Source organism: Macaca mulatta, chromosome 5, assembly GCF_049350105.2.
Source record: "Macaca mulatta isolate MMU2019108-1 chromosome 5, T2T-MMU8v2.0, whole genome shotgun sequence".
Lineage (NCBI taxonomy): Eukaryota > Metazoa > Chordata > Mammalia > Primates > Cercopithecidae > Macaca > Macaca mulatta.
In genome coordinates, this window is record NC_133410.1 from 38036151 (window position 1) to 38247299 (window position 211149).

General features: G+C 40.9%; 3 protein-coding genes across 22 annotated transcripts; 1 reads left to right on the forward strand and 2 right to left on the reverse strand.

Annotated features, from left to right (window-relative positions):
- Positions 1 to 2132: 2132 nt before the first annotated feature.
- TLR6 (toll like receptor 6) lies at positions 2133 to 49135 on the reverse strand. Of its 14 annotated transcripts, none has more exons than XM_078001432.1 (5): positions 47447 to 47582; positions 40506 to 40837; positions 34077 to 34337; positions 33175 to 33312; positions 18220 to 21137 (listed from the first exon to the last, which is right to left on the reverse strand). In XM_078001432.1, the coding sequence occupies exon 5, from the start codon at positions 21071 to 21073 to the stop codon at positions 18683 to 18685; it is 2391 nt and encodes a 796-aa protein (XP_077857558.1). In that variant the 5' UTR covers positions 21074 to 21137; positions 33175 to 33312; positions 34077 to 34337; positions 40506 to 40837; positions 47447 to 47582; the 3' UTR covers positions 18220 to 18682.
- FAM114A1 (family with sequence similarity 114 member A1) lies at positions 47715 to 125849 on the forward strand. Of its 3 annotated transcripts, XM_015138202.3 has the most exons (14): positions 47715 to 47743; positions 57936 to 58291; positions 70707 to 70794; positions 84415 to 84528; positions 84648 to 84754; positions 87438 to 87572; positions 93860 to 94012; positions 101978 to 102101; positions 108531 to 108622; positions 110905 to 111066; positions 112135 to 112274; positions 115792 to 115864; positions 121079 to 121132; positions 123559 to 125849. In XM_015138202.3, the coding sequence occupies exons 2-14, from the start codon at positions 57944 to 57946 to the stop codon at positions 123658 to 123660; spliced, it is 1692 nt and encodes a 563-aa protein (XP_014993688.3). In that variant the 5' UTR covers positions 47715 to 47743; positions 57936 to 57943; the 3' UTR covers positions 123661 to 125849. The 3 variants fall into 3 exon arrangements, with proteins under 3 accessions (XP_014993688.3, XP_028704225.2, XP_028704226.2); XM_028848392.2 differs by lacking the exon at positions 57936 to 58291; XM_028848393.2 differs by lacking the exons at positions 47715 to 47743; positions 57936 to 58291; positions 70707 to 70794 and adding an exon at positions 83373 to 83726.
- A 21094-nt stretch (positions 125850 to 146943) lies between these two features.
- TMEM156 (transmembrane protein 156) lies at positions 146944 to 209260 on the reverse strand. Of its 5 annotated transcripts, none has more exons than XR_013417141.1 (8): positions 209064 to 209250; positions 178947 to 179216; positions 173974 to 174234; positions 169069 to 169188; positions 166598 to 166681; positions 159875 to 160045; positions 151234 to 151336; positions 146944 to 147846 (listed from the first exon to the last, which is right to left on the reverse strand). XR_013417141.1 is itself a non-coding variant. In XM_078001595.1 (7 exons), exons 1-6 carry the CDS (start codon positions 209149 to 209151, stop codon positions 151272 to 151274), a joined length of 807 nt encoding a protein of 268 aa, XP_077857721.1. In that variant the 5' UTR covers positions 209152 to 209250; the 3' UTR covers positions 146944 to 147846; positions 151234 to 151271.
- Positions 209261 to 211149: the final 1889 nt, after the last annotated feature.

The following is a 211149-nucleotide window of genomic DNA, read 5'->3' on the forward strand; positions in this document are numbered from 1 at the left end:
TACACCCATCACTCAACAAACACACACTTCTAATCATGTACACCCATCACTCAATAAACACACACTTCTAATCATGTACATCCATGCATTGACACAGCCTCATCTCCCAGGGAGAACTTCCATTCTCAGAGAATACAGCTTCTTTTTAAATTTTAAAAAATATTTTATTTAGTCTAATATATCCAAACATGCAATGATTATAAAGCATTATTAATGAGATATTTTACTTTTTTCATTCTAAGTTTTCAAAATCCAGTGTGTGTTCTATACTTACAGAACATCTCAATTGGGCTATACCATTTTGGGCACTCAATCACGTTTGGCCAGAGGCTACTACCATCTTGGACAATGCGGGTCTAGAATAGCGTTATCACAGCCATGCAAATAAGTACAAGCCTAATTCCAGTTAACAGCAGCCCACGGAGTTAATTCAAAATAAAGACTTCATACTTTATACTCTAACCAACCCCGAACATCTCTTCATAGCAGTTTCTCTGCCCATCCCTATCCCATACCTGGGCACTTCTTTTTGGATTCAGGGAAGTAAAAATATGTTGTCAATTAGATGTGATCTGTAATTAGTTGTTGTTTGTTTTTTTTAACAAAGCTTTATTGAGTTATAATTTACAAACCATAAAAAAATTTCACCCATTTAAAATGTGTAATTCAATGACTTTAGGCATATTCACAGAGTGGTGCAACCATCCCCAAATCAATTTAGAACATTTTCATTACACTGAAAGGAAACACTATACTCCTTAGTCATCACCTCCACTTCTCCACGCATCCCAGCCCTAGGCAACCACCAATCTACTCTATAGATCATACTGATCTCTATAGATTTGTCTATTCTGGATATTTCACACAAATGCAATCACATAAAAAGTGGCCTTTTGTTACTGGCTTCTTTCACTTCGTGTAATGTTTCCATGGTTCGTCCATTCAATATTTCACTTTTTTATTGCCAAATGATTTTCAAGTGTATGTGTGTACATTTTATTTATCCATTTATCAGTTGATGGATATTATGGCTCTTATGAATAATGCTGCCATTGACATTCACGTACAAGCTTTTGTGTAGACATATTTTCTCTTGCGTATATACCTAGGAGTGGAATTGCTGCTGCATCACACGGTAACTCTGCATTTGGCCTTTTGAGGAACTGCCAGACTGTTTGAAAGCAGCTATACCATTTGTTCTATGAAACAGCCATATAGGCAAAGCAACCCCCAAATGCCCTAGGAGCTGAGAAACCAAAGAACTGAGCAGAAAATCCAGTTTGTCAGTAAAGGGTGATTTACCTGGGGAACTTACCCACAGGAGCATGGCCAAAACAGGAGCAATACAGGTAGATCTCTGCAGCATTCCTGTCCAGACCCAGGACTTACCGACACCTTATGTAGGGAAAGGAAGTACATGCTCTATAGAGACAGCGAAAGGCCACCTTCCAGAACAGGCAAGACTGTTATGTGCATGATAGCCTATAATATGTGTGATAACATCAATGTTGCTTTGATCTAAAGTCAGGATCTATAGTGAGTTCATGTTCTTACACTAAGGACAGTAAATAAAGTAGGAATCAGGAGGCATTCAGGAGACTGGAGCTAATCAGAAGTCAGCATGGCAGATTAGCATCCAAGATGGAGCCACATTTGCCTCCACACTCCACCCCTCTGATCCAGCTCTTACAACCTCAAGTGCCCACCTCTTCCATGATGGGTCCTGAGCCTCTGGGGGAAAGGGGTTACTGCAGTCATTTTGGTGATGTGGGTGACACATTGCATCGGTTTATTTTCTACTTGTAAGCAGAGGCTGCAGCAACAATACAAACAACAGGCAATGATACCTGTGCCAAGTATGAGACACAGAATTAATCATGCCTTTGACATCGTATTTTCCAGAATCCAAACCAAGAGGCATTTTGCAGGGCAGGGCAGCAGCAGGAACAGAAGACTATGGGAGGAAATATGAGTGTCAAGTAGGTACTTGGCAGGGCAGTTCTTCCCCATCAGGCAAAATGGCTATGGTAGCTTCATCTCTTTTAGTTATGACACAGACAGCCCGAGGACTATGGGCTGAGGGTGCACACCAAACATGTTGCCTGAGGGCAAGGGTAAGGTCACAGGGGCAGCAAAGAAATATACCAAGCGGCCACCAAGAGTGTCCTTTAAAAAGGGCCATGTTCAGTGTATGGCTATGTGGAGCGTCTTGGTCCAGACTCCAGCAGGATCAATGAAGACCTCTTTAGTTGCCAAGGAATTCCCCATTCTCTAGTAAAAAAACAAAACAAAACAAAACAAAACAAAAAAACAAAAACAAACAAAAAAAACCTTATCCAACCTGGGGAAGATTGCCAGTCAAACTTCCATTCAAGTGTTCCCTCCTCTGCCTCAAGGTCTTGGGGAGTCCCAAATAATATTTGCTGTTGGCCTTTTACCAGCTCCAGTAGAAATTTGTCTGGCTGGACTTTGTTTGCCACTATGGTTAATGGACCATCCTCTATGGTAGTCCTGAGTTGTTGGTGTGGTACCAGCCCTATATTTGTCTCAACTGAATTAAAGTTTTTAATGGCTTTGAGGTAGAAGGCAGGACTCGACTCCAGGGCGGGGCTCAGACACTGGACCAGACTGAGGACTTGCTAAAACAGGGATGGGGTGAAAGCAGCTTTCAATCAGACACACCCACCAGTGTGCCATGTCAATTTACCATTGCCATGGCAACAGCCAGACATTACCACCCTTTTCCATGGCAATGACCCAATGATTACTAACCCTTCCCTAGAAATTTCTGCAAAAACTGCCCTTTAATCTGCATGCAATTAAAAGTGGGTATAAATATGACTGCAAAACTGCCCTAAGTTGCTACTTTGCCTATGGGGTAGCCCTGTTCTGCGGGAGCAGTCAGGGAACTGTAACACCACCAGAGATATAACACTGCCTGTTCAATAAAACTGTTTTCTTCTACCTCCGGCTTGAATTCTTTCCTGGAAAAAGGAAGAAGCCAATTCTGCTGAACTTAAAAAGGGAAGCCTGAAAGGCCCAGTTAGATTTACCAGGAAACAAATGTGGTATGATCTGATCTCAGCTGCAGTAGGCAAAGAAAAAATAGATGAGCAACCCAATGCCAGAATAGTGGGCCTTTGAAAGACCTGATTCTTGATCAACAGCTTAGACCCCTTCCTACTGTCTATAGTGAGAACACTAAGGATAGTAAATAAAGTAGGAATCAGGAGACATTCATGGGACTGAGGCTAATCAGAAGTCAACATGGTGGATTAGCACCCAAGATGGAGCCACTTTTGTCTTGATATCATTTTATATTCCCATCAGCAATAGTTAAGAGCTCTAATTTCTCTACATCCTTGCTAACTCGGGAGGCTAAGGCAGGAGAACCACTTGAACCCAGGAGGTGAAGGTTGCAGCGAGCCAAGATTGCACCACTGCACTCCAGCCAGGGCAACAGAACAAGACTCTGTCTAAAAAAAAAAAAAAAAATCTTCTGATTCACAGGCATGGGATGTCTTTTATTGATTTTGGTCTTTAATTTTTTTCAATGGTCTTTTATAGTTTCAGAGTATATGTTTTGTATTTCTTTTTTTCAACTTATTTCTAAGTATTTTTTGATGCACTGTTCTTCAAATTTTTGATTTGTTCATTGCTGCTGTATAGAAGTATCATTGATTTTTATATAGTGATGTGTATCTTGCAATCTTTCTGAACTTGTTTATTGGTTCTAATGGTCTTTTAGTGGTGTTATAGACTTAAATGTGTGTACTGCCCCAAAATTTATATGTTGAAATCGTAACCCTCAATGTGATAATATCAGGAGGTGGGACATTTGGGAGGTAATCAAGTCTTGACAGTGGAGCCCTCATGAATGGGATTAGTGCCCTTATAAAAAAAGACCCAAAGAGCTTGCTAGTCCTTTTTCTGCCATGTGAGGGTACAACAAAAGACAGCAGTCTACAACCCAGAAAAGGCCCTCACCAGAAGCCAACCATGCTGACACTCTGACCTCAGACTTCCAGGCTCCAGAACAATGAAAAATAAATTTATGTTGTTTATAAGCCACTCAGTTTCTAGCACTTTTTACAGCAGCCCAAATTGACTAAGACAAGTGGATTTCTAAGTATTTTCTATAAAGAAAATAACATCATCTGTTAGGAGCAAGCCTCCCAAAATATGACCATAAACTGGCCCCAAAACTGGCCATAAACAAAATCTCTGCAGCACTGTGACATGTTCATAATGGCCCTAACGCTCAAGCTGGAAGGTTGGGGGTTTATGGGAATGAGGACAAGGAACACCTGGCCTGCCCTGGGCAGGGCGGAAAACCACTTAAAGGCATTCTTTAGCCACAAACAATAGCATGAGCGCTTGATGCCTTAAAGGCGTGTTCCTGCTGCAGTTAACTAGCCCAACCTATTCCTTTAATTCCGCCCATCCCTTCGTTTCCCATGAGGGACACTTTTAGTTAATTTAATATCTATAGAAACAATGCTAATGACTGGTTTGCTGTTAATAAATATGTGGGTAAATTTCTTTTCGGGGCTCTCAGCTCTGAAGGCTGTGAGACCCCTGATTTCCCACTTCACACCTCTATATTTCTGCGTGTGTGTCTTTAATTCCTCTAGCGCCGCTGGGTTAGGGTCTCCTCGACCGAGCTGGTCTCAGCATCATCTGCAAATAGAGGCAGTTTTACTTCTTCCTTTCCAATATGGATTCTTAACTCCTAATTGCCCTGGTTAGTACCTCCAGTAAAATGTTGACTAGAAGTGGTGAGAGCAGGGCCAGGCACAGTGGGTCACATCTGTAATCCCAGAACTGTGGGAGGCTGTGGCAGAAGGATCACTTGAGGCCAGGAGTTCAAGATCAGCATATGCAACATAGGGAGACTCTGTCTCTCCAAAAAAAAAAAAAAAAAATTAGCCAGGCATACCGATGTGTGCCTAAACTCCCAGTTACCGGGGAGGCTGAGGTTGGGGGATTGCTTGAGCCTGGAGGTCGAGGCTGCAGTGTGTTATAATCACACTACTGCTCTCTAGCCTGGGTAACAGAATGAGATCTAGTCTCAAAAAAGTAGTGGGAGCAGACATCCTTATCTTGTTCCTGATGTTAGGGTAAAAGCTTTAAGTATATCTTTTACCATTAAGTATAATGTTAACTGTGAGTTTTTCCATAGATGCTTTTTATCAGTTGAGAAAATCCTCTTTTATTCCTAGCTTGTTAGGTGTTTTTATCACGAAGGAGTAGATAGTATGGTTTATTAATCAATAAGGAAAGAAACAAATGCTATAGGCACAGTGTCATAATTTGTGAAGTGCTTCTCGCAGTGAGGTTAGCACTCACATCAATGTGCAGAATAGTGATCTTCCTTTCCCTCTTTTCCTCCCTACTGCCCCTACAGAGTCCTATAGTTTCTCTTACCCACCCGATCCTAGAACTTCAAAATTGCACCCTGTAAACGTGTTGGGAATGAGAAATGTCATCACTTGGACATTTATCTTTTAATAAATTCTCCCTTAATGACCTAAAGTTTTCCAGCCAAATGTTTAAAATTGCCACTGATATATCAGTACCTGAGTAAATCTTAGCTCATGATCAGTCATCCTCAGCTCTGTCTGAGGGGAGATTTGCCCTTTCCATTTCACAAAATGTTATAAGCACCTTTGTGCACAATCTTGGTCTGAATCTTTTACTATTGCTTTAGGATAAATTTCTGGGAAAGAATAACTAGGTTGAAGAACATGAGCATTGTTATGCTACATACCACCAAATGCTCTCCATAAAGTTTGTTCCACTTTACCTGCCCTCCAAGAGTGTGCTGGGGTAGACATTCTATGCATCCTCCACAAAAATAACACTTTAGAGATCTGTTAATTTGATAGATGTAGAGTGACATCTCATTATTGTTTTATTTTTATTTTCTTCTTTTATTGGCAATATGTATCTTTTTAGTGAATTACCTGTTCATGTCATTTACCTATTTTTCTTTCAGGGTTCTGTTTTTTACTGTTTAATTGTGTAATAGTCCATTCTTGCACTGCTGAAAAAATCACCTGAGACTAGGTAATTTATAAAGGAATGAGGTTTAATTGGCTCACAGTTCTGCAGGCTGTACAGGAAACACAGTGGCTTCTGATTCTGGAGAGGTCTCAGGAAACTTACAATCATGGTGAAAAGTGAACGAGAGACCAGGAACATGGCCAGAGCAGGAATGAGAGAGAGAGAGAGATAGGAAGTGCTACATGCTTTTAAACAACCAGATCTCATAATATGATAACTCACTTACTCACTATCATGAGAACAGCACCAAGAAGGTAATACTAACAGATTCTTGAGAACTCTACCCCCATCCAATCACCTCCCACTTGGACCCACCTCCAACCTGGGGGATTACAATTGGACATGAGATTTAGTGGGGACAGAGATCCAAAGTATATAATTCCACCCCCAGCATCTCCAAATTTCATGTTCTTATCATATTGCAAAATACAATCATCCCTTCTCAACAGTCCCCCAAAGTCTTATCTCATTCCAGCATTAACTCAAAAGAAGTCCAAAGTCTCATCTGAGACAAGGCAAGTCCCTTCCACCTATGAGCCTATAAAACCATAAGCAAGTTAGCTACTCCCAAACGGTGAGGGTACAGGCACTGGGTAAGTACAACTGTTCCAAAAGAGAGAAACCAGCCAAAGGAAGGGGCTACAGGCCCCATGCTATTCTGAAACCCAACAGGGCAGTCATTACATCTTAAAGCTCCAAAATGATCTCCCTTGACTCCATGCCTCACATCCAGGGTACACTGGTGCAAGAGGTGGGCTCCCAAAGCATTGGGCATCTCCTCCCCCGTGGCTTTGCAGAGTTCAGTCTCCACAGTTTCTCTCACAAGCTGGTGTTGACTGCCTGAAGCTTTGCCAGGCACAAGGTGCAAGTTGCCAGTGGATCTACCATTCTGGGGTCTGGAGAACAGTGGCCTTCTTCTCACAGCTCGTCTAGGCAGTGCCCCAGTGGGGACTCTGTGTTGGGGCTCCAACCCCACATTTCCCCTCCACACTGCTCTAGTAGAGGTTCTCCATGAAGGCTCCAGCCCTACAGCAGGCTTCTGCCTGGACATCCAGGCTTTTACATACTTCTTCTGAAATCTAGGTGGAGGTTTCCAAGCCTCAACTCTTGCACTCTGCACACCTGCAGGCTTAACACCACGTGGAAGCTGCCAAGGCTTATAGCTTACACTCTCTGAAGCAGTGGCCTGACCTGTACCTGGGCCACTTTGAGCCATTGTTGGAGCTAGAGTGGCTGGGATGTGAGGAGCAGTGTCCCTGGGTCTGGCCCAGGAAACCATTCTTCCTTCCTAAGCCTCCTTAGGCTTGTGATGGAAGTGGCTGCCTCTAAGGTCTCTGAAATGCCTTCGAAGCCACCTCCCCATTGTCTTGGCTGTCAGCATTTGCCTTTCTTTTAGTTATGAAAATTTCTGCAACCTACTTAATTCCTCTCCTGAAGGTGGGCTTTTCTTTTCTACCATATGGCCAGGATACAAATTTTCCAAACCTTTACACTCTGCTTTCCTTTTAAATATGAGTTCAAGTTTCAGGTCATTTCTTTGCTCACACATATGAGCATAGGTTGCTAGAAGTTGCCAGACCACATGTTGAACACTTTAAAACTTAGAAATTTATTCTGCCAGATACCCTAAATGATCTCTCTCAAGTTCCAAGTTCCACAGATTCCTAGGGTAGGGACACAATGTTTCCAAGTCCTTTGCTAACACTTAACAAAAGTGATCTTTGTTCCAGTTCCTAATAAGTTCCTCATTTCTGTATGAGACCTCCTCAGCCTGGACTTCATTATCCCTATCACTATCAGCATTTTGGTCAAAACAATTTAACAAGTCTCCAGGAATTTCCAAATTTTCCCTCATCTTCCTGTCTATTTCTGAGCCCTCCACACTCTTTTAACCTCTGCCTGTTACCCAATTCCAAGGCTGCTTCCACATTTTCAGGCATTTTTATAGCAATGCCCCACTCCTCAGTACCAATTTTCTGTTTTAGTCCGTTCTTGCACTGCTATAAAGAAATACCTGAGACTAACTAATTTATAAAGAAAAGGGATTTAATTGGCTCACAGTTCCACAGGCTGTACAGAAAGCATAGTGGCTTCTGTTTCTGGGGAGGCCTCACAGAGCTTTCAATCATGGTGGAAGGCAAAGGGGGAGCATGGCGTCTTCCATAACAGGAACAGGAGCAAGAGCGAGTGTGGGGAGGTGCTACATACTTTTAAACAACCAGATCTTACAATAACTCACTCACTATCACAAGAATAGCACTAAGGCAATGATGTCAACCCATTCATGAGAACTCCTCCCCCATGATCTAATCACTTGCCACTAGGCCCCACATTTAATTTTTACATAAGCAAGTAAGTTCCCCTTTTCTTTGCTATCACTGTCATTCAGATGTGTGCTGGTAAAGCAGGTTCAAAAGAAAAGTCTGATCTGTAGCATTTGCTGATATCTGCAGTATCAATATTCCCACTATTGCTGAGGGCTAGCTACCAACTAATTTTTTGGCAAAATTCCTGAATATTTTATTTTTATTTATATATTTATTTATATTTGATTTTATTTTTTGAAACGGAGTTTCACTCTTGTTGCCCAGGCTGGAGTGCAATGTCATGATCGCGGTTCACCACAACCTCTGCCTCCCAGGTTCAAGTGATTTTCCTGCCTCAACCTCCCTAGTAGTTGGGATTACAGGCATGTGCCCCCACGCCTGGCTAATTTTGTATTTTTAGTAGAGATAGGGTTTCACCATGTTGGTCAGGCTAGTCTCAAACTCTTGACCTCAAGTGATCCACCCGCCTTAGCCTCCCAAAGTGCTGGGATTACAAGCGTAAGCCACCGTGCCTGGCCCTGAATACTTTAGAATCAGATTTAACAAATCTGTACAAGCAAGCTCCAGTACACCATGGCTACCCAGCTTTTAGATTTAGAAAGTTTTTCTCCATAACAAGATAGATATATATGTATGTGTTCTTCTCAAATGTATTTTTTTAGTATTTTAATTTTCAATTATCCAAGTAATAAATGTTTACTGAAGAAAAATCAGGAAATATAAATAAATGTTAAAATATTTAAATAAATAGTAATCTCACCAAATAGAATCACACCAATATCATTTTTTAGAGCAACCATGCAGTCATTTTTCTCTATATATTAACATTCTTTAGATTCTTGGCTCCTACTGCAAATTGTGGTTCAGAAAGTTTATAACAATTTATCTACTTACACATGCCCAAGTGCATGCACACACACATAGCATCATACTATGTATACTGTTTGTAATATGCTTGTCTTAATCTATAATCTATCATAAATATTTTTTCATGCCAGTAATTATCCACCTACAATTTCATGATTATTGGCTGGATAATATAACATTTTATTTATAATGCAATTTTTAATATTTTCATTTATAATGTATTTTACCAATCTTCTGTTGTTGGATATTTAAATTACTTCCAATTTTCACAATTAGAAATAATTCTGCAATAAGCAGCAATATTGCCTTGGGATGTGTATGAACAATTATTTTCTTTTCTTGTTTTTGAGACAGAGTTTTGCTCTTGCTGCCCAGGCTGGAGTGCAATGGCACGATCTCGGCTCACCACAACCTCCACCTCCAGGGTTCAAGCGATTCTCCTGCCTCAGCCTCCTGAATAGCTGGGATTACAGGCATGCACCACCACGCCCGGCTTATTTTGTATTTTTAGTAGAGACAGGGTTTCTCCATGTGGGTCGGGCTGGTCTCGAACTCCCAACCTCAGGTGATCCACCCACCTTGGCCTCCCAAAGTGCTGGGATTACAGGCATAAGCCACTGCACCTGGTTGAACAATTTTTTAAAATATATATTTTATAAAGTGGACTTTTTGAACCAATAGACATAAACCAATACCATTATTCTTTGCCTTTTTTTCTATTACTACACACGAAAAGTCTTTTTTATTAATTACTTAACCCAAATTTAGGATACTTTTTTTAGATTGCTCATCTGCCATATAATTCATAGCCTACCAACAATTTTGGTTTCTCTTCTCATCTGTTGGTCATACTGATTACACAATAAGGTGTTGACTGGAACTTTTCCTATGACTTGTGTCCAAAACTGAAGACAAAGAAGTATTATGTACCACATTCTATAAAAGCTGCTAACAACTGGAGCATGTCCCCCAGGGCATTCTAAGAAACAGTTGAACCAGATAGCACTGTCCACAGCATCGCCTCACCCTACCTCCCTCATTCACCTGAGAATGCTGGGGAGGGTGGCAGGAGAGTCAGCAGCACCAGGAGATGAGGGTTTATGATGTAAGCCGGCAAGCTCTTCTCCCTGTGCAAGAGATGACATCTCTTTCTCAAGCCAAGTGAAGGGGGAATAACAGTAAAATTACTCACAGACACCGAACAGGCAAATCAGGCATTTCTTTATTCAAGAGGATGCTTGTTTTGATGCAGCAATGTGCAGGATCACCCTCTGAGGTTGATCCCCCCTGCCCCTCTGAGCAGTCTTAGAGAACATGACACGTGCTCCCTGGGGGTTCAGGAGTGTAAGTTAGTAGAGGGACTGGTGTCTACTCTGTTGGAGATTTCCATTGGACCAACCCTTGCCAACTGGCAATTAGAGACTGTGGTATCAGGTACCTGGGAAAGGGGGTGTATCTCCATCTCAGCATCCCTTGGGCCACACACACACAAAAAGGCACAGGAAGGCTTCATCAGCTCCTGTGGCTCCATGCAAGGGAGAATGGAGGCCATAGGATAAGACCAGAGCTATAGGAAAGAGAGCCATCTGGTCATCCTGAGCCCTTGAATGACTTTGTGGAATAGACACAGCTTACCTATTCTAGACCTCTTAGCTATACTTTTTCTATTATATGAGAAAGAAATAAACCTCAATCTTATTTAAGCCTCTGTATTTGAGGTCTCCCTGTCCTGCAGCTTAGCCTATACCTTAATCAACACAATTACAGAAAAGGATATCCTCCTTCTTACCACTCATCCCTGGTCTCCACATCAGAAAAGCTAGATCTGGGAGAGGGAGGGGCAAGAAGAGTGTATCTCAGATAAACCATGCCTACCTCCAAAATATATGCCAAGGTTGAGCTACAGACCTAGCCTGTGATATGCAGAAAGAAGGTGAGCTTTAGATGGAGATGGAGATTTAGAATTTTAAACTAGATTGCAGTATCAATATCTCAAAAGGACTGGAGAAGTATTAAATCTGCTCAAGATATCACTAAGGAGTGACAAGGGGAGAATTTCAGAATCCAGTTGATGGAATGACTGAGAAAAATAAAAACGACTCCATATTTGGACTAGATGATGTTGAGATTCCTCATAAACTAACTGTAATTGAAACTCTCAGAAAGTCCCTGTGGTTTTAGAAATCCCCTCAGGTCTTTTACTCCCTGTAGTTTAGTCTCATTCCTTTCTAATCAAATCAGTCTCCAGAAACCTAGGCAGAAATACTTCCTCCTTTCCCCATATTTGTGGTCTCACTCTCTTTAAAACTCACACACTCTCACCATTTCTATCCCAGGTCTCTATCCACTGTCTCTTTCCTATGCTCTTACATCCATCCACCCTATTCTCTTTGCCTATTACTCCTTTCTTTGTACCTCTGACTTTCCAAGCAGCTTCTTTCAGAGTCTTCACTCTTTCCAGGATAGCATTTCTTTTCTGCTGCCACACTCAGAACTGAGTCTCCAGGGCATCAGAGATGGTCATGCCAACCCCAGAGGACTGGGTTGAATAGTGTCCTCCATCCACCTGCCGAGCATTTATGTCCATTTATTTCAGATTTATTCTGAAATCTCAGAATGTGACCTCATTGAAAAAAGAGTCTTTGTAGATCTAATTAAGTTAAGGACCAAGATGTGATGGCATCAGATTAAGATGGCCCCTAAATCCAACTAGAGTGTCCTTGTAAGAGACAGGAAAAAAAAAGACAGAGGCTTGGAGGAGAACACCATGTGAAGACACAGGCACAAATTATTGATTATTTAACCCAAATTTAGGATGCCTTTTTTTTTTTTTTTTAGATTGCATATCTGCCATGTAATTCAATAGCCTACCAATATTTTTTGTTTCTCTTCTCATCTGTTGGTTCTACTGATTACGTAACAGGGTGTTGACTGGAACTTTTCTTATGACTTGGGTCCAAAACTAAAGACAAAGAAGTACTATGTGCCACATTCTATAGAAAGCTGCTAACAATTGGGGCATGTCCCCCAGGGCGTTCTAAGAAGCAGCTGATGCATCTGCAAACCAAGGGACGCCAAGGTTTGCCAGCAACTACCAGAAGCTAGGAGAGAGGAAAGGGATGATTTCTCCCTGACAGCCTCTGGAAGGAACCAACCCTGCCAACCTTGATTTCTGACTTCTGCCTTCCTGAAATGGGAGAAATACATTTCTGTTGTTTTAAGCCCCCCTGTTCATGGTAATTTTTTTGGTAGCCACAGGAAACTAACACATCCAACAACACTGCCAATTTGATGTTTTCTTTGCTTATGGTGTTCTTTCACTTCCAACTTTGCACCCACTGTGCCCTCCCCTTTGAAGGGTCTTCCCAGCCACATGCCCAGGACCCTTTCCAGCCACATGCCCAGGACCCCCCTGATGAAAGACCTTTCATCAAGGCTCATCCTAGCAGCCCTCCCTGGTCACTAACCTAGGTTTCTCTTCCCTTTTGCTATGGTCTGGATGTTTGTGTTCCCCCAAAATTCATATGGTGAAATCCTAGCCCCTAAAGGGATAATGTAGTCAGCCCTTCATATCCATGGGTTCCACATCCATAGATTCAAACAACCATGGATTGAAAATATTCAATAAATGAATAAATAAATAATAACAATACAATAATACAAAATAATAAAAATAAAATACCATATAGTATAACAACTACATAACATTTACATATATTGTATTAGGTATTGTAAGAAATCTAGAAATGATCTAAGCATATGGGAGGATGTACATAGGTTATATGTAAATAGTACACTTTTTTTTTCAGAGTCAGTGTCTTGCTCTGTTGCCCAGGCTACAGTGCAATGGCATGATCATAGCTCACTGCAGCCTGGAATTCCTGGGCTCAAGCAATCCTCCCACCTCAGCCTCTTGAGTAGTTGGGACTACAGGCATGTGCCACCATGCCCATCTAATTTTTGTATTTTTTCTTTTGAGGAGGTGGAGTCTCACTATGATGCCCAGGCTGGAAGTATGCCATTTTATATATGGACTTGAGCATTCACAGACTTTGGGATCTACAGGGCTCCTGGAACCAATCCCCTGTGGATATGGAGGAACAGCTGTATTAAGAGTTGGGGATGTTGGGAGACAATTAGGTCATGAATGTGGAGCCTTCATGAATGGGATGAGTGCCCTCCCCCATGTGAGGATACAGTGAAAAGACAAGCCATCTCTGAACCAGGAAGTGGGGCCCTCGCCAGGCACCAAATCTGTCAGCAGCTTGACCTTGGACTTTACAGCCTCCAGAACTATAAGCCATATATTTCCATTGTTTATAAGCTACTCAATTTGTGGTACAGTCATGCACTGCATAACAATATTTCACTCAGCAGCCATGGCCCTATAAGATAATAATGAAGATAAAAAATTCCTATGGCCTAGTAACATTGTAGTGCAATGTATTACTCACATGTTTGTGGTGATGCTGCTGTAAACAAACATACTACACTGACAGTCATATAAAAGCATAGCACATACAATTACATACAGCTCATAATACTTGATAATGATAATAAGCAACTATGTTACTGGTTTCTGTATCTAGTAGACTATAATTTTAATCATTATTTTAGAGTGTACTCCTACATGTTTTTTAAAAGCTAACTATAAAAAAGCCTCAAGCAGGTCCTTCAGGAGGTTTTCCAGAAGAAGGCATTGTTGTTATCGGAGATGATGGCTCCATGCATGTTATTGCCCCTGAAGACCTTCCAAAGGAACAAGAGGTAGAGGTAGAAGACAATGATATTGATATTGACCCTATGTAGACCTGGGCTAATGTGTGTCTGTGTGTGTGTGGGTCTCAGTTTTTAATAGAAAAGTTTAAAAAGTGAAAAATAAAAATAAAAAAATTTAAAATAGAAAAAACATAAAATAAAGATATAAAGAAGGAAAATATTTTTATATAGCTGTAGAATGTGTTTGTGTTTTGAGCTAAGTGTTATTACTAAAGAGCCAAAAAAAATTTTAAAGCAAAGAGTTGATAAAGTAAAAACATTACAATAAGCTAAGGTTAACTTCTTACTAAAGAAAGAAAAAAAATTTAATAAATTTTGTGTGGCCTATATGTACAGTGTTTATAAAGTCCACAGTGGGATATGGTAATGTCCTAGGCCTTCACATTCACTCACCACTCCCTCACTGACTCACCCAAAGCAACTTCCAGTCCTGCAAGCTCTATTCATGGTAAGTGCCTGTATTCGTTCATTTTCACGCTGCTGATAAAGACATATCTGAGACTGGGCAATTTACAAAAGAAAGAGATTTATTGGACTTACAGTTCCGTGGAGCTGAGGAAGCCTCACAATCATGGCAGAAGGCAAGGAGGAGAAAGTCACATCTTACATGGCAGCAGGGAAGAGAGAGAACTTGTGCAGGAAAACTCCCCCTTAAAGAACCATCAGATCTCATGAGACCTATTGGCTATCACAAGAACAGCACAGGAAAAGATCGGCCCCCATGATTCAATCACCTCCCACTGGGTCCCTCCCACAACACGTGGAGATTCAAGATGAGATTTGGGTGGGGACACAGCCAACCCACATCAGTGCCCTCTACAGGTGTACCAATTTTTATCTTTTTTACCATATTTTTACCATGCCCTTCCTATGTTTAGGTATGTTTGGATACACAAATACTTAGCATCGTGTTACAATCATCTAGAAGCAACAGGCTAAACAATAAGCCTAGGTGGGTAGTAAGCTATGCCATCTATGTCTGTGTGAGTGCACTCTATGATGTTCAACCAAAGGCAAAACTACCTAACAACACACATCTCAGAACACAGGTAGTAGAGCAGCCCAAACGGCCTGACACCTTTTCTCATCCAAGCCCATCTTTGCCACGCCCCATTCCTTTTAACAGGTCATCTTACTACGGGATCTACTGTTTATTCTTATCCCAGTGTTAAGAACTGAAAACGTACTGAGGCAAACTTAACAAATTGTGGCATTGGATGGGGGAATGAGAAGGAACAGCGCAAACATGGATAGAGGAGATACTTTATATGTATGGATTTTTGTTTTGTTTTGCCTCCTTTTTGCTTTTTGTTTTGTTTTGTATTTTGTTTTAGGTATTTCTGGATCAATTTTTCAACCTCCCAAAAACGATGGCAGGGAAGATGCATGACCCTCAAAACAAAAGCGCGCGTCCTACCGGGCAATGGGTCCCGTGGGACAAGCTGCAGGGCCGCTGTGGGGCGGGCAGGTGAGGAACAGGGAAGGGCTCACCCAGCCTCGGAAAGGCAGTCGTTCCCTTCTCTCAGTGTCCTGCTAAACCTGGAGCCGCGTCACCCCAGCGTCTTCCAGTGGCGGATGGGGAGGACACCGCGAAGGTGTCCATGGCCAACGTCAGGCACTCGGGCAGCCCAGGCACTGCGGCGGGGACGAGCGGCCAGGGGGCAGCTCAGGGTGGAACTGTAGCCCCGCCACCCCTGCCCCCACTTGCCTGGGATTTTTGGATAAAATCCAGGACTTCATGGACATTTCCTGCATGGGACCGTTTCAGAGTCATTTGCTCATCCCACGAGTTTTTACTGCGCATCTACAGTGGGGTGCGCAGGGTCCCCTCGGCACTGGGGAGGGGCAGGGAACAGGTGGAGAAGGCTCCCGTTCTCCTGGAGCTTATACTTTAGAGGAGAGAAAGAGAAAACGAGTAAACAATGAAGCAAACAAGATAATTTTAGACAGTTATGTGTGCTGCGAAGAAAAGAAACGGGAGGAATGTGACAGAGAAAGACTGTGAGGACCCTACTTTCCACTAGGATGAAGGGACGCCCCTCCGCTGAGGGGATGTAGGTTTAAAAAAAAGAATTAATGCTAAAATTCTGTATTTTCAATGTCAACAATATTTTGCGGGAAACATTGATACCATTTAAAAATACTTGATTATTTAGAATCTGTGGCAATTTTTGTTGTTGTTGTCATTGTGGTTGTTTATTGTTTTTATTGTTTTTAGGCAACAGTTCAACAAATCTGTTCAACAGGAGTTGTGGAAGAATGTGCCATTTGGGATAGAGCCTACGGAGGAAAACAAATGTTGTTCTCCTGAAGAGAAAGGAAGGGCTAATGCAGACAGAAGATGACGCTAATAAAATGTCATTAAGGCTTATTTTGTTACAGCTATTATGAAAACAGCTTTTTCTTTTAATTTTTTTGAGATGGAGTCTTGCTCTGTTGCCCAGCTCACTACAGCCTCTGTCTCCCAGGTTCAAGTGATTCTTCTGCCTCAGCCTCCCGAGTAGCTGAGACTACAGGTGTGCACCACCACACCCAGCTAATTTTTGTATTTTTAATACAGACGGGGTTTCACCACGTTGGCCAGGCTGGTCTTGAACTCCTGACCTCAAGTGATCCGCCTGCCTCATCCTCCCACAGTACTGGGATTACAGATGTGAGCTACCGTGCCTGGCTGAAACCAGTTTATTGAATGAGCTAAGTCCAGAAAGCAAGGGCTTCGTTTGTCTCTAACCATTGCCTTACAACAAAGTTCTGTTGGATCTCCTTCAATCATCACTCCTGAATCTTGGGCAGATACCATAAAGTTTAGTGACAAATCTCATTTTAGTCCTTGCACCTCTATATAAGGGATTAAAATGTCCAGGCCAGTCCAATTTAACAGCAATCTCACACCTCATTCAAAATTCTGCTTGGCCTTCCTTGCAGTGAAATGAAGAACGAATACAGTCAGTTTACTCTTCCTCCATTGTCTCTGTCTTCTCTATATTCTAGATGTCCCCACGCCATTGCAAGGGAAGAGGGCATTACACAAAGAGGAGCAGATCTTCCTGTAGTTAACTATTGAATAAGACAGACAGGCCAACATGCTCCTGCCAGTTACTATGGCAGAGTCCAAATGCTGGCTTTTTCACAGGGCACATCTGTGAGTTATTGGAGGGCCTTGAGTGTACCCCACATTGCACAGTTCCATGATGCAGGGGCACATTATCTGGCTGACCTCTTGCAGCAACCTCCACCTCAAACCCCTCTTCTGCCTAACCCCATGTCCTCTTACTGCTATAGTCTCTTTGCACAACAGGCTACCCTATTGACTGATATCCCATCATGACAACGCAAGTCCAGCTACTCTTCCATAGTCAAAGCCATGTGAAGAAATTCATATCCTTTTACCATGCCAATAATGGAAGGGCAGGTTGCTATCACTGCTTCTCTTCCCTCATCCTGCCATTTTGGGTTGCTCAAGCCAACTTTCACCTTCTGAATTCCCCAGGTGGGAAGAACTCATCTATTCATTCAACAAATATTTATCAAGCACTTGTATTTGCTAAGCACTGTTTACCAGTCTCTGTGTTCCCAGTGCCCACCCTCATCCCAAACTCCAGCAAACACTCATCAAGCTCTTCCAAGAGTTCTCAAGCCACACCACATTTGCTGCACTGAACCCGTGTGCTCCTGTTACTCTGCAAGCTTTCAGTCTTGGAGTGGGATGCCAGGCTACTTTCTACTGTGCTTAGAGTCCCTCACATTTGTCTGCAAGAAATTCAAAGCAACCTCCCTATGGTCTAGAACCTCCGCTTAATGACTCTTTAATCATGCTTTTGACTCTAGTCTCTAGAGATGGATAATACAGACAGGGAGTCATTGGTCTCTTTCTGCTCTTTTGATAAGTCCAGGCTGGCTGTGTCTAGTATCATGTGGGTGCAGTTACTGTCTTGTTAGCTTTGAGGCTTTAGCCAGAATTCTAAGACAACCAGAAAAGTCCCATTCAATACCCAGTTACAAATAAATTTGGCCCTGAGTTTTCTTGGAAAGCAGGTAAATCCACGTCTTTTACCTTAACAGTTTATGACTAAGTCCATATTTCCCTTTACATACATACACTATTACGTCATGAGTCCTCATTGGTTAATTACATATTTGTATAGCAGGATAAAAAAATAAATAAGTTATTACACATATGTGAAACAAAAGACTTTTTTATATGCCGTAGCTGATCTAATTTTTTCCCCAAGCCCCAAACTTGAAGAGAATGATGACGCTGACCCAGAAACCAATAGGATTCACAGGGCACTCTGAGGACCAGTGCATGTGACGCTGAGGTTGACTGTTTCCTTGCTGCCATGAAGCCATATAAACTCTTGGTCACACAGAATCCATTTGGGAAAGCAGAGTGGAGAGGGGCTGAAAAACTGAGAATTCACTCAAAAGAGACTGTTTCAATTTGAGACATAATGACTAAACCAGAAGAGACTGGGCTGTCTCTAACTGGAAAGTTGAGTACCACCTCACCGCCTAGCCCAATTCCCCAGATGAAACGTTGTTTTTGTTAAGTCTTTCCCAAAGGCATGAGGATAATGGAGGTTACTTAGAACTGTACTGTTCACCATCATCCAAGTAAATATGGTTTCTTAAGTTGAGTTTTTTTAAGATTTCACATCATTGTTTTCAGTGACTAGTGTTAATTTCACATTAAAAGTGGCTCTAATGTTAGCCCAAAAGAGCCCACGTTTGCTTTTCTCCTTGGGCCATTGCAAATAAGTCCTCTGAGTCATCAGAGCCCTCAGCTTGTGGTACTTGTTGGGAATGCTATTCTGTGGAATGGGTTCCAGTAAGATGAGGATTAGGTTATTAGATCCTTCATGAAAGAGATTGTGATGGGCAAAGTAGAGTTCATAATGGCACCACTCACTCTGGACAAAGTTGGGAGACAAAACAAAGATGGACTTGTAACTCTTCTCAATGCAGTTGATTATATTTTCCACAATGCTCTTACCAGGAACAAAGTTTCTCTCATGAAGGCAAATCTGCATACCTTCTTTCTCTAGGTAAGGTACCAATTCATTTTTCACCCAGGCAGAATCATGTTCACTATATGAAATAAATGCATGAAACTGGAGATTTCTTTGGAGTTCTTCTAAGGGTACATTCCTGGCCCTGCGCCGGGTCTGGGTCCACTGGCACACCATCCTGAGATACCAGGGCAGATCCAAGTAGATGCAGAGGAAGGTCACAGTCACAGCCAACACCAGCATGGTGGCACCGATGGTGACGATCAGCAGAGTTATGTTGCAGGATAATTCAGACATGTGAAAGTCCTTTAGTGGGGTTCCTCTATAACTTTCTGGGTAGTCACACTTATAAGAATCAGGCCAGCCCTCTACCACTTCACTTGATACTTGCTCTATATTTTTGGCAAATTCTCTTAGCTCACAGGTACACTGGAATGGATTGTTCCCTGCTTTTATTGACCTCATCTTCTGGCAGCTCTGGAAGAAATCAGCTGATGGGTGGGAAACTGAATTGTGATCAATGATCAATACAGAAAGGCTGCTAAAGCTGCCACATCCAGGAAGGTCAGTTAAAGAATTGAAAGCAACATTGAGTTCTTGCAAAGCTTCCAGTTTTACGACTTGTTTAGGAATGCTCTTTATTTTATTGTTGTGAAGATCAAGTACCTTGATCCTGGGAGGTAAACATCTGAAAACAGAGTCAGTAAGTATATTTGAAGACAAATTTAACACCACTATACTCTCAACCCAAGTGCAGTTTTCCTTATGTCTACCAGATTCCAAAGAATTCCAGCTAACATCCAGTATTTCCAAAGATGGCATATCCTTAGTCATGAGACCTACTTTGAAAAGGTCTTTTAATCCATTCTTTTGTAAGATAAGTGTCTCCAATTTAACTAACGTGGAACATTTTTCAAAAATACTATCTGTGAAAACATTCTGGGTAAAGTTCAAAAACTTGAATGTGCTTGGTGCATGAGGACACAACATGTGTATAAAAGGTGTATCTGAAATGGTTAACATCATAATGTTCATCTCAGAAAACACGGTGTACAATGCTGTCTGCGAAAAGATAAAAACTTGGTTTGTGATATGTTCTATTTTCAATGCTTTCAATGTCGTTTTAGAATAAGTAAAATCTTCTTCATGAATGCTTTCAATTATTGTTAAATTGTAAATATTGAGATATTCCACAGGTTTGGGCCAAATAAATTGAAAGACTCTCACCAGGCATTTCCAAGTTGTTTCTATGTGATTGAGAGTAAAATTCAGTAAGGTTGGACCTCTGGTGAGTTCTAATAAAAATTTAATGAAAACTTGACAGTTGTCATCATTCAATTTAATATTAGTCAGTTGTAAGCACCCTAAAGTATTAACTGATATGTTCACTTGGATAGAGAATAAACTAGTTGGGTGAAAAACAAGGTGAAGTGTTTTTGCATTCAGAATTTGTAGACTTTCTGTCTCATTTTCTTTTATATAATAATTTCTTAAATCCAGAAGGATGTAACTTAGATGCAAGTGAGCAATTGGCAGTAAATCTAATTTTTGTAACTTCATAGCACTCAACCCCAAGAAATTCAGTTGTGACAAGTTGCCAAATTGCTTACAGATGGGCAGGGCCTTGAAGTCATTGAATGAGAGATCTAAATGCCTGAAACTCATAATAGGATGGCAGGATATCTTTTGCAACTGATTATGAGATAAATCCAAATATTCCAAGTCCTGGTTGAACTTGAAAACACTTAAATCAAGTAGCTGGATTTTGTTATGGGAAAGTCTCAAAACTTTCAACTCTGACAGAAAGCTTATGTCAGAGACCTGAAGCTCAGCTATGTAGTTGTGAGACATATCTAAGACTTTGGTTTTCGGCGGTAGGTCTTTTGGAACATGAGTAAGACCTCTTTTTGACTTGTCTACTGCAAATTCACTTCCGTCGGAGAACTGGATTCTGGTTCCAACTATTATGATCATAAGGCAAACAAAATGGAAGCTTTTAACAACAGGTTCTTTGTCTTTGGTCATGATGTTGCAGTGGCTATCCTAAAGGGTTGTTGTTCTTCAGAGCATCTTGATATGAGTCCAAATTCTAGAAATATAATACACACTAAGATTAATAAAGATCGGATGGTTACTCTCAAACCTCCACTTACTAACCATAAAATCTAAACGATTTCTTCATTCACTAGTAGAGTTGTTTCTGTTCCCATAATTTAATATGATACTTTTTATAACCAGTTATATAGCTTGCTCACGCCAGAAGGGGCAATATAGGTCTTGTTATCAAAGAATTGTGGTTGTGTGTTTTGACCTGTCTGGTTGCTGCCTAAGGGATTCACACTCAGGGGCTTGCCTTTGTTTTGTACACCTTAGAACTTTCTCAGGTCTGGAGCAGCCTTCTGGGTGGTGTTTGCTGTAAACATTTAAAAAGGCAAATATACTAGCTGCAGCCACCTGAGCAAGGGCTAACAGAGGGGGCAAGCAGCAGACACATCAAAAAGCCTGGGAAATATGCAAAGATATACAGAAAAACATACGTGGGAGAAAAAAGGCTTTGGAAATCTCTGTATGTACCAAGTAGTCTAGAAGTCCACTCATGTGCCCAAGGCTGGACACATGTTCAGAGGAGACCTGAGAAAATCCTAAACTTCACCTCTGGCTCATCTTCAGCTTCCATGCATGCAGGAAGTGAAGGCTAAGGTAGAGCTGTGAATAAGCTGGCTAAGCATTGAGAAAGTAATCCAACACAGCCAATCTGCAAAGATCAGGGGAGTTTTTGTTTTTGCTCCTGGTATTTTGTTTTGTTTTTGTTTTTGCTCCAGATGTTTAAAGAAATCTCAAGTCACTGGCTGACCACTAAGCTAACTGGACAGAAAATGTAATAGCCACACATGATAAAGAATAGTCTTTATAAAAAATATTTAGTGAAGTCATTAAACAAGCAACTATAAGCCACAAAAAAGCAGCAACACACTCTGGGGAAGGGAGGCCAGCCACAGTGGCTCAAGTTCTGTAATCCCAGAACTTGGGGAGGGCAAAGCAGGGGGATCACTTGAGTCCAGGAGTTCAAAGCCAGCCTGCACAACATGGTGAAACTCCATCTCTACAAAAAATACAAGAATTAGCTGGGCATGGTGGCATGTGCCTATAGTCCCAGCTACTTGGGAGGCTGAGGTGGGAGGACTGTTTGGGCCTGGGGAAGTCGAGGCTCCAATAAGCCTGCACTCCAGCCTGGATGACAGAATGAGACTCTGGTCAAAAAAAAAAAAAAAAGCTCTGGGAAAGGGGGACAGAATTTGATTTTTAGAGTTACCTCATTACAGTGTTTTAAATGTCTGATTTTAAAAAATAAAAATCAAAACAAAATAATCACTAGCCCCCAGATTTGCCAGTGGACTTGCTCCGGGTTTTGCCCTGAAATAACACAAACCTTGCAAAAAGCAAATGGAAAGAGATTGTTGTCTTTTTGATTGTGTAACTTGGCCTTAAAGGAATCTCTAATTTATTTGTTTAAAAAAATTAGCCATGCAAAGAAACAAGAAAGTATTGTTTATTCACAGGAAAAGAAATTAAAAGAACAAAGTCAGATAACTGACACCATCTAACATTGAGGCTGGCTACAAAGCTACAGCAATCAAGGCAGTGTGGTTTTGGTGAAAGAATAGACAAATAGATCAACTGGCCAGAATACAGAGCTTAGAAATAGACCCACACAAAAATAATCAACTGCTATTTGACAAAGGAGCAAAGGCAACTCAGTGGAGAATGGATAGTCTTTTCAACAAATGGTGCTGGAACAATTAGACCTCCACATGCAAAAAAAAAAAGAAGAAGAAGAAGAAGAAGAAGAAAGAAGTTAGACACAGACCTTACAGTTTTCACAAAAATTAGCTCAAAATTAAGCATAGACCTAAATGTATAATGCAAAACTATAAAACTTCCAGAAGATAACACAGGAGAAAATAATCTAGGTGACTTTGGATTTGGTGATGATTTTTTAGATACCACATCAAAAACATAATCCAAGAAAGAAAACACTGTTAAGTTGGACCTCATTAAAATTAAAATTTTTGCTTTGCAAAAGACACTACAAGAGAGTGAAAAAGACAAACCATAGATTGAGAGAATATATTTGCAAAACTCATATATGATAGGGACTTGTATCCAAAATATGCAAAGAACTCTTAAGCTCCACAATAAGAAAACAAGCAACCTAGTTTTTAAATGGGCACAAAAATCTAAACAGACACCTCACCAAAGAAGATCTATAAAGAGCAAATACACATATAAATAGTTATTCGACATCATATTTCATCATGGTTTTGCAGATGAATACAGCAATGAAATTACACTACACTTATGAGAATGGGTAAAATCCAAAAACAACATCAAATGTTGGTGAGGATGTGGAGCAACAAGAACTCTCTTTCACTGTTGGTGGGAATGCAAAATGGTGCAGCCACTATGGAGGGCAGTTTCTTATAAAACTAAGCATAGTCTTATAAGATCCAGCAAATCACATTCCTGGGTATTTAACCAAAAGAACCTAAAATTTATGTCCATATAAAAGACTCCATGTGGATGTTTATAGAAGCTTTATTCGTAACTGCCAAACATTGGAAGCAACAAGATATCCCTCAACAGGTAAAAAGATTAACAAAGTGGTACATTCACACAATAAAATACTATTCAACAATTAAAAAATGAGCTGGAGAAGCATTAAAATGGTTGAATAGAGGCACCTAGCACTCACCCCCTCTGCAAAGAAGGACCAAAACAGTGAGCAGATAATCACACATTGAATGAGCATCTAAGAGAGAACACTGGAATTCAGCATAGAAGTGACAGTGCACCTCTGAGGCATGGGAGAAGAGGGAAGTGAAGCAGCCAGCCCAGCTGGGACTAGCTCAGAACCAGGAGGAACTTCCCATTCCAGGGAAAGGATAACTGAGAGATCTTCAGAGGTCCACATTTCCACTATGGACTCCTGTAATTCTGGCCATGAGCTAGCTCCTTGGCCCTCACATGCCCTGAGGCTGTCTGGAACCTATGCAGTGGCATTGTTTCACAATGGGACTTCACATTGGGTCCCACATACCCCATACCCTGAGACCCAAACAGCTTCAGCATAAGGCTCTTTTAAGAGCCCAGCCCTCACCATACACATCTTGTTCTGGGGCCCAACAACCCTGAATCTCCATACCCCTGAAGCCCCACTGATATTCTCCTACATCCACCTAGAGGGCTACAGCATTGATGCCAGCTAAGATCAGCAGTGCAGCTAGGTCCTCAGCACTCTAGCCCATGCAATGCCCTACATCCCAGGAAACAGGAAGCACAGTGCACCTAATGGCTCTCCCTGGGACAAAGGGAGTCAACGTGTGCATTCCCCAGAGCCTAAGAGCTACCTGCCCAGGGCCACCACCACTTACAGCAACCCCACCTTCTCTAGCAGCAGGACTACCACACATCTACACATGCCTCCAAGCGGCCTGAGGACAGGTCCACCATGCCCTCCGCTACTAGTGCCTGCCTGCCACTGCCATGGCCAACATTCATCCACGCATGCCACATGGGGTCCTGGGGACTGGCTTGCCCAGCTTGCTGCTGCCACTGCTGCTGCCTGTGCATACCACTTGGGGGCCAGAGGGTTGGCCCACTTTTGCTACCTCCATAGTTGATGCTACGCAAATTGTACAGGGGCCCAAGAACCTACCCTCCCACTTGGTCCATTACTGCCACTGCACACATCCAACTAAATCTCCTGTAGGCTCAAGGACCCATCACCACCAGTGCCCACATACATCACGTGGGGGCCTGACAACCGGCAAGCCTAGGCGACTGCTGCCACCACTGGTGCCTGAGAAGAGGCCTGCCTGGTTTCCCCATTCCCAGCAAAGTTTTGCCATAGCATCTGCTAACAACTGCAACCTAAGCCACTGAGGAACCCCAAATGCCAGCGATACTGATGACAGCTGAAGAAATCATACAGAAACTACACTGCTGTGCCCACTCAGAATCAAAGCCAAAGCACCCTATACTCAACTAACACTATAAAAACACCTAGAGGCAAAAGTCTTTCCCTGTGAAAGTCAATCCATAAAATTGGAAGCAGCAGCTATTACATCAGATGCATAGATATCAACATAAGGACACAAGAGATACAAAAGTGCAAGGAAACATGAAACCTCCAAAGGACACAATAATTGTCTAATAACAGATCCCAACAAAAAGAAAATCTATAAAATGCCTGAAAAATAATTCAAAATAATGATACTAAAGAAACTCAGTGAGTTACAAGAGAGCATAAATAAATAATACAAAGAAATCAGAAAAACAATTTATTATCTGAGTCAGAAATTCAACAAAGAAATATATATTAAAAGTAGAACCAAATAGAAATTTTGGAACTACAGAAGTCAATAAATGAAATAAAAAAATATAATCAAGAGCTTGTACAAACAATAGACTAGGCCAGTTGCAGTGGCTCACCTCTGTAACCCCAGCACTTTGGGAGGCCAAGGTGGGTGGATCACCTGAGTTCAGGAGTTCAAGACGAGCCTGGCCAAAATGGTGAAACTCTATCTCTACTAAAAAAAAAAAAAAAAAAGAAAAAATACAAAAATTAGCTGGGCGTGGTGGCGGGCACCTATAATCCCAGCTACTTGGGGGGCTGAGGCACAAGAATCACTTGAACCTGGGAGGCAGAGGTTGCAGTGAGCCGAGATCGTGCCATTATGCTCCAGCCTAGGTGACAAGAGCAAAACTCCATCTCAAAAAAAAAAAAAAATATATATATATATATTTAAAAAACAAGAAACAATAGACTAGATTGAGCAAAAGAAAGAATTTCTGAACTGAAAGGTCTTTTGAAATAACCCAGTGAGGCAAAAAAAAAAAAAAAAAAAAAAAAAGGAATAAAAAAGAATAAGGAAAGCCTATGGGACACCATTAAGCAAACAAAATTCACATTTTGGGAGTTCCAGAAGGAGAAGAGATGAGCAAAGGGATAGAAAGCCTAATTAATGAAATAATAGCTAAAAACTTCCCAGGTCTTGAAAGAAGTATAGACATCCAGATACAAGAAGCTCAAAAATTCCCAAATAGATTTAATTCAAAAATGTTCTCTCTGAGGAAGATCACAGTCAAACTCTCAAAAGTTGAAGACAAAAAGAGAATCCTTTTAATCCTTTTGCAAGGAATAAAAAAGTCAAGTCATATATAAGAGTCTCCCCATCAGACTAAGATTTTTCAGCAGAAACTATAGGCCAGGAAAGAATGGGATAATATATTCAAAGTGCTGAAAGAAGAAACTGTCAGCCAAGAAGACTATACCCATCAAAGCTATCCTTCCATAATGAAGGAGAAATATTCTTTCCCAGACAAGTGACAACTAAGGGAATTCATCACCACTAGGCAAGCCCTACAAGAAAAGCTTAAGAGAGTAGAACATCTGGAAGTGAAAAGATTATATCTACCACTATGAAAACATATGAAAGTATAAAACTCACTGGTAGAGCAAATACATAAATGAAAGAGAGAAAAGAGTTGAAGTTACTACTACAGAAAACCACCAAAGTTCAATGATAAACAACGAGAGGAAGAAAGGACCAAAAGATATACAAAACAACCGGAAAACAATGAGTCAACTGACAGAAATAAGTCCTTGCCTATCAGTGATAACCTTGAATGTAAAAAGATTAACTTCCTCACTTAAAAGATATAAACTAGCTGAATAGATTTTTTTTACTTATCCAACTATATGCTGCTTACAAGACACTCACTTCACTTTCAAAGACACACATAGACTGAAATTGAAGGAAAGGAAAAAGATATTCCCTGCCAATGGAAACCAAAAGCAAGCAAGAATAGCTATACTTATCAGATAAAACAGACTTTAAGTATAAAACTATTAAAAAAAGACAAAAAAGCCATTATATAATGTTAAAGGGATCAATTCAGCAAAAGGATGTAACAATTCTAAGTATATACATGTCCCACACAGGAACACCCAGATGTATAAAGCAAATATTATTAGATCAAAAGAGAGAGATAGACTCCAATACAGTAATAGTTGGGAACTTCAACATCCCACTCTCAGCACTGAACACATCATTTAGACAGAATATCAGCAAAGAAACATTGGATTTAAACTGCACTTTAGACCAAATGGACCTAACTGATATTTATAGAACATTTCATCTGATAGCTGCAGAGTACACATTCTTCTCATCAGTGCATGGAACATTGTCCAGAATAGACCGTATCTTAGGACACAAAACAAGTTTCAACAAAGTTTTAAAAATCAAATCATATCAAGTATTTTCTCAGGTCACAATGGAATAAAACTACAAATCAATAACAAGATGAACTTTGGAAACTGTATAAATACATGGCAATTAAGCAACATGCTCCTGAACAACCATTCGGTGAATGAAAAAATTAAATAGGAGGTAAAAAAATTTCTTGAAAAAAATTAAAATGCAAACACAGCACACCAAAGCCTGGGAGATACAGCAAAAACAGTGCTAAGATGGAAATTCATAGCAATAAATGCCTCCATCAAAAAAAGTAGAAGGATTTGAAATAAACAACCTAACAATGAACCTCAAGGAAGCAAGAACAAATAGAAAAGCAAGAACAAACACTTCCTAATATTAGTAGAAGGAAATAAATACTAAAGCTCAGAGAACTAAACAAAAGGGATATTTAAAAATAGAAAAGATCAATAAAACAAAAAATTGGTTTTTTAAAAAGATAAACAAAATCGATAAACCTTTAGCTAACCTTAATAAACCAATGTCCAATAAACCTTAGACTAACCAAGACAAGAAAAGAAAGAAGACCAAAATAAATAAAATCAGAAATGAAAAAGGAGACATTACAACTGATACCACAGAAATACAAAAGATTGTTAGAGACTATTATGAACACCTATATGTTAACGAATTGGAAACCCTACAGGAAATGTGTAAATTTCTGGGTACATACAACCTACCAAGTTTGAGCCTGGAAGAAATAGAAAAATATGAACAGACCAATAATAAGTAATAAGTTTGAATCAGTAATAAAACATTTCCCAACAAAGAAAATCTCAGGACTGGATGACTTTACTGCTGAATTATGCAAAACTTTTAACAAATAATTAATACAAAATTTTCTCAAACTATTCAAAAAAATTGAAGATGAAGGTATTCCTCCTAACTCATTCTACAAAGCCAGCATTTTCCTGATACCAAAACCAGACAAGGGCTGTGTGTCATGACTCACATCTGTAATCCCAGAACTCTGGGAGGCTGAGGCAGGCAGATCACCTGAGGTCATGAGTTCAAGACCAGCCTGGCCAACATGGTGAAACCTTATATCTACTAAAAATACAAAAAATTACCCAGGTGTGTTGGCAGACACCTGGCATCCTAGCTACTCAGGAGGCTGAGGCATGAGAATCACTTGAACCCGGGAGGCAGATGTTGCAGTGAGCTGAGATTGTGCCACTGCACTCCACACTGGGTGACAGAGTGAGACTCAGTCTCAAAAAAAAAAAAGAAAAGAAATCAAGAAAGTAATCCTATTTGCATAGTTACAAGACAATTACAATACCTAGGAATAAACTTAATCAAGAAGGCAAAAGGTCCCTACAAAAAGACTACAAAATACTGATGACAGAAATTGAGAACACAAAAAATGGAAAGACATCCCATGTTCATGGATTGGAAGAATTAATATTGTTAAAATGACCACACTACTCAAAGCAATCTACAGATCCAATGCAATCCCTATCAAAATACCAATGATATTATTTACAGAAATATAAAAAATAATCTCAAAATTCATATGGAATGAGAAAACACCCCAAATAGCCAAATCAATACTGAGGAAAAAGGACAAAACTGAAGGGATCATACTACTTGACTTCAAAAGATACTACAAAGCAAAAGTAGCATGGTATTAGTACAAAAACAGATACATAGACCAACAGAACAGAATATAGAACCCAGAAATTAATCCACATATTTACAGTCAATCAATTTTCAACAAAAGTGCCAACAACACACATTGGGGAAAGGCCACTCTTCATATTCAGTCATATGTATAAGAATGAAACTAGACCCCTATCTCTCACCAAAGAATGAAACTAGACCCCTATCTCTCACCAAAGAATGAAACTAGACCCCTATCTCTCACCATATGCAAAAATCAATTCAAAACGGATTAAAGACTTAAATGTAAGACTTGAAAGTATAAAACTACTAAGAGAAAACAGAACAAATGCTTCAGGACATTGGTCTAGGTAAAGATTTTATGGCTAAGATTTCAAAAGTACAGGCAATGAAAACATAAATAGACAAATGGGACTATATTGAACTAAAATCTTCTACACAGCACAGGAAACAATCAACAGGGTAAAGAGATAACAGGGTTAAATGGGCAAAAATATTTGCAAACTATTCATCCAATAAAGACCAATAACTACAATATACAAAGAACTTAAACAACTCAACAGCAATAATAATAATAATCCTATGAAAAAGAAGGCAAAGGATTTGAATCGACATTTCTCAAAAGAAGATACACAAATGGCCAACTGGTATATGAAAAAAATGCTTACCATGAATCATCAGGAAAGTGCAAATCAAAACCACAATGAGATATCATCTCATTCTAATTTAAATGGCTATCATCAAAAAGATGATAAATAGCAAATGCTGGTGAAAGTGCAGAGAAAAGGGAACTCTTATACACTGTTGGCGGGAATGTAAATTAGTACAGCCATTATGGAGAACAGTATGGAGGTGTCTCAAAAACCTAAGAATAGAACTAACATACAATCCAGCAACCCCACTTCTGGATGTTTATCTAAAAGAACAGAAATCAGTGTATCAAAGGGATACCTGCACCTCCATGCTGATTGCAGCACTATCCACAATAGTCAAAATATGGAATCAACCTAAGTGTCCATCAACAGATGAATGGATAAAGAAAATGTGATATATATACACAATGGAATACCATTCAGTCACTAAAAATAATTAAATCCTGTCATTTGCAGCAATATGGATGGACCTGGAGGTCATTATGTTAGCAAAATAAGCCAGGCACAGAAAGACAAATATTATGTGTTCTCATTCATCTGTGGGAGCTAAAATACTCATCTCAGCAAGGTAGAGAGTAGAACAATAGTTACCAGAGACTAAGAGGTGAATTGGGGAATGAAGAGAGGTTGGTTAAAGGATAAAAACATACATTTAGATAAAAAGAACAAGTTCTAGTGTTCAGTAACACAGTAGGGTGACTATAGCTAACAATAATTTATTGTATATTTCAAAACAGCTAGAAGAGAAGATCTGAAATGTTTCCCCACCCACATACAAAATTATAAATGTTTGAGATGGTGGGTATCCTAAATACCCTGATTTGACACACTGTATGCATGTGTCAAAATATTATAGCTACCCCATAAATATGTATAATTATTTTGTGGGGAAGGAAAGAAGAAAGAAAGAGAAAAAGAGAAGGAAGGAAGGAAGGAAGGAAGGAAGGAAGGAAGGAAGGAAGGAAGGAAGGAAGGAAGGAAGGGAGGGAGGGAGGGAGGGAGGGAGGGAGGGAGGGGAGGAAGGAAAGAAGGAATGAAGGAAGGAAGGAAGGGAGGAAGAAAGGAGAGGGAAGGAAGAAAGAAAGAGGAGGGAAGGAAGGAAAGAAAGGAGGGAGAGAGGGAGAGAGAAAGAGAGAAAGAAAGTTAAAGAGAGAGAAAGAAAGTAAAAGAGAGAAAGAAACAGAGAGAGAAAGAGGAAGGAAGGAAGGAAGGAAGGAAGGAAGGAAGGAAGGAAGGAAGGAAGGAAGGAAGGAAGGAAGGAAGGAAGGGAGGGAGGGAGGGAGGGAGGGAGGGAGGAAGGGAGGGAGGGATGGATGATCCCTAAATCCATTTTGTTAGGTGAAAGAAGTAGAAGATGGCTTGGGCCCAGGAGGCAGAGGTGGTTGCAGTGAGCAGAGATTAAAAGGAGAGAGAGAGAGAAAAAAAAAATGGAGACTTTTTCAATAAATGAAGAGAAGTCCTTTTTGTCCACCTGCATTCATGAAAGATAAAATTTCTCAAGCTCTCAGCTCTCTGGGCAACTATATATGTGGTGGTGACCCGTCACAGTTTTTGATCAATCACATCAAAGGACTTAGGTTGCCCATCATGGTTTGACAGTGTGGATGGCAGCAGCAGTTATATAAGCCATTTATTTGTGAGCACGGTTCATCTGTTCATGAGTGTTTATGCTAACTGCCCTTAGAATATCTGAGTGTTCATGCTTGCAAAAATATGTATGTCACTATTATCTATTTTATTGCGTAAAGTGACTTATAAAATATTGTAATGTTTTCATATGTTTCTCAAATAAATCTCCTTTCAAAAATGTAAATGAATGTCTTTTAAAGAATGTTTAAAAATGTTTTTCAGAATTATATTTTCAGGATTTTGATATTCCAGGATTTCAGCATTCAGGATTATGGCACTTGGGATTGTGTCTTTCAGGATTCTGACCCAAACCCAACTTTCTGATTCCTAACCCAATTTGGCCAAGGTGACATGAAAAGGAAAGGAATGGGAGGAAAGTGGTTGGCAGGACATTGAGGGCTGGCTAGGAGGTGGATCTGCCTGCAACGTGATGGTCAAAGCCCTGTGGAGGACAAGAGGGATCAATCCTTTTGGGAGAGCAGATGAGGACTGGAATGAGGCTACATTTATATCTTAAGGGGAACTACCTACTTCCTCTACCTTCATGAACTGGACCTGACCAAAACTAGCTATAAGTGGCCTGGCAGAAATAATATCACCATTCATGGAGCCAGTGAGAAAATGCAACTAACCCAGGCCAAACTGGGCATTTGTGCTTTGCTGGGGGCTGGTAGCAGGCACACAAGCCCACAGATCCCATGTTTGTGACTGGGAAAAAGCGGTGGGACTAGAATTATTCTAAAGGGAAAGCGAGGAGCCAGTCTCAGAAACTCATATATATGCTTAGAAGTCTATTCCCCTTAGGCTCTGATCTGCACAGAAAAGCATCTGTGAGCCCCCATGGAGGGCAAAAGCCAGCATGCCTCTGTGTGCCAGCACACAAGGCCAGACAAGTCTCCACGGCCACCCAGCTCCCACAGGGGCATCCTGGCTGCCTGTCCTCATGAACTAATCACCTTCCAGAGGCCCACACACCTAATACCATCATGTTGGTAATTAGGCTTCAGCATTTGAATTTCGGAGAGACACAAACATTTAGGCCATAGCAAGGGCACATATACTGTGCTCTTTTTAATCCCAGGAGTGTTTTAGTTACAGAATCTCATTGTTGACACAATTCCCATTACAATGGGTATTTTTCCAACCTAGATTAGACTGCAAGCCACAAATTTAGAGAGACAGGATTCAGCACATGATAATCTGAAAACACCAAGTTCCAACAGCTAACACACTGACAAAATGAAAAAGTTTGTCAGGCTAAAGCTGCTGTAGGGAAGAGATAACCACTTTCTCAGGGCCCGGAAAGCCTCATTGCATTACAACAGATTACAGATGTTGATGTTCGTGACAATGATGCTGAGCGAACAAGAAAAGGTTACCTGGCTGAGGCACGGAGGCAGGTGCGTGAGCCCACACACCCCATGTTCATGATTGAAACAAAGGATTGGAACTGCCAGACTGGCTCAGAACCTTTTCAGGCCCTGTTCTACGTAGGAAAGCGTCTGTGAGCTTCTGGGGGACAAAAGCAGTCACCAATATTTTTAAAGTAGGGCTTTGTGTTGCAGAAATAATTAAGAGCAGATTACCAAAATGAGCACCGCTCACTGCTCAGTTTTATTTACAAAGGACCCACTTTTCACCATCAGGGGATATACTGGAACTAGTAAAGCACTCAAGAGATGAGTCCTTTATTTACAAAGGATCCACTTTTCATCATCAGGGGATATATTGGAAATAGTAAATCAGGCAAGAGATGAGTAGAGTTTCAACCAACCATTCTTTGGAAGAGTGAAAACTGAGTTGGGGAACTTTTGTTACAGAATGGCATATGGTTAAAAGCTCTTCACTGATCCATATAATTTCTCCCAACCGCCCATCAGAACACCCACAGAGACACACATACGTTTGAAAATCCACTTTGCCACTGAAAACAAGGAAGCACAGAAATGTAATGGCAGGATCCAGGAGCATCTTCATTGTGAGCAAAAGTATTTAGCATATTTCTCTGGGTCACTGTTAGATCAAGTAGCAAAAAATAAACCTATATGGACATTTGAATAAGATCATTAATAAAGGATTTAATAGACACATAAATTGTACCCTACAAAAAGAGAACATCATATGTCTAAGTCTCTAGAGTTCACGGAGCATTTACTAAAATCAATGATTTTTTAGGTCAAATACATATATCTTAAGTATCCCAAAACATAAATTATAAAAGTCATATTTCTGACTATAAAAGAAACTTTTAAAATCACATTTTAAAATGTTCTAAGAGGCCTGGCGTGGTGGCTCAGACCTGTAATCCCAGCACTTTGGGAGGCTGAGGTGGGTGGATCTCCTGAGGTGAGGAGTTCGAGACCAGCCTTGCCAACAAGGTGAAACCCTGTCTCTACTAAACAAATAAAAAAAAATTAGCCAGGTGCGGTGGTGCACACCTGTAGTCCCAGCTACTTGGGAGGCTGAAACAGGAGAACTGCTTGAACCCGGGAGGTGGAGGTTGCAGTGAACCAAGATTGTGCCACTGCACTCCAGCCTGGGTGACAAAATCACATTTTCAAATACAAACATTACAAATTATGATAGTCAAAAAGGTGGTCTGTATATGTTCCAGCTTCCTCTTCTTGCCTTTTAATTCCTGAAATGACCTAATATTTTTTAAAATATTAAGTTATATCTATATCTATCTATTAAAGTTTTATCTATATCAAGGGATCAATAGATAGATCCATAACACACTAAAAGGCAAGGGGACCCTTAGGGGACTGAAACCAAGAAGTCTCTGAAATCTGGAAAGGGACTCACCTATGATAGAATACTGGCCTCCCGAAGATGTCTACTTCTAATCCTCAGATTGGTGAACACGGTATGTCGCATGGCAAAGGAAAATTAATGTTGCCGATGAAATTATAGTTGCTAATCAGCTGATCTTAAAATAGGAAGATTATCTTGAATTATTTGGGTGGCCCCAGTGTAATCACAAGCATCCTTAAAAGTGGAAGAGGAAGGCAGAGAGGATGCCAGGGTGACGCGATATGAGAAGAACTTGGCCCAACCTTGCTGGCCCTGAAGATAAAGGAAGGGGACCATGAGTCAAGAAATGTCAGCAGCCTCTAGAAGTTTGAAAAGGCAAGTACCTGGATTCTCTCCTAGAGCCTCCAGAAAGAATGCAGCCTTGCCAGTCCCTTGATTTTAGCCCAAAAAGACCTGTGTCAGACTCCTATCCTACAAAACTGTAAGATAATAAATGAATATTGTTTTAAGCCACAAAGTTTGTGGTAATTTCTTACAGCAACAGTGGAAAATTACTAGAGATGGGGGCCGGGCATGGTGGCTCACCTCTATAATCCCAGCACTTTGGAAGGCCAAGGTGGATGGATCACCTCAGGTCAGGAGTTCAAGACCAGCCCAGCCAACATGGTGAAACCCTGTCTCCACCAAAAATACAAAAATTAGCCAGGCGTGGCGGTGGATGCCTGTAGTCCCAGCTACTCAGGAGGCTGAGGCAGGAAAATCACATGAACCCGGGAGGTGGAGGTTGCAGTGAGCTGAGATTGTGCCGCTGTACTCCAGGCTGGGCCACAGAGTGAGACGTCTCAGGAGAGAGAGAGAGAGAGAGAGAGAGAGAGAGAGAAAATTAGTAGAGACTGGTTTGATCCAGCATCCCAACAAGCAGGCTATGAAAATAGATCAACAAGCACTTTCACAAGAAGCCCTAAATACAGTTGCACAATCAAGAAGCATGACACTGCAGAAAGCAAACACCATAATAGAAAGGAGCCAAACTCAAGATATGAAAGAAGTTATTATCCAACAAAACGGAAATAAAAGAGCAGAATAGGCATTTGTAATAGATATCCTCAGAAAGAGCCAAGATTCTTTTAAAAATAGAGTAAGAATAATGGAAACTAAAGACAATTATTGAAACAAAAAACTCATTGGATGAGTTAAGTTGCAAATAGCACCTCTAATGAGAAAATTAATGATAGAGAAGACCAAGGAGAATTTTCCCAAAACTCAGCACAGGAGGCTAAAGAGATAGAAAATATACTAAAATGCTAAAAGACATGGAAGACAGATCCATATCTGAATTCACAGAGGATGGAGAGTTTAAAAAGAAATTGACTCCAAAATAATAAAATACAAGAAGGATTATTTAGCAAAGAAAAGTAGTAAAATTGAGTGCTAAGTACCAAAAAGCATTGATGACAAAAATCTTAATAAAAATCTCAAGCTAAAAACTGCCAATGATAAGAAAGGAATTGGCTGAAGGTGGGGTAGGGAGGGAGAGAGTGCACTAAAACCATGTAAGGTACTTGTCTGATTGAAAGGAAGCTATAGATGCCAATTAACTCCTGATGTTGTTAGAAAAACATTTGTAAGTATATATATTATAAAATTAAGAGTAATTATGAGAAAATACACATGAAAGGGATAAATTTCAGTCATTTGTGGGGAAGGGATAGAGCTCAGAATGAAGAAACTCCAGTCAATCTAGCTGTGTCCTGAAGAAATAACACAATGAGTAATCAGGATGTTTCTGGGATTGTAGAAATGGTCTATCATTAACAAGTCTGCAACAATAATTCACATGAGTAGGTCAAACAAGAAAAATAGGTGAGCATCTCTTAAAGGTGAAAAATTCACTTGATAAAATTCAGTTCTCATCTTTGATTAAAAATACAACTTTAAATATTTAAAAGACACTTTGAAAACTTGATAAAAAATACCTCAAAAATACAACTTTAGATATTTAAAAGATACTTTGAAAACTTGATAAAGAATACCTCAAATATCTAACTTTAATCAAAATCCCACCCCGAGGCATTCCTGTTAAAGTCAACATCAAGAGTGCACACATTGTTCTTTCTGGAAGTTTTAACCACTGTAATAAAGGAAAAAAAATGACAGGAAGAAATACTGAAATTAAGAAAGAAAATCATTATTATTTTTAGATTATAAGACTGTCAATGTGGAAAACCAAAGAGAAGTCATTGAAAAAATGTTAGCACCAATAAAAGAATACAGTGCCCGGCACAAAATAAATTATTATCATTACTATTTTCTTAAATACTTTCTTTTTAAAAGATAAGGTTTTGTTCCACTGCCCAGGCTGGAGTGTAGTGGCACAATCATAGCTTAAGATCCTGGGCTTATGCCAGCCTCTCACAGAGCTGGAGTTACAGGTACAAGCCACTCCTTCTGGCAAAAATAAATTATATTTTGAAAAAAATCCCTCAATTATCCAAAAATAGCAGGTTGTCAAATAGATTTTAGTATCTCTGTATAATTAAATAGTACTATGTACCCTTTACAAATAATAAAAATCAAATTGCATAAAAATATTTCCCTATATGTGACAAAATGCAGTTTATTTAAAAAGTACCAAAGTAAATATGTACCTATGCAAGTAGAAAAATTAATAAGATACATATCAAGATATGAACAGTGATTATCCTTGCACAGTAAGATTATAATGGAATTTTATTTTCCTCTTAGTTTTTATCTATATTTTTCAAACTTTTAACATTCAAAATTAAGTTTACTGTACTATTTACTGAATAATTTGCCAAAAATCAATTGCAAATAATATGAATAACGTCCAATCTCACAAAAAATAAAACTGCATGTTAAATCAAAAAAGCACATAACATCTAGATGAAACTCATGATCTTGAATTAGATCTCAGTTAAGACAGACTTGCTACAAAACATATTCAGTAACAAGAGAAGGGGCAGGTTCTATGATGGACCAGCTATTAGACGCTATTAAGAAATACATTTTAATTTTTTATAATGTTATTTGGCTATTTTAGGAAAATGTAATTTTTTTAGAGATAGACAATAAAGCATTTAGAAATAGGTTACCAGAAGCTTGTTATTTTTACTATAAGATATTTAAGCATAAAAAGATAAAGGGGGTCAAAGGAGGATTCTTGTTTCTTAAAAGATTTTTTAAAAGGCAAGATTTTTTTTTCACCTATCAAATAGGGAAAATTTAAAAATATAATATCTGGGTTGGTAGGTGGGAACTAAAATAAGAACCCTCATTTACCACTTAGGCAGGAATGAAAAATTAGTACAACCTTTCTAAAGGGCAATTTGGTAATTTATATACATTTCTTAAAAATATACCTCCCTTTATTTTAGCAATTCCACTACAAGGAATTTTCTAAAGAAATAGTCAAAAATAACACACAAAAGGTATGACTATAAGGATACTCATGACATAATGAAATACTGAAAAAATCAAAATGTCTAATATAGAAAATGGTTAAATCAGTTATATATAATTAAATAATATGCAGCCTCACATACTGTACTTTGAAAAAATGATAATGTTAAATGAATACAGTAATAGAAAATTATGGCCAGGCGTGGTGGCTCACGCTTATAATCCCAGCACTTTGGGAGATTGAGGTGGGTGGATCACGAGGTCAGGAGATCGAGACCATCCTGGCTAACATGGTGAAATCCTGTCTCTACTAAAAAATACAAAAAAAAATTAGCCGGGCGTGGTGACGGGTGCCTGTAGTCCCAGCTACTCGGGAGGCTGAGGCAGGAGAATGGCGTGAACCCGGGAGGCAGAGCTTGCAGTGAGCCGAGATTGCGCCACTGCATTCCAGCCTGGGTGACAGAGTGAGACCCTGTCTCAAAAAAAAAAAAAAAAAAAAAAAAAAAATGTGTGTAGTAGGACTCTAATTTTGGAAAATATGATTAAAACCTGACATATACATAAAAGCTAGAGGACAAAAAATGTGATGAAATATACCAAATACTAATAATAATGGTTCTCTGAATCTCTGAATTATAGATGAATTTAATTTTCTTTCTTATACTTCCAGATATCCCTAAAATGTCTCATTTTGAGCACCCTTTATAATCCAAAAAAGTTATCATAAGACAATTTAAGAGTTGTCTTTATAGTTGTGTAAAAATATTTTATATTTAAAGAAACATGCTTGTTTTATTTGCAATACTAAAATATAAAGATGGAGAACTTTCAGATAATAGTAGATAACTGACATTCATAGATGAGGACCCACCCTACAGGTCCCTAGCAACCAGACCCATGGTGTCTGGGTTCATGAGACTGAAAATCAGCCACCAGATGGGAAAGCTGGTCAGTTGTCCTTATAGTATCCTGCCACAAAAACGCAATACTCCTCCAGAGGCATTCATACCCTGAGGCAGTTCCTAGGGTATACACTAAACGAACAAGATAGTAACTTTTATATTTATTGGGGAAAAAGGAGGGAAAAATGGGAAGATGAGAGTGGAAGATTAGAGAGTTCAGTTTTTTAAAGAAAGTAAAAATAAATAAACAGGTAAAAGCTCTTGATTTTTAAAATGCATCAAATAAGAAGGGTGAGGAAATAGATGAAATAAGCTATATTTCAGAAAAAAAGGGTAGACAAGACCTATGAAAATTAAAACTACAAGGAAGAATAGACCAGAAAAAAAAAAAAAAAAAACCATTAAGTGAGATAAGTGGAGGAAAGATCACATAATCAAGTCAACAAATAGGCAAGAAAAACATTGCTTCATTTGTCAAACTGAAGGTGGAGGGACCTGGAGGAAGGCAATTGCTAGACTGTGCCAGATTCAAGGTTGTGAAGGGCTTGGTCCCGGCCACTTCCTCCATTTAATAAATGTTTATTCAGAGTCTATTTTTCTGCCAGTGCCATGCTACACACTAGGCACCAGGGATATAAATATGAATCAGACTGACATAATTCCTGCTTTCAAAAAGCTTATGAATCAGGGACAGACACAGACTAGCAAACTATTATAGTACCAAACGACAAGGGAGATCAAACACATGTCTGCTGTAAAAACGTATAATACATAGGTGCCATATCAGTGGTATATATAAATTACTGTTAAATGTTACTGAAAACAATAAACTAGAGAAAGATGAAAAGAGAAAATTCACCAGGTCAAAGCAGAAGAAATAAATAACATTAGTTTTTTTCCTCATCACCGCAAGTGCTAGTTGTTTTCCATCTTTTCAAGACAGCTGTAAAGACACTGCTTTTTATCCTGCTTGTGAAATTCAAAGGACATTTGCAACATTTACAAAAAAAAACACTTCAAATCATTTTGCAAAAATTTTAAGGAAACGACCTATTTCCTGTATAATGAATGGTTAGCAAACTTGCTTACTTGAAGCACCTGTGCCATAATGTGAAAAAGTCACAGAAGTCTTTTTACTTACCAAGATCTCTTTTTCAGAAGAAGAGAAAATAACTTGTAAATGAACGGAAATACGATTGTAAATGCTTGACAGACACAAGTTCCTAGTTTAAAATTGAGTAAAGCGATACCTTAGAAACAGATTGGTGCCATCTGTTGGCGCATACTGGAATTACTCCTACGTATATACTTCCCTTTGAAAGGTCAGGAGGTATGTGAGTTAGCAGGCTTTTCTGGGCTACAGACTAAACCAGTAATCAAATTTTCTAATTCGTGTGAGGAAGCAACTTACAAACATTTCAATGTGAAGAAAAATATTTTTCTAAGGTAATACTTCTCTGTAAGAGTTTATAGCCTGGATATTACATTTGTCACCCAAGTGGAAAGTTATTTTAAACAGCCTGTTTTCTATTATCATCATATTTAACATTTCAAGAATAATTGCAGTTTCCCTTACCAAGTGATTTTGAGCATTATTTTAGCTGGATGAGATACTATAAAATAAAATAAGTATAGTTCCACGATTTGGGGTTTTTAAAAATCAACTTCTAAGGAAAGTTTACTGGTTGATACACATTTATGATGACATATTTAGCCACATCTAGAAGGACTCATACCCACATTCTGATCAACATTTGGTGTTATTAAATGGTTTAGATTTTAATTTAGGAATAATAAGTAACACTGAAATCCTACAGGACTCATTTACAAATCAATTTTCTAAAGACCATTTAGAAGAATTTCAGAATGACATCAACAAAGGCTGATTACCAGAAGTCTCTGGTTAAGCAGAGACTTCCGGTGGACTGTAAACCCTTTTCCCCAGACTTCTCACTTAACTGAGTTCTGAAAAGAACAGAAAGCATGAGTAAAACAATCATTCCATAATTTATCTCAATGTCTGGCACGATCTCATCTTTATTTAAAAAAAAAAAAAAGACAACAAGGTAAGACCTTACAATTCGGCTAATGACAAAGTTGGACACCTCGGTAAGAATCATTTCTGCTTTCAGGAGGAAGAGAAAGGCTGACTTCTTACCATTCATCCTTACTCATCAAACATAACAGGAAGTCTCTGGGGAGGCTCAGTAAGAAGTGGATGGATCTCTGCTCCACTGACAAAAGGAGACAGCCAGAAAGCAGCAGGTATCTGTGACCCTGGGAAACCAGATTTGTGAAACAAGCCAACAGAAAGGGCTGGCTGTGGCTTTGAGGGAATTTCAAGTAACCATGGACTAACGTCTTAAGAAAACACACAACCATCACTGCAGATCTGGGCACATTGACATGTCATTAGGAGATTGCATCACATCACCAACGTTCAGGAACAAGGAGACCATTCTTGTCGAGGCTGTCATAACTCAGAAACGTCTGCAAGGGGATGACAAAAACACAAAAATCAAGTAATAGCGAAGACAGCAATGACAGTTAAGCAAACAAAGAAACAGACAGTACTGGGCCGAACTCCCCACTTGGCCACTTACTGTGAGGCTTGGGACAAGTTCCTCAACCTCCATTTATTCATCCACAAAATGGGAGTACTTTTAGGAAAGATACTGAATTTAAAGTGGCTGGAATAGTGCCTGACATAGAAGAGAAGTCATAATAGTAAGGAGTTTGGTGTAAATCATATGGTTTTTTGTACGCTGAGGGGTAAAGATTTCAGGATATACTATGAAGTGAAGAAAATCAAGGTGCAGGCTGGGCACAGTGGCTCATGCCTGTAATCTCAGCACTTTGGGAGGCTGAGGTGGGTAGACTGCCAGAGGCCAGGAATTCAAGACTGGCTTGGCCAACATGGTGAAACCCCGTCTCTACTAAAAACACAAAAATTAGCTGGGTATAGTGGCAGGTACCTGTACTCCCAGCTACTCGGGAAAATGAGGCAGAAGAATCACTGGAACCCGGAAGGCGCAGGTTGCAGTGAGCCGAGATTGCCCCACTGCACTCCAGCCTGGGCAGAAGAGTGAGACTCTGGTTCAAAAGAAAAAAAAAGAAAGAAAGAAAATCAAGGTGCAGAACCGTAAGAAGAGTATGACATCAATTGTATAAAATCTAGCCTATTATACATTTACACAGGTTATCTTCTTGCCAGGCATTGCTGTGACTACTTTCCAAGTATGAACGTATTAAGGTGCTGTGAGATAAGTACTGTTACATCATCTCCACTTAGCACCCGGGCAGGAGCAGCTGAGTAATGTTTCCGGCTTGCGCTGCTGGTCAGTGGTGGGACTGGGGTTCGAACCCAAGCAGTTTGGCCCCAGTGCCTATGCACTTCAGCATTACACCATGCACGCTGCTTTAAAAGACACCCTGTGTCCTCATGAAACACACAGAGAAGAGAGACACAGAGAAGCGGAGCATTTGCAAACAGAGGCAGAGACTGCTGTATTGCAGTCACAAGGCAAGGGATGCCTGGAGCCGCCAGAGGCTGGAGAGAGCATCACCCTATGAACACCTTGATTTTGAACTTCTGGCCTCCAGAACGCTGAGGGAATAAATTTTTGTTGTTTTAAGCCACACAGTCTGTGGTGATTTGTCATGGTAGCCACAGGAAACTTAATACAAGGGTCTACATACGTATGTTGATAGAGGCATATGAATCTTTTTTTCTCAAAGGATACATAAGAAATGTTCACCTTTGAGCAGAAGAACTAAGAGAAATAGATTATTGGCCTTTTTTTTTTTTTTTTTTTTTTGAGACAGGGTTTCCCAGGGTGGAGTGCAGTGGCATGATCATAGCTCATTGCAGCCTTGACTTTCTCTGCTCAGGTAATCCTCCCACCTCAGTCTCCCAAGGATCTGAGACCACAGGCATCCACCAAAATGCACAGCTAATTTTTATATTTTTTTGCAGAGACAGGGTTTTGCCATGTTGCTCAGGCTGGTCTGGAATTCCTGGGCTCAAACAATCCACCCACCTCAGCCTCCTAAAGTGCTGGAATTACAGGCTTGAGCCACCCCACCTGGCCTCTTCACCATTTTATGCTCTTTGTCCTGTTTGGATTCTTCACTATATATATGTATATATATCTCAATTTTTTAAAAAATAGTGCCACACTGGGATAAGTATTATAAATATAATCTGAGGCCACCAAATATACTGTCCCAATACAGGCACAGGCAAAACATTATTTTGATGATTTTTACTTTTTAAAAAATGTTCTTTGCCTTTCTCCAGATAATAAATAAATAAATATTAGTGTCTACCAACAGCTTTAAAGTAAGTTCTGTGACAGTTATCAATATCATAAGATACACATACGACAGAGATAAGATTGATAATTTTGGCTGGGCGCAGTGGCCCACACCTGTAATCTCAGCACTTCGGCAGACCGAGGCAGGCAGATCACCTGAGGTCAGGAGTTCAAAACCAGCCTGGTCAACATGGTGAAACCCTGTCTCTACTAAAAATACAAAAATTAGCTGGATGTGGTGGCTGGCTCCTGTAGTTCCAGCTACTCAGGAGCCTGAGGCACGAGAATCACTTGAACCCAGGACGGGGAGGTTGCAGCGAGCTGAGATCGCACCACTGCACTCCAGCCTGGGCAACAGAATGAGACTCCATCCCCACACACACACACACAAATTTGATAATTTATATATTAAGTATTGGCAGTAAACCTAAACTTCTCTGCTGAATTAAAAAAAAAAAAAAAAAAGACAAGCCACAGTCTGGGAGAAGGTATCTGCAACACGTGTAATCACAAAAGGGTTAATATACAAAATATATAAAGATTTCCTACAAATCAATTTTAAAATGACTAACGACCCCAATGGGGGGAAATGAGCAAAGGAGATCAGCAGATGGATAACAGAAAAGGAAACAGAAGTAGCTCAAACACATGGGAAGGTATGCATCCTCATTAGAACATGGGAAAATACAAATTAAGACAACCAGGAGACACTATTGCACACCCCTAAGGTGGACAAAATTTAAAACATCTCGTAATACCAAACGGTGGCCAGAACGTGAAGAAATAGAAGCACACATACATGTCCAGAGATTCTGATGTAAGTGGTCTGGGAGGAGCCGGGCATACGTTTTATTTCGAAAGCTCTTTAGGTGAGTAGATTTCATTCTAACCCCATGAAGATCAGGGGACTGAGACCTACACACTGGCCTGAGCACAACGCCCTCTAGTGGTCTATATTTTCTCGGGCACACCCTTTACATCCCAGGGCCTGGGAGGTGGTGCAGGCCCTCACTGCTACTTCCAGATCACTTTCCTTCCTCCAAACCCACCCCTTCTCGTTGCAGTCATCTACTGAGCCCCATCGCTTCATCAAGTATTCTAGCACTACTCACTATTTCATTCCGATACCACCCTTTTCATAATTTTAGTGATTTCCATAGCTACATAGAGACTCTTCCATTCACCCGGCCTCTGAGTTCTTGGAAATTCTCTCTTCTAATAATCTTGTCCTGCACCCTACCTCAGTCATGCATTCCCTTATGATATCCTAGATATCATCATTATCAGTGGCTGCACCCCCTCCATAATCTCAGCTGCCTGAATCCCACTTTCCATCTGTCACCTCCAACTCTTCCTCTGATGCCAGTGATTCCCCAGCCCCACTGCACTGGATTGAAAGATCATGCTCCATCCTCTTCCTTATTCTTCTGTAGCTACCTACTCCTCTTTCCTCAACCCAGTTTAAATCCAACTCTCCATTAGACTACACTGAGCTTGAGTGGCTGAATACACACCCATACTGACTGGCTTACTTGAAATTTATGACTAGGTTCCAGCCTCAAGAGAGAGCAGTGATCCTCCTACCCTCCTTACTACCCTTCCCTAGCCCCTTCACTCTCCTACTCTCCTCTCTCACACCTCCTCTTGTCTCTTACACTTCCAAAATCTCCTTCTTGTGTCTACGTCCTCTTTATCTCTTTGTTATGGAATACCCAAGGCTCAGTTTTGGACCACTTCTCTTCTAAATCCATGCATTCTCATCCGGGTCCATGGCTTCAAAACCATCTGCTTACTGATGTCTCCTCAATTACCAGCTCCAACCCAGACTTCCCTGAACTCCAGACTCTCACATTCAACAGCCTACTAAATAGTTGCTAAAACATTCTTGTTGAAAACCAACATTCTCATGCAATGATGCTTCATTTTCACAATGAAAATAGATGCTACCAGAGGAGCATTTCCACATCTTCCCCTGAAATTCTACAAGTCTCCCCTGCACGAGTTCTACATGAACTCTCCCTGTCCTTTGGAATGAACTCTGTGCCAAGAGCCATCCCCTTCCCACTGAGCACTGGGTCCCCCTCCTGCTCATCTACTCAAGGAAGTCACTCTTGCAATGATCTTCTCTCTACTGCATCAACATTTTTCTGCTCTGATGTATTATTCCAATCATCTTTTTTTTCTTTTCTTTTAGATAAGGTTTCACTCCCATCACCCAGGCTGGAATGCAGTGGCACGATCTTTGGCTCACTGCAACCGTCACCTCCCAGGTTCAAGGAATTCTCATGCCTCAGCCTTCTGAGTAGCCTGGATTACAGGTGTATGCCACCACTCCCAGAGAGGGAATGGATGGGGTTTCAAACATATCTAGCATTTTTTTCTTTGCAAAGAAAATTCTAAAATACTGCAAAAAATCTGTTAAATCTAGATATTATCGTATTCCCTACATTTTTTACACAAATAAGTATTTGTCATATTATTATTTTCTTTTCTATATGTTTTAACTATTCCAGAAAAATTTTAAATGAACTTAAAATGTTTTACAATACAAATAAAATAACTGAAATAAAATCTGGTAGTCCTGGAAGCAGCTACATGAGTAAAAGGGCGAAATCTGCAGTTGGTTAAACAAAAAACAAACTTGTTGCCAGGATAGTTTGGTTTATTTTCTTCATCGAATAGGTGTGGTTTGGGTCAAAGGAGAAGATGAACTCAGCCCTCTAAAAAGAGAAGATCTGATGGGGCTGTTACAGCTCAGCAGGGCAGGGAAGGCAAGTTAGCAAAGGTGCTTGCTGTCTCTGGGCGGGAGCAGAAGTGCCAGTCACAGACGTTTGTGTATATGCTACACCAAAACACACCTGTTGCAAGTGGAACGTAATTTGATAATACTCACAAAGCCAGAACTGGAAGGGATGGTGTAGAGCAATGCTATTGACTGTAGAGGTGGAAAAACTGAGTTACAGAAGCCAAGTGTTAACGTTCAAAGTCTTGCTCAATTCAAAAAGGCTATTGATCTCAATTTAAAGCAGTTTCCACCCACTCTCACATTAAGACAACTTTCTAGTTTTTCTGTGAATTTAAAAATAACAGGCTGGGCATGGTGGCTCACGGCTGTAATCCCAACACTTTGGGAGGCCGAGGTGGGCAGATCACTTGAGGTCAGGAGCTCGAGACCAGCCTTGCCAACATGGCAAAACCCAGTCTCTACTGAAAACACGAAAATTAGCCAGGCATGGTGGCAGGTGCCTGTAATCTCAGCTACTCGGGAGGCAGAAGCATCGCTTGAACCCGGGAGATGGAGTTGGTGCCTCTGAAGTGCAGCCTAGGCCACAAATCAAGACTCTGTCACCCTAAAAAACATAATAAAATAAATATTCAGTAGCTTAAAAAATTATTAATATGAAAATATTTAATGAAAAATTAAAGAAAAAATATAATTGGGCGCGGTGGCTCATGCCTGTAATCCCAGCACTTTGGGAGGCTGAGGTGGGTGGATCACCTGAGGTTAGGAGTTCGAGACCAGCCTGGCCAACATGGTGAAACCCCGTTTCTACTAAAAAATACAAAAATTAGCCAGGTGTGGTGGCACGCACCTGTAATCCCAGCAACTTGGGAGGCTGAGGCAGAAGAATTGCTTGAACCCGGGAGGCAGAGGCTGCAGTGAGCTGAGATCATGTCACTGCATTCCCGCCTGGATGACAGAGCAAGATTCCGTCTCAAAAAAAATAAAGTAATAAATTAATTAATGTATATGGAAGAAACTGGAATATAAGTAACAACCTAATTGTCTGTCAAAAAGAGAATGATTGAATGAAATATAGTTACAAACATATAACAATATGTAAGACAAGTCTTAGAAGAGTGGTTTTGGTTGATATGTATTGACCAAGAAAGATGATTATAATATGTAATAGGGGAAAATTTACAAAATATGTCAACATCTCACCATTTTTATAAAAAAGCAAACAAAAAGCTGTTTATGCACACTTGTATTTATATACGCTTAGAAAAGCTATGGTAGGATCCACACACTATAAGAAATGGTAGTGATATTGAAGAAGAGAGGGTGAGGCTATATTTTCTTTAACTTTGAATTTATAATTTTTTAAAAATAAGAGGGTATGGAGTGGGAGAAAGAAGAGAAAATCTGCCTTAAACACATCGCTCACAAAGAATCACTGTTTTTAAATTGTCTTTCCCCTGACTTTTATATAAAACACAAAATTGTTTACAAAACTAGTTAATACTGTAAACACTGCACTTCCTCTGCATCTGAGTTCATATTAAGCCATATTTGAGGAAGGCCTTACTATGTGGCCTTCCTTCCATGTCAACGAATTCTCATTTTTAAGGGCTACAACATATTCGATGTCTGAAGCTACTGTAGCTTACTTCACCAGTCTTACTGGGGGACATTTAGATTGTCTCCAGCTTCCCCCCGCAGAAGCAACTACAATAAACATCCTTGTACATACATGTTTGCCCATTTGACTGCCTACTTAGGACAAATTAGCAAATGTGGAATTCCTAGGCCAAAGCTAATACATCGGAATTTTGACCCACAGCTCCAAACTGGCCTTCTGGAAAGTGGGTTTTCGCTGTTTGTTTGGGGTTTGTTTGTTTTAAATCTATCACACTCCCATGGACAGGGCAAGGGAGTGCTGCTTAACGCAGAATCAGGAGCTCAAACTTTAGCTGAACTTGCGCGACCTCTTCCCAGTGACACGGCGGGGGTTTTCCAAGCGCTTTTAAGGAAAGGGATCTGGCGAACCCCAAGACTCACCCGCCCTCGGTTGGACAGGGGGCGCGCTCCGGTTCTCTGCGCTGGCACAGGGGTGGGACAAACCAAGTTTCCAGGAGGCTCGCCCAGCGCGGGCCCTGCCCCTCGCAGCGTGGGGGTGGCCGGGCGTCCCCGCGGCGCTCCCCGTGGGGCGGGGCGCAGGCGGGGCGGGGCCCCCTCTCCAGCCGCCCGCCCCCTGCCCGCTCCCCGCCCGCCCTCCGGCCGCGTCCCCGCCGGCCCTGCAGACGTGGCGGGGCGGGACCCACCGGGCACTCCCGCGCGTACTCGGCCGCCTGAGCGGTAAGAGCCCCGGGCAACCTGTCCCCATCCCCTTCCCCGGGGGGCGGGCGAGCGCGGGGGCGGCCGCCCCGGGGTGGTGGGAACACCATACTGTGGCGCCTCGTCTGGGACCCACGAATCCTGCCCTCTGCGTTAGTGAGAAGCCGCGGTCAGGGAGGACCTGGCTCTGGGGTGAGGGTCCGGGGTGGCGCGGCCGAGGGCCCTGCGTGGGTGCGGGCGTGTGAGTGTGTGTGTGTGAGTGTGTGTCGCTCCGGGTCCACGCTCATGCACACACCCACACGCCCACACTCAGGGTCTGCCCCCTCGGCCGGCGTGAACCTCCACGGAGCCTGCCTGGATCTCCCAAACTATCCAGTCCTGGCACCAAGCAAGTCTGGAAAAGTGCCTCAGTGGCTCAGGGCCAAGTCAGAGGCGGGCTGCAGGGCCCCCCAGCCCGGGCACGGAGGGAGCAGGTCCCTGTAAGACAGAGGCCTTTTCCCAGGGTGCGCCTGCCCTCGGCCTTGGCACAGGGAGCTCAGGCCTTGACCTCCCCGCTCCCTCGCCTTACCCGTCCTCCAGCAGCCGACCCACGCCCTGCCTGCTCTTCCAGTCCAGCCAACACTCTAAACAGGCACCGCCTCCATTCGCAGCCCCCGGGATGAGTCCCATTCCCTACCCCAGCTCCCCAGGCCCCCTCCAACCAGTCAGCTAGCCCTCGCCCCTGCCATCCGGTGAGTATTTCCAGGCACCTCAGACCAGGCGCCTCAACGTCACTGCCCTTTCCTAAGTAGGAAGACATCTATCCACGGGCTGAGAGCATTAGCTATGCCCTGCTGACCCCATCCGTTCCCGTCCTAAACATCTTGAAGGACACAAGCAGGTGGCTTTTTAAATCAGTGTCCTCTGAACTCCCTGTGACCTCAGCCAACCTGTGACAACTGAGAATGAGACAGCCTCTATCCTCGGAGCCTCTTTTGCCCTCTCTGCAGCCCAGTGGCTGCTTCTCTACCTCACTCCTATGCCTGTGTCCCCTCCCTCCGTTCTTCCATCAAGCCTGAGCTTGGGAAATAATCTGATAAACTTCTTACATTGTAACCTTTAAGTGAAGGAATGAGACTTTAGGGATGGATTTGAGGCACAAGTGAGCCAATGCAGAAGGAATTTGAGGGTGGGAGGGGGCCTTCTTGAATCTGAGCGATTCAGACCATAAAAGTAAACTTGTCTTTCTTTATTTGACCAGGCTTATCTCAAACTTGGTTTCTCTTTTATTAATATCGAACACAATATATTTCAATCCAGTAAATATCTGAGGGACAGAAACGAACCTAGATGCTGTTGGTCATAGTCTTGGAGGACAGAATGGCAGAAGTAAATACTCCATAAATACATGCAATAGAAATCTGTGCAAAGTGCCAAAAACGTAGAAGAGGGAGCAGTTATTTCACTGGAAGGAGTGGGGCAGATTAAGGAAAAATTCACAATGAAAGAGAACATTAGACATTGGGTATCTAGAGGAATAGGAGTTTGCCAGGCAGCTGGAGGAAGGGCAGCACCAGGGCAGAGGAACCAACGTAAGCAAAGGCAGGGAGGTGTGAAGAGTTACGGGGAATGGAGAAAAGACTGGTGAGGCAGGAGTGGAGGGCACTGAGAGTTGCAAGAGGTGGAGAGAGATTGGAGCTGGATTATGATGGGAAGTGCAAAGATATTTACACCTAATGGTTTTTAAACAGGGGAGGAAGTAGGTCCAAAAATGCCTGGCAGTCACACAGAGAATAGGCTGAAGCCTGGGTACATAGACTTGTCAAGCCTTATACAAACTCACACAAACTGTTACAACCTGATTAAGAGCCTCTCATACAGAGATTTTATTCCTGGTCCTTCGCTGACCAACACTTTTTTTTTTTTTTAACTGGGGGAGATGACCTCACACAGGATATCATGCTAACCAAATTTTTATGCTGCCAACTGAGGCCATTTTTTAAAAAAATCCATCTACTGTCACTACTATTTCATAAAATGAAAGGCATTTCAATACCAAGAAAAAGCACAAAGGCTAAACTTGCAAGATGAAGGCAGTCTTTTACATTTAATAAATTTAGATTTATGAAAAACTTGCGATCTTGTCCTCATTTTTCTCTATCATCACAGACTTGCCCCAGTCCTGCAGGTGGGGTTTGGAAAAAAAGCATCCAAATCAGTTTGTCCATCCTAGCTTTACAGAGGAGCAGGTGTAAGCGCAGTGAGGATGAGCAAGTTCTGTGCCCACAAAGGGATGCTGGGACCACAGGCCACATCTCTTAACGCCTGCAGGGCACAACTCTTCCCATCTCTGAATACCATTGCTCTCACCTCTCATTATTCTCCACGCAGCCTCGTGTCCTGGCCTCTCAGACACCTGTCCTGAATCGCTAGAGTCCATCCCTAATGCTTGGACATTTGCACATGCTCTCATCCCACCAGGCTTGAATTACCACTTCAAAGACACTTTCAAGGTTCTCCTTTGCACAGGGTCAGTCTAGTTCAGGCACATCTGTCCTTGATTTGCTGTGCTGTTTTGCATCACTTTTTAACTGTTTTGTGTTAACTCCTCAAACAGATGATTCATTTCTGAAGGATAGTGACCATACTTTTTTTATACTTATTTTTGGAGCTGGGATGTTGCTGCTTCAATACCTCGTATAGTACTGGGAGCATTTTCGGTGATGAATGAATTTACTCATGAAAAACTAACTTATTCCCAGCCCACAAAGGCTTCTTTATATGTGACCCTTCCTCTCCTTAGAGTTTCCTGAAGCAGCCTCCTTGTTGCTGTGGGTTGAGTCTCCTTAGCCTCCAGGCCACGAGACATGGCTACAGTGATCAATCTTCCTAACCATAAATCAGGAAAGGTTTCTAAGTCTGGCTTTTGAAACACCCAGATGGAGATGGAAAGTGTCCCAGGAAACACAGTGCCTGTCACGACTGTAATCCTGGTGGATTCCAGCAGCCCCTGCTCAGAAACAGTTGTGTATTTCAAACACGCAGTTTCTAGTGGTTTCATACAAAAGGGTACAGTCTGAAAAATGATTACATTTCCCCCATCATGATAGCATCCACAGTCAATAAAGGTCTACCAGAACAACCAAACAAAAAATGAGAAATTGAAATAGGGCTGATCTTGCATGACCCTTTCTTTTTTTTTTTTTTTTTTTTTTTTTTTTTTTTTTTTTAACAATTAGAAATTGAATTAGGGCTTTTTTTTTTTTTTTTTTTTTTTTGAGTCGGGGTCTTACTGTGTCACCCAGGCTGGAGTGCAGTGGCACGATCTTGGCTCACTGCAGCTTCTGCCCCCCAGGTTCAAGCAATTCTTATGCCTCAGCCTGCAGAGTAGCTGGGATTACAGGCACATGCCACCATGCCCAGCTAATTTTTTTTGTATTTTTGGTAGAGACAGGATTTCACTCTGCCGGCCAGGCTGGTCTGGAACTCTGGCCTCAAGTGATCCGCTTACCTTGGCCTCCCAAAGTGCTGGGATGTGAGCCACTGTGCCTGACCGATGACCATTTTTAAATTTAACAGATATAAAGATCTAGAATTTCTAAAATTTATAAATTATCCATAAATATTTTAAACAATAATCCATAAATATTTTAAATAATAATCCATAAATATTTTTTAACAATGCCTGTTTAACATCTTACAGCTGAGTTTCTGGGGTATTTCTGAAGGGATGGTTTGTGTTGGTTGAATGTAGAGCAGCCACAGAGAAGAGTTTTATTGCAGCACTTTTTCTACATTTGGGATAAACTGACCTAAGGCAATTTGGCCATCAGACATAGGTAAGGGCTATAGATTTCCTCCTCTGCAACTTCCCTACCAAGAGCTAAATTCCCAGGAATCCAAGTTCACTGATGGAATTCTGCCATAAACCCACACATGTATTAGCAAACAGGCTTAGTTAACCAGTCTGTTCTTATAAGCTCAAGGAAGTCCTAGCTCACTGTCCTTTTAGGCCTGTGTTCTAGAGGCAGGACTCAGCTAAGCTTCTAGTCACCTTCAGGTTTGGAGTCCTGCATTCAGCTAGAGGCCCTAGAAGAACCCTACTCCAAAGGGTAAGTCAGCTGCTGGATTCAGTGCAATCTCATATCTTAGCTGTAGAAGCAGAGAAGGCACCTATACGCTATTTCTTGCCGATCCACATATCTGAGGCATCTTTCATGTCACCGGTGAAAAATTATTTCTCATATCCTTTATGCTAATTAGCATACCCTGAGGTGCCCATCAGAGAAGACGGTAGTTGAACCCTCTAAAAAGAGGTGGACACCTCATTACAGATTTTTAAGGGCTTACTAAAGACCCCTGGATAGTATATTCCTGAATAAGGCACTTCAGATGTCATCCATCCACCCTTAGGGCATAAATTAAAACTAAGTTAACATGCACGTGTCACATAGTATATGCTAAACTATTGTAGGACACTTCATGAACAAGATAACAACACTTGAGGACAAGGCTTGTACATTCAGGTATTCATAATGGTTTTTATTTACCCATAAGTGTTTATCCCAGCCAGATTTATTCTGATGTTCCTGCTTATAGAAAAGTGAAATAGTTTGGGACTTCTTAATAATCCAGATTAATAATAAGAATTTTCAAATCACCTTACAAAGAAATAAAAAGATCAGACAATGTCTACCATCTACTGATTTGAAAAATGAGAATAAAAGTGATGGCAAGGTATCATTTATCCATGAACCCACTCTCCTCATTCTTGTGTCACTAGGACTCATGTGAGGATAATAAAGACAGGGAAATCTTTAGGCCATGGCAATCAAGCGAAGTCCTAGGCCATGGGTAAGCAAACATTTTCGGAAACAGGCCAAATAGTACATATTTTAGGCTTTTTGACTTTGCAGGCCATATGGCCTGCGCTGCAACGACTCAACTCCGCTATTGTAGTGCCAGAGAAACCACCACGGTCCCATATGTAAACAAAGGGTGTATATCTGGTCCAATAAAACTGTTTACAAAAACAGGCAGAGGACAAAATTTGGCCAGCAGACTGTGGTTTGCCAACACCTTGTCCTAGGCTAGCCCTGATTCAGAGAGAAGTTTTCACAAAGATTTTATAAACTTCCAAATGACAACAGCCTTTTTAGCAGCCCCCATCAATTCTACTCACCTCCCATAAACCACCCACAATACTACCCCTTCTCTATGCAGTGGGTTTCTATCATTGTTTGCTATTTCAGTTAGGCTTGAACCTGGCTCCTTGACAGCCCACGGGCAACCTTGAATATCCTAAACTTTGTATACCAGCTCGAGGGAAGTTTGCATTCTTTGCCATTCTTACATGTAGACTTGTTTACAGGAATGTTATCACTGAATTCAAGGTCTGGCAGATATTTTTGCTTATACAAATACATTGTAACTCAATTAACTGGGAGGTGAAGGGAAAAAAGAAAGACAATACGGAAATGTCAAGTCATTTGGAACCATCTGCTGTAAGAAAGCTCCTGAGTGTCTTTACACAAATATTAATATAACTCAACAGGCATATTTGTTGAGCTTCCTACTATGCACAGGAAGCTATGCCAAGTACTATGTAGAATATGAATACAAAACAAGGAAGGTCTTTGTCTTTATAGAATTTACAAATCATAGGAAAAACTGAAGCAACTCTAATCAAAGAGGACTTTAATTGTCTAAAGTAAGATAAACACAAAATACCCTCAGAAGGGTTCAGGAGGAAAATGTTCAACCTGGAGGAACAAAGAATGGAGAAGGCGGTTTTTAACTGAGCCTTCAGTGTGCAAAAGAACAACATATGGAACCAACAGCCCCCTGAGTGTCTCTTGTGGATGTGCCAGGCATTGCACAGGTATTTACACTGTCTCATTTAAGGTTTTCTAGGAAAATGTGGGAGGTAAACCTGGTGGGATCAGAGCACAGAGGTCCCTGGATACCAGCTGAAGCATGTGGCCTCATTTCAGGAGGGAGAGGAAGGGGGAGCTCCTGAGGATGTGTGAGCAGGAGAGCCATGTAATTAGAGCCGTGAGGTGAAGGATGGAAAGTAAGGGGAAGAGCTACAGTGAACAAGGGAACCCAATACTCAAATAGTCATCATCAACCATAATGAGGACCTTGCCGTGAGAATAGGAGTAAAAGAATGCAGATGGATTCTCAATAAAGAGCCTCTAGGATTTGGCCACTGACTGAATGTAAGAACAGAGGCGGATGGCATTGCTGATAGGGCTCTGATGTGGTTCAGTCTCAAAGTCAGACATGGGCTCAAATTTCAAATGTATGATTTACTAAAAGTGTGACTTCTGAGCTTCAGTGTCCTTGTCTGTAAAAGGGAGCTGATAACATTCAACTCACAGGAGATAATACATTTTAAAAGCATGGATACAGTAAGCACTCAATAAATGATAGCTGTTGATAATATATATTCTTGAGAGGGTGAAAGTGTGGTTAATGACAGCTCTGAGTTATTGGGAAAATCTGTGTGTGAGATGGTATCTCATTATGGTTTTTATTTGCATTTCTCTAATGATTAGTGGTGTTACACATTTTTTCATGTGTTTGTTGGCCACCTATGTGTTTTCTTTTGAGAAGTACCTGTTTATGTCATTTGCCCATTTTTTCATGGTTTTTATTTTGTTTTTTTTTGTTTGTTTGTTTGTTTGTTTGTTTTTGCTTGTTGATTTAAGTTCCTTACGGATTCTGGATATTAGACCTTTGTCACATGCATAGCTGCAAATATTTTCTGCCATTATGTAGGTTGTCCATTTACTCTGTTGATAGTTTCTTTTGCTGTGTAGAAGCTCTTTTGTTTAATTAGCTCCCACTTGTCAATTTTTGGTCTTGTTGCAATTGCTTTTGGAGTCTTTGTCATGAACTCTTTGCCAGGGCCGATATCCAGGCTATAGTATTTCCTAGGTTCCTAGGTTTTCTTCCAGAGTTTTTGTAGGTTTTGGTTTTACATTTAAGTCTTTAGTCCATCTTGAGTTGATTTTTGTATATGGTGTAAGGAAGGGGTCCAGTTTCAATCTTCTGCATACGGCTGGCCAGTTATCCCAGCACCATTTATTGAATAGGGAGTCCTTTCCCCATTGTTTGTTATTGTTGGCTTTGCCAAAGATCAGATGGTTGAGGTGTGTGGCTTTATTTCAGAGTTCTCTATTCTGTTCTATTGGCTTATGTGTTTTGTTTTTGTGCCAGTACCATGGTATTTTGGTTACTATAACCTTGTAGCGTAGTTTGAAGTTGGGTGGTGTGATGCCTCCAGCTTTGTCCTTTTTGCTTAGGAATGCGTTAGCTATTTGGGCTATTTTTTGGTTCCACATGAATTTTAGAATATTTTTTTCTAATTCTGTGAAAAGCATCATTGGTAGTTTGATAAGAATAGCATTGAATCTGTACATTGCTTTGGGTTTTAACAATAATGATTCTTCCTATCCATGAGCATGGAAAGTTTTTTCATTTGTGTCATCTCTGATTTCTTTGAGCAGCGTTTTGTAATTATCATTGTGGAGCTCTTTCATCTCCCTGATTAGCTGTATTCCTATGTATTTTATTCTATTTGTGGCTATTGTGAATGGAATTGCATTCTTGATTTGGCCCTCAGCTTGGACGTTATTGGTGTATAGAAATGCTACTGATTTTTGTACATTGATTTTGTATCTTGAAAGTTTGCTGAAGCTGTTTATCAGATCTAGGAGCTTTTGGGCAGAGACTATGGGATTTTCTAGGTGTAGAATCATATCACCTGCAAAGATAGTTTGTTTTCCTCTCTTCCTATTTTATTTCTTTCTCTTGCCTGATTGCTCTGTCTAGGACTTCCACCGTTGTGTTGAATAGAAGTGGTGAGAGTGGGTATCCTCATCTTGTTCTGGTTCCTAAGGGGAATGCTTCCAGCTTTTGTCCCTTCAGTATGATGGTAGCTGTGGGTTTGTCATAAAAGTCTCTTATTACTTTATTACTTTGAAATATGTCCCTTCAATGCTTAGTTTGTTGAGACAGAACATTTTTATTACCACTGACAGTTCCATTGAATAGTGCTGCTCGACATGGTATCAATAATTTGTAAGCTTCAAAATGTAGCTTTAATGGCTACATTCCTTATATGGTTTCTACCTCACTTCTTACCCTTCAAGTTTATCCTTGACTATCCATTGTCTAGGCCTTCATCAACTGGTCCCCAGTAAGGCATACTGTGTGTATACAGGTCTCTTTCTCACTGTGAATTTCTGACAAAGACGTTGCAAAACTAAATGGCAAGTCGTTTTTTGATAAGTGCTCAGGTATTTTCTAGACTTTTTTTTTTTTTTTTTTTTTTTTTTGGAGACAGAGTCTCACTCTGTCACCCAGGCTGGAGTGCAGTGACATGATCTCAGCTCACTACAGCCTCCCCCCACTAGGTTCAAGCCATTATTGTGCCTCAGCCTCCTAAGTAGCTGGGACTACAGGTGCGTGCCACCACGGCCAGCTTATGTTTGTATTTTTAGTAGAGACAGAGTTTCACCATGTTGGCCTTGGCTGGTCTTGAACTCCTGGCCTCATGTGATCCACCCACCTCAGCCTACCAAAGTGCTGGGATTACAGGTGTGAGCCATTACGCCCTGCTTTCTTATGCTTATTCTCATTATTGCTACAAATATAATTAATAAAGCCAGATTCAATAATTTTAAAGATACAGGTAATACTCTTAGTTCCCATCGGCATAGTCCTTCATGCCAAGTAAGAGCTCCAGGAAAGTTTAAAGATAGCACTGTAGGTTTGTGTTAGCTTCCTATTGCTGCTGTGACAAATTACAACTAACTTTGTGGCATTTGCCAACACAGACTTATTCTCTTGGAGTTCTGGAGGTCAGAAGTCTGAAATCAGTGTCTATGGGCTAAAGTCAAGTTGCTGGCAGCCTGGTTCCTTCTAGAGTCTCTGAGGGGAGGATGGTTTCCTTTTCCTTTCTAGTTTCTGGTGGCCACCCATATTCCTTGGCTTTGGGGCCCCTTCCTTCATCTTCGAAGTGTGTCACTCCAGCTTCTGCTTCTGTCAACACATCACCTTTTCCTCTTTGTAGTCAAGTCTCCCTCTGCCTCCGTATAATAAGGACACTTGCAATTACATTTAAGGCCAACTCAGATAATCTAAAATAATCCCCTCGTCTCCAGATCCTTAACTTACTCACATCTGCAGGATCCCTTTTGTTATGTAAGGTAACACACGTTCCAGGAATTGGGATATGGTTATCTTGGGGGCCATTCATTATTCCAATAGTCCCCAACCTTTTTGGCACCAGGAACTAGTTTTGTGGAAGACAGTTTTCCCACAGATCAGTGGAAAGGGTGTGGGGGGAGATGGTTTCGGGATGATTCAAGCACTTTACATTTATCATGTACTTTATTTCTGTTATTATTACATTGTAATATATAATGAAATAATTATACAACTCACCAAAAGGTGGAATCAGTGGGAGCCCTGAGCTTGTTTCCCTGCAACTAGATGCTCACATCTGGGGGTGATGGGAGACAGATCATCAGGCATTAGATTCTCATAAGAGTGCACAGCCTAGATCCCTCAAACGTGCAGTTCACAATAGGGTTCATGCTCCTATGAGAATCTAATACCACCACTGATCTGACAGGAGGCGGAGTTCAGGTGATAATGCGAGCGATGGGGAGCAGCTGTAAATACAGAGGAAGCTGTGCTCACTCACCCGCTACTCACCCTCTGCTTGGTTCCTAACAGGCCATGGACTGATACGGGGAATAATGCAGGGTTGGGGACCCCTGCATTATTTGGTCTCCCACAAGGTTACATAGAGTATTGGTTAAAAAAAAGTTTGCCCCAGTCAGGCGCAGTGGCTCATGCCTGTAATCCTAGCACTTTGGGAAGATGAGGCAGGTGGATCACCTGAGGTCAGGAGTTTGAGACCAGCCTGACCAACATGGAAAACCCCGTTTCTACTAAAAACACAAAATAAGCCAGGTGTGGGGGCACATGCCTGTAATCCCAGCTATTTGGGAGGCTGAGGCAGGAGAATCGCTTGAACCCGGGAGGCGGAGGTTGCAGTGAGCCAAGATCGTGCCATTGCACTCCAGCCTGGGCAGCAAGAGTGAAACTCCATCTCAAAAAAAAAAAAGTTTGCCCCTACCAGATTTTTTATCCAGGGCTTTGAATTGAAGCTTAACAATCCGATGAAAGCATGAGGTGTTTGTAATTGTGTTGACAGATATTAAAATGTCTGATGATGCTGGCGACACCTTAGCCACTGGAGACAAAGCGGAAGTTACTGAGATGCCTAATAGTGATTCTTTACCTGAAGATGCAGAAGTGCATTGTGATTCAGCTGCAATTTCACATGAGCCAACACCAGCTGACCCCAGAGGGGAGGGGCATGAAAAGGCAGCTGTGCAGGGTGCAGGGGCTGCCACCATTGGGCCCCCTGTGCAGCCTCAAGATGCCAACACCATGGAGCCCCCTCTCAATGGAGAAGTGACTGAGGATACACTTGCTGAGTGTATTGATTCCGTCAGCCTTGAGGCAGAACCCAGATCCGAAATACCCCTGCAAGAACAGAATTATCCGGTAAGAATGGGTCATTCAGTTCACTTCGGCCTAAGTTCTTGCTTATATCTACCATGTGCAGAGCTAGCAGCAAGCTCTGCAGGTGGGAATTGGGAGTTCAAAATGTACTGTGACATCCCCTCTGTCATCAGAAATGTGCTGTGTAGTGAGATTAAACATATACGAAAATAATTTGTCATAATATTTGCATTTTGATAAATATATTATTAACAGTAACAGCCACCAATTATCAGACGCAAGCTGTGTGCCAGGCACTCTGCTAGGCACTTTATCTGTTATGTAATTCACTCCACCAGCAGTTCAAACCTGGGTATTACTAACTCCAGCTTATACATGTGGCAACCGGGCTTAGAGATGGTAGCTTGTCCTGGGCTACTTGGTTGTAAATAGAAGATATTGTAATATCAGACATCATGTCTCCAGATAATTAACAAGCCTGATTCCACCCTAAGCAAGTCAATGTTTCTTTAAGATCACTTAAAATCTGATGTGTACTTACAAATCCATGGTGGAGATCTTCAGCCTTCAGATCACTGTTTTATCATCACACAACACCTTCCAGGGGAACAGAGGCAGAATGCACTCATCACCCCTCCCCTTTCAGTGCCTGCACCTGTCTCTCAGGGTATGAGATAAGCCAGATCTCTCTGTTGGCACCTGGGCCACCAAGAAGACTATCCCAGCAAGGTTTTCCTGGAGTCTTCACCTCCAGCCATGTGGGGCCAGGCAGGGGTGGGAGACGCCCCGCATGAAAGGAGGAGACGGGCCGCTCTCCTCATCCTGTCTGGGATGAACTGCCTTCTAGAAAGTGGGTGCAGGAGGGCAGAATTGGGGTCTTCCCTCAGCCAGGCCCAGCCCTGTTCATCCTGAAGTGTGCCACGACAGATCACCCCCTTGAGGTGACTCTTGCGCATGACGTGAGGGACAGGAACTAAACAGGGAACCAGGGGCCCTGGGCTTTCACCTTCCCATCTATCATTAACTCCATGAGTTTGGGCCAGACACCCTAATGTCTCTGCGCTTCAGGTTCTTCCTCTACGAAGTGAAGAATTCTCACATGAAGACCCTGATGCATCCTTCTGACTGATGTTTTATGACTCGTGTATTCAAGATTGGGCTTCCCTCACACCCACTTTCCTCAAGGGGTTTGACCCTCAGAACTGTCTGCGATGGGCTTTCTCAGGGGCAAGGTATTTATTTCCCTTCACTGGAAATGTTTAAACAAAAGCCAAACAGTCATTTTGTAGAGATGTTATGGAAGCAATTTGAGGACCAGCTGGGAGTTTGGATCAGATAGGGTAAACATACACAAAATTTTGTTTATGAGTTTCAGGAGGTCACTGACCCTTTGAAGCCATCTATAGATGCCCTAAATAATTAAGAGCCCCTAGATCAGAAGTTCTCAACTTTAGCTGAATGTTACCAACCACTGGGGGAGATTTAAAATATATTGAAGCCTGGGCAACATGGTGAACCCTGTCTCTATGAAAAATACGAAAAAGTAGCTGTCATGGTGGCATGTACCTGTAGTCCTTGCTACTCAGGAAGAGGCAGGAAGATCACCGGAACCCAAGTGGTCAAGGCTGCAGTGAGCTGAGATCACACCATTGCACTCCAGCCTGGGCAACAAGAGGGAGACTCCATCTCAAAAAATAAATAAATAAAATAAAGTAGAGTATAATGGAATAGAATAGAATAGAAAATATTGATGCTAGGGTCCCAACCCCAAGGATTCTGATTCAGGAATGGGGCTTGGACATCAGCAATTTTTTAAAGTACCCCAAGTGGGTCTAATGTTTGGCCAGGATTGAGAATAATTACTTTAGGATAAAGAATTTTCAAGGTCCTTTTTATGATTCTTTGAGTAGGTGATCTTCAGTATCATTCCAGCTCTAAAATGCTGTAGTGCTACAATAACACTTCAAAAGTATTTGGAGACAGGCCCTTTCATTCTTTTGGCTACTAGGACACTTTTTCATCCATTAATCTTAGAACAACAAATAGCAATAACAGCCACAAAACGCACAGGAAGTAAAAGTGGGATATTAATAAGCTGCAGGCTTGGCAGTTTGCATGGTATTGGTGAAGAAATGGACCACTAGATTATGTCAAGAATCAGCCCAAATAGGAAATAGCCGAGTGAGGACCTGACTCCAGAGCCTGCTTTGCCTCCACACTGTCTTTCTCGTGTAGGGGGCTATGGTTCCCAATTTTTGTCCTAAGTGTTACTGTTAACAAATACCTTGGTACAGTAAGAAAAATATAACTTAGCCACAGCATTCTTACCTAAAATGACTTATACTATACAAGCTCTACTAATTCAAAATCCACATGCTGTTGATAGATTATACGTTCCAATTTCAGACATAATAATTATAACAGGATTGTTCATGAAGATAGCACAGTAAGGCCGGGCGCAGTGGCTCACTACTGTAATCCTAGCACTTTGGGAAGACAAGGCAGGTGGATCACTTGAGGTCAGGAGTTCGAGACCAGCCTGGCCAACATGGTGAAACCCCGTCTCTACTAAAAACACAAAAATTAGCCAGGTGTGGTGGCACATGCCTACCAGGAAAGGGGATTCTACTATCTCTCTTAGTAGTTTATCCTTTTATTAGAAGTCAATTTTATACCTAGTCTTTGATTATTGTTCATTTTTTTCTATTTTATTTGCCTCTTGCTGCATACTCATAAGGACTCATTTTGCATTGATGAAGACAATTCTTTCCCTGTTGCTCCAGAGCAGAGTGAATTATACAAAACAAATTCTTGAATCTAAAGTTCATTACAAGGTGGTTGTTTGGATTGAACACAGGCCGCCCCTGAGGAATGGCAGGTTCTGCAGGAAAATAACCAAGTGCAAAAGCCTATTTGACCCCACGTTCATCTACACCTGATAAATTCTCATCACCCCTTTAAAAAAGTTTCTGGCCGGGCACGGTGGCTCACACCTGTAATTCCAGCACTTTGGGAGGCCGAGGTGGCCAGATCACCTGAGGTCAGGAGTTCGAGACCAGCCTGACTAACACGGAGAAACCCCATCTCTGCTAAAAATACAAAATCAGCTGGGCGTGGTAGCATGCCTGTAATCCCAGCTACTCGGGAGGCTGAGGCAGGAGAATCACTTGAACCCGGGAGGCAGAGGTTGTGGTGAGTCGAGATTGCGCCATTGCGCTCCAGCCTGGGCAACAAGAGCGAAACTTCGTCTCAAAAAAAAAAAGTTTCTGTGAGAGAATGCTTGCTTTACTAAAAAAAGAAAACTGGCAGAATAGACTTTGAGGACGTACTTCTAGGACACATTAGATTTTGTGATACTGTGCATAAATGTGTGTGCGTGTGTGTGTGTGTGCACGCACGCATATATATTTGTAAGTACCTGAGTCTGGGTCCCCTTAAAATCCACATGGTTAGGCTCACATTTGCCTCAGGCAGCATGGCCACCATAACTTGGCAGGTAGGGTATTGCGACTAGCAGGTGGCCAGAGTCAAGGATGAGGCCATCTTTCTGGCTGGCACCTCTGCTTTGAAGGACCACACCATTTATGCACTCAGATAAACTATCTCTATCTTTAGGGCTTCTTCTCTTTCTTGGCCTTTTTGACATACAGACTCAGAAGCCACTGAATTTAGCCTTCTCCTGTAGGAACCCACTCTACAACCTCCATGAGAAATTGTCCTCAGCATTGGAGGTTGGACCAGATTCTCTAAGGCCTCTACCAGCATCATGATGCAATGCATTATGCCCAGAAACCTGGGTGGTGTAACTATCTTCAGGATGCCGACAGTCTAGTTGAGAAGGCAGGGTTGTATGAAAGCAATGATTACGTGTCCTCTAGTAGTAGATAGGACAGGCACAAGGGAGCCTTTAGATGGAGCATTTAAATTCATCCTAAAGAGTCAGAGGAGTCTTCAGCCTCAATTCAAAGATGTTTGTCTTGAGTACTGGTTGGGAGTGACATTTGTTCCCAGAGCTCTTGTGGGACCTTATTATATACTAGCCAGTCAACCCTTAAAAGACCCAATCTAGATCAAATTCCTCTAAATTCTTAACGCCAAGAAAGGTTACCCAGAAGTTTTAAAATGTCATCCCTACTGCTCAACACCAACGCATAAGGCCAATTATGCAGAAGGTGATGAATCCCAATGTTAACGCTGTGAGTACTCTCACGGGAAAACATGGGCGTGTGGACCACCATGGATAGTTCTCTCCCTAAAAAAGGAAAAGCAGAATGTTTAAATGCCATAAAGTTGCGGTCAAGAGAGACAAGGAGTAGGGGACACAGGCTGAGACATGACAGCATTTAGCCTCCTAAACCAGATGAGTAGAGTTTTCTCCAGTTCTGTTTGAGTATTTCTCCTTTTAGGCCTGCTGTAAAAGGACAGTGTTCCCTACTGCCTACGTTCCCTATTCTGTGTTCCCTAAACAGTGACACCCAGTTTTGGCTTGGACAGCCAGGTGGATGAAGGTGCCATTCCGCCATAGAGAGCAGTGCTTCCCAGATCTGGTGGTGTATTGGAATCATGTGGGGAGCCTGTTAAAAATTCAGATTCCTGGTTTCCACCCTGAGAGATTCTTAGGCACAAGATCATAGTGGAAGCTGAGACTCTATTTTTAATGAATTCCCCTAGGTGACACTCTTGCAGTCAGTCTATGGACTAGAGTTTGGGAATCACTAACACTAGGACGCAGAAAGAGCTAGTTGGGGTATGGGGAAGAATGAATCGAGAAGATAGTGAGTTCAGTTGGTCTTTGGTTTTTGGTAGAGACGGGGTCTCCCTGTGTTGCCGAGGCCAGTCTGAAACTCCTAGGCTCAAAATCTTCTCTCACCTCAGCCTCCCAAAGTGCTGGGATTATAGGCATGAACCACCGCACCAGCCTGAGTTCAGTATTAAATTATGCCATAGGACATCCAAGTGAAGATTTTTTGTGGACAGTTGGTTAAAATGATCTGGAGAGACAGGTGATTCAGAGGCTATCAGCACCTATGTGGTTATTTCAGTAATGGAAGTGGGTAAGATGGACGAGGTGTTAATATATAAATAACAACAGAGGCCAAGCCCTCAGCCCTGGAAGGTTTCTGTCTCTAAGCCAATTTGGTTCGGCACAGCTCTTAGGGTTTTGTTTTGTTTTTTTAAATAGCTTATGGTAGCTAGCAAAGAAGTTGTAGTACAGTCTCAGCACTACCATATTCTATAAGTGAAATCAAGTCTCAGATCACATTGCACCACACTGACATTTTTAAATGAAATGGTGATTAACAAGCGAGTTGAAAATGGTGTATGAGAACTCTTTCTCATGTAGGCTTGAGAATATCCCATTGTTTAGGTGCTTTGATCACCATCTTGAATGAAAGGTTTACTCAAGGCAACTGCCTGGATTTCAGAGCTAAGGTTTCTTCCCTGATCGCTGGCATCAAGTCACCAGAATTCCCCAGAGTTGAAAGATGGATGGAAGACTATTTACACCGGGCAAAATCCTTTGTAACACCCTATTCATATAAAACTAGAAGGAACAGAAAATATACTTATTTACAAATCTTGCATACTTTTTAAAATTTTTATTTACATTTATTTATTTATTTGAGATAGGATCTCCCTCTATCGCCCAGGCTGGAGTGCAGGGGCGTGATCTCGTCTCACTGCAACCTCTGCCTCCCAGATTCAAGCGATTCTCCTGCCTCAGCCTCCAGAGTAGCTGGGACTACTGGCATCTGCCACCATGCCAAGCTAATTTTTGTATTTTAAGTAGAGATGGGGTTTCACTGTGTTAACCAGGCTGGTCTTGAACTCCTGACCTCAGATGATCTACCCACCACGGCCTCCCAAGGTGCTGGGATTACAGACATGAGCCACAAAGCCTGGCCCCGCACTTTTTTAAAAAAAAAATAGAGTCTCTCTCTCTCTCTGTTGCCCAGGCTGGCGTGAAGTAGCAAGATCATAGCTCACTGCAGTCTTGAACTCTTGCATTCAAGTGATCCTCTTCCCTCAACCTACCAAGTAGATAGGACTACATATGCACACCATCACGCCTGGTAAATTTTTAAATTTTTCTGTAGATACCAGGTCTTGCCATGTTGCCCAGGCTGGTCTTGAACTCCTGGCCTCAAGTGATCCTCCTGCTTTAGCCTCCCAAAGTGCTGAGATTATAGGAGTGAGCCACCGAAGCCAGTTCCTTGAATACTTTTATTTTTACCATCTAGAACCCCTTTCAGATACTGAGAATGCTAGAAATAGTCCACCATGTTTACCAATTAAAACCCATTTTTGCAATTCAGTGTGGTAATTGGCAAAGCATCAGATGTTACTAGAGATACAGATAATAGAATCTCTATAAATAGCTGCCTCAAAGTATGGCTTTCCTGATTAGAATGCTGGCTAACCACCCTGGACTCTGCATATTTTATTGGCATGCTGACAGCACTTGGATTGTAGGTTAATCTAAGAAGCACCCATAATGTCACAATATGCATGTAGAAGCATTCTAATGTAAATAACTGAAATCATAATACTAAAAGATGGTGAAAAAGAAAAAAAGTGAGAGTCAGAAGATAGGCCCTCAGAATAGAACACGCTAAGGCAGATGGAAAAGTGGATGAGGTTTGGATGCTACCGAGAGGTCAAGTGAATAATAAAAAGACTAAAATGAGTCCACGGCTTTGACAACAGGAAGCCACTTGACCTTGATGAGAATGATTTCCTGAAGTAGCGACACAGGAGTCTTGCTGTGGAGGGAGGAGAGACAAGGGAGGTGAGATAAGCACCTTTTTTTTTTTTGAGACAGAGTCTCACTCTGCCTCCCAGGCTGGAGTGCAATGGCACAATCTCGGCACGCTACAACCTCCACCTCCCGGGTTCAAGTGATTCTCCTGCCTCATCCTCCCGAGTAGCTGGGATTACAGCATGCACCACCACACCCGGCTAATTTTTGTATTTTTAGTAGAGACGGGGTTTCACCTTGTTGGCCAGGCTGGTCTTGAACTCCCAACCTCAGGTGATCCACCCGCCTTGGCCTACCAAAGTGCTGGGATTACAGGCATGAGCCACAGTGCCTGGCCACTATAAGCACCTTTTTTTAAGAGACAAAGAAGAAAGATGTGAAGCAGACACCAGATAAGTTTGAAAGAAACATTTTGTTCATGTTGTGATTTTCATTTGTTGGCTTCAAGATAGAGGAATCGTGTGCATGATTAAATGTAACCTATATAGAAAGCATGTATAGAAATGTAGCCTGGGCCAGGCACAGTGGCTCACACCTGTCATCCCAGCACTTTGGGGGGCCAAGATAGGCAGATCACCTGAGGTCAGGAGTTCCAGACCAGCCTGGCCAACAAGGTGAAACCCCGTCTCCACTAAAAATACAAAAATTAGCCGTCCATGGTGGTGGGCACCTGTAATCCCAGCTACTCAGGAGGCTGAGGCAGCAGAATCGCTTGAACCCAGGAGGCGGAGGCTGCAGTGAAACAAGATCACGCCACTGCACTCCAGCCTGGGAGACAAAGCAAGACTCCATCTCAAAAAAAAAAAAGAAATGTAGCCTGTACAGAGAAGCCGCTTGTATAGAAAAAGGCTGAAAAACCAGAAAAGCCAGGAGAGAGTAAAACCAACCTACCCAGGCCAGGAGACATTTAGGTGGAGGTGCTATGGTACCTAAGAGGAAGGTGCATTTCCATAATAATGAAAGGGAGGAGGTAATTGTGAATCGCAGGGTAGTGTACTTAGATTTGTGTTTAGATGGGGTTTTGGTGTAGGCCAGTGTATATTTTGTGCATAAGAAGAACTACTCAAACGTTTAATTGGGTTTAAACAATTAGTGTTCCATCTATGAAGATGACAAACTCAAAAACCCAATCCTTAGGCTTCACGTGAATCTCACAAATCTCACTGTTTAGAAGTCTAGCAAAATCGAACAGTCACTTTTAAGATACTTTTGGTTAATGTTTGGTTTGGTCCTTTTTACCAACTTAAACGCATTTAAATATTTTAAACTGCATTTATAATATATTCTACTTCCTTTGTGAGTACCTGAGTTATCTACTTATACAAAACCTTGCTAAGTACTTAATAATTGTTATAAAGCTACTAAAATACATTTCTAGAGTTACTTAAAGACCTCTTAATAATGTGCAGAAACTTGGCATGATTTCAGCTTAAAATCAGAAGTCTAATAATTCAATTATTCATTCTTGATTGATTTTCAAAAACTGTCACTTTAATAGGTCAGATTCCTTCAATATTAGTAGTACAGAAAAGACCAAATATGCACAAAAATATGAATAGCATATCTTCAATGCTTTCAACTTTTCTATATTTAATTTTTAAATCTTCCCAAAGTTGAATGATGCATACTTACCAAGGAAGAAAATTGGCTGGAAATAACTGAGGCCATTTTCAATCAGATATTTTGACACAGTCTCAGGCTGCAGAGCAATTTTCATCCTCCCAGCTGTCATACTGACCCCCTTTTTAGAGTAGTTATGTCATGAGTTACAAAAATTAAAAAGCGTAGATCACCCTATGAGTTATAAACCCATACGTTTCATTGCCCACATCCCTGGATGCAAGTTATACACAGCACCTGATTCTCGATCTGCTCAAGGAAATAGAACAACCACGCTGCTCCTTCATCTCTAAGATAGGTACATATGTTTTCCATCTAAATGTTAAAGGCCTTTGAATTTGATGGAGTTCTGGGATTTAATTTTTTTCTATCTAATACCTTTAAACTCGATAGCCTAAAATAAATCCTTTTCTATTTAATGATAAAGACATTTAAATGGGATACTAGATATGAAAATGTCTTTCCTATTTAAAGAACATTGAACTTGGGCCAGGTGCAGTCACCTGTAATCCTAGCACTTCGGGAGGCCAAGAGAGAAGGATCACTTGAGGCCATGAGTTCAAGACCAGCCTGGGCAACGTAGTGAGATCCTGTCTCTACAAAAAATCATTTTTAAAAATTAGTTAAGTGTGGTGGTGCACACCTGTAATCTCAGTTACTTGGAGGCTGAGACAGGAAGATCACTTGAGCCCAGGAGTTGGAGGATGCAGTGAGCTGTTATCATACTACACACTCCAGCTTGGGCAACAGAGTGAGACTCTGTCTCCTAAAAAGAAAAAAGAACTGTGAACTTGATAGAATCCTACATTCTTTCTTAGGACCACACAAAGGTTTAGATGTTTAAATGATCTCCAGTTGAGTTTCGAATATCCCTCTTGATCAAGCCAAATCTAATTTGCTGTTATAAGAGTTATGGGGAGCAGGCAGGAAGTTGAGAGAGTTCTCATCTGATGATTTTCTTTCCTCTGTGTAGTAGGATGTGAAGTTGCCTATTGAAGGAGGTGGAAGTTATGGGGGGAGGGTGAGAAAAAAGTTTTAAAATCGGTAATAAGCAATCTGAGCAGCTCCATGCTGCCTGTTGTAGCGTCTCCTAATTGTGTGACATTAAGTCCATTTGAAGTGGAGACCATATTCATGATGAGATATATTTATAATTCATGCTTAACATTTAGTCCATATGTTTTTATATTGAATATGTGTATTTAGTCATTCAAGTATTTGCCATTTGATAACAAATATTCTTTATAGCTGATCAAGAAGTCACAGCTCAATGTCAAAGGACTTTATTAATAAAGCAATTGAAGTAGTCACTTATTATACAGCAAAAAGTTCTAGACTCATTTAACATTTATTTCCATTTGCTAGTCAATTACCAGCTGTCAGAGCATAATAAATATTATAAATTTGAGTCAGAAGCTGTCACCTCTAATTGTATTAACTCTTCCTAATCATAGGTAGTGATTTGTCCTGTGAAAGAGTGATATTAATCACTGACTTCCATCTGTCTTCATAATGGTGTAAAATTGCCACTGGATTCCATTGCTGAAGTGAAGTAAATCAACGTAGACACCAAAAATGAAAGGAGGCAGTGATGAGTCATGAATATTTCCATTCATGTTAACAAGCTTCTCATTGTTTCCAGACAGAGAGAAAAAAATGACAGCTGGCTTTCAAAGCTTTTTGCTTCTTAGTCTTAAAAGTGTAGTTTCTTCTTATCATTATTTCTATATGCCAGGCACTAAGAAGAGTACTTCTTATATGCCAGGCACTAAGCTCACAACATTATATGAAGTATTTCTTTTAATCTTCACAACCACCAATGAAGTTATTGGTTCTTATACTTATGGCACTTATGCTACTGTTCTTTGCATTTTATAATGAGGAAATGAAGGCTTAAAATAACTTGAGTAATTTGTTGTCCAAAACAGCAGAGCCTGGAGTCAAACCCAAGCAATTTAACTTCCATAACTTAGTCTCAACCAGTACTCTACACTGATGGGTGATGTTTGAATCAGTTAGGAATGCTTTTGAGTTGAAGTAACTAAAATCCAACATATAGTAGTTCACAAAATAGTGATTTTTTTTTTTGCTCTCACTTAATAGAAAGAATGGAGATAGACAGCTACTTATGTTGGTTTAGTAGCTCAGCGGAGCCAGGACCAGTGACTGTGACTCCTTGGCCTTTCCCTTGTGACAGAAAAATGACTGCTTCAATTTCAAGCTTCATGTCCACATTCAGGGCAGGAAAAAAGAGAAGGGGAAAGAGTGGGCACTTGCTGTAACTATAATGTATCATGAAAGCAAAAACTATACCATTTATATATCTCATTAGTTGAAAACTGTTTCATATGGCCATCCTTATCTGCAAGGGTAGAAAACAGAAAGGGAGGCTGGGCATGGTGGCTCATGCCTATAATCCCAGCACTTTGGGAGGCCAAGGTGGGCGGATCATGAGGTCAAGAGATCGAGACCATCCTGGCCAACATGGTGAAACCTTGTCTCTACTAAAAATACAAAAAATCAGCCAGGCGTGGTGGTGCGCGACTGTAGTCCCAGCTACTGGGGAGGCTGACGCAGGGGAATCGGGAAATCGCTTGAACCCAGGAGGCGGAAATTGCAGTGAGCTGAGATCGCGCCACTGCACTCCAGCCTGGTGACAGAGCAAGACTCCGTCTCAAAAAACCAAAACGAAACAAAACAACAAAAACCAGCAAAGAAGTCGGGAGTTAGGGATGACTAATGGACCAGCTGTGAGTCAAAAGTTATGGAATCTACAAACGCTGTAGGAATTTTCCACTGCCTCCTTACTTTCTTTCTGCCCTTCCTCCCTCCCTCCCTCCCTCTCTCCCTCCTTTCCTTCCTTCCTTCTTTCCTTCCTTCTTTCCTTTTGAGTACAAAAGAGCTATGATTCTCCATATAGATAACTCATAGAATATTTATTCTTGCCTTGTTTTCTAGAGTGTGTTCCCAAATAGAAAGAGAAAGCTGTGGTTCCACTACCTGAGTCAGGACTCATTGGTTGCAAGTAACAGAAATATGCACACCTCACTGAGAAAGTGGATGCATTTCAGCCATTTATTTAACAAATATTTATTAAGCACTCATTATATTCCAAGCACTCTTCTAGGCTCTGGAAGTATATCAGTGAACAAAAAATTAAAAAAACAAAAAAAGAATGAATAAGAATATGAGAGAATCTCATAGAACCCAAAGATCAGAAAGCAGCAGGGCCTTCGGAGGGACAGAAACCAGGGACTAAGAAGCTGTCAGGAATCCAAACAGCAACTCTAAGCCAATCTCCATTCTGCTCACTCTGCCTTCTCTTAATTCTTAGTCTGTGTGGTGGGTATAACATGGTCACCCACGTAACCTGAGTTTTCAACTTCTGTTCATGCACACAGTTCACACTGAACCACAGTCTCTCAGTTCCAATTCCAAAAACCTAGGCAAACGAATTGGAATCCACTGAGGTCAGGGACAGTCTTATCCCTGTGTTATAGGAGTCACTGTGAGTGAAGCGGGGCACCTTGAATCAAAGGTTTCTACCTTGCAAGCCTTCCTGTCACTGCTGCCCATCCGTCTCCAAGCATGTTGATGCTTTTTAGACACTTTGCCCGTCATCCACACCAAAGCACCTGCCTGCTGCACCAGAGGTTTAAAAGTTAACTCTACCTTGAAGAGCACATTTTTTAAAGCCCTGTAAGAATTAACAGGGTCCAGGTCATTTTGAACTTTTTCAGATCACTCTTGTGCCCTCATGTGTATCTTTTTCCCATATAGCCTTTTCCTTGTCTTCTGGATAATACGAGAGAATCGAGGCTCAGTTAACATCAAAGTCCCTTCTCACTTCAAACCAAGCCTTCAGAAGCCAAGATCAGCACTAATCAATTTGGTTCCAAAGTACACATTGCAGTGTGGGTCGGGATATTCTTTTATGACCCTTATAAACTATACACCAATGAGATACGGTTGTTGGTGATTCTTTTCCAAACCTCCTCTTTGTTTCAAACCAATAGGTGTTTTTCCATTCAGGGATATACTGAATTGCTGACCTGCGGCTAATCTGTTTTTCTCCAGGCTGTGGATTCCCCTCCAAGTGGAGGAGGATGGGCAGGCTGGGGATCCTGGGGCAAATCTCTGCTGTCATCTGCATCTGCCACCGTAGGTAAGCATTGTATGTTGCATTGGAATAGACAAAGTCCCGAAGCCTAATAGGATAGGACGTTTTGATCGTACCGTATACTAATAAAGTTTAACATTAGTCCATGAGCAAACCATGTTTAGTGCTTACTATTCTAAGTGCTTCATTTATTCCTCCAATACATTTATTCCTCAGAATAACCCTGTATGGAGGAACTGTCGTTTGCTGCACTTTACAGATAAGAAAGCTAATCAGAGAGAGACTAAGACCTTGACCAAAGTCAGGAATGTCTGGGTTGCAATTTAAAAACCAAGTAGTATGGCTTTTAGCCACTATATTATACGGTCTTTTAAAGTATAATATATTCTTAAAGCTTTGTGTTTATCATTCCACTTGAATTTTTTGTAATGCACAACTCATCTACTCCCAAAAAAGATTTGAGATATCTTGATAAAAGGTATTTCATTAGCAGGATATTAAAATATAAGTAGAAAACAACGTGCTGGTAGGGAGGATATATATTTTATATATTCCACGGCTAATAGAGTTTTTGTAATTGAGTATTGACCTCAACTCTGAGCTGCTTGGCTGCCAGTACATTATTTATTTTTCTTTGAAAACAAAATTTTAATTTAAATAAATCTATTTTTCTGGTTTAACGTTTTTAAATACATTTCCTGTGTTTGTTCTTATACAAAGAGAAAATATGATGGACAGCGTAGTGTCTTCCTGAGTGCAAATTTTTCAGGATATTCTTCATGTTACTATTTCTTATATTCTGTCTTCATGAAAACTGAAGGTATAACATCAATATGTCTAAGATAATTTAGCAAAGGCATTTCATCTTGAAGGTGGAAGGTAAGGAGAAGACAGGGGAAGCCACAGGTAACAGTTTTCACATCATGCACTTCAGGTATTCTAAGGTGCAGTCCATGGCCATGAGGATCTTGTGATGGGCCGTGAGTTGGTCCACTTCACTGTTACTCCTAAAACCAGAAGGTCTTAAAGCCTTTTGCCCCACCTCAGTGGACCATAACCACAGTGTTAAGGGCCAGATATCTAACGTTATAGAGCTTAGGCTGCCTGAAAAGAACGGATAGATTGCATTCCTCTAATTCCATCTCTGTCAAATATCAGTTTGCTCAGGAAGGCTCTGGGAAGAAGTAGCAGTGGCCAAATAAATGTTGATCTCTCTGGTAAGAGCCTGGAGAGCGGATTTTCTCTATTGCTTATTGAAGGGGACGGATATGCCTTGAGTACCACATATGCAGATGACAAAATTAACTAAATTCAAGTAGAGGCACCTGTTTTGTTTTCTGAACAGGACAGTGTCTCTTCACAAGGGTGAGGACAAGCACCTGCAGGCATCCTCTGTCCTTGGAAAAATGTTTGAACTTTTAGTGGCTATCAAAAGGATCTTGCCGCTGGTGGCACTTAGTCAGAAGTGGCATGCTTTCTAAGCCAAAAGCTAAAAAGGGGGTTCTAAAAAATTGTTTTAATTGGAATAAGTCATGAAAAAGTAAACGATATGGTCACTAAAATTAGACAGCTCTTCTCGTGGTTTATATCATAAAATAGTTATGTGTCCTGGATGTTTCCAGTTTTAACAGCATCCAAACCACTCTGGTTTATAATGAATTTGGTGCTTCGAGGGTTATAATAGATGGAGGATTTATTCTTTCATTAAACTTTTAAATATAAGTTCCTGCCACAGTAAATACAGAAATCATCTGCCCTGTGGTAGCAGCTACAGGTGCTCTTTGTGCACACTTAAAGGTGCAGCTCCCTGTAACTGCTCTAGCCCTCATTGGTCAGACCATTTACTGTTGTTTCTCATTCAGTGTCTGCACCTCATTTGACTTTGGGCTTTGTTGGACCCTCCCAGGATTTCCTGTCCATGGACTGACAGCTCACCCATTGAATTTACTATCCAGCACCTTCTTCGGTGTCTTGCTGTAATCTGACCTTTGCACACATGCAGCTTTGGTTCCAGTGGGCTATGCGCCAAGGCCTCTGGGTTTTGTTACCTGGGTCACATGTAACCAGTAGATAGTGCTGACTTTACTGCTTAAAAAGTGGAGTGTGGCCAGGCCCGGTGTCTCACGCCTGTAATCCTACTTTGGGAGGCCCAGGTGAATGGATCACTTGAGGTCAGGAGTTCGAGACCAGCCTGGCCAACTTGGTGAAAACCTGTCTCTACTAAAAATACAAAAGTTACCTGGGCGTGGTGGTGGGCGCCTTGTAGTCCCAGCTGCATGGGAAGCTGAGGCAGGAGAATTGCTTGAACCCAGGAGGTGGAGGTTGCAGTGAGCAGAGATTGCACCCCTGCACTCCAGCCTGGGCAACAGAATGAGAGTCTGTCTCAAAAAAAAAAAAAAGCGAGATGTGATTTTCTATGGCAGGTCCCTTTTGACTTGATCTGATGTCATTGTCTTAATCTGCAGCCTGTGCTATGTTTGGGGTTGCTCTTAAAGTTTCTCTGTATCTGAGCCACCATGCAGATGATCAATACTGCATCTTGTTATCCTCATGACAATTTATAAATTCTAGTGGTTCTCATCTGACTCTGAGTAGTAATTGATCCAGAAGAGCCTAGAGAGGTAATTTCCTGTAGGCCATCATGATCATTGTGCCAGTCATATTTTTCATGGCACGTGATCCCTGTGCCATGAGAAATCATATCCCGCTTTTTAAGTAGTAATGTCAGAACCATCTACTGGTAATATTTGAACGAAGTAACAAAACCTAGAAACCTTGGCGCACAGTCCACTGGAACCAAAACTGCACATATGCAAAGATCAGATTATAGTAGGACACCTAAGAAGATGCTGGATAGTAAATTCAATGGGCGAGCTGTCAGTCCATGGATGGAAAAACTTGCCACTTCTCCTCTAGGGTGAGTAAACACGTGGTTTCTCTGAGAATGTATGACATTTGCACATTCCTCATGCAATATCAGAAGGAAGTTCAGTATACCCTCTTGTATTAGTTTCTGTCGCTGTGTGAGGAATTACCACAAAGTTAGAGGCTGAAAACAACATGCATTCGTTATTTTACAGTTTCTGTGGGCCAAGAGTTCAGGTAGGGGACAGCTGCTCGGCGTCTCACGAGGCTGAAATCAGGGTGGCAGCCAGCTGTATTCTCATCTAAGGCTCACGTTTGCCTGAGGCAGCATGGCCCCGGGGTTGACACTATACTTGTATATAATGGAAGTTGTGCCTTGCTTGCCTCTCTCAATCCCAAGAGAGTGGCTCAACCTAGACCACAGATCAGGAAGGCACCCATAACTGTGAAGTCTCTGGAGGATAGGGTGGTGCCGCTAGAAGGGGGCCTGGAGTCGAGGATGAGGCCAGTGGCTCTGCCAACTGCTCAACTGGCACCTCTGCTTTGAAGATGCCATCTTTTAGGGTCATTCACGTTGTTGGCAGAATTCAGTTTTTGAAGTTGTAGGACTGAGGTCCCTGTTTCCTGCTGGTTATTGACCAGGGGTCACTTTCAGCTCTTAGGGGCTGCCCTCAGGTCCTCCTTCAAAGCCAGCAGGAAAATCTCTCTCACGCTTCAAATCGCCACCTTCAGGAAGGGCCCCTTTGTTTTAAAGACGTTCCTGATTAGTGCAGGCGCATTGAGGATGATCTCTCTTGTGAGTCACTGAAATTCAGCTGATCAAGGACCTTAATTACATCTGAAAATTCTCCTCATCTTTGCCAGATGGAGTAACCTAATCACAGGAGTGAAGTCCCATCCTGTTTACACTCCGGCTCACACTCCAAAGGGAAGGGATCACATAGGGTGTATACATCTGGGGACAAGACCCTTGGGGCCATCTCTCAATATGGTCATGCTTCACTTAACAATGGGAATGCCTTCTGAGAAATGGGTCGTTAGATGATTTAATCATTGTGCAAACCTCACGGAGTATACACAAACCTACACAGCTAGGCTATGTGGTAGAGCCTATTGCTCCGAGGCTGCAAACACAGGACAGCTTATTACTGTACTGAATATTGTAGGCAATTGTAATACAATAATTAATAAGTATTTGTGTATTTCACACATCTAAACATAGAAAAGGCACAGGAAAAATACAGTTATAATCTTATGAGACCACTGTCGTAGATGTGGCCCATCGATGACCAAAAGTTTGTCATTTGGTGCATCCCGCCTACCTTAATTTTCTTCTCATCTCTGTTTGAGATCTTTATCAGTTATACCACCAATTCCAGAACCTTAGTATTTTTTATGGCTCTGGCTATGTGCTGGAATTTTGAAAAGCTAGCGAATCTTGGCATTTTTCTCTTGTTTGCATACGAAATGGCAAAGGGTACATGAGGAAGGTCATTAAAATTTTGAAATATTGATGCTCATTCTAAAAGTCCCTTTGGAGAAATTTTAGAGCTATCTTTAGAAAAGCAGGTACTAAAATTGTCTATCACCACTGATCATCACTACCCACCTCCCCCCCAAAATGAGTGCAATAGAAATACGACTGAAAACCCTGCCTAAATTGCTCTGACTGCATATTTTGGAGATTTCTGATCAGGACATGCTATGACTTTATGTAGCAATAGTAGCTAAAATAAGAGCAATATATATTTCAAAACTGGATAAGTGTCTTTGTAGACGTGTACAGAGCTGAAACATGTAGCCTAACAGGAGGCTGAAGTCATGGGTTCCCAGGATGGAAACAAGCACTGGTGGTTGGGAGTTTGACTCCTGAAAGGTAACAGGGATCATAAGCAGCCCATACATGGTGCCAGGCTCAGAGCCTGAAACAGGTTGGAATGGAGTTCAAAGATCTCTGTGAACAGAGAATTTAAGGTTATGGGTGCCTTCCTGATCTGTGGTCTATGTTGAGCCACTATCTTGCGATTGAGAGAGGCAAGCGAGGCACACCTTCCTCTATGGACAGGCATAATGTCAACCCCACGGCTTTACAGCATTTGCAGTTTATTATCATCAGGCAAGAAACTTATTGGAAAACAGATCACTCAGAGTAGTAGACAAGCTTTGAAGATTTGTAAATTGCCTGTGGAAAGTAAAGAAATAACCACATGCTCAATTGCAATTGATTTCCACTCAGAAACCTTGTGTATACCCCCAGGGTAATTCCAGCTGCAGACAGCGGTGCAAAACATATAGTCCTTCACAAAACACAGAGCTGTTAATTGAGCACTAGAAATGGAAACCATTACTTCTTACAGTTGTTGAAAAACTGCAGTTAGAATAGTTAGAACTGTTGAGAGTTGGTAGGAGAGTAATAGGAGAATAGAAACAATTGAAAAATGGTACTCTCTTGGAATGAGCACTGTACCACGAGTCATAAGACCTGGGACCCGGTCCTGGGTGCTACTAACTTGTGATCACAAGGCACTGTTACTAACTAGCTACACCATGCCCTTAACCTAAGACTCAGGTTCTTTGTATGGAAAAGTGTGCGTGGAAAAACTTGAGAAATTCTAAGGTCTCGTCCAACTTCCATAATATGATGATACCATATTCTGTGTCTATGCATAGAAGGAGAAAGATATTTGTGCCCACTGTGCTAAGTGAAAAAATACAAAAAATTAATTGAAATTATTTGTACTCTTTATTTTTATATTTTATCTTTTGCCTCATTTCTTTGACTCTGAGGTTAAGGGAAATGAGAAAAAGTGACCTTCCCAATGCATATACAAAGTCAAACGTTTTTCAGCATATAATTATTTTTGGAGAGGCCTTAACTCTTGTATTAGGCTCAACTACAGCTACACTGTTATCACATTCTTAGAAGATTTGGTCACCTGTCACCCATGCCTTTGGACAAGTTCGTAAAATGAAATAAGCATGGTTATCATTTCCAGGCAGAAATAAGAGTGGAAAACATTTTAGAAAAGAGGGTTTTTTTGGAAGCTGAGGCAGGTGAATCACTTGAGGTCAAGAGTTCAAGACCAGCCTGGCCAACGTGGCAAAACCCCGTCTCTACTAAAAAAATACAAAAATTAGCTGGGTGTGGTGACACGCCCCTGTAGTACCAGCTACTTGGAGGCTGCAACAGAAGAATCACTTGATCCTGGGAGACGGAGGTTGCGGTGAGCCAATATTGCACCACTGCACTCCAGCCTGGGCGACAGAGCAAGACTCTGTCTCCAAAAAAAAGGAAAAAAGAAAAGAGGGTTTTGATAGTAGTTCCAAATCCCACAGCATCTTATAGACCTGACTTGTTCCTAAAATGTATTACTAGGCTAAGAGTAATAGACCATTAGTCAAAATGAAAGTCAGCAATGCTAAAACATATGTAAGTATACAAAAGGAAGAGCTCTATAGTAGGATGAGTCATTTATTTCTAGATACCACCAAAGGCTTAAATGTTTATTTGAAATTCTAGTTTTGACAGTTTTATGAGTTTAAGCATCTTATGCAAGAGTACCTGAGGTTGGGGGTTGGTGTGTACGGAATGTACCTGATCTGTATATTTACTTTTGTTCCCCTTCCTCATCCTCTCCCAAGGTACATAGTTTTTTCCTTCTGCACATTTTAATGAAACTCTTCTACCAGCCCTGTCAGAAATGACAGTGTTTATTACAGAGAATGGCAAACTTGTCAAAATGGTACTAGAATGAGAAATCGTCACTGTGTAAATCACTGTCAATAGGGCATGAATTCACTTTTGAAGGTAACATTGCTGATGATATGAAATTTCTCAAAGATAATTGAGACAAAGAGAATAGGATTAATGCTTAGAGTTTATCCACCATCCTTTAGATTCTATGAATAAAACACAGGGGTTAATGAGTTTCTGTTGGACTTCTGGGCAAATATCATCAGTTCAGTAACACTTCTTTTCTATTTTGAGCCTAAAGGGAAGTAAGCATCTGATTACAAAGTGGACATCAACCATCATATGGAAAGGAAAGACTATTACAAAGGAAGGTTGATTGGCTCCCTTTTTGCTGCACTATAGTTCGCTTTGGTTGAGCATGGTAATATCAACTTGTGCTTTTCTGAACAATTACTCTTCACAACTTTTTATAATATCTTGAATTCATTGATAAAAGAGTCTGAAACACAGTCAGTGTATATATATGTATACATAGACAGATACAGATATATCTACCTCCATTCAGCGGGATACTATGCAGTCATTAAAAAGACCAAGGTAGATCAGTGTTCTAGGTTGGATGCCCAGCAGAGGGATGAGGCAGAAATTGTGTGCTGGAGTTTTACTGTGAAGGGCTTTCTGGAACAAGCTTTGCAAGACAGCAAAGGATTGGGAAGCAAAACTGAGCCAAGGGAGAAGTTGAACTGCAGTGTCGTTACAGCAGAGGTCTTAGCCTATCCCATAGGGAGCTTGGGGTTTGGGATGAGTCTTAGGAGATGTCTTCCCTTAATCCGCCGGGCTGGGCCTTTATATCAACAGCTCCCTCATTGACCAGTCACTGTAGTATAGTCTTGGTGGAACCAACTCCCTTTGGTCAAAGGCAATTCAAAGGGCGGCATTTACTTAGTTGAGCACTGTCAACAGACAACACTCCCAGAATCAAGGAGAATGAACACTGTGATTCCAGACAGCACACAGCACCCAGCACTATCTCTATGTGCTGAGACTTCAACTGTGAACTGCCAAATGGAAAAGCCAGGTCCAGAAGACTTATATGTAGGCAAATTTGCTTTTACATTCTTGAAAAGAATCACAAGAAATAATTAGAATTATTATCTTTAGAAGGAAGGGGTTGAGGGGAGAGAAAGGGCTACCTTAAGTCTTTCAAAAGCTCCAAGCATTGCTTCTTTTAGAAGTCACTCCTGTATCAGAGCAAATGCATTAGAATGTACCCACATTTCTCATTAAATTTACTACACACACACACACACACACACATATATATATCTCAACTATGTAGGAGTTGAATTTATTTGAATGATATTGACCAACTGATCCAATATTACATTTTGAATACATTTAAGTAAATATTAATTACTATCTAATTTGTAATTTTATTTTTTTCTTTTAAAGCCAACAGCTTTTGCAGGCCTTAATTATTTCCACAGGCCCTTATAAGCTCATACACTCTATTGCTTATTAGTTACTGGAATCTAAGCAGAAAGAGGCTGGTCCACCTTCTGTTATCTATGTTTCCATACTCTTTGGACTTGCTAATATTATGAACATTTTTATTTTTTAAATCTGCACATGAAAACATGCTCAACACCACTAATCGTTAGGGAAATGCTAATCAGAACTACGATGAGATACTACCTCACGCCCATTAGAATGACTTTTTGAAAATTTTTTTACCACTAATATTTCAGTATAAGAATGACTATTATTTTTTTAAAAAACAGAAAATAAGTGTTGGTGAGGATGTGGAGAAATTGGAACCCTTGTGTGCTCTTGCTGGGGTTATAAAATGGTACAGCTGCTGTGGAAGACAGTATGACAGTTCCTCAAAAAACGAAAAACAGAATTACCATATGATCCACCAATTCCACTTTTGATTATATTTCCAAAAGAATTAAAGGCATGGTCCCAAGGAGGTATTTGTACACCCACGATCATAGCAGCGTTATTCACAATAGCTAAAGCACAGAAGCAACCCAAGTGTCTGTGAACAGATGAATGGAAAAGCCAAATGTGGTCTCTACATACAAGGGAATATTATTCAGCTTTTAAAACGAAGGAAATTCTGACATATGTTACAACATGGATGAACCTTGAGGACATTATGCTAAGTGAAATGAGCCAGTCACAAAAAGATAAGTACTGTGTGATTCCACTTCTGTGAGGCAGTTAGAAATAGTCAAAATCATAGAGATTTGAGAACGTTCTGACTAGTGGAATGTAGAATGATGGTTTCCAGGGGCTGGTAAAAGAGGGGTGTGGGGAGTTATTGTTTAATGGGTATAGAGTTTCAGTTTTATACAAGAGAGTGAGTTCTGGAGATGGATAGTGGTGATGGTTGCACAATATTGTGAATGTATTTGGTACCTCTGAACTATTCAGGTCGGAAAAGTTGAGATGGTAAAATGTATGTCATGTGCATTTTACCGCAAAAAAAATTGGAGTAAAATTCAACCAGATATATCAGAGATGTGATATTATGGGATTTTTTTAAGTTTCTTTTTAATATATTCATTTTTTGAAAAAGAAGAATAAAAGGAAAGTTAAAAAAAGAAAAAGAAGGAAATATTGTATTAAAAAATAAAACAAGCTAAAAGGGAGGAACCTTCCTAATGAGTTAGTGTGTGCCCTTGTTGTGATCCTTTAGCATATGGGACCAATAGGAAGTACCCATTGAGCTACCCAGTCATCCGAGGTGCTGCAGAGAACTGCTGCTGCTTCCCTGAGTTACCACTTGGTCAGACAGAACTTCCCAGCATATTCTTTTTTTTTTTTTTTTTTTTTTTGAGCTGGAGTCGGAGTCTGGCTCTGTCACCCAGGCTGGAGCGCAATGGTACAAACTCAGCTCACTGCACCTCTGCCTCCTGGGTTCAAGCGATTCTCCTGCCTCAGTCTCCCAAGTAGCTGGGATTACAGGCGCCCACCACCACACCCGGCTAATTTTTGTATTTTTAGTAGAGATGGAGTTTCACCATGGTGGCCAGGATGGCTCGAACTCCTGATCTCAGGTGATCCGCCTGCCTCGGCCTCCCAAAGTGCTGGGATTACAGGCGCGAGCCACCTTGCCTGCCCAGCATATTCTTTTTGCAAATTATTTCATCTTGATTATTTCAGATAACCAGCAAATTATTTCATCTATCCAGAAAGAGGAGAGACTTCCCTTCGATGGCTTTTTGATCTTGGTGGAATTCACAAGAAGAGGTCTTCATAAGATCACAGTGCTTTTGGGGAAGAAAAAAATCAAAGTGGATCTATAAGATAGCCCTACACAGTGTCTTGAGAATGCAGCCTGCACAGCACAGGGCTGATCCTAAAAACACTAAGCTATGGCATCACTCGACACAGTTGACAGGGAGAGGGTTAGAGTCAGGTTTCACTGCGGAGGTGACCTTCACCTTGTTCTTTGGTCATGGTAAGGTAAGTCAAGTGCATTTTAGAATAAAACAATGTTTTAAAAAGTAGGAAGCTCCAAACTAAGGATCTGATTTCCAAGGAGTTATAGAAATGGGATTAAAATGACATTTATTCAACTATAAATGGCAATAAAACTTTCTTGACGTAACATAGTGATTACACATGTGGGTTCTAGAGTCAGAAGGACTGAGTTGGAATCCCGCCTTTGTCACTGATTGGCTTTAGGACCTTGGGAAAGTGATTTCACCTCACCAGGTCTCAGTTTTCTCAGTTGTGAAATGAGTATACTAATATCCTAAGGGACCTCATAAGGTCGTTGAGAAGATTAAATGAGATAATGTACTGTACTAAAAGTATTTAATACGGTGTTAGGACATAGTAAGTGCTCAATAAATGTTGGCCTTAGCAGAGGTTTCACATGTTTCTTCTCAATAATCTCGCAAAACTCTGAGAGGTAATCCTCCTGTCAAAGAATGCATAGCAGCAGACATTCAGTGAGGTTAAGCAGCTCACCAGTATTACACAGCTAATACATGACGGGAGCAGAAATCCTCCACAAGGCTCCTGACTCCTAAGTTTAAGGTGTTTTCCATTCTAGTAGAGGTAGTAAATTAAATACCAGCCAATCATTCGGCATTTATTTTAAAATGATACATTATCACAGCATTTGTACGACGTTCTCATCTTCTTTGCAGCACTCACCTTGTATTGCAGTGAGCCAAAGAGTAGAGGATATTCCATCTTTAGAATCATGGAATTTAGAGGGGTTTCAGATTTTGAGGATGCTTGGGGTTTGGGATGACACATGAAGAAATTAATCCGTGTATACTGTACCCTATGGTATTATTCATATTTATTGTTTTTCTCTTATTGGTAGGTCCCAGTCAGTACCTCTGGAGATGACTCCCAATCAAAAGGCAACAGGGGCTTCATATCACTGTTTTCTTGTTCTGGACACTAGATGTCACACTAAGTAAAGTTTTAGAGGTTACTCTCTAGAGTAAGGCGTGGCACAGTGTCTAAACCTTAGCTATGAAAAATTATAGCTCATACATAAATATAAAGCTGAACTTTACATTTATTTTGTGTTTTTTTTTTTGTAAAGCTGAACTTTATATTTCTAGTAGAATGCAGTAAAAAGGTACTTTCCCTAACAAAACATTCAGAAAAAGAATTGTTAATAAGAAAATGTAGTTGGAATAGCAGCCTATTTTCATTGTTAAACAGATAGATCCCATTTATATGCACATAAAATCGTATTTCCTTCTGGAAACAAAGTGATTTTTCTAGAGGCAGCTCATGTATACATATCTGTAATCATTTATGTTCTGAGATGGGGAGAAGCCGTTCTTCCTGCAAACCAGACATTACCCTAACCTGCAAGGGATGGAGAAGGTGAAAGTAGAGATACTGAATATGAGATTCATTATCTCCTGAAACGGTCTCACGAAAGGGTGTGTGATCATCTTTCTTGCATGGCTTAAGCAAAGAAGATGGAGAAGATGGTGCCTCCCAGCCTCCTTGACCTCATTTTTTTCCTTGATTTTGGCTCTCAGAAATCTAGATGAAAATCATAGGTTGAGATTTGGAGACACATTATTTCCTTTTGGAAAATGCATATTATATGTATTTTTAATGGCAGGGAAGTTGGATGCAGTATGTAAAAGAGTTAGATATTCTATCCTCTAACTTAAATATGTTATTGAAACTTCAATAAGTTTCTACTAGATATATTTCTACTAGAAATATAAAGTTCAGCTTTACAAAAAAAAAAAGAAACAATGCTTGAAATTCATTGGAAGCTAGAGACAATTAATTCAAGCATTATCAGTCACAGTACACCTTTATTTTTTCAAGTAACTCAGCAATTAATTTGAACTGTGTCTAATCTGCACATGAATAGAAACACATATTTCTATATGTAATTACAGTTGTAAATAATGTTTAACTTTCAGGGTTTTCTAGGTAGTGTATTTCCATTGGACATAATCCCTTCTATATTTGTCAAATATCAGTGCCTTGTTTATGTTAAGATCACTAGGATAAATAAGGTTACAACTGCTAAAATGCTACTCTTTAGGTTTGGGAGTCATCCATGTCTTCCCCTTTCTTATTCAGGAAATGGACAACTGGTTATTTTAACAGTGCCTTCTAAGACTAGGTGGTTCTAGTTAGCTCTTACATTCTGTTGGGACTTGGGAAGTTTTTCCTCATGTTACTGCCTTGTGTTTTAGCAACCAGGGGTTACCCAGGTCCCGAGAGAAATCTTTCATTTTCTCTGTGAGTGCTCAGGATGATGGCAGCCTGTGCTGTTTCTCCTTCAAGAAGTCAGACAGCCACTTCGGACCATCTGTAGGCTATTCATTCCTCCAGTGGTTTGACGATTCAGAAAAGCTATAACTCATCGTGAAGGCCTCAAAGGGAGGAAAATCTCTCTAGAATACAATGTAGACAAGACCATGTCCCTGTCAGGTCGAAGGTTGGGGTTTTTCCACATGGGTAGGAAGGTCAGCTCTGTATTTACCAAATAGTTATTGAATAACCATTGTGCCAGGCTCTAGGGAATGTGGGTATTGTCCTTGCTCAGATGGAGTAAAACCTGTGCCCTTCGCCTGCCTGACTACTGTTAAAGCTGATCTATATCATTATTGTTTAAGACAACTGTCAGGGCATTATTGTTTAAGACAGCCGTCAGGGCTGTTGGGTGGCCTTCCTGGTTTCTCCACTGACTTGCCTTTTGATTTTGGGATGTCGGCTCCAGAACCTTCAGTCTCCATGCCTAAAGGAAAGCCTAATGCTTTAAAGAAACACTCTGAGGCTCAGCTGATTTCAATCCAACCAATATTAATTGATCATCTTCCACGTGCTAAGCCTGCAAGGAATCAAAAAAATGAATGAAGAGTATCTTCCATAAGGAACTTACAAAAGAGCAAAGAGGATGAGACAGGTACACTATACAAAGACAGTGTGTTGAGCTTAGAATTCCAGGTTGATGATTGGGTGGTGTGAGAAGCAAAAGCAAACAGTGAAGCATCTGGGAGCACTTTACCTACGTGTATCTCATTTGCACGTCACAATAACTCAATGAGGAAACTGAGTCACAGAGAGGCTGGGTAACTTCTCCAAGGTCATTCAACAAGGCAGGGGTGAAACTGAGCTCCTATTGGAACCCACATCTCAGGGAGCAGGGATTCTTCTTTCTTTCAATCAGGATGTACTTTTACAGACCAGGTGCGATGGCTCACGCCTGTAATCCCAGCACTTTGGGAGGCCGAGGTGGGTCGATCTCCCAAAGTCAGGAGTTTAAGACAAGCCTGGCCAACATTTAGTGAAACCCGGTCTTCACTAAAGGCACAAAAATTAGCCGGGCGTGGTGGCGTGCATCTGTAATCCCAGCTACTCGGGAGGCTGAGACGGGAGAACCACTTGAACCCAGGAGGCGGAGCTTGCAGTGAGCTGAGATTGCACCACTGCACTCCAGTCTGGGTGACAGAGCGAGCCTCTGTCTTAAAACAAACAAACAAACAAAACACTATGTATTTCTGCAACTTAAAACAGCTTTGTAAGATTAGGTGGCAGACTTGCAGACCGTGGATTTCTAACGTATCCATGAACCATATTTTTATGTCCAACAGGTCATGGATTGACGGCAGTCAAGGAAAAAGCAGGGGCCACTCTACGGATTCATGGTGTAAATTCTGGATCTTCTGAAGGGGCCCAACCAGACACTGAAAACGGAGTCCCTGCAAGTGAGTGATACATCTCCTCTGGGTGTTCCTGGACTTTATTACACCATGTGCATAATCAGAGGGTTTCCAAGTTCAGATCAGCAACATGAACTCTTAAAGGATTTCTTTCTTCTCTTTAGTAACAGATGCAGCCACAGATCAGGGCCCTGCAGAAAGCCCACCCACCTCCCCTTCATCGGCCTCTCGGGGTATGCTGTCTGCCATCACCAACGTGGTTCAAAACACAGTGAGTCGCTGGCTGCTTCCTGTCTTTCCCCTGTATTTCCCAGGGCCTTCTTTTGATATTTCCATTTACCAGTGACCTAGATACATCAGAGAAACGATGGCCTTGCTCAGAACTTTGGATTATGGTTGTTTTTTTTTTATGTTTTCTGCTACAAAGCAGACGTAACCTTGGATTCAAAATAATAAGGGCAAAATGAAATATATTTTATGTTTAAAAGAAAGGAGCTGTTTAGAAGGAACATTTTTCAGTCTGATTCAACAGAGTCCTTTCCAGCTGCAGCAAGGACAGCCTCTGGTTGAGGGGAGAGAGAACTCTTTGTCAGAGCTGGGACAACTGTTTTTCCTAAATGCTCTGCTTATCTTATCCCTAAATTTGAAAAAGCTTTAAACCGTTTAAATAAAAAGTACCAGTTACAAGACAGGAAAAACAGCCCAAATATGTTTCTGAAGTGTTTCCGGAGACCAGCGTTCTTCCCCCATCCCTACCTCTTCATTCCCACCCTTCCTCTTCCCTACATCACCCTAAGTGTACCCCCCCAGATCCCTGCCTACCTCTTAAAAGAAGCTCAATATTAGCAGCTAAACATTGGTGAATATTGAAAAAAGGGAGGCATCTCAACTGAGGTAAGGCAGCTAGCTGGTCCTCAGGGTCGGGGAGAAAGATTTTTTTCTTTCTTTCTTTCTTTTTTTTTTTTTTTTGAGATGGAGTCTCACTCTGTCACCCAGGCTGGAGTGCAGTGGTGCGTTCTCAGCTCACTGCAACCTCTGCATCCCTGCTTCAAGCGATTCTCCCACCTCAACTTCCCAAGTAGCTGGGATTACAGGTGCCTACCACCACACCCAGCTAATTTTGGTGTTTTTAGTAGAGACGGGGTTTCACCATGTTGGCCAGGCTTGTCTTGGACTCTAGACCTCAGGTGATCCTCCCGCCTTGGCCTCCCAAAGTGCTGGGATTACACATGTGAAGGTTTATTTCTTGCTATGTAAACTAACTAGTTTTTCTAAAAATATGGCTCGTGTCCCATTTATTCATTCATTCATTCATTAAAAGAAAAACAACAACAGAAACATGATTAGCCCTGACTATGTTCCAAGATCTGTGCTGGATCTTGGATATATGCTGGCAAACAAGAGGGCACAATATCCTGGAGGACTGAGGCGACTGAACAGATAAACGCAATGTGATTCGGGAAGAGGTGAGGGCTGCGGTCAAACATGAGAGTATCTCACCCAGACCTTAGGGTCAGGACGTGCCAGAAATATAGAAAATGACCAGTCTTCTCCTTGCTATTTGAGGGCCTCTAGACTGGGGTGGGGTGAAGGAGGAGCAGCAAATCTGTCTTAGGAGTCAAATAGCAATACAAGTCAGCCGCCCCTGTGGGGGGTTTGTGGGATGGGAAATGAATGGAGCTCTGTCAATATCTCTGGTATAAGAAATGAATTCACGGCCTATCTGGGCTACCAAGAGGGCACTCTTGAGTTTGTCTTCAGCAGCCTCACATTCCTTTCTGGGTTCTCTCCAACCTTCTTGACCCCTCTTTCCCAAGTTCCAGACACTACCCCTCCAGGTCTATCCTTAACACAAATCCCTATGTCCTTTCTTCCACCATTTTATTCTCAATAAGATAATTTTTTCGTAGGATGTTAGCAGGCACTAAGTCAAATTACACAGAAGTGTGAATTGCTACTGTCCCATCATCCCCCTGAAGCGTGTGCACTGAAAAATCTGATTTATAGCAAGATTACTGGTTGGCTCCCAAATCTAAAAACAGTCTAAATGCCCAAGATGAAAATAAAGTATATTAATTCTATGAAATTCAGTATTTCTATTTAAATGATAATTATGAAGATTGGAAAATGCATATCAGTAATAATATCATAATAAAATAAAATTTATATCATTTTTATGTATGGTGGGAAAAAACAGATGTATGCATATTATAATTGCAGTTATACAGTTGGAGTGTATGTATGAAAGAGTTGCAAAGAAATGTACGCAGTTCTGTTCACTTGAATAGTTTAGTGAGTAAGTCTGGGTTCTTTCAATCTTTTAAAAAAGGCAACGATGACTGACAAAGGGATTTGCAGAAGGATAACTATATAATACACCAGTTTCTAAAGCCAGAAGTACAAGGAAATCAACGTGTCTTATTTCATGGATATACTAATTATAGGCAGTTATTGCTAGTTTCTGAGAGTATGCAAGAACCGTCTAAAACAGCCTGAAGGTCTTACCCTCCAGGGCCCTAGATTAAAGAAGTCCCTAAATTAGCAGGACTACTTGACATTTTAATAGGCTGCTCCAAGCAACTCTGTTACTTGGGTTAAAATTTTTTTAAACAGAAAACAGCAATTGGGTCACCTGTTAATATTATGTCTTAGATACACATCCATTCATACACAGAGAGCCAGTAAAATTAAAAAGGGATTAATTTTATTTTATATGCTTTTTTTTTCTAAGCATCATTTTTGATAACGTTGTATATCCTACAAATTATATAACATATGTTTTTCCAAGGAAAAGAAAATAGGGTTAAATGGATGATAAATCTCCTGATGAGAAAAAATTGTGACTTTATATTGATTTTAATATTTGAAGATAGTGCCAGTTACCTAGGAGTTGCTGACCGCTGCGAAACAGCAAAACCTAAAAATCTAATCTCATGCAGTTATCTCATCTGCAGGGTAAAAGCGTCTTAACTGGAGGCCTTGATGCGTTGGAATTCATCGGCAAGAAAACCATGAATGTCCTTGCAGAAAGTGACCCGGGCTTTAAGCGGACCAAGACGCTCATGGAGAGAACTGTTTCCTTGTCTCAGGTTGGATTATATACTTTTGCAATTTTTTCTTTCAGTCAATAAAATAAATAAGTTTTTATTTATCTTTTTGAATAGCTAATTTAAAGCATGTGATTCAAATCAAATGGCGTGAAAGAGCAGAGAGAGAAAATTGAGCTTCTACTACCTCCGTTTCCTCAGTCATTTAATTCCTCAGAGGAGACAACCACTTTTAACAGTTTCTTAAGGATTCTATCAGAGAATCCTGGTATAAGAAATGAATTCACGGCCTATCTGAGCTACCAAGAGGGCACAGCATGTAGATATGGATATAGATCTATAGATGCAGCTATATATAAATATACAGATGTATAAGTATATGTGTATGCACGTGGATAGACATGTACATAAATACACACATACTTTTTCAACCCAATGATAGCATACTAAACACACTCTTGTTCCTTGCTTAATTCACTTGATATTATTTCTTGAAGATGATCCATTTATGTCATGGTGTGCATCCCATCTCTACCACTTAGTAGCTGTGTGACCTTGGGCAAGTTACTTAGCCCCTCTGTGCCTCAGCTTACACATCTGTACACCGGGGATAATTTACATACCTACCAATAACTTTGCTCTGAGGCTAAGCTGAGTTGGAACAGAACCCAGCTCTTAGTAAGCACTCAGAAATGTTAGTTGTCGTCATTGTCGTTATTACATGTCAGTATAATAGGTGGAAATGGTATCTCACTGGAATTTTATATTCTATTTCTCTTGATATGTGCAAGGATGGTCTTCTGTCACACTTGCAGCACTAAAGTTTTCCAGCCCTTCTTGCAAAACATAATACAAAGAATTCAATCTATCTTTGCTTACTTACAATAGTTAAGAAAATTGGAAATAATATTTGTCTTATTTTCCAAATAATGACTCACTCTTCCAGCTGAAACATGCCTAACTTACCGCACAGTCCAGGCATGCCCCAGTCCACCTCCTCCATGAGAGACTGATACACCAGGTCTTTGTGTTTTCCTGAAATCAGAGGCAGCTGATGCAGCAGTGGATTTTGTAAACGTCACAGGCAGGACTTAGTACTAGGAACCCATGAAGGTTGCCTTCATGAACAGCTATCACTGAGAATATGTTCATGGCAACCCCTAGAAGCTTTTGTTTGAGGCTATTTCTTCTTGCCTCTTCTGGAATAACCCAAGTATGAGCACTCTGATGTTATAGTCCAGGGAGGGACTTTGCAGGATCATCTAGACCATCACCCTCCTGCTCCTTGAAAAATAAAATAGATGACTGGGCACGGTGGCTCACATCCATAATCCGAGCACTTTGGGAGGCTGAGGCAGGCAGATCACCTGAGGTCAGGAGTTCAAGACCAGTCTGGCCAAGATGATGAAACCCTGTCTTTACTTAAAAAAAAAAAAAAAATTAGCTGGATGTGGTGGCGAGCACCTGTAATCCCAGGTACTCAGGAGGCTGAGGCAGGGGAATTGCTTGAACCAGGGAGGTGGCAGTTGCAGTGAGCTGAGATTGTGCCACTGCACTCCAGCCTGGGCAACAGAGTGGGACTGCATCTCAAAAAAAAAAGAAGAAGAGGAAGAGGAAGGAAGAAGAAGGAGAAGGAGAAGGAGGAGAAGGAGAAGGAGGAGAAGGAGAAGAAGAAGGAGTAGGAGGAGGAGGAGGAGGAGAATAGATTAGTATTAGTTAGGTAATTCGCACTAGATGTCATAAAAGAACAACCACCCCCAAGTATCAGTATGACTTAGAACAAAAAGGTTTGCCTTTCGTTCTCACAAAGTGCAGCATGAACATTCTGCTCACACAGGAGACTCATCCCAGGGGGCTCTCATGGGTAGCACACTTCTGAGCCCACATCTTCTGGCCCCATCATCTTGAAATGCCTTACTTCCAGCCTCATGGAGAGGGGATGTGGAAGGCAATATCTGGTATTTCAGAAAGTGACAAGTGCCATGGGGAAAAAGACAAAGTAGAACAGGAAGAGGTGATCAGGAATCAGGAGTATGGGTGTGAGGGGCAGGCTGAGTGTTAAGTAGGATAGTGATTGGGCAGATGATGACATGTGAGCAAATCCTTGAAGGAGATGAGAGCATTGACCATGCAGGAACCTGAGTAAAGCTCATTCCAGGCCAAAGGAGAACGCATGCAAAGGCCCTGAAGCAGGAGTGTCTGGTATGAACGCAGAACAGCAGGATGCCCGTGATGGAGAGGAGTGAGCTCCGGGTGAGGGTTGTTGAAGAGGACACCAGAGTGGTGATGGGGAGTGACAGACGTTCGTAAGGACCTTGGGTCTGACTGTTAGTGAAATGGGGAAACCATTGCAGCATTTTGAGAAAAGAAGTGACAGAATCTGATCTGTGCTTTAATAGGACCCCTCTAGTTCCTGGGTAGAAAATTGGCTGGGAGGACCAAGGGCAGGGAGACTGGTTAGAATGAGCATCAGTCTGTGCCCTCCCAGAAACAGACACCAAGATGGGCTTACATGGGCTTAAATGTGCAAGGATTTCATTAGGGGAAGTGTGTGTGAGGGAGAAAATGGGGAGGGAGCCCAGGAAGGCTGGGAGAACCATTAGACCAAGATGCCGGTCCCATCCCAGTGAAGGAAAGAGGGAGAGAAAAATGAGTGGAAGTGTCCTAGACTGCAGTGTGGCCTGGGAAAGGCTGGGCGAAGCCATGGGAAAGCCCTTCAGCCAAAGGCTGCTGACAAAGGAGACCTCATCTTCCAGGAACAGGTCTGCCTTAGTGCCCTGCTGCACCAGTGATTGGCAGGGAGGAGCTGTGGGAGGCTGAAGGCTGGATTTCAAAATCCGGCATGTATGCTCCCAGGAGTAGGAGGGAGGTCTGCAGGTTGCACTGCCACATACTCCGCTGCAGGCAATTGCACTGTCTAAACAAGAGATAACCGTGGCCCCGTGCAGCATGGAGGCCTTGTAGGTAGTGAGGAATGGCTGATTCTGGGTGTAATTTGAAGATAGATCCAGATCACTTGTTGGAATGAATGTGAGCTGTGAGATAGAAGGAGTTGTCAGGGATGGCTCCAAGGTCTTTTGGACAACTGGAAAGATGAAGCTCACATCAGCTGACACAGGGGAGTCTGTTATATTTTTCCTTTATACACTTAAAGAAATATATAACTATAGAAACTAGAAGCATGCATGCATGCACTAACTACATTTCTCCCGTATTTTTATCCCAGTGGCACAGGGAATACTCTTTCTTTTTCTTTCTTTCTTTCTTTTTTTTTTTTTTTTTTTTTTTTGAGACAGAGCCTCACTCTGTCACCCAGGATGGAGTGCAGTCTCAGGTCACTGCAACCTCCACCTCCTGGGTTCAAGCAATTCTCCTGCCTCAGCCTCCTGAGTAGCTGGAATTACAGGTGTGCACCACCACACCCGGCTAATTTTTGTATTTTTAGCAGAGACGGGGTTTCACCATGTTGGCCAGGCTGGTCCCGAACTCCTGACCTCAGATGATCCACCCAGTTCAGCCTCCCAAAGTGCTGGGATTACAGGCGTGAGCCACCGCGCCCAGCCAAGCACGGGGAATACTCTTTAAATAACATGGGGACGGGGGGTCCTTGGATTCCACACATGTAAGTCTCCATAGCTTCTCTGTGTCAGAAATTCTTCCAGGCCAGGATCATTCCCTGCTATTGAAACCAACTTCCCTTTCTTTTCCAGTGGGAAAATAGAACCAGCATCCCTTGTCAAGCTGGTTATCCCTTAGGCAGCTTTAATTTCACTCCCCAGTTTGTTTGTTTGTTTGTTTGTTTGTTTGTGATGGAGTCTCACTCTGTCACCCAGGCTGGAGTGCAATGGCGCAATCTCGGCTCACGGCAACCTCTCTCTCCCAGGTTCAAATGATTCTCCTGCCTCCCTCTTGAATAGCTGGGATTACAGGTGCCCACCACCACGCCCGGCTAATATTTTGAATTTTTAGTAGAGACAGGGTTTCACCATATTGACCAGGCTGGTCTCGAACTCCTGACCTAGTGATCAGCCCACCTCAGCCTCCCAAAGTGCTGGGATTACAGGCATGAGCCACCATAATCCTACTGGCCTACTCCCCAGTTTTGAGTGAGTCCACATCATTCCAGAGTGACCCTTTCCCTTTCTCTTCAATTTCAACCCTTCTTTCTTCTATCCCAAAGCCCAGATTCACAGGTGGAAGCTGGTGTAGAGAAGGGAAGTGATTTCAGTGTCACTTTGTTATTTTATTTTACCACCACCAACCCCCGAGATCAGTGGGGGTAGTTAGTTTTTATTGCCAGTGTTAAAATTTTCCAGTGATGGTTTCATTGGGTTGATTGAAAAACTTTAAAATTCAGAGTCTGTGCTAATTTAGTCTTAAAGACAGACAGGAGAGAGAATTCTCTTTGCGGCCCTGTGGGTTCTTGGCAGACAACCTCAAGAACCCGAAAGGAAATGAGGCTGATTGTTTCACTGGCACACAATAAAAACCAAAGTCTCTTCTTTAGTTCTCTTCCCCTGTGACCTTCTGGTGGTGGCCAGTGTCTTTATAGAGCTCTCCACAGAAATTAAAGAACCCCATAAATGTAATGCCTCAGTAAACTTAATGAGGAATCACATAAAAGATGCTTAGAATCAAAGAACGCAAGTGCAGAAAATCGAGAGTGACTGATGGGCTTGTGTTTATTTGTTGTCTTTTTGTTTAACCAACAAATAACAGGAGAAAAGTTATTAATGGGGGGAGGAAACTTGGTTCACAGTCATATTTCTGGAAACCAGCCTTAAGAATCTACAAGCTAATATTCTTTTTTGTTTTTTTCGTTTTGAGACCAAGTCTCGCTCTGTTGCCCAAGCTGGAGTGCAGTGGTGCAATCTCGGCTCACTGCGCCTCCGGGTTCAACCTCTGCCTCTCCTGCCTCAGCCTCCTGAGTAGCTGGAATTACAGGCATGCACCACCATGCCCAGCTAATTTTTGTATTTTTGGTAGATACGTGGTTTCACCATGTTGGCCAAGCTGGTCTCGAACTCCTGACCTGAAGTGATCTGCCCACCTAGGCCTCCCAAAGTACTGGAATTACAGATGTAAGCCACTGCGCCTGGCCCTAAGTTAATATTCTTAATTGCACTAAGTATATGATGACAAATACATTATGAGTTTATATTTATTTATTTTTAAATTGAGGAAATTTAATAACCACACACAAAAAATTTAAAATATTTTAAAACTCAGCCAGGTGTGGTGGCTCACACCTGTAATCCTGGCACTTTGGGAGGCCGAGCCAGGCGGATCACCTGGGGTTAGGAGTTCGAGACCAGCCTGGCCAACATGGTGAAACCCCATCTCTACTAAAAATACAAAAACATTAGCTGGGTGTGGTGGTGGGTGCTTATAATCCCAGCTACTCGAGAGGCTGAGGCAGGAGAATCACTTAAACCCGGAGATAGCGCCATTGCACTCCAGCCTGGGCAACAGGAGCTAAACTCCATCTCAAAACAAAGATAAATAAATAAAAAATTATAACTTAGAAAAAATCAGACCAGCTTATTTCTGCTTTGACATCTGTGTAGGTGCAGGACTTAAAGTTAATCCTGTCATAAGAGATTCAACTTTTCAAGCATACATAAAACTCGCTCATTATAGAAAATATGGGGACTTTAGAAAATAAGAAAATTGGCTGGGTGCGGTGGCTCGCACCTGTAATCCCAGCACGTTGAGAGACTGAGGGAGGAGGATCACTTGAGGTCAGGAGTTTGAGACCAGTCTGGCCAACACAGTGAAACCCTGTCTCTACCAAAAAATACAAAAATCAGCCGGGCATAGTGGCAAGGGTCTTTAGTCGCAGCTCCTCAGGAGGCTGAGGCAGGAGAATCGCTTGAACCCGTGAGGCAGAGGTTGCAGTGAGCCGAGATTGTGCCACTGTACTCCAGCCTGAGCAACAGAGTGAGACTCCATCTCAAACTAAATAAAATAAACTAAAATAAAATAAAATAAGAATAAGAAAATAAGAAAGTTAATCACACATGTGGGAAACACCTTAATGGAAAGCGCTGTTAAAGCTTTTGGTGTGTTTCTTACCAGTTTATTCCCAGACATGGAATTTTTGCTTTGTTTTGCCTTTCACATAATGAAAGTGTAAAATGCGAAGTAGGATATGATGCAAAAGTTATCAATAGCATCAATCAAAAAAATCATTTTTTAGAAATTCTAAAGTGACCAGAATCTCCCCCTCTCCAATACAAAGTCAGTCCTCCCCACCTCCCCCATGTCTTACACAGGAAATGATGCTTTTAAATATACATCCAGAGTACAAACATTGTGTATTTCTGCAGATGTTAAGGGAAGCTAAGGAGAAGGAGAAGCAGAGACTGGCACAGCAGCTCACAATGGAGAGAACTGCACACTATGGGATGCTGTTTGATGAATATCAAGGCTTGTCACACCTGGAAGCCCTGGAAATTCTGTCCAATGAAAGCGAGAGCAAGGTACTTCTGCACTACTCATTTGAAATGGCATGCTTAGTCATGTGTTACTTGAACATGAAAGAAACTGGAAAATCTGCCTTTAAAAGATCTCATTTTTAGAGCCTCATTATTATTGTGCTAAGGTCACAAATACTGTACAATGTGAGCTTCATATCATCTCTTCTCTGTCTGTGCCAAGCTCTTACCCCACCCCAGCTCCAAGAAGGCTGGCACAGTAAGAGCCACCACTATCCACCCATCTCAGGGTGCAAAAGACTGCTCAGAAATGTGGTTGTCCGGCTTCTGGCCCTCTGCCTCCCTTTGGTAACGAAGTACCCAGGTCAGAGATGCCCTGCCAGCCCACATCTTCATTCCTACCCAATGAAAACAAAGCACTTGATGTTTCTTTTAGACTGCAGGGTTTTAATATATTTTTCTTCTGGGTTATATAGTTATTTATTCAGCCATCTTGTTAGGACTCCTGGGCCACAGAGGGCAGGATTATCCCACTGAAAATTAAGGTTCTGTTAGGGAATACTCCCGTACAGACACCTGGGAAACCCAGCCTACCCAATGACCCTGCACATTCATGCTCCCCACTTGGTCCCAGGAAAATAAAAGATGAATAGCAAAAATCAGCAGGATTTGGCGATTTTTTTTTTCCCTTAAAGTATCTATAGTGGGGGGTGTGTATGTGTGTTTATTTAGCAAGCACTTGCATGGCACTTATATAGCCACCATTCCAAATGCCATGAAACTGTTAACTTATTTAACTGTATATATATGGCTGTGTTGTGGATGTCAAGCTGACTGTGCTCCGGAGTGGTTTCCTAGTGGAGGCCACCAGGCAGTACCCTCCGGGCCTCAGGAGAGGGAGGGGCCATGGTGACATTCACTGAGGACAGGCAGGTGCCCAGACAAGAAGCTCAATTTGGCAGTGAGCCTTAGAATGGAGAAGTAGTTTTTGACTCCCCCTAGACCTTATCCTCTTATGTTTGGACTTTGAGCCATCCTTGATGCCTGTCTAATCAGAGAAAGACAACATCTGCCACATAACAGGCAACCAAGAACCAAATAGGACGGAGACACTGTCCCCTGCCCCAGATGATGGAGCTACACGTTACTCTGTTCACTTCCTTCTTTGTTATCCGTGAGCCTTCAGGGAAAGTCTTGTGGTTAAAACTGTTCAAGAATAATTTTCAAAAAAAAGCACAATTGGGACTCATACAGATACAAAATGACCCATGTCAAAGAACTTATTTAGCTCATTAATTAATTCAGGGAACCAGGCAGATGTTATAAATGATTCAAAGAAAAAGCCAAAGAAGCACAAATGTGTATGGAGTAGTATGTATGTGGCTATACACCATGGAATACTATGCAGCCATAAAAAAGAATGAGTTCATGTCCTTTGCAGGGACATGGATGAAGCTGGAAACCATCATTCTCAGCAAACTAACACAGGAACAGAAAACCAAACACCACCTGTTCTCATTCATAAGTGAAGTTGAACAATGAGAACACACGGACACAGGGAGGGGAACATCACACACCAGGGCCTGTTGGGGGTTGGAGGGATAGGGGAGGGATAGCATTAGGAGAAATACCTAATGTAGATGATGGGTTGATGGGTGCAGCAAGCCACCATGGCACATGTATACCTATGTAACAAACCTGCACATTCTACACATGTATCCCAGAACTTAAGTATAATAATTTAAAAATATATGAATGTGCCAATAGACACAAACCTGCTTTTCCACATTGGGGAGGTTGTCCTCCCACTGCACAGAATTCATTCACATGACTATTGACAAGAATGACTTTGCATTGTTATCAGCCCTTTACAATTTACCGAGTCATAAAATTGCTCCCATAAATTCAGAATCCAATAGCCCAATAAGATGTGCTCTAGAAAATGCAGTTCTTAGCCAGGCGCAGTGACTCATGCCTTAATCTCAGCACTTTGGGAGGCCGAGGTGGGCAGATCACCTGACGTCAGTTCAAGACCAGCCTGGCCAATATGGTGAAACGCCATCTCTACTAAAAATACAAAAAAAAAAAGCTGGGCATGGTGGTGGGTGCCTATAATACCAGCTACTCAGGAGGCTAAGGCAGGAGAATCGCCTGAACCTGGGAGACAGATGTTGCAGTGAGCCGAGATCATGCCATTGCACTCCAGCCTGGGTGACAGAGCAAGACTCTATCTCAAAAAAAAAAAAAAAAAAAAAAGCAAGGTCTGGAGTCAGGCATTATTTAATTACACACCACGCAGAAGCTGTATGATTTTGGACCCCTCTTACCTCAATCTCCTTATCTATGAAATGGGCATAATAAAACCTACCTCACAGAATTATTAACAGAATTAAATGAGATAATCCACGGAAAGGAATTAGGCACTCAATAATGTACACATGTTGATGACAGTTGATTTTTATATGCATTTTTATGTCATAGACATTTGTTGTTATTGTTAAAAATATCACAGGGGAGCGTGGCCCTGCTGTAAAAAACACATTACAAGATATCATGGTGGTGGAGAATGATTCCATTGTGGTGACTTCCATCACAGCTCTCAGCTGTGAAACAGCCCCAGGCCCCTGCAAAAGAGCCCCAAAGGACTTAGTTTCTAGGAAGAAGTTTTGGCCTTTGGAGGGGCACAGTTTGCCCATTGCCTCCACAAGCTCTGCTTTCTTTCCCTAGCCTGGAGATTTTTGTGATATTCATAGTAAGGAAAATAAATTTTTGTCTTGACTTAGTAATGATAGTTACTGGGTACTATAATAAACAGTCGTACAGGCCGGGCGCAGTGGCTCACACCTGTAATCCCAGCACTTTGGGAAGCCGAGGCAGGCAGATCACCTAAGGTCGGGAGTTCGAGACCAGCCTGGCCAACATGATGAAACTCCGTCTCTACTGAAAAAAAATACAAAATTAGCTGGACATGGTGACGCATGCCTGTAATCCCAGCTACTCGGGAGGCTGAGGCAGGAGAATCACTTGAACCCGGGAGGCAGAGGTTGTGGTGAGCCGAGATTGCACCATTGCACTCCAGCCTGGGCAACAAGAGCGAAACCCTGTCTCAAAATAATAATAATAATAAATAAATAAACAGTCCTATTAATGTATGGGTCAAAACCAGTAAGAGTTATTCTTCACTCCTGTAATAGTCCAAGATAGGAGTGCCTGGTCAGCAGGCAGCATTCCTGCCTTTAGGGTTTTAGGAACAGGCTGTGTCCATCTTGTGGCTCCGCCAGACCTGGTTCAAGGTGCACAGGCCTCCAGCAAGAAGACAAATGGGGCCTTAGACTGAGGTTGACAGACGTAGCGAATAAAAATACAGGATGACTAGTTAAATTTTAACTTTAGATGAACAATGAATACTTTTTCAGTACAAATAAGTCCCATGTAATATTTGGGACACACAATTATATGAAGAAAATATTCACTGTTTATCTGAAATTCAAGCTTAGCTAGGCATCCTGTATTTTATCTGGCAACCCTACACATACCACGTATTTAAAAGTTAAATAATTTTTGGGCCAGACACGGTGGCTCACACCCGTAATCCCAGCACTTTGGGAGGCTGAGGTGGATGGATCACTTGAGGCCAGGAGTTCGAGACCAGCCTGACCAACATGGCAAAACCCTGTCTCAACTAAAAATACAAAAATTAGAGCCAAGCATGGTGGTGCTGCCTGTGGTCTAAGGTAGATGTAAAACTGGGTGAGCTGGCTGGGCACAGCAGCTCACGGCTGTAATCCCAGCACTTTGGGAGGCTGAGGCAGGTGGATCACCTGAGGGCCGGGAGTTTAAGACCAGCCAGGCCAACATGGCAAAACCCCATCTCTACTAAAAATCCAAAAATTAGTGGGGTGTGATGGCACATCCCTGTAGTCTCAGCTACTCGGGAGGCTGAGGCAGGAGAATCGCTTGAACCTGGGAGGCGGAGGTTGTAGTGAGCCGAGATCGCACCACTGCACTGCAGCCTAGGCGACAGAGTAAGACTCTGTCTCCAAAATAATAAAAATTTAAAAGTTAAAGAACTTTAGAAACAAACTGTTAAAGAAGATGTATTATGTCCTCCTACCTTGACAAACACTGGTATAATGACCTGGAAGGCCTAGTTCCCATTTGAATTCCCAGACTCCTCAAATTTCTACACTCCGCTTCAGCCTACCTGCCTCCTATCTGCAGCTCTGTCTCTCACCCCAGGAAACATCATGTAGCTGTGGAAGGAGGCCCTAGTTCAAGCTCCACCCACACCCCCTGTAAGCAGCCACCTCTTAGCCGTCCCTTGGGCCGAGGGATACACAGCCAGTGGCACCGTCCCACTATCAGGAGCACAGCCTAGGGAAGAGTTCCACATGCAGGCTGTGAGAGGGAACCTTTGGTGACCTGGAGAGTGTTCTAGAACGGAGATGTGGGCTCTGATGGGACCATTTCTTGGGCCTGCGGACTCCCCTGTGTTGAAGCCTAAAGGCAGTGTCGGATTTCCCTGCCCTCTGAGGCCTTATTGTCTTCTGAGTCGCACCAGCGTAAGGACAGAGTGTAGAGAGGACACTCCCATGTTTTAAAAGCCTTGCCCAGAAATGATGCACATCATCTCTGCTGACAGTCCTCGACTGAAACTCAGACCCCACCATGGAAATATAAGGAATTATTATTGTTACTATTTTACTAGATTGATTCTAGGATGGCAACAGGCATGGCGATGAGGTGTTTGATAAAGGTTAAAGAAAAACTAATCATTTTCGGCTGAGTGCAATGGCTCACGCCTGTAATCCCAGCACTTTGGGAGGCCAAGGTAGGTGGATCACTTGAGGTCAGGAGTTTGAGACCAGCCTGGCCAACACGGCGAAACCCCATCTCTACAAAAAATACAAAAATTAACCGGGTGTGGTGGCGTGTACCTGTAATCCCAGCTACTCAGGAGACTGAGGCAGGAGAATTGCTTGAACCCGGGAGGCGGAGGTTCCAGTGAGCCAAGATTGTACCACTGCACTCCAGCCTGAGTGGCTGAATGAGACCCGTCTCAAAAAAAAAAAAAAAAAAAAAACAGGAACACTAATCATTTTCATCACCATTATACTCCATAGTTAGAAATAGCAAACAAATATCTTTACAATGGCAGCACACACCTTCTTTCAAGGAAAAGATTTATGAGACAGCCTCTCTACCCTGTGTCCTGAACAACCCTCAGCACGGTGCCAAGCATATAGTCAGCGTTCCACAAATATTTATGGACGAGTGTGCGATTATGTCTTATTTATTATTGGATTGGACTAAAGACTCAATGCACATGGCCTTGGCATAATGCAGTGAGCTGGGAGAAAGCAGGAGCGATGCTGTAGTGGAAAGATGCTGACGAAAGAATGTTCGCTAAAGAGAACCTTTCCCAGGGGTGCCCCAAACGGAAAACCCCAATGCTTCCCCTTCCGGATGATTGCCATCCGCCAGAAGACATGGACAAATGCAGATGTTCCACAGGTCTGCATACATTTTCACTAAGCATGGTGTTCAAACACATTTATTCAATAGTTAATGTTAGAAAACTGCTGTTTAGAAAGTAGATCCGAAGCCCAAGAATACGCTGATGCGCATCTGGGGCCCTGACCCCTACACATGAGTGTGTGAGCTGAAATGAAGAGTCTGAGAAGGTCAGGGCGGAACGGAGTGGCGTGCAGCCATCAGGCTGGGCATGTTTACTTCCACCTGCTGAACTCCACGCTAATGGGTTTTGTGTCGATGACTTCCTGCAGAGCTTCCTCCCAGAGCCTCGGCGCTGGCTACATTATGCCCTGGCAATGTGCTGTAGCAACTTTTAGGAAAATGGTGTCCTGGTATTCCAGATGCCCTCTCTCCCTCTCTCACTTATCCTGATGTGCTCATCTATTAACATAGTGAATATTAAAACCTATTCCAAAGAGGACTGCGGCTCCACTGCTATCTCTCTCTCCAGAGCAAGAGTTTGACCTGCAGAATGAAAAAAGTAAAACTTTACTACTTTATACTTCTATTTAATACTTTATAAGGTACCTTCCCTGCACCCTTTTACCATTTTGGAAATTCAAATCAATCTTGAGAGAATGAGTGGCCATCTGTACAAATAATTCTTTATTATTATTTTTTTTGAGACAGGATCTTGCTGGAGTGCAGTGGCACAATCATGGTTCACTGCAGCCTCAAACTCCTGGGCTCAAGCAATCCTCTTACCTCAGCCTCTTGAGCAACTGAGACCACAGGTGTGCACCAGCATGCCTGGCTGATTTTCTTAAATTTTTCTTTTTTTTTTTTTGAGACGGAGTCTCGCTCTGTCACCCAGGCTGGAGTGCAGTGGCGCGATCTCAGCTCACTGCAAGCTCCGCCTCCAGGGTTCACACCATTCTCCTGTCTCAGCCTCCCGAGTAGCTGGGACTACAGGCACCCGCCACCATGCCCAGCTAATTTTTTGTATTTTTAGTAGAGACGGGGTTTCACTGTATTAGCCAGGATGGTCTCGATCTCCTGACCTGATCTACGTGCCTCGGCCTCCCAAAGTGCTGGGATTACAGGTGTGAGCCACCGTGCCCAGGCTTAAAATTTTTTATAGAGATGGGGTCTCACTGTGTTGATCACCTGAGCCCTCAAACTCCTAGGCTCAAGTGATCCTCCCGCCTCAGCCTCCTAAAGTGCTGGGATTGCAGGGGTGAGCCACCGCGCCTGGCCTGTGCAAATAATGTTTAACTGTGTACGGAGGATAGTTTCAAAAGAGGGGCTCTAAAGACAGGGAGCAGGGATGACGTCAGTCCCAGCATCACCTCCTCTGTGAAGTCCTCCCTGTGTGTACCCTCTCAGTTCCCCAAGGGGGAAGGACAGCGCCCTTCCTAGTGCCTCCCTCCACTGTACCCTCCTCTCATGCCTGTCATGGTCGTTCTTAATTGATACAGCCTCACTCCTTTAGACTGCAAGATGTTGGAGAAGAAAAATGTGTCTTGTGCATTTTTGTAACCCCAGTGTGATAACCGACACCTAGCAAGTATATATGTGCATCGATAGAATGCTTATTTATTTAAGTTTACATGTGGATGCATGTTTGTTTATTTATTTATTCATTCATTCATTTATTTTTTGAGACGGAGTGTCGCTCTTGCTAGGCTGGAGTACAGTGGTGCGATCTCGGTTCACTGCAAACTCTGGCTCCCTGGTTCAAGGGATTCTCCTGCCTCCGCCTCCTGAGTAGCTGGGATTACAGGCACGTGCCACCACACCCAGCTGATTTTTGTATTTTTAATAGAGATGGGGTTTCACCATGTCGGCCAGGATGGTCTTGATGTCCTGACCTCGTGATCTGCCTGCCTTGGCCTCCCAAAGTGTTGGGATTACAGGCATGAGCCACCGCACCCGGCCGTATACATGTGTATTTATAAGTATTGAGCATCACTCAATACTTATAAAAGTATTTTATAAGTATTAAGTACTTTATAAGTATTTTATAAGTATAAGTACTTAAAAGTATTTTAAGTAGCTTACTTCATTTAATCCTCAGAACAACCTTATAAGGTAGGTGCAATTAGTTTCCATTTTACAGATAAGGAAGCTGAGGCATTAAAAAGTTAAGTAAGTGACCGAAGGTCATAGTAAGTGAGGAGCTGATATTCGACTGCAGGGTTGATGTCGAACTGCATTTTTAACCACTGTGATAGAAGAGCTACCACCACCATTTACGTAGCACCTACTGTGTACAGTTGTGCAATGTATTTCACATTTTTTATCTCATTTGCTCCACAAGGAATCTCCCTTTAAAAATGAGAAAACTGAGACCCAGAGGGTTTATCTAACTTGCCCAAAGTTGCACAGTTAATATGCATCAAGCCAACATTCAACCCAACGATACCTCCCACGCCATGAAGCACTTTGGTCCTGGGAAAACTGGGGACTGCTGTATGTAAACGTTATTAATGAGAATAAAAGATGACAGTTGTGCTGACCTATTTCTTTTTTCAGGTTCAGTCATTTTTAGCATCACTTGATGGAGAGAAGCTGGAACTCTTAAAAAATGACCTAATTTCCATTAAAGACATCTTTGCAGCCAAAGAATTAGAGAATGAAGAAAGTCAAGAAGAACAAGGTAAAGGAAAATAAATAGCAAGACAAACTGTTTGGTATAATCCTTATGAAACTGCTGTTAATGAACACAGCCCTTTGAATTATTTAATTCAAGTGCTTCTCCTCCATGCTTTCAAAATACACTGTGCATCTGCTCTTGTTACAGGAGCGAGTCACATTGATTTATATGACTTTCTTTCACTGGGCGGGAACTCCTGTTGTTCCTCTGGTGTTCGGCACAATCCCTGGCACTTTACGGGCGTACAATAAATGCAAATGCATATGGTCAGATGAAGGAAGACTGCAATGTGCTAAACAGAGCTCTGATGACTAGAGTTTATGCTGCCACTTTTTGTTGTTGTTGTTGTTGTTGTTGTTGTTGTTGTTTAGACGGAGTCTCACTCTGTCGCCCAGGCTGGAGTGCAGTGGCGCGATCTCGACTCACTGCAACCTCCGCCTCCCAGGTTCAAGTGATTCTTCTGCCTCAGCCTCCCGAGTAGCTGGGACTACAGGTGCCTGCCACCATGTCCAGCTAATTTTTGTATTTTTAGTAGAGGCGGGGATTCACTATGTTGGTCAGGATGGTCTCGATCTCTCAACCTCATGATCTGCCCGCCTCAGCCTCCCAAAATGCTGGGATTACAGGCATGAGCCACCGCGCCCAGCCTATGCTGCCACTTATAATTTTTATCTGCATGTGAAAGTTATTTAGTGTGATTAATGTTAATGGTGGGCACATCTTTCCCTGAATTTTTTTGTATATTTTTCTTATTCCTTTTAATTTATAGGTGTAAGAGTTCGGGTATATTTGCAGGTGTCCTATCCTCTACCTAAAAAGTTCAGTTCTGACAAAGGCTGTACCGTTTTCTGACCGTGCACCAGAGCGTGCTACGTCAGGTTGGCAATCACACTTCCCAGTAATCTTCCACCCAGATAATAACTTGACCCCAAGGAGGTTAGAACTTATTTTATGAGAAGCAAGGCTTCCTTAAGAGGGCAAAACTTATTCTCAGGGTTGGGCATGGTTAATGATTCCTTTAGGTTTGTCCATTTGGGAGCAGAAGAGAGTAAAACATTTGCTGTGTACATGAAGAGTGATTTCTTAGGACGTAATAACCACCACCCCACAACTGTTTTGTGTAGGTTACGCTGAAAGGTCAGACAACCTCAGAGACAGGTCTGGCTTCTCCTAGGACCTTTGGAAGTGTCCCATTTGAAACATTTTCACCACTTTCTTGCTATATGGCCTTAAACAAGTTATATAACCTTTCTGAAATGCAGTATCTTCACTTATAAAATGGACACAATGATATGTGTGTATATATATGTGTGTGTGTGTGTGTAGATATCAGGTTCAAGAGCTGTTGTAAGGGTCATATTAGATAATATATGTAAAAACATATATTAGAGTGCCTGGCACACAGAACTGCTCCAAAATGTTAGCTGTGCTTATTACTTAAAGTGCTAACGCAATGCCAGGAAAAAGTAAAGGTGCAATAAAGTATAACTTTCATGTATTATGCTTGCTGTTATTACCCGGCATGCAAAGTAATGAGAATGTGCATTCTCAAATCGCTGGCAGTGTTTTGTGCCCAGACGTGTTTTGATTCCTTTAATCAAAACTCTGACACGAGAGCTCAAATGCTTGAGCCTTGACGTTCAGTGCAAAATTATTCTAAGCATTCAGAAACTGTCATTTAGATACCCTTTCCCTCTTTAGCCCCACACACTGACCTTACATGCCTTCAGCTTAATGAGATTTATGCTCATTGCATCAAAATAAAAGAATCAATTATACTGAAGCATAGAAAGAGGCCGTATCAGAGACAGTTGGGAATCATGTTTTTGAGCATTAGTATGTTCCTCCCAGAGTCACAAAGGATGACAGCCTTGTCTTTGTTTTTCTAATGAAGAAACTAAAACACTAGCTGTTAAAGGTCATGTAGCTCCCCTTGTGGACCCAAGGTGAACTAACAGATGCCCCTTTCTAGCAATCACCAAAAAGAATCAAGCTATTTCTCTTCAAGAGTCATGATGTCTGAGGTAGACCTTGGCCCTATTAAGGGTGTCATTTAGAAAGGACAAAAAGAGAATCCCAGATTCCCCCTAACATCAAGGAGACATTGCTGCCAGTGTAATTAAAGAAGTATTACATCCCCAATTGGTGCTATTTCTTGGAGGGGAAACCTAATTTCAACTTAAATAGAAAATGTTGCTATAAGTGATGTGTTCTAGTCTAGTGTAGACCTTCAATAAATTTGGTTTCTTTAGATACCACACATGCACACATACACACAGAAAAAACCTGAAGTGCTGAACAGCATGCTTTAGCAATGGGAGGTTTGCCTCGCCTTAATTGACAAAACCCTGTCATCTCCCATAATATATCAATTTTCCCAAGAGGGCATCTCCAGATTATCAAAACACTATTAATGTTAATTAACTTAATTTAATAAATAAATGTCATTCAGAAACTTAATGAAGAACTGGGAGAGAAGAATAGAGACGTTGTCATTAAATCAATCCAATTATCAAGTGTCACAACTCCAGAAAGGTTCTGGGATTATGCAAAAGCTATAGAAAGGAATCTTTGCAGTGGGGGAAATCCAGGAGCAATCCAGCAGAAAATCCAGGAGCAAAATTCTGAAGGAAAACCGAGCATTTTCATCCATTTTTTTCCTTGTAAGCATTACATTCCTAAAAGCCTCCTAACAACTAAATAATTTATTTGGTACTCTCAGAAAATGTAATAAACCATCATTTTTAAATGAATTTAATATCGGTCTCCTCTGCACGTAATAATGTTAGCTAATGATTTGCATGTTTGTTTTTCCAGCAGAGTGTAATTTTATCACACTGCCATAGATCCCTTAATTTGATTTATCATGGCTGAGAAGAGATTTTAAAAGGCCATTTTCTATTTTTATTGCTCTGGTGAAGATTTTCTCAGCCATGTATACAGACCAAGAATTGTAGTAATAGGTATTGTTTGTTGCAACATTTATTATCATCTGTTTTTATCAACCTCCATTTTTCTCTATGATTTTTTTTTTCTAAAATCGCTTCTAAAAGTTGTTGGTGTATGTTTTACAGAATTAATACACCTTTAAAAGCTGGAGCTCTGCAAAGTGCTTGTATCTTAATTTAGTGTTGATTCCTCCCAAATATTTTTAATCTCCCTATGTTTGTATCAGCGTAGCACATAATTATTTGTTTACATAAAACTTCGTGTTTACGAAACACTTTCACGTTTGTTGTAGTATTTGGTCCTTATAACAGCTGTAAAGAGGAGATGGGTGGGTTTTATTGTCCTCAGTTTTCAGAGGAGGCAGTGGAAGCTGAGGAAGCTCTGTGACTGGCCCCAGGCCACAGAACCAGCAGATGCAGGAGCTGGGTAGGACCTATGCCTTCCAAATCCCAGCCCAGGACTCTCTGTGCTCTGCAGCACTGCCTCATACAGGGTGGGGGGCAGGCAGTTTGGGAAGGAGACCTTGTCGATGCTGCCCAGGTGTGCCCAGCCCCTCTCACTGTCCCTCCCTGGGGAAGACTAGACCAAGACCTCTGCCCAGCAGAGAGAATATCAGCTTCTGATGGAATCAATCTAGCTCTCTAGCTCTGTCTCTCTCTCCCCCTCCTTTTTTTTTCAAGATAGAGTCTCATTCTGTTGCCCAGGCTGGAGTACAGTGGTGCAATCTCAGCTCACTGCAACCTCCACCCTCCTGGGTTCAAGCGATTATCCTGCCTCAGCCTCCCAAGTAGCTGGGATTACAGGCACGTGCCAACATGCCTGGCAAATTTTTGTACTTTTAGTAGAGATGGGGTTTCACCATGTTGGCCAGGCTGGTCTCCATCTCCTGACCTCAAGTGATCCAACTACATCGGCCTCCTAACATGCTGGGATTACAGGTGTGAGCCACTGTGCCTGGCCCTCTCTATCTCTATCTCTGTCTCTGTCTCTCTGTCTCTGAGACTGTCTAGCCCTCCAACTCTCCCTTTGTGTGATTAATACATTCTCATTCTTGAAAGCTCTGTTCAGGCATCACCTCCTCCAGGAACCCTGCTTCACACCCCTCTGAAAACTGGATTATATGCTGCAAAAGTCCCCTTAGAGCACTTACCCCTTTGGGTTAAAATGGTTTGCTTGTTGTGGCTTCATCATGAGCAAAGACAGCCGTCTCTTCCTCCTGCCTGCACACACCCCCCTCACTTAGCTGCAGCCACGCTGACACCCTTGCCGCTCCTGTGGACGAACCAGGCACACACCCTCTTGGACTCTACTCTTGCTGCACTGCTGCTGGAAGACTCTTCCCCTGACATCTTGTGGCTGGCTCATTGCTCTCCTCCTCTAGCACATCACTCAAATGTCACCTTTGTTAGCTTCCCTCCTGTCTTAGTTCCTCCAGGCTGCTATATCAAAATACCATAGACTGTGTGGCTTATAAACAACAGAAATCTATTTCTCACAGTTTTGGAGACTGTAAAATCGAAGCTCAAATTGCTGGCAGATTCTGTGTCTAATGAGGGCTCCTGATCTCTGGTTCACAGATGGTGCCTTCTAGCTTGTCCTTACATGGTGGAAGGGATCAGCTAGCTCCCTGGGGCCTCTTTTGTTAGGGCACTAATCCCGTTCATGGGGGCTCCCCATTTCATGATCTAATCACACCCCTGAAGCCTCACCTCTTATTATTATCACATTGGTATTAGGTTTCAAAATATGAATTTGGAGGGGACAGGGACATTCAGACCACAGCACCTCCTATTTAAAACTCCTAAACCCCACCTAGCCCTGTTTATACTTCTCCATAAAACTTATCCCTTGACATCAATGTTTTACTTATCTGTTTTTTTTGTTCTGTTTTTTGGGATGGAGTCTTGCTCTTTCACCCGACTAGAGTGCAGTGGCGCGATCTCAGCTCACTGCAACCTCCACCTCCCGGCAGTTCTCCTGCTTCAGCATCCTGAGTAGCTGGGATTAGAGGCACCCGCCACTGTGCCCAGCTAATTTTTGTATTTTGAGTAGAGATGGGGTTTCACCATCTTGGCCTGGCTGGTCTCAAACTCCTGACCTCATGATCCACCCACCTCGGCCTCCCAAAGTGCTGGGATTACAGGTGTGAACCACCGTGCCTGGTCTGCTTATCTGTTTTGATTATCTGTTTCCCTCATGAGAATATATGAGTTATATGTGTGAGTTACATGAGTTCCCGTATCTGATTATCTGTTTCCCTCATGAGAATGTATGAGTTATAGGTAATAATAAACAAATCTAAGCCAAATGTTTTGAATAAATACCTACAAGCTACGCCAGGCTATCTTCATGGGCTGCAGATTAACGATTTTGTCCATAAAACAGAAAATAGCATCTCCAGACGAGGGCTGGATGCAGTGTTTCTCAAATGGCTTAGTCTCCCCTCAAGGCTCTGCCTTCCCACACTGGCATACGCCACAGTATTTTCTTCTTAGAGAGGTCTGAGAGCATGTAGTCAGGTGAGATAAATGATTCTTTTATTCTCCCCCAAAGTGGTAATAAACCCATGTGGAATCAATTCTTTGGCACCTTTCAGAAACGTTAAAAATGGCATGGCCTTGCAGATACTTCAAAAGAGAAAAGTAAGATTGTAACCTTTAACAATCTCTTTATTGCCCACAATGATCCTAATTTTTTTATTTTATGATATATGATATTTTAATATGTATACTATCTGTTATATATAGTAATATATCATATTATATATTAGGCACTGTATTAATAAATTATTCTGTAAATACTCATTTTAGCGCCTGTTGTACGTGAGGTATTGTGTTAGATGCTCTGGATTCAAGAGTGAGTGGAAGAAATACTGTCTCTGTCCCTCAGTAGCTTCCAGGGTGAAAGGAAGACAGATCGTTAAGAAATATTGTAGGACCAGCCAGGTATCCTAGGGAACCTTGGGAAATTTCTCCGGAGAAATGGTTGAGACTAATTCAGCTTGTTTAGTACTGTGGCTCTGTGAACATAAAAGGGCACCTGGATATCATTAGGGTCGCAGTGCTAAGCATAACAATATCAAAGTCATAAATATGATGTTGTCCCAGGTCCCTTAGGCCTGAGAAAGGTCATGCCTTTGTTCATCCAGTCCTTCTTTCAGCAAATAGCTGCTGACCACCTGTAGCTGTGAACAAGACAGGGGAGGTCCCTCCTTGCCCTCTTGTTGCCTTTGGGTTGGCCTGGGGGTGTCCCTGCAGTAGCTGCCAAGCAACAAGACTTCAGCGGCCCTGCACCTGGATGCATCTGCTGCCTCACTGCCGTGCTCATGAATGGAAGACATTCATCTTTGCCCAGCGGCTGGCGGGCAGGCTGCTACAACCTCCACTTAGTCTACCCCAACTGCAGATTGTAACTTTGGGGGAGCTGCCACATCCTGAAGGATGAAAAATAAATCACGCTTCTTCCGTCGTGTTCTATTTCTAGGCTTAGAAGAAAAGGGAGAAGAATTTGCTCACATGCTTACAGAACTTCTCTTTGAATTACATGTGGCGGCCACACCTGACAAACTCAATAAGGTCAGCACTGTCTGATTTATAGTTTCTGGTTAAAAAAAAAAAAAATGCAGGGAAGAGTCTCTGTTGTAAAGTTCCAGAGATGCATCTGAAATGGAAAACCCCCAAATCTTATAAGGCATAGTGCCGGGAGAGGAGTTTGAGGTCTGTAACTCAGATTTGAGGAGGGGATGGGCGCGGTGGCTCATGCCTGTAATCCCAGCACTTTGGGAGGCCGAGGTGGGTGGATCACCTGAGGTCAGGAGTTTGAGACCAGCCTGGTCAACGTGGTGAAACCCCGTCTCTACTAAAATACAAAAATTAGCTGGGTGTGGTGACACACACCTGTAATCCCAGCTACTCGGAAGACTGAGGCAAGAGAATTGCATGAACCCAGGAGGCCGAGGTTGCGGTGAGCTGAGATTGTGCCACAGCACTCCAGCCTAGATGATAGAGTGAGACTCCATCTCAAATTTAAAAAAAGGGGAAAAGCCTGTAATCCCAGCACTTTGGGAGGCCGAGACGGGCGATCACGAGGTCAGGAGATCGAGACCATCCTGGCTAACATGGTGAAACCCCGTCTCTACTAAAAAATACAAAACACTAGCTGGGCGAGGTGGCGGGCTCCTGTAGTCCCAGCTACTCGGGAGGCTGAGGCAGGAGAATGACGTAGACCCGGGAGGCGGAGCTTGCAGTGAGCTGAGATCCGGCCACTACACTCCAGCCTGGGCGACAGAGCAAGACTCTGTCTCAAAAAAAAAAAAAAAGGGGGAAAAATGAAAATATTTGAGGAGGCAACATAATGGAATGTGGTGGTGGAGAACATGCTAGACTGTGCCATGAGATCTGCATTTTAGTTGTAATTTTACTAGTAACTACCTTGTGACCTTGAAGAAGTCACTTACCTTTTCATGGCAAAATAGAATGTTATATCGGAGCAGTAGTTATCATCCGATTAGGGGAGGGGGAAAGGGTGCAGAATCACCAAGAGGCTTTTTCAAATTTCACCCCTGACCCCTGTAAAGAAACATGCCAGAATTCAGTAGAGAGAGGCACCTCAGCCAGGTGAACCCCATAGTTCCTCCACCTGGAGCACAGGGGCTTCGTCATGTCTAAGACCATTCCAGCTTTAACAATCTGGGTTCCTCTAACAATACCATGGTGTGTTTTGCAAGTCAGTACAAGGTCTTGCTGTGAAGTTTCTTTAGAGGCCATGATCATTAATTACTTAAAACCACGTGATGTTTTTCCATTCTCTCTCGCTCTTTCTTTCTTCTTTTTAGCAAGCAGTGGTTTACATAGGTACTCGCTTATCCGGGTGGGTGAGGAAAAGGGCAGAATGAGGAGGTGAGATGAGTAATTTCTTTATCTCTGATGGGGTCACTGATTCTGACAGGTCAGTGACTTGAACACAGTGGGAAATTGCCTCATTCATCTCCGTGCAGCACCTGCCACCGCTCAGAGGGGGCATGTGGTGGCTCTGAGATTCCACTGGCTTATTTGCTTAGGTTTAAGTCTTTGTCTCTAATAGGGGACACACTAAGGCCAGTTTTGTTGGGTTTTCTCTCCCCAGATCTTCTTGCTGTTAACTTACCATTCAACACTCTGATATTTTTAACTTTGGTGTGTAAGATTTAAGGTGGGAAGTAGGTTTAGTCTAAGCCCCAAAACAACTTTTACTTAAGCAAACAGCTTAAACTATAATGATAAAATTGGAGTGAGTCTGCCCTTTCGTTCTAAATTCAGGGAATAACAGGTAGGGGAGGAAGTTTCTGATTAATTGAACCATGATTTTGTAGGGCACAGAGTGCGTAAACTGCACTCGTGTGAAATTAGACACAGAGCAGCACCAGACCTTTCCAGCAGCCCTTCTCTTCTCCCCCTTGAGGGTGGAAGACCTGTCATGAATCAAGAAACGCAGAGCCTTTCTAACATATATTTTTAAAAGTACTATTATTCTTTTATAGATGGTCATGAAAAGTGAAAAATATACTATAGATTTTTCAATGTGACTGTCATTTTTATTCTTATCTGAATATCATTTTTAAATGCTTTTTAAAGAGTCCTCAGGCCTGCATTGTTCTTTCCATACTTTCTGTTCTGTCCCTTTTTTCTACTTTATATTTGCCAGAAAGCAACAACAAGGTTATCTTTTTAGGGGGTTGAGAAATTGCCCCGTCATCCTCCAAACATACGGAGATCCATTCCTGAAGGCTTAGAGACACTTGATTCTTGTCTTGGGGTTGGAATGACTTAGGTTCCATATTTGCACCATAAAAGGGTTGTTTGGTTGGGGACCTTTGCAGGCCATGAAGAAGGCTCATGACTGGGTGGAAGAGGATCAGACCGTGGTGTCAGTAGATGTGGCAAAAGAGTCCGAGGAGGAAACAAAGAAGAAAGAAAAGGAAGAGAAACCTCAAGACCCTCAAGAAGACAAAAAGGAGGAAAAGAGAACTAAGACCATAGAGGTAAATTTATTCTAGAGTGTCTACCTACAAGGTAATAAGAGTGTGTTCATTTTATTAGCAGCTTAATTTTAATTGAAGAGAGGCCATTTCTTTTTCATTTGTTCCATATTGTAGAAATATAAGTAGGAATGCAATAAACACTGAAATTTCTCTATGCCAAGATAATTCATGGTTTAACACAGATTTTGTCACTTTTCTCCATAGCTTTACAATTATAATTTAAAGGGACAAAAATCTTTAGGAACATAGTTGATTTATCTTTAGAGTAGAATTTCATCTTATATGCAAATGTGTTACTATAAAATGTCTTTATGCCCTGTAACTAATGAGGTAATTGAAGCCTTTAAAAAAATTCATTGCCATAGCTTTTATTCTGTAATTTAATAAATTTATGTGTGCATAATTTATTTCCTGCCTATGTTCAATAAAGGAGTTTGTAGTAACTTCATCTTACATTGAGTTTTAATTTTGAAGAAAGTAACTTTTTGGCTGAGTGCGGTCACTCGAGCCTGTAATCCCAGCACTTTGAGAGGCCAAGGCAGGTGGATCACCTGAGGTCAGGAGTTCAAGACCAGCCTGGACAACATGGTGAAACCCCGTCTGTACTAAATATACAAAATACTAAAAATAATTAGCAGGACATGGTGGTGTGTGCCTCTACTCTCAGCTACTTGGGAGAGTGAGTTATCAGAATCACTTAAACCCGGGAGGTAGAGGTTGCAGTGATTAGATCACTGTAAAGAAAAATATCCATTGAGCTCTGTTCATTCAGCCAGCCTTCCACACACCGTCTTTAGCACCTGCCTGTTTTGTACCCAGCATTGCTGTAAGCCCTGGGGATGCAGCTGTGAACAGACTTGCCACATCCCTGGGGGCCCTGACGGCACCTCCATTTTCTGGCAGCATTACACTTAAAGTCTTAGATATGCTCGTAGTCTTCAGGTTAACAATTTCATGTTATGTTTGTGGTATTTTTGAAAGAATTATATCACTTCTAATGTCACAGCATTTTTTTAAAAAAAGCATCTGCTCAGTAAAAAATTTCTTCCTTGTGTTTATCTATTTCAGGAAGTATACATGTTGTCCATTGAAAGTCTGGCAGAGGTAACAGCGCGCTGTATTGAGCAGCTTCATAAAGTAGCAGAATTAATTCTTCATGGACAAGAAGAGGAAAAACCAGCTCAGGACCAAGCAAAAGTTCTAATAAAGTAAATAAATGTTACTTTAAATTATTATTTTCCCAGTTCTATATATAGGTACCGTTCAGAAACACACATACACACCCACACCCTCTAAGCCACTAAAAGGTTCAGATTTCTTTTTGTTTGCTTTTGTTTTTTGTTTTGTTGAGATGGGATCTTGCTCTATCACCCAGGCTGGAGTGCAATGGCATGATCATGATTCACTGCAGCCCCAAACTCTTGGGCTCACGCCACCCTCCCGCCTCAGCCTTCCCAGGAATTGGGACCACAGGTGCACACCACCACATCCAGCTAATTTTTTAATTAATTACAGAGACAAAGCCTAGCCGTGTTGCCCAGGCTGGTCTCGAACTCCTGAGCTCAAGCAATCTTCCTGGCTCAGCCTCCTAAAGTTCTATGATTACAGGCATGAGCAACCATACCTGACCAAATATTCAAATTTCAAGTGAACCAATTCCATTGTTCTATGGTCATCTTAAGAAATAAGGATTTCTTTTTTTTTTTTTTTTTTTTTTTTTTTGAGACAGAGTCTTGCTCTGTCACCAGGTTGGAGTGCAGTGCCACAATCTCAACTCTCTGCAACCTCAGCATCCCAGGTTCAAGCGATCTTCTGCCTCAGCCTCCTGAGTAGCTGGGATTCCAGGCGCACACCACCACACCCAGCTCATTTTTGTATTTTTAGTAGAGATGGGTTTTCACCATGTTGGCCAGGATGGTCTCCATCTCTTGACCTCATGATCTGCCCGCCTCAGCTTCCCAAAGTGCTGGGATTACAGGCATGAGCCACCATGCCCAGCCGGAAATAAGGATTTATTTAACAAATGCATTATGTTAGCAAGAAGAAGAAGACTTAACTAGCCATCCTAGGAATTATTTATGAAGAGATTTAAGGGAAAACACACTAAATCATTCAGAGGCATGAAAGTGCTTATTTAATAGATCAGAGTCTTAGAAGTAAAACCTTTTGAGGGTAATTACTTTTCCAACATATATATGAATAGAGAAAGGACACTTTAATGTAACTTCTAGCTAGAGTCACAAAATAGGCAAATATACTCCACTGATCCTGGGGACTTATACCAGCTCTCCATGTTCCGAACTCTGGTGATGATGGTCGCTAATATTAACCAGTTCACTTTTGGGTGGTATGTGTGCACATATGTGTTGTCCTGTATCATGTTCTTCAATAAATAATAGCTATTGTCATTAGTTTATTAAGTAAAATACAAATATATATATATACGTAACACATGTGAATATGCAATCTAGTGAATATACATGAAAATAGTTGATATGGAGTATTCATGAAAATAGTTGGTATGGAGCTGAAAAATAAGCCTTTACCTTTTATGCACATGACTGTATACTGTGATATGGAAAATTAACGTAGGCCTAAGTACCCTCATGTTATTAGACAGACACAGGAGCCAAAATAGAGCCCCTGAAAATATTCAGGGATGGACACACACAGGTCTCAGCACACTCAGTTTGCTAGCTAACTAGTCTTTGCTTATTACCGCTTTGGTATTGTAGGTTGGGGAGTAAGTTTATAGTGGAAAGATCTTCCAAAAAGTCAGCATTAGTGTCTTTGTACTGGCGGCATTTTTCCTCACTTGTAAAGATCTGTCATCTAGTCTAGATTTCCATATCTAAGAATATAAAAATCGAAGTTATTATGAGAACCACATAATCTGCACCTTAATATTCCTAGAAAGAATATGCACTTGCCTAAACATTTAGAAGGAAGAGGAAAGAACAAAGTCAGAGAAGTTGAAAATGCTGAGGACAATCTGTAGGTACTGGTTTATCTTTGCAGTACTAATTGGAAAGAAGAGGGCCAAAGTTCAGAAGCCCCTAGGTATGGAAAATGACCTTACTCTTCACTCCTTTCTGATTCCCAACCCTGATTGTCCTGACCTCACCAAGCTGCACCCAGTCTCTGACTTGTCTGTACAATAAGTGCCTCCCCACCCACCTGCCCAAGAACATAGACTGAATGGCTCTGGGATATCTCCTGGCTTTACTCTTGACCCTTTCTGCAGACAAGTTTTGGATAGATGGGTGGGTAGGTGGATGGATGGATGGATGGATGGATGGATGGATGGATGGGTGGGTGGATATAGCTCATAAAAATCTGTATATATTAGATAAGGCCTCTTTTATCAAAGCAAAACTTACCTCTACTGACTTTACTAGATCTTTTAACATGTAAGATTCTTAACTTGGGGTTATTTTTCTTCCCATAGCATTTTAATCACTATTCAAGAGAGCTGTATGCACTAACTGATAGAAAACTATCAGACATTACCTACATTATTACGTAATTAGATTGTTGTCCATTTTTGTCATTATCCATAGTGTTAGGATAAATGTTGTTTTCATTAAATATTTGTGTGTATCTTGCATTATTTTCTTGGGATAAAGTTCTAGAAGTGGAGTGCCTAGCATAAATTCAGAATTTTGGTATCAGTATTAAAAACATATTCTACAGGATCTTTATTCTGAATCATATAATCAAAATATAATCAAAGTATCCAGAGTCACCTGAGTTTGAATCCCTCCTCTCCTGCATGTCCTAAGCAGGTTACCTAACTTTCTTTCTTTCCTTCCTTCCTTCCTTCCTTCCTTCCTTCCCTCCGTCCCTCCCTCTCTCCCTTCTTTCTCTTTCTTTCTTTCTTTCTTTCTTTCTTTCTTTCTTTCTTTCTTTCTTTCTTTCTTTCTTTCTTTCTTTCCTTCTTTCACAGAGTTTTGCTCTTGTTGCCCAGTCTGGAGTGCAATGGTGCGATCTTGGCTCACTGCAACCTCTACCTCCTGGCTTCAAGTGATTCTCCTGCCTCAGCCTCCCAAGTAGCTGAGATTACAGGCACCTGCCACCATGCCCAGCTAACTTTTTTGTATTTTTAGTACAGACAGGGTTTCACCATGTTGGTCAGACTGGTCTTGAACTCCTGACCTCCAGTGATCCACCCACCTCGGCCTCCCAAAGTGCTGAGATTACAGGCATGAGCCACTGTGTCTAACCACCTATTTCTTAAATGTCCAATTTTCCATCTATATAAAATGGAAATAATAATATAAGCCATAAGGTCACTCTGAGGATTAAATATGATCAGGCACACAAAAGTGTTTAACATAGTGCCTCAGTGAATGTTCCTGATTATTTTGAAATGACCAAAAAGCTGGAAACCAGCCATCTGGCAAGCGTGTGTACCTCTACACATGTGGAGCTCAAGCCTGGTATTTTCCTGCACATGGTTTTCATTCTAAAAGAGGTCAAATGAGTTGGATGATTATTCTTTAATTAAGCATGGAAAGAAAACCGGGATTAGATTAAACTGTGATTGCGAATCATGGAAGATGATTAAGGAAAACCGTCTGACTGCACATTTCTGTAGAACATCTTGAAGCGTGTGTGGCATTCTTTTAAATGTCATGATGAATTAGTATCAGAAATGGTCATGACAGTTAAATTATTTTACCTTATTGAAAACATCCAAGCCTCATTTTTTTTTTCTTCTTTCAGATTAACTACTGCGATGTGCAATGAAGTGGCCTCCTTATCAAAGAAGTTTACCACTTCTTTAACCACTGCTGGGGTAAGATTACAGTCTTGATTTTTTTTTCACCTTTTTTAAGGGAAGTCTGTCTGTGAGGGGCTGTGAGGAAATGTGGAGTTGCAGCGCCTTCTTTAGTAGCTCCATAAAACCGAAGCTGTGCCATGATGTAAGCTAAAGTCAGGCCAAGAGCAGCTTCTCTAAGGACAGACAGCTTAGGACTCTCCTGACTGGGTTCCAGTCTTGAATCTGCCATTTCAGACATACAAGATGTTGGGTGAGTGAGTTTTCAAACCTCTATGAACCCATTTTCTTTGTTTGTTTGTTTGTTTTGGGGTGTGTGTGTGTGTGTGTATGTGTGTGTGTGTTTGGAGACGGAGTTTCGCTGTTGCCCAGGCTGGCATACAGTGGTGTGATCTCCCCTCGCTGCAAGCTCCGCCTCCCGTCCTCATGCCATTCTCCTGCCTCAGCCTCCCAAGTAGCTGGGACTACAGGCGCCCAGCTAATTCTTTTGTATTTTTAGTAGAGACGGGGTTTCACCGTGTTAGCCAGGATGGTCTCGATCTCCTGACCTCATGATCCACCTGCCTCGGCCTGGCAAAGTGCTGGGATTATAGGCATGAGCCACCACGCCCAGCCTGTTTTTTTTTTTTTAAAGTGTCAGATGAAAGGTTCCTTTTATTACTTAATATCTGTGATATATGTAATTCAGAATCTCTGTTAAAATGATTAATTTTGAATATTCTCATTCACTGTTGGCCTCAGAGCCTACTTTATAAACCATGCAAGATAAGAGTATTCTTTTTTTCTATTTCTGTCTCATCCTGTTGCCCAGGCTGGAGTGCAGTGGCACAATCTTGGCTTGCTGCAGCCTCCACCTCCTGGGCTGAAGCGATTCTCCTGCCTCAGCCTTCTGAGTAGCTGGGATTACAGGCACATGCCACCACACCCAGCTAATTTTTGTATTTTTAGTAGAGATGGGGTTTCACCATGTTGGCCAGGCTGGTCTTAAACTCCTGACCTAGTGATTCACCTGCCTCGGCCTCCCAAAGTGCGGGATTACAGACATGAGCCACCACACCCAGCCGAGATAAGAGTTTTCTTTGCTTCATTGTAGCACTTGACTTTGACCAAAAGAAAAAAAATGTTACTGATTGGCTCAAGTGTTTCTATTCTCAGGGTAACAAGTCTGAAAGGCTCAGCATTCACTTGGGGGTGTGGCCTCTGGTTGTTTTCTTTGGCAATCAGTCATGTTATATAGCTTCACCTTAGTGAGCCTAGAGAAAAGTGGAAAATATTCCCTTTCACCTTCCTGTTTTTCCCCTTTAAAACTGTGGATGCAAAGTCTAATGATGTTCTCCATGAGAAACAGCAGTTTTACTTCCTATTCTAATTAGGTTGTTTTTTTTTTTTTGGTTTCAAGTATATTAGTTTCCTAGGGCTGCTATGACAAAGTACCATAAACTGGGTTATTTTCTCATAGTTCTGAAGGCTAGACGTCTGAAAGCAAGGTGGTTTCGGGGTCTTGATCTCTCCAGAGCCTCTAGGATTCTTCCTTGCTTATTCCAGCTTCTGGTAGCCCCAGGTGTTCCTTGACTTGTGGTTGCAAAACTCCAGTCTCTCTCTGTGTGTCTTGACATGGCTGCTTTCTCCCTGTGTCTCCACATCACCTTCCCTCCATGCGTGTCTGTGTCCAGATTTAACTCTGCTTATAAGGACACCAGGCCTATTGGGTTAGAGCATAACCAGTATGACCTCATCCTAACTTACCACACCAGCAACAACCCTATCTCCAAACAAGGTCACAGTCTGAGGTGCTGAGGGTTAGGACTTCAATATGTCTTTTTGCAGGGGATACAATTCAAACCATACCAGGAAGCAACAGAAACATGTTCCAAAAAATTTAGACAGAAAGGAGGCTTTATGAAAGGCAGTGGGGGAAATGAACCGCTGTGGGGACCCAGCCCCAGAGCTCATGCACACTCTTTTTTTGTTTTTTGAAACTGTGTCTTGCTCTGTCATCCAGGCTGGAGTGCAGTGGCGCAATCTCAGCTCACTGCAGCCTCTGCCTCCCAAGTACAAGCGATTCTCATGCCTCAGCGTCCTGAGTAGCTGGGATTACAGGCGTGGGCCACCACTCTCAGTTAATTTTTGTATTTTTAGTAGAGATGGGGTTTCACCATGTTGGCCAGGCTGGTCTCAAACTCCTGACCTCAAGTGCTCCACCTGCCTCGGCCTCCCAAAGTGCTGGGATTACAGGTGTGAGCCACTGTGCCCGGCCTACACATACTCTTTCTAAAGTGCTGCTATGAATGTGACTCAGTGACAGCAGCAGTTCCTAACCCTGTGTCGTTCCATTCAAAATCCTGGTTCCTGGGTAAAAAGGTTTGAATAGCTCATCAGCATGGGTCACAGGTCCACCTTGGCTTCACTCAGCAGCAACTGTGGTCAGTGTCTCATTGTGCAGACCTACCTGGCTTCTGGGGCACGCCCCCTCCTCCTCCTCAGGCCAAGAGCATTTCTCAAAAGAAATGAGAGATGACCATGGACCTGGCTGTCACCCAAAAAGACACCTGTCCCCCATACTTCTGTCAATGACCCTGTGAAGAAGGGGTGAGCTACGCACTGCCTATTCATTCTGCTGTCAAGAAATCTGACCTGCTTCTCCTGTTTTGTAAAACAGCACCTTTTATGTTGGTCTGATTTCAGGCCTTCAGCCTTGTATACAAGCAGAATGACAGGGAGGTGGAAGCTCATTGATATGATAGGCTGGATAAAATGCATTTGCACCCTCGGTGTGGTCCAAGTTACCTGATGTCCATGGACTTTGATATAAACACTAGGCTTGCAGAGTGGTGTGAGGTCTTAAACCTCCATAAACATGGACTTTGATATAAACACTAGGTTTGCAGAGAGGTGTGAGGTCTTAATCAAGATGGAATAGCTTGGTGACTCCAGTTCCTAAGGCTCTATTGTACCTCTTGTCCCCCTTTTCACAGTTTACTAGGTGAGGAAACTGAGGCACGGAGGGGTGAATTGATTCTCCCAAGCATCTCAGTAGATCTCCTAATTCCCAGTTGGTTATCCACCAGATACATCAAACAGAGACCAACTCTTTGGTTCTCCATGTTCGTTTAGGCTTGAGAGTATGAATGTCTGTGTGCATGTTTGTATTATTCTATTTTGCATAATATGTGTTAAACATTAATTTATCTACACGAGTGGGTAGTATTCATGATATTGCTTTTCATTCCTTTTCACATATTGTATCCCAGCTCAGTGCTTCTCAAACCTTAAGGTGCACATGAGTCACCTGGAGAGGTTGTTAAAATGAAGATTGTTATTCAGTAGGTCTGGGATGAGGATGAGATTCTGTACTTCTAGTAAGCAGTCAGGTGATGACAATGTTCCTGATCCATGGTCCATATTTTATGTAGCAAGGCTGTAGCAGATGGCTGTGCACTTGAACTTACATATATTTATATATACACACACATGTACAAGTGTTTGCATGAACAAAATTGGGACTACACAGTTTATCATTATGGGGAAGAAAAACCTGAATCTAAAATAGAATTTAGAAAGGCCGTCTCACCACAACAGTACCTCCGATCTTGTGCTGTGATGAATCATTTACATCAAGTCAGTGTTTCTGTTCTCTAAAGCAGTCATTATTCATAACTTGAAGTTAGTGAGTGTATATTGCTCTCTAGACTCTATTTAAATTGCTTGCACACCTCATTGATTCTGAAAACCATTGTCATCTTATTGCCCTCATTTGATTATGTTTTAGAGGTTTATTGATAATCAAATAAACATGAAAGCAAATACCATAATGGATTTTCTGGTTACTTACTAAAATGACTAGGTTTTTAAACCTAGTCATTTTAAAGAGGTTTCTCCCAAGACTCCATTATGATTTCCCCAGGAAGACATTACTTCACCGTCAGTAGAGTAACGTCAATGAAAGTGGGCTGCTCTGGGAAGATATATTTAATTTATGTATTTTTGTTTACTCTGAACTCTTCCAGGTACTGTAAGAGAAGCTAACTTATAAGATTGCCCTCTCTCTCTCCAATCCCTTTAATGGTTTATGGTCTAAGAATAGATTGAACTCTTAGATAGAGAAGACTATTGATTGATAGACCAATAGCATAAGCAAAGATAATGATATCAACTCTGCCTTTCACTTTCATTTTTTCTTTTTAGACGGAGTCTCGCTCTGTCACCCAGGCTGGAGTGCAGTGGCGCGATCTCGGCTCACTGGAACCTCCACCTCCCGGGTTCAAGCAATTCTCCTGCCTCAGCCTCCCGAGTAGCTGGGATTACAGGCGCCCACCACCACACTCAGCTAATTTTTTTGTATTTTTAGTAGAGACAGGGTTTCACCATGTTGGCCAGGCTGGTCTCAAACTCCTGACCTCAGGTGATCCACCCACCTCGGCCTCTCAAAGTGCTGGGATTGCAGGCTTGAGCCACCGCACATGGCCTGCCTTTCACTTTTTGAGCCCCTGCTTTATACCAGGCACTGCACTCTGTGCTTTACATATATTTGCGTTTTTCAAATGTAGAGCTGCAGACCTGTTTTCAAGTTGCATTTAAGAATGTCTTAATTTTGCTGCTCTTCGGGGAGATGCCCTATAACCAAGTTTCTATGTTTATATTTAAAAGAAGAAAGAAAGAAAAAGAAGAGTAAACCAGGGCTTAGACTAGGTTAGGTGAGTGGGGGACTTAGCTGCAAAATGGAAGGGAGCCCAAAAAAGAAACAGAAAAAAACCTCAGGAATCTAGATAGATATTTTAATGAAATATATTTTAAAATAACAATGCCAAAATATTATGATCATCAAAATATCAAAATTTTAAGTAAAGACAGCATCCAACCCTCTGCCTACACAACTCAGCCTCCCTCGCTTCACTCTTATCCCAGACCTGCTATAGAATTTACATCGTGAAAAAGGTCTCGGTTTCAATTTCTAGCTATGTGACCTTAAACAAGTTACTCAGCCTTTCTGATCCCTATTTTCTCCTCTTTAAATTGGGGTTATCATGATACCTGCCTACTTCCTAGGATTTCTATTGCAACTAAATAATACTAAAAGGGTGCAGCAGCAGGTATGAAGCCTCGTCTGTAGGAAACATTCTACTTCCTCTCCTCTTCCTCCGTAGAGGATCCCTCAACAAAGCCAGTGTATTACATTTTACGTGCCTGTGGTACGAGCACTAATCTGTCAATTTCATACTTCTGATTCCACAGAGCAACAAGAAGGCCGAGGTCCTCAACCCCATGCTCAGTAGCGTATTGTTAGAGGTAAGTGGTCTCTGGAGAGAAAGTGCTCCTGAATCAAAGTAAATGTTAGAACTGCTGCTTCTTTATTTTTTTCCTTTTGTCTTTCTCCCCCACAGCAAATGTTATTGCAATTCTGAATCTCATCATCAAGTCTTTTTTGAGTATATTTGTGTAGCTCAACCAGCTGTAAACCCTCTGATGAAGCAACAATACCTAATTTTCAAGAATTCCTGATTATAAAAAGAAATGCTAAGCTTGCACGTTATTTCCATCACTGTTTGCTCCAGCAGAAGCAGATTTCTGCTGCCAAATTTGACACTAGATTTAACACTGTGATTATTGGCTGCAATGAGGGGTTATTGCTCATCGGTGATTTTCATAAAAATGGGCACTTCCTTCGATTTAGAATAACCTTTGGTTTAGCTGGGTCTAATCTCCAAGCTGGCAACAATGACCAGGAGAATGTTTAGCCTATGCCCTGTCAGTGACAAGGGCACCATCCTCTGTGCCTTCTCACTCTGCGGACTGCCCGCTCACTAGGACTTTGCAGCATCAGCTGTGTTGATATAAAGCTGCCCCAACCAACACTGCTGTGTCTTTGCCAGAAACAGTCGCCTAAGAGAGAAGAAAAGAGGTCCAGGAAGAATCCTCATTCTTGAATCATAGGCACTGTGTTCTACTTGTAGAGGAAAGGTAGAAGATTGGTAGAGGAAAATCTTCTGTTAGGGGCTAAACTATAAGTACCCAGGGCACCTAGCTGAAGGCACAAGGTGTTAACAAGCTAAGTTTGAACATGGGCGATGCATATATCATAGGATTTTGCTCCCTGAGGTGGCTGTCCATTGCAGAATTTGGAAATTACAAAAGTTCGGGAGGGCTATTGTATTAGTCCATTTTCACACTGCTGATAAAGACATACCCGAGACTGGGCAATTTACAAAAGAAAGAAATTTAATGAACTCACAATTCCACGTGGCTGGGGAGGCCTCATAGTCATGGCGGTAGGTGAAAGGCACGTCTCACGTGGCTGCAGACAAGAGAGCTTGTGCAGAGAAACTCCCCTTTATAAAACCATCAGATCTCATGAGACTTACTATCACAAGAATAGCACGGGAAAGACCTGCCCCCATGAATCAATTTCCTCCCACCAGGTCCCTCCCACAACATGTGGAAATTGTGGGAAATTCAAGATGAGATTTGGGTGGCGATACAGCCAAACCATATCAGCTACCTATATATTTATAGCATTGTTTGGGGGACTTGCACCTTACTGTTAAGGAAAACGACAAAGGTACAGAAATAACTAAGTGATGGCACTGAATATTATTGTTTAGGATGCAGCTGCGCAGTAGGATGGCATCAGCCAGAAGGAATAGGGCTGTAGGGGCAGGTCTTGGAGGGACAGACACAGCTAAGAGAAAACCCTGGCAGTCAGAGGCAGAGTGTGGTACAAGAAAAATCTCTCCCTTGGCCACCCAGAAGGCATAAAATTAACTTACCATGTCAGGTATGAGGAATATGAGGTCAAATGTATTTTCTGTTTCCCCAGTAGATGTTTTCACATGTTTTAGTTACCCTAGCCTTTAAAAGGCCTCTCCATCCAATACTGTGTGTTAGTGCACCACAAAACAGGAATAATAATGTCAGCTATGCCAACCAAGCAGGAAGTACCATGCATAGGAGGATAACAGTGTTCAAGTTTGCTGTGAATAACTGCCCAATAATATCTCCAGTTAGCTTTATGTTGACGATTCTTATTTATCGATCTGTAGGGTTGGACAAACTGACCTCCTTCATACTGTGTTTTTGTGTTATTTCAGGGCAGTAGGGTTGATCTGGGAAAGGGATAGATAAGACAGGAAATACCCTGGGCCAAAAATGTACACACACTGATGGATCTTAAAAGTCCACAGAAGTGGCTCACGCCTGTAATCCAGGACTTTGGGAGGCCAAGGCAGGCGGATGACGAATTCAGGAGATCAAGACCATCCTGGCCAACATGGTGAAACCCTGTCTCTACTAAAATACAAAGAAATTAGCTGGGCGTGGTGGCACACGCCTATAGTCCTAGCTACTCGGGAGGCTGAAGCAGGGGAATCGCTTGAACCTGGGAGGCGGAAGTTGCAGTGAACCAAGATCGTGCCTCTACACTCCAGCCTGGTGACAGAGCAAGACTCCATCTCAAAAAAAAAAAAAAAAAAAATCCATGAAAATGATTTGCCTTATCTCGAGTGAATTATTCTCTCTGTTAGTATAGATAATTGAGAGCTGGACATGCCCCATCCAAAAGCATGTGTTTACGCTTGCTTTAAGCACCAACATTTGTAAGATAAATACAATCCAGTATTGGGGAGTGGGTTGAAGAGTGGGGACATTATCCAGTTGGAAGAATTGTCAAGGTTAAACTATGAAAATAACCCTTTAATCTCATTTTTCTCCTCTCACAGGGCTGCAACAGCACGACGTACATACAGGATGCCTTCCAGCTGCTGCTGCCTGTTCTGCAGGTCTCACATATCCAGACCAGTTGTTTGAAAGCACAGCCATGACCTGGCCAGACTCCATCCAGTTAAAGGAGACAGCTGGCCGCCTTGCCTCAATATGTACCATTTAAGGGGATGTTCTCTGTGCACCTGGCCACAGACACCCATTTGAGGACACTACAAGCAATTTTGCACAGACAATATTGAGAATGCAAATTTAGAGAGAGTTATCATTTCTCTCAGTGTGTATAATTATTTTTACAAACAATTGTGTTTTCTTTAAGTTAATTTAAACTTACACGGCTTATATTGAATATTTCCTTTATCTGAAATTTTTTTACAAATATTCATGTTGATTTTCCTGGTTAAGCATGCTGTATTTAGAAATTCATGGGCAGACCTTAGACGTTTTTTTTTAATCCTTTAAATTTCAACCTTTAAATGTTCCATTCTTATAGTATTACTTTAAATCAATTCTAAAACTGAACTTTGTTTTGTTACATAAATGTCGCAGGCAAAAATAACACTACTTATAGATTTTACCTATTATGGTAAAAAAAGGAAAATATGGTCATTCTTTTTTTTTTTTTTTTTTTGAGATGGAGTCTCGCTCTATCACCAGGCTGGAGTGCGTTGGCACAATCTCGGCTCACTGCAGCCTCCTCCTCCTGGGTTCAAGTGATTCTCCTGCCTCAGCCTCCTGAGTAGCTGGGACTACAGGCTTGCGCCACCACGCCCAGCCAATTTTTTTTGTATTTTTAGTAGAGACGGGGTTTCACTATGTTGGCCAGGATGGTCTCGATTTCCTGACCTCATGGTCCCCCGCCTCGGCCTCCCAAAGTGCTGGGATTACAGGCATGAGCCACTGCGCCCAGCCAGTCATTCATTCTTGCAACAAGCGTTTATTGAGCACCTACTGTGTGCTCACAGTAAAGAAACCTGATCTTATCCCAGTAGAGGTAGATATTCTGAAAGAGAATAATTCTTAAACTGCTTAAAGAAGTCCCTACCCCTAGGTCACAGACCAGTACCAGTCCATGGTCTGTTAGGAACCAGGCCGCACAGCAGGGGGTGAGTGGTGGGTGAGTGAGCGCAGCTTCATCTGTATTTACAGCTGCTCCCCATAGCTTGCATTACCACCTGAGCTCCACCTCCTGTCAGATCAGCAGCAGCGACATTAGAGTCTCATAGGAGTGTGAACCCTGTTGTGAACTGCACATGCGAGCGATCTAGGTTGTGTGCTCCTTGTGAGAATCTAATGCCTGATGAATCTGAACCTAATACCTGATGATCTGAGGTTTGAACAGTTTCATGCCGAAACCATCCCCCACCCCCATCCTGCTACCCCCAGTCCGTGAAAAAATTGTCTTCCATGAAACTGGTCCCTGGTACCAAAAAGGTTGGGGACCACTGGCTTAAAATACCAATAAATTTTTAAACCCTAAAAACTTTGAAGAACAAGGTAAATTCGTGGGGTTTTTTTAATGTCCTACCCTTTAATTTGTTGTATTTTCCTATACTCTTTACACTATTTTATCCCGAACTATATATATGAGGTGAAAATATATATGAAAAGGGATACTGAAGAGTATTTAGTTTAAAATTAATTTCTTATGATCACAAGCACATGATGGCATAATTACAAAGCTTGGAAGTATTCAGATAGAAAATCAAAGGTGTTTCAATACAGTAGAATCCCAGGACTGCATTTTAAAATCGCTTCACAGATCACACTCGCTGGTGGCAAACATCGTCATTGTTGCCAAAGGACAGAAGATACTGATGTGTGTTTTCACTAACCGGTATATTGATCCATGAGAGGCTGCACAGAAGACCATGCAGCCAGGAGGTGCACTGTCAGTGGCTGCTTCTCCTGAGCTCCACACCTTCGTTGCAGCTGCGTGTTCTATAGAACACACCTGCTTCACAGTCCCATGGACATCCCTACAGGCACTGTCATGTGAAGCCTTGCCTAGTAGCTCCCTCCAGGGCAAATGAAGCTCATAGTTTTGCAAGGGGGAAACCTCTTGTTCACATTTGCTTTGATTCCCCTGATGGAATAGACTGCCTTTGTTCCATACAGGCAAAGTAGGGATATTTTAATATCATCCTACTTCTTATTAGCATTTCATTTGTCTATGTACTGTATTTCATTTGTATGTCTCCTGAAACATCCAAATGGAAAACATAAGAACATTTTATGTACAATCTGGAAAAAAATTACCTGAGAAATGAATTAAAGATTTTTCCCCTTTTCTGATTGCCAGAAATGCTTTTGTTACTAAGTCTAGAGAATGATTAACTGATGAAAATGTTGCATTTACCTCTTCATCAATTTTAGACTTTTTATGTGTAGAGCAGAGGAAAGATTTAGCTTTACAATTTCTTCACGTTGGTTTTTTGTTGTCGTTTTGTTTTTTGCATCAGATGGGTTTAGACATTAACTGGAAATGTAAAAGAGAAACAAGTGGTGGGGCACAGTGGCTCACACCTATAATCCCAGCACTTTGGGAGGCCGAGGTGTGCGGATTACCTGAGGTCAGGAGTTCGAGACCAGCCTGGCCGACATGGTAAAACCCTGTCTCTGCTAAAAATACAAAAAAAAAAAAAAAAAAAAAAATAGCCAGATGTGGTGGTTCGCGCCTGTAATCCCATCTACTCAGGAGGCTGAGGCACGAGAATCGTTTGAGCCCGGGTGGCAGAGGTTGCAGTGAGCCATGATGCAACACTGCACTCCAGTCTGGACGGCAGAGGGAGACGCAGTCTCAATTAAAAAAATAAAAAGAGAGAAAAAAAGGGAAACAAGTATTTTTCAAGGAGCTAGAATCCCAGACTTAGACTTTAAGCCTAATGGCACCTGTGTAGTGCATCCATAGCAAAAACTTTAATGATAAAATGAAATATAAATGTTTAAAAGAATAAGAGATAATTATTGAAAAAGAAGTAGTTGGTGTCATTGGCATTGCACTTAGCTTCTAATGCTGGAATGTCTAAGGTTGCCAGGCGAACACAGGCTGAGAGAGGGTTCCCTGGGCCTAGTTACATAGTCTGCGAATTACATTATATAAGAGAGAATAATCACTTAAAATAGATCCACCCTCCAGGATTTCTTTCAATACTGTTTTTCACCATCACTTTTAAATAATTGCTTCTTTGCTTTGCTTTAAAACCTGGCAAAGCGCAGGATCCAGATCTGTGCAAATGTCAGTTAGTTACTAAATGAATGATTTAACAGGCTTACCTTGGAAGTTTTTTATTCCTTCAATAATCCTTTACATAAATTGGGTTCATTTCATTCTATGCAATTACCCTGAACAAGCAAGCCAGCTTTTTCTTCACATCAAGTGCAAAATAAGTTCTAGTCTAAATAATGAATGTAGGCCTGTGCCTGTGTCTTATTAAATAAGAAGCATCAAAAGCGGGTCTCAAATTCAAAGTAAAATGAGTTCGAGAAAAACTGCTTTCAGGTATTGATACAGACAGATCGAAAGGGCAAAATGGAGTCCCAAATCTTAAAGCCTAGGCCTTAGCTTAAATATTGTACCCCACCGAGAAGAGAAGGCTCTGTTTTCTCCGTGTGTCACCCTGGGCTGCACATCAAACTCATAGCTAAATGAGCAGTGCGATGAGCTGAGGCCCTGGCAGGGGTGAGTGAGGATGTGCTACAGCCTCAGCAGTACCAGCTAAGGAACTATGGAGCTCAGCTGAGGGCTCAGAGGGGATGAAGGAAGTTCCAGCCTTGGGCAGGCTGAAGGAAAGTGCTGAATACAAGGAAGAGGCCTGAATAGGGAAATAAGAGCGTTCCTCAGTGGTTTGTAGAGATCAGCTTCCCCAAGGTGCTCAGATACCTGGAAAGTCACCTTCTGCACAGGCAGGCCATGCTGTTTTCATGTTAGAAATAAAGGCAGACAGATTCCAATCACAGCCATCCCGGAGGTCCAGGATATAACATCTCAGGGAAGCAATTCAGCAAAAATTTGAAATGAACATTAATTTCTCATCTTTCCTAAAAACGTGTGTGTGTGTTCGCGCGCGCGCGCGTGTGTGTGTGTGTTGAACAGATGGGGTTGATCATAATACATGACTTCAAATGATATTTAATGTTTTATAAAAGCAATTATTTTTCAGGGTCAAGCTGGTTTTTCTATAATGTAAAAATTGCCCTCTGATCTTCCTCCTAAGTAAGCGTGCCCTACATTTTGATATGCAGATCCAGGCTTCAACTTGGTGTCTTAAATTACTGTGTTTGTAAAGGCTCATCAGAAGAGATCATACTGAAAATCCATTTTAGAGCTTCAATTTCGCTCTGGTTTTGTAGTTGATTAGAATTCATAATAACATAGGAGTGTATTCAGACCAGCCATTCTTCCCATAAAAAAAAAATACAGTTAACCATGTGTTTTATCTAGATTATCTCATCACTTATGCAAGTTTATGTTCATTTGCTGTATGTCCATCCATACTGGATGCTGCACTAGAATGTCTACTGCTATCCAATTCTGAGGAAAGACACCATTCTCTCTCTCTCTTTTTCTTTCTTCCTTCCTTCTTTCTTTCTTTCTCTTTCTCTCTCTCTTTCTTTCTCTTCTTTCTTTCTTCTTTCTTTTCTTTTTTCTTTCTTTTTTTTTTGAGACACACTGTCACTCACTCTGTCCCTCAGGCTGGAGTATAGTAGTGCAATCTCAGCTCGCTGCAACCTCCGCCTCCCGGGTTCAAGCCATTCTGCCTCAGCCTCCCGAGTAGCTGGGATTACAGGTGCCCACCACCACACCCAGCTTATTTTTGTATTTGTTTAGTAGAGACAGGGTTTCACCATGTTGGCCAGGCTAGTCTCGAACTCCTGAGCTCATGTGATCCACCCGCTTCAGCCTCCCAAAGTCCTGGGATTACAGGCGTGAGCCACTGCACCCGGCCTTTTTTTTTTCTTAGACCCTGAAAATAATCTGAATTATTCTACCCTTTGAGCATTTTACCTTATCATTACACCCCAAACAGTAGGAAATGTATTAATGGTATTTCTGCTATTTCTAGTGTCTGGGGTCATCATAGACCAGGAATAGAAGCTGATTATGAATTTTGTGTTGGGATTTAAACTACATTTACCTTTGGATCAGAGTGAATTTTTCTCCGCCTGAGCTGTCAGCCAAAAAGCAATTGGATTATATCAGCCTGTGGTCACTGCTGACTCACTTGACAGGATTGTCTCTTGTATTAGTCTCAAAGGAATTCTATATTGCAAAAGAAGAATATGTTTATTTCTTAAATGCCTTCACTGAGTGCAGAAGTTTAGGGTGATCCAGAGATGTTCTATCTCCCTGCCCTGGGTTTCACCACGAAGTTTGGAAGCTGCCACTTGGAAGGAAAAGCAAGCGTAGAAGCCAAGGCCAGATGGATGAAACCTGGGCAAAAAACAAGGCTGAGCTTCTGCCTCTGAGTCTTTGCCATCTTTATCCTTTTTCTCTCTTAGGATTTTTTTTTTTTTTGACAGTCACCAAGTACCTGTCTTCCAGGATCAGCTTTTAACATCCTGCCCCTCTTTTCCATATCTCTTATTTCCCTTCTCTTCCTCTACATTTTTTTTTTGTCTTATTTCCCCATTAACCAGAAAACAATTGGTACAAAAGATTCAGTCATAATCACTAACATGCATTTACTGTGTGCTGGGCATTGTGCTGAGGATTTTATTTGCATTATCCCACTTCATCTCCATAATCACCCTATTAGGTAGATATTATTATCATCTCCCTGCACAAATGAGAACATTGAGACCCAGAGACATTATCTACCTCATCCAGAATTACACAACTAGCAAAAAAAAAGAGCCAGGATTCAAACCCAGCTCCGTTCAGCCTGACTAGCTAGTGTTTTTAAACTATTAGAGCCTCCCAACAAAACAGAAATGTAACATGGTTATTTTTAGAGACACCTGAATGCTTAGATTAGTTCTAAGGTAGATTTGAGTTGTGAGGTAGATTTGTAGCTGAAAGGTTTGGTTGTCGGCTTTGGTTGTTTCCATGCAACTGAGAACAAACTGAGACTAAAGAGACACAGAATGAAGCCACGCGAGGTTATTTGGCCCCTGGGTGGTCCTCACCGCAGGCCTCTTCATCATTTCACAGACACTTACTTACATCAAGCAGTTTCCCGGTCATCATCAACACAGCATCCTGTCTCACAGGTGACTTTGATATCACAAAAACATCTCCATTTCCTTCTCGCTTTCCCTTTTCCGGTGCCAAGGAAGCCCATTTGTACATTACCACCTTCCTGAAAATCCTTAACCCTCTACTACCTTCCCGAAGCGTGGAGTTTTTTACTTATCTAGACAGACTTTAAGCTGATTCTTCGGTACCAAGCCCTGTGAGATACTGATGGATGTTTAAAGAAGTACTGAATAATGCCTTTCTACCCCTGAACTTGTTTCCTGCTAAGCCCAGGAACGCATGATCGCGGTGGTGGTGATAGTGATGTGATGATGGTAGCATACTTACTGATTATATGCTGTGTTTCAGACACGAAGTATAGCACCTCTACCTCTACAATCTCATTTAATCCTCCATATCAACCTTCGGAGATAGCTACTATTATTATCATTTCCATTTTACAGACGGAAAATGAAGCTCAGAGAGATTGAGTGATCTGCCTATGTTTATCCGACTAAGAATTAGAAAAGCTGGGATTTATATCCAAGCAGTATATAGAATTCTAGACATAGCCATGGAGAAGCAGACACCTGGTCATAAAGAAGAAAATTTACTCATTTTTTCCTGGGGCTGAGTTCCCCTCTTTCAGCTAATATCTGGGCTCCCCCTCCCCACTCTCTATCCTGTGGCTTCAGGCGGAGACAGATTACTCCACACATCTCTCTGTCAGAGAGCCAGCCACGTTTCTCCTGCCAGCACCCCTGATCCCAGGAGAAAATGAGTGCCCTATATCCCCTGGTATCCCTCGTGTTATAAACTTTGTATGTTGAGGGATTCATTTCTCCTTGAAAAATATGATCGCCTTTTGACATTTCTGCAGGAGAGTTCTAGTCAACTCTCCTTGGGAAAAAAAAATTCCACTGGTGGGAAGCGATAAAGGACAAGAACCCAAATGATGAACTGCAGGACAGAAAGACTCCGGTCTTTTCTCTGTCAGAAAAAATCATTTTTACCCACAGGGTATCTTAGTTAGGAAGGCTTTTCCTCCAGACATCCGATCGGCTTCTTCCCTCGCTTCTTGAAGGTGTTTATTCAAAAACCACCTTTTGAATAAAGCACCTGTCCCGCCTTCGTGTTTTTTCTCTTTGGGACATACCACTGTCTAACATCCTTTATATCCCACTGATTTGTCTGTTACGTGCCTTGCACAAGGATGTAGATTCCAGGAGAGGAGGGATTTTTCTGTGTTTTGTTCTTTACCATATTCCCAGCACCCACAGCCGTGCTTGGCAAATAGTCGGTGCTTGATAATTATTTGTTGAATTAACCAAATAGGTCAAAGTCTTCTGTGTGTGATTTGTAAATGCTGAATGAGAGAATGGAAGTAGCTGTAGTATAGGGTAATTCATGGGAAAATATCTGGTTGGGTTACATTAGGAAATGTTAACTATGAAGTAATGGTGCTCATTTTAATGGTATTTGGTGGTAGAGCATAAATGGGTATGATTGGGGAGCTTAGAAATGAGTAAGATTTTTCCCAATAAAATTAATACAATGTACTCTTTTTTACTTTGAAGAATTCGCTGTTTGAGGGGTCTTTCAAGATTCTTCAGGGTTAGGTAGACTGCAGTGAAAATTCAGAAGCCCTAAAGAAGTTAACGGTGGTGCACCAATACTCTGGAATATTATGCAACAGTAAAAACAAATAAAAAGAATGGAATAGATCCCTGTAGTGACAGCTCCAAGATGTGTAACTGAGTGAAAAAAAAAGAAGCTGTAGTATATTTGTCTACAATAACATATTTTTACACACATGAATACTACATACACACACACACACACACACACACACACGCACCCCGCTAAAAGATCTGGAAGGATACACATGAAACTGTTAACATGGCTTATAACCAGAAGTGAAAGGGGGTTCCATATGTGGGGGAAAACATCAGAATTTCACAATAATCAAAAGGGACTGCAATGTTATTTGCAATACTTATGTTTGTATAATGAAACGTATTAATGGATGACTTACATAACTAAATTTTTAAAAATTAAAACAGGAAGCAAAAGAAATTGCTTCTGATCAGGGAGGTAAAAGGATAGGGCCCTGCCCTGCCAGAGGCAGAAAGTGTAAAAATACACAGATTGTTTTTCACTAGAAGAGCCAGAAGTGTCCATGAGAGTGTCTAAATGATTTGAATTTATTTGTCATCAACGTGCCTGTAAATCTCTAACATAAAGTTGATGACTCTACAAATCTCTCCTTGCTTTCCTCAGAAAAGCCCAAACCATGTATTTCAAATGCATAATTTGTAAAGATTGTGATGATGTGCACAGAAAAATTTGTCATTTCCATCTCATTGAAAAAGGCTTCTCACTTCCTTAGCCAGATCGTCTCTCTAATCCTCAGACTAAACCTGAACAGCTCTGGGATACATAATGACTACAGAAGCAATTTCAGAAACTTCTGAAGGGAAGTATCACACGAATGATTCTGTGGTTCGAATTATTAGCTTGATGCCCAGATGCATATCATATTTGCAAGAGGCAGTTTACAATCTGCTCATCTTGACAAATGCAGCACAAGGGGATCTAACTCCCTGCATTTGCAATTTCTGTCTCTCCCTCTCCAAATTTATAGTGAAATTGTAGACACCAGTAATGTGTCAGGGTTGAGTGAACTGAGGTCTCTGCTGTGCTCTCACAGCTCCATTTCACTCAAAGGAGAGTAATAAATGGAAAGCAACAAAAAAGTCTCAGCAGATAATGAATCTGCGTCCTAATGACCTTCCCAAACTACAAAATGGATTTGTGATTTACTTGCTATTGCCCAAACCATTTGGTGCCTGTAGTGAGGTGTTAAAAGATTTTGGACATTTTAGACCACAAATGTGCATTTTAAGCAGTTCCTCAATGATTCAAGAAGGCTCCGAAATACCTTTTCCTGTCAAGGTAAAATTCTCCATCAATGACAGTGGAAGACATGTTTCCACTTCCCTGTTTACTGCCTTGATAATGATGTGATTGATTACTAAGGAGTCTTGGTCTGTTCTGCAGACCCTGGGACTACAGTGTGGCCAATTATATAAGATATGGATGTTACAAGCCAATGTGTGGTATCACACATCTGTCTTTATTTTAAAACCATTTGGTCTCTGGCAAGGATTGTAGAGTGGAGGCTCACATTTATTCAAGGGAAGTCATGCGCAAAATAACATGTTTGTTTGCTGAGCAGGTCTGTCACTTGCTGGTCATCTCCATCTGGGTTTGCTGCAAAGGAAGCAGTTGATCGGTCGCTACTAGGGCATCAATACCAAATAGGAATAATACATATGAAATGGTCTGAAATTAGTAGGCTTTAGAAATGAAAAGCAGCTAGGCACGGTGGCTCATGCCTGTAACCCCAACACTGTGGGAGGCTGAGGTGAGAGGATTGCTTGAGCCCAGCAGTTCGAGGCTACAGTAAGCTACAATTGTACCACTGAACTCCAGCCTGGAACACAGAGGGAAATCCTGTTTCTAAAATTAAAAAAAAAAAAAAAAAAAAAAGGCTCATTGATTTTTAAAGATCTCTACGTATTACATCCAAATGTTGCCTTTTTTTCATGCCAGAGCTAAAATGGAAATAAGTCATGAGATAAAGTAAAAGAGAACATCTATTGATTTTCATGAACTCATACTTTTTATTCATTTAATCACCTCTCTATCCATATGTTCATCCAGTCAGTCCATAAACATTTATTACAACTGTTGTACACTTTCCTAAGTAAAATAAAGTTCAGTTTGAAATTCACTTTGCACTTCTTTCATCCAAAATTATATATTAGCTTGAGCAAAGCAATCCACTGGCTATATCTAGGGCTTCTGCAACCACCCACTGTGTGCTGATGACATTCAAATTTCTACATGGAGCCCAGATATCACTCTTGAATTCCAGCTTTATCGTCAACTTCCTACCAGACCCTGGTTCATCAGTGTTTAAGTGTCCCACTAAACTTAATCGAAACCCATCCAAATGGAATTCACCCTCTTTCCCTCTCCTCTTATTCTCTATCTGAGCTGGATGGATAGTGTGGCCTCTGCCAGAAGCTCAGCTATAGCCATAGATAGTTGCTTTTCCTCACCCTCAACACACAGTCAGTTTCCAAGTGCTATTAACTACTCCTTTATGTATCTTCCTACATCCCATTGCCTCGGTCTTGCTTCACTTTCTTCTCACCCTTCCCGCAAACTAGCATGATAGATACCAGCCTGGTCTCAGCACAGGTCTCAGTTCCCTTCCGAATCATCCATGACAGCAGTGTCAGCAGAGTCTCTCAGCAACTGCAGATCTGGTTATTCCTCTGTTTCAGACCTTCACTGGCTCACCCCAGCATTCAGGAAGATGCCCAAACCAGGCCCTTTACGGCCCGGCCCCTGGTTATCTTTTCAGGCACCTCCCACAAGACTCCAGTGTAAAATCCTCAGAAATCCTTGTGAGTTATCCCTTGCACCATGAGCCCTCTCACCTCGATAGAGTGGCAATTTAACTCATGCAGCTACAACTATGCATTGATTAGAGACCCTGAGGGACTCAGATGAATTGAAAGATTCAATAGTATTGATGTCATAGACCAATGCATTCATAAAATCAGCATAGCATCATTAGCACAAATGAAACTGGCTTTAATGGAATTTATCCTGGACTGGATTGTTTTTTAATTTGGCTGGGGTACCACCCCAAAAGAGTAAATGAAATTCCACATGTCAGCCAGGCGTGGTGGCTCACGCCTATAATCCCAGCATTTTGGGAGGCCGAGGCAGGCGGATCACGAGGTCAGGAGTTCAAGAGCAGCCTGGCCATATGATGAAACCCCCATCTCTACCAAAAATGTAAAAAATTAGCCAGGTGTGCTGGCGCGCACCTGTAATCCCAGCTACTCGGAGGCTGAGGCAGGAGAATTGCTCAAACTTGGTTGGTGGAGGTTGCAGTGAGCCGCACCACTGCACTCCAGCCTGGGCAACAGAGCAAGACTCCGTCTCAAAAAAAAAAAAAAAAAGAAAGAAATTCCACGTGTCCTCCTCTGTCTCAGTATTCTTACAGTGGTGATTCAAGAACTGCTTTTTAGGGAAAACTGGAAAGAAAACACAATGGATTTTTCTAGAAAATGTGTTTGCTTAGCCATTAATAAACTTGTTGTTCCTTAACCATCAGGACTTAGTTTGTTATTATGCATTGGAACTCTCCAAGAGAGGGATTTAAGGAGCAGCTTTTCTCCAGGTTGAACAGGGAAGCCGGGTTTCAGAGCACTGATTAATAGCTCCCCATAGTGATTTTCTTTGAATGCAATCTGGCTTCCCTGTATTCCAAAGTAATAAATCATTCTTTCAGCTGTGCAGTAGCAGTTAAGGACTACCTGCTTAATCTTTAATTGGTTAAGTAGTTACAAGCTCAAATTATATGGTATAAAAATATTGCAATAGATCACAGTATTGTCAGTTTTCTCCTACAGAACTCTGACATTCTCAAACGTAACAAAGCTCACCTCTCTCACATTAATGACTGAAATGTCCTTGGAATAGAGAATGGCATAGTTATTATTTGCAAAGAAAGTATACTTCTGTCTCCTGAATGTCAGGAACCCACACGTCATGTGCACGTGAGTGTGTGTGTGTGAGTGTGTGTGAAGACATGTAGACCTTGAATTGGGGCTTCATTTTCTGTACATCACTGATGAAGTAGCTATATATGTGTTCCCTTCACCCCAGTCAACTTATCTTTTAACTAATCCTGTAAGGATCATTTAACTTATCCTTATCAGATGTGTCTCCTCCTCCAGGAAGTCTTCCCTCACTTCCGTCTTCTACCTAGATTCAGGTGTCCCTTGTCTGGGCTGCCACAGTGCTCCATTCATTGAGTCAACACTTATTGAGTAATTTTCATGTCAGGTACACGGCTTGGTACTAGTAATTTAGAGATGGATAAAACTAGTCCCTCAAGGAGTTAAGACCCAGCCTACCCCTGTCCAAACTACATTGTAATTGTTTGGGTTATCTGTCTCTGGTATCGGACTGTGCCTGGTATATGCTCGATGTCGTATTAACAAATGGATGGATAAATAAAAGACCTTTGCTCCAGCAATATGTTAATATCAAAAGGGAGACCATCCAGGGCTTTAATATGTAATAAATTTCCATTAAATTTCACTGGAAAAACTGTTAATAAACGAGGTCTGGGTGCTAAGATGATGGAGGAGTCTCCACGCTGCTCAACTATTGTGTTGGGGTTAAACAGGCAAGAAACTAGCTTGTTTGGGGTACAGGTGGGCCAACCTGGGTCCCCAGGGAAGACAGGCCTACATATTCAGGGCTCATACAACTGGGTCCCAAGAGAAGTCACATAATCTACTGTTAATTATACTAGGGATGCCATTAAATCACATTCCTTTCCTTATTTAAGAAGAAAGCTAGCTCTCTAGCTCACCGCAGACGACCCCTTCCCCCTTTCCCTTCTCTCCCTTACATACCCACCTTATCTAAGAAAAAGTTCAAATGTTTAGCCAATCAAGTCTAGCTTAGATTGTGCAATCTGACCCCAGCCAATAAAAAAAGAGCACAAGGGCAAAATTTACGTCAAGAACAAAAACTTTCACTCTCCTTTGCTCTGTGTGCTCTCGTAGTGACCAGCCAAACAAGAAGAACCCCTCTGCACAGAAGTAACTTTGCTTTGTTAAGAAATCTTTTGTCTAAGTACTCATTTTCCTTACGACTCCGAGCTTTATTTCCAACATCTACTCTTCTCTTCTTCTCTCACCTCCTGATATGGTTTGTACCTGTGTCCCTACCCAAATCTCATGTTGAATTGTAATCCCCAATGTTGGAGGTGAGGCCTGGTGGGAGGTGATTGGATCATGCAGCAGAGTTCCCATGAATGGTTTAGCACCCTCCCCTTGGTGTTGTTCTCATGATAGTGAGTGAGTTCTCCCGAGATCTGGTTGTTTAAAAGTGTGTGGCACCTCCCCACATCTCTTTTTCCTGCTTTTACAGTGTAAAACACCCACTTCCCCTTCACCTTCTGTCACGATTGTATGTTTCCTGAGGCCTCCTCAGAAGCAGAAGCCATTGTACTTCCCAAACAGCCTGCAGAGCCATGAGCTAATTAAATCGCTTTTCTTTATAAATTACCCAGTCTCAGATACATCTTTATAGTAATACGATAATAGACTAACACACCTTCCTACTGTGCCTCCACCCCCATCCATCCCATCCCATCCCATCCCAACCAGCAAAGTCTCTAGAATACACCCTGTGTGATTTCTGTCTCCGATGAAATTGCCAGCACTAAAACGTGTCATTGAAAAAGTCATTACATTTATCTAATTCTTCTATAAAGAAGCAACAATTAGTAAATCCTGGAGAACTTTCCTTCTAGTATGAGTCTAAATGTCAGAATAAACTTAGTAGAAATAAAGTAGACAATTTTTGTTGGGTTTTGTTTTATTTTGTTTTGTTCTGTTTTGAGATGGAGTCTTGCTCTGTCATCCAGGCTGGAGTATGGTGGCACAATCTCAGCTCACTGCAACCTCTGCTTCCTGGGTTCAAACGATTCTCCTGCCTAAGCCTCCTGAGTAGCTAGGATTACAGGCACCTGCCACCACACCCGGCTGATTTTTGTATTTTTAGTAGAGACAGGTTTTCGCCATGTTGGCCAGGCGGGTCTCGAACTCCTGACCTCAGGTAATCACCCGCCTCAGCCTCTCAAAGAGCTGGGATTACAGATGTGAGCCACTGCACCTGGCCAACAATTTTTTAAATATACTTTTTTTTCTACTAAATTTTCTACCCTGAATAAAGACTAACACAAGAAAAATATCTCACTGTGATGTAATCATTAAACACTGTTGTTTTGTTTGACATAGTGGAACTTTGTAATGCTAAATTGCTTAAAAAGAAACCCTACATTGTTTGCCAAAATGAAAATGGAGTAGAGATGATTTCCTGTCTCTCTGTAGACAGGAAATTTCAAGTAGAAAAATGTGTTTTGAACCCAGCAAGGAGAAAGGGGACTTTCCAGATACTCAGTCCATGACTTTTTCTCAGCATTGCTTGGGTGTTTTTGTATTGTAATTAATTTTTTTTTTTAACCACAGAGGATCTCAACATAGCTTCAAAGAATTTTTCTTAAAAAATCAATTAGCACATTGCTTATTGATCCTATTTTACGAGCATCCAAAGCAAAAGGCTTAATTCTGTGCAATTCTTCTCACAACTACCAAATAATTGAGTACTTTGAGGTACTTTGTTACATGGGTAGAGATGAGAGAACGTTTGCTGTGTAGGGAACTTGTGGTAGAGTACGGTTTGTAAGTAGGCCTTCCAAGCATTGTTGGGATCAAGAGATTCGCAATATAGAGCTCTCTACTAGAAATGTTTATGAAAAGTTTTGTCTGTATTGAACAATCTTTTTTTCCTAAGAAAAAGATCCTAGCCAGGCATGGTGGGATAATCTCAGCACTTTGAGAGGCTGAGGGATCACTTGAGGTCAGGAGTTCAACAAAAAGGATTCACTTTTGCCTCCATGATTCAGTGATTAAGATGCAACAGAGCAGTGGGTTCAGAGCACAGACTTTAAAACCAGACTGCCTGGGTTTGAATTTCAACCCTGCCACTTAAAAGCTGTGTGACCTTGAACAAGTTTCTTAACCTCTCTTTGACTTAATTTCTTCACTTATAAAAAGGGGTAATAATAATAGTACTTACCTCCTAACCTTGTGAGGAGAATATGAATTCATTAATTAATACATGCTAGGTGCTTCATATGGTACCTGGCACATAGTCAATACTGTTCTAAATTCCCTTCCCAACTCCTATCCCAACCTTGGGCTATTTTTTACAGTGGTTGCACGAACTATGGCTACCCTAAAGCAACTAAAAAAATAGAGCAGCTATATATCCTTTAGTGTGAGTGAAGGAAGGTCCTTTCCCAATACACACAGCTACAAGGGACAGACTTAGAAATGGTAGATAATCACTTTCAGAACTCTAGCCCATATGTTTCCCTAGGGCAAACCACTTCCTTTCCAAATATGAATTTCACGTAAGAGAATAAACATTTACACATAGCTGGAAAGAAGCAAGGCTCCATATAGGGACATAAACTAATGCCTGTCTTTGCCAGATACCAAGTCCCTGAGAGATCTATCTCTGAAAAGCCTTTAAACTACAGGAAGAAAACTGTCAGTTTAAGGGGAAAAAGGGGGATTTTAAAGTCACTGTCTCCTATTAAATATTGCAGATACACAGAGAGAGAGAGAAAAAAAGAAGAGAAGTTGTGCTTTATACTAAAAAGGGACTTAGAAAAAAAAAGCAGCCTGCACTACCCTGGGGAAAGGAGACCTTGTCTTCTTTCCAAGTTCCATCACTGACAACCTCTGTGATGTGATCTTGGGTGAAACGCTCAACCACTGGGGGCATCAGCTTCCTCAGCTGTAAAATGAGGGAGTTAAACTAGATCTATAAGATTTCTTATAGCTCCGACATCCTATGACTTTATAAAATAAAAGAGATGTTAAATGTATCCAGCAGGCAGCAGAAACTAACTCTGGAAACGTAAGCAGGAAAACGATATTTTTGCAAGGATATCACTGGTAGCCCACAGAATCAAAGGGAAGGCTGGAGAACCAGGTTCAGAACTGATGTGGTTTGGCTGTGTCCCCAGCCAACTCTCATCTTGAATTGTAGCTCCCATAATTCCTACATGTCATGGGAGGGACCCAGTGGGAGGTAATTGAATCATGGGGCGGGTCTTTCCCTTGCTGTTCTTGTGATAGTGAATAAGTCTCACAAAATCTGATGGTTTTATTAAGGGGAGTTCCCCTGCTCACAATTTCTTGCCTGCCGCCATGTAAGACGTGACTTTGCTCCTCCTTCACCTTCTGCCATGATTGTGAGGCTTCCCCAGCCAGGGAAAACTGTGAGTCCATTAAATTTCTTTCCTTTATAAATTGCCCAGTCTCGGATATGTCTTCATTAACAGCATAACAGACTAGTACTAGAACCAAGGCAGTTTGGTGAGGATAGGGGATGTGTTTGGGGTTTAGAGGCAGGAATAACTGAACTATGCTACTGAAGTGAATGAGCTTCATTTCTTCCACCCTTACCTCACTGAATCCAAAACTCAAAGTCCTAAGATAGAGGGGCCAAATTAGTCTAGCTCAAATCACATGCCACTCATTGGCTGGTGGGCAAGAACCCTTGATTAATAGTCCCACCAAGACATTGTTCAATGTGTGAGAGGGATTCCCTAAGAGGACATTGGGGTATGATTATGAGAAGTGCAATGACTACTGGGCAGCTCTTTACTACAAATGTTGTGTCTGTCTTTGTGATACCACACACTAATAGAACTTTTCTAAGTCAAAATTGATGGACTATTTTCACAGCCCATCTGAAATGGATGTCACTTTGGATGGAGATAATGGCCCCATGACAACACTGTCCACACACAGATGTTACCACCCATCTCAAAATGTTAGACAGTGACACATGCTTGCAGAACAGCCTTCACGTGCCTCAAGAGATTGTTCTGGGGGAAAAAACACAAGTCTGTGTTTTGTTTTAAATGTTTATCTTGGCTGGGCATGGTGGCTCACACCTGTAATCCCAGCACTTTGGGAGGCCAAGGCAGGCGGAGCACAAGGGCAGGAGTTTGAGACCAGCCTGCCCAACACGGTGAAATCCCATCTCTACCAAAAATACAAAATTTAGCTGGGTGTGGTGGCGCTCACCTGTAATCCCAGCTACTTGGGAGGCTTAGGCAGGAGAATCTCTTGAACCCTGGAGGCGGAGGTTGTAGTGAGTCGAGATCACACCACTGCACTCCAACTCTGGGCGACAGAGCATGACTCTATCTCAGAAAAAAAAATTTTTTTTAAAGTTTCTCTCTTTGCACATCTCCTTGGATGTGAGAAAGAACATTCATAGAGGCACCCAAGAGTCACTTTCCTCTTCTTCATGTTTGCAGAGCCCTGGTTTTATTCTGATAGTCAATTCTCCTCCCCAACTTGAGAATCAGGTTAATCTTGATTGGTTGGAATTAGTCATGATGATCCCATACCCCCTGCCATTGGGTGGTTTAAGGGTGGCTCGGTGACCTTGTTCTAGATGCTCTGACATGAGAATAAATCTGCTGGTGGTGGAGGAGACTTCTCGTAAAGGTTTATTCACTTGTATGAAGGACATTGTGGCTATAGGTGTGGTGGCTCATGCTTGTAATCCCAGCTACTCAGGAGGCTGAGGCAGGAGTATGTTTGAGCCCAAGAGTCCGAGACCAGCCTAGGTAACTAAAAAAGAAAAATCATGGTGTAAAATATGATGATTGGGCTCTGTGTGGTGGCTCACGCCTATAATCCCAGCACTTCGGGAGGCCAAGGCAGGTGGATCACGAGGTCAGGAGTTCAAGACCAGCCTGGCCAACATGGCGAAACCAAATCTCTACTAAAAATACAAAAATTAGCCAGATGTGGTGGTGGGTAATCCCAACTACTTGAGAGGCTGAGGCAGGAGAATTGCTTGAACTCAAGAGGCAGAGGTTGCAGTGAGCTGAGATCGTGCCCCTGCACTCCAGCCTGGGCAACAGAGTGAGACTCCGTCTCAAAAAAAAAAAAAAGACAAAAAGGATATGATGATTGTTGGTGCTATGGCCCCACCATTTAACATAATCTTTCCTTGAAACCATGAGAGGGGAAGCCTAAACACAAACACCAACAATCTGAAGATGGCAGAGAGGAAAGAGAAGAGAGAACTTGAGTGCTTGATGATATGAGTCTTGAATTAACCAACACTGGAAGCACCCCATTAGAATTTCCCATTAGATAACATAATAAATCTTCTCATCATTTAAATTACTTTCACTTGGACCTTCTACTATTCACAGATGAAGTATCTTTTCTTTAGTTGACATGTAATAATTGCACATATTTGTGGGATATAGAGTAATATTTTGATACATATGTAATGATCAAATCAGGGTAATCAGCATGTCCATCACCTCAAACATTTATCATTTATTTGTGTTGGGCACCCTCACAATCCTCTTTTCTACCTATTTTGAGATATTCAATACCATTTTGTTAACTATAGCCACCATGTAGTGACTATACAGTGAGTTCCTATCTGGAATTTTTTAACCATTAACCAATCTCTCCCTATCCTTCCGTCTCTCTACCCTTCCCAGCTTCTAATAACAACAATTCTACTTTCTACTTCTATGAGCTCAACTTTTTTTTCTAACTTTTGCATGAGTGAGAACATTTGGTATTTATCTTCCTCTATCTGGCTTATTTCCCTTAACACGATGGCTTCTGGGCTCATCCACGTTGCTGTGAATGACAGAATTTTATTTGTGTGTGTGTGTGTGTGTGTGTGTGTGTCTGAATTGTATTCCATTGTGTATATTGATATGGTTTGGCTGTGTCCCCACCCAAATCTCATCTTGAATTGTAGCTTCCATCCTGGGGAGGGACCCAGTGGAAGATAATTGAATCAGGAGGGCAATTTCCCCCATACTGTTGTCGTGGTAGTAAGTCAGTCTCATGAGATCTGATGGTTTTATATGAGGAAACCCATTTTACTCGGCTCTCATTCTCTCTTGCCTGCTGCCATGTAAGACATGCCTTTCACCTTCTGCCATGATTATGAGGCCTCCCCAGCCTTGTGAAACTATGAGTACTTTAAGCTTCTTTTTCTTTATAAACTACCCAGTCTTGGGTATGCCTTTATTAGCAGTGTGAAAATGGACTAATGCATATATGTACCACATTCTCTTTATTCGTTCATCCATTGATGGATCTGTATGTTGGTTTCATATTTGGGCTACTTTGAATAGTGCTGTAATAAACACTGGAGTGCAGGTAGTTCTTTGATATATTGATTTCCTTTCCTTTGGATAAATACCCAGTAGTAGCATTGCTGGATCACGTGGTAGTTCTATTTTTAGTTTGTTAAGAAACCTTCATGCTATTTTTCATAAGGGCTGTACTAATTTACATTCTCACCAACAGTGTACAGGAGTTTCCTCTTCTCTGCATCCTCTCCAGCATTTATGTTATTTTTTGTCTTTTTGAGGATGGCCATTTGACTTGGAGTGAGATGATACCCCAGTATGGTTTTGATTTGTATTTCCCTGATGATTAGTGATGTTGAACATTTTTTCATTACTTTTCTGTTTTTATGTCTTCTTTTCAAAAAAAAGTCTATTCAGAACCTTTACCAAAGTATATAATTTCCAGTTCACAGAAGATTTTTTAAATGTATGTTTTAGTTTTCATGACTCTAGGTTAATCTGGTAATACGCCTTACTTAAATTTCCAAGATTTAAGAACTCTTTTCCACTCATTATCCTAAGATTGCCATCCATCAGAATAGTAAAAATAGTCGGAGATGGTGAAGAAATACGTAGACAGAAAAAGAAGTAAAATAGACAAGGAGACAGAGAAGGAAGTAAACAGAGTCAAATTATGAGAATAAACTGTGTCAGAAAATTGAGTTCAAGTCTTTATTCCACAATGTCTGACAGAAAGGGAAAGGAAGATAGTTCAGAGAGAGATAAACAGACAGAAGTTATCTACTGACAGAGGGAGAAGGTAAGGATGGATGCAATTCAGTACAATGTTTGTCTATTTTTAAATTTTATTTTACTAAATATTAAGTAGGTGCTAAAGTTCATTTTAAAATTTATGTAAGCTATATAGAATCATGACCCAACGAACTCTCATACACCTGCCACCAAGTTTATAAAAGGACATTATCATTGTGCTAGAAGGCCCTGATGTGTGGGCCTCCAATTCCATCCCCTTACAGATAACCTGAATCTACAGCCAACATCTGGCTAACTCCATTAACCCAGATGATTATTGCTTGGGAGAAGCAGGTTGGAGGGAAGTGAGTACCTATCATCAGAGACTCAGAAGCTGGAGATGATATGGTTCCCACTCTCACTTACAGTCTGGTAGGGAAAGAGAAATGAAAACAACTAGCTGTGGTACAAGGCAAGATGTGAGAAGTACCATGATAAGAGGACTAAATCCTAGAAAAACACCGAAAAAGAACCAGACATTGTGCCATCTGGGGTGAGCAGGGGAAACTTCATGGACAAGGTGGCCTATCTGCCTTTGATGAAAAGGATTTACAAAGATGAAAGGAAAGGGCAAATGTAACAATCATTAAAAAGGCAGGGAAGAGAACGTGGTCTGAATGACTGTTCCATCCAGGGATGACTGGGTATAGATAAGGGAAGAGTACAACTTCAGGCTAGGATGAAAGTACAGAGTTCGGTAGAAATCCTCTGGAAAATAAAAATTCTTCTAGAAACTAAAAACTAGTAGTTATAAGTTAGGGCAATATTTATTTTCTGCACACAGGAGTCTGGAAGATTTTCACGTGTGTCTCATCTCTCCTTTCTCTGCCTACCCTGACTATCACCCCTGCATCAAATCAGTTATCAAACACCACCAATTCTCCATCCATACCCTCTCTTCTTTCTCTTCTTCTTTCTGTCACTCGAATTCCACTGTGTGCTTAATGACTAAAAGACTCCTGCATGGTGCCATGTTTCCTCTCTCCCTCTTCAATCTACACCTGAATTCTTTGAATGGAAGGCTAGGGACCTGGCTGCTCAACAGGATGCAGAGGTCAAGGAGATGACTGTGGCTTACAGCTGGGGAGGAAAGCCTGCAGTGAGAGCCATGAACACAGGACTAAGCCACAAGTCATAGGGAGGGGGTGTGGGTGGGTCAAGGTCAAGTTTGGAACCAACTGGAAAGCAGGGTACACAAAAAGCTAGTGATGTCAATGGGAAGCCATCAATCATACGAGGCACCAAGGACCCCAGGTTGGTTGTTACTGGGGCCAGTTGTATGGAGAGGGGGACGGAACTGCCAGGCTAGGGGAGACACACAGGACCAGTGACCACATAGCAACTCCAGTGAGATGTCTTCTTCCAGGGCCCAGTTCACCCAGCCTCCTTGCGCTCCTTGAAGAGATCTTTGACAGTACTCTCAGCCATAGCCACTTCTCTCAGGCACGCCCCCCCATCCATTTTGCTCTCTTTGCCCTGTCTCTACCCTACAGGGCAGACTGTAGAAGCTGCACAGGCTTTGCAGCCTGACCAACCTAAGATTGAAGCATATCAATCAATAGGATTGGTGATTCCCTTAGCCTCAGCTTCCTCAGAGAGAATGACACCTGTTTCAAGGCATCATTGTGAGGAAGAAATGAAAGTACACAAGGCCCATGCCAGATGTAGAGTAAAGGCTTGATAAATAGGTCTTTATTTTTCAGAGACAGGGTCTCACTCTGTTGCCTAGGTTGGAGTGCAGTGGTACAACCATAGCTCACTGCAGCCTCACACTCCTGGCCTCAAGCGATCCTCCTGCCTTTGCCTCTCAAAGTGCTGGGATTACAGGTGTGAGCCACTGCACCCGGCCTAGTTCTTTACCCAGCAAATATTTACAAAGGACCTACTGTGAGCCAAACACCCTACCAGCTGCTGGGGATACTATGGTGAGCAGAACCAGACATGTTCCCTGTCCTCATGCAGCTTCCAGTCTAGAAAGGAAGCCAGACATTAATTCGTAACCACAAAAATAATGGCAAAGTAATAGGTATGAAAACAGTTATGGGGGCTGAGAACGTGTGTATTTAAGAGGTTTGGTGATTCTGAGAAATCAGGAAAAGCCATCTTCAAAACCCTGCTCAAAAGCCTGCCCTAATTCCTCCCAACTGGAATTGATCCTATTGGCTTGTAAATTCTCAGCAGGAAGCCTGCATCCTGCAATTGACACTTAGCTTACCGTATTGTGTCTAGTATTTTCACCAGAGGCGTACACATCCTGTTTCCTCTGCCAGAGTGTAAATTCTCTGTAAGCAGTGTAGGCCATCTACATCTTTGTGTGCTTCACAGTATCTGTTAAAAGTCAATTATTTTAATGAATAGGTGAAATTAGCTTCCTGAAAGCTGCCACAATTTAAGTGGACTCAAAGCTTAATATATGCTTTTTGCAAGCCAAGTGCTCATTGATTTCTAAGTCATTTGTCAGAACATAAGAGGTAGTGTGTAGGGAAACAATAATTTGGCTTCTGAGAAGTTGCATAGTATCCATATCTCATAGGGTGTAATAGCCCTACACACCTGCTGAAAAATCCCAGACCTGAGTTTGACTCACCTATTATTTAGGGATACACAGACAAGAAAAAGCGAGACTACTATAATTCCGTTTGCCAAATCTTCAATCTCTAAATTTTACAATTAGAATCTCAATTTGTGATCTATAGAAAAAAATAATCAAATACCAGAAAAAAAAAAAAAAAAAAAAAAAAAAAAAAAAACCTCTGGAATATTCATGTCTGTTAGATTGGTTATGTAGGAAGGGAAAAATATCTTTTCCTTCTACCCTTTTAAATTCAGAGCTGAATCCGCTATAATAAAAGATTAACCAGAGAAAAACATAGTGATTTATTTAAATAAATTCTACATAACACAAGGGCCATCTCTAGGAAATGAAGATCAGAGGAAACAGTTACACTTGAGTGTTTTTAGTAGTAGGTTTGATGAAGAATGGAGAAAGACTTGGAGAAATATAATCAGGCAAAAGGAGTACTAGATCTAATAGGAATAAATGGAGGGAAACTTAGCAGGGCCCGTTTGTTCAGATTCTCCTCTGTGTGCCTGTGTCTTGGGAGATAGGGAACTGCCTTTCCTCTGTGGATATAGGAAGAGCACCTCTCACATGAGGTCCTATGATGTGTTTTCGAGGAAGGTCAGCAAAGGTTTTATTACCTGCTTCCAGAGAGAAAGGTGGCAAAGGAAGGTCAGAGTAATATTTCCACTTAAAATTTGCCATTTTCTCAAATCCTTCAGCTTAAAACATTCAGTTTGCCAAGGTGCCATATTTTGGGGTAGCATGTCCTCAACCCCATCACTGATTATTAAATCTGACCCTGCAGTTAACTCTGTAAATCAACTCAGATAAGCAATTTTAACCATATAATGATGGCCAGGAGATTAAGTTCCACCTTAACTCTGGAAAAGCATTTTTATATTTTAATGTTAAGAGCTGCCCTCTTGTCTATATGTGCTTTTTTTATTGTCATTAATAACTATAATTATGCTTGACATTAATAATGGCTATAACAAATATGAAAGCCAAAAGAATCAAAGGAAACGTTTTGCTGTTAGATTTAAGTACTTAAGTATTTTATTTAAATTTGTTTTATTTTGGTATCTTTGAATTTTTTTCTTTTTTTCTTTTTTTTTTTTTTGAGACAGAGTCTCGCTCTGTCGCCAGGCTGTAATGCAGTGGCATGATCTTGGTTCACTGCAACCTCCGCCTCCTGGTTTACGCGATTCTTCTGCCTCAGTCTTCTAAGTAGCTGGGACTACAGGCACGCGCTGCCACACCCAGCTAATTTTTGTATTTTTAATAGAGGCGGGGTTTCACCATGTTGGCCAAGATCATCTCGATATCTTGACTTCATGGTCCTCCCGTCTCGGCCTCCCAAAGTGCTGGGATTACAGGCGTTAGCCACCTTGCCCGGCCTCTTTGAATTTTTTTAAAAACATCCTGGTGCTAAAAGGCAGCAAAATTCATAAATGCAAACAAACGTATAAACAAACAACCAGACCCTCTTAAATAATCTACAAAATAGAAATAATCTATCTGCATAGGAAAAAATTATCGAATCAGCACCTACAATGTGGCCCAATAAAAGGGTTTTCATATTTGATCCTTTTTTTTGGTTCCTCAAAATTAAAATCTTGACTCCATTCTGTGCTGTATGTGATAGATTTTTTTAAGAAGAGAAAGAGTAGGAATTCTCTTGCTGTTTCCATGGGTTTCATCATCTTGTTTTCCATGACTCATAATGGCTTCTTGCAAATACTCTTGTTCCCTTGATCTCATGGGTCAAATGAATGCTCTTAAGCTAGTTTTCATCAACCAGTCAGCATTCCTCCTGCTTTCCAACTGTGCATCCTCAGCTGGACCCAAACATTTTCCAGTCTACTCATTCACAAAATAAAATTATGAGTATTCTTCAAAGGGCTCAGTCCAAGGTGCCCAGGGATATTCTGAAGATTTAAACAAAAGCAAGAAAATATTATTCACACAAAAATTTTGTTAAGTGTTACTTGAATTAGAACTGGTAGAAAACAATTTTAAAACCATTTGTTAAAACTATGCCTTATAAGACCACCAAAAAATGTCCTCAAGTCTCTGATTCTGGGCTCTTTCAGGACAACCTGACTGCCTCAGCCTCCCAAAGTGCTGGGATTACAGGCATGAGCCACCGCACCCTTCCATGACTTCTTTTCCTTTGGGTAGATACCCAGTAGTGGGATTGCTAAATGGAGCAGTAGTTCTATTTTTAGTTTTTTGAGAAATCTCCATACTGTTTTCTGTAGTGGCTATACTAGTTTACATTCCTACCAGCAGTGTATAAGAGTTCCCGAAGTTGGGATAGTTATTCTCTCTTTTCAGGGTGACCCCAGGGCTGATTCTGTGTGATGCGATGGCATCCCCCATTATATCCCTAAGAAGACAATGTGCTCAGTGATAACAAACTTCTCAGCCTAGGACCAAGGAAACCTAGAGTCTCCTCTAACATCTGCTGCTAGAGTATGTTTGGTTTATTTTCTATATTTATCAAATGAAAGTGTAAGTGTTCATGCCAGTTTCTTTCACTTATAACATTCCATGATTCTAGCACAGAGACATAGAAATTGGGATTTATTCATTCACTCAACAAATCCTTATTGAACATCTAAACACTAGGCATCATGTCCTCTGAAGGAGGAGTCTCTCTATTGTGCTCCCCAAGGCCCTCCCTTCCCATGTGAATCCCTCTGTCATGTTCCTTGAGTCTTTATTGGAATTAGGGGTTCTCTAATCTGACTCCTCCATTGACTACATTGTTGTTTTTGTCAATGAGTAGAATTCTCAACATACAGTAGGTGGTCAAAAATCATTTGGTGAATGAACAAAGAAAGAGGAACCCTTCAGATGCAAAGATAAACATCCCAGAATGAAGAACCAGAATCAGAGGTCTCAAGCATAATAATATCCAGTAATATATCATTGACACAATCATATGACTACACTATATGCTACTTAGGAATTTCTGAGCCAACAGCAGACCCCGGTTGCATTGAGACACAAAGTAATAAGACCCGCCTCTCTTTAATCTTAAACACAGATAGATCCTTGGCACTTAGTTTCAGTTTGGCGTATTGAGCCATCTACGCTGGATCCCTTTGGCTATCTCTCCCGATCTGCCCTCTACTTGTTTCCACCCTGCTCGGTGCCCTGGGAGGTCAACTTACATAACTGCCTCCACTGGGCTCTAGTGCCCTCTGGCTCTGACTGGGTTTGGTCAATGGGGGAGTACCAGCACATTAGAGGAAGAAAGGATGGTAAAGTTGGGGTTGTTTGTACATATTTATGGGGTACCTGCTAACTTTTGTTCTATGTATATAATGCACAGTGATTAGTGATCAAGTCAGAATATTTAGGGTATCTGTAGCCCAAGTACAATACATTTTTGTGTAATTATAGTCACCCTACTGTGCTTTCAGATGTTCAATTTATTCCTTCTACCTGACTGTACGTTTGTACCCTTTAATCCATTTCCCTTCATCTTCTCCCCACAACTTACCTTTCCCAGGCTCTGTTCTCTATCCTTCCACTCTACCTCCATGTGATCAATTTTTTTAGCTCTCATCTACAAGTGGAGAACATGTGATATTTGCCTTTTCGTCCGTGGCTTACTTCACTTGAGATAATGACCTCCAGTCCCATCCATGTTGCTGCATATGGCATGATTTCATTTTTTACAGCAAATGTTTCATTGTGTATATGGACCACATTTGTTTATCCATTCACCTGTTGATGGGCACTGAGGTCCATTCCATATCTTTGCTATTGTCAATAGTGCTACAGTAAACATGTGAGTATAGGTATCTCTTTGCTATAGTGATTTATTTTATTTTTCTCTTTCTTTCTTTCTTTTTTTTTTAGACATGGTCTCACTTTGTCTCCCAAGCTAGAGTGCAGTGGCATGAACACCGTTCACTACAGCCTCAACTCCCCAGGCTCAAGCGATCCTCCTGCCTCAGCCTCCCCAGTGGCTGGGATTTCAGGCACATGTCACCATGCCTGGCTAATTTTTGTACTTTTTGTAGAGACAAGGTTTCACCATGTTGCTCAGGCTGGTCTCGAACCCCTAAGCTCAAGCAACCTGCCCGCCTCAGCCTCCCAAAGTGCTGGGATTACAGGCGTGAGTCACTGCACCCTGCCGTGATTTCTTTTCCTTTGGGTAGATGTCTGGTAGTAGGATCGCTGAATGGAACAGTAGTTCTAGTTTAAGTTTTTTGAGAAATCTCCTACTGTTTTGCATAGTGGCTACACTAGCTTACATTCCTACCAACAGTGTATAAGAGTTCCCAAAGTTTGGATAGTTATTCTCTCTTTTCAGGGTGACCCCAGGCTATAGTGTCCCTTGAGCAAATGTCACAGCTCCTGTCAAACAGCCCTCCTCACACTTTTTTTGTGTGTGTCTGTGTGTGTGTGTGTGTCTGTGTGTGTGTACATGCGTGCATATCTGCCTCTGTCTCTGTCTCTCTGGGTTTCTTTCCCCTTTAGTCTTAAATACAGTAGCAGGGCCCCACTATTTCTTGTCTCAGGGTGCTGCATTCTCCCTTTTCATTTTTCCCATATCCTGACTTAATATGCCCTTCATTAAACTCTTCTCAAAGTATTCAATTTGAGTACAATATCAATTTCCTGATAGTACCTTGACTGATAACCACCAACGTATTCTGAAGAGTAAATGATATAACCAATTACCACAAAGCACAATAAGAGGGGTACTAATAAATGCTAGTTTCCCTCCCCTTCCCTGTTATAATTTTTATACTCCCTACAATGGCTATTCCTAGTGCCTTTAACATAATTGCTACTTAAGGAAGATTTGATGAATGAATGAAAAAAATTTCAAGGAAGATTTGATGAATGAATGAAAAAAATTTCAATACTTTTGACCATACTTTTAGACTTAAATACATGGAAATCAATAGGCATTAATTTAGATTATCAGATGTCACATTTAGAGAAGTTTTTATTTCAATATCGGGGAGTAGGCAGTTTGCTTTACACATCTCATTCTCTGTTTTCTCATAGTCTAACTAAATTATGGCTCAACTCCAGGAAAAACAGGGTCAAAGGATAAGCTAACATCTCAGGAGCAGTTTAAAAAACTAAGAGATCCATCTACTGATCCTCCCTAGATCTTGGAGAAAATAGTCATTTTATTTCATGTCATCTAATTCATATGAACTGACTGCAAATTCATCATTTTCTACCTCCTACCAGACAGAAATGGAGTTGGGGTTCAACTGTGCCCCCTTGAATCTATCTGTGTTTATAACGAATAAAGTCGATAAAGCCAAATAATCACTCACCGTGTATATTGATCTCACGGATACACTGCGGAAGTAACTTATAGTTCTGGTATTGGGGGAAGCACTTCCTGGACTTCATCCAAAGGCAGCCTCTGCGTGGTCTCTGCTGTTTAAGAAGGAGAACTGTTTTAGTCTATATTTAGTAAATAGCAAAAAGAGACATGCTTATTCTAATGTAGTAAGTGTAGCAAGAGAACCATGCTCGACCTCTAGAAAGGATTTTGGGACTTTCCACCCTCTCTAATTTTCCTGCCTACCTCTCTAACACCTTTCACCCAGTTCTCTCAACTGCTTGCCCCACGTCCTGGGCACAAAGACCTGAAGCATAGTTAAGGAAGACAACGTAGAGAACAAATTTAAAGTCCAATGTCAAGTAGCAAGCAAAGAATCTTTGTTTGGAAACTGCAAACATTTTATTCTATCACATTTTGTTGAAATATGTCCCTAAGGAGAATATTAATGATGTCTTTGATCTCAGGGACAATTTTACCAAGAAGCAAAGTTACAAATTAGATGAATTCTAATCTGTCTTCCTGCTCATGACTGTGTGACTTTATAAAATTCCTCTAACATTATCCTCAGCTGACTTCAAGGTGGAAGATGAAACTTTATTTCCTACATCATGGCTTCTCGTTCATTCTCCTGAGATCCACGGTCTTGTTTTTCTAGCTTTAATATTAAGAATTGAGTTTTCGGCCGGGCGCGGTGGCTCACGCCTGTAATCCCAGCACTTTGGGAGGCCGAGGCGGGCGGATCACAAGGTCAGGAGATCGAGACCACGGTGAAACCCCGTCTCTACTAAAAATACAAAAAAAATTAGCCGGGCGCGGTGGCGGGCGCCTGTAGTCCCAGCTACTCGGGAGGCTGAGGCAGGAGAATGGCGTGAACCCGGGAGGCGGAGCTTGCAGTGAGCCGAGATCGCGCCACTGCACTCCAGCCTGGGCGACAGAGCGAGACTCCGTCTCAAAAAAAAAAAAAAAAAAAAGAATTGAGTTTTCGTTTCATAGACATCTCTACTTTTGATACAAAACCCTGAATTGAGGTGACCTACAATTTTTTTTTTTTTTTTTTTTTTTGGTGACAGAGTTTCGCTCTTGCTGCCCAGGCTGGAGTGCAATAGTGCTATCTTGGCTCACCACAACCTCCACCTCCCGAGCTCAAGTGATTCTCCTGCCTCAGCCTCCTGAGTAGCTGGGATTACAGGCATGTACCACCATGCCCAGCTAATTTTGTACTTTTACTAGAGACAGGGTTTCTCCCATGTTGATCAGGCTGGTCTGGAACTCCTGACCTCAGGTGATCCACCCGCCTCAGCCTCCCAAATTGCTGGGATTACAGGTGTGAGCCACCATGCCCAGCCAAGGTGACCTACAATTTAAAGAGAAATTTGGGTGATTGCTTAAGAAGATAAATCAGAAAGGGAGATTTAGTATATTCAAGAAAATGATGCTTCTTGTCCATGAAGATGATCAAACACTGGTACAGAAATACCGTAGAACCTTCTCTGAGGTTTGTTTTTTTTTTTTTTTTTTTTTGAGACAGAGTCTCGCTCTGTCACCCAGGCTGGAGTGCAATGGTGCGCTCTCAGCTCACCGCAACCTCCGCCTCCTGGGTTCAAATGAGTCTCCTGCCTCAGTCTCCTGAGTAGTTGGGATACAGACATATGCCACCATTCCCAGCTAATTTTTGTATTTTTAGTAGAGTCTGGATTTTGCCATGTTGGCCAGGCTGGTCTTGAGCTCCTGACCTCAGGTGATCTGCCCACCTCGGCCTCCCAAAATGCTGGAATTACAGGCACGAGCCACCATGCCCGGCCTGGTACATTTTTTTTAATTAGAAAATATCCTTCAATAATATTTTTGAAATTTAATTTTCTGAATAAGGAATACACTTTCATGATTAAAATTTTTAAAACTATGAAGGAACAGTTAGGAAAATGGCTGCCTCTTCCCCAGTCTCCTAGAAAATCACTTCCCACCACATCACATAGTTTCTTACTTTCTTTTCTTCTTCTGCCACAGGTAAGTAAGGTTATTAGTTTTATGTGGGGTTTTTTTGTTTTTGTTTTTGTTTCTTATTGAGAAAGAGTCTCGCTCTGTCACCAGGCTGGAGTGCAGTGGCACAATCTCTGCACACTGTAACCTCCACCTTCCGGGTTGAAGCAGTTCTCCTGCCTCAGCCTCCAGAGTAGCTGGGATTACAGGTGTGCACCACTATGCCCAGCTAATTTTTTTTTTTTCTATTTTTAGTAGAGACAGGGTTTCAACATGTTGGCCAGCATGGTCTCGATCTCTTGACCTTGTGATCCACCTTCCTCGGCCTCCCAAAGTGCTGGGATTACAGGCGTAAGCCACTTGCACCTGTCCAGGTTGTTTTCTGTATATCAGTTTGTGTGTATATACGTGCTACATATATACACTCTATATGTGTATATATATGTAATATATGCACTGTATATGTATAACACACTATATATGTATATGCTATATATACTGAGTATGTATATATAATATATACATTGTGTATATAATTTATACTTTTATTATGTATATGCTATTTTGGTCCTTTTTTACATAATTGGTAAAAAATATATGTCTACTATATACATATACATTTCACACCATACCCAATTGGTATGAAAATATATGTATACTATATGCATATGAATACTTAACAATATATCTTAGACATCTTCCCACATAGCACTTTCTCATTTCTTTTTACAGCTCCCCGGTATTCCATTGCATGGATGTATCATCAAGTAAACAGCCTCCTTTTTGTATTGTGTCTAATCTTTGGATACTGCAAACCCTCTAGCAATAAACATTGTACATACATCATTTCTCTCCTGTATAAGTAAATCTATAAATTTCTAGGAATAATTTTGCTGGATCAAATGGCTTATGTATTTGTAACTTTGATAGTTACTACCAAATTATCTATCCCAGAAGTTGTACCAATTTACCCTCTGACACATAAGGTATGAGAGTTCCTATTGTGCTTTGTATTAAGTGTGGTGTCAAACTTCTGATTTTTGCCAATCTGATAGATTAAAAATAGCATTTCAGTGTAGCTTTAATTTGCATTTCCACTAGAATGTAAGCTCCATGAAGCAAAAATCTTTTTGTTTTGTTTTGTTTGTTGGTTTGCTTTTGAGATGGGGTGTCGCTCTGTCACTGGAGTGCAGTGCACTCTAGCCTCACTGCAGTCTCAGCTCACTGCAACCTCCGCCTCCTGGGTTCAAACAATTCTGCCTCAGCCTCCTGAGTAGCTTGGATCACAGGTGTGTGCCACCACACCTGGCTAATTTTTGTATTTTCAGTAGAGACGGAGTTTCACCATGTTGGCCAGGCTGGTCTCAAACTCCCGACCTCAAGTGATCCACCCGCCTCAGCCTCCCAAAGTGCTGGGATTACAGGCATGAGCCACCATGCCCTGCCTCTTTTTTTTTTTTTTTTTTTTTTTGCTGGGGAGTAGCGGGTAGGGATTCACTGCCTTCTATATCCAGAAGGTCAATATTATTAATATTATTGGCACATAGTAGGCTCACACACAAAAAAACTGTTTCTGGAAGAATTTATTCTGAGTGACCCTGAGCAGCCTTTCATGTGTGTAAGTGCCAGCCATTTGTATTTCCTTTTCTGTATGCAGTCCAGTCTTATCCTTCACCATTTGCCTACTGGATTGTGGTCTTTTCTTCAATTATTAGAAGCTCCTTATTTACTAGAGATTTAGTTGCTTACTCAATAAACTGCAAATAATTTTGCCTATTACTTGTTGGTCTTTTATCTTAGCTTGTGATAGTTTTTTTGCTGTGCACATTTTTTTCCACATAGTCAATTTAATGAGTCTCTTCTCTGAGTTACCGTCATGATTAGAAAGACCAATTTTGCAATTATAAATGAGTCATAGCATTGATTCTTCTATTACTTTTATAATGTTTAAGATCATTGATCCATTTAAAAGTCACCCTAATGTGAGTGTGAGATCTTGATTGAGTTAACTTGTTGTCCTAAATGATTACTCAGTCGTCCCAATACCAGTCAGTTGGTAATCCAGTACCTTGATGGACTGAATACCTCTCCTGTATTCTTCCATTTCAATTTTTTCCTGGCTACTACTCACAGTTTACTTTTCATAGGGATATTGAAATGAACCTGTTTGTTTCAAAAGATATTATTTTTATTTATTTAGGAAGAATTAGCATCTTTATGTATTCGTCTTCCTCTTGAAGAACATGATACACTTTTCCTTTATTCAAGTCATTTTTATGTCACTCAGCAGCATTTTACTGAAGTTTTCTTCAGAAAGATCCTGCAAATTTCTCATTAAGTTTATTCCTAGTTACTTTATCTATTTATAATTGTTTTATATGCAGTGTATCCTCTAACTGGTTATTGTTTAAATAGGTGGATCCTATTGATTTTTAAAATATTTTTATACCCTGTCCCTTACTGAATTTTTCTTTTTTATGATTTTTTTAGGGAATTATCTTAGATTTTCCAGGTACACAATGGTATCATCTGCAAAATAAGTGATCATTTTACCTATTCTTTCCAATTTTGAAACTTGGTATTTCTGATCGCTTAACTAACTGCATTGACTAGTACTTCCAATACAATGGTAGATAAAATGGCAGTAGTAGACATCCTAGAAAATTTCTGGCTTGGCAGGGCACGCTTTTAGTGTTTCCCTATTAAACATATTTCTGGGTTTTTTTTGTTTGTTTGAGCCAAATATATTTTATCATTTTATCACATTAAGGAAGTATATATTTATCTCATTTTTATTAGAAGTTACAATGAAAAATGCATTGTATTTTGTCAAACGTGTTTTTAGTATAACCAACCATTTATCTCTATAAATATGATGATGAGTAACAGGTTTTCTAATGCTAAACTGTCCTGTAATTCCTGGAATAAGCTCCCTTGATCAGGCAGGATTGCGTGTGTGTGTGTGTGTGTGTGTGTGTGTGTGTGTGTGTGTGTGTGTTATTTTTAAACTGTGCTACTGGATTGCTAATGTTTTATTTAGGATTTTTGCATGGATATACACAAGTAAGATTTCTCAATGATTTATTTATTTTTTCTTTCTTTCTTTTTTTTTTTTTTTTTGAGACAAGCTCTTGCACTGTCACCCAGGCTGAAGTATAGTGATGCTATCATAGCTCACTGCATTCTCAAACTCCTGGGCTCAAGCAATCCTCCTGCTTCAGCCTTGCAAAGTCCTGAGATTACAGGCATGAGCCACTGCATCCGAGCTGATTTCATTTTAGACTCAGTCTTTCTTGGATTTGAATATTATTAATAATGTTTATTTCAAAAATAGAATTAGGAAATATCTTTGGTCTTTCAACAGTTTAAATACCATAGGAAACACCTATGTCTTAGAGATTGGTAACATTCTCCTGTGAACTGCTCTTCCTGTTACTTTTTGAAGGACAACGAACACATTTTCTATTTCTTCCATGACAATTATTTACATATTCTATATCTTCTGTTGTTGGGTTTTATACATTTTTTTCCCAGAAAATTATACATTTTAACTGAAGTTCTTTTTTTAATTAAAAGTAATTTTTTTTTTTTTTTTGAGATAGAGTTTTACTCTTGTCTCCCAGGCTAGAGTGCAATGGCATGATCTTGGCTCATGACTCCGTCTCAAAAAACAAACAAACAGCGCTAGACTCTGTCTCAAAAAACAAACAAACAAAAAGAAACAAACTGCCATGCTGTGAAATGCCTATGGAGGGGGACTCCTAGCGGTGACTGCCAAGTGGCCTCTGGGACCTGAGGACGGCCTCCAGTGGGCAGCCAGGAAGACGCCAAGGCCCTCAGGACACAGCCGTAAATGAATTCTTTCCATAACCTGAGTGAGCATAGATGCATAGCATTCAGATGGGAATGCAGTCCCGCTGACATCTTGATTTCAGCCTGTGAGACCCTCAGCAGAAGATCCAGTTAAGCCATACACAGACATCTGACCAACAGAAACTGTGAGATAATCAGTGTGTGCTGTTTTAAGCCACTATATGTGTGGTAATTGGTTACACAACAACAGAAAGCTAGTAAGTACAGTGACCGACAGACCCTTGTCCTGAAAATCAACAGAGGTAGTTATTTAAAATGCATGTTGCAGATCTATTGAATTAAGAATCTCTCTTCATAGAGGCCTAGAAGCCTGGAGTTTTATAGACATCCAAGTTGATTCTGATGCACATTAAAGCTTCAGAATGAATTTACCATGCAAATAACAAAGCATCTTATAACCCACAATTTGACATTTGAGATTGTTCTTTTGTTGTTGTTGTTGGGTTGTTTGTTTGTTTGTTTGTTTGTTTTTTGAGACGGCGTCTCGCTCTGTCGCCCAGGCTGGAGTGCAGTGGCACAGTCTCGGCTCACTGCAGCCTCCACCTCCCAAGTTCAAGCAATTCTCCTGCCTCAGCCTTTTGAGAAGCTGGGACTACAAGCATGCACCACCACACCTGGCTAACTTTTGTATTTTTAGTAGAGACAGGGTTTCACCATGTTGGCCAGGCTGGTCTCAAACTCCTGGCCTCAAGTGATTCTCCCACCTTGGCCTTCCAAAATACTAGGATTTCAGTGCCCAGATGAGATTGTTCTTTATAAAGGTTAAGATATCAAAAGAGCCTATTCATGAAACTAAATAATTATCCAAGGAAATTAACAGAGTTCTTTTGGTTGAAAAGCCAAACCGCTGATTATTTGCTTATTCATTTGGTTTGCTGGTGTTTATAGCATAAAATATAACTGTAATTTACAACAGAAAGCGATTGCCTGTCAAAATGATGGCTAAAGTAATTCTCTAGTGGGGCATTATCTTCAGTTTCTTCCAGTATCCAAAGTCATGTAACTTATATGGTAATAGCAAAACTTCTAAAAATTGATTAAAAGGCAAAAAGGTAGGATATATGTCATTTTAATGCCTTCTTCAGCATAGCTAAAAGGGGTAGAAATGTTTTCTAGTTCTACATAGGAAATACAATTTCTTTCAAGTAATATTAATTCACCAACACTAGTTAAGGCAGTAGGAACAGTCAGAAATATTTTAAAGCTTCACAGCAGTCTTTTCATGAATTTGTCAAATCTCTGAAACAAACATTTCTATGACTTCTTTTCAGAAACTTCGAAGAGCCTTAAAAAAAATTTTTTAAAGCCCAATCTGAATTTTGACCTGGCTGAATCTAGTGAACAAAATGGATTTTCAGCAGTAGAAACTTTGATTAAAAATAAAACTCCATGCCTTATGCTCTCAAATAAAGCCCTTATCACACTATCCCTGACCATGCCCAGGCAGCCCTCGGATGCTTCTTCTTTTTCTTCTTTTAGAAAAAGATTTCTATCGTTTTTCAAAGGTGCTTTATATCCATGACATCTGGTATCTAACCTCAATTCATCTTTCCCAAGTAACTTTTGATTCCCACTGAGCAATGGAAACTTGCAAGGTGTTTTCATTACTTTGGTCCTGATGATTTTCATGTCAAAGACAAGGTCCATCTCCCACCATGAAGGCACATCTAAAACTTCCTCATCCTAGTCAGCCTCTCTTGGCTACTAAGGGAATTTGCCTCATCCTTTTTTTTTTATGCTCTTATCTCCAAAACTACTTGTTCAGCTATATTTTACTTGGTTATTATATTGGAAAGCCAAAAGTAACTTTTAAAAAAATACCAAGAAGGAGTAAATAGGGTTAGGTGATCACACAGTATATGTCCCTCTGTGCCCTCCACTTCCAAATGAGAACTTACCCAACTTTGTTGTAATTATTCATTTGTCTGCCTCCTTGAGCACAAAGATTATATTCTGGGCACTGTTTTATTCCCCAGAACCTACCTTAGACACATAATAGGTACTCAACAAATATGGGCTGAATGATCAAAAGAATATCATTTAACACCTCTATGCCTCATTTTTCTCAGTAACAGGGCATGGGTTCAGGCAGTTCAAGGAGCAATTCTAGAGGGCCACCCACGATTTAGGGGTAAGAAATATAAAATGTTCCCCTGATTTTAATCTATAAAATCAGCACACGATCTGCACACAGACACACAAATTCATCCTCAAAAAATTATTCCCAAACCGAAGCTTGTTAAACGTTAAAACCTCTCTGTTAAATGAGCTTGTCAGGCTACCCCTAAAATGGGGAGAAAGGTCTCAAGCTATCTGCCAAAGGAATGCATTTTTTTTTCTTTTGAGACAGGGTCTCGCTCTGTCACCTAGGCTGGAGTGCAGAGGCACAATCACATCTCGTTACAGCCTTGACCTCCCAGGCTCAAGGGATCCTCCCACCTCAGGCTCCTGAAATGTTGGATTACAGGTGTGAGCCACCGCACCTGGTCTGGCAAGGGAATGCGTTTTAAGACCTAACCAACAACGCTTTGCTGTGATTTGACTTCCCACATGGATCTGTCTTGGGAGAGAAAATACGTTTGCTGTCAGAAGCGTCTGGTCTGCATTTCTCTCAATTGTATCATCCTTTATGGATGAATGCACTGGCCTTGAGGTTTAATAAACCTGTTGGTGTGAACTGCATCATACAATGGATCCTTCTTGATGTGCTGCCATTGCAGGAGGCTAAGTCCCCAGGCCTAAAGGGAAGCACTGGACCAGATAGATTCACTGACCTGAGGCCCCTGTGCAGCCTTGTGGGCAGCAGCGGCCAAGCGGCCAATCCTGGCAGGGTCCTGGCCTTGCCCCACACGTTCCGTTCAAAGTTTTGGCAGTGGGGACTGACACCTGCGCAACCAAGATCACTTCCCTGTGGCTTTTGCAAAGCTAGTGTGGCTGCCTTGAGGCTAAAAGGAGGAAAATAAAGGTAAGGATAAAATGAGATGAGAATGGTGAATTTTTATATATTACACTTGGAAAAATAGAAAGCACTATCAAGCACAAAAAATATTTTCACCAGCATCTTTTAAGCCCTTCCAGGGGGCATGCACAGAATTTAGTAGGAGCCATATATATGTTCAGCAGGGGAGGCCTATGGGTAGCTGACCTTGGAAATGATGTCCCTAGCTCCTTCCTTTCGCCGTCACACTTTGGGAGATGCAGCCATCATGACTCTTTGTGGAAACTATGGCAATAAATATCTAAACTGTTATCCACGAAGTACTTGGGTTTCCTCACAAGAGCTTCGCCAAAAATGAAGGAATTCAGGTTAATCTCCATAGATTACTTAGGCCAAGACAGCTGTGCAAATTTTCTGACGGCTTAGTGATTTTTATTCAGTTCTGTGATCTGGCTTCAAAAAACCTTCCAGTCTTAATTATGTCTCCTTATTACCATAGAAATGCAGAACTTCAATATTGCTATACATCATTCTGACCTTTTCATCACATAAAAACATTGGCAGTTTTCTGTAAGCCCAAGATAGCGAGTAGCCTTTTAGGGCTAACAGAACCAATTATGGCTGCTTAAAATAGATTTCTGTTATTCCAGGTGCCAACTTCATCCCATGTTCAAAGTTCCATCTGTTATTAACAATGATCCTAAAACTAGTTATCTGCTCCAAATCTAGTCAATGTGAAGATAAAATGAGGGTGGAAAATAAATGACTGCAAAATTTTCCAGAATTAACTAAAAAGAAAAAAACATCTTGAACTGACAGCTGCCAATATTCTGAGCCACTGATTCAGTTTCTGGTTAATTCACACTGCAGATATCTTTAATGCTCCATAAGGATAAAACTGATGAAGTGTTTAACCATTTTCTTTTTATTATTTTGGATAAGCATAATCAAAAGTTGTAAGTTAGAGGTAAAAGTATGTGAAAGGCTTTTGTAAGACAGCAGCAGTCATTCTTTCAACACAGTCAATGTAGAATTGTATTTATTTGGCAAATATTTATTGGGTACCTACGATGTGCCCATATATATGCATTACGCTATGAGCTGGGGATGCAGTGATGAGTATCATCAGATAGTGTCCTTGACCTCAAGGAGCCAACTCGCTCGTGGAAGAAACACTAACCAAATAATAACACAAACCACAATAACACAAAAATGTAAAATAGCAACAGTGATTGTCGCTGCAAAGAAAGATGTCTGGCGTTATGAGGGTATGTCATAAGGAGAATCAACCTAGTCTAGGAGGCCTGAAACAACTTTGTTAGTTAAGCCAAGATCAGATGGGAAGGATGGGAGCTAACGAGCCAATGTCAGGGTGGGAGGGGAGCAGGTTTGTAGGGGGTGGCAGGAGAGGCGGGATGGTTCAGGCAGGGACAATCTATATTAAGATGAAGGAGATGTTTATGTGCACATGTTTTACCATCAATTCTTCCAGACCTGGCATAAATGCCTGTCACGTAAAGGCATTCAATGAATGACTAGAATAAATCATCCTAGTCCGCCTATAGATTCTTCACATTTGTGAATTTCTTCCTGCAAAAAGAATCATCCTCTTCACTTTGATCCATTCTGCAACTAAGCAGATGGCTGTAACCTTTCCTGTTTTATGAACCCAAATCTGTATTTTAAGAGTCATAAACAAGATAGTTAAGCAAGTAAAAATTAAATTTTCATGTTATCTTGCTTGGTTCCAGGACATCTGGCACCAGTAATTTATCTTCTCATCTGCAGGAAGTTGAAGCCTGCTTAATCTTTATTATACCGGCCATAAACATGTTGCAAATTATAATTTTACATTGCCATTAGTTTTATTTTGGTGTAATATAAATTACGGGGTCATCCACTTCCTTTTGACATTTAGTAATTCTCTTTCACAATAAAACTCCGTTTTCTTTTGCTTCATGTTCCCTCAGAACCCACCCACATTAATTGCAAGAAAATTTCAGCCAATGCCACAATGAGGATGACTCACATTGTCACACACAAGCTCTTACGGCCTTATATAGAGAAAATGTTTCGTCTCAGTTTCCGGTGTTAAATGCAAAAGAGCAGGAAGACTTTTGATCTGTGGCTTGAACCCCCAGTCTCCCAGCTCACTACTGACATTACGTGGCATGCTAGAAAGTGCATCAGTTGGACAGAACTGAGTTTGAATCCTGGCTCTGTTAGAAACCAGCTATCAACCAGTTACTTAAACTCTCTTATCTTCAGTTTTCTCATCAGGAAGAAAATGGAGTTCTTTTGAAATCAAATGAAATGATGTGCATGAAAGTACAGAACACATGGAAGGTGCTTAATGAGATATTAGTTTCCCTTCTCCTACGTCAACCACAGGTAGAATCTCCTTAACTATGCTGGAAGCTCTATAAAAGCAGGGACCGTGCATATGGTATGTGCCACTATAACACCAATGCTTAGTATAATGGCTGGCCCATAGTCGGTATTCAATAAATATTGGTTAAATACTGAATGGTTATAATGGTTAATATCGAGTGTCAACTTGATTGAATTGAAGGATGCAAAGTATTGTTCCTGGGTGTGTCTGTGAGGGTGTAGCCAAAGGAGATTAACATTTGAGTCAGTGGGCTGGGAAAGGCAAACCCACCCTCAATCTGAGTGGGCACATCTAATCAGCAGCCATGAAGCCAGAATGAAAGCAGGCAGAAGAACGTGGAAAGATTAGACTGACTACATCTTCTGGACTTCATCTTTCTCCGTGCTGTATGCTTCCCGCCTTCAAACATCAGATTCCAACGTTCTTCAGCTTTGGGACCCGCACTGGCTTCCTTACTCCTCAGCTTGCCGATGGCCTATTGTGGGACCCCACTTTGTGATCATGTGAGTCAATGCTCCTTAATAAACTTCCCTTTACAAAGACATCTGTCCTATTAGTTCTACCCCTCGAGAGAACCCTGACTAATACAACGGTGAAGAATTTCAAGTTTCAAGGATTTCACTCTTTTTAATGGACATGTAGGAGAGATATGAAATGAACTTTTCGCTGACCCACGCAGCACGAGTGGATGGAAACTCTGATCCCGGAAACCTGATGTTGTCGATATTTGTTTGACAGTCCAGCATGTGGACATGTCAGGGGTGATGACAAGTGTGCAGAAAGCCAGAAGGGCAGATATTGTCCCCTCTCCCTGCTTCCCGACACCCAGAGTACCACTGTATGGCCTCCCCTAACACCCCTCCTTGGAGCTTGCAATCCTGAGGCAAGATGCAAAGCTGCAAGGCAGTCAGAGGGGTGGCCCCAGCAGTTCAGAGTGGGGGGACATCAGCAGAGGCTTTCTCACAAGACCATTCCTGACATGCAACTTGGGCTGTATTTTTGGTTTCCTGCCCTCTCCCACCTTAATGCCTGTTTATTTTCCACGCTCAGATTCCCTAGCCTGCCTGTCGTTTCCGTGGGCTACCTACTGGTTTTCCAATAAATGTCCTCGCTGCAGTCAGTCAAGTGGGCTTCTATCATTTGCACCCAGCGATTCAGATTCTAATCCACTCCTCCTGCCCCTGGCTTTGGTTTCCCAACATGGACAACCCATTAGGCACTGATTCTAGGGGTAAGTTTTAAAGTTACTTTTTTTTTTTTTTTTGAGACACAGTCTTGCTCTGTTATCCAGTCTAGAGTACAGTGGCGTGACCTCAGCTCACTGTGGCCTCAACTTCCCAGGCTTAACCAATCCTCCCACCTCAGCCTCCTGAGTAGCACGACTATAAGCATGTGCCACCATGCCTGGCTAATTTTGTTTATTTTTTGTAGAGATAGGGTTTCACTATGTTGCCCAGGCTGGTCTTGAACTCCTGGACTCAAGTGATCCTCCCACCTCGGCTTCCTAAAGTGCTGGGATTACAGGCATGGGCCACGACACTCGGCCTAGAGTTACTTTTGCATAGCTTTCAAAATCCCTTCTTCAAGGCAGTCAATGTTTTTTATGACTCTTTGATATCCTTAGCCCTTCTACAAAGCATGCTACGCCTTCTTTAATAAAGTGGAATTCTATGCCCTGTAATTACTCTGTCTCTTTCTTTGTTGTCATATTTCCCAATCCCTCAGACTCATTTCTTGCTCATCCTCTCTTTTTACTCTATACTCATTTCCCTTTAGGGTTTATGAGATTTAATAAGCTTTTATAGTGCCAGATATTATGCTAGCAACAACAATCCACAGATAAATAAGACAGAGATCACCTGTGTGAAGATGATAGCTAAATGAATAATATGGAAAATAGATTAATGCCCAGCCAGAAGACATAAGCTCTCACACTTCTCAAAGCAAGGAGGGAAATATTAGAGACATATAAAAGATGGGGATTTGATTCGGTTTGACATCTCTTTCCGCAGCAGCAGGATGCATTTATTCCATCAGTGTCCACCATGCCCCTAGAACGTGCCAGGCACAATGTGGTGCCTGCGTCCTGGTAACCTCTCCTTATTTCGCTCTTGTAGGATGAATAAGCTTCTTTTAGAAGTACGAGCCCATTTATCTCTCTCTCTCTCTCTCTCTGTGTGTGTGTGTGTGTGTGTGTGTGTGTGTGTGTGTGTGTAACAATACTCACTCTTAAATGCATGAACAAGTGGAGAGACATCCTGGAATGTGTGGCGAGGGTCGACAACAAGCTGCTTCTGCTGAATGTGACACACAGTCACCAGTGCTTTGAACTACATTTTTTTTTTCTACCCATGTTACTGCATCTCCAGAGAACCATGCTGACACATTTTTCCTGTACATTCTCACTGCTGCCTATAATCCATCACTACAAAGAGAGGCCTTAAAAACGGCACTCGAGGGAGACGTGATTTCCTTTCCATTTCTCTCTCAGAAAAGCAACTTATAATAGGGAAGGAAAAGACTGCATTTAGGTTAAAAGAATATAAATAAGAAAGAGTCTGCCTCTTTCTCTCTTTAAGATGCTAAGCCTCAAAAGAGTTCTTGGATTTAAAAAAGGCCATCACCCCTTGGCCTACACTAAACATTAATATTATATGCCTGGTAATAAAGCCAGAGGATTTTTAGTGAGAGCTATTAAAGGTAAAGGATGGCTAAGACAGGTTTCTTTGGTGGATGAAAGTCACAGGCTCATAAATACAACTTTGTGAGGTTAGTCTTGTGGTTAGCTAGTACTTAAAATTTGTGATTCCCTTGACTATATGGGTTGACAGGGGAACTATGGACTTTTTCTTAGACAAGACTGCAGTGCTCAAAATTACGACTTGAAAACAGAAACCACCAGAATTCCTAAGGTGACCAAAAAGCCCCGCAGAACTGTGTTAAAACATTCCTCCTATTTGGACACATGTACTGAGTAAGAGGGGAGCACAGGGAAAAATGCATTTTCTCCTTTTAAAAATTAATTTTGCCATTTAAAACAATGCTGTGGCTTTTAATGTATTAATTAAACAAAATTTTCATTGACTAGACAAAATTTCCATCAACTTACCCCACATTTAACTGGTGTCAAATGATTATTCAGTTAATGCTTATTATCAGTCGTAGCTCAATAATTTCACTGCTAATGCCAGGTAGAATGTCTACATTTTTAAAATATTTGAGCTCCTTAGGTGCACTCAAGCTAGGGTTCTGTGTATCTGCTAATTTAAATGGCTAACAAAAGCCCAGGGTGAACAAAGTCCCCAGTGAAATGTGGTGCAAATCTCTATGTCGCTACCGATGCAGCTGTAGGGTGGGGGACTGGAGGTTTGTTTGACATCCTCCCATTTTTGAAAACTGTTTACACACCAGACTTGAAGCTTGCTTTTTTTTCTAACTTCGCACAAAGTACAAAGACGCCTGCTCGCTTTCTATGTACAAGGAGCTTTGGTAACAGCACTCGTAATTCTGTGGTTTTTCATCGTCAAGGATATTATTTCTCTCTGCTGAAGAAGAGGCCTTTGTCCATGTCACACTCTCCCTCTTTCTCTTTTTAATGTGATTTGACAGCTTGAATCCAAAAGGAGGCTTCACAATTAGAAGAAAGAGATTGAACCACAACATCTGCGCTAACAGCCCCCTTCCCTGCTCTAATTAGAATTCCCTTATTCCATTTCTGTTTCTCAGGAGAGGACAGGGGGCTTTTTAATTGGGGCTATTAGAAGTTCTCTTTACACAATGACACCCTCTGCTAAGTGAAGGCTCCAGCGAAAGTCATGCCCACTCTGCAATTACTTCTTGCAATTCTGGGGAATAATGGTATCTTGTCTCATTTAAAAATAAATCTAAGGCTTATCCCTATTGCTTTCTCTCCTCTGCCTACTCACATGAATTTCTTCTTGCCAATTAAGCAAACTTTCCATTATTTAAGGAGATAGTTTAGATTGTCACTGTCCCCTGATAATAAGACATATTAAACTAGATTTCATTTGCCCACAGCTCTGTGATTCCAGATACAAGGCTAATTTACATAAGCTCAGATCTCAGATCTTGAGTTTACTCTGTGGTGAAACCATGAAGCTTTGGAATTTCCTGAGTGCTGTTTTGTTTACATGCTACAGAACTTACCTGAAATAACCTGCACATTCAATGCTCTCAGTTTCTCCGAATCACTTCCTCTTAAGAGAACAGATGTAGATTTGTCTCTATGACCTATTCCCAGAAAAGAAATGAAGTATTTAGGTGGTAAAAAAGCACATTGTTAACATATATTCCCCATGTTGGTTCAAAGGATTACGAAAAAGAATGGAGCCATTCACGGCCAGGTGTGGTGGCTCACGCCTGTAATCCCGGCACTTTGGGAGGCCGAGCCAGGCGGATCATGAGGTCAGGAGTTTGAAGCCAGCCTGGCCAATATGGTAAAACCCCATCTCTACTAAAAAATACAAAACTTAGCCAGGCATGGTGGTGCACGCCTGTAGTCCCAGTTACTTGGGAGGCCAAGGCAAAAGAATCGCTTGAACCCAGGAGGTGGAGGTTGCAGTGAGCCGAGATCGTGCCACTGCACTCCAACCTGGGTGAAGGAGCGAGACTCCATCTCAAAAAAAAAAAAAAAGCGACAGTGCTTATACATAGAAAAGTATATTATCTTATTATATACATAGATATGATGTGAAGAATATTTAATGTATATTTAATATTCAATAACATTTAATGTCCTAAATAGTGTGACATTTTTTATTACTTTGTATGCTTGGATTTGCAAGCCTTTGAAAATCACTAAGTCTGTCATTTGGGCAGATATTTGTAAGAATTTAATTTGACTCCCCACTACTGGTCTCCTTCTAGGTATTTTTTCTAGCTCACTTCTATCTCTCTTTGCTTATAGCTTTTCATATGGAAAAATGGGTCAAGAAACTCAGAACTATACACTATTTATAAATAACACAGATTTACTTTAAATAATAGATTTTTCAAAACTAAATACCCTACGTCTTAGTTCTGACATTTTACTAGCTGCACAGCTTTGGATAAACACTTCACCTCTCTGAGTCTCAGGGGATTTTTATCTATAAAATAAAAATAGCATATATCCTGTTTACATACTTTAAGAATCTAGTGAAAATGCTCTGAAAATGGTTATTCTACAAATAAACAGTATTGATTATGTTATTAACCACAGCACAAAAGGCTTTATTACTAAAGTATCAATGATAACACTTGATATGAAACTGCACTCAAAAATATCTGCAACAAATACTTAGTCAATAGAATTAATCGCAACTTTACTGAAACCTAGAGGCAACCACTTGTTCCGCCTACTGAATTGGCTAACACAGCCTTGCCTGGTAAAGAAGGAACGAGCCTTGGGAAATCATACAACCACCACAATACTGCTGTCCTTTAATGACAACTAATTATGCACTAGACACTGTGGTAAACTTTGGAAGTAATTTCTCTTTATTTCCTTACCTCAACCCTGTGTGGTAGTGGTGATTATCCTTGTTTTACAGAGGAGGTAAGGGATGCTCACATAATTTAAATAACGTGCTTAATGTCACATAGCTAGTAAGTGGTAGTACCAGGACTCTAACATAAATCCATTTATTTTTAGTGCCTATTCTCATAGTGACACATTTTGCACTGTCTTTAAGAGACTAGCTATTCATATTATGAACTGTCCATTGGGCCTGATAGTCATCCATTTTATGCATGGGGGCATGCCAGTAGAGCCAGTATCTGCATGAGTACACACCAGTAGCATCATACCAGTAATTTACAATCAATGTCCATCCTGATAGGTGGGTGCCTAGGTCATATGAGTTATTAAATATTTTTAACATCGCTCCTACTGTCCCGATTCCTAATTTCTAATTTTTTTTAGATCTGCCCTACCAAAAATCTGGTACCCCCATGCTTATTAAGGTTGACTTGCCTCACACTCACCACCTACAGCCACTCTGTTCAGGATCTCCAACTCTGAAATTCTTGTTTGAGACTGAGACTTGTTCTGTTGTCCAGGCTGGAGCGCAGTGGCGCGACCTCAGCTCACTGCAAGCTCCACCTCCTGGGTTCAAGTGATTCTCCTGCCTCAGCCTCCCGAGTAGCTGAGATTATAGGCTTGCACCACCACGCCCGGCTAATTTTTGTATTTTTAGTAGAGACGGGGTTTCACCGTGTTGGCCAGGTTGGTCTCGAACTCCTGACCTCAGGTGATCTGCCTGCCTCGGCCTCCCAAAGTGCTGGGATTGCAGGCATGAGTCACCATGCCCGGCCTGAAATTCTTTATCCCCACTACCTGTTCTTCTCTCTCTCTCCGCCCTCACTTCCACTAAGCCCTGCTCAATGTCCAGCCCATCAGCTTCTTCCTATTCACCCAGTCTTTCTTCCTCTCCTACTCACTTGCCCGAGTAGAAGAAAGATGAATGAAGCTCCTTGCATGCTGGAACTGTGTCTTATCTATGTTTTTATTCCTTGGGTTACCTAGAATCGCCACTTATACACAGTAGGTGCACAAGAAATGCTAAATTGAACTAAAAAGGAAATTAAATCCAAAGAAGAGATCAGGAGTTCCTTGGCACTACAGGGATTATACTTACTCTGCCACTTCTGCACTCTTCTGTGGCCTTCAAATATTTTGCAGATAGTGAGGATGATCAAAAACATAAAAACTAATAGAACTAAAATATACCAAGTGATCTTCATGGAACAAGTGATATCTGTAAAGAAAAAAAAATACTGTAAAAACCCAGTAAAATTATTCAACAGATAAAAGGCAATGTGGCAGGGTAGCCGAGTTCTACAACATATTCTGCCCTGAACTGAAAAGCTGAAATTATGACCATCACTGGTACAGGGTCACTAGCTCTCCTGAATTCTTTCTTGATATATTAAATGAAGGTATTAAATGGGAAAACTTGAGCAGGTAGCTTCCGGGTATGCATTTGGTTCCAAAATTCTAGGATTCATTTCACTTACAGGTTGTGCTGATATTAGTTTCACTATCCTGGTTATGCTGATATTAGTTTCACTATCCTCGTTAGTTGTAATGTTGTTGTAACTAGGGTAAGACCACAACATAGCAGTCCCAGAATCAGAGCCACTTACAATTCATGATTCTGACCCTGAGCCAGGCAGCCCAAAATTATGTCCTCAAATCAACAAAGATGCAGTGAGTACAAGGAAGATGGGGAAGAAAGAGAAAGGCAGGCGGTCAAAGGACTGGTCTGAGGCACATAAGTGGTGAGGACAATGAATAATCAGACCCTCTTTCCACAGGGTAATATGTGGTAAATACAGTGCTTTGCAGGCCAATGATCAGATCAAGTGCATACGTTAATTAAACGTAGTTGTCCTGGCCTAAACTTAATAAGGATTCAGGTATAAACTCATTCATTCAGATGACAATGAGGCAACATGGGAAGGACGGTCACCATGCAGCAATAACTTAGCATGGTCTTCCATGGTCTCATAAAGACACACTGGCCAGGAGAATCAGGAATCAGTGACTCATGCAAGTGTGGCCTCATCATAGCTAACATACAACTGTCTACTGACTCATTTTTTATTTTATTTTGTTTTAGATGGAGTTTTCCTTTTGTTGCCCAGGCTGGAGTGCAATGGCGCGATCTTGGCTCACGGCAACCCCCACCTCCTGGGTTCAAGCAATTCTCCTGCCTTAGCCTCCCAAGTAGCGGGATTACAGGTGCCTGCCACCACGCCCGGCTAATTTTTTGTATTTTTAGTAGAGACAGGGTTTCACCATGTTGGCCAGGCTGGTCTTGAGCTCCTGGTCTCAGGCAATCCACCCACCTCGGCCTCCCAAAGTGCTGGGATTACAGGCGTGAGCCACTGCGCCCGGCCTGTCTACTGACTTTCTAAGCCCACCCTGCGTACACTCTTCTTTGCATACAAAACACAGCTAGTACTTATTCACCTTAGCAGAATGTATACCACGTTTATACTCTTGGCATAAACTGCCTTTGTGGGGTTCATAACCTGGGTGTCCCCTTTACAGGAACCCGGATGTACACTAAATAGGCATTAAGCATTCACTTAGAGGGGCAGCTAAGTAGAAAAAGGGCAGAGGTGGATTGGGATGGCAGCGCTCAGCCTCCCCAAGACTATGCCATGCTCTTCAGCTGCCAGGCTTGCATTCCTCATGCAGCAACATAAAAGCATGAAGTTAAATGGCAGAGAACATTGGCAGTGCCAGCAACGGTCAGGATGGGTCCAAAGACCAAGGTGTCATTGGGCACTGATAAAGCTATGGAAACAGAACCAACTTCATATTACAATAGCACAGGACGCACAATGGGGACCAGACCAGCCAGTACAGCCACCAGCATGATCTCAAAAGAGTGTATCTCCTAGGGTCCTGCGCTGCCCACCCATCCCTGCAGCCTTCTTGGAGAGGAGCAAGGGGAAACAGACTGAAATCTGGGGGGAACATAAAGGAACAGTTTAAATTATTGTCTTAGAGTAAATTTACCAGAGTGGATTAAATTTAGTTTCACCCCCTGATAGAGAAGGCTTTTACTCCCACAAAAGTACAAAGTTTGTTGTTGTTGTTGCTTTCTTTTGTTTTTTGTTTTTTGGTTTTTTTTGAGACAGAGTCTCACTCTGTTGCCCAGGCTGGAGTGCAGTGGTGCAACCTCAGCTTACTTCAACCTCCGCCTCCCAGGTTCAAGGGATTCTCCTGCCCCACCCTCCCAAATAGCTAGGATTACAGGAATGCACCACCACACCTGGCTAATTTTGTATTTTTAGTGGAGATGGGGTTTCTTCCTGTTTGTCAGGCTGCTCTCGAACCCCTGACCTCAGGTGATCCACCCACCTTGGCCTCCCAAAGTGCTAGGATTAGAGGCGCAACCCACCGTGCCCAGCTGAGAAGGCTTTTAAGCAAGATCAAATTAGTTTTTGCACAGAAGAGTAAACTATGAAAAAAGTTTTAACTTTCTTTTCTTTTTTTTTTTTTTTTTTTGAGACAGTGTCTCACTCTGTTACCCAGGCTGGAGTGCAGTGGCCTAATCACAGCTCATTGCAGCCTTGTCTTCCCTATCTCAAGCAATCCTCCTGCCTCAGTCTCCGAAATCGCTGGGACTAAAAGTGTGCACCCAGCTTATTTTCATCCTTTTTGTAGAGTCAGAGTTTCACTATGTTGTCCAGGCTGGTCTCGAACTCCTGTGCTCAAGCAATACAATCGCCTCAGCCTCCAAAAGTGCTAGGATTACAGGCATGAGCCACCACCGTGCCCAGCCACCTTTAACTTTCTACACATGGCAAAATGAATATGCTTTTTGCAGAATACAAGAGTACATATTTGTGCACCACTGCTATCTTTCTGAGTTGTGGACACCAAAAAGCTGCTAACTATAATTAACTGTTATTAGAATTTATGGATTTTTTTCCATGAACACACACACAAAATCTTAAAATTATTATTATGGAAGTGCTTATTTTTTCTTTATTTTAGAAAAAATGTAAAATACAGTTAGATGGATATACAAATGTACATTGAAAAAAATATGTTTTTGATGTCTATAATCTAAACTTCTTTACCCTTCAGATTTCACTACAGTCACCTTCTCTAGGCAATCTTTCCAGAGTCCATCTTCCAACTCATTCACTCCTCAGTCAGAGGGCACTGATCCTTCTGTTCAGATCTACTCAGATCCTCCAGCCCCCACACACGCACACACCTTGAAATGACCCCTAATTGCAGAGGTTATAGGGCTGTGGGAAAACTTAGTCACAGGAGAAATTTCTTTGAAGTCTCACGATTTATCTTAAAAAATGCATGCACATTATATGTTTCTGTTTGCTTTAAAGTGAATGTAATTTTTTTTTTTTTGAGACGGAGTCTCGCTCTGTCGCCCAGGCTGGAGTGCAGTGGCCGGATCTCAGCTCACTGCAAGCTCCGCCTCCCGGGTTCGGGCCATTCTCCTGTCTCAGCCTCCTGAGTAAAGTGAATGTAATATTTTGAAAATCATTACCTTTACAATAATTAAAGCTCTAGGAAAGCATTCTAAAGCAATCTGAAAGGCTTCCGTATGTCTGGAATATCAAAAAGGACAGCAAATTACTCTCCCATAGCACCTGTAGCCCTGGAAGGCACTTGCTGGTGTAGGTGAGGGGTCGCCCTCTTTTAGATTGTTTCACGTCATCTAACTTCACCATCCCAATACCTGACACACTGCCTAGCATACAGCAGGCACCCTTAAATGAATGTATCAAAAGATACTCTTCAGGAATAGATTTTTGGGGTGAAGTAGGGCATACTGCTTAGTAGAAAGGAATAATTGTGGTATTTTGGAATAGGGTAACTAGAAAGTTAACCAACCTTAAACAGAATTAAGATATGCAAGTATGTAAGATTTGCCTTTTAATCTTCTATTTTTTCCTCTAGGTGCCTAATCTGTACCTCACCCTATCTTCACAGCATTACATCAAACTCCCATTTCATCCAGGCCTGGTTCTCAGCTCAAGGACAAGACATGTTAAATCAACTCAAAACAAAACTTTAATAGCATATCACAATGTGTGTATATATATTCACTCTGTTGCCCAGGCTGGATGGAGTACAGTGGCGCGATCCCGGCTCACTGCAACCACCGCCTCCCGAGTTCAAGCAATTCTCCTGCCTCAGTCTCCCAAGTAGCTGGGACTACAGGCACAAGCCACCATGCCCAGCTAATTTTTTGTATTTTTGGTAGCAATGGGGTTTCACTGTGTTAGCCAGGATGGTCTCGAACTCCTGACCTCATGATCCTCCCACCTCGGCCTCCCAAAGCGCTGGGATTACAGGTGTGAGCCACTGCACCCAGCCGATATTTATATTTTAAAAGAAATACCTCCCTTTAGTACACAAATATGGTGGTATTACTTCATGCACAGAAAATAGGCATGTTTCAAAGTTATTCTGTGGTGGCTCATACCTGTAATCCCAGCACTTTGGTAGGCCAAGGCAGGTGGATTGCTTAAGCCTAGGAGTTCAAGACCAGCCCGGGCAACATGACAAGACCCCGTCTCTACTAAAAATACAAAAAATTAACCAGGTGTGGTGGTGCACACCTGTAGTCCCAGCTACTCAGGAGGCTGAGGTGGGAGGATCACCTGAGCCCGGGAAGTCAAGGCTGCAGTGAGCTGTGATCGTGCCACTGCACTCCAGCCTGGGTGACAGAGTGAGACTGTGTCTCAAACCACCACCACCACCCCACTGCAACAACAAGAAAAACATTTTCTGGGGCAGAAGGTCTTTCCAGTGCTCCTCAAATTGTGACACACAAATGCCTCTTCTTTCTCAGGTTACAGGTAGGCCCCATGAAAGGCACACTTTGAAGGAAAAGTAAACAGATAAATAGACTAACATTATTTCAGGCTATATTATTTCATCAGTAAAATTCTTCAGCTATTTGGCTTTCAGTTAATGTGATAGCCCTTACTTAACTTTATATATCTATATCAGATAACGCCTTTTCCCTTTAGTTTCCTTAAAAACTTACTTTTTACATCCATCTCTAGGTGCAAAGAAATGTGTATACAATCGTTCGGGTATTCCATGATTCTACAAGTATGGTTTATAGATTTCCCCTTGCTTGGCTCATCCTCCATGATTGCTGATCTTCCAGTGTGGTTTTTTAGATGACAGGTAGTGCTATATTCCTCCAAGTGGTCAACCAGAGGAGCTACAGTGACGTTAAAGTGCTGACAAGGTGAATGAAAATCATTTGCTTTCACTTCCATTGATCCTCTCCTGATAAGAACTAGAAAGTGATTAAGAAAATGTTATTTGCAAAATATTAATACATAGCAAGAAAACACATACAATTCAAAACTAAATCTCTTCCTTTCTATACAAGAAAGTAGAAACAAGAAGTTAGCTACACTAAAAATATATACATATTTTTGAGACAGGGTCCACTCCGTCGCCCAGGCTTGAATGCAGTGGCGTAATCACGGCTCACTGCAGCCTCACGCTCCCAGGCTCAAGAAATCCTCTCACCTTAGCCTCCTGAGTAGCTGGGACTACAGGCGAGTGCCACTATGCTCAGCTAATTTTTTAAATTTTTTGGTAGAGATTGGGTCTTGCTATGTTATCCAGGCTGGTCTCCAACTTTTGGACTCAAGGGATCCTCCCTCCTCAGCCTCCCAAAGTGCTGGGATTACAGGCATGAGCCACTGCAGCCAACCTAAAAATAATTAATAAGGTGATTATATTTTTTAATATCATGGAGACCAGGTAGTGGTAGTGTTGGAATAGGATTGGAGCATCTCAAAGAAAATACACACATTTCCCCAGTGACCCGTGGGACAGACTGTATTGTGTGACCAATATGGTCACAACAATATTTCCCGTTCCACACTGTACTAGTTTTCTAGGGCTGCTGTAACAAAGTACCATAAACTGGGGGATTTAAAGAACAGAAGTTTGGGCAAGACACGGTGATCATGCCTGTAATCCTAGCACTTTAGGAGGCCAAGGCAGGCAGATCACCTGAGGTCAGGAGTTCGAGACCAGCCTGGCCAACATGGCAAAATCCCATCTCTACTAAAAATACAAAAATTAGCCGGGCATGGTGGCGCATGCCTGTAGGTGTAGCTACTTGGCAGAAGAATCACTTGAACCTGGGAGGCGGAAGTTGCAGTGAGTCAAGATCACACCACTGCACTCCAGCCTGGGTAACAGAGTGAGACTGTCTCAAAACAAAACAAAACAAAATAAAACACAGCAAAACAAAAAAGGACAGAAGTTTGTCTCACAGTTCTAAAGTCTGGAAGTGTGAGATCAAGGTGTTGGCAGGGTTGATTTGTTCTGAGGGCTGTGTTCTGGGCCCCTCTCCTAGCTAATAATGGTGATTTGCTGATAACCTTTGGCATTCATTGACTTGGAGATGCATCATCCTGCTCTCTGCCTCCATCTTCACATGTCATTCTCCCTGTGTGCATGTCTCTGTGTCCAAACTTCTCCTTTTTTGTAAGAAGATCAGTCATATTGGATTAGGGCCTATCCTAATGACCTCATCTTAACTACATCTACAATGACCCTATTTCCAAATAATGTCATATTCTGAGGTATTGAGGGTTAGGACTTCAACATGTGAATTTGAGAGGACACAGTTCAATCCATAACACACATGTTACCCTAAAACTTCACCATTTGCTCATTAAGGAATCTAATTTCTTTCCCCTTGAATCTGGTAGCATTTGTAATTTGCTTATAATTGCTTTTCCCAGCCAGGCTCAGTGGCTCATGCCTGTAATCCCAGCACTTTGGGAGGCCAAGGCAGGTGGATCACGAGGTCAAGAGATTGAGATCATCCTGACCAACATGATGAAACCCCGTCTCTACTAAAATACAAAAAATTAGCTGGGTGTGGTGGCACGTGCCTGTAATCCCAGCTATTCGGGAGGCTGAAGCAGGAGAATCACTTGAATCTGGGAGGGGGAGGCTGCAGTGAGCCAAGATCGTGCCACTGCACTCCAGCCTGGTGAGAGAGCAAGACTCCGTCTCGAAAAAATAAATACATAAATAAATAGTTTCTTTTCCCTTGAATCTGGGAGGGTTTGTGATTTGCTTATAACCAATCAAGAGCAGAGGAAGTGACACTGCATGACTAAGTCAGAAAAGGCAAAGAAATTCCCATCTTGCTTTTCAGAACACTCATACTGGAGCCTTGAACCACTATGTATAAGTTCAAAACCTTAAGGCCACCATGATGTGAAGACACCCAAACTAGCCCAGGTAGGAAGACCACATAAAGGAAACAATCAACAGAGTGAAAAGACAACCGACAGAATAAGATAAAATATTTTCAAACCGTTTATCTGATAAAAGGTTAATATCCAAAATACATCAGGAATTCCTATAACTCAAGTGCAAAATAAATACATATCAAATATTTTTAAGTGGGCGAAAGACTTTCATATACATTTCTCCAACAAAGACATATGGCCTATTGATATATGTGAAAAGGTGCTCAATATTACTAATCATTAGGAAAATGCAAGTCAAAACTACAATCAGAAACACCTCACACCTGTCAGGATGGCCATCATTAAGAAAAAAAAAAACAAAAAACAGGGTGCAGTGGCTCACACCTGTAATCCCAACACTTCGGGAGACCGAGACAGGTGGATCACATGAGGTCAGGAGTTTGAGACCAGCCTGGCCAACACATGGTGAAACACCATCTCTACTAAAAATACAAAAAAAAAAAAAAATTAAAAAATTAGCCTGGCATGGTGGCAGGCGTCTGTAATCCCAGCTACTCAGGAGGATGAGGCAGGAGAATTGCTTGAAACCAGGAGGCAGAGGTTGCAGTGAGCTGAGACTGTGCCATTTCACTCCAGCTTTGACGACAGAGTGAAACTCCATCTCAAAAAAAAAAAGAAAGAAAGAAAAGAAAAGAAAAGAAAGGTAAGTGTTGGCAAAAAAATGTGGAGAAATTGAAGCTCTTGCACAGTGTTGGTGGGATTGTAAAATGGTCCAGCCACTATGGAAAACTGTATGGCAGTTCCTCAAAAAATTAAAAACAGAACCACCATATGATCCAGCAATTCTACTTCTTGGTATATAGTCAAAAGAATTGAAATCAGCATCTTGAAGACACAGCCTGCATTCTCATGTTCATTGCAGCATCATTCACAACAGCCAAGAATAGAAACAACATCAATGTCCATTGATAGATGAGTAGACAAAGAAAATGTAATCTAGCTAGATAGGTATCTAGAGAGAGAGGGAGAGAGAAAGAGAGAGAGAGAGAGAACAATGTCCATTGATAGATGAGTGGATAAAGAAAATGTAATAGAGATATCTAGGACCCACACAAAAAAAAGAAAATAAATAATACAATTATTGCTGTTTAAAACCATTGAGTTTTTGGGGTACTTTGTTACAGAGCCACAGCAACTGGGTCAACGTGTCAATGTGCTGTTTTCACCTTTAAAGGAAGCAGAGAAGTAAGATCTGTGAGCTACCAACCCTTAAAACACTTCCTAGTTCTCTATCATCATAGAGGTATTTTCACAATTTGCTTTCTGTTGGATTCAGCCCAGAACCTGGAGGAGTTACAGCACTACTTGAGTAAGAACGTCATCCAAAGTCAATGCCAAGGGGCAGGGGGGTGAGGGTTGAAACATTACCTATTGGGTACAATGGTCACTATTTTGGTGATGGGTGCACTAGAAGCCCAAGTCTCACAATTACACAAAATATATTCATGTAACAAACTTGCACATGGACCCTCTGAATCTATAATGACAAAATATTTTTAAAAGAAGAGATACATAAATGCCCAATAAGTACATGAAAACAACATCAGAAAAACAAGGTAAATGCCAAGAAATAATGTTCCCATTCTCAAAGAATGCCAAAAACATAAATTCCAGTATCTAGTGATACAGGAGGCAACCTCTCTCACTGAATAAATACAAATAATAAATTTGATGTTTGGGCTTGAGGCCATCAGCATATTTTATGATTGTAAAGGAATTATTTAATTTCTTAATGATCCATTTTTATTTGATTTAATTAAATAATATAGATGGATCTCATGATAACTGCAAGGTTCAGTTAGGCACTGCAGATAATAAGCAGTTATTCTTTATTTATTCATTCATTCATTCAACAGAAATTTACTGAGTGTCTACTAGGTATTATGTCAGGCATTGTGCACAAAGCTTGAGATTTAGTAGTAAGCAAAAACAAAGGCCCTGCCTTCAAGAGGCACACTGTAAAGTCAGAGAAGTAAAAAGACTTCACATACAATAACTAAATGTTAAGCAGGAGTAGGTACAAATGCAAGGGCTCAATGATTCCTTAGAGAATCAAAGTTTGATTTTACTATGAGAAACTACAGATTTACTTAAAATTGTTTTTTAAAGATTTACTACTTTTGAAGAGAGTACATGCCAAATAATCCTCCACCCATCACATGTATGTGAATTACAGTGGCATTTTGATGCATTTTAAGAATCCTTTGTTTTCAATAAGTCAAAGTAAACCAAAACCAAGTAACATCCCAAAGCCCAACAAGTCACTCATCAAGAGCCACATCATTGAATGTTCCAATGCCACTGGATTTAAAAATGGAATATATTGGCCGGGTGCGGTGGCTCACGCCTGTAATCCCAGCACTTTGGGAGGCCGAGGCGGGTGGATCACAAGGTCAGGAGTTCGAGACCAGCCTGGCCAAGATGGTGAAACCCCGTCTTTACTAAAACTAAAAAATTAGCCGGGCGTGGTGGCATGTGCCTGTAGTCCCAGCTACTTGGGAGGCTGAGGCAATAGAATCCCTTGAACCTGGGAGGCAGAGGTTGCAGTGAGCCGAGATCGCACCACTGCACTCTAGCCTGGGTAACAGAGCGAGACTCCATCTCAAAAAAAAAAAAAAGAATATATTATTAATATGTTTTTATCAGAATACATTAATTTATACCTGATACCATTTTATTATCACCTTCACTTTGTGTTTACCTTTTGATGTTTGTTCCTGAGAAATAAAATCCATGTTTCCTTGAGACTCACAAACCAAACACAAGGAGCACATTTTAAATTCACCTGTGATGTCTTGGCAAGTCCTGGTGAAGTTATGAAAATGAGAGGGATTTAGAAAGATTCTCATGATAATTTGAGTTTCCCTTACTGATTGCAGAAAAGTCACAAAAGAAAAGTTTAAGGAGGAGAGTGAATAGGTAAAATTAGATTGTAAACACACTTCCAGACATGATAGCTCCAATGTTCTTTCTGTAAAGAAAAAAGAAAAACACTTGCTTTACTCTAAAGTTTTGAGTGTTCGGCATTCAAATAAATACACCGTATGCTCCCAGTTTTTCTTAGGTAGATTCAGTACATTTTAGCTTATCAGAGATAAGACTTTTTTTTTTTGACATGAATTAACAATAACTATTCCATTTAAATATTTCTATTTTATTATTTTTATTTATTTATTTTGAGTCAGGATCTTGCTCTGTCGCCCAGGCTAGAATGCAGTGGTGTAATTATAGCTCACTGCAGCCTTGGCCTCCCAGGCTCAGGCAATTCTCCCAACTCAGCCTCCAGAGTAACTGTGACTGCAGGGGCATGCCACCATGCCCAGCCAATTTTTAAAAAATTATTTGTAGAGACAGGGAACCACAGTGCCCAGCAACATTTCTCTTTTAAACTTGTGAACATTCCCTATTAACTCTCAGAGAACAGGTGTCTTTATAAAGAAGTGCTTGGAATCTCAGCATTTTAACCATTCTCTATTCTGGGGAATTTTTTATGGACAAGCCTTAGATTCTTTTGAATCCATCTGTTCCAAAATAGAGACTCAAGTCAATTGCATGGAGTTGAACAGGTTATGAAAACTTTGAACAGTATCTCTGTATCAGTTTCCTAGGGATGTTGTAACAAATTACCACAACCTTGGTAATTTAAAACAAGAGAAATTCATTCTCTCACAGTTTTGAAGGCCAGAAGTCCAACACCAGTTTCCATAGTCAGAAATTGAGAGGTCTACATGATTGTACTACCTCTGGAGGTTCTAGGGAAGAATCTGTTCCTTGGCCCTCTGGTGGATGCTGGCATTCCTTGGCTTGTGGCCACATCACTCTAATCTCTGTCTCCATAGTCATATTGCTTTCTCCTCTGTGTCTCTGTTTTCTACTTTTCTGTTGTGTGAAATCGCCCTCTGCCTCTCTTATATAAAGACATTCGTGATTGGATTTAGGGCCCACAAGGCTAATCCAGGATAATCTTCACATCTCAAGACCTTTAATTTAGTCACACCTGTAAAGACCCTTTTTCCTTATAAGGTAACATTGACAGGTTTCCAGAATTAGCACCTCATATCTTTAGACGGCCATTATTCAGCCTACCACAACCCCTAAAGATGAAATTTAACAAGATGACATCATAATTTTTACTTTCGTCTGAAGACATACATCAGATACGGAAATTATGGTATAATAGAAATAATACTGAGTTCAGAAACAAAAGACAAACACTCTAGGCTGGATGCGATGGCTCACACCTGTAATCCCAGTCCTTTTGGAGGCAGAGGTGGGCAGCTTGCTTGAGCTCAGGAGTTTGAGATCAGCCTGGGCAACATGGCCACCCCATCTCTACAAAAAATACAAAAATTAGATTAGCATCGTGTTGTACTCCTGTAGTCCTTACTACTCAGGAGGCTGAGGTAGAAGGATAACTTGAGCCTGGGGGTTGAGGCTGCAGTGAGCCATGATCACACTACTGCATTTCAGCTTGGGCAACAAAGGGAGACCGTGTCTGAAAATGAGAAAAAAGATTCCAGTGCTATATCTGTCATTAGTCAAGATACTTAGATAATTTACTTAATCTCCACGAGTCTAGTTTTCTTACTAGCAAAACAGAGATAAGCCTGCTAATCTCATGGGGTTATAGCAACATCAAATTGTATAGTACATATGAAAACACTTTTGAAATTTGTACAAATATATGTCATTTAAAATGCAAATCCAGGCCAGGCGCCATGGCTCATGCCTATAATCCCAGTGCTTTGGGAGGCCGAGGCAGTTGGATCACTTGAGGTCAGGAGTTCGAGACCAGCCTGGTCAACATGGTGAAACCTCATCTCTACTAAAAATACAAAACTTAGCCAGGCATGGCGGTGGGCACCCATAGTCCCAGCAACTCAGGAGGCCGAGGCGGGAGAATTGCTTGAGCCTGGGAGGCAGAGGTTGCAGTGAGTGGAGATCGTGCCACTGCACTCCAACCTGGGCGGCAGAGTGAGACTCCATCTCAAATAAATAAATAAATAAATAAGATGCCAACCTATATTCCACAGTAAAAATTTTAAATTAATCTTACCTTTAGGACAGAATTATCTATTATTTAATTCACAAAAATAATCAAAGCTTACTGTGTAAACATTGGGAATTCCTATTTAGCAGTAATGATCAACTAAGGAATAAGCAACCTATCTTTCAGAAATTGCCCAGTCTGATAGTCCTTTGTTAGCATGAGAAAACAACTGACCACTTTGAGAGGCCAAGGCGGGCTGATCACGAGGTTAGGAGATCGCGACCATCCTGGCTAACACGGTGAAACCCCGTCTCCACCAAAAATACACACATAAAAAATTAGCTGGGCATGGTGGCGGGTGCCTGTAGTCCCAGCTACTCGCGAGGCTGAGGCAGGAGAAAGGCGTGAACCCGGGAGGCGGAGCTTGCAGTGAACTAAGATCGCGCCAATGTACTCCAGCCTGGCGACAGAGCGAGACTCCGTCTTAAAAAAGAAAAGAAAAGAAAAGAAAAGAAAAGAAAAGAAAAGAAACACAACTGACATGGTTAATTCCACCTTTATGTAGCATCTTCACCATTTCTCATATAATCATATGGGGCAAAATATATTTTTAAGATTTCTAAATAATATGGAGCACAATGAAAGAACTACTTCATTTTTTTGAATAATTTCCCCTACTCATATGCCTTGCTTCAAACTTGAAAAAAGTCAAGCTCATGATTGATATTAAAGCATTTGTCAAATGTGTATAATTTGTATTTTGATAGTAATCCCATAAGTGTTTAATTACTGGTGATTTTTGTTATTATTTAATAAATTAATGGCTCATTTACTAGGCTTCTATATTTGAAATTGCTTCTATAATAATTCACATTTAATTTCCAGCTATACAAAATTTACTCAAATACACAATTTCATTATGTCTTAATATATTTATTTATTTTATTTTAAGATGGAGTTTTGCTCTTGCTACCCAGGCTGGAGTGCAATGGCATGATCTCGGCTCACTGCAACCTCTGCCTCCTGGGTTCAAGCAATTCTCCTGCCTCACCCTCCTGAACAGCTAGGATTACAGGCATGCACCACCACGTCTGGCTAATTTTGTATTTTTAGTGGAGACAGGGTTTCTTCATGTTTGTCAGGCTGGTCTCGAACTCCTGACCTCAGGTGATCCGCCCACCTCCACCTCCCAAAGTGCTGGGATCTTAATATATTTATAATCAAAGTTGTAATCAGATTGTAACTATAATTTTAAAAATTGCCTTCACTAATAATGCCCCAGGAAGGATATGGAAATGCACCATCTGATGGAACTCTATAATCTTTATCTTTTCTAATATCACTAAAATACATGAAAAACTGATATCTTGCCATTTTTCCATTTTCCTCACTGGCACTTTTCATTTTATGAAACTTTCAACTTCAATTTATATTGCTATGATATGACCTAGAAGAGAGATAGAGAAATTTTTACTGTCAATATTGCAGTCTTCTTATTCAATAAGTGACCAACTGAGCTTTCTAGAATTGATGACAGATCCTTTATATTCAGCTATGGGGTAATTTCATGATGATTTTTAAACCTCAGCTTTAAATAATTCAATTGGAAAAGAAATAAATAGAAGACACATCCTTCCCCAGTATAATTTTAAGAAATAAATAAATTCTACTCAATCATTTTTGCTATCAGGTGGACTATATTCTCATCTCCATAAACAAGGATTTATGAATTTAACTCCTGCCTTAATACTGCTGAGAGTCAACATCTAAATGCTCACTCTCAGAGATGGAAATGCATTCCAGAATTACTCCAGTACTAAGACTGCAACCTCTCAGAGGAAGTACATAGAATACTAAACAGAATTGGAAAAATACATGGCACTATAGGACAAATGCTCAAGTCAATTATTTTCTCTTTTTAAAGAAAAAGCAACAGTAAGATTAAAGAAACATCTACTACCTTTTTTTAAACTTTTATTATAAAAATATATTATACACACATATATAAAATGTATTGTGCCAGTTAAATAATAATAACTAATACCCATGTACCTATCACCCAGATTAAGAAACAGATTACCAATTTATTTGAAGCACCCCATCTCTTCTCACCCCTACACTATAGCATAGTTTAGAAATATATACATATATATAGAATATACTGTATATATTCTGTGATTTGCTTTTACTTTGCTTAATATGTTTTAGTCATGTTGATACATAGAGCTGTAGTTAATTATATATGGTATTCTTATGAATGAATATACTATAATTTATTCATTCTTCTGTCAGTGAACATTTGTGTTGTTCCATTTTTTGCTTTATGAATAATGTTGCTGTGAACTGAAACTCTCATACATTGCTGGTAGAAATGTAAAAGAGTATAATCATTCTGGAAAACAGATTTTCTTATGAGTTAAAGATATACTTACCATATGACCCAAAAATTCCACCCCTAGAAATTTACACAAGAGAAATAAAAACATATGTCCACACAAAGACCTTTACATGAATTTTCGTAGCAGCTTTTCTACTTATAATAGCCAAGGACTGGAAACAATTCAAATGTCTAAAAACTAGTGAATATATAAACAACTCTTGCTATATTCATGTAATGGGATACCACTCAGCAACAAAAAGGAACAAACTACAAGCAACAACATGGATGAATCTCAAAGGCATTATAAAGAGGCCAAAATCAAGTGGCTATATATTGTATGATTCCACTTACATGAAATTCAAGAAAATGGAAAACTGCATTGGCAGTAGGAAAAGGGCTCTTCTGTAATGGAGCTTTGTAATGTATGATTTGGCTTTGTGTCCCCCCTTAAATCTCCTCTTGAATTGTAATCCCCAGATGCTGAGGGAGGGACCTGGTGGGAGATGACCGGATTGTGGGGTAGTTTCCCCCAGGCTATTCTTGGGATAATGAGTGAGTTCTCACAAGATCTGATGGTTTTATAACAGCCTCTTCCCCCTTCACTCTCCCTTCTGTTTCCTGCTGCCTTGTGAAGAGGTGACTTCTTCCTCTTCAGCTTTCACCATGATTGTAAATTTCCTGAGGCCTCCCCAGCCATGCAGAACTGGGAGTCAATTAAACTTCTTTCCTTTATAAATTACCCAGTCTCAGATAGTATCTTTATAGCAGTGTGAAAACGGACTAATACAAGCAATAAGAAACTTTTAGGAGTGAAAGAAAGTGTTGTATCCTAATTGTGGTGCTAGGTACACTGGTATGTATATTTGTCAAAACTCATCAAACTATACACTTAAAATGGGAGCATTTTACTGTATGTAAATTGTATGGCAGTAAGGTTGATGTTAAAATAATGCTACTCTGAATATTGATGAACATGTCTTTAGTGTACACTAAGGGTTTAATTACTGGGTGTTTAGTGTTTCTTCAGTTTTACTAGAAAATGCCATATCATTATACAAAAAATGGTTTGTATCAATTTATATTCCCACCTGCAGTGTATAAAATTTTTTTTTTTTTTTTTTTGAGTCAGACTCTCACTCTGTTGCCAGGCTAGAGTGCAGTGGCACAATCTCGTCTCACTGCAACCTCCGCCTCCCAGGTTCAAGCGATTCTCTTGCCTTGGCCTCCTGAGTAGCTGGGATTACAGGCATCTGCCGCCATGCCTGGCTAATTTTTGTATTTTTAGTAGAGATGAAGTTTCACCATATTGGCCAGGCTGGTATCTCCAACTCCTGACTGCAAGTTATCCGCCCACCTTGACCTCCAAAAGTGTTGGGATTACAGGCATGAACCACTGCCTGGCAGTTCTTTCTTTTTGACACATATTCTGACCAATGCTTTTCAGGTTTTTCCAATTTGGTGAGTGTTAAATAGAATCTCATCATGGTTTTAATGTATATTTTCCAAATTTTCTCTATTGTTTCTAATTTTTGATTTTTTGTTAGGTTGTCTTTTTATTTAATTAATGTTTAGAAGTTCTTTATGTTTTCTGCTTAAAATTTCAATACATTATCTAAATTTTTTATCAGGATATATTCTCACAGTCAGTACCTTATCTATTTTCTTTATGATCTTTTAGTTAAGGGGAGCTCTTAATGTAGTGAATTTATCGACCACTTTCTTTATAATTTGAGCTTTGTGTCTGAAGTCCTTCTTCCTTAAAGTTAAAAAGATCTTTACCTATATTTTCTTCTAAAAGTTGTTTTTAAAGTTTTACCTTTCACATTTCATTTCTTAATGTATGGAATGGCTGGGCACAGTGGCTCATGGCTGTAATCCTAGTCCTTTGGGAGGCCAAGGTGGGTGAGTCACTTGAGTCCAGGAGCTTGAAACCAGCCTGGCCAACATGGCAAAACCCCATCTCTACAAAAAATACAAAATAATAATAATAATAATAATAATTAGCCAGGCGTTGTAGTGCATGCCTGTAGTCCCAAGTACTACAGAGGCTGAAGTAGGAGGATTGCTTGAGCCCAGGAGGTTGAGGCTGTGGTGAGCCATGATCATATCACTGCACTCCAGACTGGGTGACAGAGCAAGACCCTGTCTCAAAAAGAAAAAATTAACAACATAGAATTGTATATAGTATGATGTGTGGATCCAAATTTGTTTTTTCTTTATGTATAACCAATTATACTAGCATTTATTGAGTAGTCTATCTTTTCTTATCTGTAATGACACTTCTGTTATATAAAGCTTCCAGGTACATATAAGCACGTTTCTGAGTTCTCAATTTTGTTCCATTAGTCCACTTTTCCATCTTTGCAAAGATACCATGCTGACAAACTACTTTTCCTTTATTAAAGCTCTTATATCTGAGAGGAAAAAGTCCCCTTGCTTTGTTATTTTTCTTCAGAAGTATCTTAGCAATTTTTGGCCCTTCGCTCATTTCAATAAATTTTAAAAGCAGCTTGTTAAGTTCGGTAAAGAACCCAGTTGTACTTTTGACTTGCTTCTAGAAATCAGCTGGAGAAGAAAGATATGAAACTGAATCCCTCCTATCATTCATTTCTTCTTTTCTTTTTATTTACTTATTTATCTTTTTTATTTTTTTATTTTCATTTTTTGAAATGGAGTCTTGCTCTGTCAACAGGCTGGAGTGCAGTGGTGCGGTCTTGTCTAACTGCATAACTGCAACCTCTGCCTCCCGAGTTCAAACAATTCTCCTGCCTTAGCCTCCCTGCGCACCACCACATCCAGCTAATTTTTTTGCTATTTTTTAGTAGAGACGGGGTTTCACCATGTTGGCCAGGATGGTCTCAATCTCCTGACCTCGTGATCCGTCTGCCTCGGCCTCCCAAAGTGCTGAAATTACAGGCGTGAACCACTGCGCCCAGCCCTTTCTCTCTATTTATATAGAGTTCTTTGGTTTCTTTGATATCTTTCCATAAAGTTTCTAAATTTTCTCCATTATGATCTTATATATTATTAGATTAATATCAGTTAGATTTCCTCCTAGGTGCCTTGCTTTTTGTTGCTGTTGCCAATAGTATCTTTCAGGAAATGTGTTTTCTGTCTGTTGGTGGTATATGGAAATACAACTGACTTTTAAATATCAGTCTTATTTTTTGCCATTTTATTAAACTTTTTTATTAACTTTAATTTTTGTAGCTTTTGGGCTTTCTATGCAAATATGCATATTGACTGCAAATAATGTAACTTTACTTCTTACTTTCCAATCTTCAAACTTTTTATTTCTTATACTTGTCTTACTGCAATGTCAAGGATGTCCAGTACCATGTTGATTAGAAATTATGAGAGTGGGCATTCTTGCCTGCTCCTGATTTTAAGAATACTTACAATGTGTCATCATTGAGAATATTTCTTATAACTATTTTAGATGCCCTTTATCAATTTAAGCAAATTCTCTTTTAGTCCTAGTTTGCTGGGAATTTTTAGTTATAAGGACTATTGAATATAATTGAATCCTCTTTCAACAATTAAGATGATTATTTAGTATTTCTTCTTTGATCTGTTAATGTAGTGAATTACATTATAAGATTTTTTTAATGCTAACTTCATCTTGTACTCCAGTAATAAATCTAATTTGATCATTTTTCTACATTGCTGCTTGTGCATTCTTAATGTTTTGTTTCAAAGTTCTATATCTATATTTATAAGTGAGATTGGCTTGTAAATTTTTCTTTTTGTCTCATTTTTGTTGAGTTTGAGTAACGAGATATACTAGCCTTAAAAAATAAGTTGAATACCAAGAGGCACTCTTAAAACCAGACAAATACATGGAAACTCAACAACTTGCTCCTGAATGAAATCAAAAAATTCTTTCAAACAAATGAAAATAGAGAAACAATCTACTAAAACATCCAGGTTACGACAAAAGCAATGTTAAGAGAAAAGTTTATAGTGCTAATTCCTATATCAAGAAGATAAATCTTAAATTAACAAGCTAACCATACACCTAGAGGAACTAAAACATAAGAACAAACTAGGCCGGGCGCGGTGGCTCACGCCTGTAATCCCAGCACTTTGGGAGGCCGAGGCGGGCGGATCACAAGGTCAGGAGATCGAGACCACGGTGAAACCCCGTCTCTACTAAAAATACAAAAAATTAGCCGGGCGCGGTTGTGGGCGCCTGTAGTCCCAGCTACTCGAGAGGCTGAGGCAGGAGAATGGCGTGAACCCGGGAGGCGGAGCTTGCAGTGAGCCGAGATCGCGCCACCGCACTCCAGCCTGGGCAACAGCGTGAGACTCCGTCTCAAAAAAAAAAAAAAAAGAACAAACTAAACCCTAAGCTATCAGAAACAAAGAAATAACTAAAATCAGTGTAGACAAAATGAAATTGAGGCCCCAAAAAACTATACAGAGGTTCAATGAAACAAAAGTTGTTTTTTGAAAGGATAAACAAGATTAATAGACTGCTAGCTAGATTAATAAAGAAAAAGAGAAGATCCAAATAACCATGATCAGAAATGACAAAGGTAACATTACAACTAATCACACAGAAATACAAAAGACCCTCAGAGACTGCTATCTCTATGCATACAAACCAGAAAATCTAGAGGAAAATGGATAAATTCCTGGAAACACACAACCTCCCAAGACTGAACCAGGAAGGAACAAAAATTTCAAACAGACCAATAATGAATAAGGAAATTGAATCAGTAATAAAAAACCTACCAGCCCAGAACAGCCCTGGACCAAATGAATTCACAGCCAATTTCCACCAGACATAAAAGAAACAGCTGCTACCAATCCTACTGAAATTATTCCAAAAAATTAAAGAGAAAGGATTCTTCCCTAATTTATTTTATGAAACCAGTATCATCCTGATACCAAAATCTAGCAAAGACACAACAAAAAAAGAAAACTATAGGCTAATATCCTTGATGAACATAGATGCAAAAATCCTCAGCAAAATATTAGCAAACCAAATCCAACAGCACATCAAAAAATTAATTCACCACAGTCAAGTGGGCTTTGTTCCTGGGATGCAAGGATATTTCAACATATTCAACTCAATATATGTGATTTACCCCATAAACAGAAATAAAAACAAAATCCATATGATCATCCCAATAGATGCAGAAAAAGCATTCAATAAAATCCAACATTTTTTCATGATAAAAACCCTCAACAAACTAGACATTGAAGGAACACACCTCAAAATAATAAGAGCCGTCTATGACAAGCCTACAACCAACATTGTACTGACTGGGCAAAAGTTGGAAGTTCTGCCCCCAAGAACAGGAACAAGACAAAGATATCAGCTCTCACCACTCCTGTTCAACATAGTACTGGAAGTCCTAGCCAGGGCAAACAAGCAAGAGAGAAATAAAAGGAATCCAAATAGGAAAAGAGGAAGTCAAGTTATCTCTCTTCATTGACGATATGATTATATACCCAGAAAACCCTAAAATTCCGTGAAAAGACTCCTAGACCTAATGATTTGAGCAAAGTCTCAGGATACAAAATCAACATACAAAAATCAGCAGCATTTCTATACACCAATAACATTCAAGCTGAGAATCAAATGAAGAATGCAATCCCATTTAAAATAACCATAAAAAAACATGAAATAAAACACTTAGGAATACATCTAACCAAGGAAATGAAAGATCTCTACAAGGAGAACTACAAAACACTGCTGAAAGAAATCATAGATAACACAAACAAATAGAAAAGCATTTCATGCTCATGGATTGGAATAATCAATATCATTAAAGCGTCCATACTGCCCAAAGCAATCTACAGATTCAACACTATTCTTATCAAATTACCAATGTCACTTTTCAGAATTAGAGAAAACTATTCTAAAATTCATATGAACCACCCCCCCCAACACAAACACACAAAATAGCCCAAATAGCCAAAGCAATCCTAAGCAAAAAGAACAAAGCCAGAAGCATCACGTCTTCCAACTTCAAACTATACTACAAGGCTAGAGGAACAAAAACAGCATGGCAATGGTACAAAAACATTAATAGACACATAGACTAGTGCAACAGCATAGAGATCCCTGAAATAAAGCTGCACACCTACAACCAACTGATCTTTGATGAAGCTGACAAAAATAAACACTGGGGAAAGGTTACTCTATTCAACAAATGCTGTGGAGAAAACTGGCTAACCATAGGCAAAGAATGAAACTGAACCGTTTTCACTATATACAAAAATTAACTAAAGATAGATTAAAGATCTAAATGTAAGACTACAAACTATAAAAATCCTAAAAGAAAACCTAGGAAATACTTTTCTAGATATGAACTTAGGCAAATAAATTATGAATAAGTCCTCAAAAGCAAATGCAACAAAAACAAAAATTGACAATTGGAACCTTATTAAACTAAAGGATTTCTTCACTGCAAAATAAACTATCAACAGGGTAAACAACCAACCTACAGAATGGAAGAAAATATTTGTAAACTATGGATCTTACAAAGGGCTAATACACAAAATCTATAAGGAACTGAAACAAACCAACAAGAAAAAACCAACCCCATTAAAAAGTGGGCAAAGTACATGAACAGACACTTCTCAAAAGAAGACATCCAAGCAGCCAACAAATATATTAAAAAATGCTCAACATCACTAATTATTACAGACATACAAATCAAAACCACAATGAGATACCATTTCACACTAGTCAGAATGACATTATTTAAAAAATCAAAAAATCACAGACATTCACAAGGTTGCAAAGAAAAGGGAAGTTTATATGCTGTTAGTGGAAATATGAATTAGTTCAGGTCCTGTGGAAAGCAGTTTGGAGATTTCTGAAAAAACTGAAAATGGAAATTATCATTTGACCAAGTAATTTTATTACTGGGAATATATCTAAAAGAAGATAAACTGTTCTACCAAAAAGACACCTTCACTCATACGTTTATCACAGCACTACTCACAGTAGCAAAGACATGGAATCAATCCATCAGTGGTAGGTTGAATCAAGAAAATATGGGCCGGGCATGGTGGCTCATGCCTCTAATCCCAGCACTTTGGGAGGCCAAGGCAGGTGGATCACAAGGTCAGGAGTTCAAGACCAGTCTGGCCAAGACGGTGAAATCCCATCTCTACCAAAAATACAAAAATTAGCCAGGTGTGGTGGCATGCACCTGTAATCCCAGCTACTCGGGAGGCTGAGGCAGAGAATTGCTTAAACCCACGAGGCGGAAGTTGCAGTGAGCCGAGATCACACCACTGCACTCCAGCCTGGACAACAAAGCGAGACTCCATCTCAAAAATAATAACAATAAAAGAAAATATGGTACATATACACCATGGAATACTATTCAGTCATAAAAAAGACTGAAATCATGTCCTTTGCAGCAACATGGTTGCAGCTGAAGGCCATTATCCTGAGCAAATTAATGCAGAAACAGAAAAACAAATACCACATGTTCTCATTTATAAGTGGTAGCTAAACATTGGGTACACACAGACACAAAGATGGGCTCAACAGACACTGGGTATTCCCAAAGTGGGGAGGCAGGGAAGGAGGCAAGGGCTTAAAAACTACCTATTGGGTAATATGTTCACCACTTGGGCAATGGGATCATTAGAAACCCAAATCTCAGCATCACGCAATACACCCAATAACAAACCTGCACATGTACCCTCTGAATCTAAAATTTAAAAATTATACAGTACTTAAAAAGATATTAATGAAATACATTACATCAGTGGGTCTAAAACAATATGAACTACATCTAGATGCTTAAAAAGCACTTAATAAATATCCAATTTATTTGCAAATTATTATAAATCCTCTTTGCAAAAGAGAAATATTCTTACATTATAAAATCTGTCTCAGAGCAAATTATCAATATATTATAGCACTAAGGATACGGATGTAAATATATTTTAGTGGTGAAACACTATAAATATTTATGTCAAAGTTATGAAAAAGCAAGAAATTTTCCCTATAAATATTTGCCAGGAAAATCTGCCAATGCAATTAGGAGGAAACATTGATTAGAAATAGGTGGAGAAGGCCAGGCATGGTGGCTCACACCTGTAATCCTAGCACTTTGGGAGGCCGAGGCAGGCGGATCACCTGAGGTCAGGAGTTTGAGACCAGCCTGGCCAACATGGTGAAACCTGGTCTCTAGTAAAAATACAAAAATAGGCCAGGAGTGGTGGCTCACGCCTGTAATCCTAGCACTTTGGGAGGCTAAGGCGGGTGGATCACTTGAGTTCAGGAGTTTGAGATCAGCCTGGCTAACATGGTGAAACCTCATCTCTACTAAAAATACAAAAATTAGCCAGGTGTGGGGCAGGTGCCTGTAATCCCAGCAACTCAGGAGACTGAGGCAGGAGGATGGCGTGAACCTGGGAGGTGGAGGTTGCAGTGAGCCAAGATCATGCCACTGCACTCCAGCCTGGGTGACAGAGCAAGACTCTGTCTCAAAGAAAAAAAAAAAACTAGCCAGGCATGGTGGTAAGTGCCTGTAATCCCAGCTGCTTGGGAGGCTGAGTCAGGAGAATTGCTTGAACCGGGGAGGCAGACATTGCAGTGAGCCGAGATCACGCCACTGTACTCCAGCCTGGGCAACAGATTGAGACTGTGTCTCAAAAAAAAAAAAAAAAAAGAAAGGAAAAAAGAAAGAAAGAAGTGAAGGAAACAATGCTTGGAAGTGTTGGAAAAGAGTAGTATGAGGCTGGGCATGGTGGCTTACGCCTGTAATCCTAGCACTCTGGAAGGCTACTGTGGGTGGGTCTCTTGAGCTCAGGAGTTCAAGACCAGTCTGGGCAACAAAGTGAGACCTCGTCTCTACAAAGAAATACAAAAATCAGCTGGGCGTGGTGGCACATGCCTGTGGTCCCAGCTATTCAGGAAGCTGAGGTGGGAGGATGGTTTAAGCCTGCAAGGCAGAGGTTGCAGTGAGCAGAGATCTCACCAACTGCACTCCAGCCTAGGCGACAGAGCCAGAATCTGTCTCAAAAAAAAAAAAAAAAAAAGTAGTATGACATAATTGGTTTATTTATTTATTGAGACAGAGTCTTGCTCTGTCGCTAGGCTGGAGTGCAGTGGCATGATTTCAGCTCACTGCAACCTCCACCTTCTGGATTCAAGCGATTTCCCCTGCCTCAGCCTCCCGAGTAGCTGGGACTATAGGCACGTCCCACTATGCCCGGCTGATTTTTTGTATTTTAATAGAGACAGGGGTTTCACCATGTTGGCCAGGATGGTCTCGATCTCCTGACCTCATGATCAGCCCACCTCAGCCTCCCAAAGTGCTGGGATTACAGTCGTGAGCCACTGCGCCAGTTCAATTGTTATTATTTACAGACAAAATTATGTATTTAGAAAAGCTAAAACAGCCAACTGAAAAATGGTAAAAATTAAGAGGATATATCTGTAATATAGATATACCTATACATTTCACTATGTAAGGTTATTCATCCAAAGGTTTAAATACTGTCAAACACCTATATTTTATAATTGTAGTGTAATGTAAATATATAGGCCATGGTCTGCAACTTAGTTTCTATAAAGGGTCATTTAGTAAATGTTTTAGGCTTTGTGGGTCATATGATCTATGTTGCACCTACACAGTTCTCACCTTATAGAATGAAAACAGCCACAAAAAATTTATGTAAAAATGAATACAGCTGCATTACAATAAAACTTTATTTATGGATACTAAACTTCAAGTTTAATATAATTTTTATGTCATAAAATATTCTTTATTTCCCAACCATTTTAAACAAAAGAGGCTGTAAAAGACCATAGTTTACTGACCCCTGAATAAACTATAAGTGATGTTATCACAAGTCATTCTGCCATGTATTATGACATCAAAAACAGCACTGTCAAAATCCATATCACGTCATGAAGAATTTCATAAACTTAATGGAAGAAAGATTATTGACTAACAGATATATAGGCAGGAAGATAATTTTGAATGTAAAGGTTAGGAAAGGCAGGTAGAAGACATTGAGGGGTTTAATGAACAAATGAAATCATCTTCTCCAGCTTCTGTAGATAGAATCACAATAAATTCTGATGTTGCTTTTGTCACACCCCTATGAAAAAATCAGCAAGAGACAGGTGTGGTAGCTCATGTCTGTAATCCCAGAGCTTTGGGAGGCTGAGGCGGGCAGATCACTTGAGGTCAAGAGCTCGAGGCCAGCCTGGCCAACATGGTGAAACCCTGTCTCTACTAAAAATACAAAAATTAGCCAGGCATGGTGGTGCGTGCCTATAATCCAGTTACTCAGGAGGCTGAGGCAGGAGAATCACTTGAACCCAGGAGGCTAAGGTTGCAGTGAGCCGAGATTGTACCATTGCACTACAGCCTGGGCAACAAACCGAGACTCCATCTCAACAACAACAACCACAAAAAATCAGCAAGAATTTCCCAGTAAATAAAATTTTCATCTTTTTGTTTAAAAAGAAATAAATGTCTCCTCTTTTTTATGTTTTGAAAAAATTTACATAAAATTGCATTTATTTGTTTGGTCTGTTTCTTGAAAGTCTGGCAGAGCTTGCCTGAAAAATCATCTGAAACTAGTGTGAAAATCATCTGAAACAGAGAAGATTAAACCATGGAATGAGTTTCTTTAAATTGTTGTAAAACTCTTGGGCTTTCCGTTGCTTCCTAAGTTTCCTAGATATGTGTCTTTGTGTTTCAAATTTATTGACATAAATTATTCACAATATCCTCTTATTATATATTTAATTTTGCTATGTCTATAGTTATACCCCTTTTTCATTTCTAACATTAGTTACTTGTACCTTGTCTCGTTTTTTTTATTATTCAGTTTTGGCAGGCAGAATAAATGTCCCTATCTTAATTCCTGGAACCTGTCAATATAGTATATAACATGGCAAAGTAGAATTAAGGCAGAAGATAGAATTCAGGTTGTTAATCAGCTGATCTTAAAATAAGAAAATTGTCCTGGATTATCTGGGTGGACCCAATGTAATCATGAATGTGGAATTGGGTAGCAGAAGAGTCAATGTCAGAGTGATACAATATGAGAAAGACTCAACAGGCCATTGCTGACTTTGAAGATGGAAGGAGGCCATGAGCCAAGGAATTCAGACAGCTTCCAGAAGCTGGAAACAGCCAGAAAATGGATTGCCTTCTAGAGCCTCACAAAGGAACACAATCTTACTTATACCTTGATTTTAGCCCGGGGATACCTCTGTTGAATGTCTAACCTACACTGTGAGACAATACATTTGTGTTGTTTTAAGCCACTAAGTTTATGATCATTTGTTATAGCAGCCCTAAGAAACTAACTGATATGGTTTGGCAGTATCCCCACCTAAATCTCGTCTTGATTTGTAGCTCTCATAATTCCCTCTAGTGGAAGATAACTGAATCATGGGGCGGTTTCTCCCACACTGTTCTCATGGTAATGAATAAGTCTCGTGAGATCTGATGGTTTTATAAGGGGAAATCCCCTTTTGCTTGGCACTCATTCCTTCTTTGCCTGCCACCAAGTAAGATGTCCTTCTGCCTTCCACCATGATTGTGAGGCCTCCCCAGCTACGTGGAACTATGAGTCCATTAAACCTCTTTTTTTTTCTTATAAATGATATATGTCTTCATCAGCAGCATGAAAATGGACTAATACACTAACATATGAATCTTTCCAGTGGTTTGTGCATACAATTAGTCCTTTAAAATAACCAACTTGGCCAGGTGCAGTGGCTCACGCCTGTAATCCCAGCACTTTGGGAGGCCAAGGCAGGTGGATCACGAGGTCAGGAGATCAAGACTAGCCTGGCCAACATGGTGAAACCACGTCTCTACTAAAATACAAAAAATTAGCCTGGCATGGTGGTGTAAGCCTGTAGTCCCAGCTACTTGGGAGGCTGAGGCAGGAGAATTGCTTGAACCTAGAAGGCAGAGGTTGCCGTGAGCTGAGATCGAGTCACTGTACTCCAGCCTGGGCAGCAGAGTGAGACTGCGTCTAAAGAAAAAAAAAAGAAAGAACCAACTTGTGATTTTATTGATCCTTTCTATATCTATTCTTTTAAGTTCATTGACTTTTGCTCCTGTGTTTATTATTTCCTGCCTTTACTTTCTGGGTTTATCTTATTGTTCTTTTTCTGATGTTTTATGTATAAGCATTTAAAGTTATATGTTTTGGTAATATTGCATAAGTTTAAACAGATAGTATTTTTTAATCATTCAGTTACTAGTATTTTCTAATTTCCATTATAACTTGTTCTCAACTATAGGTTATTTAGAAGTGAATTTTTTAAATTTCCAAATATGTTACCTATTTTAACTTTCTTTTTGTTCCTAGAATCTAATTTAATTTCATTTAGTCAGAGATGTATATTAAAAATTGCTTGAAATGTATTGAGGCTTGTTTTTATAGTCTGGTATTGTATTAGTCTATTCTCACACTGCTAATAAAGACATACCCAAGACTGGGTAAATTATAAAGGAAAAAAGTTTAATGGACTTAAGTTCCACATGGCTGGGGAGGTCTCACAATCATGGCAAAAGGTGAAGGAAGAGTAAAGAGATGTCTTACATGGTGGCAGGGAAGTGAGCTTGTGCAGGGGAACTCCCATTTATAAAACCATCAGATCTCATGAGACTTATTCACTATCACAAGACACAGTATGGGGGAACCACTCCTATGATTCAATAACCTCCACCTGGTCCCACCCTTGACAAGTGAGGATTATTACAATTCAAGGTGAGATTTGGGTGGGGACACTGCCAAACCATATCAAGTATGTATTTTTATTCCCTGAAAAGAATATGTGTTCCAGAGGTTGAGTTCAATATTCTAAATATGTCCATTAGATAAAACTAGCTATTTGAATTGTTTGAACTGTCTATATTCTTATTCTTCACCTGGTTGTATTTTATAACTGGGAAGTATGTTTAAAATCTCCCACTAAATATTGGATTTATAACTGTCTTTAAAGCTATCGTGGTTGGGGCATATAAATTTAGAATTGATGCATATTCTTGTGAATTGAAACTTCTATCCATATATCCTGACCTTCTTTATTGCTGGTAATGATGTTAATCTTAAAATCTTACATTAATACAATGGCATGTGCTTTCTTCAGTTACTATTTGTTCCATATATTTTTCTCATCTTTTCACTTTTATCTTAACGCTTTAGATAGGTCTCTTTTAAATGGCATATTTCTGGAAATTGCTTTTTAAATCTAGTTTGATAATTTTTTCATCTTTTTACCTGGATGGATTTGCCCACTTACATTTACTGGGATCATTGGTATATTTAGATTTAATTATACCATATTATTAATGCTTCCTATTTGTACCACGCTTTCTATTGTTTCTTGCCTTTCTGGCTGATAAATTGATTCAGTGATTTTTTTTTTCTCATTCCATTATTTTTCACTTTAGTTATGTGAGGTTAGATACTATATTTCTATTATTTTAGTAGTTACCATCGTAATTTTTAACATGCATTCTTAAAGCCTAAAGTCAATCAACAGTAACGCCTTCTCAAACAATACAAGGGTCTTAGAATACTTTAACTCAGATCATCTGCTTCCTGACTTAAATGCTACTTTTACACAGCATTTTAGTTCTATCTTGTTTTTTCACTGACATACAAATTAGTTGAGTTTTTAAATTTTATGCAACTAATATTTTCAGGATTTGTTTAGATTTAGTCACACGTTTATAATTGTTGTTGAGGTTTTCTTCCTTGCCATTTCTTCTTGCATCTCTGCCCTTCCTTCTGGGATTACATTCCTTCTCCTAAAGCTAATTCTTTAGAAGTTCTTTCACTGAGGGTCCGATGATTGTAAATTCTGTGTTGTTTATCTGAAAATATACATCTCACCAACTCTAGATCAACAATAATTTTGCTTCAGCACTTTGCAGGCATTTTTCACTGCCTTCTGATTTTCATTGTTGTTTTCAAGAGGTGAGCTATCAGACTATTGTTCCTTTAAACTTTTTAAAGACAATCTGCACTCATCCCTGGTTATTTTAAGATATCTTGGCCGGGCGCAGTGGCTCACGCCTGTAATCCCAAGATATTCTAATTTGGAATTCTTTTTTTTTTTTTTTTTGAGACAGAGTCTCACTCTGTCACCAGGCTGGAATGCAGTGGCACAATCTCGGCTCACTGCAACCTCTACCTCCCAGGTTCGAGCGATTCTCCTGCCTTAGCCTCCCAAGTAGCTGGGACTACAGGCTGATGCCACCACGCCCAGCTAAATTTTGTATTTTTAGTAGAGATGGGGCTTCACCATGTTGGCCAGGATGTTCTCAATCTCTTGACCTCATGATCTGCCCACCTTGGCCTCCCCAAAGTGCTGAGATTACAGGTGTTAGCCACCGCACCCAGCCTAATTTTGAATTTTTTGAGGAGGATCACTTGAGCCCAGGAGTTTGGGACCAGCCTGGGCAACATAGTGAGACCTCATCTCTACGAAAAAAAATTTAAAAATTAGCCAGTGTGGTGACCCACACTTGTAGTCTTAGATATTCAAGGGGCTGAGGTGGGAGGATCGCTTGAGCCTAGGAGGTCAAAAATGCAGTGAGCCATACTGCACTTCAGCCTGGGCAACATAGTGAGACCCTGTCTCAAAAAAAAAGGGAAAAAAGAAATGTCTCTTCAGTGTCCTTTGCCCATTTTTTAATCAGGTTATTTTCTTGCTGTTGAGTTGTCTGAGTTCCTTATATATTTTGGATATTAAATCCTTATCATATATATGGTTTGCAAATGTTTTCTCTCATTCTATAGACTTCTTTTCACTCAGTTGTTTCCTTTGCTATGCAGAAGATTTTTAGTTTAATACAATCTCATTTATGTATTTCTGCTTTTATTGCCTGTTTTATGGATCATAACCGAAAAAATAATTGCCCAGACCAATGTCATAGATCTTTTTCCCTATGTTTTCTTCTAGTAGTTTTATAGTTTAGGTCTTCAAGTCTTTAATCCATTTTGAGTTGGGTTTTGTACATGGTGTGAAATGAGTCTGATTACATTCTCCTGTGCTTACTTATACTTTTTGATTTTATGTATTGAAACAAACTATTTTCTATTTTATATTTCATAATTCCAATATCTGAATTCCTTGAAGATCCAATTCTGCTGTTTGTTGTTTCTGTTGATTCTTGTCCATTGAGTTTGTCCAATAGCTATTGTTCCTTGGAATTTCACTTTGGGAGATTATTTGAGGAATGGTGTAAAGATGTTTTCCTCCAGAGAGGATTGGTGTTTTCCTCTGATGGGTGTCTAATGGCACCATTAACCCAAAGTGACTTTAACTATGTTCCTGGACTGGACTTTTCACACCTCACAGGTAATGATCCTCAACATCCTACTTATGGCCAGCTGTGTTTACAAACTCTCAAAGGACTCTTCTTCCTTTCTCCACCCATAGCCAAAGTGAAGACAGACAAGTTTCCTCAAAACCAGACATAATTTGTCCTAGGTTACTGTTTTATGGAGCATATCACTTTATAGTATCTCAGTCATATCTCAGTCTTAGACTTTGCCTTCTGTCTCCTGACATATGACCCAGTGAAACTGAAATTCCAGGCCACCAGAGATTTGCAGATGCTCCCGAGGCACTAATTTGTTCACTCTTGCTTACCCATATGTATTTATAATTCCTACTCATTTTCTGCCTCCAAGGAGTCTTATTTTCTCAACAGTTCAACTCTACATTTCTAAAGTTTTAAATACATTGTATTACACATTTTTAGATATTTTGTGCCAGGAGTATTTTTCAGGGTATGACTGCAAGAAAAGAAATCTCAACCATCCATTGACCTCTACAAATAAGTGAAAACTTACATTAAAATCTTCATTATTTGACAGATAATAGGTGCACCAGAGGCTACTCTAGGTCAACTCATATTTTCCCAAGGCCTCATTAACTAGTTGTCAGGGAACTTTGAAAGAAATGTAGATTATTTCTTTGACTATACATATTCTAAATGTTATTGATTCAGTATATTAAATGTAAACTAGAAAAAATGAGAATTTTTTTGCTACTAGACATATTGCTAGTACAACCAATTTGGAGAAACATTTGGCAGCTTCTTGTAAAATTAAATATACCCAGTGAAATGGAGTGAACATTTGTGTCCCCCTAAAATTCCAATATGATGGTATTTGAAGGTGGGGTCTGTGGGAGATAATTAGGTCATGAGAGTGAAGAGCTAATGGATAGGATCAGTGCCCTTATAAGAAGAGACCAGAAAGGTAACTAGTTCTCTTTCCATCCTGTAAGAATACAAAGAAAAGTCAGGTCAGCATTCTGCAACCCAGAAGAGGACCCTCATCAGAATCAGCCATGCTGGCATACTGATCTTGGACTTCCAACCTCCAGAACTGTGAAGGCTGTTGTTTACAAGCTACTCAGTCTACAGCACTTTGTTATAGCAGCCCAAGCTGACTAAGACACCCAGGTATTCCACGACTAGAGCGTTACTGAATAGAAATGAAAACATACACTGACACAAACATTTGTACAATAATATTCATAGCAGCATATTTATAATAGTCCAAACTGGAAATAACCCAATAGATAAAGGGACAAATGCTGTGTATGTATGTAATGGAGTACTTTGCAACAAAAAGATAGGAGCTACTGAATCACTCAATAGCATGGATGAATCTCAGAAACATGTTAAGTAGAGAACCCAGACCAGGCCGGGCACGGTGGCTCATGCCTGTAATCCCAGCACTGTGGGAGGCCAAGGTGGAGGAATCACTTGAGGTCAGGAGTTCGAGACTAGCCTGGCCAACTTGGTGAAACTCCATCTCTACTAAAAATACAAAAAAAAAAAAAAATCCAGGCATGGTGGTGGGCACCTGTAGGCCCAGTTACTCAGGAGGCTGAGGCAGGAGAATCGCTTGAACCAGGAGGCAGAGGTTGCAGTGAGCTGAGATGGCACCACTGCACTCCAGCCTGGGTGACAGAGCAAGACTCCATCTCAAAAACAAACAAACAAAAAGCAGACCAAAAATATTTAAATATTTACTGTGTGATAAGTCCATTTACACGAAATAGAAGAAGAGACAAAACTAACTTATGGTGACACAGGTCAGATGTTACCTTGGGGATGTGGGAGGAGATTTGAAAGGAAACAGCCAGAGGAATCTTTTGTTTGTTTGTTTGTTTGTTTGTTTGTTTGTTTTTTGAGATGGAGTCTTGCTCTTTTGCCCAGGCTGCGGTGACATGGTACCATCTCAGCTCACTGCAGCCATCACCCTCCCAGGTTCAAGTGATTCTCCTGCCTCAGCCTCCCGAGTAGCTGGAAATATAGGCATGTGCCACCACGCCCAGCTAATTTTTGTGTTTTTAGTAGAGACAGAGTTTCACCTGACCTCCGGCGATCTGCCCATCTCAGCCTCCCAAAGTCCTGGGATTATAGGCATGAGCCACCATGCCCGGCTGAGTCAGAGGAATCTTTATTGGGGTGATGTAAATCTGTATCTGGTATGTGATAGTAGTTACATAGGTGCACACAAATGTCAAAATTCATGAAACTGAACACTTAAGATATTTCCATAAAGAAAATGTGGTATTATATACACCATTTATAATACTATGCAGCCATAAAAAAGAAAGAGATCATGTCCTTTGCAGAAACATGGATGGAGCTGGAAGCCATTATCCTTAGCGAACTAACACAGGAACAGAAAACCAAGTATCACATGTTCTCATTTATAAGTGGGAGCTAAATGATGAGAACACATAGAGGGGAACAACAGACACTGGGGCCTACCAGAGGGTAGGAGGAGAGAGAAGATCAGGAAAAATAACTAATGGGTACTAGGCTCAATACCTAGATGATGAAATAATCTGTACAATAAACCCTCGTGACATGGATCTACCTATATAACAAACCTGCACATGTAGCCATGAGCTTAAAATAAAAGTTTTTTTAAAAAAGATCTTTCCATTTTATTGTATGTAAATTATGCCCGTTAAAAAAGTAGTCGATTATTTCTAAAACTCTTTCACATGATTAGTTATTCTATAGCATAATTCAGCAATTTAAAAATATTAGCTGCCAGGATAGGAGAGACCTTATGGTTTAGCTGACTAATTTACAGAGACATTCATTAACGTATGATATTTTCCTTTGGTCACAGGTCTGCCCTTTTTAACAATCGAATAGGCCAGGGGTGGTGGCTCATGCCTATAGCACTTTGGGAGGCCGAGGCGGGCAGATTGCCTAAGCTCAGGAATTTGAAACCAGCCTGGATAACATGGCAAAACCGCATCTCTACCAAGAATACAAAAAATTAGCCGGGCGTGGTGGGGGTGCCTGTAATCCCAGCTACTCGGCACGTTGAGGCAAGAGAATTGCTTGAACCCAGGAGGCGGAAGTTGCAGTGAGCTGAGATCGCACCACTGCACTCCAGCCTGGGTGACACAGCAAAACTCTGTCTAAAAAAAAAAAAAAAAGATTGGAATAAACTCAAAAAGAGTATCCACTTCAATAGCAAAAACTAGATTATATTTCAATTTGGGGGCCAATCATTGAAGGCTCTCTGGTAATACTGAGCAGGAAATGGGGAAAAACATATCATATTGTGTATGGGTGATATATCTGTAGTGTCAGCCAAATCAGGAGCAAGGGACTATGGATTTATTCATAGGATATTTGGGAAAGACCATTTAAAATGTTTGCTGGAGGCAGGGAGCAAAGTTTGGGATAACTTTTAACATACCGTAGCAATATTCGAAAGGCAGGTTTGAGACACAGGAGACTGCTCATTTTACTTGTCAAAATAAGAGCAGTAAATGAATATTATGAAATTCCCTGTAGATAAAGACAATGGCAGGAAAATGACTCCGGGTAAAAAGACACATATCTTTCTTTACAAGTAAAATATTCTGCAAAATAAATTTCACATGCTAGCACAACCTAAAATCTCTAGGTTTGTGATGAAGCTTAATCTTTCAAAAATATGAGGATAACACTCGGCCTGCCTAAATCACAAGATGTTGGGGAACGTCAGATCAGAAATGCCTCCTTCAAGGTTTTCTTTTGATTTCCTCAGCAGTATGATTCAGCAAGTTTGCTCCCTCAACATACTCACTGAGTGCCCCAAATATGAATGACACTCTCTTAACTGCTTGAAACACATCAGTGAACAAAGCAGACAAAACCTCGGTTTCATGGAGCTACATTCTATTTGGAGAAATCAGATAATTTTTTAAAATGCATAATAAATAAATCATATAGGTAATAAAATATAAGTGATAAGAGAAAAGAAACAGAACAGAGTAAGTGGAAGATATATCACCATATGAATGTTTTAAAGAAAGTCTTTTTTTTTTCTATTAAAGCAAAAATGATATGCTACTCAGGAGGCTGAGGTGGGAGGATCACTTGAACCCACGAATTGGAGTCCAGCCTGGGCCATAAAGCAAGACCCTGTCTCTCTTAAAAAATTTTTTTAAAAAAATTAAAAAGCAAAACAGATACACTAAGAGAGCATTTATCCACCATAACAATGAGACAAGCAGTTAGAAAGCACCCTAAGCTAGGGTTGTTGGTAGGTATTGCAACCTAACAGATTAGAGAATAAAGCCAGTTCTGTCAAAGTGATGAAAAGCATTTTATTTAACACATTTTTTATTTTCTTTTTTTTGCCAACACATAGTTGCCTAAAATACATACATGAAAATGTCTCACGCCTGTAATCCCAGCACTTTGGGAGGCCGAGGCGGGCAGATCACAAGGTCAGGAAATCGAGACCACGGTAAAACCCCGTCTCTACTAAAAATACAAAAAATTAGCCGGGCGCGGTGGCAGGCGCCTGTAGTCCCTGCTACTCAGGAGGCTGAGGCAGGAGAATGGCGTGAACCCGGGAGGCGGAGCTTGCAGTGAGCCGAGATTGCGCCACTGCACTCCAGCCTGGGCTACAGAGCAAGACTCCGTCTCAAAAAAAAAAAAAAAAAAAAAAGAAAAAAAGAAAATATCATGTCCATTAGTGGCCATTTTAAAACTGTAATGATTCAGAAAATTCAATAAGAAAATCTGGCTGGATGTGGTGGCTCCAACCTGTAATCCCAACACTCTGGGAGGCTGAGGCGGGTGGATCACTTGAGATCAGGAGTTCAAGACCAGACTGGCAACATAGCAAAGCCCCATCTCTAGTAAAAATACAAAAATTAGCTGGGCATGGTGGTGGGTACCTGTAGTCTCCGCTACTCGGGAGGCTGAGGCAGGAAAATGGCTTGAACCAGGGGGTTGGAGGTTGCAGTGAGCCAAGATCATGCCACTGCACTCCAGCCTGGGTGACAAAGTGAGATGCTGTCTCAAAAATAAATAAATAAAAATTTTTAAAAAGAAGCAAAATCTTACCACAAAGTATATTTATCCATCTAGTGTTATTCCTTCTTTCTAAAGATTTTCAGAACATTCTCTCTTGAGAATGATGCTGCATCATGAGTAGAAATATTTAATACATTAAAATGAATTATTGTTTTGTAAAATATATGTCAAAGTACTTGGCATATTACGGGCACATGTAAATGTATTTGTTAAAATTAAAAAAGAATTGTTTGAATAGTCATAAGGCCCTACTGGGGATTACTTATTAAATATTTATGAATAAAAAAAAGGGCGTTCATTTTTGAGAACTAGAATAACACTTTCAGGAAATTAATTGCAATTACCCTTGATGTGGTGGTCTTTATAACATAGACTTAAACACTGTGAACATATGCTCATATTATGTCAGTTTATCCTATAGTTCCTTTATTCTTTGTTTTCTTCAATTTCACTGTTCATTATACCACCATTTCCATCACAAAGTGTGAAATAGAAGGGGAAATGAAAGCTGGTAAACAGAGTTTGTCAGTTTGGCTCTTAAAAGAAAGTGAGGAAGTCAAAACAGCTAGATAAAATTAGGTCTGAGGTGTTTTCATTTGTGCTATTCCTTTTTTCTTTTTCTTTTCTTTTCTTTTTTTTAGACAGAGTCTTGCTCCGTCACCCAGGCTGGAGTGCAATGGGGTGATCTCAGCTCACTGCAACCTCTGCCTCCCAGGCTCAAGCGATTCTCCTGCCTCAGCCTCCAGAGTAGCTGGGATTACAGGCACACGCCACCACCATGCCCAGCTAATTTTCTTTCTTCCTTTCTTTCTTTCTTTCTTTCTTTCTTTCTTTCTTTCTTTCTTTCTTTCTTTCTTTCTTTCTTTCTTTCCTTCCTTCCTTCTTTCTTTCTCTCTCTCTCTCTCTCTCTTTCTCTCTCTCTCTCTTTCTTTCTTTCCTTTTTTTTCTTTTTTTTTTTTGTGAAGGCGTCTCCCTTTGTCCACCAGGCTGGAGTGCAGTGGCATAATCTCGGCTCACTGCAACCTCCGCCTCCCGGGTTCAAGTGATTCTCCTGTCTCAGCCTCCAGAGTAGCTGGGATGACAGGTGCATGCTGCCATGCCCGGCTAATTTTTAGTTTTTTAGTAGAGACAGGGTTTCACCATTTTGGCCAGGCTGGTCTTGAACTCCTGACTTCAAATGATCCACCCATCTCGGCCTCCCAAAGTACTGGGATTACACCGCCCCCTAGCCCCAGCTAATTTTTTTGTATTTTTAATAGAGACAGGGTTTCACCATGTCGGTCAGGCTGGTCTCAAACTCCTGACCTCAGGTGATCCACCTGCCTGAGCCTCCCAAAGTGCTAGGATTACAGGCGTGAGCCACTGCACCCGGACTCATCTGTGCTGTTCCTAGCCTGTATCACCACAAATCATTGGGAGTACACTTGTGTGACTCACTGCAATTTCCTCTTTCAGGAACTATTGATACACCGATATGAGATTATTTTATTTAATAATCATCATTTCTTCTCTTGAAAAGTGCTTTTGCAAACAGATAAGAAGGCATATTAGCTGATCATTCAAACTCTGACAATTATTTCTCTTTGCAAATGGAAATACAAAGAATGTCCTCCCAGAGACTGATGTGGAAGCAATGTGTATGTTCCCATCGCATCTTGTTTACATCCCTGTTTTAGTTAATTCCTGTATTTTATTTAGTTGTTTGCCAGTCAGTCATTCCCCCCGACTGAAAATTCCTTGATGGAAGAGTTGCCTTTCATTTTTGTAGCCCCAGGTTTCTATCACAGGTGAAAGAATAAATAAATAAAAGATGACTGGGATTTACACGAGAGTTAGCCAAGTCTCTCTCTCTTAAACACTGTAAGTCCAACAAAAACAGCTTGGAAAGTCTCTTATTTGGGAGTAAGCCAGCTCCCCTAATTGCAAGAAGCTCTGAATCAAAATATATCCACCACTCCCTTTTGTATCTCCATTATCTACATGTAATACAAATGCATCAAACCATTATATTAACTACTATATATTAGCTGCCTTTCAAATAAATGGAAAGGTTAAAAAACACTGCTGTAAAATAGGTTATCTTGCTAGTAGTGCATAGCCAATGCAAACCCATTATAAGTCTCAAACAGTGTTGAAGTAGCTCCCTTTTTTGGTAAAGTTAAAACTAAATAGCTTATACTGTGTAATTGTGATAATGGAATATTCCTACTAATAATTACTCAGAGACTCAGATACATTCTTGATGAAAAATGATCAAACAAGGTGCTTTATTTTTAACTTAGGACTTCAGAGGGTTTATTATTTTGAAATCAAATCTATTAAACCTCATGAGTATATTATTCCTCATTAAGATTCCTTTTGAATTCATTTGACATGTTAAAGACAGGGTATCAGTGAATAATTTATAAGTAAAATTATTTTATAATATTTATCTTAGAAATTAAAGTGAATAGAACATGAGAAAAAAATGAAGAAAAAAAGACAAACTAACAAAGTAAGACTAGACAGGGGAATTTCACAAGGTTAATTGTAGCACTTCTAGAACACTCTTGCTTATCATCAAGTCATTTTACTAGCTATTTTTTTTAATATTAGTTGTCAATTTAACTCATTTCATAGGTCAACTATTATTGTGATTAAGAACTAATTTTTAAAAACCAAGACAATTATGTCCAAGTTTTCTTCATTTAATCAATATGGGATATATTAAATGAGGCTACAAAAAGATGTTCCTGGTGATCCATAAACCATTATAAAAATATAATCGTTTTTATTATTATTATTATTTTATTATTATTACACAATTGCATGTGTATAACATTTTGCCTAGTAATCAACTTTTTGTTTATGGCAGCTCTGTGCAAAATTCCTTCTACCACTAAATAATGTAAAAGAAGACAGTGGTTTTTGAACATTTTTGTTTGTTGGCCCCCCAAGTAGGGTTCCTTTGAAACAAAATTCCCCAATAAATCCACCTGAGTGTGGTGGTATGTGCCTGTAGTCCCAGCTGCTTGGGGACTGAGGCAGGATTGCCTGAGCCCCGGAGTCAGCCTAGGCAACATAGCAAGACCCTGTCTCTTAAAAAAAAAAAAATCCATCAACCCAGAAAGAATTTGGAGTAATATCTATGCTATTCTTGGACCAGGAGAAGAGAAACAGCTGTTTTAAGTTTGGGAAGGCAGTAAAGGTATTGGGAGCTGATGTAACCAGTTTTGAAAGCAAGAGAACAAACATCATCATAAATGATGGTTGATTATTGACAAGGTGAAGAAGAACACTGACACATTACTATTAGGCCAAGGAAGTTTGGCTAACATGGATTTTATAAGAGCTCTTTCTTCTACCCACCAATAGAAGGGGCTCCCATCTGTCCCCCACTAATAATTTCTCTGTGCTTCATCTGTCTTCTTTCTACTTACCACTGCCCCAGAAGGCCATGCTTCTTACTTTGAGAAACAAAAACTAAAAGAACTATGTATCTGCCCCAAAATGAAAATCTTTAACGTGCTCCTGTAGCCATCAGTTCTCACAAAGTACTAACCAATAGTTAATTAAGTCATTTTGGGGATGATTACCTGGTTTTTATTAGATCCAACCTGATTTTTAAGAGGTGCTAGATGTAGATAGCTAGTTAGATAGCTAGATAGATATATAGATAGAACCTACTCTGGAAAACTATTAAATGAGCTTACTCTCAGCCCACAATATCTTAAAATTAGATTATCTTTATTCTAACTATTCTCTTTATAACCCAGTGGAATCAAGCATTGAAAATATGTGCTATGATTGCTTCATCTAAGTAACATAATGCCAGAAAACCAAATTGTAGTCATAGTGTTTATTTAGCAAAAATATTTTTAACTCACGACTTAGCATCATGTAAATGCAACATCAAATAATCACTGAAATATGTCATCAAATATAATTAGCAAAAATATTTTTATCTGGCTACTTAGCATTACGTATATGCAACAATAAATATTCATTGCAGCAAATCATCAAATATGAGTTTTTCTCTGATTTTAATCCAATTCATATAAAGACTATTTAATGATAGAATACAGCCTTTTCTTTTCACCCTTCCTTCTTTTTAAGTGCTAGGGAGCACAATTACCATCTGAACACTCACATTAATACATTTGCAAGTCCTTTGCTAGCATATCAAAATAGTTTAAATTTATACCTATTTATTTTCCTAATCTAGGTTTCAGCGATTCTTTTACAATTTTCTGAAATGTTCACAAAGTTAACTGTTCCATTTTTCTCCAGTTACAAATACATAAACACACATCTGTTTAAATTTGCACCCATCTTATTTTAATTGTATTTTCAAAATACATAAATGCTTTTTCTTGTCAAAAGGTGACAGTAAGTTATCTGTGTGAAATAGTTGTAGTAGAGGGAATTCTAGAATTTTTAACACAATAAATATCACTTTCTTCATTAAAGAATTCCAGAAAGTAAACACATACTTAAAGCTGCTTTGGGCCAGGCTCGGTGGCACAAGCCTGTAATCTCAGCACTTTCAGAGGCCAAGGCGGGTGGATTACGAGGTCAGGAGTTCAAGACCAGCCTGGTCTGAACATGGTGAAACCCCGTCTCTACTAAAAATACAAAAATTAGCCAGATGTGGTGGTGGGCGCCTATAATCCCAGCTACTCGGGAGGCTGAGGCAGGAGAATTGCTTGAATCCAGCAGGCAGAGGTTGCAGTGAGCCAAGATTGGGCCGTTGCACTCCAGCCTGAGCGACAGAGAGAGACTCCATCCCACAAAACAACAACAACAACAACAATAACAAAAAAGCTGCTTTGAAGAAAGTGTTTCAAATAGCAAAATCATGATGAGATTGTTGTAATCTCAATGTCTGAAATCTTGACTACAGATTTTAAATATTTTCATTTTTAGGTATGCTACGATAATTAAGTACTATGAATTAGGTTACTGTACTATATAACAGTCAACTACAATTGCAATCTTGTTTTATTTTATTAGTTTTTCAGATCTAGAATTTCAGCCTATGCAGCATGTATCCAAAAAGAGGATCTTTTCTGTAACCACTAGCTGACACTAATTTTTTAAAATTAAGAAGGCAAAGCTAGATTACAATTACAAACTCACCTTTCGGTATCTTGAAATATTCCGGCAAAATTAAAATGAATGTGATCACTATTGCCACAAATAATTTAAGAAGGGCTGTTTTTGTCATGTCTCTTCACATGACACAAATGTGTTCCCTTCCAGTACACTCATGGTATGTTGCTTCCTGCTTTAAGTTTCATCTCTGCAGTACTTTAGATTAATGCAATTCACCTCATACTCACTTCCTTTTGAGTAAGACTTAAAAAAAAAAAAAAAAAAAGAGGTCTTCAACTGAGACTTCACTTTTGAGTCACTTTCCATTTAAAAAAAAAAAAAACTACCCTCCAATAAGCACTTTCAAATCATTTATTTACCTTTCTAAGCAAGAAAGGTAAATAATTATTTACCTTTATTATTTATTATTATTATTATTTACCTATACTTTATTATTATTTACCTTTCTTTCTAAGCAAGAAAGGTAAAATGATCTCAAGAAGCAAGGGGATCTTCTCCCCACCCAATTTATACATATAAACCCACAATATACTCACAAAAATAAAACAGTGGGCTGGCGAAGTGGCTCACATCTGTAATCCCAGCACTTTGGGAGGCCAAGACAGAAGGATCACTTGAGGTCAGGAGTTTGAGTCCAGACTGGTCAACAGAGCAAGACCTCCTCTCTACAAAAATAATTTTAATATAGCTAGGTGTGGTGGTGCACCCCTGTAGTCCCAGCTACTCAGGAAGCTGAGGATCACTTGAACCCAGGAATTTGAGACTGCTGTGAGCCATGACAGGTCACTGCACTCCAGCCTGGGTGACAGAGTGAGACCCCTTCTCAAGAAAGAAAGAAAGAAAAGGGTGAATGTCAGTCATGTCTAGGTTGTATGGACATCACTCATTCATTTACTTATTGAATGATTGTCGAGGCCGGGCGCGGTGGCTCAAGCCTGTAATCCCAGCACTTTGGGAGGCCGAGACGGGCGGATCACAAGGTCAGGAGATCGAGACCATCCTGGCTAACACGGTGAAACCCCGTCTCTACTAAAAAATACAAAAACCTAGCCGGGCGAGGTGGCGGGCGTCTGTAGTCCCAGCTACTCGGGAGGCTGAGGCAGGAGAATGGCGTGAACCCGGGAGGCGGAGCTTGCAGTGAGCCGAGATCGCGCCACTGCACTCCAGCCTGGGCGACAGAGCGAGACTCCGTCTCAAAAAAAAAAAAAAAAAAGAAACAGTACAAAAAGTAAGGATACACTGAGGACACATGTAAAATTTTGGTTTTACTTTACTATACTGTAGTCTAGCAGTAGAATGGAACTGATTAACATTACGGCTATAAACAGAGTCATTATTGTTACAGAATCCACATTTCCAGTTTCCATGTCAAAAAATATATATATTTCATGATGATAATCCCAGTGAAATAAAATATTTTGTCTTAAAGTGAAGGGTAGCGAGAACTTAAGGTGAATAAAGCGTATGTGCAAACAAATATTATTATTTAGAAAATCCAGATATCCAGTGTTTTCACTGTTACTGTTTTCTGATTTTAAAAAATGGTACCACAGCCGGGCGCCATGGCTCACACCTGTAATTCCGGCACTTTGGTAGGTCAAGGTGGGTGAATCACAAGGTCAGGAGATCGAGATCAGCCTGGCCAACATGGTGAAACCCCGTCTCTACTAAAAAATACAAAAAAATCAGCCAGGCGTGGTGGCACAGGCCTGTAGTGCCAGCTACTCAGGAGGCTGAGGCAGAGGAATCCCTTGAACCTGGAAGGCAGTGAGCCAAGATCGCACCACCGCATTCCAACCTGGTGACAGAGCAAGACTCTGTCTCAAAAAAAAAAAAAAGGTACTACGTGTCTCCAATCTTTTTCTTCCTGCTCACTCTCTCCTATACCCCCACCACCCACCCATTTCCGTTTATCTATTTTCTTGTTATCACCCACCCAAACCTGAGCTCTGTGAAACAATGGGTGGGTAAACAGTAAGAAGCAGGAGGTAAAGGCTGTTCTGTGAATACATTGTGAGCATGAATTAACTGTCTTTTCTTCTGACTGGATGATTTGATGAATAGATGGGAACCATGGGTTGGGAAACATTGGCACCCGAGTCTAAGATCA

Coding starts and splice junctions, on each gene's coding strand:
- TLR6 (XM_078001430.1), bottom strand. CDS start 21,073: ATGACCAAAGACAAAGAACCTGTTGTTAAAAGCTTCCATTTTGTTTGC.
- FAM114A1 (XM_015138202.3), top strand. CDS start 57,944: ATGTCTGATGATGCTGGCGACACCTTAGCCACTGGAGACAAAGCGGAA. Junction 58,292..70,706: donor TGCAAGAACAGAATTATCCG/GTAAGAATGGGT, acceptor GTTTTTCTCCAG/GCTGTGGATTCCCCTCCAAG. Junction 94,013..101,977: donor CCAATGAAAGCGAGAGCAAG/GTACTTCTGCAC, acceptor TTCTTTTTTCAG/GTTCAGTCATTTTTAGCATC.
- TMEM156 (XM_078001594.1), bottom strand. CDS start 209,151: ATGACAAAAACAGCCCTTCTTAAATTATTTGTGGCAATAGTGATCACA. Junction 169,189..173,973: donor CCTAGAGATGGATGTAAAAA/GTAAGTTTTTAA, acceptor TTTTCTTTACAG/ATATCACTTGTTCCATGAAG. Junction 151,337..166,597: donor GAATGTGCAGGTTATTTCAG/GTAAGTTCTGTA, acceptor CTTAAACAGCAG/AGACCACGCAGAGGCTGCCT.